Below are 229,139 nucleotides of genomic sequence, written 5' to 3'. Positions count from 1 at the left end.
GAGAGGCCACAACAGTGAGAGGCCCGCGTACCGCAAAAAAAAAAAAGATTAAAACAGAGCTAGTAAGAAGTGCCAAAATCTATGTGAGTTTGTAACATGGTAATGAGAAGATTTAGGGGGAAAAAAGAAAACAAAAAACAAGCCAATCTATTAATGAAAAGGTCCACTCAGTGAATATTGGACAGACTCCCCCAGAGATTCCTGCTGTGCTGGCTAGAACTTTCCAGGGGGTTAGGAATTTCCACAAGGCCTTGGAAGGGAGAGAATGAGCCCCATCCTACAGAAGAGAACAATATAGAAAGTGCCCTTAACCTCAAGCCAGTTGGCACTCACAGTGCAGTCCCTTCTGGAGTCAGAGAATTTTATCTTCAAGTGCAAGAGACCCAAGGAGGAGTCAAAGATTAGATGCTAAAGCCAGCAAGGGACATTATCAAGATGCCAGCGCATCTAGCATGATGGGAAAGCCTGAAACTTGGAGAACGTGATTATTTCTGTAGTGGGAGAAGACAGAAAAATCATCAAGCAAGTTTAATGTTTACATGGGCGAAGGGCCATTTAAATTCTGATCAGTGTAAAGTAAATACGCAGGTTGACTGACTCTCAATGACCCTAGCAACTTACCTGATTCTCTAGTAACAACCCAGCTGCCCTAGCAGTGGACAGGGCCATAGCCATTATCTTTATTTCTGGCCTCGCTCTACCTCCAGACACGCTGTCTTTGGGCGTTTCTCGGCCGACCTGAAGAACCACCCTCTTAACTTGACTCCGTTCCACTCCTGCATTGGCTCTAGCCTCCCATCTCTGTCTTTGAACTTTGTACTGTTTCTAATTGTGCTCAGCGCAAAGCCTAACTTGTAACAGGCCCCAATAAGTGTTAGTCTTGTCTCTGTCAGATCTCTGGCAGGTTACATTGTTTGGGCTTTGGTTTTCCACCGGTTCCCTGGCCTCTGCTGCCCTCTGGTGACAGCATGCGGCTCTGCCCCCTTATGACTGGAAATTAGATGTCTGTGATTGTAAAATTCCATCACTTTTCCACCTTACCTGTTCTCTTAACTTACTGTTTTGTCTCATCTACTGTTTTTGAGAGGAAGATGGAACTATACATATGAACTTTCCAGTTCTAACTTTCTATAAAGATATGATGGTTGCAAAAACAGATGGAGATTTCTTTACAATGAGGTAATAACGGCACAATGAACTGTTACCTATTAAGGTTGCTACAGGGTGAATGTGAAATTTGGAAAATGCCAAGAGTCTCATCTGCACTCCATCCCAGACACCTTATTAGCTTATAGTGGGGGAGGTGGAAGAAGGAGCGATAAGAAAAAGAAGAAAAAATATCATTTTGACAAAAGCATAAAGGTAGGGGGCTGTCTTCATTTAGGTTCCCTAAAAAGCAAACCTTAAAACAAGAGCATTCATGCATGTAGTTTATTTGGGAGGCAATTGCAGAAATAAAGAGTGAGAAATTGGGAAAGATTAGACAGTGGGGGAGCCAAATAAGAATGAGTATTTGAAGTTCTCATATGGATTCCACAGGGGCATCTTGAGAAGCAGACAGAATACCTGCCAGAATTGTCCACCTAAAGGACAAGAGGCTGGAACATTTACCCACAGCTTCCTCTCCTATTGGTTGAGCATTGGTGTCAACACCCTTCTCACTGGTGTGCTGTCCCAGCATGCAACGCAACCAGATTCCTTGGCTTTGACAAAGGTCCTGGAACAAAAGCAGAAAGACAGATGTATGCAATTGAAGTGGGATGCAGTCAGTACAAGCTGAGTGTGAGCTTGCTAGGAACTATCCACCAGAACTGTGGCTGAGTTCCCACAGAACCTTCCACCACAACTGAGGTTAAGACCAGAGGTGGACTGAAGGGATATGACAAGGATCCCAGACATGTCTGCTACAGACCCCAAAAGGCTAGATCCGCAGTGGAAGAGCGAACCAGAAGTAAAACCACCTTCCCAGGGCACTGCAAGTAAAATTACCTGCGTGGAGTGGAGAAAAAGCTCTTTTGAGAATATAGAACCCCAAGCATAGCCCTCACGGTGGTCTGAAGCGTGGATTCACATAAACTGTGTGGTTTGAAACACCTCAAGTCAAAATTTTAGTGTAAAATATCCCTGACAGGTGGAGTCACAAGGCTCTCAGGAGAAGCACTTATAAATTTTGGTGGAAAAATATGTAGCTTCAATCCAGGCCTCAAAAAATTCCCACAGATAAAATTCCAAGGACTATAAGCTCACAATAAAAACAAAACAAAACACACAGGGAAAGAAGGCACCATGAGTAAACGCTGATAGAAACAACATGCAACAAATACACCGACAAAGACATCAGACATAGGAATTATGAGATGGGCTAGATACTTGCCATTTACTCTCCAGATTCACTCTCCCCTTCTTTCCCATCCCTCTCAGTACCCTGTGAGGCTGATCTGTGTGAACTGCATCAGTGTGTTCTTTTGCATATTGACTGCCAGTTCTGCAAATACAGGCACTGGCAAGAGACTGGCGGTCCAGGTGTTTATACCTGGAACTCTTTAATTTACTTCAGCAATGGTTTGTAGTTTTCAGTGTACAGGTCTTTTCACCTACTTGGTTATATTTATTCCCAAATATTTTATTCTTTTGGCTGCTATTGTAATTGGAATTGTTTTCATAATTTCCTTTGTTGTATTTTTCATTGCTGGTGTATAGACACACATCTGATTTTTGTGTTAATCTTACATCCTGCAACTCTGCTGGATTCCTTCATTAGCTCTAGTAAAATTTTTATTGGATACTTGGTTTTCTACATACAAGCTTATGTCATCAGTGAACAGAGATGTTTTTACTTCTCATTATCCAATTTGAACGCCTTAAGTTTTTTTTCTTGACTAATTGTTCTGTCTAGAACTTCCAGTACAATGTTGAACAGCACTGATGAACATAAGCATCCTTCTCTTATTCCTGATCTTAAGGAGAAAGCATTCAGTCTTTCACCATTAGATATGATGTTAGCTGTGGGTTTTTCATAAATGTCCTTTATCAAAGGGAAGTTCCCTTCTATTCCTGGTTTGCTGTTTTCATCATGAAATGGTGTTGAATTTTGTCAAAATTTGTTCCTGCATCAATTGAGATGATCATGTGGGTTTTTTTCCTTTGTTTTATTAATATGGTGTATTATATTGATTTCATATGTTGAACCACACTTTCATTTCTAGGATAAATCTCATTTGGTCATAAAAAGGCGTACAATCCACTACTGTGTTTTAGGATTCAGTTTTTTAGTATTTAGTTGTGGAGTTTTTCATCTATATTCATCAATGGTATTTGTTTGTAGTTTTCTTTCTTGTGGTATCAGGGTAATGCTGGCCTCATAAAATGGGTTAGGAAGTGTTCTCTCCATTTATCTTTTTGAAACAGTTTGAGAAGGATTAGTGTTAATTCATTTTCAAATACTTTGTAGAATTCACCAGTGAAATCATCTGGCCCGACCTTTTATTTTGGGGGGAGGGTTTTGATTACTGAGTCAGTCTCTTTACTTGTTATAAGTCTGTTCAAATTTTTCTATTTCTTCTTGAATCACTTAGGTTATTTGTGTGCGTCTCATCTAGGTTATCTAATTGGTTGGTGTACAATTGTTCATATATTCTCTTACAGTCCTTTTATTTCTTTTTTATTATTATGGAAAGAACACTTAACATGAGGTCTACACTCTTGACAATTTTTAAAGTGTACAATATATTATTGTTGACTGTAGGTACAATGTTGTACAGCAGTTCTCTGGAGCTTACTCATCTTTCTTGACCGACACTTGATGCTCAATGACTAGTAACTCCCCATTTCCCCCTCCCACAGCCTCTGGGAACCACCATGCCTCTTTTTGATTCTATGAATTTGATGTTTTAGATACCTCTTATAAGCTGAGTCATGCTGTATTTGTCTTTCTGTGATCAGCTTATTTCATTTAGTATAATGTCCTCGAGGTTCATCCATGTTGTTACATATTGCAGAATTTCCTTCTTTTTTAAGGCTGAATTCTATTCCATTGTAGGTATATACCACATTTACTTTATCCATTCATTTGTTAATGGACATTTAGGTTGTTTTCACTTCTTGGCTATTGTGAATAGTATTGCAATGAACATAGATGTGCTATTTCTTTGAAATCCTGATTTCAACTATTTTGGTTAAATACCCAAAAGTGGGATTGCTGGAGCATATGGTAGTTCTACTTTTAACTTTTTGAGAAACCTCCGTACTGATTTCCATAATGACTGCACCATTTTCCCTCCAACAGTGTGCAAGGGTTTCAGTTTCTCTACATCCTTACCAACACTTGTTGTCTTCTTCTTTTTTATAATAGCCATCTTGATAGGTGTGAGATGATATTTCATTGTGGTTTTGATTTGCATTTCCCTAATGATTAGTAACGTTGAGCATTTTTTCACATGCAAGTGGGCCATTTGTAAGTCTTCTTTGGAGAAATGTCTGTTCAAGTCCTTAGCCCATTTTTTCCCATCAGGTTATTCATTTTTTTATCATTGAGTTGTAGGAGTTCTTTATATATTTTGGAGATTAACCCCTTATCAAATATATGGTTTGAAAATATTTTCTACCATTCCATAGGTTGCTTTTCCACTCTTGTTTCTTTTGCTGTGTAGAAGCTTTTTGGTTTAATATAATTTTACTTATTTTTGTTACCTGTGCTCTTGGTGTTATATCCATGAAATCATTGCTGGGGTCAATGTCACAAAGCTTTTCCCCTATGTCTTCTTCTAAAAGTTTTACAGTTTCAGGTGTCATGTGTAAGTCTTTAATCCATTTTGAGTTGGTTTTTGTGAGTGATATAAAATAAGGGTTCAATTTAATTTTTTGGCATGTGGATATGGTTTTCCCAGCACTAATTGTTGAACAGACTATCCTTGTCCCATTGTGTATTCTTGGCACCCTTGTCAAAGATCAGTTGATCGTATATATGTGGATTTATTTCTGGGTTCTCTATTCTGTTCCATTGGTCTATATGTCAGCTGTTATGCCAGTACCATAATGTTTTGATTACTGTAGCTTTGTAATATATTTTGAAATAAGAAAATGTGATTCTTCCAGTTTCGTTCTTCTTTCCCAAGAATGATTTGGGGGCTTCCCTGGTGGCACAGTGGTTAAGAATATGCCTGCCAATGCAGGGGACACCACAGGTTCATGCCCAGGAAGATCCTATGTGCCGCGGAGCAACTAAGCCCATGTGCCACAACTGCTGAGCCTGCGCTCTAGAGCCCACGAGCCACAACTACTGAATCCCATGCACCTAGAGCCCATGCTCTGCAAAAAGAGAAGCCACTGCAATGAGAAGCCAGTGCACCACAATGAAGAGTAGCCCCCACGCACCACAACTAGAGAAAGCCTGCATGCAGCAATTAAGACCCAATGCAGCCAAAAATAAATAAATTTTAAAAAGAATGATTTGGCTATTTATGATCTTTTGTGTTTCCATATTAATTTAATTTAATTTAATGCTGCATGAGAGATCTTAGTTCCCCAACCAGGGATTGAACCTGCACCTCTTGCAGTGGAAGCATGGAGTCTTAACCATTGGACCACCAGGGAAGTCCCTCCATACTAATTTTAGAATTGTTTTTCTATTTCTCTATAAAGTGACATTGGGAGTTTGATAGGGATTGCATTGAATCTGTAGACTGCATTGGGTAGATGCTCATTTTAACAATATTAAGTCTTCCAATACATGAACACTGGTCTTTACATTTATTTGTATATTGTTTAATTTCCTTCATCAGTGTTTTGTAGTTTTCAGTGTACAAGTCTTTTACCTCCCTAGTTGATTTATTATTCCTAAGTATTTTATTCTTTTTGGTGCTATTGAAGATGGCATTGTTTTCCTAATTTCATTTTCAGATAACTTGTTGTTAGTGTATAGAAACACAACTGATTTTTTACGTTGATTTTGTATCCTGCAACTTCACTGAATTCATTTATTAGTTCTAACAGTTTTGTGGGCTTTTTAAATGGCGTCTTTAGAGTTTTCTATAGATAAGACCATGTAATCTGCAAACAGGTACAACTTTACTTCTTTCTTTCCTATTTTGATGTCTTTTCTTTCTTTTTCTTGCCTAATTGCTCTGGCTAGGACTTCTATTATTATATTGAATAGAACTGGTGAGAGTCAACATCCTTGCCTTGTTCCTGATCTTGGAGGAAAAGCATTCAGTTTTTCACCACTGAGAATGATGTTAGCTGTGAGCTTGTAATATATGGCCTTAGTGATGTTGAGATAATTTCCTCCTATTTCTAATTTGTTGAGAGTCTTTAATCATTAAAGAGTTTTGAATTTTGTGAAATACTTTTTCTGCACCTATTGAGATGATCATATGTTTTTATCCTTTATTCTGTTACTGTGGTGTATCACATTAATTGATTTTCATATGTTGAACCATTCTTGCATCCTAGGAATAAATCCCACTTGGTCATGGTGTATGATCCTTTTAATGTGTTGATGGATTTGGTTTGCTAGTATTTTGTTGAGGATTGTTGTATCTATATTCAGCAGGAGTATTGGCCTGTACTTTTCTTATATCTTTGTCTGGCTTTGATATCAGGGTAATGCTGAGCTTATAAAATGAGCTTCGAAGTGTTCTCTCCTCTTTAATTTTTTGCAAGAGTTTAACAAGGATTGGTACTAATTCATTTTTAAATGTTTCGTACAATTCACTAGTGAAGCCATCTGGCCCTGGGCTTTTCTTTGTTGGGAGGTTTTTGGTTACTGATTCAGTCTCCATTACTAATTATAGGTCTGTTCAGACTTTCTATTTCTTCATGATTTAATCCTGGTAGGCTGTATGTTTCTAGGAATTTATCTGTTTCTTCTAGGTTACCCAGTTTGTTGGCATATAATTGTTCATCACAATCTCTCTCTCTCTTTTTTTTTTTTTTGCTCATGCTGCAGGGCTTTGTGGGATATTAGTTCCCCAACCAGGGATCAAACCCGGGCCCCTGGCACTGAAGACCTGGAATCCCAATCCCTGGACCTCCAGGGAATTACAGTCACTTTTGATCCTTTTTATTTCTGTGACATCAGTTGTAATGTCTTTTATTTGTGACTCTTTTTATTTGAATTTTCTCTCTTTTTTTCTTAGTGAAGCTAAGGGTTTGTAGAGTTTATCTTTAAAAAAATAAACTGTTTCACTGATTTTTTTCTATTATTTTTCTGTTTTCTATTTCATTTATTTCTGCTCTAATATTTATTTCCTTCCTTCTGTTAACCTTGGGCTTAGTTTGTTCTTCTTTTTCTAGTTCCTTGAAGTGTAAAGTTTGGTTGTTTATTTGAGATCTTTCTTCTTTTTTATGTAGGTATTTATTGCTGTGAACATCCCTCTCAGTACTGCTTTTGTTGCATCCCCTAAGTTTTGGTATGTTGTGTTTCATTTGTTTCAAGGTACTTTCTAATTTTCTTTTGATTTCTTTTTTGACAGGATAGTTGCTCAAGAGTTGTTTAATTTCTACATATTTATGAATTTTCCAGTTTTCCTTCTATTGATTTCTAGTTTCATTCCACTGTGGTCAGAAAAAATACTTGGTATGATTTCAATCTTCTTCAATTTGTTAAGACTTCTTGTGACCTAACTTCTGATCTATTCAAAGCAGAAGCTGCCTCTTGCTCCAGAGCTTCTTGCTCCAGACCTCCCCATGGAATCTGGCTGAAGCTAGTCTGCACTGAGACCGCATCCTTGCTTAGCTATTTTCTCCCCCTGCCCTATCCTACCCTCTATCCTGAGAGCCTTCCTTCAATAAATCACAATGTACCTGATTCTCTTTTTTGGACTCTGCTACTAGGGAACCTGAGCTAAGAAGAAAACTGATAATGCAGTAGGTGGAGAAAATAGCAGGAGAATATAAATGAATAAACACCCCAGACGTCCTCTACCCAGGTCTTCCCTATCCAAAAAGTCTTCTCATACAATCCAATTCTGTCCTTTTAGAGGAAACAGCCTGATGAGTTAATGAATGTCATTCCTCAGACTTCCCAGCTGGGGACACAGCTAACTGTAATAAAACATGACTTGCACCAAAAGAGAAAGTTCTGCAGTGACCTTAGAGGAGGAAGTTGATTTCTGCCGAACTCCCCACCCCAGCTTAAGTGTGTCTCTTCCTTCACTCCCTTCCCGCAACCCCAACATTTTCAAGCACCGAGAAGCAGACACAAGCACCTTCTCTCTAGCTCTGTTTTTTGCTCATCTAATCTTTCCCATACTGTGTCCTGGTTATAATAGTTTCCTGGGACCTTATTCTTTTCTGAATCTCTGGCCCCAGGAGTACTCTGTAAATAATTACTGAGAAATTTGGGGAAGGTCGAGGAGTGTGGAAAGGGCAAGGGGAGAATACCAGGAGGAAGGAATGATCCTTCGCTCTGAGCCAGATGGAAAGAGGTTCTAGGGAACCAATGCACCCTGAGCCTGGGGTTTGGCTACAAGAGCCCTGTGAAAGCTCCGAGAAGGCGGGCCAGACTTCCCTGTCCGACACCCAGTCCTTTAGCCGGCTCAGGGCAAAAACAGCCACCGATAAAGCTGATTCGGGGACACGTGGAGGGGCCGGGCTCAGGGGCCGTGAGCCGAACGTCGCTTGACTTCGAAGGGACACATCCGGCCGGTGGCAGCCGGCGTCGGGTGAGTCCCGCTCCGCCCGCGGAGCGCAGGGCGCGCGGCACGGGCACCGAGGGCAGGAGGCGCGGGGACTCGGCACTTCCCCCAGGGTCTCGCGTTCGCAGACTTCTCGCCCGGGAGGAAGGCAGTCGTCCGAGAAGAGAAGCCGAGGTGTCTGCCTGGAACTGTGCACAGGACCAACTGGATGCCCTCAGGAGGGACAAGGGTGAGTCTGGCAGTCGTCCCGGGGCGCGCGCGGTCCCCGGAGGCGGCGGGGCTGAAGGGCGCAACCAGATTCCTGAGCAGTGAGGGGAGAGCCGCAGTGGGAGGTGGGGGTGACCCACGGTCCCATTTCCTGCAACTCAGGACCGAGTTGGTTTTCTTTCCTCGGCTCTGAGGGTGGAGCCGCCCGCTCGTGTCTCCGACCGCTTCCAGCTAAAGAAGGCGCGGCAAAGGGGTGGGCTCCGGGTGGAGGTCGTTGTGGAAGGGCCTCGGGAACCCAGCTCAGCAGAATTGACCAAGCAGCCCAGACAGACAACTCCAGACAGTGCGACATTGCCAAGGGAGATGATTCCAGATCTTGATCATTAATGCCCTCTTCCTTTTCTGGGGGCCCATTTTAGACACAAGGAGAGTAACCTTATGTAAAATGGCTCATCAGGAAAGGTTGCTTGATGGCATTTTTCGGAGGGGAGGAGGAAATGGCATTAGAGTTCTCAAAGGATTTATATTGTTACTGCCGTTTTAAGATTTTTCACTTTTAAAATTAGTGACTTTTACCCCTCATTGTTTTTCTGCAAGTAACATATCCTTATCAAGGTTGTTAGCAGTTTTACATATTACAAATAGCACCTCAGTGTACATCCTTAGTATCCAACTATCTGTACACATATGAGCTTTTCCACAGCACAAGTTCCTAGAAATTCACATTGTTGAATCAAAGTATATATGTATTTATATTCCCTTTCATCCTTTTGGTATCTTTTTCCTATACTTAATAAGCCCTAAACAATTTTAGTAATTATAAAATTAATAAGCCCTAAACAATTTTAGTAATTATAATTTTAATATTTTATAGGTAAGTCCCTTTTTATTACAAAAATCCTTGTTATTGCTACTAATTTCCTCTTTCAAATGAACTTGAGGATCATTTACTTTCAGTACCAAAACGTGCCATTGCGAGTTTTATTGGAGCTGCGTTAAATTGGATTTACCTTTGGAAAGGATTGCCAGGTTTGTCATTTTTAATCTTCCCAGCTAGAAAAATAACAGTTCTTTCCATTTCGTTTTTTGGTTTTTATTGTGGCCACGCCTGGAGGCATTCGAGACCTTAGTCCCCCAACCAGGGATGGAACCCGAGCTCCCTGCAGTGGAAGCACGGAGTCTTAACCACGTCTCTGCCAGGGAAGTCCCTCTCCATTTCTTGAAGCTTTGTTTTCTGTGGTTTTCCTCATACCACGTTATCACTTTTCCTGCGAAATGTATTGTTTTAAATTATTGCTTTGATGAGTGGGGTATTTTTTCCGATTATCTTTTGATTAGTTGTTTCTGAGATATGGCTTTTTTGATGAGGCTGGCAATAAGATAACTGAAGCTTGGAGCTATGAAGCTGAAATCCTCAAGGTTCCTTGAGCAACATTTTCACGTCTGCCTTTGTCTCCGGTGGACCAGAGAAAGGTATATAGTTCATTGCCCTCAGGAGTCCCAAGAAATGGCCTTGAAGCTCTCTGCTTAGCAACTGTGAATAGCTGGGCAGCCTGAGACCCATTGAGTCTTTTTAGGCATGCCCTAATACCTGTTACTTCTCTTGTTAGATCAGTATAACTCTAAGACAACAACAAAAATGTATCAATTAGTTGCTTATTTGGTTTGGCTTCTGCTAGTTTCTTACTCATACTTTTAAACCAGATTTGGGCTCCAGACCAATTACCTTCTTGGAATAGAACTGTTGAGATTAACTTTGTTTAAAAGTATTTTAGAGAGACTTCCCTGTCAGTCCATTAGTTAAGACTCTGCTCTTCCACTGCGGGGGAACTAAGATCTTGCCTGCCAAAATAAAAGTCCTTTGGCAACCGTTTCTGTGGACTTGTACTTATTTAAATGCAACCTTTCCCTACCTCAGGATCTTCACCTATACAATGCAGATAACCACAGTGAGCTTGTGGTTCCAAAGCACTTAGCCTGTAGTAATCATCGCTATTATCATCATTCATTACTGAACACAGTTGCCTTTGGTTGCAAGTACAGCAAACACGATTCAAAGGAGCTTAAACAATAAGGAAAATTATTGGTTCATGAAACCTGTAATTGAGGAATGAGGTACACTTCAGGGTCAGTTCAAACCACCAGTGGCTCAATGTTGTCACCGAGGACTCATTCTTTTCTTTCCGTTCTGCCATCTGTAGGTTAGCCTCATTCCACAGCTTTAGAATCAGGGCTCCATGCTTTCTCACTCCTATTCAGAGAGAGGTTGAGAGTTAGAAGCTGACTTACTGGGCTGGCTTAGGGGAGCCAGGAAGTTCCCCAGCAAACGTACCCCTCAAAGTAGCCCAGGTGCCCAGTTTTGAACAAATCACTGTGATAAGCTACTAGGAATTGTCTGATGACTTAGATCAACGTTTCTCAACCCCTGCACTATTGACATTTGGGGCTGAATCATTCTTTGTTGGCGGGGCGGGGTGGGAAGCATCCTATGCATCGTAGCACCTTGACCTCTACCTGCTAGATGTCAATGACACCCATCCCCTAGCCGTGGCAACCAAAAATGTCTCCAGACGTTGCCAAAAGTCCCAGCAGGGAGTGGGGGGGGCGTGTGCAAAGTCACCTTCAGTTTAGAACCACTGGCTTAGATACAAGTCTCACCCTTAGAACCAGGGGTGGGGCCAGCTCCCCACAAACTGATTGCTGAATGGAGGAGGAGCAGATAGTCACAGAAAATTTGGGCAACAATAGGAAGCAGAGAAATGGATGCTGTATAGGCAACACAGATGTCTACCTCAACTCCTCTGGGCCTGAAAAGTCTCTTAATCTTTAGTGCAAATGCCTCTGAGGGGTCAGCACTTACAACATGAAGGCTTATTGATGCATCGGCCAATGGGGAGGCTGGAACAAATTTACAGAGTGCTAAAAACACAGTAGAGAGGGATGGAGGTGAGGACCAGGGAGGCAGGGCTGCTCAAGCACTGGGAAAAGAGACAGAAAAGAAAATTTGAGACTGCAGAAGCCAACTTCTATTACAGTCCTGAATATCCTCAGCCGGCTGTGGCCAAGGTAGTAAACTGAGGCTTCATGGCAATATCCAGTTGACAAACGTATTTTATTTGATCCACACAGTGTTGGACTGCACAGTTTTTAAAACATTTTTTGACTTGGTTGCAATATTTTAAATTGAGAGATTTAACATAAAAATCTAAATTTCTGATTGCTCTTTAAAAACTAGATCTTCCACCACTGGGCCCTTTATCCTTGAACAGTTGGTGACTTACTAGGTAATCCTTGCCTTATTTGGAAAGGGCCTGAGCTTTTCAACCTACTATCCTATAGTCACCCCTATACTTTGGCAGGATATATTTGTTAGAATAGGCTAAATTTATTTAATAAATAGACCCCAAAATATAATGGTTCAAATGCAATAGAAATTTAGTCCATGGCAGATATTCCAGGTTTATGAGCAGCTCTCCTCCAAGCGATGATTCTGGGATCCAGGTTCTCCCTTCTTGGGCTCTACCACACCTAGGGCTACATCATCCTGTGTAACCAGCTGACAGTGTGTGAAGGAGACAAACCTGACTCAGCCCAAAGTAACACTTATGGTACTCACACCCCATTGGTGAGAACTAGTCACATGGCCACATCAAGGTGCAAGGAAGGCTGGGAGATGTAGTCCTAGCTGGGCCAACACTTTCCAGCTAAAACTGGAAGATTTTGGTGGACAGCAAGCCATCTCTACCTTACATGAAGTTTATGGGGAGACCTCTACAGCCATTTAAATCACAGACACCCTTAGCCCAGTAGTAAATATGCAGGAGATTCCTGAGACTTAAACAAATTCCATCTGTTTCTTCCAGAAATGGATCAATTGAGGCAGATCATCTCCTTAGTCCAGCTTATCTACAACCAGTGTGAAGAGATGAAATACTGCCAGAAACAGTGCTGACATCTAAGGAGCCATGTCCATGGCCTGCTGCAGCCTCTGCAAATGCTCCAGGCCCAAGGAGAGAGGAACCTGCCCACCGAGATAACCACTGCCCTGAAACGTTTCCAGGCTGCCCTAGAGGAAGCTAAGGAGTGGATAGATAAGTTCAGCAATAAATCCAGAAGTTTCTAACAGTAGGGCATGACAGAATACTGTTCACTGGAGTGAACAAGAGGCTGAGAGATGTCTGGGAGGAGTTCTCACCACTGCTTCAGGTGGATCAACAGATGCATATTTCAAGCATCAGCCCAGGAGCATTCTGGCAACAGGAAGATCAGTAGGACGCAGAGGAAGACAGGAAGGTTATCCAAGGACTGAGAAGTGGTAAGGAGTTTTTTTAGATGGGGGGACTCCAAATGGGGGTATATTAGTCTCATTTTTGTTTACCAAAAAATCAGGAAGGCTGAAGAGGTTTTAGTAGGTGTCTATTCATGTAACTCAGAACTCCGGACATCCCTGGGTACAGACATGGTGGGGGCTGGTGAGATTTGAGTGTGCCACCAGTGGCGGGGTGGGGGTGGTACGGATGAGTCATGTTTCCCTTTCCATTCTCTTTGATGTCAATCCTCCCAGCCTTAGTTTTTCCAGGACGTTCCATTAATATGTAAATTATCCAGGAAGAAAAATTCACTAATTATCTAAACAAACAGGAATTGAGTACCATGTGCCAGGCACTGTTCTAAGTGCTGGAGATTCAACACAGAGCAAAATACACAAGATCTTTGCCTTCACGGAACATAAGTCTGCAGATAGAGGGCTAAGTAAATTATTTTATCTAAAGGCAATAAAAATCGTACACATGGTAATGAGATGGAAAGTGACAGTGGGTGCAGTGAGAGTGGTCAGGGTGACATTTGAATGGACACCTTGAATAATCAAAAGGAGTGAGTCATGTGAAGTTGAGGGAGAGGCGCATTCCAGGCCGGGAAGACAATGAATGCAAAAGCCCTGAGGTGGGAATAAATATGGCCTGTGCAAGGAACAGCCAGAAGCCAGCATGGCTTTAGTGTGGTAGGTGAAGGAGAGATACCAGATGAAAGTGGGGAGGTAGGCCAGAAGATACAGGAGCAAGGTCATGCAGGTCCTGGTAGACCTGATAAGAATTTTAGATTTGGGCTTCCCTGGTGGCGCAGTGGTTGAGAGTCCGCCTGCCGATTCAGGGGACGTGGGTTTGTGCCTTGGTCCGGGAAGATCCCGCATGCCGCGGAGCGGCTGGGCCCGTGAGCCATGGCCGCTGAGCCTGCGCGTCCAGAGCCTGTGATCCGCAATGGGAGAGGCCACAACAGTGAGAGGCACACGTACAGCAAAAAATAAAAAATAAATAAATAAATAAAAAATAAAATAAAATAAAAAAGGACACTTTCTATTACTACCATAACTTGAAGACGAGAATCACTTATCACAAATAGGTGACCACAAATAAAACCAAAACAATGTTATTAAATTCTGGCTGCATGATGCCTCCTGCCCAAAGGCCTGCAATTCAGACCGGTATTCTCTTTGTGCAGAGGAGATGTCAGCAGATTTAGGGAGGTATTAAAGACATCCAACACCAAACTGAGACTTTCTTCTTGGCGTAATCAGAAAGACTGGAATTAAAAGAAGAATAATTTTCTCACTATGTCATCTTGCATACCACTTATCCATACTTTTGGAAATACTGCCTTAGATCTTTCTTGGAAATCATAAAGTTTATTCCTCCTCAACTCCCTACACTAGTGAGTTTTATGAGAAGTCATTTTGGACTGTAGGAGACACTGTTAGCGCCTATCCAGATGTCCTCTGATCCTTTTCACCTGCTCTGCACACTCATCCCTCCCCCCCCCCCCCCCACTCAGCATACTTTGCTGCTAACAGCTCATGGCCGCCATCTGCAGAGGAATATCCATGGGCACTGGAGCCCCTTGGCCCTGAGAGCTGAAAGTGCCCGGGAGCTTTATAACCACCTGTCCCTGTCCCTGTTCCTCTCCCCCAACCCCACCCAGTCCACAGTCATTGAACAACAGGTGTGAGTACAAAAGTCCAGCTCCTTTGCTTCGTGCAGAACAAACCCTGAGGGGTAGTTATCCTCTAGAAGTCCCCGTGGGGTCAGGCTGAGCCTGGAACTTCACCTGAAGTCACACCCTTGCTTGATTTCTTCTCCTTCTCTGTCCTGCTTCCTCTACTCCCTCACCTGGTTTCTCCTGGGAATACCTTCTTAATCAATCACTTGTACCCAAATCTGTGGCTCATGATCTGCTTCTGGGAGAAGCCAACCTAAGGCCAACTCTGTGATAACACCCCAAACTGGGAGGCAGAGGCTCCATTAATCCAAAACACTTAACACTTACTAAGTTGGTGGGAACCCCAGCTTCACATTCTGTTTCAACCAGAAGGGTCCTAGGTAGGGTCCAACCATCCAGCCATGCCTCTGAGCCCTTTGCTTTGCTCAGTGCTTCCCAGGCAGAGCACCACAGAGGCGTACAGCTCACAATTGTCAAATCTCACCTCTGCATCCCGGTTTTCCCACCTACCCGTGGATAGCAAAGTCTGTGCAAAGGTCACTAATGTCCCCTGCCTTTGGTCGTGTCAGGCTGCACCATTTGGAAACACCTGCAGAACTCCACAGAAACATCAGCAGCACGAGCTTCCTGGTGACTAAAGACTGCAACGTGAAGGTGAGTATGGCCTTCCAGGGGCCCTTTGAGTTCGACCTGTGTGACTGTTTGGTGCTGGGAGAGGGATGCACATTTCCCAGAGGCCTGTGCCTGCTCGTTTCTCTGCCTTCAACTGAGTTCAACTCTTCCCCTGCCCGGACAGCTTCCCGTGTGCCCACCACAGGACAGACTCAGTCCTGCCTGCTCTTCTGATGCCCGTCGTCCACCGCTGCCCAGGCACTCAGCAGGGATGGGCTAAGAGCCATTTCCCCTTAGATGCCTGGACACCACTTCTGTGTCCCTGAAACACCCATGAGGGGATCTTCTTAAGCCCAGGTAGGCATTCAGACTCACAGGCCAGCCATAGCCCACACTTGGCACCTGGAGGCAATTAGAAGGGTAGCACGCAACACAGCTTGCCAGCAGGGTAGCATCAAATTCTTCTCTCCAGCCGGAGATGCCACACCTGTCCCCACAATCCTCCAGGAGATATTCTCCTCATCCTAGGTGTGACAGAAAGAGGCTCCCCTCGGGTGGGTGTGGGGCCATCCAGGCTTAGAAGCCTCACGACTCACAGGAGTCAATATTCTTTCTTTTTCTTAGACTATTTATTTATTTATTTATTTATTTTCTTTACTTTTTTGGGTGCGTCGGGTCTTAGTTGTGGCACACGGGATCTTCGTTGAGGCATGCAGGATCTTGCGCTGTGGCACGCAGGCTCTTCCTTGTGGCGCATAGGCTTCTCTCTAGTTGCGGTGTTTGGGCTCTCTAGTTGTGGCACATGGGCTTTCTAGTTGAGGTGCAAAGGCTCAGTAGTTGTGGTGTGCCAGCTTAGTTACCCCAGGGCATGTGGGATCTTAGTTCCCCGACCAGGGATTGAACCCACGTCCCCTGCATTGGAAGGCGGATTCTTTACCACTGGACCACCAGGGAAGTCCCCCAATAGCTCTTTATAGTCCCCATCCCCCCGACCTCTCATCCATAAACAAGTTACTAATCACCCATCATTTTTAAATCAGCAGCAATATTACTTAGGAGCATAGGTAACAGTCAGCTTTTGTCAGTTTCCCAGGCGAATAGAGCTAAAAGGTCCACTGAAATTCAGATTCTCCTATGGAAGAGAAAAGGGTTCTGTTAACTCGATGTCCACTGTTCCCAAGTGCTAAAAGAATATTTTCTCTGTCATCCACAGATAGCTTTCTCTGAATAACAGAAGATGGGTCTTTTCTGCCTTTCAGATGTCTTTCCCCGTAGCTGGTGTAATATAAGTGTTCACAAAGCACGGTCCTTCTCACACCTGACTGTAACATGTGCTGTTCAGCCTTTCACCCCTGGTGGCTAGCGTGGAGCCAGATGTCAGAGGATGTCAGTGCTCACTGAACATGTGAATGAAAGGGGGAGGAGCCACCTAAGTGTCTAATCCTTTTCCTGACCTTGACCCTAGTTTTGGATCCCTGGCTGCGTTTAGGGCTGGCAGCCCTCTGCACACGGATGGTGCTGATGACAGATGTGCATGGACCAAGGAGAACGCACACTCCCGTGACTTGTGCTGTGGCTTCTTTAAGAGCATGGCATTGACCGTGCAGGGTCAGTGGGGTAACAGGCTGCCTATAGGTTCAGATACAACAGAGAGGATACCCATGTGTCGGTTTTTTGTGTGTTTTTTTGGTCTGCTTCCGAGAGAAAATGAGCCATCGGTGACTCCAGGCACCCCGTCCACACTCACTCAGTGGAGCTGAGTCGTCAACTGAGAAAGCCCTGTATCTAACATAGTAACACTAGAACAACAACATACCAAGTCTTACAGGTGCTTTATAACCATCACCTCAAGTAATCCTCATGCCCCGTTTTACAGAGAAGAAACCTCTTTGTGTTTCTCTTGGTCGTTACACCATAATAAATTGAACCCAGGATGCCAGCCAGGAGAGTAGCCACAGAGCCAGAAGACACCACTGGAAATACATCCCAAAGGAAAAAAACCATCCCCTGAAAATCATGTGTAGCACCAACCCCTTCCCTCTATCCCCCACCTGAGATGGTGCTGTTTATTTCTGTCTCTGAGTCATTATCTAGCTTGCAGGATTTGAGTTGAGCAAAACACAGATTTCCATCAGCTGACCAACTAAAGGGAAAGAAGCAGAGAGAGCCAATTCTGCCGCATACATCTCACCTCAGAGACTGGAAAATGTGTATAATAAATATGACATAAAAGCTGAAATATACAAGTATGTATATGTTCTTGTGCAGATTCTAACTCAGATGAACGGGACAAGAAAGTCCAAGTCAAATGCCATTAGGGAGGAGCACCTTAACTCTGTTGAATGGAATTGGGTGGTAATCAGAAAATTCACTGTGAGGACTTCCCTTGTGGTCCAGTGGTTAAGACTCTGCGCTTTCACTGCCGTGGCCCAGGTTCAATCCCTGATTGGGGAACTGAGATCCCACAAGCTGCTCAGCACAGCCAAAAAGAAAATCCACTGTGTTTTCTGGAAATGGCTAGAGGGGCATGGGAAGAGGGAAACTTGTTACGGTTGTTCAGTTTCTTGGTTCTCTTTTAGCTTTGGAATCGTCCTCTGGTAAATCGCCACTGGGAAAAGCCCATTTGAAGGTAACCAGTGTGAAAGTTGGCTCAGATGGTGCTGGGATTGGGTCGCCTTCCAAGAGACTAGAGATTCCCATCAGTGCTGTCCCGGGTGCTTTGTTCTTCAATGTGGGCATTGCCTGCGCTTGTCATTGGGGTCATTGGAAGCTCCTGTTTCTTCAGTTCTCAAAGTCCTTGCTTCCATTGCCAGCCATCAGCATCCAGAGAAATGTGTGTGTGCCAGAGCAATGTTTAAGCCTCCCATCCTATCATTTCCATGCCAGGCTGTGATTCCAAGATCTACCAGCTGGTGGCTGTGGACCGGCACCAGGAGCCAGTGCATAAAGATTGCCCTTCACAGTTGCAGGAGATCATTGATGATTGCTGTGCATATGAGCCCTCCAGGAGGCCCTGTGTTAAAGGTAGGGCTTTTTCTGGTCTAAAGAGCATGGGCCACATGTGTTACTTAACATTTGTGAAAGATTTTCCTTATGTATCACAACCAGGGGTTGTTTTGCCCTTTGGGGGACATTTGGCAATGTCTAAAGACATTTTTGGCTGTCACAACTCAGGGGAGGTGGGGTGGGGTGGACATGCCATTGGCATCTAGTGGATAGAAGCTTCTCAACATCCTACAAGGCACAGGACAGCCCCCTACAACAAAGATTATCCGGCCCAGATATCAAGAGCACAGGAGTTCAGAAACCCAACCCTAAGGGCATTGTTTAGTCTAAAGTTGGGTTGCGAAGGCAGATTACTCCAGCCTATATTCTTTCTCTCCCTTCCTTCTCTTTTATCAACATCCTGCGGGGGGGGCGGGTAATTTCCTCTACTCAGACTTTTTTTTTTTTGCGGCATGCAGGCCTCTCACTGTTGTGGCCTCTCCCGTTGCGGAGCACAGGCTCCGGACGCGCAGGCTCAGTGGCCATGGCTCACGGGCCCAGCCGCTCCGCGGCATGTGGGATCTTCCCGGACCGGGACACGAACCCACGTCCCCTGCATCGGCAGGCAGACTCTCAACCACTGTGCCACCAGGGAAGCCCTCTACTCAGATTTTTATTTCACCAGGTTATCAGCTGCTCCTCCGTTTCTTTACACCATCTCCCTCCCTGGGAATGTCTCCCTCTCCCACTCTAGATCCAAATTTCTCAGACTTTCCACAAAGCTCCAGACACAAGAGAACATGATTCACAGGCAGTATCCCCGGATTGGGGAAGTGTTTCCACTGAAGTTGCTACAGAGTTCAAAGATACAAAATAATGTTTTTCTTATCTTTATTGTGATATGTATCACAGTACAGCAGTGTATAGAATATATATGTGCAATTTTTTTTAAGTCAGAGGAAAAGAACATCACATATCCACCCCTGGTTAAAGACTAGAACATTGCCACAAACTCAGAAACCACGTATGAGTCCCTTGCTTTCACATTCCTCTCCTGGAGTAGGACAGTGGCTACTCCAATATTTGTTGATCGAATGAACCAGAAAATGAATGAATGAAGGTACTGCTAATGGTAGAGGGAAATTCATGGCTTTCCCCAGAGCCTGGGGATGAGGCTTACCACAAGTGTAAACTTTCTTTGGCATATTTTAACCTTGACAGTTCTTTCAAATTTTTCATTTAAATTATACGTTCAGGTCCATAAAAGTAGTTACTATCATGTAGTTTAGGGGAACCCATTAGTTATGTCTTTTGGTGGAGAAAAAAAAAGACATCCATCTAAACAACTCTTCTATGAAGTGGCGCTTAGTGCATTTTTTTTTCAGTCTTTTTACAAATGGGCCAACGGGGGGTTGGTGTTTAAGTAATCACCCATAAAGTTGTAAATGGGAATTTCACCCCTAAAATGAAATACAGCCAATACCTTTCTCCTCTAACTATATAAAACTTTTGGAAGTTGGAGACAAGACTATAACCTTCTGGCTTGTGTGTTTATTCTTTCTCTTCTAATTAGTAAACATGGCCATTAGGTGGATCATGAATGAATATACTCTCAGAACCTTTTAGAAACATTCTGTATATTTTTCACTAAGCAGCCCTCTGTGTTGTCCGGATTTTTTTTTGCCATGTGATATTACCTATTAATTTTTTTTAATTTTCAAAGAATCACTCAGTGTTTGATGATGTGCCTATGTATTCATGGACAAGGAAAGCAATTCAAGATATATTTTGAGATTAAAACACAATTCCATCTATACCTAAATATACACATTTAGATAGATGACGATTTTAAACAAAGTAACTAATGACTTCTCTGGAGACGATTTTTCTTTTTTGCTTCTATGTCTTGTCTAAATTTTCTGCATTGGACATGCAGTTACTTATATAACAGTGAGAATCACTCAAAATGTTTTTCATTCTATGCCATAATATATGTATTTGTTTACAAAATAACATTCCTTTTCCTCATATTAACCTTGCTATAGCTCAGTAGAAGCTCCCTTAGGGGCAGGAAAAGGAAAAAAATTGCTAATGTTCACTTTAGTGACAGGTTTGGAGGAGGAGAATATTGAAAAGTCAATTACTTGGATAATCCAAGGCTTTCAGTTGTTTACACTCTCCTCTGCTACTAGTTCCACTCAGAATTGGAAGCTGAGCAAATGAAATTCGGCAGTGTGCAGTCTGTGCCTGAGGTTTAGATTCTTAGGTCTTCCTCCTAAAGGTGAGATTTCGTCTTTCAGGGAAATGCTTGAAAAATGTTTGCTGTCAAGTGATGTGACGGTAGTTTAGTAGCAGGCAATTTGTTGCAATGGTTTGGGATTGAAGAGACCGCGTAGGTAAGTTCTTTTGCATGAGCTCTTCAACCCACTGGAGGATATACAATATATGAACAGGATTGTCCCACTCCTCTTTACCGGCTCCGGGATACTGCGGGCAACATTTTGAAATTATTGGATTAGCTACCAGCCTTTGGATAAAGACATCTCCTTCACCAAAGACTTAGGGAGAAACAGCATGAGGCACAGTTTTAATATTTTCATCTTTCCAAAATGGACCAAGAAATCTTTCTCTCCGCTTCCTCTCGTCACAAAACTCAAATAAAGACCGGTAAAACCCTGCTTCCGCTTTTCTCTTTGGGCGAGAGTTGACGGACGTAGGTTCCTACCAATTGTACGAGGCCTCCTCGAGCGTGGTCCCGCCTAGTCCGTTTACGAAGGATCAGCCAATGAGAGCACCGCTGTTTCAGCCAGTGGCGACCAAAGAAAGAAGAAGAGAGGGTATTGGCCGCCGACTGGGACTGCTGCCCAATAGGAGCAGGCCGAGGCCGCAACACAGGCTGGCGGATTGAGCTGCTCCGGAAGTGGTTGTTGGCGCCAGTCCGGCGAGACTTCTTCAAAGGAGACTGCAACTGCTCCGGGGGTCTCGCGAGTCTGAACGCGTCCTTCCGGCTTCAGGTGAGATGGGCGCTTACTTTTTCCCAGACCTTGGGCGTCTGGCTCCGGGGTGACTTCCTGGGCTGGGTCCATGGACGCCGGGCCCCGGGACGCCCCAAGATGGGCTGCGGGCCGGCCTGGAACCCGGCTGTCTGAGGAGGTTCGGCCGCTCCGGAAGGCCCCAACTGTCGGGGCTGAGTCTCCCGAATCCCCGCTCTTTTGGGGTTGCCGGTGAGGGTGGGGGCGGGGAAGGCAGGAACATCGGGGATCCCGGAAGGAGCCGACTTGGCCGCGGGGCCGGAATCACAGGTCCCGGTTTGCTCTCCAGGCAGCCGAGCCTCAGACTCATCATCTGCAAATAACTGCCGTCCCGTGGAGCGCCCTCTACTTGCATCACTTTCAAGTTGAACGAAAGACCTATTCTGTCCAACTTTATCTCACAGCAATACTGTGACGTAAACACTTTTATTATCCCCATTTTACAGAGGAGCAAGTAGAATAGGGAACCTCCTAAGGTCCCAGAGGTAGGATGTGACAGAGCAGGGATTTGAACCCAGGTCGGCCCGACTCTCCGCCGGCGCCTCTTATTCTTTTAACTGGGAGCCATCATCCCGACTGGAGCGGACATTGGTTGAAATCTGAGTGACAAAGCTTGGGAAGATTACGGGAGGTCTAGGACCAGGCTGCTCACGGCCTGGGGCCGGGGGGTGGGGGTGGGGGCGGGGGCAGGCGACGCACCGCTGCTCAGCCCCAGGCCTGGAGGGATTTGTGTTTCCCCACGTTGATTGGGAAGCTTTGCTCCAGTATGGCGCTGGTTAGAGAACTTTCTGCCGGGATGAACATGTTCTATATCTCTCCTATCTCTGTGTCAATATCGGGTGCTAATATGTTCTTAGTTGTTGGGGGATTTTTGGTTGGTTTTGTGTTTTTAGGTTGATGGTGTGTAATTCAGTAGATATTTAGCATCTGCTCTGTACTTCTTGCTGTGTAGGATACACCGATGAATCAGGTTTGGATTCGGCTCTGGGCCTTTCACGTCTCATCAGAAGTGGTTGTTCTCTAATCAGATCTGGCATATGATGGGAAGAAATTTCACTTTTTAATATTTAACCATACTGAGAAGTGCACAGAATAATTTTTAAAAGACCTGTGCATTCACCACACAGATGTAACAAATCTTGGCTTTGACTTTTTGATAGAATTCTTTTTTTTTTTTTTCTTAAAAAAAAAAAATTCTGTATTCAAAGCCTCATGTGTACCTCTGCACCCTTCCTCTCATGAATTTGGTATTTTTCATGACTGGGCTTGTTTTATACTATCTTATATCTATAAATCCATATAGTAGTGTGGTTTTGCATATTTTATAAGTGTCCTAAAATTGGAATTAATAATGGAGGTTGTTCTGTAACTGATAAAATTTTTGAGGAAATTTACCGTGTTGGGGTTCTTAGAAGAGAGTGTATGGTTACATCTTGACCAGAGGTTTTGCTTCACTTTCTTCTCCATTTTGAGTTCTCTCATTCTTGTACTTCAGTTAATCAAGTATTCTAGCTTGAGCTTTTAATATTATTATTATGTTTTAACTGTCTTTTGTTTTCTGAAAGAGTTACTCAGGTTTATCTTCCAGTCCTTCTATTAAAGCATTTATTTTGGCTGTAAATTTTCTTTTTTAAGAGCTCTTTCTTGTTTTCTGATTTGATCCTTTTTTCCTTGGCATTCTTTTAAGTTTGGATTTGTTTATTTATTTACTTATTTCTGTTTCTTGCATTGTATTCCTTTCTTTTCTCCGAGTTTCTTCTCTTTGTCTGCTTTGGTCTCTTTCTCTCATGTTGGAGGCTTTTCTTGAATGTCAGTTGTTCTTTGGCTATTTGGTCATTTTGAGGAGAGACCCCCAGAAAACTGAGTGGAAGCTCTTTATGAATGACTGAACCTTACCAACCAATGGACTTTTACTGTTAGATGTATGGGCAGAGATCCAGCCATTTTCTTGAGAGTCAGAGCTGTCAGTATTTATAGATCTTTCCTCTTGAGTTGGTTTTCTCTAGGCAACAATCCTGTAATTTCCTGCCTTGAGGCATAGAGAATGTATGTAAACCAGAATATTGCGTTCTGGATTTGTGCAGCTGGGGAGAAGGGTTGAAGTGTCTCACACTTGTGAAAGTTTGTAGACTTTCACTTAACTCTTTGTTTTCACTGCTGGTCTTAAGTCTGTCTGGTTCAAACCTCCAGTTGTCTGCAGCACAGGGGGAGGGGTTTTTTGATTGTTTGCCTGAGGGACAGAGTAACTACTTTCACAGGCTCTCCATCTCCGTCTTTCAATGCTGTCTTCTTTGGTACGTGGTTTTTACAGTCCCCTCAGTGGAAATTAGCTTGCTTCTCAACAGCACACAGTCCTACCAGTTATCAGTCCGAAAAACTGATTTGTGTGTCTCATACTCTCTTTGCCTTGTACTTGTGGATCCACTGCTTTCAGTAGTTCAGTCCTCTTATTTTATCGATCGATTTATTTATTTATTTATTTATGGCTGCGTTGAGTCTTCATTCCTGTGTGCGGGCTTTTGTCTAGCTGCAGCGAGCGGGGTCTACTCTTGGTTGCGGTGTGCGGGCTTCTCATCATGGTGGCTTCTCTTGTTGCAGAGCACAGGCTCTAGGCACGCAAGCTTCAGTAGTTGCGGCGTGTGAGCCCTAGAGTGCATGGGCTTCAGTAGTTGCAGCACACAGGCTTCAGTACTTGTGGCTTGCGGCCTCTAGAGCACAGAGTCAGTAGTTGTGGCACATGGGCTTATTTGCTCTGCAGCATGTGGGATCTTCCTGGACCAGGGATCGAACCTGTGTCTCCTGCGTTAGCAGGCGTATTCTTAACCACTGTGCCACCAGGAAAGTCCCTAGATCTATTTTAAAGGTTAGTGCTGTGATCACATGACTTCATGTTTTCAAAGGGCAAACAGGAAAACTGGTTATAAGTACCTATTATGGAAAAAAAAAGTCGAACAAAATCATCTCTTTAAGTTTCTCAGTTTTGCCAAGAATGATCTTAAACAGAAATATTAAAGAACAGATATGATTAGATAAAACATGTCTTATAGCTGATATATTTTACTAATACTTACAAATATTGTTTCTTCAGTGATGGCTCATGAAGCAATGAAATATGATCTTCAGGTGCAGTTAGATCATGGTGCTGCACAACAGCCTGCTCCTCCTGAAGTGGTCAGCGGCCAAGGGGGACCAGCCCTGCTCCAGCCTCCTCATACTGAGGTGGTCAGCAGCCAGGAAGGACCACCCCTGTTTGAGCCTGCACCTGCTGCAGTGGTCAGCAGCCAAGGGGGACCAGCCCTGCTCCAGCCCCCTCCTGATGAAGTGGTCAGCAGCCAAGAGGGACTGCCTCTGCTTCAGGCTGCTCCACAGGTATCCATTGATATGACGGAGGAGCTCTCAGGAGAAGAGACTGTGGAGAACATCAATCCAGGAGTTTCAGAGGAGAGTAGGCAGGAATCTGGTGCTAACCACACTGCCCAAGTGTCTTCATTGGATTCAGTGAACAACTTCATCAGTGGGCTGCAGAGACTTCATGGCATGCTGGAATTCCTGAGGCCAACTTCGGACCACAGGGTGGGGCCAGTGAGAGCTAGGAGGAGGAGTTCTGCTTCACAGAGGGCAAGAGCTGGAGGGTCTCACAGGACAAACAGTGCCAGGTAAATATATGTATAAACAGTAGGATTAGTGCCAGATTGGGAATTATGAACCTTTAGGCCCTGATCGTAGCCCCAGTGCTGCCAAGAATTGGCGTTGTGACTTGGCAAGTCAGGTGACCTTTCTGAACCCCCGTTACCTCATAAGTCAGATGAAAATAAAAGTGCTTGCCTAATTTACTTCACGAAGTAATGGAGGGGACAAGTTACACTGATATGTTTTGAAAACTCTGTGGTAGTTTGTTGACAGCGGTTTCTGTAGAGGCTGGCTTTTCTTCAGATCATTTGTCTCTTGTACATCAAAAAAATATTTAACTTGCAAGGCCACTCCACTCGCCCATGTTTCATTGTTCTCTACTTAGTGGTGCAGTAGATTTTGGAAGATGGGCAGGCTGGATTTAGAGAAGCCTTGTGAAAAGTAGAGTGTGAATTAATTTAGAGCTTATCTGACTAAGTGAGAAACATTCTAGCCCTCCACACCTGATAATGTGTTGTAGAGTTTAAAATAATTTTCTTCCATAGGTTTTGGTTTGAATTTGCCTCTTGAAGGGCTTAGCTGTCAAGTCTTGACAGAGTTATTATGAAGAACAACAATTACCTATGCCTTACCTGTTTTTTCACTTCCTCCAGCTTTTTTGAAATACTTTGTTTCACATTTGGGCTTCTAAGTATCTTCATAATGTTGAGATTGAATTCAACCTTTTCATTTTAAATACGAAGGAAACTTGGACCCTGAGAGAGTGGTTTGTTCAGGGTCTCATAGCGACAGCACTGAGGAGGTTAGAGCTGGTGTTGGAACCTGAATCTGACTGTTGTCAACAAAAACAGATAGAGGAAGCTTCAGTCAGACCCATTTGTTTTCTAACACTGAAAATAATGAGGTGACAATAAAAAGTGGTAGCTGGGCCATCTAATACCTATGTTTTACAAATGAGGAAGATGATGGGGTGATTTGTGATTTGACTGGGATAACTGGAACTGGACTGTGCCTTCTGATTCTGGATTTCAGCATCCTTTTCCATGGATCCTGCTGATTACTGTATCAGGGCCTGCTATTACTATGGCTTCAGTCTCTGTAATGCCTGGTCACTGCTGGATGTGATCCATCAAGGGTGAGAGGTGCCTAGTTCTGTGTTGACAAGAGTTGCAAATGTATGCTACTCTGTTATTTTAAGATGCCGTTTACTCGGATTTTGAAAACAAAGTAGGATTTCATACATTTGTGTCATAGGTGAAGGTACCCTGTAGTGCAATTTGGGGTCCCTGTTGAAGTAAGGGGACTGAGAGTTGAGAGCGGTGTCCCCAAGAACTGTCAAGAGGCCTCTTGCAGTAGTCCTCACGCTTGGTTGTTCATCCACTCACGAGCAGGCGGGGGTGGAGATTGCTCTTGGTCGGGGACTTTTGTGTTAACCAGTTCACAGGAGAGTGACACTTATAAACCAGATGCCAATTTACAGAGAAAATTAGAAACACCACAGAGACCAAATTCTCTTGTTGGCATGGTCAGCATGATTCACCTAGGGGATGCTGCCACACAGAAGCCAGACTCTAATCAGAAAATAGCTTGATGTGTGTAGAATCTCTGCTCAGGGACTGAGCTTCAGAATTTAGATGTTAAATGATGTCAGTTAAGCTATTTGACTGACGGTCATATGTTTGTCTCAACAAAGAGAATAAAGCTTAAAGGCAAAGAATTATGCAGTTCAGTGGAGAGAACATGGATTCTGGAGCCAGATAAATGTGGCGTTAAAATTTTTTCCTTTAAATTGTGTTGTAAACAAATTCCACACTAAATTCACATAAAAGTCTGAGCTTTTCCAGGACTCATTGCTTATACCTTCTGAATTTCTTGAGGTGGATTTCTCATTATGGTGTTTGACATTACTCACCCGACAGACCATTCCTGGGCCAGGTGCTGAGAGCCTGGGCCAAGGTGAGCAGCTTTTGCCTCAGACTCCACCAAGAAGCCAAAATTGGGGAAACCTGCATAGTGGAATATTTTTCCCAACTACTTCTCAGCCAAGGTCACAAACTCCTTTCCTGTTTCTTTGTTTGAGGCTGCTTGATTCTGACAGCCAGCATCATCACTTATTCATCAAATATTTGTAACACTCCACTATGTGAGAGACTGAACTTTTGCTTGAAGATACGTTGGTGAACAGGACAGATCAGGGTACTGTTTCTCTTGGAGCTTATAGAATCTAGGACTATAGAGGGTAAGCAAGGGACAAGAACTTACTATACTGTTATTTAATTCAGAGATGATAAGTGTAGGAAAAAAGGAGAATTTCTTGGGTTCTAAGACTGTACTCCTAGCACTGCCTCCCAGTTGCTCTTCATAGTTCCTCTTTTATATGTCCCCACCTGACTTTGGAAATGCCTATTTTGCTATGTAAAAGCAATATTAATGAGTGATTTTTTTTTTTTTTTTAATGAGTGATTTTTAAAAAAAATAGTCAATCACTTAATTTTTTACTGGTTTCTATGCAGAATGCTATTGATATGCACGTAATAGCCTAACTTTATTATGTATTTCATTTGGTTAAAATGTTCTTAGGAAATACTGTTCTTATATTCTTATTCTCATGAGTAGCTATAGCTGCTGTTCATGCACAGTTCCTAAAATAAGTTTGTAAACTTGGTTAGCATTTTTTTTTGAAAAGGAAACCTGAGTGACATCAGTGAAAACGGCAGAGTAAGGACCTCAGAAAATTCTCTCCATAAAGTCATTGAAACAGGGCTTCCCTGGTGGCACAGTGGTTGGGAGTCTGCCTGCCAATGCAGGGGACATGGATTCGAGCCCTGGTCTGGGAAGATACCACATGCCATGGAGCAACTAAGCCCGTGTGCCACAGCTACTGAGCCTGCACGTCTGGAGCCTGTGCTCCGCAACGGGAGAGGCCGCGACAGTGAGAGGCCCGCGCACCGCGATGAGGAGTGGCCCCCGCTCGCCGCAACTGGAGAAAGCCCTCGCACAGAAACGAAGACCCAACACAGCCATAAATAAATAAATTTATTTTGTAAAAAAATAATTGAAACAACTGGCAAAATTTATCAAAACCAACTTTTCAGTACTCTGGAAATTAACCAAATACTTGTAGCAATTCAGTGAGTGATTCTCAAACCAGCTGAATCTCAGTAAGAACTGTGAGCTTTGTGGCATTCCCTATTCCCATCCCCTTCTTCAGGTTCATAGTAGTCTTTTTTTTTTTTTTTAATATTTATTTATTTATTTGGCTGTGTTGGGTCTTAGTTGCAGCATGTGGGATCTTTCATTGTGGCACGCGGGCTTCGTTGCCCCACGGCATGTGGGATCTTAGTTCCCCTACCAGGGATCGAACCCATGCTCCCTGCATTAGAAGGCTGATTCTTAACCACTACGATGGAGGGATTTACTATGAAGTCCCTCCATAGTAGTCTTGAAAACTAAATGCCTGCAATCACAGTGAAAAGGCAGTAGTCTGGAAGCAACTAGAGAGAGTAGAATGGAATTAGAGGTCCTTCAAAGGCTCATCCCCAGAGAATTCTCTTTCTTTGACCTGTTTGTTGGTTTCCTGGAAGATCCCACTTGAAAGGCAATCCCTGGCTTGTCCAGTTCGAAAATTCTAAAGCCTTTTCCCCAGGGTCTGCCTGTGGCAGTGGATGACCATTGGGCCAAACATTAGACTAACCAAAAAGCTTAAAAGGAAAAGGTGGAGAATGAGATCTTCCTATGGGGTTTTGAAAAGTTCTGACATATTCCTGGGAATCTAGAAGACCACATACATGCCCAGGGCTGTGTGCAGCTGGGCCCACAATCAGGAAAGACCTAAGAAGGCACTAAGCTCTCAACTCTGGCTGACTTTGAGGCTCTGCATAAGCAGGAAATGAAGGCTGAGGCAGAGTTGTCACCTGCCTGGCTGATTATTGATGATGTGTCCCAACACACACATCAAGTCTCTCAGCAAAGACTGGGAGGTGTACTGATTCCAAGTGTTTAAGGAAATCTCTATCTAGTCATAATGAACTGAACACTAAGCTAACCAAACAGAAACTTCAGTGGCCACACACAATGAAGAATGCAAACTTTATAGAATTAACTTCAGAAAAGTCACTAAACCAATAGTAGCAACTATAAGAAATAGCAACAACAACATACCCTGGGAATGGGTGAAATCTCATTTCCAGAGTTACCACATTATATTATTTGAAACGTCCAGTTTTCAAGAAAAAATAAGATATGTAAAGAAAGTATAACCAAAACACAGGAAGAAAAAATAGAAGCTGTACATGAAGAAGCCAAGATGTTGGACTTACTAGACCAACTTTAAATCTGCTATTTAAATATATTCAAAGAACTAAAACAAAGTATAAAACAACAAAATAGACAATATCAATAAAGAGACAAGTTATAAAAATGTACAAAATAGAAATACTGGAGTTGACACAGTAAATGGGAAAAAATCACTAGAGAGCTCAACAGCAGGTTTGAGCAGGCAAAAGAGAGAACTTTCGTCCTTTGACATTTTTGACTTGAAAAGTGGCTCAGAATAAGAGATGAGACAATGATGACCATAGCCAGGCTTCATACCTTCAAAAGACCTTGGTCTTAGTAGCTGCAGAAGCAGAATCCCATGAGGCCATATTTGATCAATAGGGCCCTTTTAGGGCTTCCCTGGTAGCGCAGTGGTTGAGAGTCCGCCTGCTGATGCAGGGGACGCGGGTTCGTGCCCCGGTCCGGGAGGATCCCATATGCCGCGGATCGGCTGGGCTGCTGGGCCTGTGCGTCCGGAGCCTGTGCTCTGCAACGGGAGAGGCCATGGCAGTGAGAGGCACGCGTACCGCAAAAAAAAAAAAAAAAAAAAAAAATAGGGCCCTTTTTCATCTTGCCCACTCTCTTTTCAACCCCCTAATATCAGCAGACAAATTGCTGAGTCAGCCCTCCCTCCCTTCCTCCCTCCCTCCCTCCCTTCCTTTCTTTATATTAATGAGTCATGTCTTTAAAAGGTATTGACAAAAGAAATGCCAGTAAAGTAGGATTAGCTTTTAGCAGAGGGGTCAGGCTTCAGTGTGGGCCAATGGAATACTTGAGTGGAAAGAGCATGTCTCGTCCAGTCAGCACCTGCCTGAATCTCTATTCCTACTTCAGCGTTCAAAGGCAGCACTTAATGGCCTGATGATGCATTAAAATGACTAGGATTTACCTCCAAATCACTGTGGATTATTCTTGTGATGATGGTACATTGTACAAGAATTCTGTTGTCTTTCTGCATATATAGGTTGAGATCACCGCTGGATGCTTACTTTCAAGTGAGCAGGACGCAGCCTCATTCGCCAGCCACCTCTTATGGTTCAGAGACTAGGAATCCTGTCTCTGAAGACTTGCAGGTATCAGGTAGTTCTGACAGTGACAGCTCCACAGAGTATGAAGAGGGAGTTGTCCAGGCAGAGGAGCCTGGAGCTGTTGTTTTAGAAGGTGAGTGTTTTATCCAGATTTGATCCACAAGGTCAACATCTGGAAAGCTTAGACTCCAGAAGGCTAGAAACTCTAGACCTGTGTTTTGATACTTTGCCTTTTCACCCCAAATATCATAGATTAATGCTTTATAGTACAGAGCTTTCACTGGCCATAACTATATAGAGAGGATTTGATCTGGCTTGCAATTTAATGTGACTTGTGACCCATTGAGTTGGTCACTTTATAATGGCATTTTACATTCCCTTTCATTTTCTTAGACATTTGAGAAGGAAATAGATTATTTAAAAGAAAAGCTTTGTAAATTCAGCACCCTGTCTAGTCTGGTACTTTTTAAGTCCTAGTGTAATGTTACGTGTTGTGCAAGTGGAACGTTATTTAACAGTAGATGCGCAGAGACCCTTTAAGCATATGCTTGTATTAAAAAACTCTCTGGGGACTTCCCTGGTGGCACAGTGAATAAGAATCCGCCTGCCAACGCAGGGGACACAGATTCGATCCCTGGTCTGGGAGGATCCCACGTACTGCGGAGCAACTAAGCCCATGAGCCACAACTACTGAAGCCCACACGCCTAGAGCCCATGCTCAGCAACAAGAAAAGCCACCACAAGGAGAAGCCTGCGCACCACAATGAAGAGTAGCCCCCGGTCGCCACATCTAGAGAAAGCCTGTGCGCAGCAACAAAGACCCAATGCACCCAAAAATAAATAAAATTAAATCTTTACCCAGAAAAAAAAAAAACCAAAAAACCTATCTGATACCCTACACTGTGGTCTTCTCACACTAAAGGGGACCAAGGCTTGGAGAAATGGCTTTCCAGGTCTGTGATAGGAAATATACAAGATGGGCCTAGGGCATTTTATTGTGCTGGAAAGCAAGGAAGCTGTCTGAGTCTTACACATTTACATCAGTAGGCACAGGTGCAACCTTGAGAGAGATCTTACTGGCCTAAGTTGGGACAGTTTGAGCATTAAAAAGAATAATGAATGTATTCTTAGATTATAGATTGAAATACATTAAATCTGTGTGAATCTATAAATTCATAATTGTGCACTTTTTAAAAAAAAAAAAAACCTTACTTATCACCATAATAAGTTATTAGAGCTCTAACTCATTGCTCCGAAAACTGTTGAATAGAGGATTAAGCATTTATCCTGCCTTTCCTATATGAACTGTATCCAGAAAACCAAATAGTTGATGGAGAAGGTCTTTTAAGTGTTTGTTTTTTGTTTTTGTTTTTGTTTTGTGGTACGCGGGCCTCTCACTGTTGTGGCCTCTCCTGTTGCGGAGCACAGGCTCCGGACGCGCAGGCTCAGCGGCCATGGCTCACGGGCCCAGCCGCTCCACGGCATGTGGGATCTTCCTGGACCGGGACACGAACCTGTGTCCCCTGCATTGGCAGGCGGACTCTCAACCACTGCGCCACCAGGGAAGCCCTGTTTGTTTGTTTTTAAGACTTTTTTTTTTTAGAGTAGTTTATGGTTCACAACAAAACTGAAAGGAAGGTAGAGAGATCTCCCATATGCACCTGCCCCCCTCCCTCCCCCACGCATACATGCACTGCCTCTCCATTATTGGCATCATTCACCAGAATGGTGCGTTAGTTACACACTGTAATCACTCGAAGTCTTTGGTTTACCTTGCGGTTTACTGTTGGTGTTGCACATTCTATAAGTTTGGACAAATGTATAATGACATACATCCATCATTATAATATCATATACAGTATTTTCAGTGCCCTAAAGATTCTCTGTGCTCTGCCTATTCTTCCCTTCCACCCACCCTCTAAGGAGGTTTTTTTTAATAGAAAAATTCCAACTAGTAATTGTAGCATGAATGATAGGGGGGAAAATTATCATTTTGTGACTCCTAATGCATTGACGTATCTAGTCAAAGATCATCAGTGACTCTTCAAACCATTAGATTGGAAGGTTGGTGGGAGTCTTTTTAATAGAGGGACCAGGCTGACACCACCTGAACCCACTGATCAATCTTAGCATTTCAGAAAGTGAAACCACCAGATTTTATGTGCCTCTTGATGTGCTGCAATCAGAAATGTCCAGGGCTTCCCTGGTGGCGCAGTGGTTTAACAATCCATCTGCCAATGCAGGGGACACGGGTTCAATCCTTGGTCCGGGAAGATTCCACATGCCGTGGAGCAACTAGGCCCGTGAGCCACAGCTACTGAGCCTGCGCGTCTGGAGCCTGTGCCCCGCAACAAGAGAGGCGACGATAGTGAAAGGCCCGCGCACCGTGATGAAGAGTGACCCTCACACCACGATGAAGAGTGGCCCCCACTTGCCGCAGCTAGAGAAAGCTCTTGCACGAAACGAAGACCCAACACAGCCAAAAAAAAAAAAAAAAGACATCATTAAAAGAGTGAGATGGCAACCCACTGACTAGAGAAAACATTCATAATACATATATCCAGAAAAGGGCTTACATCTAGAATGCATAAATAACTTCTACAACCTTATAGAAAAATGGGCCAAAGATTTGCAAAGGTACTTCCAAAGCAAGATAGCTAAATGGCCAATAAATATATACAGAGATTTGATTAGTCATCAGGGAAATACAGATTAAAACCACAGTGTGGTAACTGATATGCACCCACCGCAACAGCTAAAATTTAAAAGACTGACAATATCAAGTATTGGGAAGGATATAAAGCAACCAGACCTCTCATACAGTACTGGTGGGAGTGTAAATTTTTTTTTTTTAATGCTGCTTGTAAGAGGGTCACTTTATTTATTTTTTTATTGAAACATAGTTGATTTACAATGTTGTGTTAGTTTCTGCTGTACAGCAAAGAGATTCAGTTATATATATTCTTTTTTTATATATTCTTTTCCATTATGGTTTATCATAGGATTTTTATTTATTTATTTATTTTTGTCTGCGTTGGGTCTTTGTTGCTGTGCGTGGGCTTTCTCTAGTTGCAGTGCCTGGGCTTCTCATTGCAGTGGCTTCTCATTGCTGAGAATGGGCTCTAGGCATGCGGGCTTCAGTAGTTGTGGCACGTGGGCTTAGTTGCTCCGTGGTATGTGGGATCCTTCCAGACCAGGGATTGAATCCATGTCCCCTGCATTGGTAGGCAGATCCTTAACCACTGCACCACCAGGGAGGTCCCTCTTCTGCCCTTTTTTTTTTTTTTTTTTTTTTGCATTTTTGAGTGTTTTATTTATATCAAATTGGATAAAATGTGTGTATTTCTCAGACAGAAAAGACATGTCGAGGTAGAAATGTACCTTTCAACTATTCGTGGGTACACAAGTACACTGGGGAGATTGTAAAAGTGCAGATTGTGATTCAGTAGGTCCGGTAGGCCTGAGTTCTATTTTTTTTGGTGGGGGGGGGTGTTGAGTAATTTTTATTTAAAATTTTTATTTCCTTGTATCTTTTTTTTTTTTACTTCTTTATTAGAGTATAATTGCTTTACAATGATGTGTTAGTTTCTGCTTTATAACAAAATGAATCGGTTATACATATGTTCCCATATCTCTTCCCTCTTGTGTCTCCCTCCCTCCCACCCTCCCTATCCCACCCCTTCAGGCGGTCACAAAGCACCGAGCTGATCTCCCTGTGCTATGCGGCTGCTTCCCACTAGCTATCTACCTTACATTTGGTAGTGTATATATGTCCATGCCTCTCTCTTGCTTTGTCACAGCTTACCCTTCCCCCCCCCATATCCTCAAGTCCATTCTCTAGTAGGTCTGTGTCTTTATTCCTGTCTTACCCCTAGGTTCTTCATGACATTTTTTTTCCCCTTAAATTCCATATATATGTGTTAGCATACGGTATTTGTCTTTCTCTTTCTGACTTACTCTGCCCATTTTTTGATTGGGTTGTTTTTTTTTTGTTGAGTTGTACGAGCTGTTTGTATATTTTGGAAATTAAGCCCATGTCGGTCGCATCTTTTGCAGATGTTTTCTCCCATTCTGTAGGTTGTCTTTTCATTTTGCTTATGGTTTCCTTTGCTGTACAAAAGCTTGTAAGTTTGATTGGGTCCCATTTATTTAGTTTTGTTTTTATTTCTATTGCTTTGGGAGACTGACCTAAGAAAACATTGGTATGATTTGTTTTGCCTATGATCTCTTCTTAGGAGTTTTGTGGTGTCATGTTTTATGTTTAAGTCTTTGAGCCATTTTGAATTTATTTTAGTGTATGGTGAGAGGGTGTGTTCTAACTTCATTTATTTACATATGGCTGTCCAATTTTCCCAACACCACTTGCTAAGGAGACTGTCTTTTTCCCATTGTATACTCTTGCCTCCTTTGTTGAAGATTAATTGACTGTAGGTGTGTGGGTTTATTTCTGGGCTCTATTTTCTGTTCCATTGATCCATATGTCTGTTTTTGTGCCAGTACCATGCTGTTTTGATTACTGTAGCTTTGTGGTATTGTCTGAAGTCTGGGAGGGTTATGCCTCCTGCTTCATTCTTTTTCTTCAGGATTGCTTTGGCAATTCTGTGTCTTTTATGGTTCCATATAAATTTTAGGATTATTTGTTCTAGTGCTGTGAAAAATGTCATGGGTAATTTGATAGGGATTGCATTAAATCTGTAGGCTGCTTTGGGTAGTATGGCCATTTTAGCAGTATTAATTCTTCCAGTCCAAGAGCATGGGATATCTTTCCATTTCTTTGAATCATCTTCAGTTTCCTTTATTAATGTTTTATAGTTCTCAGTGAATAAGTCTTTCTCCTCCTTAGTCAGGTTTATTTCTAAATATTTTATTTTGGGGGGTGTGATTTTTTTTTCTTTCTTCTTTTTGGCCGCACAGCATGCGGGATCTTAGTTCCCCGACCAGGGATTGAACTCATGCCCCATGCAGTGGAAGTGCGGAGTCTTAACCATTGGACTGCCAGGGAAGTCCCTTGCGGGTGTGATTTTTAAAAGGTATTGTATTTTTACATCCCCTTTCTGATACTTCATTGTTAGGGTAAAATGCAACTGATTTCTGTATGTTAATCTTGTATCCTGCTACCTTGCTGAATTCCTTTATCAGTTCTAGTAGTTTTTGTGTGGAGTCCTTAAGATTTTATATATATAGTACCATATTATGTGCATATAATGACAGTTTTACCTCTTCCCTTCCAATTTGGATACCTTTTATTTCTTTTTCTTGTCTGATTGCTGTGGCTAGGACTTCCAGTACTATGTTGAATAGAAGTGGTGAAAGTGGGCATCCTTGTCTTGTTCCAGATTTTAGCAGGAAGGCTTTCAGCTTTTCTCCATTGAGTATTATATTGTCTGTGAGTTTGTCATAAACAGACATGTTTATGACAAAAAACATGTTCTTGTTCTTTGAGGAAGGCATGTATTGCTTGAACTTCTCTGTAAGAACTGCTTTTGCTGCATCCCATAGATTTTGTATGGTTGTGTTTTCATTGTCATTTGTCTCAAGGTATTTTTTAATTTCCTGTTTGATTTCATCATTGACCCATTGGTTTTTTAGTAGCATGTTGTTTAGTTTCCATGTAATCGTTTTTTTCTCATTTCTTTTTCTGTGGTTGATTTCTAGTTTCATGCTGTCGTGGTCACAAAAGATGCTTGAGATAATTTCTAAAAATATCAATTAAATCTAAAAGTTCTGTTGTATCATTTAGGATCTCTGTTTGCTGTATTGATTTTCAGTCTAGAAGATCTGTCCATTGATGTGAGTGGGGTGTTAAAGTCTCCTACTATTACTGTATTCCTGTCAGTCTTTCCCTTTATGTCTGTTAATTGTGTTTTATGTATTTTGATGCTTCTATATTAGGTGCATATACGTTGATGGGTTAAAATCCTCTTCTTGTGTTGATCCTTTTATCATTATATAGTGTCCTTTATCTTTCCTTATGGCCTTTTTCTTAAAGTCTATTTTGTCTGATATGAGTATTGCAACCCCCACTTTCTAATCATTTCCGTTAGCACCATATATCTTTTTCCATCCCCTCACTTTCAATCTGTATGTGTGCTTTGCCCTAAAGTGGGTCTCTTATAGGCAGCATATTGTAGGCTTTTGTTGTTTTTATCCAGTCTGCCACTCTGTGTCTTTTGATTGGAGCATTTAGTCCATTGACATTTAAAGTAATTTTTTTTTTAAAGAAATGTACAATTTATTTGTTTGTTTATTTATTTATTTATTTTGTGGTACACGGGCCTCTCACTGCTGTGGCCTCGCCCGTTGCAGAGCACAGGCTCCGACGCGCAGGCCCAGCGGCCATGGCTCATGGGCCCAGCCGCTCCACGGCATGTGGGATCCTCCCGGACCGGGGCACAAACCTGTGTCCACTGCATCGGCAGGCAGACCCTCAAGCACTGCGCCACCAAGGAAGCCCCCTATTTACAGTTTCTTTATTATTTTCTCAATTTTTTTAATTAAAAAAATTTATCTTTATTATTACTATTATATTTTTGGCTGTGTTGGGTCTTCATTGCTATGCACGGGCTTCCTCTAGTTGCAGCAAGTGGGGGCTACTCTTTGTTGCCGTGCACAGGCTTCTCCTTGCAGTGGCTTCTCTTGTGGAGCATGGACTCTAGATGCGCAGGCTTCAGTAGTTGCAGCACATGTGCTCAGTAGTTGTGGCACATGGGCTTAGTTGCTCTGTGGCATGTGGGAGCTTCCTAGACCAGGGATCAAACCCATTTCCCCTGTGTTGGCAAGCGGATTCTTAACTACTGCACCACCAGGGGAGTCCTTAAGGTAATTATTGATAGATACGTATTTATTGCCATTTTAAACCTTGTTTTCCCATTGATTTTATATTTCTTCTTTTTCCCTTTTTTTCTTTTTGTTTTTCCTTTTGTGGTTTGATTCTTCTTATTATTAGTTTTTATTGGAGTATAGCTGATTTACAATGTTGTGTTAGTTTCTGCTGTACAGCAAAGTCAATCAGTTATACATATACATATATCCACTCTTTTTTAGATTCTGTTCCCATGTAGGTCATTACAGAGTATTGAGTAGAGTACCCTGTGCTATGCAGTAGGTTCTTATTAGTTATCTATTTTATATATAGTAGTGTGTATTTGTCAATCCCAGTCTCCTAATTTATCCCTTCCCCCGATTATCTTTTGTATTATACTTATGTTCTCTTCTTTTTGGTTTTTGTGTATGTTTTTAATTTGTGGTTACCCTGTTTTTCAAGTGTAGTAACCCTTTCCTATATCTGCTTGCCTTAGACTGGTAGTCATATGGGCTCAAATACATTTAAGGAAATTTTTTTTTTAATCTACATTTTCTTACTCTCCTCCTCCACATTTTATGATTTTGATGTCCTCTTTTACATCAAAATGTAAATTGGTACAAACATTTTGCTAGTATTGTTATACATTCACTATATATATATATATATATATATATATATATATATATATATATAGAACCAGTGGGCTCAACAATTTCACTTTTAGGTATATAGCCAAGGAAGTGAGTATATGTGTTCATGAATGACATGTATAAGAATGTAATAACACTGTTTGTAATAGGAAAAAACTGAAAACTATCCACAAACCCATTTGCAGTAGAATGGATAAATAAATGTTATACTTTTACGCAGTAAAACACAGAAGTAAAAATGAACTACAACTCCACACATTAGTATGGAAAAATCTTGCAAAGAATGTCAAACAGAAGTAGCAGAAAGTGGGTAACTCAGATGCCATTTATATACAAAAACAGGCAAAACCAGTCGATGGTGTTAAAATTTAGTAAAGTAGTTACTTTGGGGGGGCAAGGTCACCTCCCTGCCTGTCACCCAAGATAAAAGGAGGACATAAGGGCATAAGGGCCACTCTTAGGGTTGTTGGTGATGTTCTGGTTTATAGTTCAGTTTGTGAAAATTCACTAAAAATATTTATGGTACACTTTTCTGTATGCATATTACATTTCAATAAAAGGTTTTTTTTAAAGAGCCAATTTGAAGGGATTCTTTCTGGCTTACGATGGAACAATTTGAGCCTCAAAAAGAAAAATAACTAAAAATTAAGATTACTATCTTGACCATTAATGGAAGCTGTGAAAGGTTGTTGAGGAACCAGATAGTCTGGTCAGACTGACATCACCTGAACCCAGTATAAGCCTCCTGGTGTACTGCTATCAGAAGCACAAAACCTAAGTTTCTTGCTGCCCTTCCTCTTTCCAAAAAACAGAATTGAATCTACAAAATCATCTAGGTCTAACGGCCAGTTTATAGGAAAGGCAGGCAGTGAAGCAGTAAGTAAGAAATACCACAGGAAGCAATCAGCCAAATCCAGGATGTAGGACATTTCGTAAGACAAATGACCAAATCTCCCTCAACAAATCAGTGACAAGGAGGGGATAGAAGTAAGTGAAGGAGAATTGTTATAAATGAAAAAGACTTAAGAGACATAACAATCCAAGCTCACTGTTTGAAGACCTTGTTTGTATCCTGATTGGAATAAATCTATTTGTAAAGAGCAACTTTAAAGCAATTGGGAGGGACTTCCCTGGTGGTCCAGTGGTTAAGACTCTACGCAGGGCATGCGTTTGTTCCGTGGTTGGGGAAGATCCTGCATATCTCACTATGTGGCCACAAAACAACAACTGGGAAATTTTGAGTACAAACTAGGTGTCTGGGATGGTATTGAAGGATTATTGTTAACTTGTTAGATATGGTATTGTTAATTTTGTTAGGTATAGTGTTTATGTAAAAAAAAAAGTCCTTATCAGTGAGTGCTACAAAAGTTTTTACAAGTGAAACCACATTTTAGCGTTTGTTATTAGGAAAGAAAATAATGGGAATGGGGGCTTATTTGGAACAAGATTGGAAAAATATTATTTTTGAAATTGGGTGATGGGTACTTGTGGGTTAGTTTACTATTCTGTATACATTTAAAAATGAATTCATTGGGACTTCCTTGGCAGTCCAGTGGTGGGGACTCCATGCTTCCACTGCAGGAGGCTTGGGTTCAGTCCGCAGTCAGGAAACTAAGATCCCACATGCTGCACAGCCAAAAAAAAAAGGATTCATTGATGCTACTTGGGGAAATTGTCATTCCTTTTACATCAATAGTATCAATTAGAAATGGAAAGCTGTGGTGAGTCAGGCTCTCCTGCTAGCCTCATACCTGACTTATATCTTCTTTTATATATTACCTATCCCATCATTTCTGGAAACGACTTGGCAGAGCAACTAGGAGGTAACGACTTGGCAGAGCAACTAGGAGGTAACGACTTGGCAGAGCAACTCGGAGATATCTCAACAGAGCAAGAAGTTACATGTATTGGTGGAGGAGAGACTCTCCCCAAACAGGTAATATGAACATCCTTTTAAATGAGAGGTTTCTATTTACATTTAAAAAGGCAGGTGCAGATTAAAGTGGAAAACCCACAGACTTTGTAGGCAGGGGGTCCAGGTGTAGATCCTATACAAGTTACTCATTGTGTGGCTGCCTCCCCTTAGGTTTAAAAACATGGAGTAGGGGAAGATGTGAGGAGAACTTGTCCTGTCCACCTAACAGGGTTAAGTATCAGTTTAAGTAGAAGATATGAATGCAGTTTATGAACTGTCTGGCAGAAAGATTGCTATGAGATAAACAGTTTTTATTTTTAAAAATTACAGATATCACTGTCCTCAATATGAGACTTATTTATACCAACTGTGGACCCTGCCAGTTCCAAAACATCATTGATTCAGTTTTTGCAAGTTTCTATTTTTATTCATTCTCTCTAGAAAAGTTACTCTCATATAAATTTACTTATGTGTATAAATGTTTTTTCTTTATTTATTGAAATATAGTTGATGTAAAGTATTATGTTAGTTTCAAGTGTACTGCAAAGTGACTTGACATTTGCATACATTATGAAGTGATCACCACAATAAGTTTAGTAACCATCTATCCCCATACAAAGTTATTACAATATTATTGGCCACATTTTTCATGCTATGTATTACATCCCCATGGTTTATTATTTTATAACTGGAGGTTAGTGCCTCTTAATCCCGTTCACCTATTTTGCCATACCCCACTCCCCTTCCCTCTGGCACTCACCCATTTGTTCTCTGTGTCTCTTAGTCTGGGTTTTTTTGTTTTGTTTTATTTTTCAGATTCCACATGTAAGTGAGATTATATGCTATTTGTCCACACTCCATACTGTTTCCTATAGTGGGTGCACCAATTTACATTCCCACCAACAGTGCATGAGTGTTCCCTTTTCTCCACATCCTCGCTAATGCTTGTTATTTGTTGTCTTTTTGATGATAGCCATTCTGACAGGTATAAGGTGGTATCTCTTTGTGGTTTTAATTTGCATTTCCCTGATAATTAGTCATGCTGAGCATCTTTTCTTTTTATGTGTCTGTTGGCTGTTTCTTTGGGAAAATGTCTGTTCGTGTCTTTTGCCCTTTTTTTTTTTTTTTTTTTTTTTTGTGGTATGTGGGCCTCTAACTGTTATGGCCTCTCCCATTGTGGAGCACAGGCTCCGGACGCGCAGGCCCAGGGGCCATGGCTCACAGCCCCAGCTGCTCCGCGGCATGTGGAATCTTCCCGGACCGGGGCATGAACCCGTGTCCCCTGCATTGGCAGGTGGATTCTCAACCACTGTGCCACCAGGGAAGCCCCTTTTGCCCATTTTTAATCAGGTTGTTTTTTGCTGTTGAGTTGTATGAGCTCTTTGTTTATTTTGGATATTATCAGATATATCTTTTGTTAATATCTTCTCCAATTCGGTAGGCTGCCTGTTCATTTTGTTGATAGTTTCCTTTGCTGTGCAAAAGCTTTAGTTTGATGTAGTCCTGTTTGTTTATTTTCACTTGCTTCCCTTGCCTGAGGAGACATATTCAAAAAAAATACTGCTAGGACTGATGTCAAAGAGCCTATTGCCTATGTTTTCTTCTAGAATTTTTATGTTTCAGGTCTTATATTTAAATCTTCAGTCCATTTTGAGTTTACTTTTGTATATGATGTGAGAAAGTAGTCCAGTTTGATTTTTTTGCATGTAGCTGTCCAGATTTCCCAACACCATTTATTGAAGAGGCTGTCTTTTCCCCATTGTCTATTCTTGCCTCTTTTATCGTAAGTTAATTGCCCATATAAGTGTGGCTTTATTTCTGGGCTCTCTGTTCTGTTCCATTGATCTATATATCTGCTTATGTGATAGTACCATACTGTTTTGATTACTGTAGTTTTGTAGTATAGTTTGAAATCAGGGAGTGTAATGTTTCCAACTTTGTTCTTCTTTCTTGAGATTGCTTTGGCTATTTGGAGTTTTATGTTTCCATACAAAGTTTAGAATTGTTTATTCTAGTTCTGTGAAAAATGTTATTCATATTTTGAGAGGGATTGCATTGAATCTATAGATTGCCTGGCGGGGGTATGATTATTTTAACAGTGTTAATTTTTCCAATCCATGAGCATAGTATATCTTTCCATTTGTTTGTGTTGTCTTCAGTTTCTTTCATCAGTGTCTTATAGTTTTCAGAGTACAGGTCTTTTACCTCTTCAGTTAGATTTATTTCTAGGTATTTTGTTCTTTTTGATGTAGTTCACAAATGGGATTATTTTCTTAATTTCTCTTTCTGATAGTTCATTTTTAGTGTGTAGAAATGCAACAGATTTCTGTAGATGAATTTTGTATCCTTCAATTTTACTGAATTCATTTAAATGTTCTATTTTAAAATTCACACAAGAGGGATTATATAATATCCCGTTCTGGGACTGGTTCCTTTTCCCCCAACTTACTGCATTTTGGAGAGCCTTTTAGTGTCAGTACATAAAATTGAATCTCGTTCTTATTGGTAGTAATAGCTGCACAGTGTTTTTACATAGGAATACATTTTTAGTTAACTCTTCCCTTGCCATGTACACTATGGTTGTTCCCTTTTTCTTTATTTCTTTGTTGTTGCTGTTGCTTCCTAATAAGATCATGCTGCACTGAGCATCTTTGTACTATTGTCTTGGCAAATATTTGTGATTATCTTCATGGGATATATTTCTAACAGAAAGATTGCTATATCAAAGGAAAGATGTATATATTTTTAGTTTTGATAGATAATGCCAAGTTGCTCTCAGGAAAATTTGTGCCAGTTTTACTTGCAGCAACAGTATGTAAGCATGCCCATTTCTCCCTCACCCTCAGTGCTTGGTGTCATCAGACTTCAATTTATGCCATCTAATAGATGAAAAAGTAAAAATGTGGTCTCTTACTTGAATTTTCATTTCTTTAATTATAAGTGAACACTTACCAACCATTTGTATTTTTGTGTGAGTTGTTTATACCCTTTCTTTTTTTCCTGGTATTTTTTTTTCTTTATTCACATGAGCCAGGTATTTTATAGCTACTTGAATTGATTATGGACCTAATTTCCAATGTATAACAAATTTAATATTCCCTGTTGTTATTTAACTGGGTCACTTCTACGTTTGTTTTGTTTTAATATCTTCGTAAATATAGCTCCTTTTTGTCATTTGAATGAAAGAAAATCAAGAATTTTATAAGCTCAAAGGGTAATAATATTTTCATGGCTTATATTACCTTTGACCAGATTGCATTCTGGAAAGAATGGGAAGTGATTCATGGGTGTTGGGGTTTTTCTTTGGCATTTTCAATTGTGTTTGTATCATTTTTGTGTGACTTTTTGTTAATTTGATAGAGCTTCACATCTTCTTCAAGACTGATTTTGCATTTTCTCTAATTTGAATGTATTCTGGTTTCCATCTAGCAGTCTCCCCAGAAGTCTAATCCTCTTCTAGCTTCTGCTTCTGTGGATGAGGAAGAAGTGGACACTTGCACAATATGTTTGGAACAGTGGACCAATGCTGGGGATCACCGGCTCTCGGCATTGCGCTGTGGGCACCTCTTTGGGTATAAGTGCATTTCTAAGTGGCTCAAAGGACAGGCACGAAAATGTCCTCAGGTAAAGACCATAGTTAAGAACTGTGCATGTGCACAGTCAACATGTTAAGTCAGGAGGATTCCTAGAACCACACTTATTGTGTCCCATTGGGCTCCTTAGTGCAACAAGAAAGCCAAGCACAGTGACATCGTTGTCCTTTATGCCCGAACCCTGAGAGCTTTGGACACTAGTGAACAGGAGCTCACAAAAAGGTAGGTGGCAAGAGTCTGCCTAGCTGGAATATTCCCTTTTGGTTCTTTGTATGCACTTCTGAAAAGGTATGAGTCACTCTTAGTGTGGTTCTGAGGCTTTCCTTGGGCTGTGACTGGGGATCTCTGGGGATCATTGGCAATCTGTCTAACACTGTGATTTATGATACATGTCTGACCATCTGAAGCATGGTTTGCTCTCCATATAGCATTAAAAATGATGATCTGGGGCTTCCCTGGTGGCACAGTGGTTAGAAACCCGCCTGCCAGTGCGGGGGACACGGGTTCGAGCCCTGGTCCGGGAAGATCCCACATGCCATGGAGCAACTGGGCCCATGAGCCACAACTACTGAGCCTGCGCTCTAGAGCCCGCGAGCCACAACTACTGAAGCCCACGTGCCTAGAGCCCATGTTCTGCAACAGGAGAAGCCACCGCAATGAGAGGCCCACGTGCAGCAAGGAAGAGTAGCCCCTGCTCACCGCAGCTAGAGAAAGCCCACGCACAGCAACCAACCCAATGCAACCGAAAATAAATAATGAATGAATTAAAAAAATTAAAAAGTCATAGAGAAACCTTTAGCCATACAGTAATACCTCACACCTAGGCTGGGAAGCAGACCCAATCAGAAAGGTAGCCTGGATTTTTTGTAGCCTGTCCAGATTCTTCCCTAGGGGTTACATTTACTGCCTGCCTCTGCTGCTAAATACTGTGAACACTGAATCAGGGAATCCTCTGTCTTACTCTTTGTAGCCAATTCATGGCCATCTAGAACACACTCCCAAGTCTCAATCTCCTTGTCACTAGAATAGACTTAATGATACTTTTTAAAAACTGAGAATTTTTGTTTCTTGTGTCCCTAAGCCCTCCTGCAACAGTACTCTGCAAAGAAGTCTCACAAATGAGACTTTGCACTTGTCGTACAATGCAAGAAATTATCAAGATTTTGGAAGCCCATGAACAAATGCTAATAACACTACTTATAAAATATGCTCTAAGAACATTAAAGATTAAAAATACCTGCACTGGACTTCCCTAGCGGTCCTGTGGTTAACACTGCACGCTTCCACTGCAAGGGGCACAGGTTCGATTCCTGGTCAGGGAACTAAGATCCCACATGCCTCGCAGCACAGCCAAAAAAAATAAGAAGAACCTGCACTGAGAGAGTACAGGGATGTGGGTTTGCTCATGTATTACTGGTAAAAATGTACACAGGCACAAACATTTAGAGAGGCCTTTGGCACTATGCTTCAGAAGTCTAAAAGTAATTCTGCTTCAGGCATTTTTTCTAAAGAAATGATTAAGGATATGTGCAGAGATGTACTTAGTAAGACTTGATTTTTGCTTAATACTCTGAGGCACATATCCTAGTTGATATATGTAGCTCTAGTTGATTCATTTTAATTTCTATATAATATTCTATTTCTCTAATTAGAGTTTACTTACATGTATTTCGTATTGGTGGACAGTTAGGTCGTTTCCAGTTTTTGTTAATATAAGCCATGCTGCAGAGAGATAGGTGAGTTTCTTTAGGTCTAGAAGTGGATTTGCTTTATCATAGGGTACATGTAATTTCAACTTTACTAGATATTGTCAAATTGCTCTTCCAAGAGGCTATTCCAGTATATACCAGCAGCAGTGTAAGAGATTTCTCATTTTTTTCATACCCTCACCTACTTTATATTATCAGACTTAATTTTTGCCAGTTTCATGGAGTGAAGTAGTATTTACTTTAATTTGCTTTTCCTCAATTGCGGTTGAACCTACTTTTCTATACATTGTGCTCAAATATTTTGCTCATTTATACTGAACAAAATATATTGTCTCTTACTAATTTATAGTTCTTTGTTTTCCTTATACCAACGCTTTGTTGGTTGTATACCTTGCAAATGTCATCTTCTAGTTTATAGTTTGTCTCTTTAACTTGTCTATTGTATCTTTTGTTGAACACAAGTTTTTAATTTTAGTGTAGTCATTTATCAGTCTCTCGTTTTGTGTGTTTTTGTCCCTACTACATTACAATCATGGAGATATAATATCTTCTTTTAAATGTCTTTTTTTTTTTTTTTAATAAATTTTTTCTTTTTGCTGCATTGGGTCTTTGTTGCTGCGTGTGGGCTTTCTCTAGTTGTGGCACGCGAGGGCTACTCTTCGTTCCGGTGCGCGGGCTTCTCATTGTGGCGCCTTCTCTTGTTGAGGAGCATGGGCTCTAGTTGAACGGGCTCAGTAGTTGTGGCGCATGGGCTTAGTTGCTCTGTGGCATGTGGGATCTTCCTGGACCAGGGCTTGAACCCGTGTCCCCTGCACTGGCAGGCAGATTCTTAACCACTGTGCCACCAGGGAAGCCCCTTTTAAATGTCTTTAAAAGTTTTAGTTTTTACACTAGTTTTTAGTCTGCCTAAAATCTAGTTTTATGGATGGCCACAATTGTATTAATTGTTAAAATTAATAATTTAAAAACTAATAAATAATTTTAAATTAATAAATAAAAATTTATATAGAAATATTCTTTCTATATAAATTTCCATTGCTACCTCTATCCTAAACTTAGTTTCTATATTATGAATGGACTACTCTGTTGTTCTGGGGTCTGTTTGTTAATTCTTGCACCAGTACTTCAATTTAGTCTTTCCAGCTGTGAACATTATATAATATCCTTTCACTTATTCCCTGTTTCATTTGTGTCTTTTATAACTGTGTTTTGCTTCTTAAAGGCCTTAACTTTATTCCTAGGTTGCTGTTGTTAGACTGCTATTTCGAATGAATTTTTTTCTGTTATATTTACTAGTCAGTTATCTGGTATATGGGGAATTCTGTTGATCTAATTTTCTTGATCTTGACTACAGCAGCCTTGCTGAACTCTAATAGTTTGTGGGTTCTCTTGAATTATAAGAGCCACTTTATCCCTTCCTTTCTAATTTTCATCTTTTTTTCTCTCCTATCTCATTGGAGTGGAAATTTCTTTTTTTGCATTTCATATTTTGAAACATTCAGAGTTATGATTTTTATTCCTGGTGAATGTGTCCTTTCATTACACATTGTTCCTCTTTATGCCTATTCATCCTTTTTAATTCTAATCATTCTTTTTTTAACATTTGCCGAGTGTATACTTTCTATCTTTTTAACTTAAGCCTCTTTTTAAATTTTATTTATTTATTTATTTATGGCTGCATTGGGTCTTCATTGCTGCACGCGGGCTTTCTCTAGTGGGGGCTACTCTTTGTTGTGGTGTGCGGGCTTCTCACTGTGGTGGCTTCTCTTGTTGTGGAGCACGGGCTCCAGGCACGCGGGCTTCAGTAGTTGTGGCATGCGGGCTCTAGAGTGCAGGCTCAGTAGTTGTGGCACATGGGCTTAGTTGCTCCGTGGCATGTGGGATCTTCCCAGACCAGGGCTCGAACCCGTGTCCCCTGCACTGGCAGACAGATTCCTAACCACTGTGCCACCAGGGAAGTCCAGCCTCTTTTTATAGTGTTCTTTAATTTGAATATCTGATGAACAACCAGTCCCTTATTTTCTTTTCATCCAGTAGATAACCTTGGTCTTTTAACAGGTCATTTTTACTCTTTTATAATTTGGCTCTAACTCAAGCAGTGAGCTTGGCTGTAATCCCTCATTTTGCATTTTAGGTCCCCATTCCCTAGTAAGAGCCAGATTCCTGGTCATCACTGCCTACTTCAACACTGAGACCCACCCCAGTAGGCTCATGAGTTCAGCCCTGCATGCTACTTTCCTGTAGTGTTTCTGGGCTTGAGAGATTTTTCACCCGTTATATTTTATTCACTATCGTGACATATTTACAGCAAAGTGTATATCATAGCATGAATTTACTATGTCATCTTGATGAGAAGTCTTCTGTAGCCTTTCTAATCTCCACCTGTTGCCGGCTTTCCCCCTCTAGTTCCTTAGAAGAGGAGCAGATGCTAAGGAAGAAGGCTGAGTTAGAATCGGCACAGTGCCGGCTCCAGCTTCAAGTCCTCACTGAGGAATGCACTAAGCTTCACAGTCATGTTCAGGTAAGTTTGCCTTCTCTAATCCAAAGAACTTTTGGAGTAGGAATTAAGAAGGCATCTAAATATTATTTAGTTTCATCTCAGATACGAATAGGATTTACCAGGTTTTTCAGGAAGCAAACATGATCAGCTCTTTGTTTCTGATTAGGGCTTATATACATGCTTTATGATGAATTCTACTGCAGTGTGAATTCTTAAAAAATTGAACAGCCACCTGATAATCAAAACTTGTTTAAGTCGTTTCACTTCCTTGAATCTACCAATTAAATGAGAATTTCAGACAAAATGACCATTAAGGACTTTCAGTGCTTTATGATTCCATGCTCTCCCTATTTCAATTGCTTGTTGAAATATTGTGAAAACTGCAGCAGTTCTTTAGGATTCATGTTAACATTTTCTCGTAAAGGATAAGAAATATCCTTGTATTAGATCAAGGAATTGTGTATGAGGGGAATACCAAACGAAAAAGCTTCACATTTACAAAATCTTTTTCGTTTTAGGACTTGAAAAAACTTATCGTGCAGCATCAGGGTCAGATTTCACAGCTGACTGGGAGTTCCCGAGCACGTTTCCTAAGCAGCCTGTCCTCCAGCCAGAGCCAACACAAGTACCATTTCCAGAAGACATTCACAGTGTCTCAAACAGGAAACTGCCGAGTCATGACATACTGTGATGCTCTGAGCTGCCTGGTAGTATCACAGCCTTCTCCTCAGGCCTCCTTCCTTCCAGGTGAACAGTCCAGAACCTCAGGTGGTTTTTTTTTGGTTTTGTTTTGTTTTGTTTTAAGGAACATTTATTTATTTATTTTTTGGCTGCGTTGGGTCTTCGTCGCTGCACGTGGGCTTTCTCTAGTTGTGGCGAGAGGGGGTTACTCTTCATCATGGTGCATGGGCTTAAGAGATGCAGTGGCTTCTCTTGCTGCAGAGCACGGGCTCTAGGCACGCAGGCTTCAGTACTTGTAGCTTGTGGGCTCTAGAGTGCAGGCTCAGTAGTTGTGGCACACAGGCTTAGTTGCTCCACGGCATGTGGGATCTTCACGGACCAGGGTTCAAACCCGTGTTGCCTGCGTTGGCAGGCGGATTCTTAACCACTGCACCACCAGGGAAGTCCCCAGAACCTGTTTTTATGTTCATTTTTGGACTCTATTTCTCTCCTCCCTTCTTGAAGAATCCAGGACTCACTAGTAGGTGAACACTGTCCACAGCCCACCAAATCACTTTTTCCTAGTCACTTTCCTGTTAATACAGATACTTTAGGGTACTGCAAAGATGTCTGTACTGTCTATTGACGTCATTCTGTAAATTTGTTCACCAAAAGGGTAGAGATACTGAACCATGGTAAAGTGAGAGAAGATGTACTTTGAAGTGTGGGTTGTCCAAGGATAAGAACATCATTCGTGTATGTCCCACTAAAGTACAGGTTCATTTTAGGCTAGAAATATTTGAAAAAACACTACCCCAAGCTCTAATTCAAGTTAAAACAAGATTTAATGCTTATTTTCAGTAGTGTTCAAATGGACAAATTCCAAATAAAAGAATTTGGGAACATTATTATTTTATTAATATTATACTGCTTTTCTCTTTTTTGTGTGCTTTTCAAGCTTAATTTTAGGTTGTCTTAATGTTGAAAACCAAATCTCACATGCCCAGTGTTGTAGATGTTTTTCCTGCTGTCTTCAGCATATGATTTCTGTCAACTGTCAGGTCCCTTTGCTTCAGCCTGATTTCCTGTCCCCCAACTTAGAAGTTACATTCAAATGCTTCAAAACTATGTCCCCCACACTTAGGTATATATAGGATTGGTGGTGGAATCCCTAGATTATCTTATATTTCTCTATTCACTAATATTACCTATGAGTTGAGAGGCTATCAGGAGGCTCCAATTGAGGGGAAAGTAAAAGGATTGTTTATAATGTTCCTATATCCCATTCAAGATTTTAATAAAATGATTTATCATCATATAAAACCTTCCCCATTAATTGGAAAAATACTTATTTCTTCCAGTTGTTACCCCAAATTGGGTGTGATCTGTTCCTTTATTTCTTAATGTGTCTATTCCATACTGCAAGCTAGCTCTTCCTGATAGACTGATGATGCTGATTTCCTCTTGTTTCCTTTAATGATTAACTAGGCAAATACTCATGTTCCCTTGTCGATTTAAAGCCTGTAGTTTCTGTGTTTGTTTCTCTGGCTCTCCTAATTCTGTTTCAGGAGAAAACACAGTAAACTTTCTCTCACTTTTTCCCCTAGTGAAGCAGAAGTGTGATCTTGAATCTAGGATTTGACAAATTTTGTTTGTGTATAACTCAGGTAAAATAGATTCTTGGTAAAAATAAATGTATTATCATAACCTTGTAAGAGAACAGAGTAACAAATAAATTTAAAAGGACAAGTTTTTGGCTTTCTTTTCCTCTCTTGGAATGATATACATTGATTAGCATACTTGATGTCATCTGTTTTCATTCTGTTTCAGAAAAATGTAACATATCTTGACCACCTGACACAGAAATTACTTATTTCCATTCTTTATTGTTCACTATCTGTTCTACATCTTGAGTATCTGTGGCTCAGGTGGAATAGTGTCTTTCTCTCTCTCTCCCCCAACAGCTTTATTATTAAAGTATAATTGATGTGCAATAAACTGCACATACTTAACGTGGTGTACCATTTGGTGAGTGTTGATATATGTATACACTCCTGAAACCATCGCCACAGTCAAGATAATGAACATAGCTATCACCCTGAAAGTTTGCTCAAGCCCTTTTGTAATCCATCATCCACCTGTCCCTCCCTCCTCTCCCCATCCCCAGGCAACCACGTTCTGTCATGATAGATCAGTTCATATTTTCTAGAATTGTACATAAATGGAACCATACAGTGTTACTCTTTTTTTTTTTTTTTTTTTTTTTTTTTTTTTTTTATGCGTTACGCGGGCCTCTCACTGCTGTGGCCTCTCCCGTTGCGGAGGACAGGCTCCGGACGCGCAGGCTCAGCGGCCATGGCCCACGGGCCCAGCCGCTCCGCGGCATGTGGGATCCTCCCAGACCGGGGCACGAACCCGCGTCCCCCGCATCGGCAGGCGGACTCTCAACCACTGCGCCACCAGGGAAGCCCTGTTACTCTTTTTTTGTCTGGCTTTTTTCAACATAACTTTTTTTTTTTTTTTTTTTTTTTTTCAACATAACTTTTTAAAGATTATCCATATTATTGTGTCTATCAGTAGTTCCATTTCTTTTTATTGTTGGGTAGTATTCCATTGTATGTATATACAGTGGTTTATCATTCACTTATTGATAGATATTTGAGATGGAATGTATTTTTAAAATAAATTACAACCCCAGGGACTTTTTATTTTCTTTGTTCAACTAGCTTTTTCCCAGAGACATGCCAAGAAAGGTGAAGAAAGGACCTACTTGAAATGGTAGTTTGCTTTGCCCTAAATTGACTTTCAGTGATCTGTTTCACTCTCTCGTATCTTTGGCAGGCTTTGGTGTTAAGATGTTGAGTACTGCCAACATGAAAAGCAGTCAGTATATTCCCGTGCATGGCAAACAGATACGTGGACTGGCTTTCAGCAGTCGATCCAAAGGCTTACTTCTCTCTGCTTCCCTAGACAACACAATTAAACTGACCAGGTGAGTGCTTTGTGGGGAAGATGGGCCCTGGGTTGCCTAGGGTTGAATAGTGTGGAAATTAGTTATCTGTGTTATGATGACCTTGGCTTTTGTGGGGGTGGGATGGGAGATGTCTAAGGCATTGTCTTCTCAGATCCAGCTTCATTGAATTTAAAATGTATTGCTTTAAAAAGTGGACACAGCTGGTGACAAAACAGAACGTGTGGTGTTCCATCTCTTTAAAATTATATATGTTACAAAATATATCTTAAGTCACACAGATGAGAGTAGCACCCTAGAGTTGGTAGAATGACAATATGGAGGGAGCCTTGGTACTGACACCGTGGAGTCACCATACTAGCTTGGGACTGCTTATTCCTTGTCTGTTCCCGGATCGTTGTGCCTAACAGAAATGCCTACCAGGAACTCATTGTCCTGGGTGCCATGATGACTGCTCTCATCAGTAACTACATTTTATTAGTAGTCAGTTACTACATTTTATCTTTCACATGCTCTGCAAGTACCCTGAACCAGATCTGAGTGTGCTCCATGCCTTTATCTTTTAGAAAGTAGTTCTAACCCACGCACCTATGGCCACCTAATCTATGACAAAGGAGGCAAGAATATAGAATGGAGAAAAGACAGCCTCTTCAATAAGTGTTGCTGGGAAGACTGGACAGCTACATGTAAAAGAATGAAATTAGAACACTCCCTAACACCATACACAAAAATAAACTCAAAATGGATTAAAGACTTAAATTTAAGGCCAGACACTTTAAAACTCTTAGAGGAAAACATAGGCAGAGGACTACCCTGGGGGTGCATAAGAATCTGCCTGCCAACGCAGGGGATACGGGTTCGAGCCGTGGTCCAGGAAAATCCTACATGCCATGGAGCAACTAAGCCCGTGCGCCACAACTAATGAGGCTGCGCTCTAGAGCCCGCAAGCCACGTCTACTGAGCCCGCATGCCATGACTACTGAGCCAGCACACCTGGAGCCTGTGCTCCACAACAAGAAAAGCCACCGCAATGAGAAGCCTGCACACCGCGACTAAAGAAAGCCCATGCAGCAACAAACCCCAATGCAGCCAAAAAGAAATATGTAAATAAATAAACTTATTTTTTTTAAAAAAACAAAAACATAGGCAGAACACTCTTTGACATAAATCACAGCAAGATCTTTTTTTTTTTTTCTTGGCGGTACGCGGGCCTCTCACTGTTGTGGCCTCTCCCGTTGTGGAGCGCAGACTCAGCGGCCATGGCTACGGGCCTAGCCGCTCTGCGGCATGTGGGATCTTCCCGGACCAGGGCACGAACCTGTGTCCCCTTCAGCAGCAGGCGGTCTCTCAACCACTGCGCCACCAGGGAAGCCCGCAAGATCTTTTTTGACCCACCGCCTAGAGTAATGAGAATAAAAACAAACAAAAGGGACCTAATTAAACTTAAAAGCTTTTGTACAGCAAAGGAAACTATAAACAAGACAAAAAGACAACCGTCAGAATGGGAGAAAATATTTGCAAATGAAGCAGCTGACAAAGGATTAATCTCCAAAATACACAAACAGCTCATGCAGCTCAATGTCAAAAACACAAATAACCCAGTCAAAAAATGAGCGGAAGACCTAAGTAGACATTTCTCCAAAGCAGACATACAGATAGATGGCCAACCATGAAAAGATAATCAACATAACTAATTATTAGAGAAATGCAAATCAAAACTATAATGAGGTATCACCTCACACTGGTCAGAATGGCCATCATCAAAAAATCTACAAACAGTAAATGCTGGAGAGGGTGTGGAGAAAAGGAAACCCTCCTGCACTGTTGGTGGGAATGTAAATTGATACAGCCACTATGGAGAACAGTATGGAGGTTCCTTAAAACACTAAACATAGAACTACCATACGATCCAGCAATCCCACTACTGGGCATACACCCAGAGGAAACCATAATTCAAAAAGACACATGCTGCAGACTTCTCTGGTGGCGCAGTGGTTAAGAATCTGCCTGCCAATGCAGGGGACACGGGTTCAAGCCCTAGTCCAGGAAGATCCCACATGCCACGGAGCAACTAAGCCCATGTTGCGTGACTACTGAGCCTGCGCTCTAGAGCCCGCGAGCCACAACTACTGAGCCCATGTGCCACAACTACTGAAGCCTACACGCCTAGAGCCTGTGCTCCACAACAAGAGAAGCCACTGCAATGAGAAGCCAGTGCACCGCAACAAAGAGTAGCCCCCGCTCAGTGCAACTAGAGAAAGCCCGCGCACAGCAGCGAAGACCCAATGCAGCCAATAAATAAATTAATTAATTAAAAAAAAAGAAAGACACATGCGCTCCAGTGTTCATTGCAGCTCTATTTACAGTAGCCAGGACACGGAAGCAACCTAAATGTTCATCACCAGAGGAATGGATAAAGAAGATGTGGTACGTATATACAATGGAATATTACTCAGCCATAAAAAGAAACGAAATTGGGTCATTTGTAGAGACGTGGATGGACCTAGAGACTGTCATGCAGAGTGAAGTAAGTCAGAAAGAGAACAACAAATATATTAACACATATATGTGGAATCTAGAAAAATGGTATAGATGATCTTATTTGCAAAGCAGGAATAGAGACACAGACATAGAGAACAAATGTATGGATACCAAGGGGGAAAAGAAGGGGGTGGGAGGAATTGGGAGATTAGGATTGACATATATACACTATTGCTATTATGTATAAAATAGGTAACTAGTGAGAACCTACTCTATAGCACAAGGAACTCTATTCAGTGCTCTCTGGTGACCTAAATGGGAAGGAAATCCAAAAAAGAAGGTATCTATGTATACATATAGCTGATTCCTTTTGCTGTACAGTAGAAACTAACACAAGATTGTAAAGCAACTATACTCCAGTGAAAATTAATTTTAAAAAAAAAGTAGTTCTGATTAGATGTCTCTTCGTTGGCTTCTTATTGAATTTCTGCAGCTAAATCTGAGGGACATCATGATGCCTGCTCCAGGCCTGATATACCTTTTGACTTTTCAAGAATGCTTCAGCTTAATTTTACCCCCAAAATCAACGTACCATTATGTTTTATGTGTATCTATATGCTATGACTTAGTTTAGTAGTGTTGAAAAATGGGAGAAAGAAAGGTTAAATAGCAAAGTGTTATTAATGACTACCTCTGGATGATTGGATTATAATTTATTTTTATTTTTCTTATATGTATTTTCTAATTTTTCAACATTAAATATTGATTACCTGTGTAATAGGTAGCTATGGAGAAGGTAATAGGGGTAGAGTAGGGAATGTACTGTCTGTCTGTCCCTTTAACTTATTCTTTTACTTCCTTACAGCTCAGGAGGAAAACCTGTATCCCCCAAAACAAATATTTTGGCATTAAAAGGAGTTATCTGGGCAGTCCCTAGGGGAAATTGGGAATCCAGATAGTTTTGGTGTGTGGTTATGTTCTTAAAGGATCATCATTAAAATGATCATCTTTACATCTTTCTTCTGTATTTGATTTTTGTAATGCATAGTTGTAAAAGTCTTTTTTAACTCCACAGCCTGGAGACAAATACTGTGGTCCAGACTTATAATACTGGACGTCCTGTCTGGAGCTGCTGCTGGTGTCTTGATGAAAACAATTACATGTATGCTGGATTGGTCAACGGTTCAATTCTGTTGTATGACCTTCGAAACACAAGCTCTCATATCCAGGAGTTAGCACCTCAGAAAGCTAGGTAGGGAGCCACCTGTAGGTAACAGCTTTCTCTTAGACTGTTATTGTATTAATCCTGTCTTTTGAGAGTGTTTCACAGTTGATCAGAATTCCTAACAGAGGGCAGTTCTCTGAGTCCACTGATCTATTCTCACTTCAGAATCAGTAACATCCTTAGAGTTTGTGTTCATGATAGTTCATATGGTAGAAAGTTCTGGTACCAAATATAACCAGATTCACCCAACATGCCAAAATGAAATCAGATCTGTGTTCAGAACCCAGCTCCACCATTTATGAGCTGTGTGACCTTGGTCACATTTCTTGGCCTGTTATGAGCTTCATCTGTGAAATATGGTTAACACAGTTTTGGTTTAATAGACACATGTCTAACACACAGGAAGAGATCAGTAAAGAGCAGCCCAATAAAAAGTGATTTAAAACTTCCCTAATCCACAGCTGAACTATATTACTATGATTTATCCATTTATAATCCAGTTATAGAGTTGGGAGGTTTGTGAAGTTGGCCCCGGTTCTGAGGATGGGTAGCCACCAGCACCACTTTGGCTCTTCAGAGTGTACTAAAAGGGGGGTAGAGCAATCTAAACATAAAGATATCACTATAGTAATAATTGTTTACTGAAACCTAGCCTCAACACTGTAGGGTTTTCTTTTCACTTGGGTTGAGTGGAATCGTTCTTCAGTGATGTGGTTCATGGGCCTGAAGGTGACTGATGTAAGTTTATACAAATACGAACTCCAGGCAAACAAGGTGACTGCCATCGATGTAGAGGATCCACGTAGAGTAGACAATAAAATACAGCAAATAGCAAGGGAAGAATATGTATTCGTTTTGTTTCAGTTTGCTTAGGTTAACTTCATTATGACAAGGAAATGAAACAAAGCAGGCAGTGTGATCACTTTGGCAGCTTCGGCAGAAACGAGTTCATAGGAACATAGTCTGTAGGCTAATATTTCTGAGAGAACTCTTGGCATGCAGGCTGGGTCATATGATTGCAGAAAGACATTTAGAAAATCTCTAAAGAAACAATCCTGTCTCTGAATTAAAATGTAGTTGCTTTAGGCTGTTTTGTTTGTTTGTTTTTTGGCCGTGCCACACAGCTTGTAGGATCTTAGTTCCCTGACCAGTGGTTGAACCTGGGCCCACAGCAGTGAAAGCACAGATTCCTAACCACTGGACCACCAGGGAATTCCCTAGGCTGGATTTTAATTGAGGGGGTCTGTTGACTACAGCTTGGAAACTTTAGTTTATTAGATGTATAAGCTGAATTTCCTTCCTGACTTTTCTTGTGTATGTGGCTAACCCCATTTCCAGAAGCTTCACACCAATCAGATCTTGTGTTTGTAACCTTGTACTTTTAAATTTCCTAGTCCATTTTTTTTCCTGTTGCTTTTAGAGCATGTGGTGTCTCCTCTGAAACTGAATGTGGAATATTATATGTATGCTCTTTTGTTTCTGCAGAGTGGGTTGGTAGTTTTATCAGCTATCAGAGGATAGTGACCCTCAGAAGTTTTTTAACCTTTTCTATAGAGTTAGGAAAGTCCTCAAGGGCTCCTGGTAGTGGGGTCTGGAGCAATCCAAGTATTGGAAGGTGAGGCATGATTTCCTTTCTTTCCCTTCAGATGCCCGCTGGTATCCCTGTCATACATACCCAGAGCTGCCTCGGCTGCATTTCCATATGGTGGGCTGTTGGCTGGAAGCTTGGAGAATGCTTCCTTTTGGGAGCTGAAAATGGGCTTTACTCATTGGCCTCATGTGCTGCCCATGGAGCCTGGGGGCTGCATAGACTTTCAGACAGAGAGCAGCAGCCGGCACTGTCTTGTGACCTACAGGCCTGGTGAGTGTTGTCCGCATGTCCTCGTGGGACCTGTGGTTTGTTTGGGAGCAGATCGGTAGAGGGGAGAAAAGGAGAGCTTGTCCTAGCCTTCAGGTGGTACTGGTAAGCCCTTCACAGACTAATAGCTCTTGCTACTACAGTGAGGACAGTGGCCCCGAGTTCTTCCATAGAGCCTGCCTCCCTTTTCCTCACTTGTGTGAACTGGGACATATTTGGCCAGGTACTCCTTGGAAGTGAATTAGCCACTTTAGGAGCCCCTGTGACTTAAGGCAGTAGTGGAATGAGGAGACCTGCTCTTGAAGCCACTGAGCTACCCTTAGATCAGTTTCATGTTTTCTACTTGCCCCTCATTTCACTTAAAAGAAAGGCCCAGATAAGGGGAGTCATGTAGAGAGCCCAGACTCTAGGCTATTAGCTGTTCTTCCTTATTTGGGGCCAACAAACATAAGTGAAGAGTAGACGGACAACTGTAGTGGCCCGAGCCAGCCTAACTTCTCATGCCCTCCAGAACCAGGACTGCAACCCCCGACTAGCAACTATGCTAAAATTCACAGGTTTTTCCTAGCTGAAAGGTATGGATCTAAATTCCTGATGAGCTATATTGATGGTCAGGCAGATGTTTTGTAAGAGATAGTCATTAAAGTGCCCATACTTCTGCTAGTTGTGGATTGACCTAAGCATTTTAAGTTTTGTTTGAGCTGAGAAGCTTCTTCAGCAGACTCTTCTTTCCCTTTTGGTTTTAGCCATCTAGGTCCTCTATCTCCAAGGATTTGCTATGACTTTAGAAAGCTTCGGGATCCCATTTTGTTCTCTAGCTTTTGTTTGCCTCCCAGCAGAACCACTTGTATATGTTTCCCCTTCTGTAATAATATGCTTTCACTTTATATGTACAGTTCCGGGGATTAATGGGGTCCTGACTGGGGGAAGGAAAAAACCTTGTAGTCAGAACCCTTAAGGAAGACAAAAACCCAAACAGAGGTCTGGCCGGTTACAGTGATTTTCGTAAAAAGGCTAGCTCATTCTCAGAATTGTATCCCTCGTATACAAAAACCTATTGTAGATAACTTGCTTCATCCTAGCCTAGGGTTCTGAATTTCATTTGTGATGTATTATTTTGTTCTTGTTATGTTTGCTCTGTAGCTATTCATGATGGTTTGATAAAATTGTGCCCTTTCCACGCAACTAACTGGTAACCAAGTTCATGTACTTGGTTAATTTCTTTGGACCATCCCCATGGATCAATACTGATTTCTCTGTCTCATAGATAAAAATCACAGCACGTTACGAAGTGTACTCATGGAGATGTCCTATAAGCTGGATAATGCTGGAGAGCCAATCTGTTCCTGCAATTCTGTACAAACATTCCGTGGGGGACCCACTTGCAAACTACTGACCAAAAGTGCCATTTTCCAAAATCCAGAGAATGATGGCAGCATCCTGGTGTGTACTGGGGATGAAATGTCAAATTCTGCCCTGGTGAGTAGTCTGTCAGTTTTTTATTTATACTGATGTATATAAAGCAAAGAGCCAAAGTTCTCCATAATTGCATGTATCTTCATACGTGTATGTGTGTGGTTGCTTAGTTTATTTTTTACACAAGTCACACTTTATTGATACATACTACTCTATAGTTTGCTCTTTCCCATTTAAATTCCTGTTTTGGATATCTTTCCATACCAATATCTTTAGGTTGACCAGATATCTTTCCATACCAGTATCTTTAGATTGACCTCACTCTTTTTCTGTGAGCTGTAGTGTCTCATGGGCCGTATTGTGAACCTTTTAAAAAAAAGCGCTACTGAAACCTCTATAAAATAATCGATCAGGCATCAGCTTCATCAATTCAGGATGAATTTACAGTGGAGGGATCAGCCTGCCACCACCTGAATACCTTGATCCACCTTTGCATCACTGTAAATGGGTTAACCAGAAATAATTTGCCTCTTGATGTTAGGCAAAATGAAGCACACGATGCCTTCTGTGTGTTGTCCTTGAACCCATAGAGCAGCACTGTCCGATTATGTCACACGGGCCATGTGAACACTTGAAAGTAGTTAATGTGAATGAAGAACTTAATTGTAAAATTTTCATGTAATTTAATTTAAATGTAAAGAGCCTTATGTGGCATACCGTATAACACAGGAAACTCTGCTTAATGCACTGTGGTGACCTAGATGGGAAGGAAATCCAAAAAAGAGGGGATATATGTATATGTATAGCTGATTCATTTTGCTGTACAGTAGAAACTAAAGCAGATGTCTTTTTTTTTTCCCTTTGGCTGCGTTGGGTCTTCGTTGCTGCACATGGGCTTTTTTCTCTAGTTGTGGCAAGTGGGTGCTACTCTTCATTGCAGTGCACAGGCTTCTCATTGCAGTGGCTTCTCTTGTTGTGAAGCATGGGCTCTAGGCGCACGGGCTCAGTAGTTGTGGCTCACGGGCTCTAGAGCGCAGACTCAGTAGTTGTGGTACACGGGCTTAGGTGCTCAGCAGCATGTGGGATCTTCCCAGACCAGGGCTCGAACCTGTGTCCCCTGCATTGGCAGGCAGATTCTTAACCACTGCGCCACCAGGGAAGTCCCAAGAAAATGTCTTTTTTTTAGAGATGTATACTTATGTATATAAGGGTAAAATGACATGATGTCAGCAAAGAAAAAAATAAAATCAATAAAGCATGTATGGTAAAAGCTTAGTAATCTGGGTGATGTATGGCTCGTTGTACTATTGTACTTTTTACTACTTTAATTTTTTTTTCCACAATAAAACATTTTTTTGAAGGAGAAGAAAGCACCAGTTAGAATATAGGGTTCCATGCGGGCAGAGACAGGGACTTTTTGTCTTGTTGACCCTTCTTTCCCTAAAAGAGTTCTTGGCACATAGATTGAAGGGGTGAATACTAGGCTTGGTTTTCAGATCCACTCACAGGTAGACTAATTGCTGATTTTAGTAGGTGAGGCCATACGTGACCTATGTCAGGTGTGTTGGCTTTGTGCAACCTTGTGAAGGTTAGGGACAGTCTGTTTTGCTCCCTCCAGTGCTTTCAAAGTTGTGTGATGATAAAGAATGCAAATCCCTAGCTGAATTGAAGGGATCTAGCTCACCTTTATCTCTGCTTTTCTTTTTTAGCTGTGGGATGCTGGCAGTGGCTCGTTGCTGCAGGAACTGCAGGCTAATCAGCCTGTCTTGGACATCTGCCCATTTCAGGTGAACCATAACAGCTACTTGGCTACCTTAACGGAGAAGATGGTCCACATCCATAGGTGGGAGTGACCATGGTCTTGAAACTTGTCGGACATGCTTCTGGTTAATGTTAAATGTTGTTTGTTAGCACCTGGCAGCCCTGAGCAAGATCTGTGCTTATTGTCTGTGGCCTAGAACTTTTGGGATTGTGGCAGTGTCCATCAAAAGAGTCAGTGACTGGTACTTCATCACATTATACATTTCTTGGGGGTAAAAGCCTTCATGAATCTTCGTTGAGAATCAATATTTTTGATCGAATTTACTGCTGAACCTCGGAGAGTATCCTCCCAGAAGTCATTTAGGATATGTGTGTGCACCAAGCATTTCCAGGGGATGTGACATCCCACCAGAGTGGTCTTGTCACTTGAGCTATATGACTTGGGAATGCGTATGTTCCTGAAGGGACTAACCATCTTCCTGATGCTGCTTGGATGCAGCCTGGATGCAAAAGAATCTTTCGTTGAACACAAGAGGGCACTGTAGAATCTTCCAAAGGATTTGATTTATTTCTGACCTTGCGGGCTGATAACCTTTTAGTAACTTGGTCTCACCCCTACAGAAGTGTGTGGTAGAGCACATCTGGTCTGCTTTGTGGCAGGAACAGTAATGTTCAGGTGTGCAGTGCTGGGATATTGGTAAACCCAGTGATGGTGGTGGCTGATGAGCTGTAGACCCTTCCCTAATGCCGAGTGTATGGAGTTCATCACATTGTGGGAGTCAAGAAAAGACCAGTTGTTTGAGCAGTGAGGAAGACTCACTTTTTTTTCTAGCCAGCTTAGGATCTCAGGATTGGTTTTATATAAGCCAGTGCTTTGAAGGCCACTCTTTGTCCCTCTCACTAGGAAAAGATGCGCCATGTGTCAGAGCTCTTACTTGAGTCTCCTAGTATGAGAGATCAGGAGCAAGGGGCTAATAACCAAGAGAGGCTTACAAAAGAGAAGCTACTCAGACTGCTGTTGAAAGCCAAAAAAGGACTTGTCGTTTCCATTTTGAAAGAGTTTCTCGATGAATAAAGTCAACCCCTTGGAGTGAGGAGCCATTCTTGAGCGTGTTTAGAATTCCCAGGTTAAATCCTTCCCCCAGGTGAAACTGATGTTTGATTCCAAGTTCCTCTGATTTGCCTCCCTTCCTAACTTTAAAAAAAAGTGTTGTTAGTAAAACAGTTATTCTCAGGAAGATAATAGTGGTTGGAGGCCTATGTGGTTTGCAGGGAGATGCCCACCAGCTTTCATTTCAGCCCTGGATTGTCCAACTTTGGGAGATGCACTTTTCTCCAATAGAGGGCTCACTTTATATCTGTTTGCTTTGCTAAAGGCTACTCTTCTAAACTATTGTCCACAACAGAACATGTCTCAAGGTGTGTGCTCCTTGTTCTTGGGAGCAGGATGGCTAACAGTGTTATTTTCTTAAATAACTGTAGAAATTTTATCATTTTTATTTTAAAACAGTTCTGACGGTCAACTCCTGAACTGTTTCCAGCATTTCTTACCAGCAAGGGGTTACTGCAGTAGATTTCCCCAGAGTTCCACATTCTAGTTGTGCTTTTAAAGAGTGGCCTCCTATTTAAGGACATTTTTCAAAAAGCCAGTTTCCAGAGCCTGGGAAAGAGCCCCCTTTTCTAGAGGAGGTGTTTCTTTTGATATGTTGATGACTAAGAATGACTGCCCAGGCCTAGAGCTTCAGTGGCAGAAAAGGATTTGAATTAAAAAGCAGAGCTTGGGCTTCCCTGGTGGCGCAGTGGTTGAGAGTCTGCCTGCCGATGCAGGGGACACAGGTTCGTGCCCCGGTCTGGGAGGATCCCACATGCCGCGGAGGGGCTGGGCCCGTGAGCCATGACCGCTGAGCCTGCGCGTCCAGAGCCTGTGCTCCGCAACGGGAGAGGCCACAACAGTGAGAGGCCCACGTACCGCAAAAAAAAAAAAAAAAAAAGCAGAGCTCATCTGGTTTCAGCTGATGATAACAGAGAGGATGCAAGTGGTCAGGCCCTGGCTGCCTTTGTCTTTGGCAGAGGCAGAACCCAGGGCAGGGTTAGGATTTGACTAGTGTTGAAGTACACTCAGCTGATGCTGATTAATCCCCCCAAGTGTAGGAACCAAGGGACTTGTATTACTAGGGAAGTTGGAAGAATCTCATGTCTTACCAATCCTTGCATTCCTCTAGTAAATTTAGATGTTTTAGAAGCAAATTCTTGGGACTGTGACTGATTTCTCCAAAGGAAAAAAACTTTGCCCCTGCCCCCGCTCACCTCTGCCTGGCAGGAGAGATTACCTCTGTAGACCCAGACTCTGCCCCACCATGTTCCCTTACCCTGACTCTAAGGTTGTTTTCCCATTTAAGGGTTTGGAGTTAAGCAGACTCAAAAATATTTTCTCGTTTTATATATCCTTGTACCTGCTTTGAAAACCGGACAGTGGGATCTCTTCATGTTCTGTGTTTTATGTTTTAATGTTAGTATGAAAATAAAGCATTTACCATGTGTACCTACTCCTGATGTCTTTTGTCTTTTTTTTTTTTTTGGCTGTGTTGGGTCTTAGTTGCAGCACGTGGGATCTTCCTTGCCATGCACAGGCTTCTCTCTAGTTGTGGAGTGTAGGCTTCTCTTTAGTTGTGGCATGCGGGCTTTCTAATTGTGGCACTTGGGCTCCAATGGTAGCCCTAGAGTTGGCCATGACCCCAGTTCCTCTCATGAAGGTGGTATCCTGATGAGGTAGAGTGACAGTACTTAACATCACTAGGCAAACAATATGCGCCTTCCCTCACCTGAGTCACTTGCTGCCTGAGTCAAGGAAAGGAAACAAATACATTAGCAGATGCTAACATTTGCTTCTCTGATTAAGACCCCTCCCTCTTCCCCCCCCCAAAAAAGAGACGTGAAGTTCCTTTAGGAACCATAGTTTGTACAGCTTGGCAAATTGTTGTAAGGGAGGTAGAACACCCACACTCCAGAATACTGGGTTCTTCTCTCTGGGTCTTACAACCCTAGACAATCTAGGGTTCTCACCCTAGACAATCACTGAGATTTCTGTGACAAACAAGTTCAGATCCCTTAGCTGGATAATTTGGAGTGCCTGGAAGTATGTTACTCCATTTTTCATTCCTTTACTCTTTTTTTTTTTTTTCTGCGGTACGCAGGCCTCTCACTGTTCTGGCCTCTCCCGTTGCGGAGCGCAGGCTCAACGGCCATGGCTCACGGGCCTAGCCACTCCGCGGCATGGGGGATCTTCCCGGACCAGGGCACGAACCCGTGTCCCCTGCATCGGCAGGTGGACTCTCAAACCACTGCGCCACCAGGGAAGCCCCGTCCCTTTACTCTTGTTGGTATTAAGCAACTGCTGTCATTCCAGCTCAGTAGTCATACTGTTTTGTTTTGTTTCTAAAAATTAAAAAATAATCAGAATAGTTCATTTTAGATTTATAATAACAACCTACATTTACTGAGTATGTACCTAATGCTGTGGTATACCTTTTATATGAAAGGAACTCTCAGAGAAGTGAAAGAATTTGCCCAGGTGTGGTGGCCATGAACATGAGCCTTTCAGATCTCCGACCAAGGAGGGCATAATTGACTGCTGTTCCAGCTGCTGAGCTCTGAAATCCACTACTGCATCACAGCAAGGCCACACTTTCCAAGGGTTGCTCCCAGCCAGTGACTGAGGATGGCAGGGATACTAAGGCAGGCCCATTTCTGGGAGACGCTGAATGCCTGACAGGCAACTTTAGCTTGAGGACTCTCCAGTGTTGTTGGCTAAACTTTCTTAGGCTTGAACTTCAGTCTAAGTTGTTTCCACCTAACCATCCTTGCTTCCTCCCTCTCTATCTCTGCTTCACACGGGTGAGATCTGTGTATTTGCTCTAATTGCCTCATCTATGTGGAATCATGCAGTATTTGTCTTGTTGTGACTGGCTTATTTCACTTAGCATAATGTCTTCGAAGTTCACCCATGTTGTAGCATGTATCAGAATTTCGTTTTTAAGACAATGATGTTCCATTGCATGCATAGACCACATTTTGCTTATCCACTCATCTGTCGGTGGACACTTGAGTTGTTTCCACATTTTAGCTATTATGAACAATGTTGCTATGAACATGGGTGTACAAATATCTCTTTGAGACCCTGCTTTCAATTCTTCTGGGTATATACCCAGAAGTGGAATTGTTGAATCGTATGGTAATTCTCTTCTTAATTATTTGAGGAACTGCCATACTGTTTTTCCACAGCAGCTGTGCCATTTTACATTCCCACTAACAGTGCATAAGAGTTTCAGTTTCTCCACATCCTCTTCAACTCTTGTTACTTTCTGTTTTTTCTTTTTGGGGGGGGTTGTTTGTTTGTTTGACAGTAGCCATCTGAATGGTGTGAGGTGGCATCTTATTGTAGTTTTGATTTGTATTTACCTAATGATTAGTGATGTTGAGCATCTTTTCATGTGCTTATTGGCTATTTGTATACCTTCTTTAGAGAATATTCAAATCCCTTGCCCACTTTCATTTATTTATTTTTTAAAATTTATTTATTTTGGGCTGTGTTGGGTCTTCGTTGCTGTGTGTGGGCTTTCTCTAGTTGTGGTGAGCGAGGGCTACTCTTTGTTGTGATGTGTGGGCTTCTCATTGCAGTGGCTTCTCTTGTTGCAGAGCACGGGCTCTAGGTACGTGGGCTTCAGTAGTTGTGGCACGTGGGCTCAGTAGTTGTGGCTCATGGGCTCTAGAGAACAGGCTCAGTAGTTGTGGCGCACGGGCTTAGTTGCTCCACGGCATGTGGGATCTTCTTGGACCAGGGCTCAACCCCATGTCCCCTGCATTGGCAGGCAGATTCTTAACCACTGTGCCACCAGGGAAACCCCCCTTGCCCACTCTTAAATTGGGTTGTTTGGTTATTTGTTGATGCCTAATCCCATTTTGTTTTCTACTTCCTGGTAGACCTAGATAACACGGGTATGCCAGGAGTGTTCCGGGAAATTTGGTAAGATGGGGATGATTGAGGCCCAAGAATAATAAAGACCAGGTGGCAATGCTTAACTTCCAGAAGCCAGGAGACCACAATTCCATTATTACCAGCAAGATTGAAGAGCTGACTAAGGGGTCTTGACCCGCAGGGAGTTGGGGAGAGAGTTAATAAAAGACAGCATCCCTAGGGGCAAAATAGACACAGCCAATGAGGGTGCTTTTTTTTTTTTTTGCAGTATGCAGGCCTCTCACTGTTGTGGCCTCTCCCACTGCGGAGCACAGGCTCCGGACGCACAGGCTCAGCGGCCATGGCTCACGGGCCTAGCCGCTCCGCGGCATGTGGGATCTTCCCGGACCAGGGCACGAACCCGTGTCGCCTGCATCGGCAGGCGGACTCTCAACCACTGCACCACCAGGGAAGCCCAGTGAGGGTGCTTTTTAACATCTATAAACAAAAAATTCCATAAGAAAGGAGGGACAGGAGGCTAAAGGTGGTCATCCCCAAAGGTCATGCTCCTTTGCTCAGTTTCTAGACCTGAGCCAATTTTCAGATCCAGAGCCCATTGATGAATAAGTAGTTGGGAGCCTAGGAATAAAGACTCTACAACACCATGCCAAACATATGGTTCCTTCAGTCTTTCCCCACAGAGACTCAATGGCCATTTACTTGGGTGACTATACACTGACAAAAGAGAAATAACCAACTATTTGAGGACTATTGGACATTTGGTCCAAGTTGCCATTGATAGACTAAAAGCATCATCATAGGTCCCTGGCCCCTGGTGACCTGGTACTATAAATGGAGTCCTGGCTAGATTATGGCTCACAGTGGCCCCACTGGTTATGTGGACCCATCCAGGGATCATTTCCCCAGTCCCCAAGTATATAACTGGAAATTATCTAGAATAATCTAGACCTAGAAACACTAGATCATTGTGAAAATGATCTGGAAACATGTGGTGTCTCTGGCCTGTGGGGTAAGAATTACCATTACAGGGACTTCCCTGGTAGCGCAGTGGTTAAGAATCCGCCTGCCAATGCAGGGGACATGGGTTTGATACCTGGTCTGGGAAGATCCCACGTGCCACGGAGCAGCTAAGCCCGTGCACCACAACTGCTGAGCCTGTGCTCTGGAGCCCGCGAGCCACAACTACTGAGCCCAGGCGCCACAACTCCTGAGCCCGTGCGCCTAGAGCCTGTGCTCCACAACAAGAGAAGCCACTGCAATGAGAAGCCTGCACACCGCAACAGAGTAGCCCCCGCTCGTTGCAACTAAAGAAAGCCTGTGCACAGCAATGAAGACCCAACACAGCCAAAAATAAATTAATTAATTTAAAAAAAATACCATTACAGGAAAGGCCAAATGTAAACCTTGGAAACTGCTCTGCAATCACTGGCCAGGATAATAAATTAAAAGCAATGTTGGGGATTCCCCAGCAGTCCAGTGGTTAGGACTCAGTACTTTCACTGCCATGGTCTGGGTTCAGTCCCTGATCAGGGAACTAAGATCCTGCAAAACGCGTGGCGTGACCAAAAAAAAACAAAAAAAAAGCAGTGTCTTACTGGGGGATGGAGGATGGTGGAGATTAGTGCCCCATTAAAACCTACAGGATGCAAGTATGACCCTGAAAGACAGTGGAGAGTGAAAAATATTCCAGTGGGTGGAGCTGCAAGCTGTGCCCTAATCTTTCCACTTTGTATGGAAGAAGTGGTTTAAGGTGAGAATATAAACAGATTCCTGGGCAGGGTCCAGCAGCCTGGTCTGGGATAGTGGCATGTGGTTGGACTATATGGAGAAGGCACAATGTGTAAAGACTTCTTATTACAGGATAATGCACACCAGAACCTCTACCATGGAAGAGGCATTGAACAACCAAGTAGGCAAAATGACTCAACCAATGGACAGCCATCCTTCAGCCACTGTAGACCTGATATGTTGGGCCCACGAATGGAGTGGCCGCGGTGGCAGAGATGGAGGCTACATATGGGCCCAAAGTCTGTCTGGGAGAATGGACTGCCACTTACCAAGGCTGCCTCTTAATGTCCAACCTGTCAGCAACAGAGACCAACACTGAGTCTCTGATATGCCCTTTTCCTAGAGAAGATCAAGTAGCTACTTTGTGGCAAGTCAGATACAATGGGCCTCTTCCTCTTGAAAAGGCCAGCAGTTCTCCCTTATAGGGATAGATACCTATTCTGCGTGTGGATTTAACTTTCTTGCTCTCAGGGCCTCTGCCAGCAGAATGCCAGATTGAGGCACAGATTGCTACACAACATAGCATCTGACCCAGGGGACCCACTGTACAGTGAAGGAATTGCAGAAGTGGATCCATGACCATGGGATCTGTTGGTCTTGTCATATACTATCCCATCCAGAAACAGCCAGCTAATAGCATACTGATAATGACCTTCTAAAGACATAGCTGAAGCACTAGCTAAGAAGCAACACTCTGAGAGAATAGGGTGTCATTCTTCAGGATGCAGTGTTAAGAGACCTCTATTGGTGCTGTTTCCCCAGTAGGCAGCATACATGGGTCCAGGAACCAACATGAGGAAACAGGAGTGGCTCCATTTACTGTCACTCCCAATGACCTGGGTGATTTTGTACTTCCCATCCCAGCAACCTGGGCTCCACATCATTGAAGGTCCTGGGTTCCTACAGGGGTGCACTTTGCCAGAGGACACAGCAAGGGTCCCACCGAACTATAAATTATGGCTGCTACCAGAGCACTTTGGGACCTTGTGCCCAGGGACCAATAGGTGAGAAGAGGAATCACCATATTGGCAGTGGTAACTAACCCTGATCAACAGGAGGAAGTAGGGCTGCTTGTACATAATGGGAGCAAAGAGAAATATCCAAGTGGTCCACTTGGATGCCTTCTGGTGCTCCGTTGCCTCTCTCTAACTGTGGACAGACATGCAACAATACCACACCAGGATGAAAAGGTTATTATGCCCACTACCAACACCACCCCTAAAATGAAGGCTTGGGTCACATCACCAGGTAAGCCACCAAGACTTCTGAGGTGCTAGCTGAGGGTAAAGGAAATTCAGAATGGAGGAAAAAGAGGATGAGTACCACTTGCAGCCCTGAGATCACCAGCAATGATGGACATTAGTTTATCTCACTAACCTCCCTCTTCTGAGTTTTTCCCTCTGAAAAAGAGATCCATGGAAACTATAGAGTAGCTGTTCATCAAATTTGTGTAGAGAAATAAATCTATGAGGCACAAGGGATGGAATATGATGGTCATGAAAATTTGCCTCTCATATGTCCAATTATGGGGACTGTAATTGGCCAGCTGCTGTGCTCTGAAATCCATCGCTGGGTTCATTCTGAGGCCACGCTCCCCAAGGGTTCTTCCAGCCAGTGACTGAGCATGGCAAGAGATGCTAAAGCAGGCCCATTCCTGTGAGGCTTTAATCCTAATAAGTTTCTTCCACAGCGAATCCTGTCTGGAGATTGCTTCTCACAGAACCCAGAATAACCCACCAGGAGGCAAATGGTGAATTAGATAAACCCAGACAGTCCAGGCTGTTTCTTCTAACTACAGTGCTATCCCCAAGGCAGGAAGAACATAGGAGGTGCTCAGAAAAGAACGGCTGAATTATAAATGAATAAATCTAAAAATGGCATGTTGAAAAGGGGTTAATTTTCCTAGGAAGGCTTCAAAAATACTGAGACTTTTGAGCTGAGCATGAAAGGAGAAGAAAAAAAAATTTAGGAAGAAAGTGTTAGAACTTCATGGGTCAATGTCACATCTACATGATCTTGAAATTTTGGATATGGCAAAGGTCAGGAGGTGCTTGAGGAAAGAGACCACTGATGCAGTCCTGCACTAGAGCAATAGTTGCCAGGGACCAGTGCTGCCTTAGTTGTTAGGAAAGCATATTCCTGGATTCCATAACCAGAAACATTTAAAAATTGCTCCAGGTGATTCAGCTGCACAGTCAAGTTTGGGAAAGCATTCCTGTATTTTGGAAGCTGCCATAGTCCTCAAATGGGGAAGATGGTAAGAAGTCAGGGGAGGAAAGTGCTCTGCCCCATCACTTCTTTTCACCTTGCTTGCCCAAACAATGAGAAGAACAATTAGAGGGCTTCAGGGAAGTCACTTCAGCCACTCAGCGGTGGAAGGAGAAGCTTGGCCAGCTCAGTAAGCCTTCATTGATTGCCCTCTATGTGCCCAACATCATACTGAGCACTGAGGGTACTTGTGAGGTGGTTAAAGACTCTATTAGCTCTTGCTTGGCGATTAAACCACACCCCAGCTGATACCTCTCCAACAGCTTCCCAATGCACTTAGATTTAAGTAGACTTAAACCTAGTGCAGTTGTTTTCTGTTTATCCTACGTGTTCTTTGTTACTTTATTCCCACCTTTTTGCCTTCTTTTGGATTAATCAAATGCTTTACACTTACACATTCTTGTAGTATTCTTTTTTTTTTTTTCTTGTAGTATTCTTTTAGTGTTTATCCTAGACTCCAGGGCCTAGCAGTTACAATCTGCATCCTTCTTTATATGCTATGGGAGTCATATATTTCACTGTTACATATGTTAAAAATCTCTCATTATCGTTGTTTAAAACAATATTAATTGTCCACATATTTACCCTTTCAGTGCTCTTTATTCCTTCCTGCAGTCCTATGCTTCCATCTGGGATCATTTTCCTTCAGCCTAGAGTAGTGCAGACCATCTAGCAATGAATTACCTCACTCTCTCAGCTTTAGTTTGTCTGCAAATGCCTTTTTTAACTATTTAATTTATTTATTTAAATTTATTTATTTGTTTATTTATCTTTGGCTGCATTGGGTCTTCGCTGCTGCACGTGGGCTTTCTCTAGTTGTGGTGAGCGGGGGCTACTCTTCGCCGCAGTGTGCAGGCTTCTCATGGCAGTGCCTTCTCTTGTCGCAGAGCACAGGCTCTAGGCGCGCGGGCTTCAGTAGTTGTGGCATGCGGGCTCAGTAGTTGTGGTTCGCGGGCTCTAGAGCACAGGCTCAGTAGTTGTGGCACACAGGCTTAGTTGCTCCACGGCATGTGGGATCTTCCCAGACCAGAGCTTGAACCCATGCCCCTGCACTGGCAGGCAGATTCTTAACCACTGTGCCACCAGAGAAGTCCCTGCAAATGTCTTTATTTCACCTTTTTTGAATGGATCTAATTACATTTTTTAAAACTTATTGAAGGGCTTCCCTGGTGGCGCAATGGTTGAGAGTCCGCCTGCCGATGCAGGGGACATGGGTTCGTGCCCCGGTCCAGGAAGATCCCACATGCCGTGGAGCGGCTGGGCCCGTGAGCCATGGCTGCTGAGCCTGCGCGTCCGGAGCCTGTGCTCTGCAACGGGAGAGGCCACAACAGTGACAGGCCCGCGTACCGCAAAAAAAAAAAAAAAAACAAAAAAAAACTTATTGAGATCAAATTCATGTAACATAAACTCCACTATTTTAACAATTTTAAGTGCACAGTTCAGTGGTTTTTAGTATAATCACAATGTTTTGATTGTGATTATCTAACTCATCACCATTATCTGATTCCAGAATATTTCCATCATTCCCAAAGAAATCCCATACTTCTCAGCTCTCCCCTCCTCCCATCTCCTGGAAACCATTAATCTACTTCTGTTTCTATGGATTTGCCTTTTCTGGATATTTCATATGAATGTAATCCTACAACTGGTGGCTTTTTGTCTCTGGTTTCTTTCACTTAGTATTATGTTTTCAAGGTTCATCCATGTTGTAGCGTGTATCAGTACTTCATTACTTTTTTTTTCTTTTTTGGCCGTGCCGCGCAGCATGTGGGATCTTAGTTCCCCAACCAGGGATGGAACCTGTGCCCCCTGCAGTGGAAGCACAGAGTCTTTAACCACTGGACCACCAGGGAAGTCCCTAGTACTTCATTTTTTTTTTTTTCCTAGTACTTCATTTTTGAAGTACAATTTCCCTGGGTGTAGAATTCTAGGTTAGCAACATTGTTTTTTCTTTTGGTATTTAAATTATGTCATTCTACTGTTTTCTGGCTTTCATAGTTTCTTAATGAAAAATCAGATATGCCTGTTATTGGTCCTTTGAAGATAATGCATCTTTGTCTGCTTTTAAGATTTTCTCTTTCTCTCTTTGATTGTCACCAGTTTTACAATGACATGCCAAGGCTGTCTATGAACAAGGACGTGGGCTCTCACTGGACACTGAATCTGCCAGCACCTTGATCTTGGCCTTCCCAGCCTCTAGAACTATGAGAAATAAATTTCCATTGTTTATAAGCTATCCCATCTATGGTATTCTGTTTTGGGTTTTTATTTTATTTTATTTTATTTTATTTTTTGGCCGTACCACCTGGCTTGCGGGATCTTAGTTCCCCAACCAGGGATTGAACCCGTGCCCCCTGCAGTGGAAGCATGAAGTCCTAACCACTGGACCGCCAGGGAATTCCCTATAGTATTCTGTTAAAGCAACCCACACAGACTAAGATATCCAGACTGCTATTTATGTTATCTAATGAATTTTAGTTCAGTTCTAGAATGTCCATTTGATTATTTGTATAGAATTCAATTTTCTGTTGAAATTCTCTATTTTCACCTATTTTATCTATCTTTTATTTTCTATAGCATACTAGTCACAGTTATTTTAAAGTCCCCATCTGATGAGTCCAATATCTGAATCATATGGAGTTTTTGCTGACTTTTTGTTTTTGGTTATTTAGTTTAGCTTAGTTCAGCTTTGTTTTGTTTTTAGCATGCCTCATAATGTTTGATTCAAAGCTGGACCATGCAGATTAAAAATTATAGAAGCTCTGGATGGTATTAATCTTTCTCCAAAAAGGTTAATTTTTCTTCTTATAGACAGAGTACTGGAGGGTCACCTTGACCCCACTGAGGCATGTTTTAAGCTTTATTAGGGTTGGCCCATTGTAGTTTTATCTTGTCTTCTAGGGCAAGGTCCTTACCCCTGGGGTGTTGTCCTTCCTCCTGCAATATGGCCTTTGTTCCTAGGGTGCAACACTTCTGAGGCCTCAGTTAAAAGCCAGGGGTGTTTACCAAGGCCTCTACACCTCAGCAGGGTCCAAGCTCCAAGCTGAAATCTCTCTCAATTTATTGCTCTCTCAGCTATTGTTTTCTTCAGGATTTGTTGGAGTCTGACTCTGCATGCACAGCTTAGGAGTCAGTCAGCCACTTGAGAGAAATTTGTTCACAGATTTTTTGCTTTTTCTCGGTGGTTTCCTTCTCTCCAGTATTTTGACCCTTAAGTCCCAGGCACTTAGAGGATTCTGAAATCCTACCTGTATATTTTCAGCCCAATAAGATTACTGCTTTCTGCAAGGGCTCAGTTCTTCTTGGCCACAATTTGGACAGTCCCCTCAGAAAAAAATCTGGGCTGGATCTTCCCTGTGTACTTCTCTTTTCTCAAAGACTGTAGCCCCCCATTTCCTCACTGTATTAGTTACTTTCTAACCCCTCAAAAGATATTTTATATATTTTATCTAGTTTTTATGGTTTTATTTCAGCGTAAATACAAATTTGTATTTGTACTCGTATTTGGGATCAGAATCCTCCCCAGTTTCATGTATATATAGGGCCTGCAGGGCCTTATATGATCTGGCCCTTGATGGGTTCTCTGACTCCTTCTTCTATTCCCCTCTTTCCTCATTTCAATGCAGCCACATAGGCCTTCATTCTGAATGCTTATTCCCTTGTCTTGAAATTGCACTTGTCATTAACCTTTGCTTTTGGAACTCTTTCATTATGGTCTAAATGTTTTTGTCCCCCCTAAATTCATATGTTAAAATCCTAATGCCCACTGTGATGGTATTAGGAGATGAGGCCTTTGGAGGTGCTTAGATCATGAGAGTAGAACCCTCATGAATGAGATTAGTGTTCTTATAAAAGAGATCCCACAAAGCTCCCAGCTCCTTCCGCCCTGTGAGGACAGAGTTAGAAGTTGGCTGTCTGCAACCCATAAGAGGGCCTTTGCCAAAACCTGACCATGCTAGCACCCTGATCTTGGACTTCTAGCCTCCAGAACTGTGAGAAATAAGTTTCTGTTGTTTATAAGCCACCCAGTGTGTGCTATTTTGTTATAGAAGTCTGAACAGACTAAGTATATTTAGATCTGCCCCTCCCTTTTTTTTTTTTTTTTTACAAATTTATGCCAATTCACTCTTAACTCAATGATCACTCTCTGCCTTTATATAAAATCTCCTTCCCACCCAAGTCATCCCATTTATCTTTTCTTTCTTTCTTTATTTTAAAAAATATTTATTTATTTATTTGGCTGTGCCGGGTCTTAGTTGTGGCATGTGGGATCTTCGTTGCAGCATGTGAGATCTTTAGTTGCAGCATGCAAACTCTTAGTTGTGGCATGTGGGATCTAGTTCCCTAACCAGGGATCAAACCCGGGCCCTCTGCATTGGGAGTGCAGAGTCCTAGCCACTGGACCACCAGCAAAGTCCCTGTCTTATTTTCTTCATAGTACTTATACTATCTGAAATTATCTTGCGCTTTATTCACTATCTTATTGTTTATCTCTCATATAAGCCAGTTCTTGAGCAATGCGTGACATATTAAAAAAAATGCTCAACACACATCTATTGGATGAGTTACGGAAGTGAGGATCAAGAAACAAAGGGTACAGTAAAGGGTAAAATGAATTCCTAGTTTGTGATAGAGACAGTATGTTTTTATTGAAAAGTCAGAGTCCAGGCGACCCAGGTCAGGTCAACCCTCTTCTCACTGGCCTGTGGGTTTGTGCTTTCTGTAAAGTCTGACTTCCCTGACACAGCCTGAGCTGGCCAGGTTCCCAGATTTCTCTCAGTTTCTTGCTTGTTGGTCACTGTGATTTCAAGATAGGCACATATACTCGTCCCTATCTCCAGAGGCAGTCTGTGGCCGGGTCTAGGGTTTCCTCACTGCAGGCTGTGAGATGGGTAACTGCTGGCTTCTCTTAGCGGATTGTCAATTTCTGGCCTTAAACTGGCTTAAAAAATAAACTCCCACTTGTTGTCTGCACACATGGAGACCCATCATTGAAAATTAATGACCCGTATCTAGTGGTTAGGACTCTGTGCTTTCACTGCCGAGGGCCTGGGTTCAATCCCTAGTCGAAGAACTAAGATCACACAAGCTACATGCCATGGCCAAAAAAAATCAATTAATTAAACAATTAAAAAAATTAATGACCCTAAGTGACTTTTCAAGAACTTCAGGTCTGAGATTTACCTATGCCACATATCTGTTAAGGAACATGTACATTTATCTGTTCTACCCTGGGCTGTCTTGGTCAATGCTCAAGGTTGGCAGCAGCCTTAGCACCACATTATGGCAGTAACAGGAGTGAGTTTTGGTAGAGATGTCAACATGTCCTCATTCCTAGAGATAGAGGCCTGTGTCAGCCACAGTGGGCAGTCTGTACCCCTAAAATATTCTCAGTCTCAGGGGTTCCTTATGAGGCTCATGAGCCCCCACCCGACCTCTCAGGTTCTAGTTATGTCTGGTCTTCACTGCCCATTTGTGGGTCAGGAGAGCAGAAGCTGCATTTTTGAACACGGATGACCAGTGGGGATCACATGTCCCAAGCTGCCCTCACTCCCCAACATGGTATACTGGCAGAGTGGGATAAAAGTGCACCACGCCAAGTGAGAGGCCAGGGGTTCTGGTCCCAGGCTGGCAAAGTTCATCCTGGGCAGGACATTTAACCCTGCTGTGCAGAACTGTTACCATCTCTGCCATTCTTCAGGTGAGTGAGAACCCAACTCAGGCCTGATGCATGGCTCAGATGACACAATAGATGCGAAGATGCTTTAGGAAGATAACATCTCTCCTATGGAAAAGGAGGGGACACTGGTGTTAAGTGAAACAACCATCCCTGCCTATAGTGCTTGCTGAAGATGCTGCATGCATGTCAGCAAGACAGTTATGAGGCACAGACTTAACCTGAGGCCTCAAAGACATGTTTTGTTATTTTCTTTCCCTCCTTGAAACATGAGTTTAAATTCTGGCTTAAAATCTGGCTCACATGCAAAGGGCTTCCCGGTTTATTCATAATACTGGCTATAACTTTTTGAATTCCCTATTGTGGGCCAGGCACTTTATTATTTCTAATCTTCACAATTATACATTAGAGCTCCTCCTTTTCTTTCTCAGACGAGAAAAATGAGGGTCAGAGACGTTAAAGGACTTGCCTAGTCTGCCGAAGAGCAAGGATTATAACAGGCTCTTTTCTTATTCTGGAACCAGTGCTCCTAACCCTGATTCAACGCTGCCTCCTTTTCTGGGTAAGAGAGGCTTTGGGGGCCGGTGGAAGGAAGCAAGGAGAAATGCAAGAAGAGGTTCTTAGATGCCGGAATACACCTGATCGTGTGAAGTTCACCTCTACACATAAAGTTTTTTTTTCAAGTCATTGAACGGATGACATACTCTACCGGCCATCTTGGTTGTGGCGAACCCAATCCTTTTTTTATTTTTCTGTGACGACAACCAAGGGAATTAGGCAAATCTGCCCTACCCAGATATCTTAAAGAGCACCAGGAACGCCCCCGGCAAAGAGCGCAGCTTTCCCGCCCGCCGAGGTCCGGGGCGTGGGCCATTCAGAGCTCGGCCACTCCCGGGCTTCGCTCCCAGCTGGCGGGTCTGCGCCGGCAGGAGAAGGGATCGGATGGACCCCGCCGGGCCCCGCCCGACTCCCCGCCCCCTCATTTAAATACGCCGCGCCGGCGGGTGCGTCGAGCTCGCCGCGGACTCAAGATGGCGGCGTGTGGACGTGTACGGAGGATGTTCCGCTTGTCGGCGGCGCTGCAGCTACTGCTGCTCGCGGCGGCCGGGGCCGACAAACTCCAGGGCCAGGGAGGCCACAGCCCAGGCCAGGGCCCGGGGGCCAACCTTCTGCCCCTCGGAGGGCAACCTGGAGGCGGCGCTCTAGGGGGTCAGCTCCAGCTGCCTCAGTCATCTCAGTTCCAGCAGCAGCAGCAGCAGCAACAGCCACCTCAGCAGCCGCAGCCGCCTTTCCCGGCGGGTGGGTCTCCGGCCCGGCGGGGCGGATCAGGGCCTGGCGGGGCTGGCGGGGGCTGGAAGCTGGCGGAGGAAGAGTCCTGCAGGGAGGACGTGACCCGTGTGTGTCCCAAGCATACCTGGAGCAACAACCTGGCGGTGCTGGAGTGCTTGCAGGACGTGAGGGAGGTGAGGAGGCAGGACGGGGCCGGGAGGTCCAGGCCTGCTACGGGCCCGAGGGTGTCGCCGGCCTTGGAAGCCGCTGACGACGGTCTGCTGCTTCTCTCGCTTCCTTTGAGCTGCGCTCGCTCCTTCCCTCTCTGCCCCTCGCTCCCCGGCGCGTTCCAAGAAGGGGACCCCACCCCCACCTTTCATTACCTCTGGGTGCGGGGGTCTGGGACGCAGACCCCAGCTCCCGGCTGCAGTCGGCGAAGGCCCAGAGCGTGTTTATATTTGCTCCGGTCTTTTGTGTGATGCTCTAAGCGCGGTGGCTCCTCGGTGAAAACCTGTTTAGGATTTTGCCATCCGTTTCGACTTGGATAATTTGTAGCAACCCTTTTAAACATGAAAAATGGTTGGCGTACTTCAGCTGTTAAAGAATGCCCTGCTGTTTATTGGCAGTAGATAATGTTTGTTTAGGTAACTGTTTCTATTCTGATATGTATTGTAGACAGCAACCGAATTTACTGTCTTTACCCTATTCTTTTGTAATTCAAAAATTCCTACTATTTACCAGCTGCTGAAAGTAATATATGCTTTTTTTTTTCCTTCTTCTTCTTCTTCATTTCTTTTGGTCAATTTGTAATGAATCTCAAGTGTAAGCTGTTACTCCAAGTGATTTAGAGTCCCAGAGCTTGAAAAGTTGGGGCAGTATTTGAAGATGGATTGTGGGGTCTTTGCCTTTCTGACGTCTGAATATGATTTTAACAGTACCTTTTAATGCAGTCTAGGTTTGATGTTGTTTGATGTGATTCAGTTAAGTAACAGAGAATTTCTTCTCTGGATTTAATGCTGCAGACGTAAGTGCATTTTTGACAGTTACCAAAGTTTGGGAGCAAATCTGGTAGGGATACTTTTTTTGTAAGGTTTAGGTGTATAGAATTAGGCCCAAAGGCTGACAGGTAGAATGAAGCCACCGCTGGATACAATTTTATTTGGGAAGTTGTTAAGAGAATTTTCTAAGGTGTTCATGGTCATAGGAAAACCACTGGCTTGTTGAAAAATGCTAGTCTTGGCAGTTTTTTTCGCCCTTATCCACCTGTGATATTTGCTCTGGTATGCCACGCAGAGTAATTCACAGGAGGAAAAGATATACATGCTCAGGAGACAGCGAGAAGGGAAATTTCTAGAGCCACCAGAAATGTGGGGCCTTAGATGACTTATCTACAATTTGAAAACTAGGAAGATAATCCCTTGTTATTCTTTATTCTGCAACTACTCTTCTAGTCGATAACAGCTATGATTCTTAATTCTGTCAAGCTTCCTGAAATTTTCTATTGGGCCTTCGAGGATATATAATAGATGCTGTTCTCTCAAACTAGGATCCTAATATTGAAGACCAAACATTTGGTTAAGCAGTTTGTGGTAGAAACAGGATGTTATTAGGGAAAGTGGCAAAAAGTGGCCCATTCAAGGAATACATGTCTCCTTACGTGCATTAGGGACATTTGGAAACAGTCACTCACAGGAGCAGTCTTCCTTTGTCATGCATGTAGAAGTGTGTAGCAGCATATATAATCTGTAAATAACTTAGCTTTGACCACTTTTGGAGTCTTTTTAATTTGGTAGGTACTATCTTTCTTGCGTTAGTTAGTGTAAAGATCCTGGCCTGAAAATGTAGTCCCTGCTCCACCTTTGACTGTAAGATTCTCAGCAAGGGTATTCTTTTGGTAACTACATTTTTCTTCCTTTATAGGGACTTAAACTCTTTGAAGGTAGTTACTAGGTCCTGTATTTCCTATGTAACTTTTCAGAGTACCTAATTCAGTGCTGAGACTCAGTGAATAGTGTTGACTGATTGAAGGTGAGTAAGCTAGTGGAGCCCGTTTTATGCTCTAGAGAAAGAAAAGGTGTCATGTAAATTGGAAGAGGTGGTTTGTGGGGGGGCAGGGGTTTCCAAATTTCCAATTTAATTAATTTTCCTCCAATTTTATATACATAAAAGTTGAAAGAATAGTATCATGAACAGCTGTGTATATTCTTTAGGAGTTGGAGCTATTTTTAAACTACTTTTTTTCCTTTAAAGACAGCAGAAAGAAATTTTATTCCACTTAGAGAATTAGTTAAATCTCAATTATGTGTTTGAAAGAGCATAACGATTAAAAAAGTAAACTAGCTAGGCACATTTGAAGTGAAAGTGTGGAATATGTTTTGTATGTGCTTTTTGGTAAGTAGGACAGTTTGATAGGAAAGTAGACATTTGTGCTTCTTATCCCTTTGGATACATATTTGGGGAAGATTGTTCTCTGTGCTCTTGCTATTAGAATTATGAAAAGACAAAGCATGTGAATATTTAAATGGTAGTATAGTAAACCACATTTTTATTTTGAAACAACGTGGGTAAGTTAAGTCTTAAGTTCAGATATTTTAAGGTTCTCTTTAGTGTTCAAAGTTATGTACTAATTCACTTAGAGAATCTATTTGAAGGTATTTATACTTACCTTTAAATAATTTCAGCGGATACTTTCCGTTTGTCTAATGCATCATATGCCACCAAATTAAAATTTTATGTGTGAACTATATTAAAACTGCACATAGACTAAGATTAGTTCACAGCTTTTTCTCCTTTTGGCCACTATTTTAAGGTTATATGTTGTGGGGGATTCTTTTTTTAACCCTGTCAGCTGAGTCATACTTTTTAAAAGGTGAAGTATACCCAGCGGGTCCCCTGTTACATAGTGGGTATATTAGCAATAACGATGGATAGTAGTCCTGGCTACGTGTGTGTGTATGTATATGTAGTTAGTAGTAGTTCTAGTCATAAGAATATATAGCTAGAAGGTATAAGGCTAAAAAGGAAAAATACATCCTGGGCTGTTCTACCAGGTGGAGGAGAAGTAATACCAAAAGTATTACTGTCTAGTATTTGATAAAGAGATAAGACATGCTTTATGTTGAGAGTAATTTTAAAATAGTTTATATATTTTTGGCTGAAATGACCAACAGTATCTTTTTCTTTTTTTTTTAAAATAGATTTATTTATTTATTTTTGGCTGTGTTGGGTGTTCGTTGCTGCGTGCAGGCTTTCTCTAGTTGCGGCGAGCGGGGGCTACTCTTCATTGCGGTGCACGGACATTCCATTGTGGTGGCTTATGTTGTTGCAGAGCACGGGCTTTAGGCGCGTGGTCTTCAGTAGTTGTGGCGCACATGCTCAGTAGTTGTGGCGCACAGGCTTCGTTGCTCTGCGGCATGTGGGATCTTCCTGGACGAGGGCTCAAACCTGTGTCCCCTGCATTGGCAGGCAGATTCTTAACCACTGTGCCACCAGGGAAGTCCCGACCAATAGTATCTTGTGTTTAGAAGTTTCAGATGGAGATGTTGGTTCTTTAGAAGTTTATTAGTGATGTGCATAGTTTTTCTTAGGCTGTTTTTTTTTTTGTTTGATTTAAAAAAAGAAACAAAAAACTTTCTAATATGGAAAATTTCAAACATAAACACAAATAGAATGGTATGATGACTCCCCACATACGCATCACACAGCTTCAGCTATCCTCACTTTTTTTTTTTTAATCACAGGGGTTGGGAGAATGGATATTTTAAAGCAAGTTCCAAACACTGTCATTTCTGTTATAAACACTTCAATGTGAGTCTCTGATAAGGACTTAAAAAAAAAAACCAGAATCTAATTGTTATTTTTTAGTATTTGAAAGCATTGTGAGTATTTTTTCTGAATTTCTTGGTACCTTGTCTTGATATATCAGTTTCAGGTTATAAATTTGTGACCACTATCTCTAAACTATGCACAGAGTGAATGCTTTGTAAATATTTATTTAAGATGGACTATTTTACATATTGAACAGGAATTAATATTTCAACATTGCAAACTGTAAACTTACTTTCAAACCCATAGGTGAACATTTTCTTATTCTATTCTTAGCCTTTCTCTTAACTGTACGTATCCTAAGATAGTATGCCATAATGTCTGTATTATCTCATTTATCCTGTGAGGTGGATAGTGTTATTATCTTAGTTGAGAAACAGGCTCAGAGAGATGAACTAATTTATCCAGTGTTATATCCTAAGTTGTAGGGGTGGTATTCAGCAAGTTCTCTTTGACTTCAAAGATTGTATTCTTTCTAATTTGCCATGGATGGTTGCAGCTATGGAAATTAGTATGTGGCTGTTGAGAACACCAGGGGTTCATAAGTGCACACAAAAGGAGAAGAGTCACCTGGAATTAGAATCTTCCTTTCTTCACTACCAAGAACAACTGGGTAGGAGCAGCATCTTTGCATTGGAGTATTGTCGATTTCTCAGGTGGACAGACTGGCATTATTAGACAAAGCTAATTTAATTACTAGTCTGAGTCCGTTACAAGTAGAGTTTCTGCTTCATGAAAAGATTTTCAGATCCCATTTCACCTTAAGCAGAATTTGTACTGGTATAATGGAAGAATTTAGATATATTCCCCTACTATTTGTATTGAATGAATGGAACACCACAAAGAGTAAACTAGGACTAGAGCTGGCACTGCCATTAACTAATTCTATGACTGTGAGCAAGTCAGTTTACCACTCGAGTCTCAGTTTCCTCATGTGTTAAATGAGAGGCTTGGGAAAGAGTACAATTTACAATTTCTAAGATTCCTATTATTTAACCTTTATGAGTTGTTCCCTGTGTATATTCTCTGTATGTATGTATTTTATAGTTTCTAGGACTTATATATGTGACATCTCCTGGTTCCTTATTCATTCACAGGTGAAATAGTGAAATGAATAATGCAAACAGCAGTTAATCCAAACATCGTTTGGCTTTAGGATACATTATGATTGTTTTGTTTGAGCCAATATGGAATTTCCTCCTATGCTGACTCTCAGTGGTTGGAAGCAGTCTAACCACATAATCAAGGCATTTTTTTTTTGCGGTTCGCGGGCCTCTCATTGCTGTGGCCTCTCCCGTTGCGGAGCACAGGCTCCAGACACGCAGGCTCAGCGGCCATGGCTCACGAGCCCAGCCGCCTCGCGGCTTGTGGGATCTTCCCGGACCGGGGCACGAACCCGTGTCCCCTGCATCCGTAGGCGGACTCTCAACCACTGCGCCACCAGGGAAGCCCCTCAAGGCATTATTGATCCCCTATTATGCACTTATCATTGTGGAAGAACACTAGTACTTTAAGACACTACCATTGCTTACAGTTGGTTTGATAAATGGGATTGTGATCAAGAAACAGTTATATAAGAGAGTGTTCATCACTTGGTGTCACACAGACAAGTAAATTCTTTAGGGCAATGAAAAGAGCACAAAATTAGGATTTAGACTTGGATGGAACTCTGCTCTGCTACTCTTGGCTTAAAAATCTTACCACTTTTTTTTACACTTAAGTAGGGACAGTTTAGCCCTGTTGTAAGTGAAGATATACATGAGTTCTTGAGTTTGATGTGCTAGTTATATTTTTCTTTTTTATGTTAAACAAAATATGTTACCATTAAAGTAGGCAGTACTAACATACCACCAGGAATCATCTTGCTTATCACCTATGGTACATGCTTTGGAAAATTCTAAGACTGAATTATCGCTTAAGATCCTTCCAGCTCTGGTACTTTGTGATCCTGTCATCTGTAGAAATACAAAACATTGCAAGGGAATCATAAGCACAAGTGAAAAGGGAAGATGCTTTGAGAAATTAAGGGGGCTGTACTGACTGTACTGAAGTAGAGAGTTTGAGAATTTTTTCAGAGTCCAGATTATAAAGGGTCTTGCATACACCACTGTCTTGTTCTCCAAGTAAAGCCCAGAAATGGGATGTGTTTTTATCCCTGAGATAAAAATATTCCCACAGATAAGTGAGTTACCTGTAAAATAGCACTGTCACTTATGGAAGGAACTTTTTAAGAAGCTTCTTGATAAGACTGCTTTACAGTATATAGTTGCTGAATTATTTCATTGCTCTTTTGGAAGAAAATAAAATACTCGATCAGTCCAAGAGATAAGATGATACATTTCTCCTAATGTATTCAAAACAAATTTCATCAGCAACAATCCTCCCAAAAAACTTCTCCTGCTTATATGAGAAATGTATGTGGTATTTTAAAAAGAAGCAGTTAAAATGGCTTGTAGGATGTCATGCAAATTAATTTTTCTTCCTTCAGCAAACATTTATTGAATAAGTACTGTGTACAAGACACTGTGCTTAGTGTTAAAGGTTACAAATATTGATTATAGCTAGCATTTATCGAGGGCTTTTTGTGTGCCCTGCCCTAAGGGGCCAGATGTTCTCTAGGTGTTATATCTCATTTAATCCTATGAGAGATATATCATTAGTATTATTTTAATTATTACTATTTTTTAAATGAGCGAACTCCCTCAGGGCCAGTAAGTAGTGGAATTGATATTTGAAAGCAAGTCTGTCCAACTGTAAAATGGCTCTTTCCCCCTCCGCCTATGCCTGTGGTAGTCACCAGCTATATATGTTGCTACTGAGCAGTTGAAATGAGTAGTCTGAGTTGAGATGTGCTGTAAGTGCAAAATGCACACTTGATTTTAAAGACTTAGAACACACAGGAAGGTAAACTATCTCAATTTTTTTGGAGGGGGTAGGGGTGCGCTGCACAGCTTGCAGGATCCTAGTTCCCCCACCAGCAATCGAAACGAGGACCTCAACAGTGAAAGCACAGAGTCCCAACCACTGTACTGCCAGGGAATTCCCGTCTCAGTTTTTATATTGATTACATGTTTGAATGATAATATTTTGGATATGTTGGGTTAAAAACATTATTAAAGCCAGTTTTACTTTTTATTTTTTAATGTGACTACTAGAAGACATAAAATAATATATGTGGCTTCCATTATATTTCTGTTGGACAGCACTGATCTGGAAGAAGAAAAAGGTATCTTTATTAAAACTATAATACAAGTTATAAAGTAGTAAGTACCTTAAGAGAAGGATAAATTAAATGCTATGCGCATACGGTACAGGAAATGGTTGGGAGAATCAGAAAAAAACTCTTCACTGCTTTTCAGTCTTAAATTGATGTTCATATCATGAAATTCTTAATTTAGCCACCTTAAAATGCCTGGTTAATAGATGGATGTCATTTTCCTCATGCCGACTTTATAAGTTGTAAAGGGGTACAGTAGCTCCTTCAGATTAAGAGGAGCTGAACTCATAAAACTGGAAGCCAGCAAGTGACTCATCTTTATTTGATTGAGTTAGATATATTTAAAACTTAAGAAAGAACGTCAAGTGATGGCCCTCAGAACTGTGCCAGTACTAACCCTTGTATCTGCATTAAAATAGAGTGTGGAGGAACAAGAGTGTGGACTGGAATCTAAAAACAATGAATTAAGAGAAACAGACATTTATTTTCATTCTGTTTTAATAATTTTACTGAAATTAGAATATTATGTTAGATCGACTGCGTGGTGTTTACAGTACCTATAAATTCTCCTATTGAAGCCTTGAATAACATTATAACTCTATACTGGGGGAATCATAGTGAAGATGGGTACTTGGTTGAATTCCTGGATCTGTATCCTTGTAGAACAGAACAAAGAACAAACTCTTAAAACATTTTTGTGTTCCTTAAAAAAAAAAAAAACAAATGTGATGTATAGTTAAAATCACAAGGAAGATAAACAGTGAAGTGAAATGATATGTGAGAGAAACTAACCAGGAGAATGTGCGTATGTTATAAATCAATTCAAATGCAGAGTTGCCAAAAAAAAAAAAAAAATGAAAGAAAAAAATCATGTTTAAAGAAAATGCTCTGATGTCTAGGAAGGTTTCAGTTGTAATTTAAGTTAACATAGAAAGACAGACTGCAAGTCACTTAACAGAATTCCCAAAGTTCCTATGCTGGCCAAATCAGCTCCGTAATGTGATAAACATAAAGTGAACAAAAACTTCAAGGAGGGAGAAGGGAATGCAATGGAGAGTTTTAATCATGCACAAAGCCTGCCATTTGTTAATTAATGCCATCTACTGCGCATACTTGTTGCACATGAAATAATCAGCAGAGATAAGGTCCTATAGTCATGTGGAGCTCATCATAGGAGGAGCAGTGTGGTGAGTGGTAAAGAGTGGGCTCTGGAACTGCAGTCCTGGATTCAAATCCTAGCTCACTTACCACTTACTGTGACCTTGGACAGATTTATCTCTTCAGCCTTCACTTTCCTTATGTGTAAAATTGATGTATGAAACCACTCCCACAGGGTTATGAAGAGGATGAAAATAATTTAAATATATAGAGCATCCATCAAATTGCAGTTGCCCATCAGTGGTCTTTCTGCCCTTTGTTGTTGCAGATGACGTCCTTCAAGATTGGCTTTATGTTCACTGTCTTAAGAGAAATCTGAAGTAAATTGTAATGTGCCACACCTTTTATTATAATCCTTCCAAGGCTTCTTCAAGAAAGCTGTAGTTGAACTTGAAGAGTAGTAAGGTCAAAAACTTTTTATAGGACTTCCCTCGTGGCGCAGTGGTTAAGAATCCGCCTGCCAGTGCAGGGGACACAGGTTCGAGCCCTGGTCCGGAAAGATCCCACATGTTGCGGAGCAACTAAGCCCATGCACCACAACTACTGGGCCTGTGCTCTAGAGCCTGCGAGCCACAACTGCTGAGTCCAAGTGCCACAACTACTGAAGTTCGTGTGCCTAGAGCCCGTGCTCTGCAACAAGAGAAGCCACCCAGTGAGAAGCCCAGGAACTGCAACGAAGAGTAGCCCCCGCTCACCACAACTAGAGAAAAGCCCGCGCGCAGCAACAAAGACCCAAGGCAGCCAAAAATAAAAATTTATTAAAAAACAAATAATAAAGGTAGTATTTAAAAAAAAACAAAAAAACTTTTTATAGAGTCTTTACCAGGTATTTAAAATGTGTACACTTTGAGGTTGTGGAGTGCAAAGGACTGAATTCTCTGGGTAAAGGAACTCAGTTCTACCAAATGTTCTTCATTCTCTTGGCCTAAATGATGCCTAAATTTGGAATATACTGCCTATCAGACAAAGGAAATCTCTGTTCTTTGATATAAGAGGGAAAAAATTAGCTCTTCTATTTCTGAAGACTGTGTTGCTTATAACATTCTCCCTCTGTAGAATGGAATGACTTTTATCAGCTGAGAAACAGAAGGCATTGATTGTTATCTTTTTGCCCTTTGTAAAACCAGATAGATATAAAAATCACTTAAATTTTCCTGAAAGTTGTCAACTTTTCAGAGGGAAAGTAATGTGTAAGGACTTTTATGTTGCTACGGTGGGAACATTTTCTGGCCTATGAAACAGTCTATATTGAGGTATAAATACATAATCATACATTAAGGACAGCACAAAATATTCTCAGTATGTAAGCCTTCTTTCTGAGGTAATTAGGTAGTAGAGTTAGTTTTGAATAGTTTTGAAATAGGCAAAATTCCACAATCTCGGGACTTCCCTGGGGTCCAGTGGTTAAGACTTCGCGCTCCCAATGCAGGGGGCACGGGTTCAATCCCTGGTCGAACTAAGATCCCACATGCCACATGGTGTAGCAAAAAAAAATCCACGATCTCTTATTCAAACTCTGATTTGCTAGGTTAGGACCTGACTGACGTGTGTATAGATAAAAGCTTTTAGCGTGTAGAGTTGTTGGTTTTCTTTTAAATCATTATAAGAAGTTTCAAGAATTTATACGATTGTGTATTGATTTTCAACTTGAAAGTATCATCTGAAACAGGAGAAATTAGAGCAGTGAAAGGGGAAGATGAGATTGGTATGGTTCCCTTCCTCTTTTGGAAACAAATTCACATTCTTTAGTCCATGGTCTCAGGCTGCTTCTCCATTCTCCAGCTCTGCTTCCCACTAGCTCCCTACATGATATCCTACTGATCACTACCTTTCCCCCAAGTTGTTTAATGGTATTGGCTTCCAGAGAGTGCCAGTTACAGCTGTTGAGTTTTTATGTAAATATTTTGTTGGCAAAGATTTTATATTCAGTGATTTGAGAAGTTTCTGCCCCAGACTGTTGCTCATTACCTTTCCCTTTGCACAGTCCACTGCCCCTGCCAGTTCTCCTTTAAGCATTGTTTTCTGGCTTGTTTTTACTAGCAGACGGAACCATAAGAATTACTAATGTTTGATCATATTTGATTTATAAAAAGCAGTTTCATATGGTTCAGTCTGTTGTTCATCTTGCTCAGATTTTGAGTAAGCAGTATATGCTTCTGTAGCAATATCATTGTTTCCTTTTGTATCATCTTAAACTCTAGAGACAGGAGAAATTTAGTCATTTTAGTGTAGGGCTTTCACCTTGGGAGTCTTCCTGAAATTTTTTTCCCAGCTTCTCATTTGACTTATCTGCCCCTAGGACCAAAAGAAGAGAACCATTGTAGATTGTTTTATATTTTTACTCATTCATTTGTGAAATATTTACTGAGCACTCACTGTAGGGGTTAATTAATAAGCAAGATGATTATTTGGCATTAAAAGAAGGTGACATGAGAGTTTTGTTTCTTAAAAAATAATGTATTCTGAAAAACTTTTCTTACCTCTCTTACAATAGGGGAAATGTGGAACCAGGTATAAATGTCAGGGAAGAACTCACCAAATATACTTGCTTTTTAAAACTTGAGTATTGACCTAACAACCTTCTCCCTAAATATTTAGTTACTCTGAGTTAAGTTGCTAGCTAACATTTAGTTTATGGAACCCTTTAAATCTCATTTGCAGTTCTTGATAATGGTATGTGGTAGATAGGACAGATATCAGCCGTATTTTACAGACAGAAAAACCACAAGAATCAGGTGGATTGTGATTTGTCCAAGTCTTGTAAGTATTAAGAAACAGAGCTTAGACGCCAACTCAAGCCTTTTTAAATTTAAAGCCTCTGTTTTTCCGTGTTACCACATTGCTTCTCTGATAATTTTCACATTTACATAAATGATATATTTTCATATTTTAAAATGTATTTTTATAGCCCATTTTTATTTAAATCTGCCAACAAATATTTGAACACATACTGTGTGCCCCTGTTTCTTAAAATAATTTTTCTGTTCTCCTCTCCTGGGCGCTAATCTTACACAGGTTAAATTGCTTGCTATCGTCTCACAATCGTGAGGCTCTTTTCTTCACCCTCCTCTCCCCCCCAGCAGTGGGGTTGGGTTTTTTTTTTCCCCTCTGTTTCATTTTGGATTATTACTATTGCTGTATTTTTAGGTTCATAGGTCTTTTCTTCTGTGGTTTCCAGTCTGCTGTTAGTGCCATCTGTCCAGTATATCTTTTGTTTTAGATACTCTATTTTTCATCTGTAGAAGTTTGATTTGGATCTTACATACATACTCCATTTCTCTCTTCGTTATGTTCATATTTTCCTTTACAACCTTGAATGCATTTGTAATAGCTGTTTTAAAAAGGTCCTCATCTGCTAATTCCATCATCTGTCATTTCTTGGTCTTTTTCCACTGATTAATTTTTCTTCTGGTGGTCACATTCCTACTTCTTTTTTTTTTTTTTTTTTTTTCACATTCCTACTTCTTTGCATGTGTGGTGATTTTTTTAATTGGGTGTTGGTCATTGTGCATTTTACATCTTTGCTGAATTTGGTCGAATTCCCTTAAAGAGTGTTAGATTTTGTCTGGCACACAGGTTACATGGAGATCAGTTTGATCCTTTTGAGGCTTGCTTTTAAACTTTGTTAGGGCAAGTCCAGAGCAGCCTTTAGTCTATGTCTACTTTAATTCTACTGCTGAGATGTGACTCTTCTGGGACTCTACCCAATGTCCCAAGTTATGTGAGGTCTCTCCTTCCTGGTTGGTGGGAATGAACTACTCCCTGCCTTGTCAGCTTCAAGAATCATTTGGCGTATTTCCTTTTCAGTGTTTCGTTTCCCACTGCATACACATAGGATAGGACTTGACTCAGGGCGATCCCTCTGAAGATCTCCTGTGTTCTTTGTACAGCTCTCCTTTCCATTACTCTCTCTGTCTTGCAAATTCTGGCCACCTTGGATCCCCTGAACTTTGATTTCTCTCCTCTACTCAGCAAGTACACTAGAGTCTGTTTGGGTTCCTCCTCCCTGTGCTGCAGCCTAGAAACCACCTCCTGGCAGTAAGATGGGGTGATCATCAGGCTCACATTGTTTCACTTCTCTCAGGGATCATAGGCTTATGCTGCCTGTTGTCCAGTGACTGAAAATTATTTCATATATTTTGTCTGGTTGTTAATTACTACGGGGGCAATTTCTGTGGTAATTAATCCTTTGTGAGCAGAAGTAGAAATCACCATCCCTTGAAGTTTAACTTCTGACCTATCAAATGGAAATGAATAGAAGAATTTGTTAGAAAAGGAGATTAAGCATTATTTATTAAAATTGTAAATGTATATATCTGTCTTTTGCGGTAACAATCCTACTTCTGAAAATTTATACATAACAGTATGATCAGTGTGTAGGAGGTATTTAATTGAAGTTTTTTTTTTTTTTTTTTGGTAATAGCAAACAATTGGAAGCAACCTAACGCCCTTCAATAAGGAAGTGATTAAATAAATTTATTGTGCATCAATACAGTGAACTATTGTATTACTGTGGAAAAGAAACTCTTTATGTCAGGTATGGAAAGAGCTCCAAGATCTGTGACTAAATTAAGAAAGTAAAGTTACCACTTTGTATAGTATACTACCTTTTTTACAATCAAAGGGGAAAAATAAGAATAGTATTTATTAATATTTGCTTGTATTTGCATTAGAATACTCCAGAAGGGTACAGAAGAAATTAAGGCTAATGGAGGATAAAAATGGGTGGGAAACTTTCCACTCTATTCTTAATATTTTTGATTTTTTTTCTTTTTGGCTGCACCGTGCGGCTTGTGGGATCGTAGTTCCCCAACCAGGGATTGAACCCAGGCCCACGGCAGTGGAAGTGCCGAGTCCTAACCACTGACCACCAGGGAATTCCCTATATTTTTGATTTTTTAAAAAAATATTTGAGCTGTATGTATGTGTTACCCGTTTAACTTTTTTTTTTTTTAATTAAGATAAAGACCTTTTTTTTCCCATTGCTCATGTTGACTAAACTATCTTAGTATGAGAGTTCCACAGGTATAATTTCATTTTGTGCCAAGGTCAGCTTGTTTGTAACTGGGCTGAGCCAAGCCTTTCACGAACTCAGAAGATAAAAGATTTCCTTAATGTATTATTCAGGGCAAAACTAACTGCCATACCAAACCCAAAACTACCAGTGGCTTAGCGCAAGAGAATTTGTGAAAGACTGTCAGCCATCTGGTGATCGGGAGACCCTGGTTCCTCCCAGCTTGTAGTCTTATTTCCTAGGGCTTTAGAGTCTTCCGCTTTCAGGCAGACAAGAGAATTAGAAACCCTGCCTGCTGCTTTTTTTTTTTTTTTTAAGTCCTTATTACCCTTCCTTCCATATAATTCACATACCATAAAATTCAACCACAAGTACTTTTTTTTTAATATTTTTGGCTGCGTTGGGTCTTCGATGGTGCACGTGAGCTTTCTCTAGTTGTGGCGAGCGGGGGCTACTCTTCACTGCGGTGCTCAGGCTTTTCATTTCTCATTGCGGTGGCTTCTCTTGTAGTGGAGCACGGGCTCTAGGCATGTGGGCTTCAGTAGTTGTGGCTCATGGGCTTAGCTGCTTCGCGGCATGTGGGATCTTCCTGGACCAGGGCTCGAACCCGTGTTCCCTGCATTGGCAGGCGGATTCTTAACTACTGCACCAGCAGGGAAGTCCCCCAACCACAAGTTCTTAAAAGCCCTGGCCTCGAGGTGATCAACTCTTTTGTTCACATTCCACAGGTGAGAACTCTTCACATGCAGCACCTAGATACACAGGGGACTGGGTAATGCACTTCTAGTGACAGCTCCCCACTATGAAAAGGGGAGCACAAAATGCTAGCAAGACAACTAACAAGTTGTATCACAGTTATCTGGGCAAGTCAGGTCAAGTTCATGTGCCAGCCTTTTATTTGTCATATCAAGCAGTTATGTTCCTTCCCATTTTCTCTAGGAAGATGACAGTTGTTTATAAGCAATCAGATTTTTCTTTGCTCTAAATGTGTGGAAATACTTCCATGTGATCAGTTTTCAGTGTTATGATCTCTTTGATTTAAAGTATGGAAGCAGTTTCAGCCTTGTGTAGTGATCTCAGTTCCAGTTTTATACTTGCTAAGGGTCAAGACCTTGTGTCCTATGCCTGGCATTAAGCCCCAAGCCCTAGGTTAATGGAACAGTCCCCCTTCTTCCTTCCTCTGCTTCTGGTGCCATGGCTTTTAATCCTCCCTCCCTCCTTTTCCTGGCACCTAGGGGATTCCTCTTTCTCCTGAATTCATCTATGCCTTTGAAAGAACTTCATGTTTATTGTTGAAGACTTTTCAATTTCTGAACATATATATTGCTAGAACCTGAAGTTCTTGAGTTCTGTGGCAGCTCATTCTTTGGATAAGTGACTTTGTTCGAAAGAGATGAGGAAGTAGATTAACATTTATTGGGCAACTGCTATGTGCTTGTATACATAGTCTTATTTAATCACCACTGTTACTCTAAGAGGTAGATTTAGTTTTAGCCCTCATTTTATTATGGAAAATTTCAAAGATACAGAACAGTTTTAAAAAATCATACATTGATCACCCATATACCCGACCACTAAAATTTTACCATTAACAATTTGCTCTACTTGCTTTATCACATAAATAACGTTTTAAACATTTACTGTAAGCTATATGAAAAAATTGTATTCCAAGTCAGTTTTAGTTCATAGCTTTTCTTGGGCTTAATAAAAACAAAACACTCTCCTACTGCCAGAACTTTAAAAAAAAAAGAAAGAAAAGAGAAATTATATCTTAGTCAAAAACAACTGCATTTATTTTGTGTTAGTCTTTTTTTTTCCTCCTCAAGGTGGTTGGGAAAACCAGTGTCTTTTTCTGAAGCAGGTCTGCTCATTCTGCTATGATGAGCCAAAATCCTTAGACTTTGCTTTTTTCCTCAGTTTCTGAAGATGTTTATTTTCACGGTCATCTTTTTCTAGATCTGGCCTTTCCATTATTATAAGTTTATGTAACCTAAAAGGAATTCCAGATGATTCAAGATATACCAAGCTTGGGAAATTGAGCTGTCTCCTCAATGGCTGACCCTGCAACATGGCATGGCATTTCAAACTGATACATGTTGGAACTTTTGCTGAGTTTAACGATGCCATGCAATGGTGATTTATAGATTATATTGAGATAATAATAGGTTCATTTTTTAGATTAATTAGAACGTAGCAAGTAGAGTGTAGCAAAAGCGCAGAGTATTTGTTCCTCTGAGCTAGTATCCTCCATCATCCAAAATAGTTGTTTAATAATTTAGTTATAATAATAACCTGTGTAGGATGTTGTCAACCTTTTGATGTGTATGTTTAGTGTGCTTTTTAAAAAATTCCATTATTTTTCTCCACTGGATGATTTAGAGCTCAGTCTTTTGTGATAATAAATCACTTCCATTGACATGCTAAAGTCTGGACATAGGTTTATTCTTGCTGTGTGCAGTGACTATATTTCCTGGATTCAGAAGATGGCTGTCAGCTGGAGCTTTCTAAGAGTCAATTTAATATGATTGGCTATATGTTAAAATGTTGTTGGTATTTGTAATGACTGCTTTTTGCCAAGAGGTCATTTAAGTTTGTTTTTTTTTTTGGCTGTGTTGGGTCTGTTGCGCGCGGGCTTTCTCTAGTTGCGGTGAGCGGGAGACACTCTTTGTTGCAGTGCGCGGGCTTCTCATTGTGATGGCTTCTCTTGTTGTGGAGCACGGGCTCTAGGGTGCACGGGCTTCTATAGTTGTGGCTTGCAGACCCTAGAGCGCAGGCTCAGTAGTTGTGGCGCACGGGCCCAGTTGCTCTGCGGCATGTGGGATCCTCCCAGACCAGGGCTCGAACCCATGTCCCCTGTGTTGGCAGGCAGATTCTTAACCACTGTGCCACCAAGGAAGCCCCATGCTTTTTCTTTTCTTTTTTTTTAATATTTTAAGAATAGTTTAAAAATAATTAGCAATTTGTCACTCCATAAGGCTAGACATACTAAATAAATTTGTTTTAAACTGTTATGATCACCTTTAAAAAACAAAGTATTTTGAAATTGTTGTCACAAGGCATTAATTAGCATATGTAGGAATTATAAGATAAAGTGTGAAATTAAGGACAAGCAATACTTTTTTTAAAAAATTTTTTTGGAATATACTTGATTTACAGAATGGGTTCATTTCAGGTGTACAGCAAAGTGAATCAGTTACATATATCCACCTTTTTTTTTTTAAGATTCTTTTCCCATACAGGCCATTACAGAGTATTGAGTAGAGTACCACAGGTTCTTATTAGTTATCTGTTTTCTGTATAGTAATGTGTATATGTGAATCCCAATCTCCCAGTTTGTCCCTCCCTCCTGAAAATGTTTATTATTAAAGACCTAATGAGAGATCATTATAATGGGATTAGCAAACAGATCTGCTTATTTCTGTGACATAAATTGTTAAATTAGGACTGATAACATTATATCAGGGCATCTTAGAATTTCAGGAATTTCATACAATTTTGGAACACTTCTGTTAATATATTCCTATATAAATATAAGGTTAAAAGATTGTTTTTCTTTTTTTTAATTTTTAAAAATTTATTAAAAAAGTAAAACATAATGGTACAAAAAGGTTGAAAGTAAAAGAATTGGAAAAGATATACTGTGCAAATATAAACCAAAAAGAAATTATATAATAACAGATATAGTAGACTTGAAAGCAAAAGCATTACTAGAAATAAACAAGGGCACTTCATATCAACAAGTCCAATTTACCAGGAAGTTTTAAATTTGTATGTACTTAACTTCAACTTATATAGAGCAACAGAGCTACAAGGAAAAAATAGCGAAATTCACTATCATAATAGGAGATTTAACATACTGCTGTCATTCACTGATAGAGGATACTGCTTTCAGAACCAGGAGACACCCACCCCAAAAAATTAGTAAGGATATAAGAAACTTAAATAACATGAGCAGCAAATTTGATTCAACAAGCAGATATATAGTCATTATACTCCAAAACTTTAAATTACAAATTATTTTCAAGCACACTTGGAACATTTTTAAAACTGACCATATTGTGCTATAAGGCAAATTTTAACAAATTTCAAAGTTTTAAAATTATACAAAGTGTGTTTCTTGACTTGTAGTTAAGCTACAAATCAGTAACAAAAAAGTAACTAGAAGTTATAAAATACACTACTTCTAAGTAACCCCCCAAAAAACAAATCACAATTGGAGTTAGGAAATAATTTGAACTGAATGATAATAAAAATATTACATACCAAAACTTGGATGTGACTAAAGCTGTGCTTACAGGAATATGTATAAGGACAAGCAATTCTCAAAATTATCCTTTCAGTTAGAAATGAAGTCTTTAGAGAGACTTCCCTGGTGGTCCAGTGGGTAAGACTCTGCGCTCCCAGTGCAGGGGGCTTGGGTTCGACCCCTGGTTGGGAAACTAGATCCCGCATGCTGCAACTAAGACCCAGTGCAACCAAAAATAAATAGATAAATATTAAAAAAAAAAAAAAGAAAAGAAAGAAAGAAATGAAGTCTTTAGATTTTTTTTTTTTTTTTTTTTTTTTTTTTTGCGGTACGCGGGCCTCTCACTGTTGTGGCCTCTCCCGTTGCGGAGCACAGGCTCCGGACGCGCAGGCTCAGCAGCCATGGCTCACGGGCCCAGATGCTCCGCGGCATGTGGGATCTTCCCGGACCGGGGCACGAACCCATGTCCCCTGCATCGGCAGGCGGACTCTCAACCACTGCGCCATCAGGGAAGCCCAGAAATGAAGTCTTTAGAGTGTTTAATTTTCATCTATCACCATCATTGTTATATAGTCCTTGTAATGAATTTGATTCTGGATCAATTGCAGCAGACATTTCTTCCATTTCCTCCTGAGAAAAAGGCTGACCTTCTTCAGTCATATAGTTAATCAGTTCTTCCTTAGAAAGAAACCCATGTTTAGCTGGATCTAATACCTCAAAAGCTTGAAGAAGTAGATCTTTGGGAATTGGTCTGTATCTTCTTTCCAGTAGTACTTCAGTCATCAGGAAGAAATTTTTCAAATTCAGTGTATCCAGTGGATTCTTCTTCCTCTACGTCTGCAATCAGATCATGTAGCTCTCCTTCACTAGGGCAGCATCCTAGTGACCTGATAATTGTTCTGATCTCTCTGTGCCTTCCTTGTCTCTGTCGTCCACCATCTTGTTCTGTCTATGCTTTTTCTAATTCAGAGGTACTCTAACTTTAATAATACAGTTTTTCAGTTCAGGAAGTTCTTTGTATTGAAGCATGCATAAAACTCTGCAGACATGGGATTAAATCACTTAGAAGTGTTATATGTGTTTTGAAAATAAAGAATCTTTTGAAAGCTTGTTAATATTTTGTTCTGTGTGGCTCTTACTATAAATGATATGAATAATCTGTCTTATACTTACCTTTAGAAAACCCAGTTTAAATGATTGGACTTAAATAAGAAAAACTAAGCCACTTGATTGTATTACATACTATTAAATTTCATTAGTATCATAGCATGATAACACATTATAGTTGAATTTTTTTCTTATTTTTAGGTATATATTTTGTAAATTCTATTTTGTACAGAAACTATCCCTTGAAAAAGAAACTTGAAGTTTCTTAATGGGCTATATTTTTTTAACAGATTTTTTTCCTAATGTTGAACCAGAGTTCATCTGTTATTTTAGATAGCTAAATTAATTTGCCATAATTTTATTTAGAATTTTGAATCTGTGAGCATTGGAATTTAAGGACAAATTTATAAAATGCAGCTGTCTGAAACTCTACTTGATAACAGTGTTATAAATAATAATATTAATCATACTTGTAAGAAACACCCTAAGAGATAGTTTGTAAATGTTTTGTCAGCAAAACTTGGTTACTTAATGTTAGGCCTTTGTGATGCAATTAATAGTAACATTTTCAAGGTAATAATGCTGGTGGAGGTCTGCAAGGAACTTAAAATAAAGGAGAGTCAAAGAGAAGAATTAGTCATTGTTTTTCAATGCCACGGCCAATGGGAGAACTGCCCTGAGCAGCTGACATTAGTTGTTCTTGGCAAATTGAGCTCTTTAGTGAAATGTCTGCATTAGCTTAGATTTGTTTTTGAGGGAAATGGGAAGTCACTGAATATTATTGGGTAGGAGAATGGCATGGCAAATTAGTTAGGGAAATTATTATTATTATTTTTGGGGGGGAAATTATTTTTGTAGCAGTGTGGATTGAAGTAAGGAAGATCTGAAGGAACTCACTGAATAAGCTGCTTTTGTAATTAAACTGTGGACCACAGTGGACTAGTAGCAATGGAGATGGCAATGGGATTGAAGGGAGCCTCATTACTTAGGAAAACTTGAGTGCTTTTGTTCATTCATTTGCCAGATTTTGGATAACTGTTATTTACTACATGTCTGAAACTTAATGGTAGGTATTGGGAATATGGAGATTATCATACCACTCATCTCCTACTCCTAAAAGGCATGATCCTTGTTCTCATGGGGCTTTCCATCTAGTGGAGGAGATAGCCATTAAAGAATCGCAAAATAAAAAAAAAAAAAAAAAAAAGAATCGCAAAATAAATGGAAAATTATAGCTACAATAAATGCTTTGAAAGAGATCTATGTGGACATTTGGCTAATCAGAGAGTCAGGAAATATTTTCCTGAGAAGACGTTGGCTGAGCTGAAGGAACAGTAGAATTTAACCAAGTGAAGAGAGGTTAAAGTTTATCTGTTAGGCTCCCTCCAAAAATATATAGTTCTTAGCTTGTGTTGAATTTGAAGTGACAGACAGGCATATCAAGCAATTTCCAGTAAGAGGGTGTAAATTTGGAACTAGATCTTGAACTGAATCTAAATTTTAGTCATTCAGCTTAAAAGGCTGTAGTTGGAGGTATGAAAATGGTTGAGCCCTCTTAAAGAATGTATAAATAGAAGAGTATGATTCCAAGGACTGAGCCCTGGGGAATGCTCACAATTGAAGGTTGGAAAGAAGCTTGTTGAGGGAATTACAGGGAATAGAAGGAATGGTTGAGACTTAAAAGAAGATTTAGAAGAGTTTTTAATTGTGGAGGCCAAGGAGGAAAATTTTAGTTGTGGGAACCAAGGAAAGGGACATTTGAAAGGAGGTAGTAGTAATCACTAGGGTAAATAACACAGTTAAGATTAATGACTGAGAAAAGAGCATGGGTTTTTGTAAAACAGAGATAGAACAGGTTCTGTAGAACCCAGATTTGGACTATTTGAAACTATATTAGTCTATTTCAGAAGTGTGATAGTGACAAGAGGTGAGAATATGTGGAAGGGAGGCCATCTCAGTTAAAGATTTTTCAAGATTAAGGAAATTCATTTTAGTTTAAAGGCAGAGAGAAAGGAACAAGTAGAAGGTAAAAGATAGGAGATGCTGGTGAGTAAGAAGGTAAATATAAATGCTCATAAAGAAAGAAAGGAGGAGGAGATTCAAATCAGTTTGGTGTCAGAAAACATGATTTGTAATTTTTTTGGGAGAACTTAAAGACTATAGCCCTTTGGAATTTCACAGACCTTACCAGTTCTCAAGAGAGTTGCTATCTTAGGTTTAACTTACAACCCACAGAGTAAAGATTATTCTGCTTTTCTTCTTTTTTTTCCTTCCTCAGAACTGTTTCATTCTTAAGTTAAATTTCAGTGAAAGTAAATAGATGTTTATCCCTATTGTTCAAAGTAATTGTGTAGTCATTTACTAAATTGTCACCATGTTGTTTAGTATTGCAAGGTAGTTTGGGGGTGGAGCCAAACACTTGGAGCTTTGTGCCCCACAAATAATATTTAGTAAGCCTGGTTGCCTATAAGAAAGTAGACAAAACAATGGTTTAAATGCCATTCTGGAATAGATGCAGAACAGTTGGGAAAAGCAACATAGTAACTTCTGTAAAGAAGAATTACAGCTTTAGGAATGCAAAATGTGAGGACTGCAAGAGTGAACCTTCTCTCTCCAGCTAGAAGTTTTTCAATACGTCATAAAATGCCTAAACTTTATCATTGTGTCACCTGATTTTGTGTCTGACTAGTAGCACCTGGCCTCTTAGGCTCTGGGTGTATGTGCATGCTCACAGCAACACAACTGTTGTATTCCCACTTCCTAGCCGAGTGCATCTTATATGCTCAATAAATCCTGAATGAAAAAAGAAAGTAACTTTTTATTGGCTATGAGTAATTAAATACTTAAATTATTTTAAGTTTCTCTGCCACTAATGCAAACAAGGAGTGTCTGGGTTTTGTATAGTTTGTTTTCTTTTTTAAAAAAAATATTTATTTATTTTGGCTCTGCCGGGTCTTAGGTGTGGGATCTTTTAGTTGCGGCATGCAGACTCTTAGTTGTGGCATGCATGTGGGAGCTAGTTCCCCCACCAGAGAGCAAACCCGGGCCCCCTGCATTGGAAGCACAGAGTCTTACCCACTGGACCACCAGGGAAGTCCCATGTATAGTTTGTTTTCATACTTGGAATCTACCCAACTGCTTGTTTTATTATCGTACCAGCAACATACAAGTTCAAAAAGAACTCAAAACTGTGTCATCCATTTTTTTTATTGTGGTAAAATATACGTAACATAGAATTTACCATTATTAAACATTTTTTAGGTCTACAGTTCAAAATGAATTAAGTATATTCACATTGTTGTGAAACCATCACCACCATCCATCTCTAGAACTTTTCATCATCCCAACTGAAACCATAGCCATTAAACAATAACTACCCATCCTCCCTCTCCCTAGCCCCTGGTAATCACCATTCTGTTTTCTGTCTGTGAATCTGACTACTCTAGTACCTCATATAATAGTGGAATTGTACAATATTTGTCCTTTTGTGTCTGGCTTATTTCACTTAGTGTCTTCAAGTTTCATCCATGTTGTAGCATGTGTCAGAACCTCCTTCCTTTTTTTTTTTTTAAAGTTTTATTTTTTTTTATATTTATTTTTGGCTGTGTTGCGTCTTTGTTTCTGTGCGAGGGCTTTCTCTAGTTGCAGCAAGCGGGGGCCACTCACTATCGCGGCCTCTCTTGTTGCGGAGCACAGGTACCAGATGCGCAGGCTCAGTAGTTGTGGCTCACAGGCCCAGCCGCTCCACAGCATGTGGGATCCTCCTGGACCAGGGCTTGAACCCGCGTCCCCTGCATTGGCAGGCAGATTCTCAACCACTGCGCCACCAGGGAAGCCCCTCCTTCCTTTTTAAAGCTGAATAATATTCTGTTGTATGTGTAGACTACATTTTATTTATCCATTCAGCCATCAAGCAACTTGGGTTGCTTGCACCTTTCAGCTGTTGTGAATAATGCTGCTATGAACATGGGTATACAAATATCTGAGACCTTGCTTTCAATTCTTTTGGATATACATACACTTAGAAGTATCAATAGAATTGCTGGATAATATCATAATTGTTTTTAATTTTTTGAATGTATGACCATACTGTTTTCTGCAGTGGTTGCACCATTTTACATTCCCACCAGCAGTGCACAAAGTTCCAGTTTCTTCACATCCTCTCCAACACTTGTTACTTTTAAGTTTTTAAAAATTAAATTAAATTAATTAATTAATTTATTTTTGGCCATGCCCTGCAGCTTGCGGGATCTTAGTTCCCCAACCACGGATTGAACCTGGGCCATGGCAGTGAAAGCACTGAGTCCTAACCACTGGACTGCCAGCGAATTCCCTATTTTTTAATTTTTTAAATAATATTCTAATGGATGTGAAGTGATATCTCATTGTGGTTTTGATTTACATTTCCCTGATTATTACTGATTTGAGCATCTTCATGTGCTTATTCGCCATTTGTATGCCTTCTTTGGAGGAAAGTCTATTCAAGTCCTTTGCCTAGTTTTTAGTCGGGTTACTTCTTGTTGTTGTTGAGTTGTAGGAGTTCTTTTTTTTTTTTTTTTTTTTTTTTTTTTTGTGGTACGCAGGCCTCTCACTGTTGTGGCCTCTCCCGCTGCGGAGCACAGGCTCCAGCCGTGCAGGCTCAGCGGCCATGGCTCATGGGCCCAGCTGCTCCGCGGCATGTGGGATCTTCCCGGACCAGAGCACGAACCCGTGTCCCCTGCATCGGCAGGCGGACTCTCAACCACTGCGCCACCAGGGAAGCCCTGTAGGAGTTCTTTATGTATTCTCAATATTAAACTCTTATCAGGTAAATCATTTACAGATATTTTCTCCTATCCCATGGGTTGCCTTTTCACTGTCGATTGTGTCCTTTGATGCACAGAAGTTTTTTATTTTGATGTAGTCCAGTTTATCTGTTTCTTTTGCCATCATATCCAAGAAATCATTGCCAAATTCTATGTCATGAAGTTTTCCCCTTACGCTTTAAGAATTTTATAGTTTTAGCTCTTACATTTAGGTCTCATCCATTTTGAGTTAATTCTGTACATGCTGTAGGGTAAGGATCCAACTTTAGTCTTTTGCGTGAGGATGTTAAATTTTTCCAACACCATTTGTTGAAAAGACTGTCCTTTCCCCATTGAATGGTCTTGGTACCCTTGTTGAAAGTCATTTGACTATATATGCTAAAGTTTATTTCTGTCCACACTGGAGCAGTTGTCAGTAACAGTTTAAGTGTTGCTGGCTCCAGTAGTGGGCTGCTTCTGGGCTTCAGCTTCCAGTAAACTGTGATTCCCTGTATTCACCTGTCTACGGTTTTGGGGCAACAGTTTGCCGAGTGACTTCAGGTCTGATGGATTTCAGAAGAGTTGTTGATTTTCAATTTGTTCAGCTTTTTTCTCATTGTGAGGATGGGAGTGATGATTTCCAAGCTCTTTACATGTCGGACCAGAGACTAGAAGTTTTCCTGGCTCATCTTGTACTTTTCCAGTCCCAGACCTGGAATCAACCACTTCTCTAAGGAACTCTGTTTCCTTTTAATGGAGAGTGGTCTTTAGAAGCCAAGGTCTGGGTGCTAGATGTGCTTATTGCTACTCATGTGTCATTGCTTCAGCAGACAGAGCTAGAAAATGTATAGTGTCCTTGCATCTGCATACATGCATTAATATAGACACATGCACACACGTGCACATATGTGTATATACACAGACATCTATTCATATCTGTGTGTATATATATAGACAAACATGTTAAAAGCTGATTTTTATTCATATTGATGCCTCCAATACCACAAGGTTCATTCTAGCTTTCTCCCTTTCCATGTTTATAATTCCCTTCCATGACGGTGAAAAACTTGGTTCTTACTATCCACAAATTATTTATTTGATTGCTGAATCATATAATACACTTAAAATAGTTTCAGAATGCTAAACTATGTCACTGTGAGAAAGCAAACCTCCTAACTAGGGTTAAGTATTTGTTTATAGCTCTTTTTGTCATTGCACTGAGGATATAAAGTCAAAATACTGTCTTTATAAGCCACTGGTGAGTCTCCCTCTTCCTTCCCCTCTCTCCCCTATGGTTATGGTATTCATTAGAAATACAGTTAGGTTCGTTTGTTTTTCTTTGAATTGCATTTTTGCCTTCCCTCATTATTATTTTTAAAATTTTGGGGACTTCCCTGGTGGTCCGATGGGTAAGACTCCGTGCTCCCAATGCAGGGGGCCCGGGTTTGATCGCTGGTCGGGGAACTAGATCCCAAGTGCATGCCGCAACTAAGAGTTGCATGTTGCAACTAAGAGATCCTGCATGCTGCAACTAATACCCGGCACAGCCATAAATAAATAAATAAATGAATGAATGAATAAATAAATATTTTTAAAAAGTAAATAAAATTTTGAGTCACTAAAAATAACATGGTTCCAGAATTGCCTCCCTGCTACACCTTTTACCCCATTCCCATCCTTCCACCCTTTTTTTTCCCATTTGCAGGGTAGCCAGTCTCAGTTTTTAGTTTATACTTTTTCTTTAGGTACAATGAGCAGATACTATATGTATATTTTTTTCTTTCCCCTTCTTTCTTACCCAGAAGATAGCATACTTGATACTCCTTTGTACTTTGCTTTTTTTCATTTAACCTTATGTTTTGGAAATCACTTTATATCAATTCATAGAGATCTTCCTTAGTTTATTCAGCCACTGTCCTGTGCATGAGTGTTTATTTTCTGTATTTTGTGGTTATGAGCAATGCTGCAGTGAATAGCCTTGCTTTTATGTAGTTTCATATTGTAGATAATATTCCTGGAAGTGCAATTTTGTTGGCTTTTGTTATTGCACCAACAGCATATCAGTTCAAAAGCAAACAAAAAATTTTTGAAGTGTTTTACATTTTATTGTTCACAAGCATTAGTTGATATTTTCAAAAACCTCTTAATAAAGGACTCCCCAGGTACTGCTACTGGGTGATGTAACCAGACAGAAAAATCCCACCTAACTGAATTGCTCTCAAAGTGAACGTGGTAAAGTGGAACGGGAAGCATCTCCTTATCTCAGGTTGGTTAACTGCTCACTTCTAAGTCACAAAACATTGTATATATTTCATAATTATTTTTCTTAATTAGTAATTCTTAGTTGGAATTTTTGGGAAAAGATTATATCGTGTACATCTCTGCAAATAATGTGAAGTACAAGCCTGTCACTCGTTAGGAAAAAAAGCTAAACATATATTAACAATACTTATAGTTTTTTGGTTTTTTTTTTTTTTTTTTGCGGTACGCGGGCCTCTCACTGCTGTGGGCTCTCCACGCGGGCCTCTCACTGCTGTGGGCTCTCCCGTTGTGGAGCACAGGCTCCAGACGCGCAGGCTCAGTGGCCATGGCTCACAGGCCCAGCCGCTCCGCGGCATGTGGGATCTTCCCGGACTGGGGCACGCACCCGTGTCCCCTGCATTGGCAGGCAGACTCTCAACCACTGCGCCACCAGGGAAGCCCAACAATACTTATAATTTTAAAAAATGGGGCCTGATTAAAAAACAAAAACTTCGTTGTATTTATTATTAGTGTGGTTTTGCTTCTTAAGTACTTCCTATGATGAACTGTTGCTTTTCTCTTACCCAACCCTTGGATATCCCATTTTCCTGATAGGCCCAGAAAAGCCTAACTGGTATTTGTTCTTAACCCCACTTAGAGCAACATTTTCAATTTAGTTTTTTGATTTAGCATCTTTAAAATGTGATAGCCTTTAGGATTTAGATACATGTTTTGGACAGTGGTGCAGCATGAGATTCAACTATTCTGGAAAAGTTTTGCTAATATCCTTAAATGACGATCTCTTGAGTTTTTAAAACAGTTTATGCATTTAATATCTCAAATCCTGGTACAGTATTGCTATTCAGCATTCCTGGGGCAGCCTTGAACCCTCTGATTCTGGATTCCAACTCATTTATGTGGATTATTAAGAACTGGCTCTTAATAAATGTAGAACTTTCAGTACACATCTACCTGTTTTCAGCTAGTTAAAGATTACTGAAATGCCATCTTAGGCCATGTTATCTTGGAAAAACATTGTTTCAAAGGTCTTTTCTTAAATCTTGTTTCAGCTGGTTGATTCAAGATAACCTATATACAAATGGTATTTTGGGGGAATTAAAACAAAACAAAACCAGCATCACTAGACCAGATAACTTTCTTTGTGTACTGAAGCACAGCAGAGTAGAATTAGGAGTACATCTTAAGAAAATTCTCCCATATTCGCATAGATTCCATATGTCCTGGCAGGCATATGGATTTTGTTTCTTCCCCTCCGTTTTTTATTCAGTAGTGCATATATAGTTTTAATACATAAAAATTAAAGTCAGAGCACAACCAGGTATATAATGGAAAAGTGTAATATTCTATTTTAGCTTTCCCTACTTTCAACTCTTAGTTCTTTATTTTTTTTATTTTTATTTTTTTTTTGCGGTACGCGGGCCTCTCACTGCTGTGGCCTCTCCCGTTGCAGAGCACAGGCTCCGGACGCGCAGGCTCAGCGGCCATGGCTCACGGGCCCAGCCACCCCGTGGCATGCGGGACTCTCCCGGACAGGGGCACGAACCCGCGTCGCCTGCATCGGCAGGCGGACTCTAAACCACTGCGCCACCGGGGAAGCCCTCTTTATTTATTTATTTATTTTTGCGATACGCGGGCCTCTTACTGTTGTGGCTTCTCCCGTTGCGGAGCACAGGCTCCGGATGCGCAGGCTCAGCGGCCATGGCTCACAGGCCTAGTTGCTCCGTGGCATGTGGGATCCTCCCAGCCCGGGGCACAAACCCGTGTCCCCTGCATCGGCAGGCGGACTCTCAACCAGTGTGCCACCAGGGAAGCCCCAGTTCTTTATTTTTGTATTTATCTAATTTTTAAGTAGAATACTTACATTGTTCTCTTTTTTTATTAGACATTATCTATTGATTTCTTACAAACTATCTACATTTTGTCCTTATAAAACACACAAAACAGTATTTACTCTGAAATTGAACTTTGTAGAGCAAGAAATCCTACAAAGCTAAGGGATAAAATAGACTGTGCCGCACCACAGACAGGATTCATGCAAGTCACTGGCTTTAGAATGTGGCATTAATTGGCCAAGTTCTACAGAAAGCTTTGACCTACTCTAATGAGATCAATTTTGGTCCATTTCATTCTTGTCTCAGTCTCATTTATCAGTCATGAGTAATCAGCATACTCATATACTAAACAGTTTCTTAAAAAAGAGATCAAATTCATTGCTACTTAGGTCTGATTAGTTAAAAAAAATAAAAGCAAACAAATGAAAAAACCTACAAAAATCCACAAAGTTGTGTCTTACTCATTTTTTTAGTTTTAACAGAATGGGAAGCAAGTCTAAGTCATTGCTGTAAGAATGTTTCAATGGGAAGTCAGAATACTTCAATTATCGATCACCCCTTTGTGTTTTATGATTTTCATTTTTATATTTCTGTTATAGATTACAGTCTTCTAGCTATGTTTCTTTTGCATTTCTGGATCCACAGTCATGATCCATATTAACTCTGCAGAGTTCTTTCGTTAGAAAACATTTCTAGAGTCTACTTTTTGGTGATGATTTCCTTTGTGATTCAAATAATATCAAAATAGATTTACTTAGAACTTGTATGAATCTGGGGGGTTTTTTATTTTATTTTTTAATATTTATTTTTTTTTTTTAATTTTTGGCTGCCTGGGGTCTTTGTTGCTGAACGCGGGCTATTCTTCGTTGCGGTTCCCGGGCTTCTCATTGCGGTGGCTTCTCTTGTTGCAGAGCACGGGCCCTAGGCGCGCGGGCTTCAGTAGTTGTGGCACTCGGGCTCAGTAGTTGTGGCGCACGGGCTTAGTTGCTCCGCGGCATGTGGGATCTTCCTGGACCAGGGCTCGAACCCGTGACCCCTGCACTGGCAGGCGGATTCTTAACCACTGCGCCACCAGTGAAGTCCCTGAATCTGGTTTTTAAATTTGGAAAAGTTTTACTCTCCATGGGAACAGCTAAGGGTATATGTCTGGTTAATTTGAGACCCTCCTGAATTGGCATTCAGTTTTTAAGTTTCTCTTAATAACTACTGAAAACGCCATTTATATAAAACTCAGCAGTAAATTTATTTTCTCTTCTATAAACAGGTACATACTAGGCAGCACAAATAAAAAAACTCTTGCCTTGGCTTGGCTTTTCGCTAGTCCTAGAGACTTACTTCTTCTTGATGGTTATCAGAGCCTGGATAGGCTTTGCTATTAGCAAAAGTGAATAGGATAATCCTTTAAAAGTTATTTTTTGTGTATTTATATTTGAAGCCTAGGTTTTTGGAGGGTGGGGTCCCATGTATAAAGTATGAAAGGAGTCATTAGAAATTTGCCCTCAATAACATCTTGACGTCTATTTTTCTAAATCAGAATTGGTACATGATTTCTTCCAAGAAATAAAAATGAAATATTTCTTCAGGTACTCATTCAGGATCATGAGTAAACAGAATGTTGTCAGTTATATTTTAAAGTGAAAAGAATAAAAAATAAACTTTATCTTCAGTAAGCTTCATTGTTTTTTGGCTTAGCAGTTCTTGTTAAAGCATTACTAAATAGCTATTAAATTGAAATCTAGAATAGATCTGTTCTCTAATTTCTTCACAACCTTGTTTTATCAAGCAATCCTCTATGCCCATTTGTATCTTAGACTAGAAATTGGCAAACTACAGTCCATGGGCCAAATCCAGACCACAACCTGCTTTTTGTATGTCTCTGGAGGTAAGAGTTGTTTTTACAGTTTTTAAAAGGTTAAAAGAAGATACCACAAGATTGTAGAGATTGTTTGTAGCCCACAAAGCCTAAAATAATTGCTCTATGTCCCTTTACAGAACAAATTTGTTTTAGACTATAATATATAATGTATGTGCAACTCTTTATTTTTATTTATTTATTTTGTGCAACTCTTCTTCTTTTTTTTTTTTTTTTTTGGTACACGGGCCTGTCACTGCCGTGGCCTCTCCCGTTGCGGAGCACAGGCTCCGGATGCGCAGGCTCAGCGGCCATGGCTCATAGGCCTAGCCGCTCCACGGCATGTGTGATCTTCCTGGACTGGGGCACGAACTCATGTCCCCTGCATCGGCAGGTGGACTCTCAACCACTGCGCCACCAGGGAAGGCTGTGCAACTCTTTTTAAATGGTTTATAATCCATCTGAATTACCATCACCTTCAGTAAGAAAAATGTCTTGCTGTGTATCATTACATATCCTTCATTTTTATAGGAATTCACCAAATTTGTTAGTTTTTATAATTGATATGGACTTAAAAATTTTTTTTATTTTTTGATTGAAGTATAGTTGATTTACAATGCTGTGTTAATTACTACTGTACAGTAAAGTGATTCAGTTTTATATATATATATACACACACACACATTCTTTTTTTTTTTTTTTTCTTTGACCACACCATGCAGCTTGTGGGATCTTAGTTCCCCGACCAGGGATTGAACCTGCGCCCTTGGCAGTGACAGCCCAGAGTCCTAACCACTGGACCGCCAGGGAATTCCCAACATTCTTTTTTAATATTCTGTTCCATTATAGTTTATCATAGGATATATAGTTCTCTGTGCTATACAGTAGGACCTTGTTTATCCATTCTATATACAATAGCTTACATCTGCTCACCCCAACCTCCCAATCCATCCCTCCCACAACACCCTCCCTCTTGGCAACCACCAATCTGTTCTCTATGTCCGTGATTCTACTTCTGTTTCATAGATAGGTTCATTTGTGTCATATTTTAGATTCCACATATAAGTGAAATCATATGATATTTGTCTTTCTCTTTCTGACTTCACTTAGTGTGATAGTCTCTAGTTGCATCTGGTGTGGACTTCTATTAATCAGAATCTGTATACATGACACTGTGGGCTTTAATTAAACTAGCTTGGGGTTTGAGACAGAAAGACAGCACCCCGCAGGTACTTGTGCTTACTTTTGTGCTTGCTCTTCAGTGCGTGCATTTTTGTGATGCTGCTTTAGGAATGGTAATGAATTTGAATATTGCCATTTCTTCATAGATGCAACATTTTCTCATTGATACATTTGCCTACTGCATAGAGTGTGTTATTTTTTTGAGGCTGTATTTTGTGGTACGCAGGCCTCTCACTGTTGTGGCCTCTCCCATTGCAGAGCACAGGCTCCGGACGCGCAGGCTCAGCGGCCATGGCTCACGGGCCCAGCTGCTCCGCGGCATGTGGGATCCTCCCGGACCGGGGCACGAACCCGCGTCCCCTTTATCGGCAGGCAGACTCTGAACCACTGCACCACCAGGGAAGCCCCGAGGCTATATTTTGATGTTAAATTGGGTGGTGTGGTTGGTTTGGCTGAGAGTTTTTAAAATAAATTTATTTATTTTATTTATTTTTGGCTGTGTTGGGTCTTCTTTGTGGTGTGCAGGATTCTCTTTGTGGTGGCTTCTCTTGTTGTGGAGCATGGGCTCTAGGCACGTGGGCTTCGGTAGTTGTGGCATATGGGCTCAGTAGTTGTGGCTCATGGACTCTAGAATGCAGGCTCAGTAGTTGTGGCACACAGGCTTAGTTGCTCCGCGGCATGTGGGATCTTCCCAGACCAGGGCTCGAACCCGTGTCCCCTGCATTGGCAGGAGGATTCTTAACCACTGCGCCACCAGGGAAGCCCCACCTTAACATTTTGGAAATCAGGATGTATCTTAAATTTTATGACATAATTACAATTGGCAGTTCCCCCCCCCCCCCGGTGCATAAAATAATGGCTCATCTTAAAATCAATAAGGCATGGTTCATATATTCTACTCACTTATATTAACTGTTACGTGCATTGTTTTCTTGTTCCTTATATAAATTTTTAATGGGTTTTTTTAAAATTATTTATTTATTTATTTATTTAGGCCGTGCTGGGTCTTAGTTGCAGCACATGGGATCTTCCTTGCAGCACGTGGGATGGTTTTTTTTTGTTGCGGCATGCGGACTTCTTAGTTGCTGCGTGTGGGCTTCTTAGTTGCAGCATACATGCAGGATCTAGTTCCCTAACCAGGGATGGAACTTGGGCCCCCCTGCATTGGGAGTGTGGTTAGAGTCTTACCCACTGGACCACCAGGGAAGTCCCTCTTTTTCCTTATATTGATTCCACCCCTTTTTACTTACTTGGATATTGCAGCCAAAATTCATTATTTTGGAAATCTTTAATCATTAAAGGATTTTGTTTGGGGATTTATTTTAATTCTGAGATTTGTAATTTGAATTAGATAATAAGCATCATCATCCATATCTGGTCAACAGAGCATTTAGGAAAATCAACAGTTAGCATAGTGTTTTGAGTAGCACAATATCCTGATCTGTTACTGTTAGTTAACAGATGGCCTGCAGCCTTGTCTTTTGTGTTAGTTACTATTTTGCTGAATATACTGTAGAAGAACATTAACCAGAAAACCAGTTTAGCTTTAGCCTTACCTGCAATTTTCTTGGGTGTTTGCAACTGAAACGCCCTGTGAATTTATAGTAGTATCCTGTTGATGGGAAATAATTAGAAATTATATAATAATTGTTTTTTAGGCCTTTAGTATCTCTGAAAGTAAGCCACTTTGTATTACGGAGACAATACATTTTTTAAAGCTTATTTTAATGCAGAATCACAAGTCAGTAACTTCAAAAAAGGCAAGGCAAATAAAAGCGGGAGGAAGGTGGGCACTGATGCCAACATTAAATATACAGGTGTATTTAAGTCAGTGATTCTAAACTCTAGTTGTACCTCGGGCGATTTTTAAAATATCAGTACCCAGAGGTCTCAGGTAAATTAAATTATAATGCCTGGAATTGGTTGCTGGCATTGAATTTAAAAAATATTAAGATACTATTATTATTGTGTTACAAAGGCAATATTTTTGTAGATTTACCCATTAGTTAGTACTTTCTTTGCTCCTCATACCTTTTTGCTTCTCTAAGCTTCCATCTAGGACCACTTTCCTTCTGCCTACAATACATTTTTTAGAATATCTTTTAGTGAGGGTCTCCTGCTGGCCAGCTGTCAGGTTTTGTTTGTCTGGAAATGTCTTTATTCTACCTTACTTTTAAAGGATATTTTTTGCTGGGTCTAGGTATCAGTTATCTATTTCTGACTAACAAACCATCCCAAACTTAATGACTCAAAAACAACAACTATTTCCTCATGAATCTGTGGGTCAGCAGTTTGATCAGGGCTCAAGGGGATGGCTTGTCTCTGATCTACCTGGTGTCTCATTCATCTACTTGTAGTCACTTGTCACGTCAGCTGGGAGCTGGACAGTCCAGATGACCTCATTTATATGTCTGGTGGTTTGGTAAGGTGAGAAAGGAACTGGGCAACATATCTCTCATATCTCTCAGCTGGCTAGGCTAAATGCCTTCATGTGGTAGCTGGGTTCATAAAGCAATATAGGGACTTCCCTGGTGGCGCAGTGGTTAAGAATCTGCCTGCCAACGCAGGGGACACGGGTTCAAGCCCTGGGCCAGGAAGATCCCACATGCTGTGGAGCAACTAAGCCTGTGCGCCACAACTACTGAGCCTGCACTCTAAGCCCACAAGCCATAACTACTGAGCCCAAATGCCGCAACTACTGAAGCCCGTGCGCCTAGAGCCCATGCTCTGCAACAGGAGAAGCCACCGCAATGAGAAGCCCACACACTGCAACAAAGAGCGTCCCCTGCTCGCCACAACTAGAGAAAGCCCACGTGCAGTAACTAAGACCCAGTGCAGCCAAAAATAAATAAATAAATTTATTTTAAAAAAAGCAATGGCAAGATCCAATGCACAAGTACTTTTCAAGCTTCTTGAAAAGTGTCTCATTGACCAGAGCAAGTCAGATGGCCAAGCCCACATTCCAAAGGGTGGAGAAATTAGATTCCATCTCTTTATGGGTAGAGGGACAATGTCACATTCAAAGGGATGTGCATTAAGGAATGGGAGGGATTTGTGGCCTTAAAAAATCAATAACAGGGGCTTCCCTGGTGGCGCAGTGGTTGAGAGTCCGCCTGCCGATGCATGGGACACGTGAGAGGCCCGCGTACCGAAAAAAAAAAAATCAATAACAGTGTAGAATTTTAGGTTGGAGTATTTTTCAGCACATTTTCTTTCCACTGTCTTTTGGCTTTCACTGTCACTGTTAAGCAGTTAGTCAGTTCCTATGGCTTCTTTTCAGATTTTCTGTCTGTGTTCTCTTGACCACTATGATTTGTCTTGGTGTAACTTTCCTTTTATTTCTCGACTTGAGCTTTATTGAGTTTCTTTTGATTCGGTGTCTTTCATTCTTTATGCAAAATTCTCAGCCATTATCTGCCTCTGCCCCACTCTTTCTCTTCTTCTTGAACTTCAGTTAAGTTAGATTTCTTGCTATTTTTTCATATTTATTTATTTTTTACTATAAAGGTTTTATTATGCACAGAGAGGGGAGGGGGCTTAGTCCTTGGCAGCTGGTTTCCTCTTGGCAACCAGGACATCACTCAGGTTCTCTTGCCTCTTGGCATGGCTGTGTGTCCCCACTCTTTTCTTGATGAACTTGAGGGCCTGTGTGTCCTTGGAGAACCTGAGCATGTCCCAAATGCTCTGCCTTTATGAGGCAAAGCCTCATACTTGTCAGATCATGTCCCTTAGGGACTTGGTGTGCTTGGTGAGGCGTCCATGGCAGTGGCTGTGCCTCAGCTTGCTCATGTTCTTGGTCACTTTGTGGCCCTTGTTGAGGCCCATGGCCATGGGGTAGTACAGAGCTGTGGCTTTGTTCCTTAATGGCTTCAGAGGCAGAGTCTTCATATTTATTAACTTTTCGTCTTCATGCTACATTCTGGATAATTTCTGTTGACTTACCTTTCAGTGTACTAATTTTCTCTACAGTTATACTGGAGAGCTGCTTAACTCTTCTACTTTTGTAAAAAATTAAATTTACCATAGTTCATCATTTTTTCCTTTTAAAAAAATTAAGGTATAATTTACATGTCGTAAAATTTGCTTTCTTTTTTTTTTTGGTTTGCAATCTACAGGGTTTTTTTTCTATTTATATTGTACTTTTATTATTTATTTATTTATTTATTTGGTTGTATTTATTTGGTTGTGTTGCAGCAGGCGAGCTCCTTAGTTGCGGCTCGCAGGCTCCTTAGTTGCAGCAGGTGGGCTCCTTAGTTGTGGCATGTGAGCTCCTTAGTTGTGGCACGTGAGCTCCTTAGTTGTGGCAGGTGGGCTCCTTAGTTGCGGCAAGTGGGCCCCTTAGTTGCAGCTTGCAGCTCCTTAGTTGCGGCATATGAGCTTCTTAGTTGTGGCATGCGAACTCTTAGTTGCGGCATGCATGTGGGATCTAGTTCTCTGACCAGGAATTGAACCCGGGCTCCCTGCATTGGGAGCGCTGAGTCTTAACCTAACTACTGTACCACCAGGGACGTCCCTGCAATCTACAAGATTTAATATTCATTCCTTTTATCTGGTGCTTTTGCCAATAGCACACTCTTAATTACTGTTGCTCTACTGTAAGTCTTAAAATGAGGTAGTATTCCAACTTTCTTTTACAAATTGTTAGGGTCTTCTATTTACAATCTGCTTTTTTTTTTTTTGCGGTACGCAGGCCTCTCACCGCTGTGGCCTCTCCTGTCGTGGAGCACAAGCTCCGGACACGCAGGCTCAGAGGCCATGGCTCACAGGCCCAGCCACTACACGGCATGTGGGATCTTCCCAGACCGGGGCACGAACCCGTGTCCCCTGCATCGGCAGGCGGACTCTCAACCACTGAGCCACCAGGGAAGCCCTCTCTGTCTCTTTTAAAGAAAGGCAAGTCCCAGAGGCCAGTGCTCATGTTCCATAACCCAAATTGTAGATCCCAGCTGTTAGTCCTCAGCAATAACTTTGAGAACTTCATAGTAAAGTTTTGGTGTTTTTCTGATTTAAAGTTTTCAACCTCTATGCAATCATATTTCCCTATTTTAAATATAATTTTAAACCTTTTCTAGTCAGAAATGTTGTGAGCATTCTATAAAAGCAAAAAAAAGTAAATGACATTTGGGTAACTTACACTTTATTTTCTCAACAAAAATGTGTCCCCTTTGTAACCCCCCCCACACACACTTTTTTGCCACTGTTACCATTTTTTATTTCATATGTTAAATAGTTGGAAAAGCTATACCACATTATCTCCAGCTCATAGGTCAAGAGACAAGATTGGATCCCTGTGGAATAGGTTATGTCATTTTAGTCACGATGTTCTCCTATAAAAAATTCAAAACACCAGATTTGAAGAGACCATTGAGGAGTCTGAAAGATTTCCTTAGATTATTTTCCTGGGCAAGGACATTTTCCTTTTCTTAGCTTCTTAGTTAGTTGTAGTTAGTTTTGCAGCACCTTAAACATTTTCTCCTGACGTTTACACTCTTCCTGTATTATAAATACTTTTCATCCACACCTCAGCAATATGTGTTGTTTAAAATAATTAACATTTAAATATTTCTATTGTTTCTTTAATTTTCTGCAAGCTGTTTTTATTTTCCTAGCATGGAGACTAAACTACGGTAAAGAAAAATTTTGTTGTATCTTCTACTTCCCCAACAGTTATTTATTATGTACTCTCTACATTCTAGGTACAAATCAGGGATACTCTGTCTCTCTGGAAATTTCTGTCTCATACAATATGACTGTATGATAGATGAAAGGCAGATTGGAACAGAACAAGGCATGGAGGCCACAAAAAAAAAAAAAGAGACCTGCTCAGAGATTGTCGTCTAGAAAATTAGGATTTGGATTAAAGCAATGACAGAAAGAAAGGAGATTGACTAAATCTAATACTGAAAAAAGATGACTAAGGAGAGCTTGTTAAAGGACCAAGATAGGGGACTTGCAGGAGAAAAAGGAATCAAAAGTAAACCCAAAGTTCCATTGGGTATGTGGGCATTGCTTACTGGGGGAATGATGATGCCATGGTAGAAAAAGAATTAAAAATAATTTATGTAGATACTTCCTCTTCCAAGAGGTAGAGCTTAACTCCCCATTCCCCTCGAGTATGGGCTGGACTCAGTGAATTGCTTCCAAAGAGTAGAATGTGGAAAGGTAGAAGGGAGTCATTTTATAGTGGAGAAACCTGGCAAACACTCCCTTGGCCGGGTGATCAAAGTTGGCATCATCAGTATGTATGCCCTTGATATGATGTGTTGAGAATGGCGGTTCTTCCCCAAAACCTATATCCTATGAGAAAAACATCACACTAACTGAAGTTGAAGGACATTCTACAAAATACCTGACCAGGCTTCCTCGAAAACTGTCAGGTCATTAGAAACACTGAAGCTAAGGAGATCAGACTAAATCCTGGATGGGAAAAATGTTTGACCAAATATCTGGGCACCTGTTGGCCCAGTCAAGTTGACACATAATATTGTGTCACTGTCCAAAACTAAGAGAGGATGGAGGGTTAAAGAAGATAAAGGGTTAAGGAGGAGAGAGTTGTTCTTTAAACATCGAAAACAACAGAAAGCCAAAAAATGGGATAGAGAAGATGGCTCTTAATGATAAAAATCACATGAAGCAGGAAATCAGGAAATGTGGTCTGACTCATTTAAAAAGTGAAAGGAAGATGCACAGTCAGTGACAGAATGGATAATAGAAGTAAGTTAAATTTTCATTTTACAGTTGACCTTTGAACGTACGTATTTGAACTGCACAGGTCCACTCATACGCAGATTTTTTTTCAGTAAATAAATACTACAGTACTACATGATCAGAAGTTGGTTGAATACGCAGATGTGGAACCACAGATACAGAGGGCCAACTCTAAAGTTATCCTCGGATTATTGACTGTGAGGAAGGTCTGCACCCTTAACTCCCCCTAGTTGTTCAAGAGTCAACTGTATTTTATCTGCCCCTCTCTCTTGGGATATCCCTTTTCTTCTAACTACTCCAGTCCTAAAGTAGGGCCAAAGTAACTAACTTTGGGGGGAAAAACAAGTGTTCCCCCCCACCCCCCTGGCCCAAGAAAGAAAGCAGATTCTTCACATCCACTAAAAATGTCTTGAGGTTCTCAAGTACTCAAATTTATGAATGTGTATCCATGGATACAAGGATAAAAGTCATATAGGTTAAAGCTAAACTTACATGTTATAAAGCAGGTGCTTGGCGAGTTAACAAATATTATAAAATCCTAACTTACTCTTAACCTTTTAGGTACAGTCTTCAGTAATATAGTTCAAACATTTATGCACACTCTTTCTTTTTTCTTTTTTTTTGCTGCACGCGGGCCTCTCACTGTTGTGGCCTCTCCCGTTGCGGAGCACAGGCTCAGCGGCCATGGCTCACGGGCGCAGCTGCTCCGCGGCATGTGGGGTCTTCCCTGACCGGGGTACGAACCCGTGTCCCCTGCATTGACAGGCGGACTCTCAACCACTGCGCCACCAGGGAAACCCCACACTCTTTCATTTTATTATTCATCCTTTATAATTGAATTCATGGAAGACTGGCTTTAGGCCAGAAAGCAGTAAATTAAATTTGAAATGCTTCTTTCTGCTAGTATTTAGCACTTGCATTTTTCTTCCCGTTTTTTTCCCTCTAAGCCCAGTAAAATATCCTAATAATTTCACAATGATACGGCCTAAGAGGTGATACTGCCAAAGGTGAAATATTGCTGGGCAAGTAGTACCTCCACTCAGTAGCTTAAAAATTTGCCAGCTGTAAACACAATATTTAAAATCAACATTTAAAATTCTCCTAGGTATGTAAGTATATAATGTATGAAAATCAGATTATGAAAGTTGAGGACCATCTGTAAATAAAAATGCAAATATTTTGAATTCTTAATTACCCAGAGTTTCATTGTTTTACTACTTTCTTTAGTGTGTGTCTAACATTTTAAAATGTTCTCCTGGGCTTTGATCTAGCAGTGTCTGCAAATTGTGTTTACCATCACTGAATCACATGCTCTTCGAGTAGCCTATACTCCGTTGCTTCTTAGACCCTAATAGAGCTTCCTGCCTATTTTAGTACCTAAAACTCTCTATGATTAAAATTTCTCTCAGTTGAGATTCTTACTGCTCGATTTCATCTAACTTACTATAAAATAAAATGGATAACTATCCAGTGAATAAAGATCCCTAAAAATAAAATGAAACTCACAACTCAAATATTATATAGTTATAGAAAAGTTTGTGATGTTTGAGATAAGAATTTACAAAGCTATTAAATCAGAGACCCTGGGTTCCTTCTAGTTTTGCTAAATATGCCAATTTTATGGGGGAGAAATTGGTCAGTAGGAAAAGCAGAGACTCACCCTACTGATTCAGGTGTGGAGGGTAAATCTTCCTCCTACTAAATAAAGTACTTCACTGTTCTGAACAGTGACAATCTGAATACATTTTCTTTATGAGAACGTGATTAAGTTAATTAAAGACAGATTATTAGGGTTGTTCTTACAAGTTGTTCCTATCTGCCTACATAATGTAAACAACCTACATACAGTTAGACTGTTAGTTTTAGCTCTGTTTTTACCCCTTGGCTCCAGACTTTAGGTTATTTTCCATATAACCTGCCTTACAGGGTGCTCCATACAAAAGTTGGTTAAATAGGGGCTTCCCTGGTGGCGCAGTAGTTGAGAGTCCGCCTGCTGATGCAGGGGACACGGGTTCATGCCCCGGTCCGGGAAGATCCCACATGCCGCGGAGTGGCTGGGCCCGTGAGCCATGGCCGCTGAGCCTGCGCGTCCGGAGCCTGTGGTCCGCAACGGGAGAGGCCATAACGGTGAGAGGCCCGCGTACCGCAAAAAAAAAAAAAAAAAAAAAAATTGGCTAAGTAACGTGCTTGAGTTAGCCTCAAACAAAAACATACGTTTTGTGGAGAGAAGTCCATTTCTCCTAGTAAAAAAACTTTAAACTTTCTAGTAAAAGAACTTATGGTATTTAAAACGAAGGTTTATAATGTGATAAAAATATTCAATATTGTTGACCGTTTCCATCATCTTGCTTTTCTCCTATAGGACCGTTTCACTTTCTTGTAGTAAAAGCAAAAGGGTATTTGTGTGTGTGTGTGTGTGTGTGTGTGTGTGTGTGTGTGTGTGTGTGTGATTTAGGAATTTAGAGTTAACTCACCAGCTTATAGTTGTCCCTGTATGAATTAGTGACTGTTTTTCCACAGAAATTGTTTCTATCCTAGGCTAATTGTTTCTGAGCCATTGCTCAACCTGTTTTCAGAATGGGAGCACATTTTATTAATAATTAGCTCAAGAAAAACATAATTAATAAAGTTAATCTGTTGCTAAGTAAAACCATATGAAATTCCAAAGCAAAATACAAATATGAGTTTATGTGTTCCAAAGCGAGTTCCTTAGCGTAAGTAAGTGATAGAAAGCCCAGGCATGATCCTAGTTCTTGCTGTACAAAAAGGAGCTAGCAGGAGACTTTCCTCTTTGCCATCTTCTGCAGTATGTGAATTAAGAATACTAAGAATCTGGTTAACACACATTAACAGTTATCTTGATGTTATGCATGGTTATTTTATACAGAAATGTAAAAATAGTGGAAATCAGTCTTTGAAGAATAGAATCACATTTTAAATGTATTGATGGAGTTAGTGATTTAAAGGAAATTTGTGCTAAGTTTTAAGTTTTTTGTTTTTGTTCTGTATGGCAAGTCCCTTCACAACATGAATAACTGACCTATTTTATGTTTCGTTGTCTGAAACAAAGCCACTAAACAAGACAAGATTCTGATTTGGAATTTGGTGACCTGATTCAGTTTTCAGAGAAGGAAAAATTGTAATTTGTGAACTTTTAAACTACCACAGTGATCATTTGATCAGTATGTGAGAATAGTCCATTTAGTTAATATCTCCAAGCACAGCTATAACTGTTTTTTAAATTATTTTTTTTCCATTTTACCACAAAATCCTATAAAATAAACTGAAGGAAATTACATCTTTTTGTATTAGCATCTCATCTTTATTGGGGTATCTGTCAGTAGGTCCACTGTTAAGCAGAGAGCTAATTAAAGTGACAAAGCAATGATGTCGTTGAATTTGCAAGTTGAGGAAATGAATATTAATAAGATCCATCCCATTAGAAAATAATTTTATTCATGCACTTTGCCAAAGTTATTGGGTATAACAGTTCTTTCCCTGACTAGTCATTTTCATCCTGATTTAATGATGTCCTATCTGACTTTTCAGTGACCAACTGATATTTAGCAGTAATATATTCAGAAGAGTGTAGGAATCTCAACCCATTTATTGAAAAAATTCTGTCAAATATTTTCAAACAAAGTAGGGTTTAAATAAGTAGTACTGAGGAATTGTACAAATTGGTTTTTATTCCCCAGGACTGTTTTTGTGAACATAGTAATTCCCAAGTATCTCTTTAAAGATCATTTTGTGTTGTACCTGGTTCTTAAAGACTTATGTTACTGAGGTTTAGCATGGTTGTAAAGTATGTTGTTGCCATGGTTAAGAATGTTGGATGCATATGCTTTGGGTTGAAGGGTTTTTTTGGTTTGTTTTTTGTTTTTGCTGTGCCATGCCGCTTGCGGGATCTTCGTTCCCTGGGATCGAACCTGGGCCCACAGCTGTGAAAGTGCGGAGTTCTAACCATCAGGGAGTTCCCATGGTTGAGGATTTTTAATAATCCCATGAGAAATCTAGATGGATAATTTGTATCTTTGTATATGTGAGTCCTGCTATTATCAGATGGCTACTTCTATAAAAGAGCTGTTTATTATACCAAATTATGGAATTTGGATATACAGTGAAAACTCAGCTTTTAACAGCTACAAGAAGACCAAAATAATGGCAAAGTGTAATAGGAACTAGAATGGAAACTGCTATGGAATCCATATTTTAAAGAATGTTCCAAGGGATTCCTTGGCCGTCCAGTGGTTAGGACTCCATGCTTCTACACTGGGCCAAAAAAAAAAAAAAGAATGTTCCAGAAAATTGCCATTTGTCTAACTAACACTGTTAAGCTAGAATCTGTCAAAACAATCAAATTTTGAGCAAAGATAAAACAAGGTCCTGTGACTCAACCATGGACTTAAGTACAAATGAAGAGGGAAGATTTCTCTTAAGAAAGGGAGAATGGAGAACTCTCCCTGAATCTTTGCCGCACCCGACTCTTCTGAGGTGTGGCTGAAGCGACACTGTAAAGGCATACCCCACGGGAAACTGCTCACATTCTTCTGGCCCTTGTGCTCGAAGTGACCCGGCCTAGTTTTGATTTTTTTTTTTTTTTTTTTTTTTTTTTGCGGTACGCGGGCCTCTCACTGTTGTGGCCTCTCCGGTTGCGGAGCACAGGCTCCGGACGCGCAGGCTCAGAGGCCATGGCTCTCGGGCCCAGCCGCTCCGCGGCATGTGGGATGTTCCCGGACCGGGGCACGAACACGTGTCCCCTGCATCGGCAGGCGGACTCTCAACCACTGCGCCACCAGGGGAGCCCCTTGATATTTTTTTAAAGGCAGTTGTAGAGGAGACTGAGCGGTCCACCTCATGCACACCACCGCTGCACTTCCACACTGGTGAATTAGCAGTGTATTTACAAGAAACCAGGTTTCCCTCCTCGTTTTTTTTTTTTTTTTCCCACACACACACACACACTGTATTTTATTTTTACAAGAGATAAATAAACTGACACCAAGCATTGTAACTGGACGACCACAACAAAAGCAACAATGATTGCAGTTACCAAACACGAAACACACTCATACTATGTCATGATATTGACATTCAATCCAGTAATCCTCCACTGTAACAGCTCCTTTACTTTGCAGTGAAAATTGGTTTGTATATTTTTTGCCTTGAGTCCTTGTGGGATTTTTTTTTTATTCAAGCAGAAAGTCACAAAAATTATAATCATCCTCATCAGTTCACTCAGTCCCATGTAATTAATTTGTTTTTCACCTCCTCATTTTTTAAGAGTGGTATAATAAAATATATATTTGATCTTTGTCTCCAGTTCCTGGCACAGAGCTCCGAAAACCCTTGGAATTTCCTGAGTAATAGGATTTGTTACTTCATAACACGCCCCTTTCTTTACACTTGAGTTTATGCTAATGAAGTGATTTATGACGGGGCCCCAGGATAGCCTGAGAATGGGCCGGTCATCAGGAGTGATTAGAAGGTTAGAACGTTCAGTCCCACCCACCGGCCTCCAAGGATGGGGTGGGATGGCTCTCTGGAGACTGAGCGTTATAAAAACTCAAACTAGAAGACCTGGGGAGCTTCTGTGTTGGTGAATAGATCAAGGTGCCAGGAGGTGACATGCCCTGTGTGGGCCTGAAGCTCTGTGGTGCCTTCCCTCACTTTGCCCTAGGCATCTCTTCCATTTGACTGTTCCTGAGTTGTATCTTTTATAATAAACTGGTAAATGTAAGTAAAATGTTTTCCTAAGTTCTGTGATTTGGTCTAGAGAGTTATTAAACTTGAGGAGGGGGTCGTGGGGACCCTCAAACTTGTAGCCAAGTCAGAAGAATTACAAGTGTCCTTGGGACCTGAGATTCACGACTGGCATCTGAAGTAAGGGCAGTCTTGTGAAACCGAGCCCTCAATTTGTGGGGTCTGCCCTAACTCTGGGTAGTTAGTGTGACGATGAAAATTAATCAGTAGTTAGTATATGAAAGTAGTGGAAAATTTTATTTGAGCCAAATTTGAGGATTATAACTTGGGAAGAGCATCTCAGAAAGCTCCCAGAACTGTTCCTCCCATTGGGAGTCAAAACACAGTTACATAAGTTTTTTTAGACAGAGGGCTGTACATTAAATGACGTATTATTGACAGTTTACACAATCCAGATCTAAGCATGGCCCTTACAAGATCAAGAAGGAATGTTATCTTTTAAGGAGTTGTTGATTTTAGGAGAATGTTGCTCTTTGCTTCACTTGAGCAGGTATTTCTTCTGATGGGGGAGGTTTGGTTGATGCATAAAGCAGATACACAGTAGGTGGGGAGAGAGGAGGCCAGAGGGCAGAAAAAATTTTTTATGTTTAAATTTTTCTTGTCTTGCCATAGAATATGAATTTTATTTCACAGTGTCAGAACTAAATTGACACCCAGTTAACATGAGAATCTGAGAGCTGGTATCACAAAGAGTAAGCTCTGCTTGGGACTTCCCTGGTGGTCCACCTTCCAATGCAGGGGACACAGGTTCGATCCCTGGTCAGGGAACTAAGATCCCAGATGCCGCGGGGAAACTAAGTTCGTGTGCTGCGACAAAGACTCAGCGTAGCCAAAAAAAAAGCATAAGTTCTGCTTTGTTTTGTTTTGTTTTGTTTTTTAAATTAATTAATTATTTTTTGGGGGGGCTGTGTTTTGTCTTCTTTTCTGTGCGAGGGCTTTCTCTAGTTGCGGCAAGCGGGGGCCACTCTTCATCATGGCGCGCGGGCCTCTCACTATCGTGGCCTCTCTTGTTGCGGAGCACAGGCTCCAGACGCGCAGGCTCAGTAGTTGTGGCTCACGGGCCTAGTTGCTCCGCGGCATGTGGAATCTTCCCACACCAGGGCTCGAACCCGTGTACCCTGCATTGGCAGGCAGATTCTCAACCACTGCGCCACCAGGGAAGCCCTCTGCTTTGTTTTTATGTGCTTAGTAGATATTAACATTTGCATTAAAAAATACATAAGAATAAATTTGCTGAAAGAAAGTGTCAACTGAAGAAAAATGCACAACCTAAAAATTGCAAGTTATGTTTTACTTCGGGACCTTGCTGAGGACTATAGCCCAGGAGACAGCCTCTCAGATAGCTCTGAGGAACTGTTCCAAAGAGGTAAGGGAAGAGCTAGGATATATAGGAATTTTTGCTGAAAAAGAATCATGTAGTTGAACATCAAAAGATTACTGCCAATCACAAAAAAATACCCAGACATTTCAAGTTAATGATTTTATTGCTTTTCTGTGTATGGGAAGAAGCTAGAGTCTGGGCTTATTGAAATTATTTCTTAGATACGCATCTTAACTATTTAGGGCCAGTATCCTGTTTCTTCTCCATCCTGAATTCCCCTTATAGCACACTATGGCACTGTGGCGGGGCGGGGGCTGCAGTGGCTGGTGGCTTGGTGGTGGCCACATTTGCTGTTTACTGGAATGAGGGGCAACATTGTTTGTTTACTAGAATGGCAGGCAACATCCTTTGTCCACAAAAGTAAAGATCCAACTTAACAGAAAGAGATAATATTCTTCCTAGATTTGGAAGACCTGCAGATCTGTTCAACGCAATCGCAGTCAAAATCCCAGCAGGCTTTTTTGGGGGGCTAGGTAATAGAAACTGACAAGCTGAGTCTTGCATTTATATAGAAATGCAAGTGAGCTTGAATAGCTAAACAGCTGAAAAAGAATAAAATTGGATGACTTGCATTACTTGTATTTCAGCACTTATAAAGATTTACTATAAAGTAATCAAGACAGTATGGTAGGGCTTCCCTTGTGGCGCAGTGGTTAAGAATCCGCCTGCCAATGCAGCAGACACGGGTTTGAGCCCTGGTCCAGGAAGATCCCACATGACACGGAGCAACTAAGCCCGTTTGCCACAACTACTGAGCCCATGCACCTAGAGCCCATGCTCTGCAACAAGAGAAGCCACCGCAATGAGAAACCCGCGCACCGCAATGAAGAGTAGCTGCTGCTCACCACAACTAGAGAAAGCCCACATACAGCAACGAAGACCCAACACAGCCAAAATATATATATTAAAAAAAAGACAGTATGGTATTGTCAGAAAGATAAACTTATAAACCTGGGGTTGACAAAATGGCTGTGTGTTTTGTAAGTAAAATTTCAGTGAAACAAAGCTAAACCTATTTGTTTACGTATTCCCTAGGGCTGCTTTTTTTTTTTTTTTTTTTTTTTTTGCGGTACGTGGGCCTCTCACTGCTGTGGCCTCTCCCGTTGCAGAGCACAGGCTCCGGACGCACAGGCTCAGCGGCCACGGCTCATGGGCCCAGCCGCTCCACAGCATGTGGGATCTTCCCAGACCGGGGCACGAACCCGTGTCCCCTGCATCGGCAGGCGGACTCCCAACCACTGCGCCACCAGGGAAGCCCCCTAGGGCTGCTTTTGATCTACAGTTACCAAATTGAGTATAACAGAGACTATATATGGCCCCCAAGCCTAAAATACTGTCTATTCAGTGGTTCAGAATCGAAAGTTGATAAATAGGTCCACATATGCCTGATTGTTACCTGAAAACTGATTTCACCTCTTGGTGGGTGTTGAGCCAAAAGATACAACCAAGCCAAAGACTGGGAGAAGGAAGGATTTGTTACTTGCAGCAAGTAAGGAGGAGAACACGGGAGATCTTTCCCAAAGCAGTGTCTCCCTGAACAGCAAAACTGGGGAAGTTTTAAGCTAAGGGTACATGCATATTCATGAAGGGGCTTGAACAGAGGAGAATTCAGCATAGAACTGAGGCAGAGGTTGAGTCCAAGCTTTAGTTGATTAAAGTCATGAGGGTCAGAAAAGGTCACCATTATAATTCCTTAGATTCTGGCCAGTCTGGGGTTTTTAGCATGTAGTTGCCATTCTCCACCTGGATGGGGCCTTAGTTCCTGTTGAACAGCGCAAAGATATGTATCAGATTGTCATTTATATCCCTTGAGAAGGAAGTAGGACTCTGTTTTATTGCTGAACTACTGTTTCTTTCTTTTTTTTAATATTTATTTATTTGGTTGTGCCGGGTCTTAGTCGTGGCAGGTAGGCTCCTTAGTTGTGGCTCGTGGGCTTCTTAGTTGCTGCACGCAGGCTCCTTATTTGTGGCATGCAAACTCTTAGTTTCGGTATGCATGTGGGATCTAGTTCCCTGTCGAGGGATGGAGCCCAGGCCCCCTGCATTGGGAGTGCGCAGTCTTAACCACTACGCCACCAAGGAAGTCCCTGAATTATTGTTTCTTGACTGCTTTTCCTCTGTTCCTGCATTCCTTTGTTCACTTAGGATCATTAATTGCTGAGACCTGTTAAGGGCAAGCATTGTGGCCTGGCTTAGATTACAAAATGGCTTAGGCCTAAAATGCCTTCTTTTATGTCAAAAAAGGCTGTATCTGCTTCTTTTCCTCCGGGGATCCTATACCCCATCTGCCTACATGATCAAATGATTTTCAACAAAGATGCCAATCAAAAAGGAAAGGATAGTTGTTCAAGCACAATTTGTTTAGGACTCTGTTGTGTTTATATGGGAAGAAAATTAACTTCAGCCTTACATCACACCTTCACAAAAAATAACTTGAAATGGATCATAGATATAAATTTAAAAGCTTTTTAAACAAACTTCGACTGAGTAAAAATGTAAAGATCTTACTGGCCTTATTCAGTGATTAATGAATAGGACAGCATCCCATCTAGCAACTAGAAAGGAGCTCGGAAGAGCTATACAAAATGAGTGGCTTTTATAGGTGAAAGGGGACAGAAAAAGGAAATTTCTAGCAAAGAGTGTGTTGTTTCAGGCAAGGTCACCTTCCTTTGGGGGACAGAAGGGGTCTCAGGCAGATTACCTCACTAGTGCTCACCAGTAATTAACCAGATTGACTGGTTAAAGGTTACATTCCTGGTAAAGACTGAAACTGCAGTTAGGTTAGGTATTGTCTTGATTTGCTGATGTGGGGCCATTTTGGGCCTGCTCTCTCTTTTTTTTTCACAAGCTAAAAATAAAAATTCTAGAAAAGATACAGAATATTCATCAACTCAGAGTAGGCAAAGATTTCTTAAGACATAAAAGCACTAACTATAAAAAGAAAAAATGGATAAATTTGATTACATAAAAATTAAAATTTCTGCACTTTAAAAAGCACTATCGGGACTCCCCTGGTGGTGCAGTGGTTACCTGCCAATGAAGGGGACACGGGTTTGAGCCCTGGTCCGGGAAGATCCCACATGCCGCGGAGCAACTAAGCCCGTGTGCCACAACTACTGAGCCTGCACTCTAGAGCCTGTGAGACACAGCTGCTGAGCCTGTGTGCTGCAACTGCTGAAGCCCACGCGCCTAGAGCCCATACTCTGCAACAAGAGAAGCCACTGCAATGAGAAGCCCACACATCGTGATGAAGAGTAGCCCCTGCTTGCCGCAACTAGAGAAAGCCTGCACGCAGCAACAAAGACCCAACACAGCCAAAAATAAATAAAATTGAAAAAAATAAAAAGCACTATCAGAAAACGAAATGGCAACCACAGACTAGGAGAAAATATTTGTAAAACATATATCCATCATATGATGTGTCTAGAGTAAATCAAGTCTTAAAATTCAATAATAATAAACTCAATTTTTAAAAATAAAAAGATTTGAACAATGCTTTACAAAAAAATGATATTAGGGCTTCCCTGGTGGCGCAGTGGTTGGGAGTCCGCCTGCCGAGGCAGGGGACACGGGTTCGTGCCCCGGTCTGGGAGGATCCCACATGCCGCGGAGTGGCTGGGCCCGTGAGCCATGGCCGCTGAGCCTGCGCGTCTGGAGCCTGTGCTCCGCAACGGGAGAGGCCACAACAGTGAGAGGCCCGTGTACCGCAAAAAAAAAAAAAAAAAAAAAAAAAAAAAAATGATATTAGTGGCCACTTACCACTTGGAAAAACTCTGTATATCATTAGTCATCAAGGAAATGCAAATTAAAAACATGAGGTACCACTTACTATCCACTAGAATGGCTAAAATTAAAAACATGAGCAATTGTTGGCAAAGAGGTGGAGCAACTAGAACTCTCATGCATTGCTAGTGGGTGGGTTGTAAATTGGTGTAACCACTTTGGAAAACTGAATTAAAAAAAATTTTTTTTATTGAGGTACAGTTGATTTACAATATTATATTAGTTTCAGGTGTACAACATACTGATTCACAATTTATATAGATTATATTCCATTTAAAATTATTATAAAATATTGGCTATATCCCCTGAGCTGTACAATATATCCTTGTAGCTTATTTATTTTATACATAGTAGCGAATTTTCTTATATTTCAACATGCACTTAACATATGATCCAGAAATTCCAGCCTTAGATATTTACCCAAAGTATACCTTGAAGTTTTTTTAAAAAAATAATTTTATTGAAAAATAATAAATAGGGAATTCCTTGGCAGTCCAGTGGTTAGGACTCTGCACTTTCACTGCCGTCAGCCTGGGTTCAATCTCTGGTCGGGGAACTAAGATCCTGCAGGCCACATGGCACAGCCAAAAAAATAAAAAATAAAGAAAAAGAAAAATAATAAACAGCATCTCTTTTGCAAAAGTAATTTGATCACGTCTATCCCCTGATTAAACTCTTTTAACACTTTCTCACTGCATTTCAAGTAAAATCCAAATTCTTTCCTGACTTCTTTTTGAATGTATTTTCTGCCACTTTACTTTTCACTAGGCTTTGTCCATACCTGCACTCTTTAGTTGCTAAAACATGCCAGACTCTTTCCAATATGATGTTCCTTCTGCCTAGAATACTCTCCATCCACCCCCACTTTCCCCACCCACTTGTTCATAGCTACATCCTCTCCGTTTAGATCTAGGCTTAAATGACATCTCCACAGAGAAACTTTTCCTGCCCTCCTTACCTAAAGTAAAAATTTCCACTGTTACTCTTTATTCCCCAGTTTCTTTCACGACAAAATTAGCCATTATTTTAGTTGTCTGCCTATTTTTTCATTGTTTATCGCATCCTCTCACATGAAAGCTCCACAAGGTAATGCCCTTGTCTGTCTTGTACAACACTGTGTCTCCATCACCTACCTCAGAGTCACCTGGGCTTTGTGAAGGAGTGAACATTGTTCCCTAAGCCTGAAATCTATCTTCCTTCTCATCTATTGTAACTCCCCGCTCATCTTTCAAGGCCCAGCTCAAATGACAACTATTCTTCAAAGTCTTCTTCCACTCTTTGTTTAATTCCTTAGTGTATAAGTTAGTGTTTGTACTACACTAAAATGTTTTCAAAACTGGTGAAGGGGGACTTCCCTGGTGGTGCAGTGGTTAAGACTCAGTGCTCCCAATGCTGGGGTCCTGGGTTCGATCCCTGGTCAGGGAAGTAGATCCCACATGCATGCCACGACTTAAGAGTTCTCATGCCACAACTAAGGAGCCCGCCTGCTGCAACTAAGGAGCTGGCGAGCCGCAACTAAGGAGACTGCCTGCCACAACTAGGACCTGGCACAACCAAATGAATGAATGAATGAATGAGGAAATAAATATTAAGAAAAAAAAAAACCTGGTAAAGGAACTTAGAACCAAAGCAGAGGTTGAACACTGGCTTAAGCAAAAGGACCTATAACTTAACGGAGTTCATATCTTCCAAGTCAAGACATTTGAAAGAAAAAACGGTGATCTTTGGTGGAAAATATAGTCTATTTTCCACTCCTCCAAACTAGGTCATGGCAGTGTCTTAAGCTATACACACTTGAAACTTCTTTGGTTAAAACTTAACTCCTCAGGAGGATAGGTATAGGAATGGTAAGAAAAGAAAAACTGGAAAGGTGTTTGCCATTTTCTTTTAGTTGTAATTAACTTCCTGTTCTAGGCTAGCTTCTGTTGTGCCTCCTTGGAGGAATGGGTAGAATTTTTAAGAGCCTGCAGGTGAAAAAAAGTAGTTTTAAAAAGATGCCTTCCCCTTCTTCCTCCTCCTTTATCTCCCCAATAATTCTCCTGGCACATGATTTACCTCATTCATTTGAAATTAGCTGTTTAACATCATTATAGCCTTTGCCATGACACCTAAAGGTGCGCCCCCCTGCCCCTGAACACACACACGTGCACACAAATCAACGGACACTTTAAAGTTAGATTTTCTTTTATTAAAAAAAAAAAAGGTATAGCATTTGAAGGGATAAGAAGATACAATTCTGTAAAACCCTAAAAGCATTTCTCGGATAATCCTGTCATAGTCCTCTGATTAATTTATGACTTCTAGGCATTAATATTCTCAGGAAGTTACAACAGCCAGCATGACAGAATAAACCAAAGTTGCTAAATTGCCTTTCAGCAGTGTGATCTGTATTTGGCATACTCTGTCTTTCTCAGATCGAGAGTCCAAGTACTGTTACTTCAGTGGTTCTTAAACTCCAGCATGCATCAGATCACTTCGAAGCCTGGTTACAACATAGATTCAGTAGGTCCAAGAATTTGCAGATGCTGATATTGATGCACTTTGAGAATCACAGTAGCTTATATGAATATTCCTACATATTTGGGTTGCCCAGACAAAAGCTCTCTTTAGGTGAATGTTATTTGAGTTTACGATTCACCTTAATCTAGATAATTTGTGTTTATTGTTGTTCAAGGAATTGAATGGGCAGGAAAATGAAGTTCTCATAATTTTAGATTTAACCTAGTCCTTAAAATTTTTCTTGCCTTATATAAAGCAGTTCATAAAACCTATCTTGTCATCTCAGGCCAAACTAGAAGCTATTTTTATTACGTATAATTAACCTAATTCTCAGAAAAGGAGCAGGTGTGGGGGAATGGCCAGCATTGAAACAAGCGTGGAAGCTCTCAAAAATTGCTTTTCTGAAATTAATGTTACCAGCCTCAATATAGCATTTGAAGTTGTTGTTTTTAGAATGTTGGACCTAGTTACTCAGATCTAGGACTGAGTTTGTAAGGGTTAAATAGTTTGTCTGTGGATTCAACATGAATATTTCCAAGGTTGTCCTAACTCCAAACGTTAGATCAGCTTATTTGAGAAGTTGGAGGTGTGTTACTGTGCAGAAACTTGTAGAAGTAGTTAGAGAGAAATATAGAATCCATCCCATTGGTGAACCGTCTTTCAGCTTCTCACATCTACTGCCCGTGTTTGATGTTATCACAGCATAGTATTCCAGAAGCTGTTTCTATACATAGCATCTTTATGTTTATAGTATAACTATGGAGAAGTTTTGTTTAAATCTTTAAAAAAATTTTTTTCAAAGAATTGTTGCCAAGCTTATTCCCCATCTTTTGACTTTTGTTTGAATCTTTGTCTTATTTCAAAGGCTGAGAGCTGTTACCCAATTGAGCCTTGAATTATGAGAGTCCAATATTTTTGAAATCGTAAAATTAAAAAATCTTTTTTAATTAAAAGATTCTTATGTTTTAAATTTTGGAGTTATCACGTCTTACGGACCAAAATAGCACATTCAGTTTTTGGCAGCTTCTGTCCTGCCCATGCCAATAAAAGCAGCACCATATGGTGTGACTGCTGTCCCACTAGGAAACCCACACCCTGTGGAGACGTTGCCTGCCATGAAGCAGAGCCGCTGCTCCCCATATGCTTATCTTTTTAAGCCAACATATTGACCAAGATATATTAAGATTCCAGGACATCCTATCAGTTGAGTCCTGTAGCCCTCTTTCCTACCAGCTTTAACATTTGACCACATTATGAAAATACATACTCAAAACTTTATGGAATCTCTTACCCAGCCTCAGAAAGAAGCTTTTGAATGACTACTGCAAGAAATGAAAATATGTATGTTTTAGAATACAGTCAGTAAGTGTTTCATTGCTCCTTAACTGCTAGTACCCCTCCACAGCTATCTCCTCTCTCGCTCACCCCCCTCCCCTGACCAAACACCCAGAAGGAAAAGGGTTTGCAAATATTAATCTTAGGTGTTGGTGTAAGTGTAGGAAGATGGGCTGAAAGTTGTAGTTCTCTGTGATGGAAAGAGTTTAGAATGTGTAAGAAAGAGGGAATAATTGCTGCTCTACTCACTTCTGTGTATTCTGTCCTTTGTTGGATAGGTGTGCAGTGTTTTCCAAATAACCACCCTTTGCTGCCTGTTCTTTGTCTCTTTTATGCTGGAGCAGCCATTTAGTTATGGCTGGAGCAGCCATTTAGTTATGGCTGGAGCAGCCATTTAGTTCATTGTAACCTTCATCCAAGCACTTCTCTACCTTATAAAATTACTATTAAGGCTTTCCAGTATAAAATTATCTAATTCTGAAAATAAAGGCACACAGCTAAGTTTTGTTCATCATATAGATTATGTCTGTAGTTTTTAATAACTTTATTTAGTTATTCTTGAAACGTTATTGAGCATTTACTGTGTTAATTGTATTGGGCAATGTGTATATGGAATAGATAAAATTCCACCCTCCAGAAACATATAAGCAGGTTATAATACAGTATAATGCTTTACTGAAAAGATATACAGTATACTATGGTTGTATCTTGAGGCAGCTCCTGAAATTAAAATTTCTAAAGACTCAAAGGAAAATATAAAACTTTGGTGTTACAGCAAAGTGCTTATAAATGTTATTGCCTGGTCTGTCAAAAAAGTGCTTAAAGCTCAGAGAAATTTATAAGGCTGGTTCAAGCTAAGCGACAAATAACTGAAAAATTAAATATCTTTAAATAATTTATGTTACAGTATTTCTAAAATTTGAACATCTAATAGTCATGTGCGATTTTTCAAAGTTAAAATTTTGGGAAATTATATTTTTAATTTGAATATGGTGAAGTGTTTTGTTACTAACGTATATGCCTTATATTTAAATTTCTAGAATAAGAATCTACAGATATTTTACATTTTGAGGTGTTACTAGATAGGAACGTGGTTTAAATCAGTGTTTTTCAGCAGGAATACTTTCGGCATTTTGGAGGAATCATTTCTCCTTGTGTAGTACTGTCCTATACATTGAAGGACATTTAGTATACTCAGCCTCTTTTTATATTTTTTATATTCATATAAAAAGTTGAATGCCTTCTTACAACTGTTTGACCCAATAACATTGAGGCTGCTTTTATTACGTATAAATGAAGACCAGTATGTATTTCTGATTTACTGTTTTTAAAAGCAGTAAATGATAGTTAAAACATTGCCCTCTAAATGCTAGTGTTTCTCCCCCTTCCAAGTTGGTGTGATAAAGAAAAATATCCCTTCACATTTCCAAATGTACCCCGTTGGGAGTTGACCATCTCCTTATTACATAATACTTTCGCTTTCTGTACATGTGTACAAAATTTTACTTTCTGAACTTAAGAGATTTGCCCTGAACTTTAATAAATAAGGCATCTCTCTTTTAAAAATTAGAATGCATGCTTAGATATGTATGGGAGGGGTTTCCAGCTGGCTTGGTGCAGGAGCGTATAATTTTGTTTACTGTAAATCTCAGCAAACATTTTCTCACACTAGGGACAGCAGCCACTTCACAATGTGGAAGATGCAATACTCAACCTGATCTTTTTTTTAACAGCTTTATTGAAGTGTATTTTACATATCACAGAATCCACCAATTTCAAGTTTACATTGATTTTTAGCAACTTTACAGAATGGTGTAATCATCACCATAAATCAGTTTTACAACATTTTTATCACCCCAGAAATATGTCTCGTGCCCATTTATAGTTAATCCCCATTTATTCCTTTACCTAGACTCTACTAATCTACTTTTATATAAATGGAATCATCAACATGTGACCATTCCCTTCTTAAAACATTTCTCTGTGGCTTCCCTATCGGACTGTTGTTTTTCACTCACCTCCTCAGTTAAGGGCTTGAATGTTCTATCAAGGGTTCTGTTCTCTCTCAGCCTAGGTGATTTCATTCTGACCTAAATGTGATGATTACCATATCTCTGTCACTAACCTAAATCTCTTTCCTGAGCTCCAGACACATATTGCCAACTACACTTTCAGGGTATGTCCACAGGCACCTCAGTCTCAACATCTCTGAAACTGAGCTCAATACCCGCTAATACAAGCCTAATGGGCCTGAATTTCACTTTTCAGGGAAGGTACCACCTTCCACTTTGTTCCCCAACTTGTAAAGTAGGGCAGCCATCATCCTTCATTCTTCTTTCCCTCACTTCCACATCCAATAAGTTACCAGCTCTGAAATTACCCTTTAAATACCATATACACTGAATACAGTCAACCTGAATTTAGGTAGTATAAGTATGCCATGTGGTTTGGGTCAAGAATCTGTAGAGATTCTAAGCAAGATCAGGCCTTAACAGGAAGTGTAGTAAATTTTCACCCATTTTAAGTTTTGAGATTCACAAGAATAAACTCAGCACACTTAGTAACAAGGTATCTTTAAGAAGTTTCAGAATTCTTTAATTTTATTATAATTTTATTTTTCTTTTTTTAAGTTTTTTTATAAAAGTTACACATAATTTAAAGAATCAACGGATTCTACAGTGTTTCTTTTTTTTTTCCTAAATAAATTTATTTATTTATTTTTGGCTGCCTTGGGTCTTTATTGCTATGCACGGACTTTCTCTAGTTGCTGCGAGTGGGGGCTACTCTTCATTGCGGTCCATGGGCTTCTCATTGCGGTTGGCTTCTCTTGTTGTGGAGCATGGGCTTCAGTAGTTGTGGATCGCAGGCTCTAGAGTGCACGCTCAGTAGTAGTGGTGCAAGGGCTTAGTTGCTCTGCGGCGTCTGGGATCTTCCCTGACCAGGGATCGAACCCGTGTCCCCTGCATTGGCAGGCGGATTCTTAACCCCTGCACCACCGGGGATGTCCCCCCTTTTTTAGGGGGGGGAAATTATTTATTTATGCTGCACCCAGTCTTAGTTGTGGCACATGGGATCTTCCTTGCCGCGTGTGGGCTTTTCGTTGCTACATGTGGGCTCCTTAGTTGCAGCATGTGGGCTCCTTAGTTGCAGCATGCAGGCTCCTTAGTTGCAGCATGTAGGATCTTTAGTTGTGGCACATGGGATCTTTAGTTGCAGCATGTGAGATCTAGTTCCCTGACCAGGGATCAAACCCAGGCCCACTGCATTGGAGGTGGAGTCTTAGCCACTGGACCACCAGGGAAGTCCCTACAATGTTTCTTAAGGCATGTAGCAATCTGTATTTCCCCTTATAATTTTTTTTTATTAAGGCTAAAACAGAGATTCTTTTGGCTTTTACCTCCCCACTCCCAGATACTCTAAGTAAAGTTTTCCATTTTCTGTAGAACAGAATAATAATTTACAGTTTTCTCACAAAACAAAATTGGTACTCGCATAACAAATTGAATGTCTATTTGCAGTGGTTTGACACAATTAGGTAGAGGCAGTTTCCTGTTCAGTAAGTAAATAAAAGAGTAATGTTTTATAACTTTACAAAAGAGTAAAGTTCCTTTCTATTTTATTTAGCAGCAAATTTTAGTTGGATAAAGAGCATTTTAAATTTTATATAAAATATTTGTTGACTTAGATTTTCAGGGTCCTCATCACAAAGACTGAGTGGACTTTGTGAAGAACATAGTGGGACATGGGATAGAATTAGAAATGAATTGTTAGACTTCAGTAGAAGCTAGCAAGAATGTCTTTTCTAAGCAGCTGTTAAGAAGCTAAGGAAAGGGGTTTTTCTTTCCATATAGGAGATGGCTTTCCCATTACTTCCTCTTCCCTTTTGAATTATTTTTGTTTGTTGTCCTAGGGAGATAATCATTTTTTGCTCTTAGTTCTGTCTCTCTATCTCTCCTCCAGATCTCATCCATTGGTGTTTATTCATATGAAATTTTTTCCTTAGTCATTTCTAAAAGCTTTACCTGAAGGATGTGCGGTTTCCCCTGAGGGAATTGGATTTAAATGAATAAGGGTGATGAATTCCTTTACAGGTGCGCAGAGGAACTCCAGAAATGTAATTCTTGATTATCCTTTCCTTCTCCATCCTAGTACTATTCCATCAAGAATCCAAAATAGTGGATTTAGTTTTCTGAGAATAGTGCTCTTTGACATCCTTATTTAATAATTTCTTGTCCTGTCCAGCTTAAATTCATTGCATAGTTTTGGTCTTAATTTGGGGATATCTTAGGGAATTGATGTTAAAATAAAAGGCCTGAAAAATAGACCAAAAAGGAAGAAGTTTAGGAGAAGCTGTTTATTTCATTGTGAGCCCAGTGATTGACAGCCTGCCTTTGGAAGCTTAGAGATCAAATAGAATTTCTGTCAACCAAGTAACAAATATTTGCAGAATGCCAGTGTGTGCCTAGTATTGTGTAGCACAGGATGTAATTACTGCCTTCCAGGAACTTCCTTAAATATAAGTTATCTTAAGAAGAAAATTTTTGCCAGAGACTTGTGGGGGTTTGTGGTCAACCAAGAATTTATTTTATTAGGATTTTAATATTTTTAGGAATATTTTCAGGATAGATATAACTTGGAGCCAAAAATTATGTTTCATTGCTTGCTCTGTGATGTCATAGTTGCACCAAGTAAGAATTAGAACATAGATTTGAAATTCTTACTCAATTTCAGATTGAATAAAGGTATCCTGCAGCAGATATTTTTAGAATGGAGGATCAACTGAAGGGCCCAGGTTCTCATGCAGAAACTGATGTTGGGATATTGACTTTAAAACTTTGAATTTTTCACTCTGAATTATTTTTCTGTTCTGAAATGCAAGTTTAAGCTGTCATCAGTGGATTAAATCAATTTTTATATATATAATAAGAATACAACTTCTGATGTCAGAGACAACTTAAATGATCCCTCTATTAATAGGAAGTGGATATTTTTCACAGATGTTAACTATTGAGTTGGTGATTATACTATCAGAATTGTCAGATGGCTTTAGATGGGTATGGCTCTAATTTTTATGGGAGAAAGGTTTGAAAAAATGTGTTTTTCTCTTTTCACCGTACTTAAAATTTAAAGCATTGTAACGGCAGAGGATGGGATTAATGATTAGCTCCTCCCAAGTCATAGTATGATTTAACTGGTAGAATAGGGATAGGAATTAACAATTTCATAGTCTTAGTCAGTTGCTTTCCTCACCATACAAAAAGAAAGCTAAATGTGAAAAAACTGTTTTGAATTTTGTCATTAATGGAAACTGTAGCCTTAAGCCAATACACAGATATAAGACACTTTTGTTGTGTCTGATCTATTTTGGTGGCAATTAATTATGTAAGTTAGATCTACTTAATCTTAAATTCTAAGGCAAAAGTGATCAGTCATCTTTGGAAAAAGGATCTGCTATTCATTATTTCTATTTTTTTTCCTGAGATTTTTAGAGAGGGTGTATAATTATATTAAATAAGCTATTGGTGGAACAGGGAAAAGGTTGCAGAGATAACTTACATTTTTAGGAATTTTTTTGTTACTTTTTTAAAAACTTTATTTATTTATTCATTCATTCATTCATTCATTTATTTATTTATTTATGGCTGTGTTGGGTCTTAGTTCTGCCCGCAGGCTTTCTCTAGTTGCGGCGAGTTAGGGCTACTCTTCATTGCGGTGCGCGGTCTTCTCATTGTGGTGGCTTCTCTTGTTGTGGAGCATGTGCTCTAGGCATGCGGGCTTCAGTAGTTGGGGCACGTGGGCTCCAGTAGTTGGGGCTCACAGGCTTAGTTGCTCTGCGGCATGTGGGATTTTCCCGAACCAGGGCCCAAACCTGTGTCCCCTGCTTTGGCAGGTGGATTCTCAACCACTGCGCCACCTGGGAAGCCCTTCGTTACTGGTTTTTTTTTTTTTTTGCGGTACGCGGGCCTCTTACTGTTGTGGCTTCTCCCGTTGCGGAGCACAGGCTCCGGATGCGCAGGCCCAGCGGCCATGGCTCACGGGCCTAGACGCTCCGCGGCATGTGGGATCTTCCTGGACCGGGGCATGCACCCGTGTCCCCTGCATCGGCAGGCAGACTCTCAGCCACTGCGCCACCAGGGAAGCCCTGTTACTGTTTTTAATTGAGGTACTACCACCTCCAAGGGGCCCAGGGAGCAAAATAAAACCAGAAAAACTTAGGAATTTTTTTTTATTGACCTGTAGTTGATTTACAATTTTGTGTTAATTTCTGCTGTACAGCAAAGTGATTGAGTTATACACACACACACACACACACACGCACACACACATTCTTTTTTATATTCTTTTCCATTATGGTTTATCACAGGATATTGAATATAGTTCCCTGTGCTATACAGTAGTACTTTGTTTATCCATTCTATATATAATAGTTTGCATCTGCTAACCGCAAACCCCCAATCCATCCCTCCCCCACCCCACTCCCCCTTAGCAACCACAAGTCTGTTCTCTATGTCCGTGAGTCTGTTTCTATTTTTTAGATAAGTTCATTTGTGTCATATTTTAGATTCCACATATAAGTGATATTATATGGTATTTGTCTTTCTCTTTCTGCTTACTTCACTTAGTATGATAATCTCTAGGTCCATCCATGTTGCTGCAAATGGCATTATTTCATTCTTTTTTATGGCTGAGTAGTAGTCCATTGTATTACGTACCACATCTCCTTTGTCAGTTCATCTGTTGATGGACATTTAGGTTGTTTCCATGTTTTGGTTATTGTGAATAGTGCTGCTATGAACATAGCGGTGCATGTATCTTTTCAAATTATATTTTTGTCTGGATATATGGCCAGGAGTGGGATTGCTGGATCATATGGCAACTCTGTTTTTAGTTTTTTGAGGGACTTCCATACTGTTTTCCATAGTGGCTACTCCAACTTACATTCCCACCAACAGTGTAGGAGGGTTCTCTTTTCTCCACAGCCTTTCCAGCATTTGTTATTTGTAGACTTTTTAATAATGGCCTTTTTTTTTTTTTTTTTGGTGGTACACGGGCCTCTCACTGTTGTGGCCTCTCCCGTTGCAGAGCACAGGCTCCGGACGTGCAGGCTCAGCGGCCATGGCTCAGGGGCCCAGCCGCTCCGCGGCATGTGGGATCTTCCCAGACCAGGGCACAAACCCGTGTCCCCTGCATTGGCAGGCGGACTCTCAACCACTGCGCCACCAGGGAAGCCCAATAATGGCCATTTTGATCAGTGTGAGGTGGTACCTCACTGTAGTTTTGATTTGCATTTCACTAATAATTAGTGATGTTGAGCATCTTTTCATGTGCCTATTGGCCATCTCTATGTCTTCCTTGGAAAAATGTCTGTTTCGGTCTTCTGCCCATTATTCGATTGGGTTGTTTTTTTTTGTATTGAGTTGTATGAGCTGTCAGAAAAACTTAGGAATTTTTAGTGCCACCAAAATGAACTTATAAGAGACTCTTTTAAACCAGGGAACTCGATTTCCAATTCCTATGCACTGTTTCTTTGTTTCGGAAGCAGGAACAATTTAGTAACCAGTCTAATAAATTACTTGGTAAGTCATGGATGTTGAGATCATTTATTCAGTGTCAAGCCTTTTGGAAAGGGAATATTAATACCTTCACTTATCTTTCTTTTCAAACTTCATTAACTGGCTGTTAGACCAAAACTATCCCATATTATTTTGTGTTTTAAAATGTGTATTTGGTATTCACAATGTACTATGATGTAAAATAAACTCTTCTATACCTGAAAAAAGAAATGTGTATTTGGTAATTTTGAGATGAAGTTTAAAAATTAAAATTCTGGCTAAAGGTTTTTAGTAAGTTACTTAATTAGATGATACTAAGATATCTCGTATGAATTATGTCCTAAATTTTTCTTTTAAAATCTGTCATGAATCACATATTGGCTTATATATATGCTTCTGAATTCTTTATGTTAATGGTATAACTAGCCACCAACATTCATAATGTTGTAAGATTCTTAACCAGACAGATGACTCAGAGTAGACATAAAGGTGTGTACAGTACAGCTTACAATTGAAGTGTGTATTTAATTTAAAAAAAAATTTTTTTTTAAGTCTTTATTGAATTTGTTACAATACTGCTTCTGTTTTATGTTTTGGGTTTTTTGGCCGCAAGGCACGTGGGATCTTAGCTCCCCAACCAGGGACCGAACCCACACTCCCTGCATTGGAAGGCGAAGTCTTAACCACTGGACAGCCAGGGAAGTCCCCGAGTGTGTATTTTAAATAAGTCCTAGAATGTTGCATTTTATGGATTTTATTTAGTCCGTATTACAGAGAGAAGTCTCAGGTAAATGCTTGAATCTTTTCTTCTTGCATACTGAGGTGAAAATAAGGATCATAGAGAGTCTAGGTAAAAGGTTAAAAATATTCCTTGGCACCAAAAGCAAGAGAGAAAGCAATCCAAAATTGACTTTCTACTGTTCCCCTCTCCCCAGTCTTTTTTTTTCTTTCTTCTGAAGCTGAAACAAAAATATGTTTGGGGTTATTAGATATTAAGTCCTGCTTCTGAATAGGTATAGTTATGCCCTGCCTAATGCAGAGAGATTTTCCCCATTCGAGTTCTGTGATGTGGATTATTTAGTAAGATTTCAGTTGGGAAAATGCTTGTGTGCTTTCTGTGGCTCACTTATGTTACTTGTTCTGTCCTCTTTCTGTAGTCCATGAGGCATTTCATTTGTATCACATGTCAGAATTTAAAATATTATGTTTGAAATAGTGAACTTTCCTCCAGTCATAGATCCTTATCTTCTATATTTCTGGTGTAGACTAAAGATTCAGAGACCCTAAATCAAAGGCTTCTATTTTAGACATTAGATTTCCCAGTACTCTTCTGAAGAATAATAACTGTGATGATCAGAATTTTAAAGATACTGTTGTAAGGTCTGAGTGTATTTGAAAGAATTATGGTAGTGTAACCCTAGACCACTTTTGCACTGCTTTGTACGATCTGTTCGCAGGTGGCTGTCAGGTGATCTAAAGTAACAAACCCAGACAGATGCATGGCATTGACTGAATTGTCAAAGACATCAGTCTTGCTTATTAAAATTGACAGTTGGTGACAAGCAGCATTCACTTTCACAAAATGAATCAACTGGAGTTTGATGTGATGAGAGAAGTGCATTGATTGCCAGCAGTGGGCTAGAAACATTTACCAAGTAAAATTTAGAAAAGCGATTTTAGATGACTAAGAACCTTGGTTTGTTTGCATATTTAAAGATACTTGCATCTAAACAGTTGGACTTAAATACAACCAAATACAGAGGTTGTTTGGATCCTTAAAACAGTTGAGTGAACAAAATCAAAACTATTTAACTTCTGATGTTTACTTAGAAACAAAAACCTAAATGAAGTTCAAAACAGATATCTAACCTGGATTTGTGTATGGATATTAGATTGAGAGATTAGAGTGAGGAGCAAGACAAATTCCACACACATTTGTGCTGAGCAAACTTGGTGAAGTGATTTACAGACTGTTCTTTCCATTAGGATAAGATTTTTCTACCTTAATTTCCTAAATTAATGTATTCCTTTAGTCTAGTTTATCCTAATGTAATTGAACTACGTAAACTGAAGTTGCCTTCCTACGGCTAAGAATCTATGTATCTTAGATTTAAAAAGAAAACCTCTGTTTTTTTTCCTTATTTTTGAAATTGGTTTATTTTGGGGTTGGGGCAGTACAAAATTAACTCTTCTAGAAGTATACTATAATAATAATAAATGTTATTATTTTTATAGATAATATTTATTGTATATTTACAATGAGCGCTGTGCTAGGTGCTTTATGTGTTTTGCTCTACTTATCGCTACATGTGTAATAAATACTCTTACTATCCTCATTTATAGGTAAGGAAATTTAGGCTTACAAAAGTTAAATAATTTGTCCAGGGTTACACAGCTAGTACCTGGAAGAGCCCAAATTGATCTGATCCCAGGTATGTCTCTCCAAAGTCTATGCTGCATAGCCAGTTCTACAGACTATACAGTAATGAGTGCTCCACAATACCTGGAAGTGTCCTTTGTTTCCATTATTGGAAGTAAATATTTTTTTACTGGAGAAGTAATGCATATTTAAACCACTGACAAACTTACAGTGTTTTAAAACAATAATTCTAAAAGGGGGCTTCCCTGGTGGCGCAGTGGTTGAGAGGCTGCCTGGCGATGCAGGGGACACGGGTTCATGCCTCGGTCCAGGAAGATCCCACATGCCGCGGAGCGGCTGGGCCCGTGAGCCATGGCCGCTGAGCCTGCGCGTCCGGAGCCTGTGCTCCGTAACGGGAGAGGCCACAACAGTGAGGCCCGCGTACGGCAAAAAATAATAATAATAAAAATAATAATTCTAAAAGGATCTGTGATTGTTCTGCCTATCTCCTTTCACCTCTCCCAGTTATTTCTATAACAGTATTTCTCCTTCCTCAAAAAGGTAAATTATCTGTTTTTCTTTTTGGCGGTACGCGGGCCTCTCACTGTTGTGGCCTCTCCCATTGCGGAGCACAGGCTCCGGATGCGCAGGCTCAGTGGCCATGGCTCACGGGCCCAGCCACTCCGCGGCATGTGGGATCTTCCCGGACCGGGGCACGAACCCGTGTCCCCTGCATCGGCAGGCGGACTCTCAACCACTGCGCCACCAGGGAAGCCCTAATTATCTGTTTTTATAGAATCATATTAGATAGCCAATTGGAGTCAAACTGTCTTGCTTTTTATTCAGTTTCCTACCTATTGTAACTGAAGTGTGGGGAATTATTATATATTCAGGTCATATAGTGATCATTGGCTCAACTGAACTTACCAGCAAAAGGATCCTCCTGGTTTTTTGTTCTTTGCACTTTCGTTTCAAATCAATTTTATAATAGAAAATTACCACTTTAAAAGGCAAAGATGTGATTTAGAGATTATGGATAATTCTTACTAAATATTGCATCTTTATTAATGTTTATATTAATTTATCAATATTTCCCAGAGTAAGTGTTTAATTCTATCATTTCAGCCTTTATAGTTTGATATAATGGTAATTATTAACATACAATTAATGTACCTTTGTTCTACCGAATATAGAATGATATTATCTAAGCAAGAAGAAATATGGAAAACTTTTGAAGATTTCTCTAGATTTTTTTTTTTATTCTCTAGATTTTATGTACATTACTGATGTTGTTAACCCCAGAAGATTGTTTTTAAAATATATCAATTAAGTTTTTCCCTGTTCAGCCCTAAATGCCTTTGAACTGGATGTTGAAGGATCTATTGGCATAGAACCTGATGAACTCCTCCAAATTTCACCAATTTGTTAATAAAGCAAAGCTGAATTTATTAGAACTTACTACAGTAAAGGAGAATACCACTTTGACAGGAAGAAGTAAAAAAATGAGATATTTAAATGGCTTTGACGTCAAGTGGCTTTAATGGGATTTTTGTTTTTTGGCCGTGCTGAGCGGCTTGTAGGATCTCAGTTTGTTGCAACACACAGGCTCAGTATTTGCGGCATGCGGGCTTAGTTGCCCCGCAGCATGTGGGATCTTAGTTCCCCGACCAGGGATTGAACCCATGTCCCCTGCATTGGAAGGGGGACATTGAATTCTTAACCACTGGACTACCAGGGAAGTCCCTGTTCAATAGTGATTTCTTTTGCCCTTTCAGTTTCTCCATGTGACTCCCTTTTGAGAGGAGACTATTTATGTGATAACTCTTTGCTGTTCCTCTACCACTTTTCAAGCCCATTTAAGCATCCACTGGTGTTAAGGTATCAGGTACTCTTCTTCCCCCATTCCAACTTACCATACTCAACTGTTCTTTTTTTGGCTGCATTGGGTCTTCGTTGCTGCACGCAGGCTTTCTCTAGTTGTGGCGAGCAGGGGCTACTCTTCGTTGCTGTGCGCGGGCTTCTTACTGCGGTGGCTTCTCTCGTTGCAGAGCACGGGCTCTAGGCGCACAGGCTTCAGTAGTTGTGGCATGCAGCCTCAGTAGTTGTGGCTCACGGACTCTAGAGTTCAGGCTCAGTTGTTGTGGCACACCCGCTTAGTTGCTCCACGGCATGTGGGATCTTCCTAGACCATGGCTTGAACCCGTGTCCCTTGCATTGGCAGGCGGATTCTTAACCACTGCGCCACCAGGGAAGACCTACTCAAATGTTCTTCATTGGGACTTCCCTGGTGGTCAAGACTTCGTGCTCCCGATGCAGGGGGCCCGGGTTCAATCCCTGGTCGGGGAACTAGATCCCACATGCATGCTGCAACTAAGAGTCCATATACCACAACTATGAAGTCCGCATGCTGCAACTAAAGATCCCTCACGCTGCAATGAAGATCCTGCATGCCGCAACTAAGACCCGGTACAGCCTAAATAAATAAATAAATAAGTAAAATATTATTATTTTTTAAAAGTTCTTCATCTCTCTCATCTAACTGAATTTTTATCTCCTGTGCATTCCTGCTTCAAAACTTGCATATCCTTCAGAATTATGCAATGTAGTTGCAGACTTAATTCAGATAGAAGGCCAGTCCCTGAATCACAGCTGTTCTCTTAAGCAGCACCAATCATCTGAAATGGGTTATACAGAAAGGGTTCTGTACAGTCTGGCAATTCAGCCCTATTGGCTTCTTCTCATCAGGCCAGTAAAAGTAAACAGTGCACTCACCACTAGTCAGTATGGAAGAAATGTGGTATTTTTAGACTTGGGTATGGAGCATGAGAAATTATATTTAATTTCACGACTTTTTTTGCATCCTGTAATCTTATATCCATTTTTTGGTTTTATCTTTTCACAATTATTGAAGTAGCATAGTTGGATTGGAGGTAATGAGCTACATTGATAGAATCATTCCAGATTTACTGGGTATAAACATTAATAGTATTGTCAGATGTCTGGAAATTTTGTCTCTATTTTAGTCTCCTTTCCCACTTTGCATTTGGCTGTAGTAGCCACTGTTTTGACACATTTGTACCTATATTCAGCTGTTCCAAATCATCTGAGATGGCAAATAAAGAGTATAAGAGGTACCGTATTAAAATTGACATTCTGTTCCTTTTCTTTCCCTTCTAGTTTTATTGAGATATAATTGACATACAGCATTGTGTAAGTTTAAGGTATACAGCATAATGATTTGATTTACATACATCATGAAGTGATTATCACAAAAGTTTAGTGAATATCTATCATCTCTTAGAAGTACAAAATTAAATAAATAGAAAAATTTTTTTTCTTGTGATGATAATCTTAGGATTTACTCTCAACAACTTTCATGTATAACATAGAGCAGCGTTAATTATATTTATCATGTTGTACATTACATCCCTAGTACTTATTTATTTTATAACTGAAAGTTTGTACTTTTTGATTGCCTTTGTCCAATTCCTCTTACCCTCCCCACCCCCTGCCCTTCTTCTCTGGTAACCACAAATCTGATGTCTTGGGCTTCCCTGGTGGCGCAGTGGTTGAGAGTCCGCCTGCTGATGCAGGGGACACGGGTTCGTGCCCCGGTCCGGGAAGATCCCACATGCCGCGGAGCGGCTGGGCCCGTGAGCCATGGCCACTGAGCCTGCGCATCCGGAGCCTGTGCTCCGTAACGGGAGAGGCCACAACAGTGAGAGGCCCGTGTACTGCACAAAAAAAAAAAAAAAAAAAAAAAAAAACTGATGTCTTTTTCTATGAGTTTGTTTGTTTATTTGTTTGTTCTTGAAATATAATTGACCTACAACACTATGTTAGCTCCTGTTATACAACATAGTGATTCATTGTTTCTCCCCATTCCAAAATGATCACCATGATAAGTCCAGTTGCATATGTCACCATACAGAGATATTATGTGGTTAGTGACTATATCCCCCACACTGTACATTTCATACCCATGACATTTATTTTGCAATTGGAAGTTTATACCTCTTAATACCCCTCTCCTATTTCTTACTTCCCCCTACCCTCCTTCTCCCTGGCAGACATCTGTTTCTTCTCTGTATCTGTAACTCTGTTTATGTTTTGTTATGTTTGTTCATTTGTGTTTTTTTTTTAGAATCCACATATAAGTGATATCATACAGTGTTTGTCTCTCTCTGTCTGATTTATTTCACTTAGCATAATACCCTCTGGGTTCATCCATGTTGTTGCAAATGACAAGATTTCATTCTTTTTTATGTCTGAGTAATATTCCATTGTGTGTGTGTGTGTGTGTGTGTGTGTGTGTGTGTGTGTGTGTGTGTGTGTGTACCATATCTTCTTTATCCATTCGTCTGTTGATGGGCACTTAGGCTGCTTCCATATATTTGTTATTGTAAATAATGCTGCTGCAGTGAGCATAGGGGTGCTTATATCTTTTCAAATTAGTGTTTTTGTTTTCCTCAGGTAAATACCCAGGAGGAGAATTGCTGAATCGTATGGTAGTTCTATTTGTAAATTTTTGAAGAATCTCTGTACTGTTTCCATAGCTGTTGCATCAGTTTACAATTCCACCAACAGTATATGAGGATGACATTCTTCTCATAATTCCTATAATGCTCTTCAGAGAATTTTGTTTTCATCTCTCATTTTAAAACTCCCATGTAACAGTTGACCACACTGGGAAAACTAGGCCAAAAATTGTTAATGTGCTTTTCTTAGAGTAGAACTACCAATGTAGGACTTTTTTTTTTAATACACATTTATTCTTTCATTCATTCATTCATTCATTTTATTTTTGTCTGTGCTGGGTCTTCGTTGCTGTGCGCAGCCTTTCTCTAGTTGCGGCAAGCAGGGGCTGCTCTTCGTTGTGGTGCGCAGGCTTCTCATTGCGGTGGCTTCTCTTGTTGTGGAGCGTGGGCTCTAGGCGTGCAGGCTTCAGTAGTTGCAGCACACAGTCTCAGTAGTTGCGGCCCGTGGGCTCTAGGGCACGTGGGCTTCAGTAGTTGTGGCTTGCCGGCTCTAGAGCGCAGGCTCAGTAGTTGTGTCGCATGGGCTTAGTTGCTCTGTGGCATGTGGGATCTTCCTGAACCAGGGCTCGAACCCATGTCCCCTGCATTGGCAGCAGATTCTTAACCACTGCCCCACCAGGGAAGTCCCCTGTAGGACTCTTAAAAGGGCCAGATTTCCACTTGCCATGTCCCAGAAGATGTTGATATTCCATATTTCCTCCCCACCACTACCCTCTTTGGAATAGACAGTGGAAGAGAAAAAAAGAGAAAAATACGGACTGAGGAGGGTATATCATTAAATTTCCTCGGTGCCCCAACCATGAATATGTATTCCAGATATTTTCAAAGGTGTCTATGTTTATGTCTTAAAATGGAATTATCTTTGATTTTTCTTCTTTTTTCTTCTTTTTTGCATGTGGTACATAATTCAAAAAATGCAAAAGGGTATATAGTGAAAGTCAGTATTTTTATGTGTCCTTTCAGAGATAGTATATACAAGTACAATCAAATATGTATGTCATTTATTTTGAATTCTTATTCTTCTGCATGAATTATGGACTACTAGAAAGCAGTAATGTTGCTTTTGATGTTTATTTGATTAGATTATGTGCAGAGACTGAAGGGCCAGTATTATCTTATATTTGAAAGGCCCTGTATAATTTTCAAAGGCCTTTTAAATAATTCTACTCTGAACAGCCCTGTGAAGTACGTAAAGCAGGATTTATCTGTTTTGTAGACATGAAATTTGAAGCCTGAAGAATTATGTGACTTGATCAAGGCTTGTTATGCAATCAATATACAATGGAACTGGAATCAGAACTTAAGGTTTTTGGCTCCTAATCCAGAATTCTTTCTACCATGTTTCCTCTCAAACACGATGAAATGAGGGGATCTACTATATGGTGTCTGTTTTTATGAGGTATGAAAAATACTGTGAGTAGCTATTTCAGAAGAATTTTGGTGCTATATTTTTGTAGTGTTGGCATAGTAGTAGTAGTCATTGCAGCCTCACAGTTCAGAGGAAGTATGTCCTTTTTGATGAATTGTCTGCAAAATAGTTTATAAATATTAGGCGCTTTAGACTGAATGATAATGCTCTAGGTGCCACTCTTGTAACATGGGCACCAAAACTGACTTTATCCAGGAAACTGGGCAATGAAAAACAAGGTCTTTTATCTCTTTACATCGGTGTGCCCATCATGGCTGGAAGCCACGTTGATAGACCTGTCCAAGATTCTTTCCCTTGAAGGTTAAAGGGGAATCTGGCCAAGCATTTGATAGAATGCCTGACTCTTTTTTCTTCCCCACCCTCCCCAAATTAGGACTAAATTGGATTCTGAATTTCTAAGTTGTCTCCTAGGGAGAAAAAAAAGAGTTGGTAGGAGGTAACGTTTTTCTCTTTGCTGATAGTAGGCTCTCATGAGGATGATTTAGTTCGAGAAAAACTCATTCATTCACGATGGTGAAGTGAGGCAGAGTCCTTGCAAGGCCATAATTGGATTTTAAAGCACTTGTCATTACAAAACCATCCCTGTATTTCTTCAACGTTAGGCAGTCCCAAATGGAAGGTTGATGAAAACGTTGAATGAGCTCTGTATGTGAAAGAAATATCTCTAAACATTCTTTTGAGGATGACCTGTCTCCTACAGTTTATAGGTACCTTTATTTCTGATTCATAATAGAAAAATGGGGGGGGGATGGGGAAAAACTTCACAATATTTATTTATATTTTTTTATTTTTTGTGGTACGCGGGCCTCTCACCGCTTGTGGCCTCTCCCGTTGCGGAGCACAGGCTCCGGACTCGCAGGCTCCGGACGCGCAGGCTCAGCGGCCATGGCTCACGGGCCCAGCCGCTCCGCGGCACATGGAATCTTCCTGGTCCGGGGCACAAACCCGTGTCCCCTGCATCGGCAGGCGGACTCTCAACCACTGCGCCACCGGGGAGGCCCACAATATTTCTTATAGTACAGAAAATTACTTGGATTTGTAATTTACTTTTTTTTTTTTTTTTTTTTTTTGCGGTACGCGGGCCTCTCACTGTTGTGGCCTCTCACAGGCTCTGGACACTCAGGCTCAGCGGCCATGGCTCACGGGCCTAGCCGCTTTGCGGCATGTGGGATCTTCCCGGACCGGGGCACGAACCCGTGTCCCCTGCATTGGCAGGCGGACTCAACCACTGCGCCACCAGGGAAGCCCTGTAATTTACATTTCTTAATAAACTTTAAGATTTGTAAAATGATAATCCAATGTGTATCCTTTGGGCCATAATGTAATGATGCAGTTTTTGTTCAGTAACTAGATTACTATATCCTTATTTGTCATTACCTGCTCTGGGCACAGAAGATGATAAATTTTATTAATTTTGAGTGTTTCCATTTGGTCATTTGAACAAGTTTTAGTGTTTTCTTAGGCAAAAATAAGATGTAATTTGACTTCTCAAAGTGAATTTTGGGGCATAGCATCTTCATGGATATGGATCATTCAGTCAATGAGTCAAGAGTTGCTCGGTCTTGGTGTGTGAGCTGCTAAGTCCAGTAATTAGCCAGGTTGTTGTGCTTTCATATTTTTAAAATAGAGCTAAAACCTCATTGAAGGTGAATGAATTAGTACTTGACAAAGCTGCAAGTCTTGCCAGTATTTTTCATCTATGAGTAAGTGTGTTACCTGAACCAGAGCAGAACCGTTTGCTAATTCCTACTATAATATAGATATAGATATAGATATGGATATATATATATATATATATATATAACTAGAATTAAAGGCCATTGAGGATATTTTTCATTTTAAAGGTATAAGACAAGTAAGTCTTGACCTCATCATAGTCCTCTGACTGTCCAAGAACCAGGGTTAAATGGGCCCTAATTTGTGTGTGGGGGGTCTTGCCTATTTATCTTTTATCCCTTTAAATTGTATCATGTTCCTATAGAAGTAACATTGAGTAACATTCTTGGTGTTGAGTTTTTGGGCTGTTTCTCTGAACTACACCTAAAGTAGTGCCCTGATCAGTTGTCTGCTCCAACACCTCCGACCTGGGGAGGAATATGATGATGGTGAGAAGCCCCTTGATGTCTGTTACTCTTCGTGTTGCCAGATGGTCCTGGTACTGGACTGTCAGAGAAATTACCCATGAGTCCCCAGGATTGGTCTATGTAATTGATGCTGCCAAACACAGTCACAAATTTTGTAACACAAGTTGAAGATACTATGTATCTTTGGAGGCCTGAAGGTGTGGAAGGACAGCACAGGAAGAAGTGTACGAAGTGTAGACTGCCACTCTTCTGCCAGTCCCAGCTGAAGAATGCTCCCATGACCTCCATTGTGGATGGAGCAGTAGTCAAGTTTGGCCAGGGTTTTGGGAAAATGAAATACATACCCAGAAACAAGAGCCTCCTAAGAAGGTGATAATGACCAAATGGACTAAAGACATGGGCACGTTCAGCTCTGTCACTGTGTCTGCTATTGATGAAGAGGAAGAGAAGACTGAGGCTAGGGAAGTTGCTGACTTGTGTGCACAGAATGCCAAAGTGATTGAAAAACAGTTGGAACGCAAAGTCCTGAGCAACAGGCAGTTGCAAGAGCTAGCTGAACTAGAAGCCAAGAAAGCAAACATGAAAGGGACTTTGACTAACTATCAGTTCAAATGATCAGGACCTTTCTCTGAACCCAGCTGGAAGCAAACATTTAGATCAAGAGGAAAAAGAGCTTTTCTTAGACTACACGGACTGGTTCCTACCTTTATGCCCCAGCAGAAGGCTTTATGTTGTTTCCCTTTGATTCTCCTAGATTCAGTGAGGTCTGTGAGTCCATATGATCTGCTTTCTAGAAATGGATTTTTCTGAATCTTTCTGTATATAGGTCTTCTGTACTATTTTTTGCCCCTATGATGTACACTTCTTGAGCTGTGTAAAAACTATGAATAGGGGCTTCCCTGGTGGCACAGTGGTTGAGAGTCCGCCTGCCAATGCAGGAGACACGGGTTCATGCCCAGGTCTGGGAGGATCCCACATGCCGCGGAGCGGCTAGGCCCATGAGCCATGGCCGCTGAGCCTGCGTGTCCAGAGCCTGTGCTCCGCAACGGGAGAGGCCCCAACAGTGAGAGGCCCGCATACCGCCAAAAAAAAAAAAACTATGAATAGGTCAGTGCTTGAGTGTCTCCAGTTTCTAAAGTAGCTGTTCTTATTCCTTCTTCAAAGTTAATAAAATGTTTAAAGATTATTAAAAAGTAATTATACATTATTTACCTGTTGTTAACCCCACCACCCATTGGGGGAGCACAGAGGTAAATAACAGTAAATTGAAGCACCACTCTCTGCACTGAGTTTACCATAACATATTAATATGGACGATGGCAAACCACTGTTAGACCAATGTTGGGATTTTATTAAAATTTTGTAGTTATCTCACTGTGTATTAGAGGATGCCAAATATGTAAGCCTAGGAATGGTCACCACAGAGTTCCTCACTTTCTTGCTCAGGTCTCTGCCCTCTGTACAGAATATACCTTTCAAACTCCTCCACACCTAGTGTTCACAGCCCCCCTCTCATCTGCCTCAACCTAGACACAGTATTACATCACCAAATCACAACCTCCTTTTAAGGCTGAACTCAATTGTTCCCTCTTCCATTAGGCGCTCTCTGATTCTATCATCCTAACTCATGAGGGGTGGTGGTACTTCTTTCGTTCTTTAAGATATCAGCTCCTTCAACTCCACATTCAACTTTGTGTGATCGTTAGGTACAGACTCATGTTTTACCTCCTCTACCACAGTAATTTACTTGAGAGCCAGCATCTGTAACTCTGTTTCATACCTTTACTTTTTATTTCGCACTGAACCTGTACGTAAATCCTTTCTGAAAAGATGGATGAATGTTAAAGAATCATACAAAAGCAAAACTCTTTAGTGAATCAGAGCACAGTTGGAGGTCATGAAGCTTATGTTTATCACTGTTCTTTTGGAAAAACAGTACTTAGCAGCTATCCTGGGTACAAATAAAAATTAATTATGGGGGACTTCCCTAGTGGTGCAGTGGTTAAGTATCCACCTGCCAGTGTAGGGGACATGGATTCAAGGCCTGGTCTGGGAAGATCCCACATGCTGCGGAGCAACTAAGCCCGTGCACCACAACTACTGAGCCTATGCTCTAGAGCCCATGAGCCACAGCTACTGAAGCCTGCGCGCCTACAGCCCATGCTCCACAACAAGAGAAGCCACCGCAATAAGCCTCTGCACCGGAATGAAGAGTAGCCCCCGCTTGCCGCAACTAGAGAAAGCCCGCACGCAGCAATGAAGACCCAATGCAGCCAAAAATAAATAAATAAATAAATTTATTAAAAAATTAATTCTGACTCAGCCAGAATAAGGCACTAAAGGAACTTAGTTATGAATCTGACTGAGGGTTAATATTCAGTTTACACTTGCTCAGGGGAAGTTTACCCAGACTAAATGACTGAGTTTGTCTAATCATTACCAACTATATTATTTTCAGTGTGCTTTTTTGGTGGGCAAGAGTGAAGTGGTTTGGGCCAAGTTAATAAATGAATTGCTTATATGATTGGAAGTTTACGGGGTTTTTAATGTATAAACTCCCAGAAGAAGAATTTACTTACTACTGTAGCAGAATGTTTCTAATCAGAAGGAGGCATCGCGCTGTTGCTCAGCCTTCAGATTTTTGCAAGGCCGTGAAATGAAAGCACCAATGCTACTGATTTCTTGTTTTGTTTTGTTTTTTTGTTTTCTCTTAGTGATTAATAAACAGAGTCTCTTGCCACTTAATTTAGTATCAGGTGTGATCTGGTGGGTAGTTCAACTTCAGTGGATGTGACTATAGAATGTTTCATATTTTAGACACAGTCTAATTCCCAAGATTTCTGTTTCAGAAACTGGGACAACTTCCAAGTTAGTTTTGTGAATCCTTTAATTTCTCCTGCCAGACTCATTAACTCAGCCTGTTCGCCTTTGGGGAAATCGTAGTTCCAGACTTCTACTCTTTGTAAAAATCATCCTCTTAAGTGAGTATGATGGTTGAATTAATTGAGAGCATTGAGACTCAAGCTTTTCAGCAGTATATTCTGAAACCTGTTTGTTGTGACTTTGACCAACAGAGAATGATTAAGATGAAGTAGTAGGAAACCATAATCATAATACAAAAATTACCTGCATTAAAAGGTGTGGAATTCAACAAATACTCTATTTTTGTGTTCCACATCTCAGCTTTTATAGACTCAGAAAGCTGGAAAGAATCTCGACCATCTTAGACCCGTGTTTTTTTTTTTTTAAACCATAGTGTGCATTTATTTTAAAAAATCCAAATATAAGTGGACCCATATAGTTCAAACCCATGTTGTTCAAGGGTCAACTGTACTTCAGTGCATTGTTGGCTTTGATTATTATTCTGAAGACTGCCATAGTATTGTCTTGAAGGTTGTCCAGTGTTCTTTTGTTTTTAACTTTTTATTTTATATTGGAGTATAGTTGATTAACAATGTTATGTTAGTTTTAGGTGTACAGCAAAGTGATTCAGTTATACATATACACGTATCTGTGCTTTTTCAAAGTCTTTTCCCATTTATGTTGTTACGTAATATTGAGCAGAGTTCCCTGTGCTATACAAGAGGTCCTTGTTAGTTATCCATTTTTTTATTTTTATTTTTACTTATTTATTTATGTATTTATTTATGGCTGGGATGGGTCTTTGTTGCTGCATGCGGGCTTTCTCTAGTTGCAGCGAGCGGGGGCTACTCTTCCTTGTGTGCGGGCTTCTCATTGCGGTGGTTTCTCTTGTTGTGGAGCACGGGCTCTAGGTGTCCGGGCTTCGGTAGTTGTAGCACACGGGCTTCAGTAGTTGTTGCTTGCGGGTTCTAGAACACAGGCTCAGGAGTTGTGGCGCACGGGCTTGGTTGCTCTGTGACATGTGGGATCTTCCTGGACCAGGACTCGAACCTGTGTCCCCTGCATTAGCAGGTGGATTGTTAACCACTGCACCACCAGGGAAATCCCTGGTTACCCATTTTAAATATAGCAGTGTGTACATGTCAATCCCAAACTCCCTAACTATCCCTCTCCCTATCCCCCCCAGTAACCATAAATTTGTTCTCTAAGTTTGTGAGTCTGTATCTGTTTTGTATCTCTGTTTTGCGTCTTTTTTTTAGATTCTGCATATAAGCAATATCATGCTATATCTGTCTTTCTGACTTGCTTATGGATCTTTTTGAGATTATGATGACAGCTGTGGATTCTCAGGAAAATATACTTGTACACAGAAGTTTGTATTCAGTTTCAGGACAGTCTCACTCCTAAGTCTGTCATGGATCCTAGGTGGTGAAATCCCTGTTATAGTCCAAAGCCTGTCCTTGGGGGGCTAGAGAAGTGACCCATCTAAAATCACAGAGCTTCTAGGGACTTCTCTGGTGGTCCAGTGGTAAAGAATCCACCTTCCAATGCAGGGGATGCGGGTTCAATCCCTGGTCAAGGAACTAAAATCCCACATACCATGGGGCAACTAAGCCTGTGCGCCGCAACTACTGAGCCTGCGTGCCTCAACTAGACAGCCCACGTGCCGCAAACTACAGAATCCACGCACCCTGGAGCCTGTGCGCCACAACTAGAGAGAGAAAACCCTCAAGCCACGACTAGGGAGAAGCCCATGTGCCGCAACTAAGACCCGACACAGCCAAAAAAAATAAAGGAGAAAATAAATAAATAAAATAATAAATAAATATTAAAAATAAATAAATAAAATCACAGAGCTTCTATAGCTAAATACTTCTGCTAGTCTATTGTTCTTTCTCCACAGTTCTATCCCTTAAAGCACATACTGAGTTTACAGAACTAGAGGAAGGGCTTAGGGGTATTAAGCCTTAAAATCAACTGTTTCAACTTAATTTAACCAGTTAGGAGATTAAAGTACAATAATACCCCAAACATTTAAGTCATTGATTTAGAAAAGCCAAATGAACTAAGCAAAGTTTTTTTTATAATCTGTTGTGGTTATTCAAAGAGCTAATCCAGGGCTTCCCTGGTGGCGCAGTGGTTGAGAGTCCGCCTGCCGATGCAGGGGACACGGGTTCGTGCCCCGGTCTGGGAAGATCCCACATGCCGCGGAGCGTCTGGGCCCGTGAGCCATGGCCGCTGAGCCTGTGCGTCCAGAGCCTGTGCTCCACAACGGGAGAGGCCACAGCAGTGAGAGGCCCGCGTATGCAAAAAATAAAAAAAATAAAAAAAAAGAGCTAATCCAGATCCCTAGTTGATCTAATTACCAGTTTCTTACCCAAGCTGCGGGCATCTGAATTCATTAAACAAATCAGTCTAGAGCACTAGTTCTGTTTATTCATCCTGTCTACCTTTCTTTGGTTTTTGGGGGGTTGGTTGCTTTGTTTGTTTGTTTATTTTTAACATGTATATTGGAGTATAATTGCTTTACAGTGTGGGTTAGTTTCTGCTGTGTAACAATCAGCTATATGTATGCATATATCCCCATATCCCCTCCATCTTGCATCTCCCTCCCACCCTCCCTATCGCACCCTCCCTATCCCACCCCTCTAGGTGGTCACAAAGCCCTGTGCTATGCGGCTCCTTCCCACTAGCTCTCTATTTTACATTCGGTAGTGTATATATGTCATTGCTACTCATCCCAGCTTACACTTCCCCCTCCCTGTGTCCTCAAGTCCAGTCTCTATGTCTGTGTCTTTGTTACTGTCCTGTCCCTAGGTTCGTCAGAACCAGTTTTTTTTTTGAGATTCCATAAATATGTGTTAGCAACGGTATTTGTTTTTCTTTCTGACTTACTTCACTCTGTATGACAGACTCTAGGTTCATCCACCTCACTACAAATAACTCAATTTTGTTTCTTTTTATGGCTGAGTAATATTCCATTGTATATATGTGCCACATCTTCTTTATCCATTCATCTGTCAGTGGACACTTAGGTTGCTTCCATGTCTTGGCTATTGTAAATAGTGCTGCAGTGAACATTGAGGTACATGATTCTTTTTGAATTATGGTTTTCTCAGGGTATATGCCCAGTAGTGGGATTGCTGAGTCATATGGTAGTTCTAGTTTTAGTTTTTTAAGGAACCTCCATACTGTTTTCCATAGTGGCTGTATCAATTTACATTCCCACCAACAGTGCAAGAGGGTTCCCTTTTCTCCACACCCTCTCCAGCATTTATTGTTTGTAGATTTTTTGATGATGGCCATTCTGACTGGTGTGAGGTGATACCTCATTGTACTTTTGATTTGCATTTCTGTAATAATTAGTGATATTGAGCATCTTTTTCTGTGTTTTTTGGCCATCTATCTGTATGTTTTCTTTGGAGAAATGTCTATTTCGAGTCTTCTGCCCATTTTTGGATTGGGTTGTTTGTTTTTTTGATATTGAGCCGCATGAGCTGCTTGTATATTTTGGAGATTAATCCTTTGTCAGTTGCTTCATTTGCAAATATTTTCTCCCATTCTGAGGGTTGTCTTTTCATCTTTTTTTATGGTTTCCTTTGCTGTGCAAAAGCTTTTAAGTTTCATTAGGTCCCATTTGTTTATTTTTGTTTTTATTTCCATTTCTTTAGGAGATTAGTCAAAAAGGATCTTGTTGTGATTTATGTCATAGAGTGTTCTGCCTAAGTTTTCTTCTAAGAGTTTTATAGTGTCTGGCCTTACATTTAGGTCTTTAATCTATTTTGAGTTTCTTTTTGTGTATGGTGTTAAGAAGTGTTCTAATTTCATTCTTTTACATGTAGCTGTCCAGTTTTCCCACAACCACTTATTGAAGAGGCTGTCTTTTCTCCATTGTATACTCTTGCCTTCTTTATCAAAGATAAGGTGACTATATGTGTATGGGTTTATCTCTGGGCTTTCTATCCTGTTCCATTGATCTATATTTCTGTTTTTGTGCCAGTACCACATTGTCTTGATTACTGTAGCTTTGTAGTATAGTCTGAAGTCAGGGAGCCTGATTCCTCCAGCTCCATTTTTCTTTCTCAAGATTGCTTTGGCTGTTCGGGGTCTTTTGTGTTTCCATACAAATTGTGCAATTTTTTGTTCTAGGTCTGTGAAAAATGCCATTGGTAGTTTGATAGGGATTGCATTGAATCTGTAGATTGCTTTGGGCAGTATAGTCATTTTCAAAATGTTGATTCTTCCAGTCCAAGAACATGATATATCTCTCTATCTGTGTGTATCATCTTTAATTTCTTTCATCAGTGTCTTATAGTTTTCTTCATACAGGTCTTTTGTCTCCTTAGGTAGGTTTATTCCTAGGTATTTTATTCTTTTTGTTGCAATGGTAAATGGGAGTGTTTCCTTAATTTCTCTTTCAGATTTTTCATCATTAGTGTATAGGAATGCAAGCGATTTCTGTGCATTAATTTTGTATCCTGCTACTTTACTGAATTCATTAATTAGCTCTAGAAGTTTTCTGATAGAGTCTTTAGGATTCTCTATGTATAGTATCATGTCATCTGCAAACAGAGACAGCTTTACTTCTTCTTTTCTGATTTAGGTTCCTTTTATTTCTTTTTCTTCTCTGATTGCTGTGGCTAAAACTTCCAAAACTATGTTGAATAATAGTGGTGAGAGTGGGCAACCTTGTCTTGTTCCTGATCTTAGTGGAAATGATTTCAGTTTTTCACCATTAAAAACGATGTTGGCTGTGGGTTTGTCATATATGGCGTTTATTATGTTGAGGTAAGTTCCCTCTATGCCTACTTTCTGGAGGGTTTTTATCATAAATGGGTGTTGAATTTTGTCAAAAGCTTTTTCTGCATCTATTGAGATGATCATGTGGTTTTTCTCCTTCAGTTTGTTAATATGGTGTATCACATTGATTGATTTGCGTATATTGAAGAATCCTTGCATTCCTGGGATAAACCCCACTTGATCATGGTGTGTGATCCTTTTTTATTTTTAAGTTTTTTTTAAATTTTTTTTTTTATATTTTATTTATTTATTTTTGTCTGTGTTGGGTCTTTGTTGCTGTGCACAGGCTCTCTCTAGTTGCTGTGAGCGGGGGCTACTCTTTGTTGCAGTGCATGTGCCTCTCACTACAGTGGCTTTTCCTGTTGCAGAGCATGGGCTCCAGGTGTGCGGGCCTCAGCAGCCGTGGCACATGGTCTCAGCACTTGTGGCTCGTGGGCTCCAGAGTGCAAACCCAGTAGTTGTGGCACATGGGCCAGTTGCTTCATGGCATGTGGGATCCTCCCGAGCCAGGGATTGAACCCGTGTCCCCTGCATTGGCGGGCAGATTCCTAACCATTGAGCCACCAGGGAAGTCCCTGTATGATCCTTTTAATGTGCTGTTGGATTCTGTTTGCTAGTATTTTGTTGAGGATTTTTGCATCTATGTTTATCAGAGATATTGGCCTGTAGTTTTCTTTTTTTGTGACATCTTTGGTTTTGGTATCAGGGTGATGGTGGCCTCATAGAATGAGTTTGTGAGTGTTCCTCCCTCTGCTATATTTTGGAAGAGTTTGAGAAGGATAGGTGTTAACTCTTCTCTATATGTTTGATAGAATTTGCCTGTGAAGCCATCTGGCCCTGGGCTTTTGCTTGTTGGAAGATTTTTAATCACAGTCTCAGTTTCACTGCTTGTGATTGGTCTGTTTATATTTTCTGTTTCTTCCTGCTTCAGTGTCGGAAGGTTGTGCTTTTCTAAGAATTTGTCCATTTCTTCCAGGTTGTCCATTTTATTGGCATATAGTTGCTTGTAGTAATCTCTCAGGATCCTTTGTATTTCTACAGTGTCAGTTGTTACTTCTCCTTTTTCATTTCTAATTCTGTTGATTTGAGTCTTCCTTTTTTCTTGAAGAGTCTGGCTAATGGTTTATCAATTTTGTTTATCTTCTCAAAGGACCAGGTTTTAGTTTCATTGATCTTTGCTGTTGTTTCCTTTTATTTCTGAACTGATCTTTATGATTTCTTTCCTTCTGCTAACTTTGGGGGTTTTTTTGTTGTTGTTCTTTCTCTAATTGCTTTAGGTGTAAGGTTGGGTTGTTTATTTGAGATTCTTCTTGTTTCTTGAGGTAGGATTGTATTGCTATAAACTTCGCTCTTAGAAGTGCTTTTGCTGCATCCCATAGGTTTTGAGTCGTCGTGTTTTCATTGTCATTTGTTTCTAGGTATTTTTTGATTTCCTCTTTGGTTTCTTCAGTGATCTCTTGGTTATTAAGTAGTGTATTCTTTAGCCTCCATGTGTTTGTATTTTTTACAGTTTTTTCCTGTAATTCATGTCTAGTCTCATAGCTTTGTGGTCAGAAGAGATACTTGATACGATTTCAATTTTCTTAAATTTACCAAGGCTTGATTTGTGACCCAAGATACGGTCTATCCTGGAGAATGTTCCATGAGCACTTGAGAAGAAAGTGTATTCTGTTGTTTTTGGATGGAATGTACTATAAATATCAATTAAGTCCATCTTGTTTAATATGTCATTTAAAGCTTGTGTTTCCTTATTTATTTTCATTTTGGATTATCTGTCCATTGGTGAAAGTGGGGTGTCCCCACTTAAAGTCCCCTACTATTATTTTCTTACTGTCCATTTCCCCTTTTATGGCTGTTATTAGCATTTGCCTTACGTATTGAGGTGCTCCTGTGTTGGCTGCATAAATATTTACAGTTGTTATATCTTCTTGTTGGATTGATCCCTTGATCATTATGTAGTGTCCTTTTTTGTCTCTTGTAACAGTCTTTATTTTAAAGTCTATTTTGTCAGATATGAGAATTGCTACTCCAGCTTTCTTTTGATTTCCATTTGCATGGAATCTTTTTCCATCCCCTCACTTTCAGTCTGTATGTGTCCCTAGGTCTGAAGTGGTGTCTTGTAGACAGCATATGTATGGGTCTTTTTTTTTTATCCATTCAGCCAGTCTGAGTCTTTTGGTTGGAGCATTTAATCCGTTTACATTTAAGGTAATTATTAATATGTATGTTCCTATTACCATTTTCTTAATTGTTTTGGGTTTGTTATTGTAGGTCTTTTCATTCTCTTGTGTTTCCTGCCTAGAGAAGTTCCTTTAGCATTTGTTGTAAAGCTGGTTTGGTGGTGCTGAATTCTCTTAGCTTTTGCTTGTCTGTAAAGGTTTTAATTTCTCTGTCAAATCTGAATGAGATCCTTGCTGGGTAGAGTAATCATGGTTGTAGGTTTTTCCCATTCATCACTTTAAATATGTCCTGCCACTCCCTTCTGGCTTGCAGAGTTTCTTCTAAAAAAATCAGCTGTTAACCTTATGGGGATTCCCTTGTATGTTATTTGTTGCTTTTCCCTTGCTGCTTTTAATATTTTTTCTTTGTATTTAATTTTTACATAAGTTTATCTTATTTATTTATTTTTGGCTGCGTTGGGTCTTCATTGCTGCACACGGGCTTTCTCTAGTTGCGGTGAGCGGGAGCTACTCTTCGTTGCAGTGCGCAGCCTTCTCATTGTAGTGGCCTCTCTTGCTGCCGAGCTCGGGCTCTAGGCACGCGGGCTTCAGTAGTTGTGGCCTGTGGGCTCTAGAGCGCAGGCTCGGTAGTTGTGGCGTATGGGCTTAGTTGCTCCGCGTCATGTGGGATCTTCCCAGACCAGGGCTTGAACCCGTGTCCCCTGCATTGGCAGGCAGATTCTTAACCACTGAGCCACCAGGGAAGCCTGTTGTATTTAATTTTTGATAGTTTGATTAATATGTATCTCTGTGTGTTTCTCTTTCGGTTTATCCTGTATGGTAGTCCCTGTGCTTCCTGGACTTGATTCACTATTTCCTTTCCCATGTTAAGGAAGTTTTCAGCTATAATCTCTTCAAATATTTTCTCAGACCCTTTCTTTTTCTTGTCTTCTCCTGGGACCCCTATAATTTGAATGTTGGTGCGTTTAATGTTGTCCCAGAGGTCTCTGAGACTGTCCTCAATTCTTTTCATTCTTTTTTCTTTTTTCTGCTCCCTGGCAGTTATTTCCACCATTTTATCTTCCAGCTCACTTATCCGTTCTTCTGCCTCAGTTATTCTGCTATTGATTCCTTCTAGAGTATTTTTGATTTCAGTAACTGTTGTTCATCACTGTTTGTTTGCTCTTTAGTTCTTCTAGATCCTTGTTAAATTTTTCTTGTATTTTCTCCATTCTGTTTCCAAGATTTTGGATCATCTTTACTATCATTACTCTGCATTCTTTTTCAGGTAGGTTACCTAGTTCATCTTCATTTATTTGGTCTTGTAGGTTTTTACCTTGCTCCTTCATCTGTAACATATTTTTTTGTCATTTCTTTTTTTTTTTTTTTTTGATGGGTGGTACTGTAGTCCTGTCTTACTGGTTGTTTGGCCTGAGACATCTAGCACTCCAGTTTGCAGGCAGTTAGATAGAGCTGGATCTTGGTGCTGAGATGAGGACCTCCGGGAGGCCTCACTCCAGTTGATATTCCCTGGGGTCTGAGGTTCTCTATTAGTCCAGTGGTTTGGACTCGGAGCTCCTACCACAGGAGCTCATACACGACCTCCAGTCTGGGGACCAAGATCCTGCAAGTTTCGTGGCGTGGTGAAATAAAAACGAAGAAAGAAAGAAAAAAAAGAGCTGTACAATATCAAAGAATAAGAAACAAAATAAAATTAGAAGGATAAAAAATATATTAGGAAAAATAAAACTATAATTGAAACAACTGCAGTAAGGTAAAATAAAACCACAGCAGAAAAAAGAAAAGAAAGAGGGGGGAGGGCAACAAGCCAAAAGGAGAGATCACTAACAAAGTATAAAAAATAAAATAAAATTAGAAAAATAAAAGATTTATTAGGAAAAATAAAAATATAAAAGAATCAACAACAATGAATCAACAAGGTAAAACAGAACCCCAATCTAAAAGAGGAAAAAATAAAAGGAAAAAGAAAAAGGCCTTGGCTATGGGGGTGGAGTTTAGGAGCAGGTGGAACTTAGGCAGGGGTGGGGTTTTGGGTGGGGTGGGGCCTAGGCAGGTGTGTGGGGGGGTGATGTTTGAGAGTGGAGTGGGGCCTAGGCGGGCACGTTGCAGCGTGGGGTGGGGCCTCTGCTTAGGACCTGGGGAAGGGGAGAGGCAGCACATCCAAAGGAGGGCCTCTGGAGTGTGGGGTTCCGGAGTTTGGAGGTAGGGCCCTGATTGAGGGTGTGTGGGTGGGGTTTAGGCCCAGCTCATTGGACAGGGTCTCCCAGTGTAGAGGTGGGGCCCTGGGTGGGGGTGTAGGGGCGGGGCTTGGGCTCTGTGCACAAGAGGGAGGCTCCGAGGACAGAGGGCTAGGCCCGGGAGCCCAACAGTCTTCCCGGTGCCTAAGTGGACAGGGGACGCACTGGCCACGTTCCCTTCTGTTCCTCTGCGCCCCTCTCCCACCTTCTCTCCCAGGTTCTCGCCCCCTAACGGGGGTGGGTACCACTTGGTGTAGGAGCTCCTCACCTCCCCTAGCCGCTCCTCAGGGGTGCCGGTCCTGGAGGTACAGCCTTTACTTTTACTCTGTCTTGCCTTCCTCCTACTCCCTCAGGACCTGCACAGCTGGAGGGGGCCTCTGTGGGCAGAGGATCAGGCCTGGGTCTTCAGCAGTCTCCCAGGGGCCCACGTGGGCATGGTAAACCTGGCCATGCTCCCTTTTGATCCTCTGCCGTCCCAGTGGTTCCCCAATTTCCCCTTTCGGGCGTGGGGTACCTTCCCCTCCCACAGCCACCCCTCAGGGGCGCCAGTCCCATCCCGCCTCCACTTCTCCTCCCCCTTCACTACCTCCACACCCCACGTCCTACCCAGTCACTAGGGGTTCCTCCCATCCCCTTAGGTGTCCATGGTCCCCCACCAGTGCCTGGTAGGTGCCCTAGTTGTGAGGAGACGCGAATTCTGTGTCCTCCTAGTACGCCATTCTTGATTTTGCCCCTGGTTTTTTTTTTTGGTTTTTTTTGCGGTACGCGGGCCTCTCACTGCTTTGGCCTCCCCCATTGCGGAGCACAGGCTCCGGACGCGCAGGCCCAGCAGCCATGGCCCACGGGCCCAGCCACTCCGCGGCACGTGGGATCCTCCCAGACCGGGGCACGAACCCACAGCCCCTGCATCGGCAGGCGGACTCTGAACCACTGGGCCACCAGGGAAGCCCCCATCAGATTCTTTATTGGAGTCAGGCAGGTGTCTCCAAGTACTCAGGACTTGTCTCTCCTACAGTGCTGTTGCTGCATCATTCATTCAACATTAACTGAGTTCCTTCTCTGTTTTAGTCACTGCTGTGTTTGGTTGGGGGGATGCTTCACATTTTCTTCTTTTGCTCTTTCCTTTATTCATAATCATTTCTTTTTTGATATTAATATATGTAACTTCAGCAGTCTCTTTTCCAAAATTTGATCATTAATTTAACAGAAAGTTATTTGTGGGGCTTTTCATAAATTTTTCTCCTCCCAGTTTTCTGTTGTTAAGAGGACAATTATTTTAATTCCAAAGAGGGAACACTTGATGTAAGAGTCTTTTCAAAGTCCAGATTTCTATCTCCAGAGTAATAGAGAGCAGCTAATAATGTGGCAAAGCTTAGCTTCTAATTTACTGCTTCCACAGCTAGGAACCTTCACTTTGCCTCTGATTTGAAGGGGTAGGGATGGGTATAGGACTCCTAAACTGGTGAGAGGAAAGGTTTCAACTCTCAGTTTTCTATCTTGATCATGTTCTTATCATTTGAAAAAATTACTGAGCATACTCTAGTAGATATATATTCATAAAATATTAATTATTCTAACATATATTATAAAAACATTAAAGTATAAATTAAAGCATGAGCTTTTCAAAAAAGAGAGGTCCATTATTTTCTTCCTGAGCACCAGGGGATCATCTAACTTGCATCCCCTTTGTAAATCATTCTTCTCTCTAAACCTTCAGGCCTAGTTCAAGTCCCTGCTCTTGCTTACTTGCTTGATTTCACCATTTTATTTCTATAACTGGATTGTAAACTACCTGAGCTTAGGGACAATTTGTGTCTTACCTTTCTTCTGTATCCCACAGCAATGCGTAGCACAGTTTTGGGTACTTCATAATTATTCAGTTTTTACTTGTTGATTGATTTCTTAGGATCATTTCAGAGTATTATTTCACTGATTGTTAATAAAAGGAAAAAATTCTCAGCCTTTTTTCACCTTAGTAATTCTGGTGTTAGTCCTCATACTATTCTTATTCTAAGATTAAAGATCATCAAGCCTATCTGCATTTACAGATTTGCAGAAATAGATAACGTCTGATGAAGTGACTTGATTGGGACCTCATGGCCATGGTGTAGGCTCAGAACCAGACCTGTGTCAGCACCCATGTTTGTTTTTGTTCCTTGAAATTTCTGTCTTTTAGTTTCTTATCAAATGGCTGAGTGCCAAACCATAGCATTTTCTCTTTATACTTTCTCTAAAGTTAGTTTGTGCTGGCATTATTCATGTTCCCACTGTTTGGGTATACTACTTTATATTTTATATTCTGCAAGTCTCTTTTCTGTTCCTCTGAACCACTACTTTGTCCTTTGATTCTAAAGGCGCTTTTAAATTTATAAGAGTAATTATTCATAATTACACTTAGAAATTCTTTATAGCTGTTCAGTTCAGTGAATCTCAGTGGCTTAACATCATAACCTTGTTTTCATGGCACTGCTATATTGTCTTCTCTTTGTGGGTAGAAAAACTAAATCTAGAAAGAAAAAAATAAGCCAGTTTATTGTCAATTGCAAATTGATACAGTGAGAGAGGTGAAAACCAAACACTGACCTCCACATTTGCAGTTCACTTATGTCTCTGTGGACTGTGTCATTCCTTCATAGAAGGTGTAGTATTCTGTACTTACTAATATAATTCACTAAATTAAACCATTGCAGTTACCAATTACAACTTAAAGGTTTTGAGATTTTTCTTATTTCATTTGCCTGATGGGCTTATTAGTCATTTTTTTCTTCATTACAAACACCCTCAAAATTTCAAGGGCTTATAATGACAAATATTTATTCTTCTTGCTCATGGCTGTGCAGGTCAGTTGGGGTGGCTGTGCCCTGGGCTACGGGTTAGGTTTAGGTCTGCTCCACGTGTCTCTCCTTTTCCTTGTACTAGCAGCTCTCTGTACGTGTTGTTCGCATCGGGAATGTCAGGAGTGCGAGAGTACAAGCCAAACCACCCAAGCACATTTAAAGCCTCTTCTCATATTATGCCTGCTAAAATCCCATTGGCCAAAGCAAGTCAGTGGCCTAACCTAACATCAGTGGAGCAGGGTATATACTCATTCCACAGCAGGAGGCTATGCAGAGTTACAGAGCAAAGGATCTGGATATCAAATCCTATTAAAGAAAAGTAGAAAACTGGGGGAAATAATCCATTCTATCACTGTAGGAAAGTAAGACATTAAAACAATCATTAATTTGCTGATGTAAGTCCTATGGACTGTAAATATGGCAATGCTTTTTTTCCATGGGTAACTTAAATCTTCTTTGACTACTTTACTTTGAAGATTCTCCAATGCTCTGAATTTCTTTCAAGAATGCCCCTTTAATCCAAAGTTATCATTTAATAGAAATGAACACAAGTAGAGATGCTAATGGTATTAAATTGCCGTCTGTGCTTTGAGAAAGAGCTAGAATTACTGATTGATTGGAAAAAATTGAAAGGATAGATTAAAAGGGGATAAGGTAGAAAACTGCCTGTACAAAATAAAGTATTCTTGCAAATAAACTGTTAAGGGCTATAAGTTAAGCACTTGGAATTTCAGTGAAGGGAACAGAGTTAAGCTAGATTAACTCATAGTATGGAGGCTGACTTCTAAGATTTAGAAAGACACCTCAGGGGCTTCCCTGGTGGCGCAGTGGTTGAGAGTCCGCGTGCCGATGCAGGGGACACGGGTTCATGACCCGGGCCGGGAGGATTCTACATGCCACGGAGCGGCTGGGCCCGTGAGCCATGGCCGCTGAGCCTAGCCTACGCGTCCGGAGCCTGTACTCCACGATGGGAGAGGCCACAACAGTGAGAGGCCTGCGTACCGCAAAGAAAAAAAAAAAAAAAGCAGTAGAAAGACACCTCAGAAAGACATTAAAATATCTATTCTTACTTAGACAAGGAAGGAGAAAGTTCAGAAGTGGTGTGTTATAATCTCACGATTGCCTAGCAATCTAATTAAAGTCAATTTTAATATAATATTTTATAAGTAAGTACAAAAATGAGTTTGTACATTAGAATTAATGCCTGCTAAATAATGTAGTGGAGGGCTTCCCTGGTGGCGCAGTGGTTGAGAGTCCGCCTGCCGATGCAGGGGACGCGGGTTTGTGCCCCGGTCCAGGAAGATCCCACATGCCGCGGAGCGGCTGGGCCCGTGAGCCGTGGCCGCTGAGCCTGCGCGTCCGGAGCCTGTGCTCCGCAAGGGGAGAGGCCACAACAGTGAGAGGCCCGCGTATGGCAAAAAACTAAAAAAATTAAATAATGTAGTGGAATGAATAGTTCCCTAGAAACCTTTTTCTTCCTAAAGTGATGCTAGGTGTGTCTGCTTAATTTGTTAATATTTACTGTTTTCTGTATTGCCTTATTTCTATCCTTGAATAGGGAGAATCTTTTTATTTTGAAAGTGGCATCTTTTACAGCCTATGTCAGGAATATTTCATAGAGGGGACACAATTTACTTTGTTTGAGCAGGTTGGAGTACTATGGAATCTCAAAGGAAATAGTGCTTTATTATGGCGTGCATTATGACAATTGTATCTCCTTTAATGGTATGAACAAGGAAATTAAAGGAGACGTGTATGGCAAAGGTATTCAATATAAGGCCTAACCTAGTCTACTTTTTTGTCACAGAATTGAAAGTTCATTTTATCTCTGTTATATGTACCTGGCTTTATGAGCAAATGTATTCATGGGAATATATAAATAATTTCTGTTTTTTTAAACTTTGTATTTTTAATCATAGACCTGCAAGATTATAGACTCATAAGAAGTTACAAACATAGACGTAGAGGTCCCATGTACCCACCACCTCACTTCCCCTAATGGTGACATGTGAGACTAATTTTTAAATCATTGTCAGACCTTTTTTGCCCTCTTTAATAAGCCTTCTTTTTTCCAGATATCTAACTTTCTTTAAAGCGAGGGCACCTGTATTGTGCCTGATCCTCTTCAGCTTTCAGAATTATGAAGTATTATGTAAGGATCCTTCTGTCACTCTTGCTTTATGTCTTTAGTACCTCCTTCTCCATTTTCCCAATTTCCAGATCGTACCATTGATTGGGAAGGGACTATGTCTCATCCTTTTCTGGTATATTTCTCCTCAGCAATCTAAAAGATGTATAAGCCCCATTTTACTCCTCATATTGAAGTATTATATTCAGTTGAATATTCAGATTTCTTGTTTTGAGTTTATTTTGGTGGTGTTTGAAAACTTGAGAGGATATTTTTTTTAACATCATCTCTTCTTTTTTTTCCTTTTAGCCTGAAAATGAAATTTCTTCAGACTGCAATCATGTAAGTATGGATTTTCCATAATTCACCTTACGTGCTTTATATATATGATGATAGATATTGGGATGCTTTTCCTGTTGTTCTGGGAAGCATAATGTTTTCTTAAATTCACTTAATCTTAACAAGAGGGTGATTAACCTCATTTATGGTAAATCTATACCTACTCCTCTATTGTCGAAATCAGTAGGCTCTGCCAAATAATATTAATATACTTAAGTTTAAATTTTTCTTCAGTTACAGCTACCATATGAAATTGTTTCTTTGCATGTCAGGCTTATAATTGTAGAGTTTTGTATTTTAAAGTTGTTTCATTTAGTCATCATACAGTCATCTACTGTGTGCCAAACACTGTGGTAGAAACAAAGACACACAAATAAGCACCTTGAAGATAGAGACATATATTAGAGTTAGCAGATAAGAACTCCAGAGATAACTACGATTAATACATTCAATGTCATATATATGTGTCATATATATATTTGTAATACATTCAGTGTCTATATATCTCCCCATATTACATACAGTCTGACATTAAAAGGAGAGTGACGTGAAATCAAATCTGTGCAAAAAGTATCAGGTGCTTCGGCAGAAACTTGTAAGAGTACAATGGGGACACAAGAGTGACTTTTGCCCAGGTGGGTTGATGTCAGGAAACACTTAATAGTGGAGATGATACTTGAGCTGTGTCTCAAAAGAGGAGTAGTTATATATCTGAAATCACTCTGTGTCCACATTATTTGATAGTTTGAATGGGAGACTGCAAGAATAGAGAAGCAGGTTGGCTGCCTAAGTTGACTACTTATTCTAAGGAAGGTCTAGATAGGTCAGAGATTTAAAGTAAAAATAAAACCACAAGAGTAGTAGAAGAAAACATGAACAGAGGGTAGGGTTTTTAAAACATGATACAACCTCAAAAAATATTTAAAGAAAAAAAAAGATTTATAAATCTGATTGCATTAAAACCTCAGAAAAGGGGACTTCCCTGGTGGTAAAGACTTCACCTTCCAATGCAGGGGGTGCAGGTTCAATCCCTGGTTGGGAGCTAAGATCCCACATGCCTCGTGGCCAAAAAACCAAAGCATAAAACAGAGCAATATTGTAACAAATTCAATAACAACTTTAAAAATGGTCCACATCAAAGAAAAAAAAAATCTTTAAAAAAAAAACTCAAAAAAGAGATTTGAGGGTTTTTTCCTCAAAAATATTACGTAAATTATGAAAAAATATTTGCAGTGCAAATGAAAAAGACTACATTCTTTAACAGAAAGTGCTGTTAATAAACATAGAAAACAGACATAAATAGACTATTCACAGGGAAAGAAGAAGATGTCCAGTAAACAACAAAAATTTCAGTTCTTTCATAGTTTAAAGTGTGAAAATTAAAAGAAAAATGAGTACACTGTTTTTATCCATCTGATTAACAAATATTAAAAATTTGATAAATATACAGTATTGACAAGCATATGGAGATTTAAGCATTCTCTAGCCCACCAGTCAATGGCTACCCATTGGCCAAATCCAGACCACTGCCTGTTTTTATGCATAAAGTTTTATTGGAACACAGCCACACTCATTCAGTTACATACTGTAGCTGCTTTCCATGTTATAATGGCAAGGTTGAGTAGTTACAACAGTGACTATAGTTTCCTGAAAACCTAAAATATTTACTTTCTGGCCCTTGCGGGAAAAGTTTGCTAAACTCTGCTCTAGCCTATGGATAGGAATATAAATAAGAAAAACTTCTTTATAAAGCAGGCAACTTAAAATGATATTTGTTATGGCATTATTATGGCATTATTTATTAAGCAAAAGATTAGGAAAATATCCTCAAAAATCTATTAATAGACTGAATCTGACAGAGAGGAAGCCCAGAAAGAAGCTCCAGAGGGGTGGAGAAAGAAGCTGATCTCCAAAGGATATTACACCGCTGAAAATGGGGACAAATAGTATACAGAAAACGGAAAGGTTGATGTCCTAATAAAGAGAGATTAGGGCACAGACACAGGAGAAGATGGACATCTACAAGTCAAGATGAGAGCCCTCAGAAGAAATTGGTACTACTGACACCTTGATCTCAGACTTCTACCCTCCAGATTTGTGAGCAAATAAATTTTTGTTGTTTAAGCCACCCAGTTTATGGTATTTTGTTACAGCAGCCCTACCAAACTAATACACTTGGGTTGGGATGGAATGCATTATAATTTTTCCCATTAAAGTTTTTATTTTATTTTTATAAATTTATTTATTTATTTATTTTTGACTGTGTTGGGTCTTCATTGCTGCGCGTGGGCTTTCTGTAGTTGCAGCAAGCAGGAGCTACTCTTCGTTGCGGCACACGGGTTTCTCATTGCTGTGGCTTCTCTCGTTGTGGAACATGGGCTCTAGGTGTGTGGACTTCAGTAGTTGTGGCACACGGGCTGTAGAGTGCAGGCTCAGTAGTTGTGGCATACAGGCTTAGTTGGTCCACGGCATGTGGAATCTTCCCGGACCAGAGCTCAAACCCGTGTCCCCTGCATTGGCAGGCAGATTCTTAACCACTCTGCCACCAGGGAAGCCCTAAAGTGAATTTAAAAGTAAAACTATTGGGCTTCCCTGGTGGCGCAGTGGTTGAGAGTCTGCCTGCCGATGCAGGGGACACGGGTTCGTGCCCCAGTCCGGGAAGAGGCACAACAGTGAGAGGCCCGCGTACCACAAAAAAAAAAAAAAAAAAGTAAAACTATTTAAAATAGCATATAAAGCATCAAATACATAAGAATAAATCTAACAAAAGTATGTAAGACATCTCTACAGATAACTGTAAAATATTATTCAGAGAAATTTGAACACCTAAATAAATGAAGAGATATATTAATATATACTATGCTAGTGAGTTGGAAAACTCAATATTATAAAGACGTCAGCTCTTACCAAATTACAGATTCTGTACGGTCCCATTTTTGTTGTTTCAAAAAATAGTAAGCTGATTCTTAAATTTACATGGGAACACAGTTTTGACCAATAATAGCCAAAAGTCTTGAAAACAACCAAGCAGAGAGAATTTCACCACCTGATTGAAGACTTAAAGTAGCAATAATTAAGGCAGTGTGGCAGAGGCACAGGGGTCAACAAGTAGACCAGTGAAACAGAATGAGTCCAGAAACAGACTCATATATAGATAGACACTCGAATAAAAAAATCTAAATCCTTACTGCACACCATTCACAGAAATCTATTCTAGATGCATTATAGATCTAAAGGTGAAAAGTATAATAATAAAACTTCTAGAAGATAACATAAGAGACTATGTGGGATAAGCAAAGATTTAATAAATGGGAAACAAAAAGCAGTAAGCAAAAGCAAAAGATTGATAAATCAGATTATATTAAAGTTTGTTTCATTAAATATAGTATTAAGAGTGTGAAAAGGCAAGCCATAGAGAAGGAAAAAATATTTTAATCCTTATGTGACAGTATGTGCAGAATATATGAAGAATTCATACAAAGCAATAAAGAAAAGACAGCAGGGCTTCCCTGGTGGCGCAGTGGTTAAGAATTCGCCTGCCAGCGCAGGGGGACACGGGTTCTAGCCCTGGTCCGGGAAGATCCCGCATGCTGCAGAACAGCGGGGCCTGTGTGCCACAACTGCTGAGCCTGCTTTCTAGAGCCCGTGAGCCACAACTACTGAGCCTGCGCGTCTGGAGCCCGTGCTCCATGGCAGGAGGGACCACCGCGGTGAGAGGCCTGCACACCCCAGTGAGGAGTGGCCCCTGCTCGCCACAACTGGAGAAGGCCTGCATGCAATAATGAAGACCCAACGCAGCCAAAAATACAAGATAATAAATAAAATGAATATTAAAAAGTCTTAACTATTAAAAAAAAGAAAAGAATCCCCCTGCCAATGCAGGGGACACGGGTTTGAGCCCTGGTCTGGGAAGATCCCACATGCTGTGGAGCAACTGAGCCCGTGCGCCACAACCACTGAGCCTGTGCTCTAGAGCCTGCGAGCCACAACTACTGAAGTCCGCGCACCTAGAGCCCGTGCTCTGCAACAAGAGAAGCCACTGCCATGAGAAGACCGCACACCGCAACAAAGAGTAGCCTCTGCTCACCGCAACTAGAGAAAGCCCGTGCGCAACAACAAAGACCCAACGCAGCCAAAAATAAAATAGATAAAATAAATTTTAAAAAAAAGAAAGAAAGAAAAGACAACAGAATAGAAAAATGGAGAAGATAAATTTAATCAAGGAGGTGAAAGACGACCTGTATATTGAAAACTACAAGACATTACTGAAAGAAATTGAAGAAGACATAAATAAATGAAAAGATATTCCATGCTCATGGGTTGGTGGAATTAGTATTGTTAAAATGTTCATACTACTCAAAGCAATATACAGATTCTGTGCAATTCCTATCAAAATTCCAATGACATTTTTCACAGAAATAGAACAAACAATCCTAAAATTTGTTTGGAACCATAAAAGACCCCAGATAGCCAAAGCAGTCGTGAGAAAGAAGAAAGAAGCTGAAAGCATCACACGCCCTGATTTCAAACTATATTACAAAGCTATAGTAATTAAAACAATATGGTATTGGCATAAAAATAGACACATAGATCAGTGGAACAGAATATAGATCCCAGAAATAAACCCATGCATATATGTCAGTTAGTTTACAACAAAGGAGCCAAGAATATGTAGTGGGGAAAAGAACAGTCTCTTCAGTAAACGGTATTGAGAAAAGTGGACCACTGCCTTACACCAGACACAGAAATTAACTCAAGACCTGAGACCATAAAACTCTTAGGAAAAAAAAGGCGGTAAGCTCTTTCATAGGTCTTGGTGATGGTTTTTGAATGTGACACCAAAAGCAAAAATAAGGCGAGGCTATATCAGACTAAAAAGCTTCTGCACAGCAAAGGAAACCACCAAGAAAATTAAAAGGCAGCCTACTGAATGGGAGAAAATATTTGCAAATCAAATATCAGATAAGGGGCTAACATCCAAAATGTATAAAGAACTCATACAACTCATACAAACAAACAAAAAAACCCAATTAAAGAATGAACAGAAGATCTGTATAAACACTTTTCCAAAAAAGACATACAGATGACCAATAGGTACATGAAAAGATAATCATCAGAGAAACCAAATCACGAGATGTCACCACAAACCCGTTAGAATGGCTGTCATCAAAAGGACTAGAAATAACAAGTATTGGTGAGGAGGTGGAGAAAAGGGAACCTTTGTGTACTATTGGTGGGAATGCAAATTGATACAGCCACTGCAGTGTGGAGGTTCCTCAAAAAGTTAAAAATAGAACTACCATATGATCCACTTCTGGGTATTTATCTGAAGGTAATGAAAACACTAACTCAGAAAGATATGTGCACCCTCATGTTCATTGCAGCATTATTTACAATAGCCAAGATATGGAAACAATATAAGTGTTAAATGGTTAAGAAAATGTGTGTATACATATACATACATACACACACACACACAATGGAATATTATTCAGCCGTAAAAGGAAGGAAATCTTGCCACTTGAAACAACATGTATGGACCTCGAGGGCATTATGCTATTGAAATAAGTCAGACAAAGACATATACTATACGATCTTTTATGTGGAATCTTAAAAACAAAACAAAAAAAAACAACACCAAGCTCATAGATACAGAGAACAGATTGGTGGCTGCCAGAGGTGGGAGAAATGGGTGAGCTGGTTTTTGATGTTGTTGTTTTAGTTTAAATAAATTGAACTTTTTAAAAATAGAAATTGTTCCTTAAGATACAATATAACTACTGGATGGACAAATTTAGGATAAGCCCTTAATTAAAAACAAAAAGAAAGAAAAGAAAAATGGGTAAAATACTTGAACATCCATATCTTAAAGGTGATACTTGAATGATCTACAAATAAATGGAAAGGTGCTCATCCTCATTAATAATCAGGGAAATGGAAATTAAAACCTGAGTGAGATACTAGTATCTACATTCACCATTAGAATTGCTAAAATTCAAAAGACCGACAGTGTTAATACCAAGCATTACTGTGAATATAAAATAAGGGAGCTTTCGTGATCGTTTCGGCAGCACATATACTAGAATAACGGAGTTTTCAAATACTGATAGTGATAACGTAAATTAGTGTAACTACTTTGAAAGCTGTTGGGTATTACTTAGTAAAGCGGAACTTAGGCATAGTATATAATACAGCCTTTTCACTTCCAGGTACTTACCCCACAGAAATGCTTATGTATCTGTCTATACATGTAAGGAACATTTATAGCATCTCATAATAGCCCTGTGAGTAAACAGTTAACAAAACCTTTCTTTCCCCTTCAGGAGAATTTCAGTCCTGTTAACTATGTAGCTCAGTTCCTTGGTGACCTAATAAGGGTAAAATACCAACTAAGGTTCAAGGCAGTATTACTTAAGATAAAAATGACCCTGATTGGTAAATTCTATATGGATTGGGGAGAACTATAAATGAATTATAAATACTCATTGGGGGTGCCATACTATAGGTTTCCCTGAATGTGGTGACTCTTGTACCTGGGTGTGTGTGTTCCTTGCAGGGATCCTGGAAACTATGCCCAGAGGGCTGTTTCAACAGATAATGGCTCGCATGGGGCTTGAGGTTTCTAAGCCAAAACTACCTCTTCCAGTGCCTGTTGGGAGTGTTGTCTTCTCACACCTGAGCTGTCATTTGGAGAGAAGATACCGCCAGATGGCTACATAGACTGTTGCCATGACTCCCATTGGAGAGGAACAATTGATGCTGCCCTGCTGACTGACAGTTTGTGGTTCCTGTCTTTTATCCAGCACAGACCTTTCCACAAACTCCAGACTCCAAGTGCTGATTTCACGTTTCTACGCTGTCTCACAGTCATTTCTAGAACTGAACTCTTGATTTTCTACCTCTAAACCTCTCTTGTTACAGTCTTCCCAATCTCAGTTCTTCCCATTGCTCAAATCAAAAACCTTGAGTCCTCTTGTCCTCTTATATCCCACATTCAGTCTGTTAGCAGCCTTGCTGTCTGGCTGCTCCTTTTGAAATGTGTCCTGAATCTGACCATTTTCACTGGTACCCCCTGGTTCAAGCCATTGTCAGTTCTCTTTTGTGCTTCTTTAATAGCCTCCTAAGTAGTCTCCCTTCTTCTGCCCTTGTCCCTCTACAGTCTGTACTCCATGCTACAGCCTGAATGATTCCTCTAACAGTCAGGTCATATTTCGTCTCTGCCCAAAACCCCAGAAGCTTTTTTCTCACTTATTAAAACTCCCAGGTCCTTAACAGTGGCCTACAACACATGCAGAGAGTAGAGACCTGCTCCTTGGCCTCTTCTACCACTGTCCGCCTTGATAACTCTACTTAGGCCACAAGCAGCCTCCTCGCTATCCCTCAGATATTCACAGAATGTGCCTGACTTAGGTCTTTTGCATTTGCTGTTCATCATGGAACAGTCACCTTTTCAGGATGTTCATTTTCCTTGTCCCCCTCTATTAAAGCACCCCTCACCCGTCACTTCAGTTCTTTTATACTAGCTTAATTTTCTTTATAGCATTCAATACCTGATCTATTTATTTGATCATTTGCATATTATCTTTCTCTCCTTCATACAGTGTAAACTACTTGAGGGCAGGGATTTTGCCCTTCTTTGCTCACATCTGTCTTGAGTGGTGCCTGGTATATATTAGCCATGCCAAAAAAAAAGAAAAAACTTGAATGAATAATATGAGAAAATTTCCAAGAACTGAAGGATGAGTTTCTAGATTAAAAGTGCCCATGAGTGCCTCACACCATGGATGGAAAGATACCCCAAACCAATTTTAGGGTTCTGAAAAGAACCCTGGGAGTAAATAAAAGATCTCAAAAGCTTTCAGAGACAAAAATAATAATTAAAGTACTGGGAGTTTGAGTAATATGATACTTCTCATTAGCATTACTGGAAACTAGAAGAGAGTAGACCAGTGCCTTTAAAATTCTGAGGAAAAATTATATTTAGTCAAGATAATACAAAATAGACATTTCATACATAAAATTTTTCAAGACATTTACTACCCATACATGTTTTCTCATAAAGCTACTAGAGGATGTGCTTCACCAAAATGAGGGAATACAGCAAGACAAAGAAAACTAAAGAATCCAGTAATTAGTGCATCAGCCTAAGAAAAAGCAAAGGAATTCCAAGGATGATGGTGAAGGATGACACCTGTGCAGAGGCTTAGATGGCAACCAGTCCTGACTGAAGCAGGAAGACAGAAGACTCCAAGAGGAATGTCTCACCTGAGAGATCACTTGAAGCATTTGAACATTTTGAGAGATTTGCTTTTCCAGTGAAGAGATGGGGGATTAATTAGTAATGGGTATATCGAAAATAGGCTTATGAAATAAATGACTGTTAACTACATGACAAACTAAAAATTGAAAGAAATATAATATTCTATATGGCTCATTATATATAGTATTTTTACATAATAACGTAAATACTGAGTAATGGCATTATGATTTAACTATATTGGGAGGATTGGGATCAGGAAGAGGGTGTAAGAGTTCATTCCTTACCTTCTATAGTATAAAGCTATTATACAGTATCTAAAACTAACAGGTCAGGAAGTAGCAATTTAATAGCTTAAAAGTATGGAGGTAATTACCATAAGAAAAAGCTAAAAGAATTGTCTCTGGGTAATGAGTAGGACTTTAGAAAGGGACTTTGTGGGGACTGCTTGTTTGTTTAGATTGACTACCTTTGACTATTTAACTAAACACACAGCTTTGATTTTAAAAATTTTAAGGATGAATGGAAGAGTAAGTAGATTAAATAAACTTAGACTATACTTTAAAGGAGCTTGACTGTGAAGGAAGAATTTTCCTTCATTCCAACTCATAAGTCAGACAGAGAAAGACAAATATCATATGATATTGCTTATATGTGGAGTCTTAAAAAAAAAGGGTACAAATGAACTTACCTACAAGAAACAAATAGAGTTACAGATGTAGAAAACAAACCTCTGGTTACCAGGGGGTAAGGCAGGGGAGAGGGATAAATTGGAATATTGGGATTGACATATACACACTACTATATATAAAATAGATAACTAATAAGGACCTACTGTATAGCACTGGGAACTCTACTCAATTCTCTGTAATGGCCTATATGGGAAAAGAATCTAAAAAAGAGTAGATATATGTATATGTATAACAGATTCACTTTGCTCTGCACCTGAAACTAACACAATACTGTAAGTTAACTATACTCCAATAAAAATTAAAATTAAAAAAAAGAATTTTCCTTCACTCCCCACACCCAAATCTTGTCATTATTCTAAATAAATATCTCAAATATATCCCATCTTCTCCCATCCAAAAACTCTTGCCTTTTAACTGGCCTACTAACCCCCTCAGTGTAGCCCTTCTCTATACAACCAGAGTTCATCTTTTGAGTTCTCTGATTAAAATTATCCATTAGCCTCTCATTTCCTTTAAGGTAAAATCCAGATTCTTTAATATCAGCTACAATAGTGTGATCTAACACCCCTTCTCCCCTGATCTTTCATACCCTCAACTCCAGCCATTCTGAACTGTGGGATTCCCAGAAGTTATCATTATTCTTTCTGTCCTTTCTACCCTTGCAGTCCTAGAACCCCAGTCTTCCTCAGTTCATCTGACAAAATTCCTTCTTACTCCTGGCCCATTATAGCTTGACCACTACCAGCCTCACCTATCCCTCCTCCACAATCACTGTGATATGTTCTTTCCTTGTATTCCCATAATATCTTCTGCATGCTTCTGTTACCACATTTATCACACTGTGTTTTTATTGCTTATTTTCTTCCCAATCGAACTCTTCCATCTTTTGTTTCCTGTGGTTGAGCTTCTTGAGTACTAAGACAGTGGCTTTTTAAATTTTTTTTTACTTCCACCTGTCTCAACTTTGTCGCCTAACACAATACTCAGATTATAGTAGTTACTCAGTACATATTTGGGGGAGGGAGTTGGGTGTGTAGATGGATTCAAAGATGAGACTCTTAAATTTAAGGAAATTGAAGCTGAAATACATCATGCTAACCAATAGTATTTATTGTCAAATTGCAGTTATTTTTCTTAGTTGATTATAGCCACTCAGAGGAAAGGACACTTATCAAATATGGTGTAAATAGTCACCTCTCAGTAATCAAGTGTAATGTGTGTTTACCTGTTTTCTAGAGGAAAATGTACTTGTGGCAACCTATGTTGAATTCCCTTTTTACCTATATTCCTGAAAGAGAATAGTAAAGCATTAATAAGTCATATTAAAAGTGAAAGACCAGAAAGTAGATTAATGGTTATAAAGGATGGGAGTAGGGAGGATGGCGAGTGATAGAACAGGCATGGGGTTTCTGCTGGGGTGATGAGAATGTTCTTGAATTAGAAAGTGGTGATGGTTATGCACCCTTGTGAATACAGTTGACCCTCGAATGACACAGGTTTGAACTGCACGGGTCCACTTATACACAGGTTTTTTTTCAGGAGTAAATACTGCAGTACTGCAGGAATCTGAGCATGGGGAACTGTGGATGCAGAGGGCCCCCTATAAATTATACTCAGATTTTCAACTTCACAGAGGGTTGGTGCCCCTAATGTGGCCGTTGTTCAAATGTCAACCATATATTAAAAAAACACTGAATTGTACACTTTAAAATCGTGAATTTTATGGTATGTGAATTATAACTGAAAAAGTGAAAAAAAGACAAGAGGTAGAATATTTAGCATTAGACAATAGTATCATACTTATCTGGGAGGAGTCCTGTTTGTAAGGAAATTTACACCTATTATCAGAACAAATAAGGTTCCAAATTAAAAGTTAAAGACATTCAAAAGATCTAAATGATTATCTGAATGGTTTTTGTCAGAAAATCTGTTTCTAGCCCAATCATAGGACATCTGAGTTTGCATTAGATAAAGTAAGGAAATACTCTGTGGTTTGTATTTTTTTTTTTTGACATTTGTTGCTGTTCACTCCAACTCTAAGTACCAAACAACTTTTTTCTTTCTTGCATTTTCCCTTTTTTTCTTTCTTTCTCTTTCTTTCTTTTTCTTTTTTTCTGTTTTTTTTTTACATGGAAGAAATGCCATTGGGTCACCTGCAAGTCACTCAATAAGGAGGACATTTTTAATCTGTCTTTGGTTTGATGTACATATATAATCAGAATGTGTTGCCTTAATTTTAAAATATAACATTTAATTACCATGTAGTACTGACTTAGATAGATGGTAATAGATAGATAAATAGTAAAATATATTTGTCCAGTTCTAACCACATCTTTTGAATCATGGGATCTACTTCTGAGGAGCCAGGAGGCCTAACGTGCCTTCAGTTAGAACTAAGCTTCTCCTATATCTATTCTCAGTTTGGCCTTATATGTCCTATTGGTTGAACTTATCATGGTATAGATTTGTTATTTTGTTGATCCATTCAACAAATATTTATCAATGCCTATGTGTTGCATGCACTCTTCTAGGCACTGGGCATATAGTAGTAAACAAGGCAAAAGTCCCATCCTCTTAAAACTTTCATTATAGATAGTAGCCAGATTCTTAACCCTTTTTCTGAAAACTCACTTATTGATGATAGTTGGGCGATTAGAGTTTTTTTACTGCTTTTCTTTGTTTTTTGGTTTTGAGGAGGGAGGAGAAGAAATCCTACTCATCTTTTATATTTTATTTCTTCACAAAATCTTCCTCAGCACTCTGATGTGGAATTTACTGCCTGTTTTTGTGTTGTTTCCTAATGCACTTTATATTAGCTTCTGTTCTGCTTCTAAAAAGCAAATCCGGTCATGTCACTCCCTTATTTCCCTTTTAGTGACTCCCCATTACTCTTGGGTTAAAGTTCAGACATGACTTACAAGGGCTTTATGATCTGGTCCTGGCCTGTGTCTCCAGAGTCAATCCTCCATTGGACTTTCAGTTCGTCTAACATGCCCTGCTTCCCATTCCAATGAGCTTCCACACATGCTGCTTTATTTACTTAAAACAGTCTTCTTACCCTTTTTAATATGGCTAACTGCTACTAATTTTTCAGATTTCATCGTAGATAGCACTTTCTCTGGTAAACCTTCCCTGACCAAACCCCCTACTGCAGTGTGGGGTACTCCTCCCCTGTACTGCTGTGGCACCTTGTGAGGCCATTAACCAAATACACATTACCTGCTATTACCATAGCCACCACCGGACAGTGTTTGTCTTTCTCCTCCTGTTTTAACTCCCAGTTCCTAACACAGTATGTGCTCAAACATTTGCTTCTGTTTCCTGTAATAACCTATGAAGCCCTTGAGATTAGACTGTGTGTGGTACATCATAAGAAGTGCTAAGCAGATGTTTGAATGAATCAGTGAATGAGTGATTGTATTCTTTAGTCTTGGAGTGCAGCCATCTGAAAGAAAAGCTTGTGAACTGCCCCTCCACCCCCCAAACCTCTTCATGTTCTACGTCATACAAAGCCCCTGCTCTGTCTCTCCATCCGAGCAGAGTTTAAGAGCTCATTTTTGCTACTTTTCAGGAATTGAATCATGTATTGAAATTTTTAAACTGAAGCTGCAAAAATAAAGTAATATTCAGCCCTCACCCATGAATAGTAATGGATTTAGAGGTTTCATAGCTTAAGACATGTTAAAACAGTTGTGTAAAATAGACCTTATCGTGTATATGTCAAGTTGAGGGTTTTAGAGGAATAAAGAAAGATGTGTCAGGAGACTAGACTCTGGACAACACTCCTTCATAAAAATGATGTGTGAAAAGCACTGTTGATTGTGAAATCTGCAACTAAACCTACCAATTCTTGAGCTTCTGGGTTAGACTTTTTGATTTAAGAATTTTGCATATACAACCTATTTATATTTTCTCTGAAACCCTTATCAGGAATTTTTAATTATTTTAATTCTTTTCCTGACTTAAAAAAAAATTTGTCCTTAAGTAAAAAGAGAAAAATGTATGTCCGAATGGTAGTGTTTTATTTTGTCTGCACATTTTTTCCTTTTATCTGTAAATACAGTGACATTTTATCTTTTTGTTTGTTAACTGAAGTGTGAATATGTTTTATCTGACTCTGTATAATGGAATTTTATCATTTGTAGTAACCATTGATGTTAAATTTCATACTATTCTAACTGGAGTTTTTTTGGCTTCTTTGTTTTGTTTTTCTCTTATACCTAGTTGTTATGGAATTATAAGCTGAACCTAACTACAGATCCCAAATTTGAATCTGTGGCCAGAGAGGTTTGCAAGTCTACCATATCAGAGGTAGGTTGTGAAAGAAAGAATTTTGTGCATATTTAATGACTTAGAAGCAAAAATTACATCTGTTGACCAGACCAGTCATTAAGGGAGGAATGACTGATTCAGTTACTTTACTTTTCTTGGAATTAACATATGTCTTGGCTCAGAGATAGGCTAAAGGAGTGTAATTAGACTTCTTTTTCTTAACATTCACCTACGATTACAGTAAGATACTGTTGATTCAGACAAGTTGGAAATCAGGCTCTTTTTGTCCCCAAATGGAGAATACAATCACTTCTGTCATCAGTCAGTGCTCTCACACATTGTACAATCTGCTTATGACTGAGGCGTATCAGAATGGTTTCCCCAGGAGGCTGATAAACATTCCTAAGTGTTTTGGCTATGCACTTGGACCAGTTGAACCACAGGGCATATGCTTCAAATAATAGGAGTTAGCATTAAAAAGGTTTGTAAAAAGATTGTATATATTGTTATAAATGGATATTGAGTATAAAAACAAAAATAGTTACTAAAAATGTATAACATTATATGGATGCTAATTGGTGATATTTTTCAATCATTTCTCTTGGCTCAGTGTAAATATCAAATAATATTAGTGAAAATTGTGGTATTGAAATTTTTATTTTAATTTATTTTATTTTTTAGAATTAGTGATAGAAATTCCATGAAGCTGGGGATTTCTTCATACTGAAAGAATCACAAAGAAAATAGTTGCTATTTTTTTACCTCAAAGTTAATAATCACAGATCTTGCATCATATAGATTTGTCCCCAAACTACCCTATTGATGACTTAATTCAGGACCATTTTCTCCTGAGGTCTTAAGGAAGACTACTCCAACCAGATAAGTCCTCAGCTTGTGTTCCTAACTTTCGTCATTATGGGATCTTGTGGAACCTGTTTTCTTCCTCAAACTTTCTACTACTGAATCAGATATGATTTATTCTTTTAAAGCAGTGACCTTTCTTCATATGCGTTGGGGCTTCAGAATAGAATAGCTTATTTTAAAACATTGATCTTCAGCTCCTAGGTTCAGTATTATGCACCTCAAACTCCCTATGTGACCCGTGTACGTACCAGTTTGAGTGCCATGTGGAAATTTAGCTCATAGATTATGCAGATTCGTCAGAATAATCTCCCCCTTTGCTGGTTTTATCCATCTATATTTATAAAATGAAACCGGCTTCCTTGTAATGTACATGTTATGTTATGGCCCTCTTGTAACCTTTTGGGGTGTTGTGGTTTTATAAAAGATTAATGTAACAGGGACACTTCTCCCTCCCTAGAGGGAGATTATACTGGAGTCAAGGAAACTAAATATCAGGAAGAACATAGTTGCCAACAAAACATTTTATTCTACATCTCCCTCTTATCTTCTTTCTTAATTTTGGAATCCTTCCAAGGAGGAAAACAACATCATAAGAATACTGAAGACTGCCAACCAAACTTTTTATTTACTCTCCATGATTAAGTCAAATATTGCCTGCTTTTCTCCTGCCTCATGTCAAAAATAGAGTGACTATAGCATTTTTTAATGGCACCTTAAGAATCTGCTCCCCAGCCACTTCAGAGTTTACTCCCATTCATAAATATGTTGACGATTTAATGCTGTTTTTTGCTGTTAATCTTAGAAATTTCTTTTATTAGACTTTTATTAGACTTCTCTCCAATAGAGTGGTTGAAGAAAAGCATACACTTTTAATTCAGACACTACATCTGGTTGTAATTGGTGGTGAACAAATAGGTGTTTCAGTAAAATCTCAGGTGATTGAAGCTAAATATACATTTAATTTCTTATTGAGGCTCCAATTCAAAATGTCTCTTGGTCTTTCTTCAGAGTTTTAAACCATTGATTGCCCAGTATTAGAGCCTATACGAATACTTCTACTTCATTGTTTTAAAACCCAGGTGTCTGCCACTAGTCCTGTATTTTTCATGCAGGGTTTTTCCAGTGGTTGAATTACAAATGCTGAGATTTTCAAGCAGCTATTTCTCCTTTTACTTTTGAAACTTACCTCTGTTTTGCTTTAAAAAAATCACAAACAAACAAACAAAAAACCCTTTTCTTGGAAATACATTCACGGCCCTCTCTTTAGGCATCACCCCAAAAAAAGAGCTCAATGTTAAGCTGAAAACATTGCATTCAGCTTGTTGACTGTTGAAGATCTCTGCTGCCTCTTAAAGCCAGTGTGAGGCTATTTAAATTTCCAGGTTTGCTTCTTCAAAAGTAAACACGATTTCCTCTCTTGAACTGAGTCTTTGACTTGCTCTGGATTTAATCCTGGGATTAGACATGAAGAGACCCATCGGCCCATAGGACAATTAGTATGTGGTATATCCTTCACCTAGCACCTTTTGGAAAAGGAGATTGTATTTATCTTATCAAGTGTACATGGTTACCATAGGTGGTGTAATAGTAGAGAATGGTCTCTATTGGTTTCAAAAAAACCAGTAAAATATTCCCTTCTCATTTTTTTTTTCCTTCTCATTTATATTGGAAACAGACATTTACATTTGGCTCCTTCCTCTTGTCAAAACTGCCTTTTTTTTTAATTGCTCCAAATGCAACAGGCTTTTTCTAAACAACCTTCTCTGCTTTATAATTCAAGCTTAAAACCCTGTAAGTAGATTTCACTTTTTTATGCCTGAATTTCAACATTTTGGGGCTATTTTCCTTCATTAGCGCTTGTGATTTTGTGTACTTTGCAGGAACACTACCCATGTGGAGTCACGCTGTGCTTGATCCACTAGATCATATGTCTAAACCACCCAAATTAGACTTGCAATGGCCTTCCCCTTCCCAAACTTCTTGCCAGACTGCACTGAACATCATTTTTTTAAAATAAATTTATTTATTTATTATTTATTTTTGGCTGCATTGGGTCTTTGTTGCTACGTGTGGGCTTTCTCTAGTTGCGGCAAGTGGGAGCTACTCTTTGTTGCAGTGCGCGGGCTTCTCACTGCAGTGGCTTCTCTTGTTGCGGAGCACGAGCTCTAGGTGCGTGGGCTTCAGTAGTTGTGGTTTGCGGGCTCTGGAGCGCGGGCTCAGTAGTTGTGGCAAACGGGCTTAGTTGCTCCGCAGCATGTGGGATCTTCCCGGACCAGGGCTGGAACGCGTGTTCCCTGCATTGGCAAGCAGATTCTTAACCACTGCGCCACCAGGGAAGTCCCTAAACATCATATTTAAACATATTTCTGTTCTAGACCACAGTGTTGAAGCTGGGATTCTACTAGGTTCAAAAACATATGTCCAAATCCATAGTTAATTCAGAACACATTAATGTCATGTCAAGAGGTAATAGTACGCCTTCCTCCCTCCCTCCCCTTGGTCATTAGGTTTACCTAACATTAGTAGTTTGCTGTGTAGCTTGGCTTGGGATATGCAACTAGACTTTAGTTCTGCACCTGTTTTTCAGACCTATTCCTTAGACTAATCTTCTCACTGTCCATTGTGTTCTTTGCATGGATAAAGGGACTTCTCAGTAGAATCATTATAAAAAGAGCTGTAAAAAGCTCTTTTCAATAAATACATTTTAATCAACTTTCTCAACAAAGCTGAAAATTTTTAAAAAGCTCTTTTTACTCCATTTAAACATGACTTCTACCTAAGCATTTGTATATGTATGTATTTTCTTGCAAAGCATATTAATCAGGTATTTCCTAGAAGGTGCAACGATCTGAGTAGGCATGGCACACGATTTTCTTTAAAACACAAGCATTTCTAAGTGTTTTCCTTTTTCTTCCCCGGAAGAAGAAACAAGAAAATGTCATTCTCTCTTTTGTAAAAGTTGTTTGGTAAGAGAATAGAATACTTGTGTAAAACAGCCACTTTCCTTTGAGCAGATCAAAGAGTGTGCTGATGAACCAGTTGGAAAAGGTTACTTGGTTTCCTGCTTGGTGGATCACCGAGGCAACATCACTGAGTACCAGTGTCACCAATACATCACCAAGATGACAGCCATCATTTTCAGTGATTACCGTCTGATCTGTGGCTTCATGGATGACTGTAAAAATGACATCAACATTCTGAAATGTGGGAGCATTCGGCTTGGAGAAAAGGTATCTACCACACTGCCTTCACCAAAGGGGTCTTACAGACTCGATGGATGAAAAGCTTTGTATGACTGGCATGGAAAAATTTAGGGCTAGAGGTAGACTTAAAGCTGAGGCCCAGACAGCCCCAATATCTAAGGCTAGTTGGCCTGTGGGTACACTTCATCTGTTTATAACAAAATGTTTCGATACTGTATGGGGGAGTAGAGGAATTAATATCTGCTAAGATTAGTGTTAGCTTCAAAATGCAAAACCAGCTGCTGGTTACCTATAAAGTTCCTCTAGAAAAGTATTCAGTAGTCCTGTGGGAAAAGTAGTTGGATTAGGAGGGACTCAAGTTCTCTAACCTTTCTTTGCATATACCTCACTGTTGCCATAAAAAAAATTACTTAGTAAGCACACCAGTATAAAAGAAGATAATGTATTTAAAAATTAGAAAATTTAAAAATATGGAAGGTACTTTTAGTTTCTCAGAAGAAAGCTACTCTGTAAATGTGATATATGTTATGTTCATCTCAGGAGAACTAGTTTCAGTAAAGACAGGAAAGAAAATAACTACCTAGGTTCTTCTTCCTTAATTATATCTGATCTTATTTTTGTCCTTATTAGTCTGTTGTCCAGAGGGTCACAATGGAGGTTCAGCCAGGTTAATGCTGAATTTGTTTGCTTAGCAAAAATGAAAGAACTCCTGAAAAGTAGCAGATGCCGGTGGGAGAGGCAGTCTGAGACCTGTGTATGGCATCAGCTGTTAATTGCTGCTGCTCATTTATCTGCTGTTCAGGAAGTACGAGAGAAAGCAAAATCCATTTGTGCCTTTGCCCTCTGTTCAGAGCACTGTGACTTGCAGGCTTCCATCCCTGACTGGGGGGCATGGTGTTAGAATTCTGGAACTGCACACACCAGTTCAAATGAAGGTTTGAGCGCTGGTTATTGTCTGGCTGTCACCAAATACCCTTTGCTTCATACCAGCACAGGGCTCGCCCTTTCACAGGGAACCTCTGAGTCGGTCTTGAGAGCACTGTGAACTGGCATTTAGCTTTCAGGCAGCTAATGAAAGGCCAGTTTTAATCAAGAAGGGTGATTCTTCACTTTCCCAGCACACTGCAGAAATGGAACAAAAGCATTTAAGTCACCCTGATAGTTCAGGAAGCGCCTCTGACTTTATTTAGGGTGTTGAGGGTTATATCCAGTTCCAAACCTCGATCTTAAAAATCTTCATATAAGTGTAACAGACACACTTTTCAGGAATCAGTGATGACACATTTTCATTTTTGTGGTTAGTGATCCATGCTGTAGAGCAGACCATTACAATTCACCTCTCTTTGTAGTAGTTCTTCCCTATTGCCCACCAAGATAATTGCTGGTTAGCTTCCCACTAGCAATCTGAATTGTCAGTGCAAAACCTGCTTTCAGCTGCGTGTACAAGTTACTAAGTCTGCACTGACTTGAACCATGGTAGAATATAACAGTGCCAGAGCCCAAAGATGTGGCAGTGAGGATTGATTTTTCAGCTTAGTTAAAATAACAAAAAATGTTTCCATGGACCATCCAAATGCACATTTCTGTCATTTTCATCTTTGGCTCTACCTGCCAGTTAGATGAATTTCTTTTTACTCCAGACCCCCACCCTAGCACCCTAGAATGACTCATGCCTGCACTTCTGAAAAAGCATGTTCCTTTCTATGTAATCCACCCTATTGCCACAGCCAAGTTTTAAAATGATAGCAGTCTGTCCTCAGCCCTTCTTTGCCTTTTTCTAACTATAGTTTACTTCTCTGAAGCCAAATTATTTAGTTTTGAAAATTATCCTGAAAATTTATAAAGTCAGCTTCTGACCATAGAAGAGAACACACTCATCAGTTTTAAATTTGTTGCCCTGAAGCTTGCAAACTCCTCTGTGACTAGCTTTGAACTCACCTCCAAAGGCCAGAGGAGAGGGGTCATGGTTAATCTTGTTTATACCCTGCCTCTGTATGAACATATAAATGTCATAATTTCAAAACTATAATGATTTTTTCAGAATGTTAATATATGTAAATTTTTAGAACAAAGACTATATATTTAATAAAACCTTTAGAATTTTCTAAACAAATATTTTTAAAATGAAAAGGCAGATCTCCAAAAGTAAATGTAAATAATTTATATCATTTGAAGAGAAAGTAGAATGTGGCATCCAGTACAGGAACTTAATTGCAGACAAGTGCCCCATATTATTATTCCTTTTATACTTTTCACACACTAGTTTTATCATTTTATCCTTTTCTGCTTTTAACCAACTACTTTGAATAGTTCAGACATTCTTTTTCTCTCTTTACCTATAGAGGTAGATCACAGAAGACATTACAGATGTTGAAATGGAGAATGGTTAATAGCAGAGATGAAAACTGAGTTCTTGCCCACCTTTTTGTGATTAGTGTTATCCTTCTCTGGTCTTTAAAAAAATTTTTTCATAAGGCAAGGTGTATGGAGAAGAAAAAATATTACCTATTGAACTGCTAAAAACTGATCGGGACCCTAGTAATAGTTTGTTTGTTTGTTTGTTTTTTGCAGTACGCGGGCCTCTCACTGTTGTGGCCTCTCCCGTTACGGAGCACAGGCTCCGGGTGCGCAGGCTCAGCGGCCATGGCTCACGGGCCCAGCCGCTCTGCGGCATGTGGGATCTTCCCGGACCGGGGCACGAACCCGTGTCCCCTGCATCGGCTGGTGGACTCTCAACCACTGCGCCACCAGGGAAGCCCAGTAGTAGTTTTAAGACAGACATTTGTCTCACCACAATAAGAATTTTAAAAATTCATTTTACGTCCATTTACAGTATCATTTGTTATTCATATGTCAAGCCTGCATATTAATAACTTTTTAAAACCTAACCCTAAGTAATTTCATTTTCTTGTAGGTAATGTGCTGCTGTACAGTTCCTTGCTTTCATTCATATTCAGTAATAACCCTACAGTCTTCTTTGCCAAATATTTGCATACATTTCAGTTGTATAACTCAAATGGGCTGAACTGAAAAGCTCAGAGACTCTGGGAAACTGAGAAGAATTCCTGAAATATCTTTATTAGAAAAAATTATCTAAAGTTATGATGAATGAAAATATCTAATGGAGGTGATGTTATGGCACAATACTAATATGTGGTGCTACAATTGCTATAATTAAAATTACATCTCACATTCCTTAGAGGATCTCAAACCGTGGTGCTGGTGCATTTAAACAGTTGTAAACCCTAAGTATACAGGGAAACACTTAGACTCATTACAGGGAAATCATTTCTTTACCCTATGATGTCAGAACTAAAGGGTAAGTCTAAATCGTGAGTTGACTATCATGCTGTTATTTTCAACCTCTTTTATATGATTACAACCTAATTGCTAGCAACCTCTCAGTAAGTTATTATGAGCTACTAAAATTTGGTATAGGACATTATTTCATTAACACAAAATCATGTTTATAATAATCTCTTGTAAACTGTAAGTGACTGATATGTTTCCAAATCTTTGTTATCACAGGTTTGTTTTTCCTTTGGGAAGTGGAAATGGGTAGGGCTCTTCTAAGTGAGCCAAAGTCAGACACATTTTAGTGTCACTCATAAATTAGGAAGAAAAAATAAGCCTTACTCTGAATTTCTGGGGTTGTGTCCACTTTTCTCTCTGTCCTTATCTTTTTGTCACTTGTCCTTCAGAGTTTTTTCTCCCTTCAGAATTACTCTCTAAAAAAACTTTTTGCTCATCTCCCGTTTCTAAGCATTGGATGGAATCATAAAGCTAGTGAGAAAGTTTGAGGTACAGATAGAAAATAGGAAGGCGCGAGAATCTGCTAGTATAGTGTGCTTCCTGATCTTTTTTGGATCAGAAAACCTTTTGAAATTTAATGAAAGCTATGAACTCTCCTCAGGAAAAATATACAAAACCCACATACAAATTGTAGGAGTTTCATAGCACTCCAAGATCTAAAAAAATAAATGGCGGACTGTTAGCTAGGTGCCTTATGTTCTGCAACTTGGACGAGTTGATAAACTCCTCTAGGCCTCTGTTTACTCAACCGCACAACAGGTATCACAGCTCGTAGCCCCTTGTCACAGGTATATTAGGAGAAAACATGAAAGTTTTCATGAAAATACTTGGAAATAAATGTGCTGTGGAACAAACCCTATTACAACAAAATGGAAAAAAACTATATACATTTTTTGTTGAATTGAAATTTTAGTAAAATAGATGTTTCCCTACCTAGTTTTAGGAGTCTTATATACAGATGATTTCATAACCATGGTATTTTACTATAATGAGATTTTATATGCGTGCGTGTGTGCGTGTGTGCGTGTGTGTGTGTGTGTGTGTGTGTGTGTGTGTGTGTGTGTGTCAGTAAAATGATAACACTAAATTTTCTGCTGCTTTGGTTTGGTATATTTATGGATATACCTCTCAAGTTTTTGAAGCATATCTTCCGAGTATAGAAAATTAGGACTCTTGAATAGAAAGTGTTTAGGGGAAATTTTTCATATTTTGAACGATTGAGTGCTTGTGGTTGCTGTGGGGTAGATGCAATGTACAATTAAAGATAATTGGATGGTTTTAGGAAAGCTCTCAAAAGCAGTTTGTATAAATGGTGGTAATCTTGTTAAATCATATTAAGATAAATCCAGAACATCAAAGTGAACATTACACTAAAGATTGGGGTCTTTGCGGACAGTATAAAATAGAAAAAAGAGAAAGGGGGTCTCTATAACATATTTTCTCAGTGAATTTTGAGGTTTGTTGTTATTTTTTAAACTTGACTAAAGCACTATTATTTGAGAAATACCTAGCCCTTAGAGGTAAATGAACAGATATTTCTGCAGTGTTCTATCAGTATTGACAATGAACTGTGATCACTACATTGGGCTGATGTAATTTCTTTAAAATTTTCTGACATTTTAAACTCTGAAAAGTCAGGTTCTTGTTTCTAGTGCAAACTAAACTGACTTAAATTTCCCAGGATCTGTATTTTCATTTATAGCTTGCAACTATTACATTCTTACCAAAGATTATCGAGGGCATTTTCTGTAACTTTCACAATGTGGTTGGTTCTTACCCTGTTTCTCAATAGAACATTGATAAACAATTGTGTGTTGAGTTGGTCTTTTTGGTTTTTTGTTTTTAACCAAATGATGTTTATTTGATGCTCATGGTGGTGAGAGTTTTTAAATGTTAGTATCCTTGCTGTTTTAGGATGCACATTCACAGGGTGAGGTGGTATCATGCTTGGAGAAAGGCCTGGTGAAGGAAGCAGAAGAAAGAGATCCTAAGATTCAAGTCTCTGAACTCTGCAAGAAAGCCATTCTCCGGGTGGCTGAGCTGTCCTCAGATGACTTTCACTTAGACCGGCATTTATATTTTGCCTGCCGAGATGATCGGGAACGTTTTTGTGAAAATGTGAGTCAGCTCAGAAACTGTTCTTCTTTGCTTCCTTTTCTTCCTAAATATTTTTTTATACTCGATTCCAAAATTAAACCAACACAAGCTGTCACATGTAGAAAGGTCACTGAAATGGAAGGTGGAGTTGGTCCCAGGATAACAGAAAGTTATCTGGGTACTGGATACGGCTGCTCAGCCTTGAGGTAACATCTAGTTAACACTTGGCTTCGAACAGTCTCCATACGTTGTTTTTTCTACTCTATCTCACTTCTCAATTTCAGTTCTTGGAAGTCTGTTTTATATATAGGAATCCTATCTTACCAGGGAATCCCATTCACATATATTCCGTGGCTAAAAATTGGCCATATTACGTATTTATATTTAACTACTTTTGGCTAAGACGAAGGAAGCAACAGGTGGCTAACTTTTAAAACCAAATCTTTGGTTACTACCTGCATACCCTATAGAAGAACTTTCCAACCCTTTAGGCAGAAATAATCTCCATCTTTACCGCAAAGGACTGAGCGTGACTTGTGTACACTCCCACTCTGCCTGCTGTTTTGAATTAATAGCTTTAACTATCAGAACCACTGATCAGAGCCAATGCTAGAGTTTTATTGACTCTAGCATAAAGTTGTAAGAAGAGAGACTCATTGACGCTTCTCTTGGTTTCCTAATTAACAGTATGTCTGGGAACACATGACAGTGTATTCAAATACCATGGGAAATTTTTTTTCATCTTTACTGCAATCATTACTTTCTTTCAAAGGCTACTAAATTTTATAAATGGCTGAGCCATGTGTTCAAAGGTAGTCATCATTATAATAATTTAACAGAAAGTTCTTTATAAGATTGTGGATATTGCCCAGCGTAACTACTTAGCTAGTGATGATGATGACGTTATATTCCATCTTACAGACACAAGCTGGTGAAGGCAGAGTATATAAGTGCCTCTTTAACCATAAATTTGAAGAATCCATGAGTGAAAAAGTAAGTATTACTTTGAAACAAACCAGCATTTTATTCATTTTCTTAAAAGCTTTCTCAAATCCTCTCAAACAATATTCTTATAAACTCATACCAAAATATAAAATACTGATACAGCTTGTCCTTTTCAGGGGTAAGATACTTGGCTTTTAGTAAGAAACCAAAGCATATTTCACCTAAACCAAAAAAATTAAGCTTCTCGTGATATCTGGACTTTGGGACACCAATGGGGAATCAATTTGGGGAGTAAAATCAGAGAATTTTATGTCAGAATCACACTGAAGCCATCCCTATGTACTCAAGAAGTTTAGACTAACCAAACCAATATGCTTCATAGATAATTAGCAATTTAATTTTTCAGCAACTGTGTCATTAAGCTTTCTCATTACTGTTAGTTCTTTGTCCCTGGATGAATGCAAGAATCTTTCATGACTTTTGAAAGTCATTATTTTTGGCTTTGCTATCCTGTCACTTACTTTCCTGTGCAGCTGAAGAAACGTTTTTCATTTCACTTCCTTATATCATTTAGTATTGAATAATTATATTTAAAAAGTATAGTAGAATGGAGCTTCCAGAGTGTTATGTCAGTTGCCACTTTCATTCTGGTGAAATTTACTTTAGGGATATTGTTGAAGAGGAAAAGAATACTTTGTCAAGTTCATGTATTAGAATCTACCAAATATTTATGTGTTTTGGACAGTTGCTATTGTTGCAGCAATCAGCAATTCACCATAGAATTCCAGGCTTTCCTGCTCATATACCCCTACTTCTTGCTACACTAGTTCAGCACACTTGTGCTCAATTTTAACCAAACCTAAACGGAGACATTTTGGTAACTACTGCAGTTGTTTACTGTACTTGGCCATGAGCCTCTGCTTGTCTTAGAGGTACATGTGAACGGCTCAGCCTCCTGAGCGGTCTCACAGCTCCCTTGGTGCCCTCTTTTCTCAGTGTCGAGAAGCACTAACAACCCGCCAAAAGCTGATTGCCCAGGATTATAAAGTCAGTTATTCATTGGCCAAATCCTGTAAGAGTGACTTGAAGAAATACCGGTGCAACGTGGAAAACCTTCCTCGGTCCCGGGAAGCCAGGCTCTCCTACCTTCTGATGTGTCTGGAGTCAGCTGTGCATAGAGGTAAGAGTTAATTTCTTTTTATCCTTTTCGCTCCTTTTTGGATCGTCTCCTGCTATGTGGGCTCTTTTGAGTACACTTGTACCTTGTGACTCAGGAGCCTTTCTTTGTAAGCAAAACTCTAGGCTGAAGGCTTGGTATCCCTAAGTCTTATTGAAGCCCCTTCTTCTTAACTCAACAGCCCTAAATTTTGTTTTTCTTTACATCCCAGCCTTTTTTAAGTAAGGTATATTTCTCAAATCCAATTTAAAATTTTTAAAATGCATGTCACACAGCAATTTTAGGAGAGTCAGGGAAGCGTAATGATTTAGCATATGAGCTTTGGGTCAGAGAGACGTGACTTCAAATGATGGCTCTGTCAGCATACTAACTGCCTGGGGACCATTATTTATGTTTCTTAATCTCTCCAAACCTCATTTTTCTTATCTATAAAACAAAAATATATTACCTGTGTTGAGGAGTTCTTGTGAGGATCGAATGAGGTTTTTTTGGCATAGCACGTAACATACAGTAAGTGACAAGTACTGTTATTATTCTAACAGTGTTGATATAAAGAAATTAAGCAGTGAAAGAAGGAAGGATTACCTTATAAGGTCAGACTCAGGGTCTGTTCAGTCCAAAAGTCAATCCCTGATAAAGGAACTAAGAAGGATGTATAAAAGGTCAGAGTCATTCAGAAAGAACATTTCTTAACATGGACTATAGGATGTAAAAATGAAATTTCTAGCTGTCCAATGAATGATGCTAGGACAATTGACTAGTGATTAAAAAGTTAAGTGGAAAAAGATCAGTTGTTAAATAAAACTCAGAACTTTTTGTTGAATTTTTTTCTCATATGTGGGTAGTGAAAGACTCCTAAGCTTAAAAGCAATGGAATAGCAACCAGAGACCATGCATGTTTGGTATTCATGCAAACGAAGGACATTTTGGAGGAAATTGGAGAATTTTGATTATGGTCTGGGTGTTTGATGAAATTTTCTTGAAATGTAAAGGTGGAGATTGTTGACTACTAAAAGCATATTATAAAGCAGAATGCAAAACATCTAATTTTGGTATTTAAAAAATAGAGAGTTAATCTCCTTAAACTGCAAATTAACAGGAAACACAAAAAGACTCAGCAAATAAATGGTCAAAGGATATGAACAGGTAATTCATAGAAGTTATACAGATTTTTAATACTAAAAAGTCTGACCATGTGAGTGTTAGTAGGATGTGAAAGAACTGGAACTACAGTATTGATGGGAATTTTAAATTTCTACTTCGGAAAATAGTTGGCCAGTTTCTTAAGAAGTTCTGCATACATCTAACTTATGACCCAGCCGTGTAAATCCTAGGTTACCCAAGATATATGAAAGAATATATCCATATAAACTCTTGTGTATGAATGCTCATAACAGCATATTTGTAATAGCCCCAAACTGGAAATAACCCAAATGTTCATCAGCAGTTTAAGGGATAGACGAATTGTAGTATAGCCACATAATGGAATCATATTATTTCAGTAAAAGCAGCGCACTGTTGATTTGTGGCTGAATCTCAAAAACTCTGAAAGAAGTCAGACAAAAAAAAAAGAGTCCATAGCATATCATTCCATTTATATGAACTTTATCTATATGAACTTCTGAAAACTGCAAACTAGTAAAATAATGTGTAGTCACAGAAAGCAGATCATTGGTTGACTGGGCATGGGGTAGGTGGGTAGAGAGGAAAGGAAAGGAGGGATTCTAAACGAACATGTGGAAGCTTTTGGAGTTGATGGTTATATGTTCGATATCTTGATTGTGGTGATGGTTTCATTGATGCGTACATATGTCAGACTTATCCAATTGTATGTTTTAAAAGCGTAGTTTATTATATGTCAGTTATACCTCAGCAAAGCTGGGGTTTTTTTTGTTAAATTTCATAAGTTTTCCCAGATGGCATTGACAGCTCAAAGAAGAGTTGGGGAGCTGTAGTGAGTATTTGAAGTGAAGATTTTTCCACACGCTTAAAGGGTGTAAGCCAGTAGGGATTTTCCTGGCTTTGATTTTTACCCCAGTAGTTATCTTATTGATAAGACTTCTGTTGGCAAAACATATGCATTACTAGTTCAGTAGTATAAAATTCTGTATAAGGCAGAACCCTGACAGGGTAAACCCTAGTCTTTGGAGTATTAAACTCATTTTAGGCTGATAAAGCTTTTGCTAAGTTCTCTGCTTTTCAGTCTAGATAATAGTATGACTGGTGTATTCTAGGGAAAAACTTGTACTTTTAATATGTGGTAATATCTGATCCTGTAGCTCACCGTCCATAATGCTGTGACTTAAATCCTAACAGGGCGGCAAGTGAGCAGTGAGTGCCAGGGCGAGATGTTAGATTACCGCCGCATGCTGATGGAAGACTTTTCTTTGAGCCCTGAAATCATCCTGAGCTGTCGCGGGGAGATTGAACACCACTGTTCTGGATTGCATCGAAAAGGGCGAACCCTGCATTGTCTGATGAAAGTAGTTCGGGGGGAGAAAGGGAACCTTGGAATGAACTGCCAGCAAGCGGTAAGGACAGATTTTCCGCTGCCGTTGTTAATGTTACAGTTTATCAGCCGAGGACCTCTTCCTGACACTGTCCCAGCTCATTTATCTGGATCATTTGTGACATCACAGTGAACCTTAGGCATTAAGAACTAGACACAAAACACTGTTTCTTCAGGCATATCAGAGTAAAAACGTGGAATTTGCTGCAGAGCAGAAGTTTGAGCTCATAATAAATAAAAAGAGCTATACAGTAAACTTAAAGAAATAGATTAAATGCATTGTTTACTGGAGTGTTTAAAGAAGAGATATCTGGCTAGATTGTGTTTACTAAGGCAAACCGGGTTCTGGTAAATCAGAAAAGGTCTTCCAGCAAAAGAGAATGTGCCTCTCCCACCACTTTTGATTGAGTTGAGGCTGAAAGAGAGCTGAAATGAATTGAAACTTTCTAAGATTCTCTTCGTGTTACTGATATGCAGCATGGCATGAATTCCTGGCCTGAAGGATCAAGAAAGCATGTCGTTTTCAAAATCCCACCATCTTTTCTTGTTCAACAAGGGCAGCTGTGCATGGGAGGGTCTGTCTTTCTCTACCGCCAAACTCTACAGTCAGTTCTGTAAAGATAGTTGGAAAAAATTAGTGTGCTTTGCTTGAGAAGATAAAGTTGTTCTTGATTCAAGGTTCATAAACAGTTGAGTAACTATAGATCAGGTACATAATATAATTTATTAATATAATTTTGTTAAATAATATATAGATACAGTGCATCTGTTTCATTACCATTATCCATGTTTATTGCTTTTTACCGAATAAGAGTCTTTGAGCAATTTACAATACGAAATGTAACAGTGGCACCCTGTACAATGAATTCTGTGGTTTCCTATACCTTCCTTTAGGAAGCACAGAAGATAGAGTTTAGCCTTATACTCTAAATTAGAAGGTTGAGATTCTCTCCTAAGTGAAACTTCAGAAAACTGCAATTCATTAGTCTCTTATTTTTGTTGTTGGCATTTTTTATTAAAAACAGAATATTAATTGAATTTGATTTTCCTACTAATCAGGTAAAATCATAATTTTACAGTCTGAAACACAAAATTTCCATAGAATTTTGACGTGGAGTAAAATTTCATCTTAGCTTCTATTACTCACCCTGACCCAGAGTGGACAGTAACTTACACATCCCATAGTGGGGAAAATAGATAAATGTCGCCTCTTATCCAGAATACCAAGCCTAGCTAGAAGGAAGGCTTCTGGATGTAGTTCCTCAGAAGCAGTCTTTGCTGGTGATTGTCCTCGGAAACTTCTGTGACAATGTGTGTGCCTGGGCCCCAGACCAAGAACAAATCAAGACATTTCATCCCTAATGCAGCATGCAAAGGGGAGGGTGGTGGTCAGGACTAAACTTATATTTTTACTGAGGCTACACTTTGTACTAAGGTGTACAGAAAAAAGAAATTAGTTTGATTTTATTTGGAAGCATCTAGTTTACCTCCAGGGCTTTTTGAAATTTAGCTTGTTGAGAGAGAAATAAATAGCACCCACCTCATGCTTTGTGCCCAAAAGGAAAGTGCTTCCAAACCTAGAGGTTAGCCTCAAAAGGTAAAATACGTAGTTTTGTCCACATTAAGTTTGGCTAAGTGGGCAAGAAACACTTCATTTTGTTTTTTATGGACCTGTGGTCTTTAGCCTTTGCTCACAAAAATTGAAGATAGGTGATCCAAAGGGAGAAAGTTTTCCTTAGTCATCTACTCATTATCCATCCTCAGTCACATGGAGGAATGTTTTGTAATAATTTGCTTTTCAAAGTTTCTTTCCTTGATACAGTAGACTTCCATATTGGTCTGTGGTTGACCATTAATTTTCCCTTGTTCTCTGCTTGGTGGTGCTTTGATTTAGTGATCTCTCAATAAATAGTAAAGCGAATAAATAGTGAAGCATAGGAATAATTATTATCTTAATGAGTATATACTCTTCCAGATACACTGTGATCATGAACTTAAATTCTTTTCAGTTATGGCTGAACAAATCTGGGCCCAGTCTCTCCTAGGCTGAGGAGACTGCCGTCTATTCTCTAGACTAATTTTTTGGAAGCATTTTCTCACGTTTTCCTAAGCAATCGGGGCAGGAATAGATGTATCATCATGTAATATTTCATGTACGTAGTGTTTATTTCCCACACTGCTGTCACTGGATTCCAGAGTAGCAGTGATCCCTTGAGCCTTTGACCTCCTAGAGTCTGTAGGGCATTCACTGTCTTCTTTTAGAACCTGCAGTCTGGTACATGCACGGAGAATTCTCAAAGTTTGCCTGTCAATCATGGACATTTAACTAAGTTCTTAGAGAAACTTCCAGACTCCCATGATGCTTATAATGTCCCTCAGAAAAAGAAGTAAATATTTTGGTCTTTGTCAGCAAATTAAAATTGGTAGTCATTTGACAGTAGTAGTAATCTTCCTACTAACTAACCACTGCATTTTGAAACTTCTCCAAATTGCACCAAGAATTGGTATAAATAAGTTCCATCCCAGAATATTAGATATCTTCATACTCTCTCATCTTGATTGTTGACTTCTTTTAGGAGAGACAAATTGGGTTTTTCTTTTGATCTTTGTTCTCTGATCAAGTATGCGATGGGGTCACTGCTTTCATATGAGCCTCTATAGGATTGTAGGTCAAATGTATGAGGATCAGAGAAGGCTCCTACAGAGGCTAAATCAATGACACAAAAAGGGCTCCAATTCTTTAACTTGGAACAAAAGGAACCCCAACCAGAAGGACCGTAGTGTTCAGATTTGCTTTGTGTTATTTAAGATTCCCACCCCAAACACCATCTGCTACCCATCTGTAGTAAATGATCTTTTACATCTGTAAAATGCTTTGCAGCTTACACAACCTTCTATATATTATTCTTCCTTATAATTCTTTGCAGTTAAAGAAACTGGAACTTAGAGGTTAATCAACTTGCCTTTGTTCCCAAAGCTAGTATCTGGCAGAGACAGAACTATTAATAGAACTCAGGTTTTCTCATCCTTAATTTAGAGCTTTTTCATCTGTGCCCCGACTGCTTTCTCCTCAGACAGGAAAAAAGAATCTGAGGCACATCTTATCATGCTTTCACTTCATTCTATGACAGAGTGTGGACCAAGCAAAAGTAAATGTTAAAGAATATATCCTCATTTTCAACTGCATAATGACAAGTATTTTTCTGTATTACTTGTAATGAACAAGCTCTGGTTCATCTCTTGGTTATATAAAAAATAGTTGAGGAAAAATAGGAAATTATAAGTAATATTCTTGTTTTTTGTAATTGGTATTTCTTGCAACTGAAATCTCACATCTCTTTTTAATAAAGCAGAGTATACTTGTTTTATGCCATTGTCTTTGCAGCAAAATTCAAATTCTAGATTTTTAAGACCAAATTAGATCTCTAACTGGAAATGTCTTCTGTTTACTCTTCTCCACTCAACTCTGCCTTGGCACTGAGTGTCAGATTTAGTAATTTGATTAACAGATGTGAGGAAAGAGGCAGCTTTTATATTGTAAGGTCCTCTTGTTTTGCACACATCCAGGGATGGTTCAGACAGGTAGGCAAGCTATACCTACAATGAGTTAAACAGAAAAACTTGCAAAGTAGAAGAACTAGTTGGAAAGTATTTGACAAGAGCTGTTGAGCTTGGCCAGTGACAATTGTAGTACCTTGTTAAGAGTACATTGTGATATACCAGACTGAGAACTGATTGAAGACATGACGTTGCCCATCCTAGATGTATAAGTGACTTTCTTTCTTCCTTCTTAATTTTTCTTAATCCAGCTTCAAACACTGATTCAGGAGACTGACCCTGGTGCAGATTACCGCATTGATAGAGCTTTGAATGAAGCTTGTGAATCTGTAATACAGACAGCCTGCAAACACATAAGATCCGGAGACCCAATGTAGGTTATCTTATTTGTGGTATTGTATTGTATTTGGCAGTGCAGCATGGGGAATATATCCCCAAATGACTTTCAGATGGTTTAGCAACTTAACTGAAATTTTGTTAAGCAGGAACACATACCAGCTTTTGTTAAAACTAGTATTGAGGGGCTTCCCTGGTGGCGCAGTGGTTGAGAGTCTGCCTGCCAATGCAGGGGACACTTGTTCGTGCCCCGGTCCGGGAGGATCCCACATACCGCGGAGCGGCTGGGCCCGTGAGCCATGGCTGCTGGGCCTGCGCGTCCGGAGCCTGTGCTCCGCAGTGGGAGGGGCCTGCGTACCGCAAAAAAAAAAAAAAAACTAGTATTGGGATTGAGACTTGGGCTCTGCCTCATCCATGATGTAGAGAACCTAGACCCAGCATTGTGATGATGTTTGTTGACAGTGACTGAGCATATACAGTCCTAGACATTAGGTCACTGAATAATCCTACTTAATGTTCAAATAAAAATCAGAGAGAAAAACTCACAGGATTAAATGCTTTGGCTCTATACTTTTCATCCTGTGTGTATATTGTCTCATATGCATTAGCAACTTGATAATTATTAGAGAGTAATTAATTATAATTGAAATAAAACACAAAATGTGGTTGGAGGGGGTAATCATGGACAAAATGAACTCTGAAGTTATATCCAAGATCTAGGAAAGCTGTAAAATGCTGTAATAAAGCATTTGAGTCTCATGTATTGGGGTTTTTCCATATGATGTGCAAACAGCTCTTAAAACCAGGTTGCAAGTAAGAACAGGTTTTCCATTCTGCAAAAATCTTTATAGCCTGCAGCCGGCCGTACCCAACTGTGTGAAACAAATGCAGTCCATGTTTCTCATCATTCTCCTGTGCATATACTCCAGATGTTCATGCTGTGGTAGGAGGTTAAAAAAAAGGTCTTCTTCCTTGAAGCTCTTTGTATGGTTGGTGGAGGTAGACAAACACTCTTAAGACTGATTAAGACTATTTACCAATATGAAAATAGCTGTGTCAACTATTAAGGGGGCAGGGGAGAGGGAGGAAGGAGGGAACTGCTACAGATGAAAATAGATTTGAGATACTGTCAATTAAATGCAGGTTGTGGACCTTTTCTGGGTCCTGATTTGAACAAATGTGAAAAGCCATGAGATAATTGGAAAAATTTGAAAGCTGACAGGATATTTCATGATATTAAGGATTTTTAGATTTACTTCTTTGGTGGATAATGGTATTATGTTTTCATATTATAGAGAAACATGCTAAAGTATAATATTTACAAATGAAATGATAGGGTATCTGGGATTTATTTCAAAATATTAGCAGGGAGGGTATAGGGTTAAAACAAACTTGGCCATAGGTTGATAAAGCTATGGGAAGGGAAGATGGATATTATATGATTCTCTACTTTTGTATGGTTGGAAGTTTCTCATAATAAACAGTTAAATATAAAGCAGCTGCACACAGCTCTTGTGTAAGCTGAGTCCTAAGTGCTAAGTGGTTCTAAAGTTGATAGAAGGCATAAGCACTGTTAGGTTGAGTTAATTTGAGTGATTCTCAGGAAAGTAAGTCCCTGATTGCCCTAGGAAAATAGCTAAATGGCTTTTTCTACAGACAAAGCAATACTGGTGTGAGAGTTCTGAATCCATTGTCAGAACTTTCTCTAGTTACAATTTCACCCTGTTTTATGCCAGGATCCTCTCGTGCCTGATGGAACATTTATACACAGAAAAAATGGTGGAAGACTGTGAACACCGTCTCTTAGAGCTGCAATATTTCATCTCCCGTGATTGGAAGTGAGTATTTTGTTTTGTTTGGTTTGGGGGTTGTTTTGGCCATGCGGCATGTGAGATCCTAGTTCCCTGACCAGGGATCGAACCTGTGCCCCCTGCATTGGAAGCGCAGAGTCTTAAGCACTGGAAGTGAGTATTTTGAAGCCATAGAAGGTAAGCCTCAGCCTGTTCTCCTGTGTAGTCACTATCCCTTGTATTTTTAAAAAATAATCAGTAGTAATTTGTTTTTGTTAAGTTGTGGGATAGCTGACACTCTAATCTCCAGAAAAATCTCTTTCTTGCTTTCAGAACAGTATGTAAAAGCAGAGACAGCCCCTGCAGGTCTATTCCCAAGTGTCCCCATTAAACTACTACATTGAAAGTCAGGGTCCAGTGTTTCTGATACCACAAACATCTATCTAGAAAGAACTTGGGCAGCGGTGGGACAGCAGAAGCATCTTCAGATATGTCTCTTATAGTGATTTTTATTTTTATTGATTTGTCCTGGGTATGGGAGTTTGCTTTATTTCTTTTACTATTCAAAGTTATTGAATTTATTCTGTCTTAAGAAGCTCTTCTCGGTAAATGACAACTTGATTCTCTTCTCATCCTGTTAGCCAGAAAAAAGGGAGGAGGTAGATGAAATAGAAGTATATCTCTTATAGTCAGAATAACTGTTATGGGCTGCAATCCCTCCCTCTTTCCATGTCTTATTTTCTCTTCCCACCTCCAGACCAGGCTGTTCCTCCTGCCTCCCAAGTTCAGCTGCTTCCTGATTGTTTTAAGCCACTGTACTTTGGTCATTAATTATTTTTCTGGTGATTAATATATGTTTTACCCCCATACTTTACTGGAAAAAGATTACTTGAAGACTCAGTGTGTCTATTTCTGTTTCCTCAAGTTAACTCTTGAAAGGACTTCAGAAACTTGGGTGGGAATTTCCCTGTGCTTACTCTAGCTATCTAAACCGAAATAACAGAGTGTTTACTGAGTTTATGACCTTAAAAAAGTATGTTTTTTCCTCTTCTGTAATTCCTTCATCCATGATCAAAGGATGCTTTCCAGTCTTTAAAGCTACTTAAATATTAGCCTTTTTCCTCCCATTAAGTAGCCCTCCCCCAAGGTTGATAGTATAATATAGACAGAATGAAGTATCCATTGGTCTGATTTGGAGAGGCAGCAGGCTCATCACCTAATCCACTGTCTCCAGAGTCAAAGTTAAATGTCAAGTTTTTTTAATTGATAAGCATGTTCAGGTAAACTAAAAATATAACTGCCTTATCTTGCCTGGGAAAAAGAACTGGAACACTTTTACTAGAAAAGAACTTGAGGAGGAGACTGTTTATGTTGTCCTTTCCTGATCTTAATGAACCTAGTATATCAGATAAGATTGACTTTTACTCACAGAAAAAGTACTGAGTAAAAGTTGTGAATTGCCTGGTGATTGCTACAACCCTTGTCTCATTTCAGCTAGGGCATGTTAATGCTGAGTCTATTGTAATGTTGTGTGCCTTACATTGCGAAGATACCATCTTTTTTTTTTTTTTGCACTATGCGGGCCTCTCACTGTTGTGGCCTCTCCCGTTGCGGAACACAGGCTCCAGACGCGCAGGCTCAGCGGCCATGGCTCACGGGCCCAGCCGCTCCGCGGCATGTGGGATCTTCCCGGACCGGGGCACGAACCCGTGTCCCCTGTGTCGGCAGGCGGACTCTCAACCACTGCGCCACCAGGGAAGCCCACGAAGATACCATCTTTGAGGCAGAACTTAAATCTTCCATATTAAGGATTAACAAACTTCTACAGATTAACCACTGTGTGTTCATGAGGAACAAAATTCAGGAATGTACTTGTGCTCACCTGCCGTCTCCATTACCCTAGAAGTGATTGTCAATGGGTACACAAACAAGCACCTTGCAGAAACCCTTAGCATGTCTCGGGAGGAAAGGTATAGTAAGAGTGGTTATCTCTTAACTCTTAACCTTATAGGCTGGACCCTGTCTTATACCGCAAATGCCAGGGAGATGCATCTCGTCTTTGCCACACCCACGGTTGGAATGAAACCAGTGAACTTATGCCTCCTGGAGCTGTGTTCTCATGCTTATACCGACATGCCTACCGCACTGAGGAACAGGGCAGGAGGGTATGCGCTCAATATTGACTTCATTTCTTCCTGTCGTCATTTAATTCATTTGCTGTAAATTGCTGTGAGTCCTATCATCCTAGAAAACCTTTGTTAGTATATCTGGCGAGGAGGGGTTGCTGCACTACTAGAAGCTTCTCAGTGAGTGTACATAGAATTGTTCTGCCAGCTTCCTTCCGTCTGATTTTATGTTTTTAACAAAATGAGGGGACATTTCCAGTTTTTCTTAAAATTACCAAAATCTAAATCACAAGTAGACAAATGCCGCTACCCTAACTGTAGTTAGCGTTAAAGATCCATTAGAAGCTCTTAGCCAAGGTGTAAATGGTTTTTAGGCTTCTGCCCTTGGCAGCAGAGCCCATAGTGCGTGTATTGGTGAGGCCCCTCAGACAGCACACTCATTAGAGCTACACCCTCCACGCCCCACTCTCTTGGTATTTGTCTGCTCTGAGTACTGCCTCTTGTTGGGATGTTCGTGTCTTGCTTGGCTCTCAGGTGACCATTTGTTGCCTTCTGGTCCCGTACTGACATGCTATTTGCTCTCCAGGGTGGCCTTTTTAAGCCTTCTGAGATACTCTATTGCATTTCAGCCCTGCATTTGTTACAGAAAATATAGATGGTATTATTTCACAGGCATGTTTGCAAATACCCCTTCTGAGCTTAATGCAAAAGTCTGACTGTTTAGGATTCAGAATGAGGAGACTCAGACAGAAAGAAATGTCATACTTTAGGTACTGCAGTATTAACCCAGTTTTTATATGCTACATAAGAAAATGTGGAAATTTGTTGTTACTTTTTTCTTCGTATAATGAGCCTGTCATTGATCACAGGAGCTCCTAAATCCTAGCGTCTTGGTAGTCACTATAGTAGGAGGCTCCTTGTCTTTGTAAATAAAGAAAGAGTTGGAATCTGGTATGCTGTCCTTTTAAAAAATAGGCTTTTGAAAAATCGAGATTAAAGTCACATAACATAAAGTTAATCATTTAGAAGGAAAAATTCAGTGGCATTTAGTACATTCACAAAGTTGTGCAACCCACCACCTCTGTCTACTTCCAAAATATTTCCACGTCTCCGAAAGGAAACTCCTATGCCAATTAAGCAGTTACTCTCTATCCCCACCGTACCTCCCTCCAGATGTGTTGGCTCTTTTAGGAGAAGAGGCTGACTGTACCTGTCAGTGACAGCTTTCTCACAACTCTCCCCAAAATATTAGTTTTAATATGTTTGACCCTCTGCTTAATTCTCATTAACTTATCTAGAAGAGTCGGGTTCTGACCTGAAGTAACTCTCACCTGCTTGTTCCGAGTTTAGGTAAATTTGAACTCAGTTCTCCTCACCCAAGTGTTTATTCTCTCTTGAATCAGACCCAGTATTCCACTCTACATTCATAGAGTAGTGGCAAATTAATTTTCCTGAACAAAAAACTCTCTACCTCATCTGAACAAATTCAGTTCATTTTTTAATTGAAGTATAGTTGACTTACAATATTATGTTAGTTTCAGGTGTACAGCATAGTGATTCAGTCCTAATTCACTTTTATCAGGATACTCTGAGAAAAGAATATTGTTTCATACAGTATATTAGAAAATGCCTAATGTATTTATAATCGCATTCCTAGAGATAAAGGTGTTTAGAAGCCTCATAGAACATTTAATTTTTATTCTGGAAGAGATTCGAGGTTTAAAGTTTGGTTCAAATAACTGTAAAGTTATTTGTTATTTTCCTGACAATGGATTTGTTCTATCTGGTGTCTTTTGGTCTTGGTACCTTTGAAGTATTTTGCTTATTATTTCTCATGTAGCTCTCACGGGAATGCCGAGCTGAAGTCCAGAGGATCCTACACCAGCGTGCCATGGACGTTAAGCTGGATCCTGCCCTTCAGGATAAGTGCCTGATTGATCTGGGGAAATGGTGCAGTGAAAAAACGGAGACTGGACAGGTAGGTGACAAAGCTACCTATTTATGGTGTAGTAATAATAATAATGTTCATGATTAACATTTTATGTCGACTACAAACACCGTAAAATCCATCTCCATCAGCTTCACAGGTGTGTGATTTGTTATATTAGTCACTGTTCTTCCTATAAGAAATCCTGAGGAAAATGTTCTCTTTGGTCTCTATAACTGTACTTTTCCTAAGCAGTTAGTTTGTTTGAATGTTATGGTTATTATGGTTTGTAATTGATTGTTTTCCCTCTTTGTGCTGCCTCTTAAAAAGCCTCGAGCCAAAGATATGGCGTGCCTCTAGCAGGTGTATTAGATTTTGTGGTAGGCGTTTTGTGTACTAACTACTGGCTTCATTCCACTTTCCTTAACATATTTTCTTTTTCTTTTCTCTTTTTCACTCATTTTTAATTGATTTTATCTTGCCCTTCTTTTTTTTCTTTTCTCATTTTTGTAAGCTACATTAGGTCCTTTTGAGGGAAGGCAGAGTATAAATATATACATCGATACGCAAATACTGATATGCAAGAATAGTATGCTTGCCCTACGACAGTCCTAGAAGAGATGTAGAAATTGAATTATCTTTTCCATTTAGTAATTGATACACTTGAGGCTCAGAGAAATGAAGGGTATTGACTTAACTTACCTAGAGCTCAGGTCTAATCCTAGCCAGGCATTTGTTCCATTTTATTATAACCTCTCCGTACAGGAAAGTGTAGAAAAGGAGCAGCCCCAAGAATTAATGTGCATGCTATAAATGGTTTCTTAGGATTTTGTGCCTAGTTAAAAAAAAAAAAAAAAGATATGTTGTTTCATTCTAGCAAATTAGGGTGGGAAGGTATCTTGTCTTGTAGATCAAGGCAGAGGAACCATGCAGTGAGGAATAGCTACTTATTTAAAGCCCCATTAATAGGCATGAACGGTTCCATTTGTACCACTCCAAAACACCCTCTGGGATTAAACTAATGAAAGTCACATGTGCAGGAACTGGACATTTTTTAAAAGCAACATGATGCCTACTTAGATCTGTTGGGCCCGGGAATATCATTTTCAGCAGTCTGTTTCCTGGGCCTGCTACAGTTCTGTCGAGTTTATTGTTAGGAAATGGCATATAGTTTAGCTTGCTGTTGCCTCTGTCTAATGAAACAAGGGATATAGTCATATGGAATCCCATGAAACAGTTTCCTTTCATATGCCCTGTAAAGTAACAGTGAGAAAGCTGCACTACATTACAGCCCATCCCTGTGAAGCTAAACTTAGGAAAGGAGTCCATGAGTGGAATTTTTCCCTTAGCTATTTATCTCCTCCCAAAAGTTGTATGCATTTTCCTTTAGGGTCCCCCCACTCCAACTCCCTCTCTGGCTCTTGTATAATTCCCACAATCCTTCTCCTCGCTTCCCATTCTAATTCTGAAACAGAGATTCTTGCAGAATAGTCAGTAAGTTAAACTTGATCCTTTAACAGAGCCCTTTGCTGAGAAATAGCTGTTCATGTTCTTTGGGAAAGTAAGCTAATGTAAAACTTAAAACCTCTCAGTCTCTAAAAGGAATAGCAACAGACTGATGTTACAAGGTAACTCCAGCTCAGTTTCCAAAGCCCAGGTAAGATAGCTTTTAGATACTCAAACCCTAGTGTGCTCACTTGTTTTGCAGTTACCCTCAGAGGATCCTTTTATGTGGGTTAGGGTTAGAATCCCAGATTTGATTTGCAGGAGCTATCAGCTCTCTACTGTGTTTCAGACCCTGAAACTGGGTCCCAACTTACTTGCCCACGAAGAGTCGTAGAATGTGCCGTGTCTTTCACTGTGAATATTTTGTCCAATGATAATTATCAAAATGCAGATTAGCAGGGTGTTTGACAGAATGGAGTAAAGGCCTGATAAGATTTTTAGACTCTGAGGACACCTGAACATTGATTCTTGTTGGACTTATCAGTTTGGCCTTCTGGAGGATTTGCATGGCTGTTGTACCCCCTTGACCCTCTTAAGCACCCTGATACATCAAATAATTATCTTTTCAAAAATCCCAGTTTGGGGACTCAAATAAAGCTCTAGCATTCTGTTCAGTGAAGTTGTTTAAAAGAAAAAAAAAGGAAGACCACTGAAAAGGAAGTGGACACTGGTGTCTCATCTACCCTTGACTATTTATATAACTGACAGATGCTAAGAGAGTGCCTTTTCATTTGCAGGAGCTTGAATGCCTCCAGGATCATCTTGATGACTTGGCTGTAGAGTGCAGAGATATAGTCGGCAACCTCACCGAGTTAGAATCCGAGGTAAGCAGTTTGCAGCTCATGGAAGGAGAGTGCCCTGTCAGCAGCCTTTCTTTTCTTCTTAGTCTTTTGTTTCGAGACTCTTGAGAGTTCAGATTCCCTGTAGAATAAAAGAAACCTTGTCAGATTCTTTGTTTGCTTTTTAAAGATGAATATCATCATGCTTCTTGAACCCCTTTCCTCATTTCTGTAGCTAAACACTGCATTTAGCCCTTTGGTTTTCTTCATAAATTAGAATTATCACAGTGACAAGACCAATCTTTTTTCCCCCTTTAAGAAAAGATAACAGCTATACTTCAAATCCCTTAATCACATTCAAGAATAGTCCAAGCATTCCTATTCTGTCATCCTTAGCTCTTTCAATTAGGTCATTTGGTAATGTCTTTTTGTTTTGTTTTTTTAACTTATTTATTTATTTATTTTTGGCTGCATTGGGTCTTCTTTGCTGCGTGTGGGCTTTCTCTAGTTGAGGCAAGCAGGGGCTACTCTTGGTTGTGTTGCGCAGGCTTCACATTGTGGTGGCTTCTCTTGTTGTGGAGCATGGGCTTTAGGCGTGCGGGCTCAGTAGTTGTGGCTCATGGGCTTAGTTGCTCCGCGGCATGTGGGATCTTCCCCAACCATGGATCGAACCCGTGTTCCCCCCCATTGGCAGGCGGATTCTTAACCACTGTGCCACCAGGGAAGTCCCCATTTGGTAATGTTTGTGTGTCCACTGAAATAAAATAAAAGCCTGGGATTTGCAGTTAAACATGGAAGGTTGAATATTATTCCATGTTTATCCCTGTTCCATCCTAAAACTCACTAAAGTACAAAAAATGAGATTAAAAAGAAACCTCATAAGCATAGGCATACTATTTGAAATACAGAGAGTATTGGGGGGGTGGCAGTTAAAATGTGAAAATTGTCTTGTAGGGCCAGAAATCAGGGAAACGGAATAGCTATTTTTTTTTTTATGTAAGCCTTTTAGAACTATTGAAGTTGTCAAAATTGGCAATACATAAAATTACATTTCTTAGGGTCTTTATTTTCTTCCTGTTTTTCAAAAATGCCTTGCCTTCTTTCATCTTGTGTCATCTCCTGTCTCATTCTCATTGTCCTTGTGGGCTGATGAGGATGTTCAACTCTTTTTTTTTTTTTTTTTTTTTTTTGTGGTGCGCGGGCCTCTCACTGTTGTGGCCTCTCCCGCCGCGGAGCACAGACTCCGGACGCGCAGGCCCAGCGGCCATGGCTCACAGGCCCAGCCGCTCCGTGGCATGTGGGATCTTCCTGGACCGGGGCACAAACCCGTGTCCCCCGTATCGGCAGGTGGACTCTCAACCACTGCGCCACCAGGGAAGCCCCTGGGGTGTGTAACTCTTTAAAGGAAGATGTTATTTCAGCAGCTAATGCTGCACAGCAGTTACTCTGCTTGAAGGCAGTTAGCGTGTGTTCCCGAGAGGTAGTCGTTTGTCATCTGGTTCGAGGACAGAATGATAGATGTCAGTTACTCCTGTTTTCATTTTGAACTGCTTAGCTTTGGAGAAAAATTCCAAAGGCTTTACATACTCTAATTTTATTTTTTATTTTATTTTATTTTTTATTGGGGTAGAGTTGTTTATACTCTAATATTATTTTTAAATATTTTTTTCTCCCCACAGTTCTTACTTCTGTCTTCTCTCTTGCTCAAGCACGAGGGGAATCTGCCTCTAGAAAACTTGCCTTTCAAAGTATAATGAAGGAGCGTTAGAGGAGTAGCGTAGAACTGCTGTTCTGTCTGTGCTGGGGCTATCTAACCGAAATACTGGAATAGTTTCCAAATGTACATATTGGACTATTTACGCATCAGATGATACTGATTCAGAGAAAGAAACTGCTCCTCCCCCACCCCTGGCTCTTTCTAAAGCAGAATTACTGATATTTTAGCTGGAGAGGGTGTGGAGACAAGGGAACCTTTTTGCACTGTTGGTGGGAATGTAAATTGATACAGCCACTATGGAGGTTCCTTAAAAAACTAAAAATAGAACTACCATACGACCCAGCAATCCCGCTACTGGGCATATACCCTGAGAAAACCATAATTCAAAAAGAGTCATGTACCAAAATGTTCATTGCAGCTCTATTTACAATAGCCAGGACATGGAAGCAACCTAAGTGTCCATCAACAGATGAATGGATAAAGAAGATGTGGCACATATATACAATGGAATATTACTCAGCCATAAAAAGAAATGAAATTGAGTTATTTGTAGTGAGGTGGATGGACCTAGAGTCTGTCCTACAGAGTGAAGTAAGTCAGAAAGAGAAAAACAAATACCGTATGCTAACACATATATATAGAATCTAAGGAAAAAACAAAAAAGGTCATGAAGAACCTAGGGGCAAGGCGGGAATAAAGACACAGACCTACTAGAGAATGGACTTGAGGATGTGGGGAGGGGGATCGGTAAGCTGTGATAAAGTGAGAGAGTGGCATGGACATATATACACTACCAAATGTAAAATAGATAGCTAGTGGGAAGCAGCTGCATAGCACAGGGAGATCAGCTCAGTGCTTTGTGACCACCTAGAGGGGTGGGATAGGGAGGGTGGGAGGGAGGGAGACGCAAGAGGGAAGAGATATGGGAACATATGTATATGTATAACTGATAAACTTTGTTATGAAGCAGAAACTAACACACCATTGTAAAGCAATTATACTCCAGTAAAGATGTTAAAAAAAAAGAATTACTGATATTTTAATCTTCTGCAGGATATTCAAATAGAAGCCTTGCTGATGAGAGCCTGCGAGCCCATAATTCAGAACTTTTGCCACGTAAGTGATGTCTAGAGGAACAAGGGTTAGAAACAGAACCAGTTTCACTGGGGCTCTGGCCCCCACGTGTATTGAACTCATCTCTGTCTTCAGCTCACATTGCTCCTAAGTGATAACCAACTTTCACCCGTTAAAGTTGAAAATGTAAACATCAAGAGGGGCCACCGTCCTGGAAAACTATTTGCTTACCCCTCGTAGGTAACCAGATCGTTGGTTAACAGCACTTGCTGAGATGCCCTTTGCAAGGAAAGAGGGGAGGGGGAAGCCCCATTTGTAGGGCTGAATTGCTTCTGATACATACAGCCGGGATTTGTTAACAATAATGTGGCTTCCCCTTCCAGCTCTCTCCTTGTACCTGATGTTGAGGGAATTCCGTTACTTTATTACTTTCAGTCACTTACTGAACTACCTAAATTGTGGGAGTGAAGCACACCCAGTAACCCTAAGGATCTGACAATCAGCAGACAGTGTTAGATGTTATCCCTAAAGCCAGCTGCCGGCATCATGTAAGGAAAAGTGTTAAGAGACCTGCATAGTACATGTTCTTGTTGGAGCTTCACGCAGGGAGGGCAACTTGCTGCGTAAATTTTATTCCCCTGAGTGTTGATCCTTTGTAATGTCTCAGACTTATTTTGATATAATTTGTGATGTGTCTTATTTGTAAAGGCTCTAGAATCAATCTCGTTTGCAGTTTTTGTATGGGCTGGGGTGCAGGCTTTGTTCATTAATAGTTACAAATGAAGGGTAAATGTGCACTACCTTCCCCAGGATGTAGCAGATAACCAGATAGACTCTGGAGACTTGATGGAGTGTCTCATACAGAACAAACACCAGAAAGATATGAATGAGAAGTGCGCCATTGGAGTCACCCACTTCCAGCTGGTCAGTAACACCTGGCACATCCTTCTTGTCTTGACTGCTTGGATGGTTACTGAATCCCTTCCTCTTTCAGAACATCAGAGCACCTCTTCTGTGAAAAATCATTTTTTCCAAATATCTGTTCAGTGCAGCAGCCCAAATGTGTATCAGTACACTAGAATCTAAGCTTTTTTTTCTTTTAAATCATACTACCCAGGTCTGGCATTTGAATAAGAAGGTTAAACCATAGTCTTCGTAGTTACCACATGTCTAAAGGAAGTATTTCTGATAAAGCAAGCACTTCCTTCCTAGAAGGGTGAAATCCAGTCATCTATGTAAAATTGACCTCTTCTTGGGGCACCTAGCCTCCCTGACTGCCATCCCCAAATGGTACTGAGGGCCTCTGGACTGTGGGCACTGGAAGACAGGGGAGAACAGACAAACCCTGCCCTTGTTGACTTGTTTACATTCTTGTGAAAGAAAGATGCAAAAGTACATTTACAAATAAATATATAGTTTCAGGTGAGCCTGTGAGGAAAAATAAAGCAGTGTAAGGCCTGCAGGGTGATGGAGAAAAGGGACTTGAGAAGGAGGTATTTGAATAGAAGCGTCAAGAAAAGTGAGGGAGCAAACCATGGGAAGATCTGGGGGAAGAGTCACAGCCTGTGTGTGACTGGAAGCTGGTGTGCGCGGAGCAAAAGATGCCGTGGGCAGCTTAGCAGGTCATGAAGTCTGAAGAGACAGAGTTGTGCAGGCCTGAAAAGCTAGCCGCTGCAAACGGTATATGAATACACTTACACCCAGCGCTGCTGCTGAGACCTCGTCACAGAGCTTCTGATTTTCTTTTCCATCATCTTTTTTAGGTGCAGATGAAGGATTTTCGGTTCTCTTACAAGTTTAAAATGGCCTGCAAGGAGGACGTGTTGAAACTTTGTCCCAACATAAAGAAGAAGTATGTAGCTTTTAATTGATTCATTCTGCTTCCCTAAAGTCCCTCTTAGCTACTGAATGAGTATCCAAGATATCAGGTGGCCTGCTGCCCTCTGACAGGATTAGCCCTGCAGGCCTCCTACACCTCCTTTGGTAGTATGGCCAAACACTTGGATTGTCTAGACATATCCTCTTTATAGCAGCCTGGAGCCACACCTGGTGGTGGTAGTTCTGATATGGAGAGCCTGTGTCCTAAAGGAGCATTTTTAATTTTTCTAGGTTCAGGCTATCTAACTGATGAAGTACATACAGATTGTGTACTTAGAGGAGCACGTTGCAGTGTGAATAAGATGTTAACCCATTTCCTCCGAACGTCATTCCATTGTGTCGTCTCTTCAGGGAAGCAGCAGAGGCTTTCACTGAGTTAGAGATGTAGTAAAGAAACAAAAACTGTATTCATTTAAGAATTAGGCGTTAATAAGGAGAGTGATGAGCTTTTATAGCATGGCTGCCCAGATTCTTCCATGCTGCTCTTTGCAAAGGTGCATTTCTAGAACACAGTTCCCCTCATAGAAACCAAGTTCCCGTGTTTGCTTAGATTTCTGTACTTTTCAGGAATGATTTTCTCAGTATATCAAAGACACTGTCCAGAGATAAGAGTAGAGTAGCATTCCTCTCTGGTCACATGTTTTCATCAAAACAAGTGTTAAACTGTCCTTGCACACATGTTCCCTCTCTGGCCTCCCCACCAGCCAGGAATGTTGTCAGCATTTGAGCTGTGGCCCAACTTTTATGACATATACAGACAAATTGCTGCTTTTAGCTCTCTGAAAACACAGTGAGACTTACAGGAAAGGCATTCAAAAACGCGGTAAAGGGGTTCCTGGGTTCTGGGGGGATGGTGTGGCCCCTGCCCCAGCCCATTTCTCGGCCATCTGCCTTTGTGTGGCTCCAGCCAGTCTCAGGCCTCTTCTTTCCTTGGCAGGGTGGACGTGGTGATCTGCCTAAGCACCACCGTGCGCAACGACACTCTCCAGGAAGCCAAGGAACAGAGGGTGTCCTTGAAGTGCCGCAAGCAGCTGCGGGTGGAGGAGCTGGAGATGGTAACACTGCAGAGCACAACCTCTGGTCCAGAAACCACAGGGCAGGGCTTAGAGAGTTAGGTGAAGGGTGAGGGCAAACTGAAAGATTTCAGCCACAAGCATGATGGTTAAGACTTGGAGCTGCGTGCTAAAATTTTACCATAGGACAGCTTCTTGTTTCCCATTTTTTCAATGTTAAAGTATTTTTTACCACACATAACTGGAAGTCTAGCTGTAAGACAGGCTGTAAGCATGTGATGTAGTCATTGCATCAATAATGTCCTCAAGGATCGAGGGTCTCTCCCTCTCCAGTCTGCTGCCTTGGACACCAGCTTCATTGTTAAGGCTGATTTCCCTCATGGCCGCACAATGGCTGCCTGCAGCACCTGGGCCACCTGTTGCAATATTCATCTCCAGCGGGAAAATAGAAACAAGAGAAAACTGCCCCCAGCCCGAAATAAAGGTCCTTCTCCTCAATTTGATTGTGTCAGTTTGAGATCTGTGCCCCATCCCCCATCAGGGGATGCACTCACTGATGAGCTTACTGATAATCAAGGGGAGGTGGATGCTGGGAAGCCACCCACAGTGTGCACTATGAGAGGACACTACTTTTCACTTTACTTTTGAGGATAAGCCTAAGCCACATAAGGCAGCTAAAAATATATTTTAATATGTTTTGTACACCAGAAACTAGTAATGGACACCAGGTATTATTAATATCCCCAAAGTTGCAGTACGAGATTTTCACATACAGAGGTAGTGATTCTGTGGTAATTATGTTTAAGTGGAACTGGCCTAAACATACTTCTATAATAGGAACTTTGGGTCCTCAGATTTGAACCTGGCTCTTTCAGTAAAATAATAATAATAATAAAAGTAGAGTCCAACATCTGTATAATGGTTTTAGCTTTCAAAGTGGTTTCCACATCATACTATCTTATTTCATCACACAGCAGTCCTGTGAAGGGGTCAGAGTAGATGGTAGCATTTCATTTTGCAAACAAAGGCCAAGGCCTTGTAGCTAGGTAGTGGCAGAACTGAAACTCAATCCTACTTCTCCGTTTACTGCAGTGACCACACTGCTGCCACTTAGCTGTGTAGAACTTATGGCCACCAGACAAGATCCAATCAACAAATAAATATGTAGAACATTTGATCTCTCCAGCTTAGAGTAAGCTCACTTTTCCATGCCGGTTCCCCCTCATACAGACAGAGGACATCCGTCTGGAACCAGATCTGTATGAAGCCTGCAAGAGTGACATCAAGAACCACTGTTCCACTGTGCAATATGGCAATGCTCAGGTAACTTTTTGTTTTTATTTTTTAATTGTAAAGGTAACATGAAGGTACCTTTTTAATAATTAATTCTGTGCTGGTGAGATAGGCCCCATCACATCCTGTCCAGCCTGATCATCCCTTCTTAAGCTACGCCAGGCTGCTTTTCCCAAACAGACTGCTTTTGCTCACCTTCATTCCTCTTTGTCACCTATTCATTCTCTTCCCTCTTTCAAGTTACCTTTTCCTCCCCCACCTTGTCTGCCTAGTAAACTCCTAATTATCCTTCAAATGCCTCCTCCTCTCTATAGCTTTCCCAACACTCTGCACCTCCAAAATTAATTATTCCCTCATATGATCCCATTGCACAGAAGTTGTTAACTAGAGGTCACATAAGAACCATCATGAGAGGTTTTCTTTCCCTAATTCACAGAACAGGGCCCTACCCAGAATCATCAGGAATGAAATGCAATCAAGTGGTTTTTTGTTTTTGTTTTTAATGTTCTTACATTGACTCATCTACCTCTTCTAGTTCAGGGCATTGCCAGGTACTTTAGCCTTTGAGATAATGGCTTCATTGTCTTCTAGTATCTGCTGTTGGTGATGCAAAGTCTGATGTCAGTCTGATTCTCATTTCTGTGTAGTTAATCTACTTCTGAGTTTTCTCTTTATCTTTAATGATCTGTAATTTCACTGTGATATAATTAGATATGGTTTTTGTTTTCATTATCCTGGTTAGCTCATTCAGTCTCAGAATTCATGTCTTACTTCAGTTCTAGGAAATTCTCAAACCTTTCAAATACTGCCTTCCTTTTCCTTCCTTCTGGAACTCCTGTTAGACATTTGGAGCATCTGAATCTGTCCTCCATGTCTCTCAATTTTTCTTTTATGCTTTTCATTTCTTCATCTCTCTGTACTACACTGAGGTAATTTTTCAGTTCTGTTTCCCAGCTTCATAATTTATCCTTTAGCATGTTCCATCCTGCTCTTTAGATAGACTACCAGTTGGGTTTTATTTTTCATTTCTTTTTTTTTCTCATATAGTGTATGTATTTTATTAGAGAGCATTCGCAATTCCTTCCACCCATCCCTTGTGACATTGCTATTATTCATTTTTTATGCATATGCTATGATCACCCAGTACATTGTTATTAGGCAGTTATCAGGTCAATTAAGAATAAGAAAAATAAATCTTTTTTTTCACTTTTTTCCTTCTCTAACGCTCTTCCTTGCTTTATGTAGATCCAAGGTTTTGACCTATATATTTTCCTGTCTGCCCAAAGAACTTTTTTAACATTTTTTTTACAAAGTGCATGTATGGGCAATGAATTCCCTGTTTTTGTTTGTGTGAGAAAGTCTATCTTCTCTTCATTTTTTTTTTTTTTTTGCTGTACACGGGCCTCTCACTGTTGTGGCCTGTCCCGTTGCGGAGCACAGGCTCCAGATGCGCAGGCTCGGCGACCATGGCTCACAGGCCTAGCCGCTCTGCGGCATGTGGGATCTTCCTGGACCAGGGCATGAACCCGTGTCCCCTGCATCGGCAGGCAGACTCTCAACCACTGCGCCACCAGGGAAGCCCCTCTTCTCTTCATTTCTGAACAGTTTTGCTGGATATAGAATTCTAGGTTGCTGGATATAGAATTCTGGGTTGCTGGATTTTTTTTTTCTTTCAGTACTTTAAATATTTCGCTTCACACTGTTTTCTGCATAGTTTCTGATGAGAGGTCCACTGTAATTCTTGCATCTGTATATGAGTTTCATAGAGCTGCCAAATTACCACAAACTGGGTGCCTTAAAACAAATTTATTATTTCACAGTTCTGGAGGCCTGAAGTCTGAAATCAAGGTGTTGGCAAGACTGCTTTCTTTCCTAAGGCTCTAGGGCGGAATGCTTCCTTCCTTTTTCCATCTTCTGGTGGTTCCAGTCCTTGACTTGGGGATGCATGATTCCAGTCTCTGCCTCCATCTTGTCATGACCTTCTCCTCTGTGTCTCTCCTTTGTGTATTATGTATATTTTCTTATTCTTATAAACTTATAAAGACATTTACATTAGATTTAGGGCCCATCCAGATAACTCAGGATGATCTCATTTTGAGATTCCTCACTTAATTACTTTTGCAAAGAATTTTTGTCCCAAATATTCACATTCACAACTACAGGTTTAGGACTTATACATATCTTTTGGGGAACCAAAATTCAGTCTACTAAAATCTCTTTCTCTATAGATAAGGTGTTTTTCCCCTCATATTATCATTTATTTAGGTTTTCTTATTGGTTTATATCTGCAATGATTTTTAGTTTCTGGTGTACAGTTTTTCTACATCTTTTGTCAGATTTATCCCTATGTACTTTATGTTTTCTGATGCTATTTTATCTTGTAGTTGATTTCTAATCTCACAGTGTTGTGGTCGGAAAAGATGCTTGATATGATTTCAGTTTTCTTAAATTTACTGAGGCTTGCTTTATGGCCCAGTATGTGGTCTATCCTGAAGAATGTTCCATGTGCACTTGAAAAGAATGTGCATTCTGCTCCTTTTGTATGGAATGCTCTATAAATAAAAGTTAAGTCCATCTCGTCTGATGTGTCATTTAAGGCCTATGTTTCCTTATTGATTTTCTGTCTGTCCATTGACGTTAAGTGCAGTGTTAAAGTCCCCCACTATTATTGTGTTACTGATGATTTGTTCTTTTAAGGCTGTTAGCATTTGCCTTATAGATTGAGGTACTCCTATGTTGGGTGCATATATATTTACAATTGTTATATCTTCTTGTAGTGACTCCTTGATCATCACGTAGTGTCCTTCTTTGTCTCTTGTAATAGTCTTTAAAGTCTATTTTGTCTCATATGAGTATTGCTACTCCAGCTTTCTTTTGATTTCCATTTGCATGGAGTACCATTTTCCATACCCTCACTTTCAGTCTGTTTGTGTCCCTAGATCTGAAGTGGGTCTCTTATAGATGGCATATATATGGGTCTTGTTTTTGTATCCATTCAGCCAGTCTATGTCTTTTGGTTGGAGCATTTAATCCATTTACATTTAAGGTAATTACCTATATGTATGTTCTTATTGCCATTTTGTTAATTGTTTTGGATTAGTTTTTGTAGGTCTTTTTGCTTCCCTTTCTCTTTTGTTCTCTTCTTGTGATTTGATGACTGTCTTTAGTGTTGTGTTTGGATTCCTTTTTCTTCTTTGTGTGTATATCTATTGTAGATTTTTGGTTAGTGGTTATCATGAGGTTTTGATATAGCAGTCTGTATATATACACAAGATTGTTTTAAGTTGCTGGTCTCTTTTTTTTTTTTTGTGGTACGCGGGCCTCTCACTATTGTGGCCTCTCCCAATGCGGAGCACAGGCTCCAGGGGCCCAGCCGCTCCGCGGCATGTGGGATCTTCCCGGAGCGGGGCACAAACCCGTGTCCCCTGCATCGGCAGGCGGACTCTCAACCACTGCGCCACCAGGGAAGCCCTAAGTTGCTGGTCTCTTAATTTCCAATGCATTTCCAATATCCTGCATTTGTACTCTCCTCTTCTCATGACTGCTGGTTTTGATACCATATTTGTGGATGATTTCCTACCTTTACTCTATGTTTGCCTTTCCTGGTGAGCTTTCCCATTCATATTTTCCTTGTTTCTAGTTGTGGCCTTTTCTTTTCTGTCTAGAGAAGTTCCTTTAGCATTTGTTGTAAAACTGGTTTGGTGGTGAATTCTCTTAACTTTTGCTTATCCGGAAAGCTTTTGATTTCTCCATCAAATCTGAACGAGAGCCTTGTTGGGTAGAGTATTCTTGGTTGTGTGTTTTTCCTTTTCATCACTTTAAATATATCATGCCAGTCTCTTCTGGCCTGCAGAGTTTCTGCTGAAAAATCAGCTGATAACCTTATGGGAATTCCCTTGTATGTTATTTGTTGCTTTTAATATTTCCTGCTTGTCTTTAATTTTTGTCAGTTTGATTAATATGTGTCTCAGTGTGTTCCTACTTGGGTTTATCCTGCCTGGAATTCTCTGCATTTCTTGGACTTGGGTGACTGTTTCCTTTCCCATGTTAGGGAAGTTTTCAGCTATCATCTCTTCAAATATTTTCTCAGGCCCTTTCTCTCTTCTTCTTCTGGGACCCCTATAATGCAAATGTTGTTACATTTAACATTGTCCCAGAGGTCTCTTAAACTCTCCTCACTTCTTTTCATTCTTTTTTATTTTTTTAATTCTGTTCTGCAGCAGTGATTTCCACCATTCTGTCTTCCAGCTCACTTATCTGTTCTTCTGCCTCGTTTATTCTGCTATCGATTCCTTCTGGTGTATTTTCATTCCAGTTATTATATTGTTCGTCTCTGCTTGTTTCTTCTTTATATCTTCTAGCTCTTTGTTAAACATTTCTTGTATCTCCTCAGTCTGTAACTCCATTGTTTTTCCAAGATCTTGGATCATCTTTGCTATCATTACTCTGAATGTTCTTTTCAGGTAGATTGCCTAGCTCCACGTTACTTAGTTGTTCTTCTGGGGTCTTATCTTTTTTCCTTCGTCTGGAACATATTCCTCTGCCATCTCATTTTGTCAGACTTTCTGTGTTTGTGGTCCCACTGGCTTCAGGATTGTAGTTCCTCTTGCTTCTGGCTTCTGCCTCCTGGTGGGTGAGGCTGGTCTAAGAGGCTTGTGCAGGTTTCCTGGTGAGCAGGGCCGTGTCAGTGGGGTGTGTTTAGAGGTGGCTGTGGGCTCAGGAAGACTTTAAGCAGCCTGTCTGTTGATGGGTGGGGCTGCGTTCCTGCCCCATTGGTTGTTTGGCCTGAGGTGTCCCAGCACTGGAGCCTAAGGGCTGTTGGGTGGGGGCCATGTCTTGGTGTCAAAATGGTGGCCTCCGGGACAGCTCACGCCAATGAGTACTCCTCAGTACCTCTGCCACCAATGTCCTTGTCCCTGTAGTGAGCCACAGCTACCCCCTGCCTCTCTAGGAGACCCTCCAAGTCCAGCAATGAAGTCACTGCTTTTCCCCCTGGGTCCTAGTACACACAAGACCTTGTGTGAGCCCTCCAAGAGTGGAGTTTCTGTTTCCCCCAGTCCTGTGGCGTTCCTGGAATCAAGCCCTGCTGGCCTTCAAAGCCAAATGCTCTGCGTGCTCCTCCTCCTGATGCCAGACCCCCAGTCTGGGGAGCCTGAGGTGGGGCTCAGAACTCTCACTCCTATGGGAGAACCTCTGCGATACACTTACTTTCCAGTTTGTGGGTCGCCCACCCAGTGGGTATAGGATTTGATTGTATCATTAATGCGCCCCTCCTACCATCTCACTGTGGCCTGTCTTTTTGGTAGGTTCCAGTCTTTTTTGATGGTTGTTCAGCAGTTAGTTGTGATTTTGGTGTTTTTGCGAGTGGAGGTGAGCTCAGGTCCTACTACTCCACCGTCTTGTCCCCTTCACTTATTTTTCATTTGTAACATCTCTAATTGGTTCTTCTCATAACTACCTGTTCTTGATTCTTATTTACTGTTTTCTTCTCTGTTGTTCTGAAGATATTCAATATACGTTTGATTGCTCTGTTGCCTTTCCCCCTCGGTTCTGAGGCCTTGATTTATTTTGTTTATCATCTTTCTTACAGTATTAGTGTCCCTTAACTGCAGTTGACCCTTGAACAGCATGGGGTTAGGAGTGCTGCACGTCCACATAGTTAAAAACCTGTGTATAGTGTCAGCCCTCCATATATGTTGGGCCCTCCCTATCTAAGTTCCACATCCACAGATTCAACCAGTCACAGATCATGTAGTACTGTAGTGTTTACTATTGAAAAAATTCTCATATAAGTGGACCTGCGTAGTTCAAACCCTTGTCATTGAAGGGTCAACTGTATTTGGTGATTCTTGGTTGTGCCTTGAGGATTTCATAGAAGTCTCATGACTACATGCTACAGCCCTAGCTACTGCAGCTTCCCATCTGCTTTCTTTCTTTATCTTTTTTTTATAGTAGCTAAAAGTTTGTTGTAGGGAAGGGGAGGTTTTAGGATACACCTAATTCACTCTCTTAAAATCTATCCCATGGCACTTTATTCTTTTATGTTAAGTCACTCATCTTTTTTATTGTAGTTGTTTGTTTATATAACTTTGCCCTGTGAGACTGTATAGTCTTCAAAGGTAAGGATTGAGTCTCATTCATAGCTGGCATCTAATGCTCTGTTCTCTTGTGGTAAATGGTGAGTTGAACTGAACTTCCTGGCTTGTGCTTGCTGTCGAGTCAGGGTTATTGCTCCAGGGAAAGGCAGAGAGCCTGATGTATGCTCCAAAAGGGATCTTGACAAGGAATAGCCCTGGAAGGAAGAAGAAACCAGGAATCTTGAGAGGGTTTCCTTCCCCTTAGACTCCAGTACAACCTGCTCTTTATCCATAATTTTTATACATTTGGTTTGCTATTAGCCCTGGGGTTGTAAATCTATAAATATAATTCTCCTTTGTGAGGAAATCCTGATTCCTATTACCTAGGAATTAGAAATGAAAGGTACCTGTATAGAAAAGTGAGGAACGTACTAAGAACTTAATGCTTCAGTCAGAGAACATGGATTATCAATACCTGATCCACCTCTTAACTTGCCCGTAACTGTTATGCCCTAGATTATTGAATGTCTGAAAGAAAACAAGAAGCAGCTGAGCACCCGTTGCCACCAGAAAGTCTTTAAGCTGCAGGAGACAGAGATGATGGACCCAGAACTAGACTATACACTCATGAGAGTCTGCAAGCAGATGATAAAGGTAAGGGACCCAAAACCAAGGGTTGAGCACAGGGTAAGTCAACGTAACAAAAACACAAACTTCTTTAAATTTCAGAGAAAATTCATATAATCTCTCAATGTCAACCTGCTTTATACAGCTACGGCTGTGGTTCTCGAAGTCTGGTCCCTAGACCTGCAGCGTCAGCACCACCTGGGAACTTACAAAGTCTCAGGCCCCACCCAGAATCTCTGAGTCAAGCTCTGGGAGTGGCGCCCTCTGTTTCACAAGCCCCCGGGGGTTCCAATGAAGCTAAAGTTTCAGAACCACTAAGCTAAGGTAGCTAACCTCACTTTGACCTCAGGAAGAAGTAAATAGATGTCCATTAAATATGTGATTGGTTTTGAGCGCGGTTGGTGGTAGGTATACTGAGGAAGCCACCATCAAATGTCCTGATCATCCATCTATCCCATCAAAGGCTTTTTTGTTCTACAGGTTGTTTTGCTTCATTTACTTCTCCAATAAATGCCCCCTGCAGCAGGGCTGACTGGAGAACCTGGATGTCAGTTCCTTTATTTGTCCACACGTACAGAGAGATTAAACTTAAAGTGCTAACCCCTTATTTCAGCTTCCCTTTAAAATAAAATGGATACTCCTCATCCTATCAATAACTCCAAAGAGAACTGTGAAAGTTAGAAGTCTCTTTAGCTGGGTCTGGAAGAGTTGAGTCCTCTGTAAAAGTGGAAATGTCAGGCTCTGACTTGAGGGAGGTTTGTAAGATTTTGATGACTTCTATAAAAATCAGTCAGCAATCCATGTCCCCCATATTAGAGATACAGTGGACTATAATTAATAGGACTGTGGACTAGCAGATAGAGATGGAGTTTATCACTAGTCCAAAATGAATCTCTGACTTCAAGGACACTAACAAGTGTACAGGGGCTGGCTCTGCAGGATTTGGTAGAGTTATAGCCCTCTGGTTAAAGGGTGAGCCAGATAGGTCCTTCCCCCACATCCCTGTTCACACTGTTGCTGGTAATTCCTAAATTTCCCATTGGATTGGGTAGATGTGCTTGAGGCTTACGTGGTCACCTGGTACAATTTACGTTTCATGCATAAACAGTATGTAAGCTTATGAGAGGCCGTGTAATGTAGCATAGCCATGTAAGTCGGGGAATGCATCCTATCCAAATAGGAAACAGGTAGTAGAAAGAAATGTGAGAAATATAGTAGAGAATAGATAAAGTGGAACTTGAGGCTGGGTGATTAATTCAGGCTTACCATTTCTCGTCCCCAAGTGATGCCTTTAGGGTTCTGTCATAAGCTCCCCAAAAGATGTAAGAGTGATAAATATGGTGTTAATTGCCATATTTGGGTAACTACTTCTATAAAACTTTGTTTCTCTGCAGAGATTCTGTCCAGAAGCGGATTCCAAAACGATGTTGCAATGCTTGAAGCAAAATAAGAACAGTGAACTGATGGATCCCAAATGCAAACAGATGATAACCAAGCGCCAGATCACCCAGAACACTGGTAACATTTTGGCGTGGCTTTCCTGGTCCTGCTGGGTATGGCTTGAAAGGAATTGAGTGGGCATATACTTGCCTAATTAAACTAAAGGTGCTTTGTTGCTCCTGAATGTTAAGGAAAGAGTCTGGATGTGATGAGCAAAGTGACGTACTTCTTCCTTGAAGGGCTTCTAGAAGAACAGAATGAAAGTCATGGGGAAGAGGAGGCTGAAAACATAGGAAACTTGCCTTTGAAGGGTGTACAAAACGAATTAGGGGTAAAATTCGTTGAAAAGTCTAGAAATTTAGTAAAACTTCACGCATGTGGCAGGAGAATATATGGGTAATCTGTTTTAGAACAGAGAAATTTAAGCTCTGAGTTGCAAGACCTTGTAACTTAGTGGTCAAGTTGAGTTGGGTATTCTGTTCTCAGAATTTTCAAAAATATGTATCATAGGGAAGGTTGCTGATGTCTGCTAGCTTTTTGTGAGGACTGCTTAGAATGTTGGCCCCAATAGATCCTGCAGAGCTGCTGCGGAGTACATTTCCTGGGGGTCTCCACGTCTGCTCTTCCACCACAGTATATTGTTGATTTAAAACAGTGTGTTGGGGGAGTTCCCTGGTGGCCTAGTTAGGATTCTGGGCTTTCACTGCCATGGCCCAGGTTCAATCCCACAAGCCGCAGGACATGGCCAAAAATAAAATAAAATAGAACAGTGTAGTGAGAGCTCAGTAAACATTTACCGCATAAACAAATCAGTGGTTTATTAGTGGTCATTGACATAATATGCCCCCTTTGGATAAGTGGATCTCAAAACATTTGTGAATCCTGGTGGAGTGTTTTATCATGTGCTTATTACTTTCTGCTCTAGATTACCGCTTAAACCCTGTGCTAAGGAAAGCCTGTAAAGCTGACATTCCTAAATTCTGTCATGGTATCCTGACTAAGGCCAAGGATGATTCGGAGTTAGAAGGTCAAGTCATCTCTTGCCTCAAGTTGAGATATGCTGACCAGGTAAACTGCCCTGGGCTTTCCACAGAGGTGTACTTATGGAACCTCCACTAGTCCTGGCAGTTTTTTCTTTGGAGGTCCATAGCTTGCTGCTACTTTCCCCAAGACCTTTTTGCACACCTTCCCCAAGCCAGGGCCCAGATAAAAAGCTGACGTGTTCTAATAGGCTAACATACTCTCCCTTGTCACATGTAGCGCCTCTCTTCAGACTGTGAAGACCAGATCCGGATTATTATCCAGGAGTCTGCTCTAGATTACCGACTCGATCCTCAGCTCCAGCTACACTGCTCGGATGAGGTAGGATTTGGGGACAAAACTGGTTGTAAACAGAGCTGGTCAGAGAAGTTTTTACTGGAGAAAAGTTCTTTACTCTGTTTCCCTTCAGCCCTGAATCCAGGGCTCTTCTAGGCTCTCCACTGTCTGAGTTCCTGGTTCTGTGTAACACTGAATTTGGTTTGTCCTTAGTCCTATCACTATTCAGTTTTGATTCCATATTTCTCTATTGAACAGCGTTTTTTTTTTTATTATATCTGTCTACATCTAGTTTGTTCTTCCCTCTCCTTATTCTGATGTTCAACGCAGAATACTCCCAACACTTGCCAGAAGGATAAAAGTGCTCCTGTAATGCCTCTAACGAAGTGCCAGTTCTTGGATATTACTTGACTTTCTAGCTAGAAAAGGTCATGTAGTGAACCTTGTTCAACATATGTCCATTTTATGGGAACATAGCTAAAGATATTTCAAAAAAGCTTACTCACAAAGCTGTCCAAAGAAGGTTAAATTTTTAACTGTGCTGCAGGCTATGTGTCAGGACCCCTTTGTGTGTGTGTGTGTGTGTGTGTGTGTGTGTGTGTGTGTGTGTGTGTGTGTGTTTCCAAGTTGTGTAGCTGGGTTGACTCTGAACCTCTGTCAATGTCAAGCATTTGCTTTTAGGATTTTACTTGGCTGTATGACCTTCCTCTTGAGGAATCAGAGAGTAGCCTTCTTTGTGACCAGCCCTGGGACAGTCTGACTCAGGTCTTGGGGTTGACAGCATGAAGATACATGTATTGACTCTTTTTCAATACTGTGCCAGTCCTTGTGAAGGAGAACAGAGCCTGGCATCCCATATGGGAGGGAGGGGAGTGAAATCCACCAGGAATCCATTTGAGAAGAGCCCCGGGCACATGTGTGGGAGGATCTCCAATCGACATGCTTCAGAGACCAAGGCGTCTCGTGAGAGTAGGGGTTCCCTTGTTTTTTGTGTGTGTCCTGAACAGATTGCCAGTCTATGTGCCGAAGAAGCAGCAGCCCAGGAGCAGACAGGTCAAGTAGAGGAGTGCCTCAAAGTGAACCTGCTCAAAATCAAAACAGAAATGTGTAAAAAGGTAACTACCATCAGTCACCATTTTCTCTCACTTGCTTTTCTCTGCTCTTCTTCCTCTTAAAGCTATAGTCTGTACATCTTACTGATCAAATCTAAACCTTCCTTCCCAGAATTCTATCTTGTTCCCTCTTACCAAACTAATTTGCCTTTTGACCGTTAATTGTCTGTAACTTAAATAGTCTTTCACATGTACTAATTACTCGAGAATATGTCTCATCCCCATGACTAGACCATTGTTTAAGGTTATTGTTTAAGTGCTATGCCAAAGTAAAATGTCAATTCCAATATATCAGTAAGCGTACTGCATTTGTAAAAGTCAATGAAACTACAAATTCAGTTCATTTCAGAAACATCACATAAAAACAAATTTATCAAAATATGATAGCTGGACTTCTCTGGTGAGGCAGTGGTTAAGAATCCTCCTGCCAGTGCAGGGGACACAGGTTCGAGCCCTGGTCTGGGAAGATCCCACATGCTGTGGAGCAACTAAGCCTGTGTGCCACAACTACTGAGCCTGCGCTCTAGAGCCTGTGAGCCACAACTACTGAGCCTGCCCTCTAGAGCCCACAAGCCACAACTGCTGAGCCTGTGTGCCACAACTACTGAAGCCCACGCGCCTAGAGCCCATGCTCTACAACGAGAGAAGCCACCACAATGAGAGGCCCACACACCGCAACAAAGAGTAGCCCCCACTCACCACAACTAGAGAAAGCCCACGTGCGGCAACAAAGACCCAACGCAGCCAAAAATAAATTAATTAATTAAAAAAAAAGATAGCTAAACATGCATTATCTTACAAAATTGAAAGTGAAATAATGTATTTGATCTTTTTTAAAAAACTTAATCTCTTTTTGGAAAAGTGTTTCAATGATATTACTGAGTCACTGTGAATATTGTGTGCAGATATTTTCATCTGCTAAAAATGTTTCTAATTCCACATGGTCTGAGGAGTGGCAGAAGTTGGCTAAAGGCTAAATCCAGATATTTTCCTTTGAATACTTTTTCATCAAATTATACCATTTAACTTCAAGGAGGACTTTTTGAACAACATTTCAGGTTTTTTTTTGTTTTTGTTTGTTTGTTTTATTGTTTTACAGTCTGTGAAGCACAAAGTAATTTTTACTTAAGAAAGCAATTTTTGACTGTTTTTACCTGCTATAATTTCGTCATGTATAAATGGAGAGTCTGCAGAGTTGATTTCAGTTCTATCATGTTTATATTCCTGTTGTTCAGAACATCTTTAAGCTCAAATAAGAATTATTCTTGCAGTAGAAGTTATGCTCTGTCAGTTCTTTCTTTCCTTTTGAGGATAATGGAAGTAAAATGAAACATTTTGCAAATGCACCTTTCTGTTTGGGAATTTTAATATAGCTTATTACTCTGATTTTCAATTTTCACATTTTCAGACATATAAAGTAACAAAATAACTGCATTAAATCAATATAAACACTAACACTTAGTATTTAATAATATAGCATACCAGAGTGCCCAAAACCCAATTCTGATCTTAAACTTGCCTCGCTTTGCTTATTAGCAAACAGCTCTGCATACACTAGGTCCCCAAATTGTATTTACTGAATTAAATTGGATGCTAACCGTCTGCGTTCTTTGCATCATCACCACATTGCCACGTATCTCAGAGTAGCCTCTATTGGCTTAATCGTCCCTCCTTGACTTTTTTGTTTGTATGTAAAGTATTTACAGACAACAGATCTGATGTATTTCCTCTATAAAAGCTCTCTCTATGATCTTCCCTTCTTAGGAAGTGTTAAACATGCTGAAGGAAAGCAAAGCAGACATCTTTGTGGACCCAGTTCTTCATACAGCTTGTGCCCTGGACATTAAACACCACTGTGCAGCCATCACCCCCGGCCGAGGGCGTCGTAAGTCACGGTGTTCACTCTGACCCTGTCTGAACTATCTTGGGAGGAGCAAAGACTCCCTCTGAGACATCAGTTCCAGCTACTCTGTTCTGTAGCTGCAGCTCAACCGTAGACAGCATCCACTGGGGGCCTGGTTGATGCCTTTGTGGCAAAGTGAGTTTAGGAGTAATCCTGCTGCAGGTTTGAACTGATAGAGCCATGACCCGAGGTAAAGATTTGATGATAAGAGGAAGTTGAGTTATTTATCAGGGAGACAAAAGTTAAGCTATCATCATGGCCCTCTTCCCTGCCTTGTCCAACCTTGAACAGCTTCATCAGCTTCCCCGGTGGCCACAGTGGGCTCAGCAGACAGGTTCTGTGTGAGGCGGAACCTGGGCAGGTATATGGTTGTTTCTGAGCCATGTGTGTCCAATGAATAAAATGAGAGAGGTTTTAAGAGAGACTCTGGACAGCCAACCTTAAATATTCTTCTCCATGGTAGATCTTGGGTTAAGTGTCCTTGAAGGGATTTAACTTTGTATAGCCTCCAGATCTGAATTCTCTGGTGCTTAGGTACCCTTCTCCCCATCCTTACCGAAATTTCTGTTCTGTACAGCTTCAGACGCTTCTTATCCCTTTCCGTTGCACAGAAATGTCCTGCCTTATGGAGGCCCTGGAGGATAAGCGGGTGAGGTTACAACCTGAGTGCAAAAAACGCCTCAATGACCGGATTGAAATGTGGAGTTACGCAGCAAAGGTAATGACCGCGAGAATCACCTGATGTGGCGTCTCCTCTGTCAGTTTCCCAGGTCTCTTTGAGATACTTCACTGGCCTCCTTGTCCTTGTTGTGAGACTGGCAGTAGGTTTATTTGAAAAAATCTCTCAGTGCACCATAAGACGCCTGGGCTCTGTGAGCCTGGAGCCATCATCTCCAGATAGCACAGCAGAGACATTAATTAGTCCCTTCTTTCGTCACTGGTTTCCGCCTTTGAGCTGCCAAGCGTTGCTTCACAGTGACTCCGCTGCTAGTTATTTGTTGGCAGATGTTGGTGCTTAAATCAGATTAATCTGGAGCCTCCTTGCTCTGTGCTGAGTACATGGAGGAGCATAGAAGCAGCCCAGACCTCTCTGGGCTGGACCCTTTTCAGCACCCAGGCTAAGTTGAGACTCAACAGAACAGGTCCATGTGCACCTGGGGAGCCTTTTGGTCCTGATTCTGCTATAGTAGCCTACCATAGAGGCCCACTGGAGAAAGCACTGAGGAGAACTGAGGACTCTGAGTGTCCACGACTGGGGGAGTGATTAAGTATATTCAGTCAGCATAAGTCATGTTTGCAAGTTGTTTTTGGGGGGGGGATGCTGATGGTATGATGGTGAGTGAAAACAAGTCACGACAGAGAATCAGCACCCGACAGAATCTCAGCTTTTCTCTTTGTTTTTAAAAAGACAGCAACATGAAGAAAATAAATCAAAATATGTAAGAACCTGTGACCTTGTGCAAGTCACTTGACCACTTCCCACCCCTTGGGCCTCCAGGTCTTCATCTGTAATGTGGGAGTAGTAAAATGTACGTCCCAGGACTAATGTGAGGACTAAACGATTGAAACACGCTGAGCCCTTTGCCAGCACACCATCGGGTCCTCAGTGTGTGAGCTGTTACTGCATGGGCGGCAGTGATCACTGTGATGAATTGTAGGATCGGGAAAAACAGTTGTAGCTCGGTGTTTGATTTTCTTGCCCGTTGCCCTCCTCTCTCCCCAAAAGAAATGACCTAAGTTACAGTAGCAGTCCAGGGGGGCAAGTTAGAGCAAGCGTTGTCCCAGCCCACTTCTCTCCGAGGATGATGCCCCTGTGTGTTTTCCAGGTGGCCCCAGCGGATGGCTTCTCTGACCTCGCCATGCAGGTGATGACATCCCCTTCAAAGAACTACATTCTCTCTGTGATCAGTGGGAGCATCTGCATACTGTTCCTGATTGGCCTGATGTGTGGACGTATCACCAAACGAGTGACACGAGAGCTCAAGGACAGGTAGAGCCACCTTGAGCACCAGAGGAACTACCTGTCCAGTGCCCAGTTTGTACAGCCCTCCTGTATAGCGTACCCACTCACCTCGTCCTTCTGCGAGGTGACACCAACACCCATGTTAGAGCAGCAGCAGGTATCCACCGCATTGTCCCGTCTCAGACTTCACCCATGTCCACGGTATCCTCCTCCTCGACCATTTGTGCAGCAGCTGGCCGCTTTGGGTATTGCCTTTGTTGGCAAACCCGGGTTTACCTGCCCATAGACAAGTCTCTCATACCGATGGAACTACCAGTACTTCCAGAACCAACTCACCTGACCTGCAACTCAAATGATTTTTTTTTTTAAAAACACCAAAAAAAAAAAAAAAAAAAAATTTTTAAAGAAAAAAATGTATATAGTAACACATCTCCTCCAGGCTTGATTTGAGCAATGGGGTTATTTCTTCTGTGTGACAGTGTAAAATGAAGGCAGGACTTTAGAGGGGAAACACACCACCCAATATGCTATAACTGGGATGTCTTGCTTACTTCTCAGCAGCACCTTTGGCCCACGTCAGGGCCATGGACTTCACCGAGTAGTGGGAAACGACTAACCAGCCCGCTTTGGGTCTTGTTTTCTTCTGCTGAAACAGTGATGCCTTCCAGTTCCTACCCTAGTAGAGCCACTGCTGGTCAGGACCCCACAGCCGTGGGTGTTTGTGTGATCTCCTCAGCTCAGTGGAGTAGAGTATGAGCTTCCCTAGGCCGAGGGCAGGTGGGTTGGAGAGGGGATCAGAAGTGTGTGCAGCTGATCAGTCCACTGAGCTGCACGGAGAGGCTGGACCCTGAGGCCCAAGGCAGAGCGCCCCAGTGACCTTCCTCCTCCAGGGCAGTGCAGGACTCAAGCCGCGTTCGGATTGATCCTGCTGGGGTGGCAGTTCCTCCAGAAGCCCTCCGCTTCACCGGGAGGCCGTGACTCTGGGGGCCGGGGCTCAGGGCAGGAAGGAGGAGTGGGGGATTGTTTGACTTTGCTTTACTTCCCAGGTGAGACAATGGCTTATAAAGACTTAGCCTGGTCTCAGGGTGTGACTGGCAGTCCAACCTGACCTTTCTGCAGGTTCAAGGCCACCTTCCCAGACAAGCTCCTTTAGGCCTCTGCGTGGAGAGGGTGTGGAAAATTACTACATTAAAAGATGGAGGCGTTCCTCCGTTTTTTCTTTCTGTCCGTTTGCTGCATACACCCACTACAGTCGGCACTGGCTCAGTGTGCTTCGATGATTCATCAGTGTTTCCTGAATCTGAGCTTTATGGAAGCAATATTCCTGACCATCCCTCGTCCCTCCAGTGTAGAGATGACAGGCTTGGAGTATAAAGAGGGAGGAGTGCAGGCATCACAGTTCAACCTGGTGCACCTGGACTTGAGCTTGGGGCATGGAATCCAGTGGCTGCACAAGAGGGCGGCGTGTACAGTAGAAGATATATTTATATAATATATATTTTATTAACCTGTTAGACTCCACAAAGTATTATAAATCACGTGCCTAAAACTGTCCACGTAGACCATGCTCCATCCCTTGCCCTGCGCCTCTTTGCCGCTGTGCACACGTGCTGAGGGACCTCCCCACATCTGTCTTCCCTGGAATGTGTTCAGTACAAAGTGGGTCAGTTTGTGGCTCGGTTGATCCAAATGACTCCTTGTCTAACCTGACTGACATATATTTGAATACTGTGGTTTTCTTCTTTTTCTTTCTTTTTCCTTTTTACTACCCTTCCTGGAGGCAGTGGGTTCTAGAAGCTGCATATCCCCCCTGCCTAGGGTACTCCAAGTCATGAAGGGGAGCTTCCAAGCTGCTTGGTCCCCCAAGTCCTGCTCTTAGGGTCTTCCTGATTCTTAGCAACTGTCCTGGGGTTCTTCAGCCTCATAAAACTTGAAACTCTTGGAGTCCGAGCAGCGCCCCCTCCTACCACCACTTTTGGACTGAACTGAGCTGATCTAGATAGTCCACCTCCAGGGGCTCCCCCCTGGGTGGTGGGGTCTGGGATCGAGGACCGGGGATATATCTGTACACAGGCCCCCACTGACGTGTCTGATGTGGTTTACAGGATAGAATGACTGTTCCCTGTTTGATGAGCGTGGGAGTACCATTCTCCATCTCTGCAGTCTCCCTCCCAGTGTATGTAAAACATCTCCATAGTTTAATGTGTCTAGATACTTTTGTTCTTTCTGAACTGAGAGATGATCTCAGTTGTCTGCAGCAGATCTGGAAGTTTGAAAAGGAGTTTGATTCTTGAAACATTTGTCATCTTTAGGAATGATCCGGACAGATAGAAGGGATAACTCGGCCGGTATCTTTGATTGCTCGTTGTCAGAAAACATTTCACCATCCGACTTGGAATAGTTTCAGTGACTGGTCTTTAGAATAGTTTCATATGACTGAGCAGTTTCCTGCATCCAAGAGGCCCAGCACCATCTGGGATATAGCCCAGCTATATCCATTTCTGTACCTCATTGGTGTAACAAAACAGGTTCTGGGACACCTCTGGTTACTGGGCTCATAGGTCACTCTTGGGTAAATCGGCTAGTCAAGAATTAGTCAAGAAGAAACCATGGCCCTAGTGGAGCTGATGACAGACCTGTGTCCTTTTTCTCTTCTGATGTCTAGCCCATGAACAATAACATAAGCAGCAGGTAGGGTTTTTGTCCAAGGCCAAGTTTCCAAGCACTTGCTGAAGATTACAGTAGCCAGAGAACTCATCAGGCCTTGTCAGCTCACACCAGTGTCTCAGAGACTCAGACTTGGTGTCTCTACAACACCCCAGAGGTGCCAGGAGGTCAGTCTCTGGGCTGGAGGCCCTGCAGTGCAGGAGATCAGAAATCTGAGCAGAACGTCAAGAACAAGGCTGTCTTCTCCCTGCATCGGAGTTTCTCACACAGAAGGGTGGCTGTGGGAGTGAGACCTTGACCCTGGTGCATCCCTGGCCTTTCTCTGCTATTGTTGCTGTCCCAAGAGAAGTCTGCTAGCAAGATGCTCTGAGGTGGGAGCCATCGCTCGGGCTTGGGTTCACTCCAGCAGGAAAGCCTTCCTTCTTAGCGTTCCCTAAAATTCTGGTACCACTACCAGGCCCAGTGCTATGGATCCCATCAGCTTGTTCTGAGCCAGTGCATCCTTAGAAGCGAGGGGAATTCTAATACTGAGTGAGCAGGTGTTGACTTGTATTCATTGCAGGCCTTTAACTGTCTCACATCCTGCACGTATTCTTCTTGGGGACACTGGGAAGGAGGGAGATTCTGCTTTCCTAGGTGTGACAGGAAATTACCATCAGATTTCATTTCTTCCTGTTTCCTGAGGTCAAGTAACAAGAGAAGCCAGTAGTAAAGAGTCGTAGGATCGTTTACGTTTTATCAGACAGAGTGCTGACCTCCCTCCACCTTCCCAAAGGAAGATTCACTCTCCTATATGAGCCTGACTTCTGTGCCACCTCCAGGCTTGTAGTACCACTTCTATCCTAAAGAACCCCACTAGTGTGAGTCACCCAGAGAGGGGTAGGTTGCTTTGTGGGACCTCCTTACCTGGTCTCAAGTTCCTCTGAGAAAAGGCCTCCCCATCCCATTTCTTCCCCTCCCCCACCAAAAAGTAAACGTTTTCTGCATATAACTTACTCCAAGCAAGTAGATACAGAGAAGGAACCTGGAGTAGGGACCCTTAGAAGCCAGCCAACACAGCCTGACACATTCAAACTAAATTTGGGCCGTAGAACAAAAAGAAGAATATGGCTTTTTGGATCATGTGCATTTTGGTATGTTTACTTACATTTCTGATTCTTAGGAAATTTGAAAAACCTCGAAGACTCCTTTTATTTATTCTCACCATTTGGACAGCACCTAAGTAATTTTATAAAATGCAGCATTCCAGTGCCCTGAGTTTCCCCCAGGCCTTTAGGGATACTCCACTCCTAAGTCCCCTCTTCCGCACTGGTCTTCAATTCCCAAAGGGCCTGGGGCCAGAGCTGATGTTCTGGTCTCCGTCTCTCTCTCACGTGTCTTGGTTGGTCATCTCTCCCACTACACTCCTCTTGGTCCTCCTCTCCCGTAGGACCAGGGTCACATGTCAGGGCAATCAAATTTGAAGCCGAATCCCCCTTCCTGCCCAGACCCCAGACAAAAGATCAGTCATTAGCAAACCAAGACTGACTCTTCAGAGTGACAGGTTCATCCAGGCCATCTAGTGAGATCACTGTGGAGACCCAGGGACTGTTTGTCTTCTGGAGCACAAAGGTGGGACTGTCTGCTCGGGCTGGTAGTGACAGGATCCTGATGGTGGCTTCCTCTCCTTCTCCCTTCCCAAGAGCTGCCACAACGCACAGGTAGGGGTGTTGGCATACATGCAGTGGAGGAATCTCCTTGGGCAAGGAGAAAATTCAGATAGTGCCTCTATATTCTGTTTCGCCTTCCCCCCAACGTAGAATTGACAGCTGGACCCCAGAGCCCAGCAGGCCCTGTACCACACACGCTAGATGGTTTGAACAGGTCCCCTGTCAGACTGAGGGGCACTAGAGTGAGTGACCGACGGGAGGGGCTGGCAGCCCGAGGCTTCCTGAGCGGCTTCTCCCAACACCATGTTCCCAGGTCAATCGAAGCAGGAAAACAGACTGTACAGCAAATGCTGTGTGAGATCTTAGGCCTTTAACTTTTTTTTTTAAGAAGGAAAAAAAGAAAAGTAAAACTAACAAGCCTCTTTTGTAAATGGTTTTCCTTTCTATGTATAAAATCCTGGAAGTTTCTTGTTTTTACATGTTCATGCTGTGTAATTTTGAGATGTTACTGAGATTCTGAACATAATGTGCATTTTTTTCTGTACAGATGAAATGGGAGAATTTAATAAAGAGTTTGCAGGTTTTTACTTGTTAAATTTTCTCTGTGGTGACTGGGAGGACTCTCCTCCAGCCACATGCTCTGCTGGAAGAAGTCTCCGGAGCTGTGAGTACTGACTGTAAGCTTGCCACTGACGCTCAGGAACTTACTGTTAGAATGTCCGTGTTCTTGGCTAATTAGGTCAAACAGAGTAGGACCATAGGCCTTTACAGGAGAGCTGGAAGCCAGATCTGGGGTTTTCTGA

The 229,139-nt window shown here is 40.7% G+C and overlaps 4 protein-coding genes and 1 pseudogene across 9 annotated transcripts; 4 read left to right on the top strand and 1 right to left on the bottom strand.

Annotated features, from left to right (window-relative positions):
- Nucleotides 1-12,708: 12,708 nt before the first annotated feature.
- MLKL (mixed lineage kinase domain like pseudokinase) lies at nt 12,709-18,873 on the top strand. Its single transcript, XM_032614827.1, is given in 7 exon segments — nt 12,709-12,949; nt 12,952-13,158; nt 14,692-14,842; nt 15,407-15,491; nt 17,544-17,695; nt 18,029-18,078; nt 18,336-18,873. Coding segments are annotated over 7 exon segments (1,212 nt in total). The 3' UTR covers nt 18,662-18,873.
- Nucleotides 18,874-19,161: 288 nt separating this feature from the next.
- Nucleotides 19,162-71,250, top strand: RFWD3 (ring finger and WD repeat domain 3). 5 transcript variants are annotated; one of them, XM_032613035.1, is made up of 14 exons: nt 21,333-21,448; nt 24,555-25,122; nt 30,378-30,574; nt 39,708-39,832; nt 43,241-43,435; nt 43,535-43,626; nt 47,520-47,634; nt 48,132-48,360; nt 51,115-51,265; nt 54,801-54,977; nt 56,597-56,811; nt 58,076-58,287; nt 59,934-60,011; nt 71,117-71,250. In XM_032613035.1, exons 2-14 carry the CDS (start codon nt 24,557-24,559, stop codon nt 71,192-71,194), a joined length of 2,430 nt encoding a protein of 809 aa, XP_032468926.1. In that variant the 5' UTR covers nt 21,333-21,448; nt 24,555-24,556; the 3' UTR covers nt 71,195-71,250. The 5 variants fall into 5 exon arrangements, with proteins under 5 accessions (XP_032468929.1, XP_032468928.1, XP_032468926.1 ...); XM_032613036.1 differs by lacking the exon at nt 71,117-71,250 and adding an exon at nt 40,628-40,636 and having other exon boundaries at nt 59,934-62,532; XM_032613038.1 differs by lacking the exon at nt 71,117-71,250 and having other exon boundaries at nt 19,162-21,882; nt 59,934-62,532.
- Nucleotides 71,251-75,524: 4,274 nt separating this feature from the next.
- On the top strand, nt 75,525-228,928 carry GLG1 (golgi glycoprotein 1). Of its 2 annotated transcripts, XM_032611890.1 has the most exons (26): nt 75,525-76,156; nt 163,227-163,259; nt 176,430-176,516; nt 180,356-180,571; nt 185,771-185,974; nt 186,875-186,946; nt 187,895-188,078; nt 190,392-190,606; nt 194,394-194,515; nt 196,215-196,316; nt 198,280-198,433; nt 200,235-200,372; nt 202,565-202,651; nt 205,377-205,439; nt 206,208-206,321; nt 207,161-207,249; nt 208,213-208,330; nt 209,519-209,611; nt 216,175-216,312; nt 217,680-217,803; nt 218,651-218,793; nt 218,986-219,087; nt 220,050-220,157; nt 221,919-222,039; nt 222,669-222,775; nt 223,884-228,928. In XM_032611890.1, exons 1-26 carry the CDS (start codon nt 75,725-75,727, stop codon nt 224,049-224,051), a joined length of 3,534 nt encoding a protein of 1,177 aa, XP_032467781.1. In that variant the 5' UTR covers nt 75,525-75,724; the 3' UTR covers nt 224,052-228,928. The 2 variants fall into 2 exon arrangements, with proteins under 2 accessions (XP_032467781.1, XP_032467782.1); XM_032611891.1 differs by lacking the exon at nt 206,208-206,321 and having other exon boundaries at nt 75,697-76,156.
- On the bottom strand, nt 109,979-110,329 carry LOC116744010 (60S ribosomal protein L36-like). The gene is given in 1 exon segment (XM_032613288.1): nt 109,979-110,329. A coding segment is annotated over 1 exon segment (351 nt).
- LOC116744009 lies at nt 145,826-146,488 on the top strand (annotated as a pseudogene).
- Nucleotides 228,929-229,139: the final 211 nt, after the last annotated feature.

The sequence above is a fragment of the Phocoena sinus genome, chromosome 19 (genome assembly GCF_008692025.1).
Source record: "Phocoena sinus isolate mPhoSin1 chromosome 19, mPhoSin1.pri, whole genome shotgun sequence".
NCBI classification, from domain to species: Eukaryota; Metazoa; Chordata; class Mammalia; order Artiodactyla; family Phocoenidae; genus Phocoena; species Phocoena sinus.
This window is presented reverse-complemented; position numbering and strand designations above follow the sequence as displayed.

Coding starts and splice junctions, on each gene's coding strand:
- GLG1 (XM_032611890.1), top strand. CDS start 75,725: ATGGCGGCGTGTGGACGTGTACGGAGGATGTTCCGCTTGTCGGCGGCG. Junction 163,260..176,429: donor TTTCTTCAGACTGCAATCAT/GTAAGTATGGAT, acceptor TCTTATACCTAG/TTGTTATGGAATTATAAGCT. Junction 217,804..218,650: donor CCAGATCACCCAGAACACTG/GTAACATTTTGG, acceptor TTTCTGCTCTAG/ATTACCGCTTAAACCCTGTG.
- RFWD3 (XM_032613035.1), top strand. CDS start 24,557: ATGGCTCATGAAGCAATGAAATATGATCTTCAGGTGCAGTTAGATCAT. Junction 25,123..30,377: donor CACAGGACAAACAGTGCCAG/GTAAATATATGT, acceptor CTGCATATATAG/GTTGAGATCACCGCTGGATG. Junction 39,833..43,240: donor GAGAGACTCTCCCCAAACAG/GTAATATGAACA, acceptor GTTTCCATCTAG/CAGTCTCCCCAGAAGTCTAA.